This window comes from Vulpes vulpes, chromosome 12 (assembly GCF_048418805.1).
Source record: "Vulpes vulpes isolate BD-2025 chromosome 12, VulVul3, whole genome shotgun sequence".
NCBI classification, from domain to species: Eukaryota; Metazoa; Chordata; class Mammalia; order Carnivora; family Canidae; genus Vulpes; species Vulpes vulpes.
This window is the reverse complement of record NC_132791.1, coordinates 62,059,806-62,337,077: the sequence shown is the minus strand read 5'-3', so window position 1 is coordinate 62,337,077 and position 277,272 is coordinate 62,059,806. Positions and strand designations below refer to the sequence as shown.

The following is a 277,272-nucleotide window of genomic DNA, read 5'->3' as shown; positions in this document are numbered from 1 at the left end:
AGAATACAAAACAAATTAAGAGTTTGAAGCCCATGAAAACTTCATACTTAGAAATTTTCTAACTACTATGAGACTTTGTTCATTTCATAGATCTGTCTTGTTAAATTGTTTATTCTCTTAAGCGCTATGGAAAAGATTTGGAACGTTTTGCCTTAGAGCCCAAGGACGTCCTTATCAACATTCCCTGTATAATCAGATAGTTAGAATATAAAGCCAGATGAAATTAAATGCCAAACATTGCAATTCAATATAGATTTGGAAAAGCACTCACTATACGTAGTGCACCGTATTGTTCAGAAAACCAAAACTTCCCCCAATACTCTTCTTGTAAAGTGAGGATATCTGGAAAGAAGCAAGTCATTTTTATTCCGCCAGTCGCTTATTCCACTGACCAAAGCTAATCAAGGCATGTGATTAATAATATTCCCTTAAAATTGCATCGTGGGAAGTGTTTTCACTTAGGCTTAATGAAAAACACTTGGAAGCAATTGAGCGCCGTGGAGAAGTGGTTAGTGATTATCCTTGTTTATGAATTAGCATGACGTTGAAGGCTAAGGTTTTTCTCTCCTTTTCATAACAATGTTCCATTGAAACCTAAACAGAAAGACTGACAAATGTCACAGGGCATCTAGCCTGCGAAAGCAGCCAGAAAGAAGCCAGAGATTCGGAGTCAGAGCTGGAAGACCTCATAGACGAATGGAAACGTCGAGCCCAGCAGGGGGCAATAGAGCCTCTTCTCTCTCCCCCGAGTGGCAGGCACGTCCAGTTAACCAGCTTCCCAGCCATCCTTAAGACAAACCTAATTTCAATCATCCCTGGTCTCCTCGTTGTTCTGGAAACGAAGGTGGGCAGAGTTGACGTAGAAGGGGAGTAATCGAAGTTGGTACAGAAAATCCGAGCCCTTGAGAAGGACTTTGCTTTTCCAAATCACTGGAGACTCCTATTCATAAAGAACATGGATGTTTCAATAGCCTCCGGGCGTGTTATTGTGAGGACTTTTCTTTCTTTTTTTTTTTTTTTTCAGCTGGGAAGGGACAATAAAACTTTAATCAGCAATAGTTTTCAGTTTAATAGCAAGGCTCTTGGCAGACGAGTATGGCTTTATTAGTTCAAAGGGAGCTCTTTGAAATGCTTGAACTACTAATGATGGTTCGAAAAAGCAAGAATTAAAAAATCCCAAGTGTTCTCACGCAGAGCCCCTCACTGTGATGTTACTCACCAGAAGAAGAGGGAAACTTCTGGAGTGGGTTGGATTCATATTTCCAAGTCACACCAAAGTAAAAGAAGAAATTATCCTATAAGTTATTTCTCAAAGATCTGCCCTGAAAGGAGAAAAGGCCTTTCTTTTACAGTCTTTGTGTTTTTTTTTTTAATTTTTAAAAATATTTTATTTATTCCTGAGGCAGAGAGGCCGAGGGTTAGGAGCCTGATGTAGGACTCGATCTCAAGACCCTAGGATCATGCTGAAGGCAGATGCTCAACCACTGAGCCACCCAGGTGCCCCGTATTTTTAAAGTATAGTTGGTGGAAACAACATTGACTTTGGAATTTACGGGAGTGAACGCAAAGCTCACCTGCACCAATTATTACCTATTATTATTACCTATGGGATTCTGGGTAAATTACTCCTCCTTTTTGTGCCTCAGGGTTTTTTTAACCTGTAAAATAAAATTAATATTAGTATTTACCTCATAGGGTTGTGAGTCATCAATGTGAAGCACTGCAATATTGTGATTTATAATAAGAAATATATACTTGTCCTTTGTCTGTTTTTGGCACAGTGGTCATAAAACCTTTGGAATTTCCCAAGGGGTGAGAGGCCACAAAGGTGTCTCTTATTATGTTAACAAGGTGACTGGGTGGCACTTAAGGATGAAGGTGGTTGCCAGGAGAGCCAACCAGGTGATTTGAGGATTGGAATTATTGGTCCCACCACTTCCACCTTCTGAGAGGGAGAGAAGCTGGACCTTTATTTGGTTGCCAATAGCCAGTGATTTAATCAAGCCTGTTTATGTAACGAAGTTTCCATGAAAACCCCAAGGAACCAGTTCTGAGAGCTTCCTGGTTGGTGAACACAAGGCAAGTTGGGTAGAATGGCACAGCTGCCCGGGGCCTGCAAGCTCTGAGCCCTTTCCCCCACCTTCTCCAAAGCGTTTCTTCCATCTGGCCGTTCCTGAGTTCTATCCTTTTATAATAATCCAGTAATCTGGTAGGTGAAATATTTCTCTGAGTTCAGTGAGCTTCTCTAGCAAATGTATCTGACTCAAGGAGAGGTCTTTGGAACTTCTAGCTTACAGCCAATCACTCAGAGGCGCAGGCAAACTGGACTTGCAACTGGCATTTGAGTGGGGAGGGGCCAGTCTTCTAGGATGGAGCCTCTTACCTGTGGGATCTGACACTGTCTCCAGGTAGATAGTGTCAGAATTGACTTGAATTGTAAAACACCCAGCTGGTGCCTAATAATTGGTGGTGGTGTTGAAACGACCTCCCAGCGCCACCTCAATCCCCTGCCCTTGGGGAATTGGATGTAGCCCGTGTAAGCACTTAGAACTGCGGGGAAGTCCTTAACAGACATTGACTCTTGTGGCAGAGGCCATTATTGCTCGATACCTATTTATTTTGTTCCACTACATTTCCCGGTCTCCTCTGCATTTATTTTAAAGGCCATGTGCTTAATGCAGCCCATGAACTGGAGCAGCAGGACTGAAGTACTTAAGAGCCAATAAACTGTTAAGGGTGCTTTCCTGAGGAGGAAAACTAGGAGGCTACAGATGGTAGAGCTCCAAGATGGGGGACAGCTGCCCAACCCCATCGAGGTATGATGAGGTCCCTGAGATTTCAAGGTTAACTTATTGCCACAACGTAAGGAAGACCTAAGATCCGACTATTAGAGTTCTTTATAATTATTAGTGTTAATTCTAGGTGATGACTAATAAAATGTTAAGGTAGAAGAAGTAGCACACTGACTTTCGGTTAATAAGCTGAATGTAATCTTCTGGAGAGTCAGGCCTTTTTCATAATTACCATTGACACCCCAGTACCTGGAATAGTGCTTGGCCAAATATGTGCTAAATACAAAGTGTGTGTGTGTGTGTGTGTATGTGAAGACACTGCATTTTCCAAGTACACTGCACTCTTAATATGTTGTGTAGTACACAAGAAATTAAAACCAGGTCTTGGGTGGCTCAGCGGTTTAGCGCCACCTTCGGCCCAGGGCGTGACCCTGGAGACCCGGGATCGAGTCCCACGTCAGGCTCCCTGCACGGAGCCTGCTTCTCCCTCTGCCTGTGTCTCTGCCTCTCTGTCTCTCATGAATAAATAATAAAATCTAAATAAACAATAAAACCGATCTTCATCCTCAAAGAATATATAATCCAAATGGGAAGACAAATATATCTTCCCTTCCTGTTCCCACCCGCCAGGTACACAAACCAGTGACATTGCTGCTTCAATTGAGACACCATATTTAAATACTAACATATACTGTGGAGGCCGAGAAAATTAAGGCCATTCCACCTCAAGTTTAGCATTAGCACAAGTACAGCCATCTTAGGCCCCTGTGAATAAGAGCTGAACTTTACCTTACTTCAGTTAAGCCCCATATTAGAATGAGAACAAAGCTCAGAATGCCCTTGGCAGGAAATCCCATATCAGAAAGACAACAGAGCTCAGAGAATCCCATATCAGATCTTAAGAAACTCCCCCACCCTTTCCCCCCCCCATATTGGATTGGGAAAAAAAAATTCCTCCACCCCTTCTGAAAATCCCCTAGACCAGCCCATAAAAAACCCAGCTATAACCCACTTCGGGGTCCAAGCCCCTGTTCTTCTGTGTGGAGTATACTTGGACCCAAGCTCAAGCTTATATATAAACCCTCGTGTACTTGCATCGGTGTCGGCTCCTTGGTGGTTTCTCGGATTCGCAATCTTGGGCAGAACAATGCCACAGACTCGAAGACATGCAGATAACAGTGCTCAGCCAGGGCAGCAAAAAGAGATAATACCTCAAGAGATTAGAGAAAGGCACCTGGATTAGAAAAACAGGTTAGCGAAATAGTTGGAGGCAAGATGCAGGATTCTGAATGGGAGGCTACACCTGCTAATGAGGAAGGACCAGATTTGAAGAATAACAAGCGTTGGAGAGGGGCAAGAAGGAAAATGGATGCTGGATGCCACGGTAGACCACCCAGATCCCTACTCTAAGACTAATGTAACTGTTCCCCAGTCACTTGGACTGTTATCTGCTGAATCTCTCAGCTGAGATCCTTCCAGAAATTGCCTTCAGCTGAAGACAGCCCTCTGGACCAAGTCATTTCTCCAATGACTAACTGAATTTAAGATACAAGGGCTGGGCCTCTTGCCTCCATGAAGAGGCAGTTTTGTGGGGCCATCCCAGCCCCACACATCCCATGGGAGAGCAAGAGGCCTCTGCTGTGATCGTATCATGGCCTGATGTCTCTCACTGCTTCCTGCGTCCTGACCAGCTTCCCTCACTTCTCCCAAGATAGGAATTCCCAGAGTAGGCTCAGTACTTCCTGGATGCAAATCTCCACCTCAAATTTTGCTGTGCAACAGATGGTGTGGGTGACACAAAGGTACGGAGGGTCAAACAAGCCAGGAGGAGCTTAGACTTGTTGCAGTAGGAAAAGAGAGTCCCTGGGGAACTCTGAGGAGGAGGAGGAAAGCCTGGGAAGAATTTGGCCTGTTAATGGAGGATGGCTGGAAGTGAAGATCTTCTATTTGGAATGGCAAAAACCACTTTGAAGAATTCTGCTGAGTTATCCATGGAGCCCTTGAGTGCACTTCCACTGTCTAGACCCCAAGAATACTTGTTGGAATGTGTCTAGTATTTTGAAGTCCACTTAGGAATCTGAGCTGCAAGTCTAATAAAATAAAGAAATGAAATTCCTTCCTTGGCTCCATTTCCAATAGGATCATTTGACTGAAGATGAGTTTGAGGAATAGCCAGAGTTAAATGGAAAGTCTTGGTTTCTTGAAGAAAAATATCACCATTTTGTGACCTTTCACACTGTAGAATTAGGATTCTGAGAAGGAACAACTATAAGCAAGATGACATCCTTATATGGAGAGCTGGCCAGAGCTGTCTCATTCATCCTGGTCTGATCTTAGGGTTTGGTGGTGGCATTGGCCATAGAATAATAAACCAGCTGATAGCACTAGTCTGTCAGGAGACACAGAAAATCAGGGCAGATAGCCAAGAGTAGCTAGGTAGACTTAAGCTATGAAAAACATTTATCAATTAATATTGTAGATTGATTGTGGTAGCATTTTCAGACACACTTATATAACATTTAGGACATTGTCTCTACCCAAGACCTTTTTTCTCAGTTTTCTTCTTAACTCTTATCTCTTGGTTAAAGATGGCTGTGAGACGCTGGCCATACCGAAACATGGTGTCTTAAATCTGATCACTGTGAGAATGACGTTCATTTGACAGAAGCCACATGCAAATCTAATAAATGTTATCAATGGGGTTTTGGAAAATGACTATTTTGACTGGAGTCGTTTCTAGAAGTGTTGATTGAATATTTAAATAAGAACTTTGGGAAAAAGCTTTGCCTTCTAAAATGTTTTTATAACGGGGCCATTAGCTCAAGTGTGTTTGGCATGGTGTACTGGTGATCCCAGACTGATGGAGCAGATGTTATAAGGTGTAAATGAGGGAATTTATGTATTCAAAGGGAAAGAATAAAGGTGGGACATCCTTAGGACAGAATGTGTGCCATGAATGGTTTTGACGCTAATGAGCCCAGGAGGATGGGAATTATCTGCCTCCTAAACTCATTCAGCAAATACTTCTGGAGCCTCCATCTTGTGCCAAGCACTGCATGGGAGGGTATTGGGCAAATTTAGAAAGAATTAAAACTGATAAGGCTTTTGGAATTCAGAAAGACGAGAGAAAAGGCAAAAGAGATGAAGGGTTTGGGGAGAGGACAAAAACTAGTATTTGACAAATGAAGAAAGCAGGAAGTGGATGGAGTGGCCCCCCAGGGAGGAGAGGTTGCCCAAGTTTGATTCCCTTGTATGTCCCAGGTGTCTGCAGCTGCATTAGCAATCCTGTGATTTCCAGAACAGAGGCCTGTATGTCCTCATGGATTGGTTAGGAGTCTACCCTGGAAGAAGGCTGCCAGAGTTTACATCACAGATGGGCCACCACAGCCCTAGGACTTGGCTGGGTTCCTCCATCCTCCATCCCTCAGGTCTGCATCTGTATGATGGGGTCAATAGCAGCACCTGCTGGGATTGTTACTAGAACTTAACAAATGATTCATGTAGAGGGTTCTGCACCTTGCCTTGCATTCCCACAAAGTCCTAGAATAAAGGCCCACCTGTGCCGTGACAGCGCGCATACAGTGTATGGGGAGAGAGGACCCTGGGGGAAATGAAAGGCTACCTGTCCTTGAGATGCAGTCCTTCCAGAAGTCCTCCCTAAGTTCCCCAGGGGATGCGAACAGAGAGGTCACCCAGCCCAGCAGCAAAAGGAGCAAAGCTGGGATACATTCTCTTTGGACTCTTCCGTCTCCCCACAGTCGCCCACGCAGACGTGTAATTTCTCTTCCTATAAGTTTATAGCTTATAGGACGTCTTAGCTTCTGATAGACTGCAGGTACCTTCTGGAGAGACTGAAGCAATTTTCTCAATTTTTGCTTAATGAGAATAATTCAGCCTAAGTGCCGAGTCTGCATAAATACTTTCTGACAGATAAAACACTTTCTAAATCCTCAAGAGCTTTTTATTCTGCTTGAAAAATCCTTTCCACTATCTGTGTGCCCTGAGAGCCTATTGTATGGGAAGGCCTCACCCCTTAAAGAACAAAGGCAATGCCTTGTTTTTTGAAAAAATAAAATAAAAATAAAACCAAACAAAAAAGACCAGGTTTAATTGTCCTGGGGGCCTGAGGCTCCCTCTGACTCAAATCTCCCCAATCCTGTCCACTTGGAGCATAAACGCATTAGCAGGAGCAGGAGTGAGCCAGATACTCAGGATTTCCCTGTCAGCACTGCTGGGTCTGTGCTTGACAGGTGACAAATGGCTTTTCTTCTTTCTTTCACCCTCGCAACCTCTGACATGTCTGAACTCTTGCTCTTGCGTCTTCTCTGGCCTTTGAGGGTGACAAAGCAGCTGCATGTTAAGCAGAGGTAACGTAGCCTTTGAAAGGGTTATTTTGGCTTTCATACGTTCCAAATAAGTATAAAAAGAAGTGATTTAACTTGCCCCAAATGACAGTATATTCTGACGGGGGAGAAGAACAGCATATTTGGGGCTTTTCTCATCATCGTTTTTGGCATCGTTCCAGAGACACTAAAGCCCAGGGAGGGTAGGGGTGTTGGCCTCCTGCGTTCCCTTCTGAGCGGGGCACTTGGCCCTCTAAGTCTTCACTCCTCTTCTTCCAGCCTCCTGACATTAGTGCGTGTGCGGGTTATGGACAATACTCGGAGAGATCTTGGTGTATTTCTTTGTGCGTGTTTTTATGTGTCACTTACATTAATAAAGGCCCCGGGGGAAAAAGCCTTCCAGAGATAAGACATTGGGAGACCATTCTCCACGAATCTCTGAAGTTTCTGCCCATCTTGCAAAAACTACTAACTGTCCTATCTTCTGGGCTGCATCTCTAAGGATGTTTGTAGACTGAACAGCCTTGGACAATATGGTACCTGCCTCTAAAGCAAAGGGTGGACAGGCTCGCTGCCCATTATCAAAGATCCAGGTTACCTGAGCTCAGGTATAACCACTGTGGCATAACCCAGTGCGTGTCCAGGTGTGTTACGGCTTTTGTCACAGTGCCCCAAGGGACCTGGGGTTACAAGCACAGGAAGGATCCTGGGATTTCTGTGTTTAATACGCTGTTTATTGTCTCTGATCCAGGAGTCTTGTGTCTTCTGCCAACGTCCATGAAACTGTGGCAGGCTAACTTGTTTGTAAGGTACACCATCAGGCTCTTCCCAGTTCTTGATCCATAGTTCCAAGTTTAAAATGATACAAGGAGGGACGCTTGGGTGGTTCAGTGGTTGAGCATCTGCCTTCCGCTCAGGTCGTGATCTCAGGGTCCTAGGATCGAGTCCCACATTGGGCTCCCCGCAGGGAACCTGCTTCTCCCTCTGCCTGTGTCTCTGCCTCTCTCTGTGAGTCTCTCATGAATAAATATATGAAATCTTTTTTAAGAATAAAAGTAAAATGATACAAGGAGATTTACTAACATACAAAACCCCTGACCAGGATTTTTAATGTGTAGATGCTGTCTCAGGCTGCTCAGGATGTCCCGGTGTTTTCTCAGATTCTCAGGAACTTACCTTGTGTGTGTGCGTAACAGGAGATGCATTCATTCACTGTTCTCCTTGGATCATTATTTCAAGAAACTTCCTCAAATTAGTAAAAACAGCATTCAACTTTTAAACCACTCTATAAATGTTATCACATCTTTGATCCATGCACTGAGGATGAAGTCCTATAAATGGCTAGAACACTTTGTGTTCACTAAGAATACAAATTGTGTCTCTGTTCCCAGTTATTCTGGTCCAGTTATTCTGAGTCACTCACCTATTCAAATCAATGTATGCATTTACTTAAAAATATATTTCACAGAAGTAAGACAGGCACACTCCTGCCTTCGTGGAACTTGTAGGTATGTTAATGGGAAATATGATATTAAAAATAGTTACATAAAAAATTTTAAATAAGTTAAAAATAGTGCAAATGAAATAAAGACTAGGAAGTACTCTGAAACATGATAGAGGGTACAGTGGGTGATTTTTTCTTCATTATCTCAGATTTCAAAAGAAGCATCGGTTAGCAAAGAACTACACTGTGAAACTACAAAACTTTAAACAGTTGAAATCTTTTCCTTCCTTCCTTCCTTCCTTCCTTCCTTCCTTCCTTCCTTCCTTCCTTCCTTCCTTCCTTTTTCTTTTGTTTTTTGCCTTGGATCTTACAAACAAGAAATAAGAACTAAAATATCTATATTCTTCATAATTTTACCTAAATAAAGTAACATTTCCACTAGGTAAAGTGGATTTTTCTAAGATTTCATGAAAATCTCTTTAGAGAAAAAAGACATGACTTCATCAATCACCTTTGAGGAGAAGCTAAAGTTTGTTGGGCAGTTGTGTAGGGATTAGAAGCTGCAGTGAGTGTGGGAAAGGAAGAAGCACATTTCACTTCTCAGAACAGTAGGGTAGATTTAAGACTTGAAAGAATATTCTCATCTTTCTCAACAATGTTTTTTAACTATATTTAGGTGACTACAGCCTGTGATAAGCACCTGATCTGTTAATTAAGTTAATTGAAATACTAAGGAGAAGGGGAATGCATATAAAACAATAGCTAGTTACAAACATTACAAATTAAAATTCCAGAAAAGGAGAAACTTGTGAAATTTTCTAGTCACCTCTTGGCTTCATTAGATTCACAGTTCAATTTGAACAGAAAAATGGCAAAGGAGCTAAACGAACTGGTATTCTAGAGCCATAGGGAATAGTCTATGCATCCTATTTGTCTCTTTCTGTCCTTGTCTCTTTCTCTTTCTCTGCATGTATGTGAAGTATATTTATCTCCTCAGTTTCTTGAATAATTCAAACATTTGTGTTTTCATTGGAGAATTATTCCAAATTATGCAGATAATTTGCTAAAAATCCATTCTTTTGCCTAGTGTTGGTAAAGTTGAATCATAAAATCCAAGAAATAAAAGCTATTTTTAAGTGGGAATGAAGAAAGCATGGGGTAGGGAGGGATTTGATTGAGGGATAGTTTTTAAAAAAAGGTATTATTATGTTCATCTAGATTAAAGGAACCTAATCCACTTGAAATTATTCTTTTAAGGCGGTGCCAGAAAGGAATTTATTTTTCTTTGTAGTAATGCTAGGACTTGAAATAACTTAACCAGTAATTAGTTACTTCATGGGAAAGAAAAATCTTATTTGTGTTTGCGTTACTAAAAATGAAGGCAAAGAAGCCAAGCTGTGGTAGACCAGTTGTCTTCATCTGTGAGCACTGGTAGATGTTTATCTGTTTTTCCTTGAATGCCACATATATATCCAGATGAGTCTGAAGACTAAATGCCAAAGCATACAGACTGGCCCTCATTATACCCCCATCTATACCCTCACTCCCAGCTTTGCGTCTGGTTTGATGACCCTCACTGTACTATGCAACTCATTTTGGACAGGGATCATTCAATATAGAGTGTCGCTTGCTCCTAAAAATAAGCATCTCACAAACTGGTGTGAGATTTCTGGTTTGATGCCAGAGCATTGTTAGATAAGTATGTTTTCTCTAACAATTAGTAGCACAAACGCTCTCTCCTCCAGCATTTCAATTTTGTGAGACTTTCATCTCCATCAAAGTCAGAGAAAAGTTCAAAAGGCTGCAACCCTTTGTTTCATTTCTTCATCACTCTGAGTGAGGGAATCCTGAGGGGAAGTATTAATGGGGGTAAAAGTCTTTCTTGTGCAAGAGGCTCTAAGACTTCATTAAACTGCCTGTGCAAATATCCATACGGTGTTCACTTTCTCTCTTCACATCTGATGTTGGCACCTAACTATAAAATTCTGCTGTTTCCTATAGGACTCCTGGTAGCTGTTATTACTTTGTCTGAATTATAACTTATAAAATGACTTTGTCTGAATTATAACTTATAAAATGATATAAACAACCAATCCCTGTTGTGATTTAATAAAGAAAATCCTCCTGTTGGATCCAAGTCAGTCTCACAGTGCCTGAACAGAAAACAATTGTCCTGGGTATGTGTGTGTGTGTGTGTGTGTGTGTGTGTGTGAAAATGATTTAAACAACCAATCCCTGTTGTGATTTAATAAAGAAAATCCTCCTGCTGGATCCAAGTCAGTCTCACAGTGCCTGAACAGAAAACAATTGTCGTGTGTGTGTGTGTGTGTGTGTGTATTATAAAAAGATTTATTTATTTGAGTGAGAGCAAGCAAGAGAGAGTGAGAGAGCACAAGCAGGGGCAGGAACAGAAGGAGAGGGAGAAGCAGACTCCCCACTGAGCAGGGAGCCCGACACAGGGCTCAATCCTGGTACCCTGAGATCATGACCCGAGACAAAGGCAGATGCTTAACCAACTGAGCCATCCAGGTGCCCCAATTGTACTGGGTTTATAATGGCATTCTTGGTACAATCTATCCCTACAAGAGTGAATCAAAGAGACACTACCTTGAGAATTTTGTATAGAGTAAACCATTCCCATTTAATGACAATTAAAATTAAAGCAAATGTTTTCTTCTTTATAAAGCTAACCTACAAAAATTTCCGTTGACAATTTATGTGTTGCGAATCGGTGAGGCCTTATAGACGGTACGCCTTTGGATGCATTTTTAAGAGAGGTAGAGTACAGGCTCTTGGTGGGCTCTTGCTGTATTCCCTGTGTCTCCTCGGCTTATAAATATAGAGACATGTCCCTCAAGGATGGGTGTTTGGACCAGCTATATCAGAATCAGTGGGGGATTTTAAGAAATACTACAGATTGGAAGACACCATTTCCAGGGATTCTTACTATGAGGCACAGCTTTGGAATCAGCACTATTTGTATCTCTTATTCCATTTCAAGATATGCCACATTTGGGAAACAGTGTTTAAATCCCTAAGATACTTCAGTTACTTTTTCTTAGAATGCTTTTTCATGAAAACATGAAGAAATAAAAGAACTTTTAACCATGCCACAATAAATGTACCATTGCTCTTTTGTTTGGTCTGTATTTTTTCAAAGAAAATGTTGCGGTGGCAAAGCACTAGGTAGGAAGAGGCAGCTTAGACAAACTTAGGTAATTTGTCAAATATGTTTTAGGTCCTCTTGGGCCCTCTCTTTGCCCGTGGTTGCCTAGGTGTCTCTACCAGTCAGGATGAATTAGGTTATACTGTGGAAACAAACAGCCCCCAAATCTCAGTGGCTTAATACAGCAAAGTTTATTTACTGTGCATGCCACAGATCCATATGATCGACTGGGGCTATGCTCCACACCATTTTCTCTGGGGCTCAGACTGACAGAGCAGCCTCTGTCTAGAACATTGCTGGTTATTATGGCAAAGTGGCAAAGAGGACATGATGAGTCATGTGCAGGCTATTAGGGCTTCTGCCCTGGGAGGGTCACACAGCCATGGCTGCATTCCTTGGGGAAGGGCATGTAATCCCCCAACAGGAAGAGACAGCAAATATTTGAGAGTGCACCACAATATTCTTTCTAGAAAATAAGTAGTGCTGGTCTTAAACCGAAAGCCAGTATTTATTGAGTACCTACCATGTTCCAGACACCGGGAGTGCAATAGTAAATGGAAAATACAAAATCCTCGAACTCTTCGGATTTTCACTGAAGGCATTGAGAGGAAGTAAAATTAAGTATTGTTCTTTGAAGTAAAAGAAAGGAGTAAGAGCAGTAAGAGTTTTATAGGGAGTTGTATTTCAAGTCATCAAGGAAGAGTCTTCTGAGATACTTGAGCGTAGAATTTGAAGAAGAGAATGAAATCCATGCCAGAACCTGGAGCAGGAGACTTTGAGACAGCAGCAATTGCAAAGTCTGGAGGCAGGAACATGTGTGAACCAAGAGAAAGCCCAGAAAATCCAGAGTGGGTAGATCCTTCCAGTCCAAAAATGAGAAAGAGGAAAGGAAGAAAGGGGTAACAGTTCCCAAATAAGTCCAACCTTCAACAAAGTCCATGAGTTCTTAATGCTCAAGTATCATCCTTGGTGGCTTGATGTCTACCCTCCAGGTCCAGATGGGGCAGAGGCCCCACCTTCCAGGCACACTAGGGCTGAAACCCCACTTGTGGACCGACTAGGGGAGCAATCTTACCACTGATGCTTTGCCAGATAGGATTGGGACACCTCCCAAGGCTCTGAGACGTCCCACCCCACAGTTTGGGCTGATGGCCTCCCCTTTTGTACACAAGGAGATGGTGGCAATCATCTCTGAATCACTTTCAGGGTTATTCTTCCTTTGTCTTGAAGAGTAGTGCCCTGTCACTATTAAATGGCTCTTGGGTTTGGTCTCATAAATCCCTGAAGCCCTCATCCTTTGAATCTTCCAATTTCCTTCCCTTTCTGTTCAAATACCAGTTGTCTTGTTGAGGCAGCTGATTAAATCCTTGGTGTCCAGATAATCTAATCTTTTTACCAAAGAGATGGGCCACACCCTTGCTGTTCTCATATTTTGCAACTTGGATAGGCTGAGCATTTCTCAGATCTTATAGTTCTTCCTTCCTGCCTAACAATTCTGTCTTTATGTCACTCTAGTTGTCCCACATTACTGTAAGCAGTCAGGAGACAAGCCATACCTTCGCCATCTGGCTTGGAAATTGCTTCAGCTAAATAGGCTATGTCATTGCTCACAAGTTCTACCTTCCACAAAACACCAGAACAGAAACACCATTGAGTTAAATTCTTTGACACTTCATAATGTGGATTGCTTTTTCTCTGGTTTTCATAAACATGTTCCTCATTTCCTATTGAGACCTCATCAGAATGGCTATGATAGTCCATATTTCTATCCATATTCTGTTCAGGATCACTTAGGAATTATCTAAGAAGGTTAAAGATTTCCCTGTATCTCTCCTTCTCTCCTCAGTTCTTACCAGAGTCATCCTCAGTGGTCTGTTCAGAGAAATATAGGGTTTTTTTTTTCCTAGATGTACCTCAAAACTCCTCCAGCCGCTGTCCAATGTCCAGCTCTGGAGCTGCTTTGGCGTTTGCTAAAGTAGTATTTTACTCTCAGTACCAATACTTGTCTTAGTTCATTCTCACAATTCTGGAGGCTGGGCAGTCCAAGATCAAGCCATCAGCAGATGCTCTGTCTGGTGAGGACCCAGTTCCTGGTGGCTCCTGGACTACTGTCATCTTGCTGTGTCCTCAGTAGAAGGGGTGAGGGAACTCTCTGAGCTCTGATTTATAAGGGCACTAATCCCAAGAATGACCTGATCACCTCCTACAGGCCCCATCTCCCAAGACCATCCTCTTGGGGGCCAGAATTTCAACCTATAAATTCTGGAGGGACACAAACATTCAGTAGAGAGGAAGTACATTGGTTATTTTCGCAAGAGAGGCTTAAGTGAAGTGGTAAGGATTAAAAAGCTTGACTTGAGTGATAATGGAACCTGATAATTTGGAGAGCAAATACAAACTCTCTTAAAAGATTTCATTATAGGGGCTCCTGGGTGGCTCAATCAGTAAAGTGTGTGCCTTTGGCTCAAGTCATGATCCCAGTGTCCTGAAATAGAGCCCCGTATGGGACTCCCTGCTCAGCGGAGAGCCTGCTTGTCCCTCTCCCTCTGTTGCTCCCCCTGCTTGTGCATGTGCTCTCTCTCTCTCTGTCACATAAATAAATAAAATCTTTTAAAAAGAAAATAAATAAATTAATTAATAAAAGATTTCATTATAAATGGGAACATGTAGCTAAGGCCCGCTGCTTATTCTTTTCTATTGTAATTGTATCATTTTACATATTTCACAGTATTTTGAGAGTTCCACTTTTTCCACATATTTATCAACACTTGGCATGGGCAGTTTTTAATTTTAGCCATTCTGATGAGTATAGAGTTGTTGTTTTTAAAGATTTTATTTATTTACTTGACAGAGTGAGAGGGTGAGAGAGCAGAAGCAAGGGGAGCAGCAGAGGGAGAGGGAGTAGCAGGCTCCCTGCTGAGTAGGGAGCCCAATGTGGGGCTCTATCTCAGGACCCCAGGATCATGACCTGAGCCAAAGGCATACCTTAAAATGACAGAGCCACCTGGGTGCCCCTGGAGTTGTATCTTATTGTGGTTTTAATTTGCATTTCCCTGATGACTAATGATACTGATCATCATTTCATGGGCCTATTAGCCACTTGTATAGCTTCTTTTGTAAAGTATCTATTTAAATTTTCCACTTCCTTATTAGGTTTTTTTTTTTTTTTGTCTTTATAATTGAGTTACAGGAGTGCTTTATGTATTCTGGATACAAGTCCTGTGTCTGATACCTGATTTGCCAGTAGTCACCCATCATCCATGGCTTGCCTTTCTTTTGTTTTCTTAGTGATGTCTTACAGTAAGAAAATGTTAGCAGTTTTGAGGAGCTCCAACTTACTAATTTTTCTTTTATGCTTCATACTTTCGATATTCTGTCTAGGATAGGATCTATCTACCCCAAGGTTGCAAAGATTTTCTCTTATGCTTTCTTCTAGACATTTTCTGCATTTGGTGTATTCTATTTGTGTCTAGTATCTTTTTTGAATTAAATAGTGGGTATCATGTGATGTGAGGATTGATGCTTATATTTTCCCCCATGGATATCTATTTGATCCAACAATATTTGTTAAAATCATTTTTGTATTGAATTGCATTGACAACTTTGCCAAGACTCAATTGACCATATATACATACTGGCTTTACTAAACAGTTGGGCAGTGATCCTTCTTCCTCTTTATAAAAAATATATTTGAAGTAAGATGGGTGTTATTTCTTCCTCTACTGCTTGATAGAATCCACCAGTGAAATCATCCAGGCGTGGACTTTTTCTTCCTGGGAGGAGTTTGGTAACAAATTAAATTATTTTAATAGGTATAGAGTTACTCATTTGTGTTTTTCTTATGTTAATCTTGGTATGTTGTATTACTTTGGAAATATATTCATTCATCTCCATATTCCAATTTTTTAGCATAAAGTTATTTATACAATTGTCTAATTTTTCTATAATATCTGTAATATTGGTAACCTCTTTAATTAGTAATGTTGGTGATTTGTATTTTTTTTCTTGATTAATCTTGCTAGAATTTTGTCAATTTTGTTGATCATGTCAAAGAGCCAATTTTTGGTTTTGCTTTGTTTATTGACCATTTTCTATTTCATTGATTTGTGCTCTTACCTTTATTATTACTTTGCTCTTTTTCTAGTTTCTTCAAGTGAAACTCAAGTCAGTGCCTTTAGACCATTCTTCTTTCTAATATAATCATTTAAAGCGGCATTTTCCTCTAACCCTTGTGTAAGCAGCATCCTACAGATTTTGAAATGTTATATTTTCATTGTCATTCAAATCAAAAATATTTTTGGGTGGCTGGGTGGCTCGGTCAGTTAAGCATCTGTTTTTGACTCAGATCATAATCCCAGGCTCCTGGACTCCAACCGTATATTGGGCTCCCTACTCAGTGGGGAGTCTGCTTTTCCCTCTCCTATATTTCAAATCAATCAAAACAAATAAAAAATAATTATCCTCATGAGTTCATTTTTAACCTATGACTGTTATTTAATTTCCAGATATGTAGGATTTTCCTAAGATGTGTTATTTTTATTGACCTCTCATTTAATTCTTTATGGTCAAAGAACTCACTTTATATAGTTATGATCCTTTTACTTCTATAAAACCATGCTCCGTGGCCCTATATCTGATCTATCTTTGTCAGTGTTCTGTGAGCACTTGGGGGAAAAAGTATATCCTTTAGTTTTTGAATGTAGTTTTCCTTAAATTAAATCAAGGTGGTTGATAGTGGTGTTCAGGTCTTCCTTATCTCTAGAGGTTTTTTGTCTCACTGCTTTATTAGTTGCTGCAAGATGGGTATAACAATCCCCCATAGCTCACAGCTGCACTTGAGATGTGCATGGGTTCATACTAATAATTGGGGCATGCTCCTCTCCAGCTGTCTCCCTGGGGTGCTTGTCACTCTCCAGGCCCAAAAGACTTGTTTTCCTCATTCCCCATCCAGATATATGGCATATTTCTTGGCATTTTAGCCACTCATAGTTATCACTGCTGCAGTGCTCCAGAACCAGCTGCCATTGGGGCAAAACAAGAGAAAAGAGGAAAAAGGAAAGATTCATCTCTATACAGTCACTTCTTCCAGCTGCCTGCTTTTTTTTTTTTTTTTCCTTTTCAGGTGTCCTCAGGTAGTGTTTTGTTGGTTTTGTTTTTGTTATTGTTTGGATTTTGTAGTTTTTAGTTATAATCTGTGAGAGAAATGGGGCATGTGTGGATGGAGATTTTGTACCATGTCAATATTGAAATCCCCAAAAAGCTGTAGATGGTTTATGTAGAAAAAGTTGTCTTTTTCACCAGGGACTCTGAATTTTGTGGCTTTTTTTCCCTATAATATCTTCCTTTTCCCCCAAATATATAAAAATGTGTATATTCTATATTGTTTCTCTTAGCACCTTCAAAGTTCTTTTGTTTGTTTTTTGAGCATACTGCCTAATCCAACTAAAATTCATTTTGTGAATTTTTGTCATGGGCTGAAGTGGAGATCTACCTTTAATTTTTTTTCACTTTAAATGGATAGTTGTTCAAATACCATTTATTATTAGTATATCATTTTCTCGTGAATTTGTTTCTAGATTGTCTTGTTCTCTTGATCAATTGGATTACTAATTTCTGGATTGTCTGTGTTCTCTTTATCAATTTGATTATTAATTTCCCAATGTCTAGCATTATTATTTTAATCCCTTTTTGGTCATAATGTTTATTTTTATTGCTTTATACTTACCAGGTATTCTAATTTTCAAAAGTATTTTTGTCTATTACTTTTCCAACATTTAGTAACTATATTAAACACTTTGATTATGATATATATTATTCTTTTAATGAAGTTCTAGTATTTTCTGTAACTATGGCAACAAATGTTAATGAGCCTTATTCTGGTGATCATTTCATGATATATGCAAATATCAAATCATTATTTTGTATAACTGAAACTAATGCAATGTTATGTCATTTAACCTCAGTAAGAAAAAGTGCTAGTATTTTATTTAGGGTTTTTGCATCTAGCTTTACAAGAACGGGTCTGTTGTGTTCTCCTCTTTTAATCTTCTACTCTGACTTTGTAAAGTCTACCCATAAAATGTTGTGGTCCTGGTTTTTTATTGTATTTTCCATTTTGTCTGTGTTCCTGGTCTATTCTGTTTTTAACTTCTTGATGTAATCTTATTAATTTATACTTTTCTAGGACAGTCAATCATTTCGATTTCAAAAATTGCTTCAGATAAGAATGTTCTCTTATTTTTAGAAGTTTTGATCTCTTTTTTTAAATATTTATTTATTTATTCATAAGAGACATAGAGAGAGAGACAAGACATTGTACTCGATCCCAGGACCCCAGGATCACAACCTGAACCAAAGACAGATGCTCAACCACCGAACCACCCAAGTGCCCCTAAAAGTTTTAATCTCTTTATCATCCCATTGTTTTTTATTCTTGGTGAGGTTACCAAAGTTATATTTATTTTATTAAAATTTTCAAAGAGGCAACATTTGAGTTTACCTGTATATTGAATTTATATATATTCTGTTGTGCTGTTCTTTTCTAGTGAATTAAGTTCTATTTCTATCTTTTAAATCCTCTTCTAGTTTCTTGGGATGTATTTTCTTATTCTTTTTCTAGCTTATGTTAAGTATTTGATTCATTTATATTTACTTTTTTATTAAATATTTTAAATACTATTTTTGGTTATGACTATCATTTTTTGTGCTTTTAAATTTCCAAGTGAATAGATGTTCCTGTCTAGGTTTCTCTCTTTTTTTCCTATCCTTTAAGGGTTTTGTTTGTTTTGTTTTGTTTTATTGAATTTTTGTCTACTTCATATATATATTTTTTGTCTACTTGTATTTCTTAGAAAGGTTTGTTAGTCTTCCAAATCAGAATACTCTTTTTTTTTTTTTTTTTGCTGGACTAGGCCCAGAGCATACATCCCAAATTACCTATAGATTGTATTTTTTATGGCTTTCCATAACCTCTGGAACTAGCTCAGAGTTCCAGGGGGAGAGAGCTGAAAAGACAATACCCACAGGTCCTTAACGCAATGCCTCTTCCATCATGTCTTTATCTCCCTAGCTAGAGCCAGATCAGCAGTACTCCTGGCAACCAGACCTTCTCTCTGGAGGTAACTGTATGTAATTAATGAGCAAAGCAGCCTCTCCATATAGAACATTATTTATAAGATTTCCTTGATGAGATGAAGGAAATGGGAAATCCCCTGGGGAAGGTCTTTGTATCCACTCTGAGCACTTCCTCACTTCTCTAAGATACAAATGCCTAAACTGCTAAATACCAAATAACTTTGACAATAGGACCACCTCTTCAAAGGAAGACAGTTTGACTTATAAAAAAGGTTAAAAATGTCACGGCTTCAGAAAAGTTGTTCCAAAGTAAATTAAAATTCGAGTTTATTGTAGTTTATGGATTATTTTCATATGCACTGGATAATTTTGTACTAGCAACCATCCTGTGACAAAAGTAAGAAAGGCACAATTATCATCCCATTCTGATGAATACCATTGAGTACTAGGGACCAGCAGGGACTCGTTCAAAGTTACACATCTAGCCCAAGACCAAGTCAGTATTGGAGTGCCCATCTTATGCCAGCAAAGGTCAAGTTACTTTCATTTTACCTTAGCAGTGTCCTAAAACCTAGAGGTTCAATTTGCATGGGAAAGTTCTCCTTGGATTCCAATCTGTGCAGATGACAGAATTTTGGAAATGAATTACTCAAGTGTAGTTGTTGAATAGATATCAGTTGATTTTTTTTAAATTTACTAATCAATTTTTTAATTGAGTACAGTTGACACACATGTTACATTACTTTCAGGTGTATAACATAGAGATTCGTGAACTCTGTGTGTTATGCTTTGCTCACAAGTGTGGCGACCATCTGTCGCCATACAACACTATTTCAATACCATTGACTAGATACTGATTGGTTTTAATAGAAAGGTGCTAGATCTCTTCCAGCTGCCCCTTCACGCTTTCTGCCATGCTCTGCACACCAGGAGGCCAACTAACACTCAAAGTTATGAGCTCCCTTGCTCTTGGAGATTTAGTAGGATTGCCCAGTGGAGCACCAGCAGGATACCCAAGGGAAGAAGATAGTGAGGTTCAGGCTTTCATATCCATTTCCTCCCTGCAGTTTGATTTAAGCTGGCAAGGGAACTGAAGATTCCAGCCTTCTTCACCTAATTTTTTTTTCCCTCTTCAGGTAGCAATTTCCTCCCTTTGACTTCTCAGGCCTAGAGTAAAGTGCTTTTTTGTTTTTTTGTTTTGTTTTGTTTTGTTTTGTTTTGTTTAAGCAGCATTACTTACCCCCAAGTACTGCGCCATCTTCACACTTCACTCTTCAAATCTTTGCAAAGGTCTCTTTTTAAACAATCCTCCAATCATCTAATTTGAATGTGCCAGCTGTTTTGGGGGTTTGGCTTAGTTTTTTGTTTTTTGTTTTTTGTTTTTTTTTTTTGCAAAGACCAACTGATAAAGAAAACAAATTACTATTACAGTTTATAGCTTAAGTTTAAAAAGATGGGGTAAAGGAACAAGTTTCCTGCCCAAGCCAAAAGCTATTCATATACTAACATCTGATTACTACAGTTTGGGAAAGGAGTTGGCTCTTTTAATATATATTCTTCTTTGGGGATTACACATTTTTCTGGACCAGAATCATAATCAAATCCAAAAGATTTCTATTACTTTGTATATTGTTAATAAAATCTAACAATAACAGGGGAAAAAATAGAAACGGAGACAACCTTTCAGTTTCCAAAGCAGAGTGAAAAAATAGTACATTATTCCTCATTCTGTTGCCCTACAAACTTTTTTGCCATACCACCCTAAGAAATCCCTTGGAAGGGAACCTGGGTGGCTCAGCAGTTGAGTGTCTGCCTTCGGTGCAAGACATGATCCTGGAGACCCGGGATCAAGTCCCACATGGGGCTCCCTGCAGGGAGCCCGCTTCTCCCTCTGCCTGTGTCTCTGCCTCTCTCTCTGTGTCTCTCATGAATAAATGAATAAAATCTTAAAAAAAAAAAAAAAAGAAATCCCTTGGAAGATTTAGGTCCTCCTGATCCTGATTCTTTGGGGGAGCTAAAGTAGGTACAGGGCACTTAAATGACTCACTCTGCAAAATCAGTATAAGCAGGGAATGGGAATATTGATTATATGTGAACAAGGGGATTGAAATAATACATTTTTAGCAGGCATATATGTGGCACTTGAAGATCCACACATACACACATATGCATACACGTCACACACACACACATGCACACACACACAGCGCTAGAAAGGCAAACCAGCAGAGGAAATGTTATGATTCTGAGAATTCAGTCTGGAGCTTGGGGACTAGATGGGAATGGAGGCTATTACTTTCCTTCTGAGCCAGAGCAGGGTGATATGCTGACATGTTTGGTATTTTCTGCCAGTTGGCCACAATTTGGGTGGGTGGGAAAATAAACTTCATTCCTGTTCTCCTCCCTTATTCCCCTGCCATGGGTTAATTTTGAATATAATGCCACAAGGAAGATTATAATTCAAAAAATAAGAAAGTAATCAAGCTACATAATTGCTTAATCAATAGAGAATAGATTTCCACTGTCAAAATGGAGTAGAGCATTATCTTCTAGTGGATTTGTTTTCCTGTTATTTGTACTAGAGGAAGACTGACTACATTTCCCTCTGTCGCATTTTGATGATAAGCTAGCGGGAGTGAAATCTAAACTATAATAGCCATGCAGTCACTAAAGGGTGTGAAGTCAAACAAAGCAAGAATGATCATTTCTGCTAACCGTTTTCAGTTTTAGAACAGTCTCTTTGTTCTCATTGAAGGTAATGAGATATAGTGGTCTATCAGAAATTTAAGTTTTAAAATTTGTCCTCAAATAATTATAGTTGCAGTTGCTAATCCTGTGGTTCCATTTTTAGCAATGCAGCAGATAGTACTCTGGACCACCAACTTAGAGGCACAAGTGTGGCATAAATTAATAATAAAACAATTTGTGTACCAGCCCTTTCAGGTTTGGAACAGGAAAGACAATGAGCACTTAGAAACTAAAGTTGTGATTGCCCAAATGAGCATTCTTTTCCTAATTTCTCAAACTCAGGAGAAATAGCTATGCTTTAATGAAAATTGGTACTTTGACAGCCATAGGCTTAAACATATTATTTAACACTATAACTACAGTTGCTATTTGAACCTAAAATATTTTTTTTTCAAACATTAAAGGAGAAGATAGCAAAGAAAGGAGACACAAGGTGTAAAAAGCAGAAAAGAACATTCATATAGCAAGAAGTCTACTCTTTGGCTTGCCAATAAAGTAAACAGTATAATCTACTAAATAAAATGGCAGCTGGAAACTTCATACTAATACCAAGAAGAAGGCAGTTCAAACTGAAAAAAACATTTTATCACTTAATGATGCAGGTTAAAATCTACAGAGCAGTTATAATTCTGTGTTTCTTATGAGTAAAAATATGAATAAAATACACAATTACAGAAGATAAAGGATATACTTACAGAAACATAATGATAATGGAAAGTATCACCTCTCTCAATTCTTTATGATAAAAAAGACAAAACTTAAATGCAGAAGATTTAAATAGTAATGTGTATAGCAGCAATTACAAACATGCATTTGTCAAATGTGAAATTCTAGAAACAATAAAATGCATCTTTTTTTCAAGGACTAATAGATATTCATAGATATTTATCATATTTTTGAAACAGTTCCCAAAAGTAGAAATACTGTAGGCAACATTCTCTGACCAAAATGCATTCAATGCTAGAACCAATTAAGAAAATTAGAAATAAAACAAAAACTTACCTATTAAAATTATTCTCAGATTAGAGAATCAGAGGTGCCTGGGTAGCTCAGATGGCTGAGCATCTGCTTTCAGCTCAGGTCATGTTGGGCTCCTGGTTCAGCGGGGAGCCTGTCTCCCTCTGCCTCTGCTTCTCCCCCTGCTCATGCTGTCTGTATCTCTGTCTTGAATGAATAAATAAAATCTTTAAAAATTTTTAATAAAATCACAATTACAGAATGTCAGGAAAATGCTAGTGAGAGAAAAACATTTTGAACTGTATACATTTATATTACTGAGGAAAAAATGGAAATACATAAATAAGATGCCATTTGTTAAGTGAGAAAAATGAAAACCAAAATAAACTCTAGGAAAACAGAAGGAAGGAATTTTTAAAAATAAGTAAAACTCCATGAAGAGGAAAGTGATAGAAATTATAAATGAATTTAAGATTTGGTTCTTGGGGGAGAAAAAAATCAAATACAATTAAATAAATTTTTACCAGTACTAAATATGAGTGAGAACAAAAGGGAAAGGAAAACACAAATTCATGAAATAAGGAATGAAAAGGGAAAATGACTACAGATGATGGGAAAATTATCATATGAAAATACTTTAGTGGCGCCTGGGTGGCTCACTTGGTTGAGTGGCTGACTCTTGGTTTCAGCTCAGGTTATGATCTTAGGGTCATGGGATCAAGCCCCTTGTCCGGCTCCTAGTTCAGTAGGGAGTCTGCCTGGGATTCTCTTCCTCTCCCTCTGCCCCTCCCCCAAATCAAGCTCCCTCTCTCTCTTTCTCCCTGTCTCTCAAATATATAAATCTTACAAAAAAATACTTCACACAACTTTATACTAATAACTTTAAACTCTGGATCCTTTTTTTTTTTTCAAGAAGAAATAAATAGACCGCAAACTGTGGGAGAAATTGTGAATGTTGTCAAAATTTCCCAAAAAGCTTCTGACACAGAAGGAGTCTTTGGTAATTTTTTTCATTCTTCCAAGAAATAGATTGCTCCAATATGATTTAAATTTGTTCCAGAGCAACACAAAATAAGGAATTCTCCTCAAATTCTTTTATGACACCAGCATATGTGTGTGATAGTAACATCGAACAGATTCTCTCCCCCTCCCCCTTCCCTTCTCTTTCTTCCTCACAAAAATTCTTAAATCATATATTAGCAGAGAGAATTTAGCAGTACATTAGAAGAGTAATACAACAGAACCAAGTGGGCTTAATTCCAAGAAGGTATCCAATTCAATATTAGGAAATACATTGATTTTTTTTCAATAAGACAAATCACAGTAGATGCAAAAGGGTATTTGATTAAGGACCTAGTCCTGACTTAATGAAAATGTTTTTCATCTCCCAAAAATTGTAAATAAGAAGATCGCCTTATTACAGTAATAATCTAAATTTGGCAAGAAAGATAATATAAGAAAGGTTGTATTCAAAATAGTAATAAAAACACTACATGAAAATAAAATACACATGAAAATAAAATGATTAACCAATGTTCTGGAGGAATGTAAAAGAAAACTGAAAAATTCTATGAAGGGACATTAAACACAATTTCATAAGTAAAAATACGCGCCATGTTTCTGTTTAGAAAAAGAATTTTAAGGCTATTCATTGACTCACTTTTTTCAGAATGAATATTCCATAATACACTTGTATTTCTGTTCAGTACTGAAGCAATGTTTGTTTAGAAACTTGTCAATTTTTAAAATTAATCTTAAAAATAAAGCTAAGAAAATTTGGAAGGATCAAAAAATAACTATGAGAATGTCCTACTAAGATATTAATATTTATAAATTATGTTATCTAAAGCAGCACTATTATAAGAGACACAGAAGCAGTCTGAGATGAAACATAATAAAGTAGCCAGAAATATACCCAAAGATATTTGGTAGTCAAATATATAATAAGGATGGCACTCCAAATTGGTGAGAAGATGAATAGAATTTCCAACAAGTAACAGCAGAATTACTGGCTAGGCAATTGAGTGGGGACTTGGGGGCAGTTATTGAATCCCTTATGGGAAAATAAGTTCAAGATAAATCAGAAGTTTAAATGTATACATAAAATTTTAAAAGATAAAGGGAAGAAAGGGAAAAAGCATGAAATACCAGAAGAAAATATGGTATGATGGATAATTTTATAGTCTTAGAACAGGAAAATCTAAGCAAAATAAGTAATTTAAGATATTTTGATAAGTTTGATTACATAATAATGTAAAGTTTCTGTATCATGAAGTAAGCTTTCAAAGTTAATCCAAAAACAAAATAGAAACTGAGAAATTGATGAGAAAGAATGAATATACTTGGTATGTAAAGAGCTCTAGCATATCAATGAAACAACCCTTCCAACAGAAATATGGGTTAAAAAAAAAAAAACCAGCTCTTTCACAAAAGGAGAAATATAAGAACTGATAAACATGGAAAATAGTTACTCTCACTAATAGAGAAATGGAAAAGAAATTATACGTATTATTTTTTTATTCATGAAATTAGCAGATGTTTATGTGACTGTAGGGAACACTGAAATGTCCCAGTCTGATTGGTGGGAATGTAATTCTATAGATCTCTGGGAGGCAGAGCAGTTGTATAATATCTTAAATTAGTTAGATACCTTTGGCCTAAAAACTCTACTTCTAAAAACTTTTCTCAAGGAGACCATTGTTTAGGTTAAATTAATATATTTGTGTGAGGATTTTCTTTGATGTGTTTAAACAAATCTATAACTGTTCCTCAGGAAATTGGTTCAACACATATACAAAGTATAGAACATTATATATCCAATAAAATAACAATGTATTGTTGTATATACATGTATATACAATGTATATCTGAATATAATTATCCCAAAAGAGGCTCATGATATATTTTTTGGTTGAAAAAATCGGGTTAAAAATACAAGGTAAAGAATCAAGTGAGGGGACACCTGGTGGCTCAGCGATTGAGTGTCTGCCTTCTGGTCAGGGTGTGATCCTGCGGTTCAGGGATCCGGTCTGCATCAGGCTCCCCACAGGAAGCCTACTTCTCCCTCTGCGTGTGTCTCTGCCTCTCTGTGTGTCTCTCATGAATAAATAAAATCTTTTTAAAAAAAAGTAAGTATGAAATTATATATAATAAAATCAATCTATGTAGATGTACACATAGAAATATACAAACATTTACAATCATGTATCAGCTATATTTCCCTTAAATACAAGTGACAGAAACTCAGTGCAAAGTGACTTAAGCAGAAGGGGAACTTTTGGGCTCAGCTGAAAAGAGCAGAGTTTTGGTTTGGTTTCAGGGTTATCAGGAAGAGACAGTTTTTCTCTGTTTCCAAGTTTCTGCCCAGCTTCTTCTCTGATGGTTCTGTTTTCAGAGCCTTTCATGGTGACAAAAGGGCTGCCACAGGTTTTTCCAGTACTCTCAATTTATCACTAGCATGAAAGAGAGATGTCTTTTTCTGATTACTCAGTTGACAACTCTAAATGCATTGGGCCTGATCCACTAAGTTGGGATATGCGCCCACACCAATCAACTTTGTGTCATGTACTCCACCACGTATCCACATGTATATCCATATAGCCATATATTCATATGTCATAATACCTACAGCGTGCAGCTTGAGAGTTGGATGGGATGGGGGTGGGGGAGAAGGAGAGACTCTAAAAAATATTGATGGTTTGATTACCCGAAGAAGGGTAAGTAGGTGCTGAGTTACTAAAAGAACAAAAGAAGTTTACCTCCTTATGATGATGTTTCTGGACATATTTTTTTCTTCCTACTTTGGTGTATCCTTTGAAAATTCACCATTTTTTTGATTAGCACAACAATGAAAACTATTACTATGTATCGTTTTTATATTTAAATAAACAGTAAGTCTATCTTTGACAGAAATAAAATATGCAGATATTTCTCTGATACATGCTATCTTTGCTCTTTTATATATCTGCCTTGTCTTTCACTTATTTACTCTCTTCCTATGAATCACTTGATATTCTTTCTGTTACCTTTCCATTGCCATTACTCAAGCTTCCAAGGCACATGCAAAAAAAAAAAAATCTTCACAGAAAGTAAAGGTATTTACCCTAGGAAGTATTCCAGAGAAATATTGGAGAAGTAGAGAAATAGGTGGAGGCTCCAGAATGTTTAAAGGGAGTATGAGTGGACTCATTTTGAGTTTCTATACCCATAGCAAAGGTTATTTTCTACTTTGCTCGCAAATGGATGCGTATTTGGCTGCAGGAGGGAAGGGTAGCCTTCCAAAGCGTACTGCATACTGACTTCTGTGAATGGTTCATTTGCGTCAATGCCTCAAATACTTTGTGTGCACCTGAGTCACCTGGAAGCCTGCTCAAATGCAGATTCTGATCCAGTTTGTCTGGGCTGGGGTGCAAGATTGTGGACTTCTCACAAACTCCCAGGAGATGTCAATGCTATAAACCTATGTGCTGGACTTTGAAAAGGAAAGTTTGGATGACATTTTCCTATCTGTGAAGTAAAAACTCAAGCCAGCCATATTCTGCATGTTTTTTTATTTTTGCTTTTGTTTCATTGTTGTTGTTTTTTAAGCAGGCTCCACCCCCAGGATGGAGCCCAATAGGGCCTGGACTCAAGACCCTGAAATCAGGACCTGAGCTGAGGTCAAGAGTCAGACACTTACCTGACTGAGCCACCCAGGCCCCCTCTGCATGTTTTTTTTTTTTATTAAAATGAGAAATATATTAGAATATACTTTTACCTATTCCAGGTTTATTTGTCTATGCTAGTATTTTTCTGTTTAGGGTTAAATTGTTTGAAAAATCAACAAAATCCAATTCTATGTTACCTCATTTTAAAGTAAGGTAAATACTTCGATGCACTCCCCCAGTCTCTAATGCAAAATCCCAAATCTGTTTTTACATTAATTCCATAAGGGGAAAAAATGCTTTCTTGCCATCTTAAATGCTATTTTTCTTGTTCTGGAACCAAAGATTACTCACTTCAACTTTGAATTACTCTGGGGTTATGGAAAATCCTTTCTTGCTGGAGATTTCAACAATGTGCTCAGTCAAGGGCAAAGTGAAGAGCTTAGTTTATTGCTGCCAACCAGCATGACTTGTAAGGCAGAAGGAGCAAGGTGCAAAGAACATCCCTTGGAGAAAAGAGTATTTTAAGATGTAGATTCCCACTTGTGCAAAATTGTGACCCCCTCCTCCTCACTCTGAATCCATGTGACCTTGGGCAGCAGACACAGCCTGGACCTGGTTTTCAACACCAATAAGGACTGGAGGCCCAAGCCATTTAACCTGTCAGAGGCAAATTTCTGCGGCTGCATGTGAATTCACTTTGGGTTACAAACAGTTTTAATGATTTTTAATGATGTTTATGTTTTTAAACTTCACATACCCTCTCCAACTCCAGGCCTTTTGCCAGTCCCTCTTGGCTCTGCTGAGATTGATGGAATCTGGGAATCCAGATCAAAGGGCAGGAGTCTGCTTTGTTCAAAAGGAATGTGTGTGTGTGTATGTGTGTGTGTGTGTGTGTGTGTGTGTGTGTGTGTGTGTGTGTGTAAAACAGAAACACCACTCTCCTATGCCTCCATTCGTTCATGTGCCTTTCTTTCAGGTTGCCCCAGGAACCAAATTTGCTTTGGGAAACTCCAGTAAGCAATTCCAAAATGGTAGCTGTGTTATAGTTTTAACCTAGGTTTAAGCCTCTCATTTGCTCTTGAGTTCCTGTGTCTGTTTTTGAATATGGCTTTCCTGCTGGGAGGGACCTCCCTTGGGACCTTGGGGCTATACAGACTGCATAGCCAGGTAACTTGGATTTTGGAAGCTTAACTGGACTCCCAATCCGTACTCAGCACCTGCAACCACCTATGTCCTACTCTGGCCCCTCTAAGGCCACTGGCTGCATAATTTTCACAACCTTACTTCTTTAGCTGTGCCTCTGTGACAGTTACTGGCATTTGCTAATAAGATAGAAGGATGCAATAACAGAATTTGTAACAACAAAACCTTGTTGATGAAGAAAAACATCACCACCACATATATTTATATTTGCCAGAGACACAGAGCTTTTGGTAACCCAAAACATTTCCTTTTTCAAGGCTTCTACACAGTAAACAACTTCTTTTTTACTAGAAAATCATGACACTTGTTTGATAAGGTATGTTGAGTTGGCCATTGGTGCAGACAGCCAAAATCCTAACATGCAGGTTTATTTAGCCATTAGCCTTGCCATCATGATGTTAGGAACAGAGACACCCATGGTGCTTTCCTGCAGCTTGCAAGTGCCCCTCTCACTTCCTTCACCCTGCCTCAGGCAGCGTGGGGACCTCTACAACTGCAGTTGTAGAGTTAATGCCTCCCGCATTGTACATAGAAGGAAAAAAAAATCTTGCATAGGGATATGACTGGGTTTCAAGTGTATAAGAAGAAAATTATGTTTTAAGTTCATCGATCTTCGGGCACAAAAGTATTAAGGCTTGGGAGAAAACAAAAAAGATTCAAGTATGTTTCGAATAATCATTTATTCTAGAGCATCTGGCAAACATAAACTTGGAAGTATGGAGGATCCTCCATGTTAACAATGGCCACTTTCCAAAGAACAATAAGGGACATATATTTAAAAAGCAACAACAGCAAAGCGCAAACCACAGTCGTCTGCCACAGAAGTAATGAGTGCAGGAATTGTAAAGGACGGTGATAATAAGCGGAAGGTTGTGCCTTTAAGTCTTGCCAGTGAAACCCAATTTAATGAAATGAGGGTTTAATTATGAAAACAAAGATGACTTTCACTTCTATTTTTAATTTTATGGATGAGAAGTAAGCCTCAGAAATATGAAAGGACCAAATAAAGGCATCAAATGAGAATAACGTAAACTCCTTTTCTTGTCCTGGTTTGGGGGGTGGGTGCTGCTGGGAAGTTTTAGAGCAGAGGATCCTTTGGCAAGCAAGAGATAAATAGAAACAAACTACAAGTCCTTGACTTTGCCTTTCGTGGCAAAATGCATGACAAAAACACAATTGAACGAGTCTGAGTTGATAAACAAGGAGGCAATTATTGTTCTTATGTGTTGGCTTCTGCAGCACATCTTGCTTAATAGAAGGTGCTGGGCAGGGAAGCAGAAAGGCCATTAAAACCCCAAAGTAGGGATCCTGAGAGTTGAAGTCCCACAGAGTATTTTTGATGACTTTAGGAAAGAAAATAACGTACATAGAGAGCTCTGTGCATGACAGAGATTCACTAAATAAGGATCATGATTCCAAAATGAATGCTGTGCCCTGTGCTGGACTGGCAATAACATGGTGAATCTAAATAAAGATTTATGGCTGAAGCCTTACAGCAAATTAAAATATTTAATACCAAATTTATTATTTTTCTGATATTATTTTAAAAGTGTTTTGGCGGGTGTGGGATGGTGAGGAGTGGGAGGAAGGGGGAGGGAAGAATTATAAAAGAAAGATAAATGCTACAACAGTTCAGCAAAAACTGGTTAACGTAATTCAGAGCAACTTTGTGGGAGGTCTGTATCATATTTTTTACATTTTGTAATAAACCCCAAATTGTATTGGTCTTCTTTTTTTCTAAACTGGCAACTTTATGTGGCTATGTTCATCTCTACCCAGTCTGAATGGGCATCCACACAAAGCCAAAAGTTTTCAAAAAATTTTGTCTGTCTCCGGGATGTTTTAAAATGAATTTATTTTACTTTACATCATCATTAAGGAAGATTATTTAAACAGAGGCACAGTCAACTTTTTGAATGTTCTACCCTGCGACTAAAATTAGCAACTAAGCCCTTGAATTTAAACCATGCCAAGTTTTGGATCCAATCGTATTAACCTTTCTACCAGTTTTCCTGCTCAGTTTAATCTGATAGCCCCAAGAGATGGGTTCTGAAGGAGGGCCTGAGCTATTGGGGAAGGAAGTGGTTAAGAAGGAAGGAGGACATTTCTTGGCAGAGTGTCTGAAAATGCAGGGACTTTACTCAGGGCTGAAATAGATAATGCCTCCATATCACTGTCTCTAAGAATGTAATTTGGAGTTGTCAAAAGGCTTACCAGCTCTAAAATACCTGAAAGTCCTACCATAAGTTTAGTCCATAAAACACATTTGTTAACTAAACATTTTGGGGAAGGGATAGAGGGGACCTATTATATGCAGAGTTTTGTGTTTTATATTCATGTATGGTTAGAGTAGGTATAAATAAGTCTTTGATTTCAAGAAGAGACCCACCTCACATTTTCTAGACCATGTCAAGAATGCAAATGGAAGCCCACATACCATATGTGTAAATATTTTAAGCCATAAATTAAAAATCTAAACAACTTTGAGATATCTTCAACAAGAAAATTGTGTGTACTTAAGACATACAACTTAATGGTTTTTTGTATATCCATGAGAGACACAGAGAGAGAGGCAGAGACACAGGCAGAGGGAGAAGCAGGCTCCATGCAGGGAGCCTGACATGGGACTCGATCCCAGGACTCCAGGATCACACCCCAGGACAAAGGCAGGCCCTAAACGGCTGAGCCACCCAGGTGTTCTGTAACTTAATGTTTTGATATAAGTATACATTGTGGAAAGATCACCATAGTCAAGCTGCTCCCATCTTTACATTAACGTTACATCTTACATAAAACGTTAAAATTGCGTTTTTCTGTGTGTGTGTGTGTGTGTGTGTGTGTGTGTGTGTGTGTGTGTGAAGATTTAAATTAAGATCTAGTCTTGGGATCCCTGGGTGGCGCAGCGGTTTGGCGCCTGCCTTTGGCCCAGGGCGCGATCCTGGAGACCCGGGATCGAATCCCACGTCGGGCTCCCAGTGCATGGAGCCTGCTTCTCCCTCTGCCTGTGTCTCTGCCTCTCTCTCTCTCTGTGACTATCATAAAAAAATAAAAAATAAAAAAATAAGATCTAGTCTTTTAGCAAATTTCAGATATAGAGTATGAACAGGTATTGTTAATTATTATCATCACCATGATGTACATTATATCTCCAGAACCCATTCATCTTGCAAAACTGAAACTGTTCTCTTAGCCCCTGACAATCACCATACTACTTACTCTCTAGTTCTATGAGTTTGACTACTTTGGATTCCACATGGAAGTGAGATAAGTAGTATTGGTCATTCAGTGTCTGCTTTATTTCATTTAGCATAATGCCATGCAGGTGTTGTTGTTGTTGTTTTTTTAAAGCTGAATAAAATTCTTAATTTCCTTTTTGTGTAGCTCATTGTTAGCATATAGAAATGCCACCAACTTTTTTATGTTGGATTTGTATCCTGCAACTATACTGCATTTGTTTATTAGTTCTAACTGTCTTTGTTGAATCTTTGGGGTTTTCTACATATACAATCATGTCATCTACAAACATTATTTTACTTCTTCCTTTCCAATTTGGTTTCATTATATTTCTCGTCTAATTGCTCTAACTAGGACTTGCAGTACTATCTTGAATAAAAGTGGGTATTCTTCCCTTGAACCAAATCTTAGAGGGAAAGATTTCCATTTTCCCCTATTGTTCATGTTGTTAGTTGTGGGCTTTTCATATATGGCTTTTATTGTGATGAGGTAATGTCCTTCTCTACCAGTTTCATAGAGTTTGTATCATGAATGGATATTGAATTTTTCTCAAATATTTTTACTGTACCTATTAACTAATCATGTGGTTTTTATCTTTTATTTTGTTAATGGAGCATATCATATTTATTGGTTTGTGTATTTTGAACCATCCTTGCATCGCAAAGATAGATCCCACTTGGTCATGGTGTAGGATCCTTTTAATGTGCTATTGAATTCAATTTGCTACCATTTTATTGATGATTTTTGCATCTATGTTCATTAGGGATTCTGGTTTACAGTTTTCTTGAAGTGTCCTGTCTGTCTTTGGTGTCAGGGTAATTAGCAACCATAAAATGAGCATTCCCTCTTTTTCCATTTTTTGGAAGAATTGAAGGATTAATATAAATTAATTTAAAAATCAAAATTACTTTAAACATCAAAATTAAAGCTGAAAATGTTTAAATTTTGAAAACAGTGAAGTGTCGTGAAATAGTTTAATAAAAATAAAGGTATTTGCATTTTTAACACTGAGTATCTCTTTCATTCTCATTGTAAAGAATTAGTAACATGTTGCATGGTTGTTATGTCTAGACCTGTATATGTGAATTGCTTAATATTTCATCCACCATGGGCAACTCTTGTGAATATCGCACCTCCAGAGACATATACCAGAACACAAAGAGAAGCAAGAAGAGAGACTCTTGGCACCAAAAAGAAATGACCATAATACAAAAACCTACTGCATTCATCTTGTGTACAAGAGAGAATTTGACAGTTGATAACTTTGTCCTTTCTCTTTCCTAAGCAAATCTTGCCCTTACTTCAGAGAAACATTTGATTCTGACATGGGCAGGGGCACAGGCAACAGCCTTTCCCAGCATTCAAGAGCAGTCACCTTTGTTTTCAGGACACGAGCCAAGAAACATGGACAAGATGGACAAGTCCAGGTTCCCTGGACCTGAACAGTTTTACTATAAGAGCTGGTGATTAGGGTGACAGGCTACATTATGCCAGTCTTCAGGGTTAAAGCTCAAATGACTAAGCACCCACAGGTTTTTAACACAAATTTAGCATTTTGGTGTTTATGATATATGGGGCTCAGTAAAGCATAGATGCTGAGATGTGGGCTCTTGCCCAAGTCAAGGATGATCCACCACAAAGCCTATAATTTAGCAAGAGAAATAGACACACACGTCATGCATTTTATTCAGAGACCAAATGAAGGAATGCTGTCATAGAGGAATAGCAGTAATATCAACTATTACTGGCTCCCTGGGTGCCACTCTCACTAGTGCTTTATATATATTATTTCATATACACCTCACAAAACAGTAAATGAATATTGAAAAATACAGAATACAGGTGCAGAAGCACTAGGTGACTTACCCAAGTATGTATCAGTCAGAGGCTATATTTTTCTGTAGAAGTTTGCTAGATATAATGTTGTGCTAAATTTTATTTTAGATTGTTTAATACACATTCATAAAAGGCATCTTTTTTACCATTATGTTCTTGGCTGGTTTTGCATTCTCAATTTTAAAAATTCACTTATGTGTGTATTTATGTATGTATGTAAGTATTATGTATGTATGTATATATAAATAAAAATAGCTAAATCAAAATGTATCTGGGAATGTCAAAGACCAAAAATAGCCATGATAATTTTATGGATCAAAGTTGGAAGATTATAGTAGTGGACATTAAGACATATCATAAATCTGTAATTACCAAAACATTTAGAAAAGGGAAAACAAATCAAGGAAAAATTGTAGAGAATTCAGAAATAGGCCTAAACTCAAAAGGACATTTGATTTATGACAAAAATTGTCTTGCTCAGAGTGGGAAAAGGACAGTCTTTTCAATAAATTATGATAAGCCAATTGGATATCTATATATGAAAATAAATGAAATTTCATCCTTGGCTCATGTTGTACCCAAACATCAGCTCCAGGTAGACTGTAGTTCTAAAAGTAAAAGGTAAAGCCTCAGTGCTTTTAGAAGATAGTGTGGGACCTATTTTTCTGACCTTGAGGGATAAAAAGATATTCATAAAACAGAGCATAAAAGCACTAACCATAAAGAAAAAGAAAAACAAATTGGATAAGACAACATCAAATTTAAAATGCTCTTTTAGCAAAAAAACAGTATTAACAGAGTGAAAAGCCAAGCCAGTAAGTGTAGAAGACATTTTCAATATATATATCTTTCAAGGATCATAGTCAGTATGTATAAAGAACTCCTACAAGTCTCAATTACACTGTAACAAGAAATTGGCAAGAAATTGGAGGAGGGACTTCATAAAAGACAATATTCAGGGCACCTTGGTGGCTCAGACAGTTAAGCAACTGCCTTCAGCTCAGGTCTTGATCCCAGGGTCCTGGGATTGAGCCCCACGTCAGGGTTCCTGTTCAGCAGGGATTCTGCTTCTCCCTCTCCATCTCTCCCTCCCTCCTGCTTGTGTTCTCTCTCTCAAATAAATAAAGTCTTTTTAAAAAAAAAAGATAATATCCACATAACCAACAAACAAGAATGTATGCAAACCCTTATTAGTCATTAAGGAAATGCAAGTCAAAAACCCAATGAAATATAATAACACATTTGCCAAAGGAACTAAAATTGTTTATATGGTGATTAATACCAAGTGTTGGTATGGATGGGGACCTCTTGTATTTTAGTGGTTTGAATGTACATTGGTACAACCACTTTAGAATACTTATTTACAGTCTATATGAAACTGGACATGTTCTTATTCAAAGACCTAGTAATTGAATTTCTGCATATATCCAGGAGTAATGCATAAACTTGTACATCAAAACAATGAACCAAAGTGTTCATAGTACCATTATTTGTAATAGTCTCAAATTGTCCATTAGTAGTAATATGTATAAATATGTGGTGGTATAGTTATACAATGAAATGATGTGCAGCCATGAAAATGAATGAACCACAACCATATGTAATGACGAGGGTGAATCTAATGAGCATTATATTGCACAAAAGAAGGCAAAAAAAAGCACATTCTACTTCATAAACTTATTATTTTATTTTTTTGACACAGAGAGAGAGCATGCATGTGACGTAGAGGAGGGGCAGAGGAAGAGGGAGAGAAAATCCCAAGCAGACTCCCTAATGAATGCAGAGCCAGAGGCAAGGCTCCATCTCAGGACCCTGAGATCATGACCTGAGCTGAAGTCAAGAGTCAGACGCTTAACTGACTGAGCCACCCAGGTGCCCCATCTACTTCATAAATTTAAAAACACACACAAACTAATATAACTTCATTAGGGTTGTGACTTCCTTTCGGGTGGAAAAATATAAATGACCAAAAGAGGCCATGAAGTGGGCCCCAGGGATGCTGGCAATGTTCCACTTCTGGACCAAAGGAGATCATTGTATAGAAGTCTATCCAAAGGGAGAGTTACAATTTATGTACTTTTTGGTAAACACTAAATATTTGAAATCCAAGTGTTTAAGTGCTGTGAAGGAATAAATATTAATGGAATAGGCAATAGGGAGGGAGTCAGGGAAAGGGTTATGAGGAGGTGACACAGGAGGGAGTCCTGGAGGATAAGAAAGAGGCTCACAGCTGGGAAAACCAAATGCCCTCTGCAGAGCTGAATGCCTTACCTCACTTACACAGGACAGAGGGTAGTTGACTGCTTAATTCATTACTGCTCCTGTCATCCATCATGGAGCAAGTCCCTGTACCACAAAATAAATGCATTTTTGATGGACTTCAGGACCGGGAAAGATTGAGAAATAGGAGAAGCTGCCTAGGAGGGTATATGTGGGCAGGGAGGACATTGCTGAGCAGAAAGAGACTTGGAGCACCAGCATGAGGCCACTAAGTGAAAGGAGGGAAAGGTGGCAGAGATGCCAACAACAAAAAGGATAATGTTGAACCCAATCTTGACCTTCTTCACAACTTCGCCTGTCCTTATCTCAGACACCAAGGGGTGGAATTAGAGCCTAAAATATCAAGAAAAAAATGACCAGGTTAGAAGAAAGCATCTAAAGTTAGTCTCAAAATATTGAGTTGTGGGTGAACAACACACATGTGTAGAACTGTTCATGAATTCACACGAGCAAACCAACATGAAGGAATTGGACATACATCAGTAGGGGGTTTAGTGAGGAGAGACAAAGATGAAGTGCTCCATGAATAAAGATAATGTGAAAAGTAGATACTTTTGTTTGACATCATCTGGGAAAAAAAGAACCATTTTATTGACACTTCTCACCTTATAACAAAATTATTACATGCATAGAACTTAAGAACTGATGGGCCAAAAGAGGGGATGCAAAGAAAAAACCAAAAAGCCTGTGGAACGCCTTTCTGTATACTTGTCATTGATAATCTGAAGGCATGAACTAGGATCGTATTCAGAAATTGGACAATGCCCACATTCAGTGACATTTTTGCATTATTTCAAAAGCCCCAGATATGTTACTTCTCTGCATAAATAGGTTTTAGATACAAATCTTGACGGTAGGTTTGCTCGTGCTCTTAGGCTAAAAATTTGGTGGAGTGAAGACTGAGCATTCCAAGCTTCTGAGCCTGACAACAACACAAAGACTCCCGCATTCACACACTGCCAACTCCGGTGAAGCGTTTGCGAGAATGCCACAGGGCCATTTGTCTCCTTCCCTCTGCAACTTTGACTTCAGGGGTTTGCTGTCCACACAAAGACTCAACACAGTCAAATGAAGTTTTGGTAGTAGAAATAGCTGAAATAAGGAAATATAAAATCCAAACACGATTCACATCAGAGATCATAGTGCGAAACTATAAAATTTACTTTTCCAGGTGTGAACCAGATGCTTTAAGATTATTTTAAGGTACTTTCTCTTCTGCAAAGACCTGCCTTTCAACATACTCTTAAGGATTACATATCGATGATTCACACTTGTGCTGAACACATTCCAAATTGCTTAGATAGGAGTTACTTCTAACGAAAACCAAACAGGGGCTTTTGAAGATTTATTTAACTGGTGTCTTACTGGGTGTCACTTATTTTCTAGCATTTTAGGAGAAAAATCTGACAACAAATTCAAAATATAGTGTAATATTACAACTATTGAAAAGTACTCAGTGATGTTAACTTAGAGTTAGTAAAGCAGGAAGAAAGAAGCACAAGTCTTGAGATATCTTTTGATGTATAGAATCCTTATTATATGTGATAATAGCTCATTATAAAGACTTCATCTTGGGACAAACAGGTGTGAAATAGTTGGCAAAAGAAATCTGATATGGTAATATATGCAAATGACAAACCCCAGTATCTTCAGTAAAAGTATACAGAGCCCAAACGTAACGAAGAGATGTATAGATATGTAGTATACATATTCGGGTCAGGTTGAATAGAAATAAATTTAATTTAATTGCACTGTAAGTAAAACCGAGAAAATATCTGGTCCTTCCTCCAGAACTTTCCCACTAGGCCTATGTCATAAAAATAAATATTGGAAAAATATGGTATACGTCTATCATACAGAGAATATAAAGCTGCGAGCAGGACTGTGACAGACACCTTTGAGTCACAAAAGGAGACTGGTGTCAATCCAAAGCAGGAGAAAGCCCTCAGTGTGCATTGGCATGTCCCGCAGCCCCTGAACCTTCAGAAGAGCCGTGGAGGCATTTTTCTAGACTAATTGGGACGTGACATACCACTGCAGAATCCTCCTCCTGACTGTGCGCGCTAGTTTCCAACGCCTGCCGCACAGCGATTGCACCCTGTGGCTTTGCTTCCTCGGGGAAACAGCGGATCTCAGGAGAGCTGGCTCTCAGCTCACTGCAGCCATGCCAGGGATGCATTTGCCAGACATGTGCCGGCGAGAAGCTTCTACGGGCTGTCTACCATGCAATTATCATGACCTCATTAGACAAAATCGCCAGGTCCACACCCACGAAGACCCTCCCAAGATAAACACCCGCCCCACCCCCTGACCACTTCCCGGACTGGCCTCCTCTCCATCTGGGGCTCTGCCTCAGACCCCCATTTCCCACCTCTCACTCTGTCTGCCTTTTATTTTCCGCATCTTGCGTTCTCCTGCCCATCTTGTTTTCTTCCTCTTCTCCTCTATTTCCTTCTCCATGTTCTCATTTCCTCTCTTTGCGCTTTTTTGTTGTTGTTGTTGTTGTTGTTAATCCTCCCTTCCCTTCTGTCTAGCTCCCTTGTCTCTCTCTCTCTTCTACCTAGGTGATTCTTTGGGGATGGACGCCTCTCTGAGCAAATTCTCTGCAGTACGTTTTCACAGCTGACCCCAGTGTCCCATCCTTTGTCCCACTACATACCTCACCCTTGGCCCACACTGACTCTGTGTAACCCAAATGCAGTCATTCCCTTTGGGAAGGTAGAGTGTTTAGAGCAGTAAATACCCTTGGGAAATAAAAATCCTACTGATGTATTGCCATCAGCAACACCTTTAGGCCAGATTTTTTTTTTTTTTTTTTAAGATGTAGTTATTTGAGAGAGAGAGCAAGGGGAGACCCAGAGAGACAGGGAGAGAGTCTCAAGCTGACTCCCCACTGAGTGCAGAGCCTCACATGGAACTTGATCCCAGGACCCTGAGATCATGACCTGAACTGAAATCAGGAGTTGGATACTTAACCCATTGAGCCACCCAGGCACCCCTAGGCCAGATTTTCAAGGGCCCTCCCTTTTCAGAGTCTCTTATACTTAAGGCTTCTGTTTGATTTATGTTTAAAGCCATGTGATGTGCAGTAAATTGTTTTCTGCAAAATAAGAGGCAGCAAGCCAATTTTATCTCATTAGAATGGAGACTGTTCCTTTGAAAATATGGCCAGAAATGTTGGTGCGATTGCTCCATTGTCAAGGTTCAAAAGACCAGGAGGTGGGACATTGCTAGGAGATTAAACATGACAGTACTGTGCCTATTGCAACCTAATGGTTTGGATACAAGACGTGAGAGCCAACAACTGATATCACTGCAATGGGTTACCAGGGCTTGCATATCAGGAAGGAAATGGTTAAAGTAAATTAAATCTAAATTGTGTGAAGGCATCATCTGCCCACTGCTGTTACGTTGTTATACAGTCAGACTAGAGGAAAGACTACCTTGGAGCTCTCTGTAGTAGGTGCTCTGCTCATAGAGCAAATGCACACAGGGCCCCTACATCCATAAATAAATGATGCCCACCCCTGCCCCTCTGTAATATTAACAACTGTCTGATAATAAATACTAGTATTTATTATCTAATAGAACTAATCTGTTCATTCTATTAGATAATTAGATAAATACTAGTATTTATTATCTGATAGAACCAGGAAGTTAGAATTAGTTCTGTTAGGATAGAACAAATTATTATTGAAGAGAACCCATAGATTAAGTACCCATCATTTTCCCTTTCAAAATGCAAACTCTTTGATTTTTACTTTGTGAATTCTCTCGTGATAAAACAAGGAATTAAAAACAGTGCTTGGCTGTGTTAGTCCTGACCAAATTTCAAATGAAGCCAAATGCTCTCACTTTGCTTGAACCAGACAAGAAGTCAATGCCTTTGTGTTTTTTTCTTGAGTCCTATTAGCTGTTCTGCGATTCACAGCTAAGGATGTGATCATGGCATTCTTTTCTGTGATTAAACCAAATTAAAATTTACATTGCCTGCTTTTATTTTTCTTCAGATTTTGTTTTTTTTTTCTTCAGATTTTGTAATTAGATAAAAAGAACATGTTTAGCATTCAGGGAATTATGATAATGAAAATGACCCCAGCCAGCCATGATGGCACTAAAAATATGTAGTTTGCTAATTACAAGAGGAAAAAAAAATCTATCCTGTCAGATTAAAAGCCTCATTTCTTAATGAGCAGCAAGCTCAGAGTTTCTTTGTCTGAAGTATATCTTCAAATCAATTGTTTCCTTTATATCAGAGTCCAGAGAAACTGCTTTTGTTACTTGAAAAATTCAATAGAAATTTCTAGCAATATAAGAAATATTTTTAGGGGTGCCTGTGTGACTCAGACAGTTAAGCATCTGCCTTAGGCTCAGGTCATGATCTCAGGGTCCTGGGATCGAGTGCCACATTGGGCTCCTTGCTCAGTGGAGGAGTCTGCTTCTCCCTCTCCCTCTACTGCTCCCTCTGCTTGTGTGAATCCTCTCTGTCAAATAAATAAAATCTTTTTAAAAAATAAATATTTTTAAATGGTCAAGGGCACTGTCTGAAATTAAAAGAATGTTATAGATACAGGTAGATAGATACAAAATCTCATGACATTTAAATATTTCCAAATCAGTGTAGAATGTTCACAGTGAAGGGTGGTTCTCAAATTTAGCTCCACAATACCCGGAGGGCTTATTAAAACACAAATGGTGGGCTCACGCCCAGAGTTTCCAATTCAGCAGCTTGCATTTGTTGCAAGCACAGGTAATGCTGATAGTGTTGGTCCAGCAACCACACCATGAGAACCTCTAAGCTAGGCCAACTCTCTTGATCTATGGACTAGGAACCCCCCATTTGAAGATGGAGCCAAAGGCTACACAGCTTGCAAGTGGATGAGGTAAGGAAGGAACCTGGCTCTATTTGCTGCTAGTTCTATCCTTGGTCTTCTCCACCAGGGAGTTTCTAAATTCTCCTGTGCATCCACCATGACCTGGGGAACTGGTTAAATCACAGACCGTGATTCAGTAGGTCTGGGGTGAGCTCTAGGCTTCTGTGTTTCTAACAAGCTCCAAGGTGCCCATCCTGCTGGGCCACAGATTGACTTTGAGGAGCAAAGTCTTACGCTGTGTTTTGCAATAGTGTTAGCTTTTTTATGTGAATCACTTACCCTCCAAAAAAGGTAGGATACATTTTTTCTAATATAATATATTTTAGAGAAGTTTTAAGTTCAGAGCAAAATTGAACAGGAAGTTCAGAGATTCCCCACATATTCCCCACCACTACACACAACCTTGCCCACTATTAACATCCCCAGCTGGAGTGGTACACTTATTATTGTTGATGAACCTACACTGACCCATCATTATCACCCAAAGTCCATCATTTATATTAGGGTACACAGTTGTTGTTCTAAGTTCTATGGGTTTTGACAAATGTGTGATGGTGTGTATCTGCTGTCATTGTATTACACATAACTCTTTAGATGCCTTCAAAATCCCCTGTGCTCTGCTCATCCATCCTCCCCTAACTCCTGGCAACTACCTCATCTTTTTTACTGTCTCTATTGTATTTGCTTTTTCCAGAATGCCATATACTTGGAATTAGACAGTATGTAGACTTTTCAATATTGACTTTTTTCACTTTTTGGTTCTTCCATTTTTTTTATGACTTGATACCTCATTTCTTTATAGGCTGAATAATATTCAATTATCTGGATATACCACAGTTTATGCATTAAAGTACTGAAGGACATCTTGGTTGCTTCCATTTTGGCAATTATGAATAAAGCTGCTATAAACATCACGTGCGGGTTTCTGTGCACACGTTTCATCTCCTTTGGGAAAATACCATGAAGTGCAATTGCTGGAGCATATAGTAGGAATATGTTTAGTTTTATAAGAAACTGCCAAATTCTCTTCCAAAGTGGCTGTAGCATTATGTATTTCCACTAGCAATGTATGAGAGTTCCCATTGCTTCACGTCCTCACTAGTATTTCATGTTGTCACTGCTCCAGATTTTGATCATTCTAATATGCATCTAGTGGTATCTCATTATTATTTTAATTTGCAATTCCCTAATGATATATGATGTTGGACATCTTTTCCTATGCTTATCTGCTATCTGTATATTTTCTGTGGTGAGTTATCTGTTAAGTACATTGGCTCTTTTTAAAATTGGTGATGCTTTTTTAATTCTTGAGTTTTAAGAGTTCTTTCTATATTTTGGATAAGTCTTTTATAAGGTATGTCTTTTGCAAATGTTTTCTCCCAGGTTATGACTTGTCTTCTTGAATTGTTAAAAGTATCTTTTAAACTACCTTTTTATTACATCAGAAAAAGGAAGAATACTCTGAAAATGTTGAGTATTTTTTATGGATGCGTTTTATTAAATAGCCATTTGTCACTAGCTTGTATATGTATCCATTCACTCAAGAGCCTCTATTATCAAGTGCTCTCTCTGTGCTAGGAATTTGGAACACCAGAGTCTTAAGGCCTAGTCTCAGGCGTCAAGTCTAGTTAGGAAGACAAGTATAAGATGAGAAACAGAGTGTGCACTGTTGTAGGTGTGACCACAAGTCATGTATATAGGAATGGAATGAGTACTGGAGGGAAAGAGTATTTAGAAACAATTTTCGAGAGGAGGTGACTTCTGAACAGAATTTAAAGGTCCACATGGGAGTTGAACAGATATTGAGAGGGGTATGGAAGAGAGACAGACATTCCAGACCGACACGTCACAGAACTTAAGAGCAGAAGAGGAAAGGTCTGAAGACGAAACACTGACTAAGGTTTATTTACATCTAGGGAGACCAGGGAGAAAGATACAGCAAGACTGAGTTAGGGCATCTTCAGAGACTTGGGAGATGCTAAGAGCCAGAGCTAAATTTAAAAATAACATAGAGTTGGGGTGCCTGGGTGGCTCAGTGGTTGAGCATCTGCCTTTGGCTCAAGGCATGCTCCTGGGGTCCTGGGATTGAGTCCCATATCAGGGTCCCCACAGGGAGCCTGCTTCTCCCTCTGCCTGTGTCTCTGCCTCTCTCTGTGTCCCTCATGAATAAATAAATAAATAAAATATTTAATAAATATAAAAATAAAAATGACATAGGGTTACCTATTGATTGTTCTTGGACTACAATAGGCATAAACAGCAAGCATCTAGCTTCTTATCAGATTTGTAGTCTATAGAAAACTCAATGCACTATAGCTTAGTGGACTGATTGTTAAGGCAGACATGCTGGCTATAGACCTCAGGGACTCATATACATTTAAAAGTTGCAGTTTTAAAAACACTTTTCTTTTAAGCAATTAAAACTTTAACACATGAACAACCATTTTAAGTGAAATATACTTGAAAGCAATCCAATGAAACAGACTCAACTGGTCAGATTGCAAGCTTTAGGAGGGCAGGAACTGTGACTTAAATTCATAAGCTCCTGAAGATTAATTAACTGGGATTTTTACTTCTACTCTTGCCCTTTATTTACTTCTTTTAAAATGTTATATATATGTGTGTGTGTGTGCATATTCAGATGTGTATATATGTATTTATTACCTATATTTATATTTATCCAATTTTGTATGTATATAAAATATACATAGATATTTTTTGAGAAAGGTCTTGTTTTCTCTCTACATTTATTCTCCACTTAGCTCAGTTGCAAACCTCTGCTCTTTTTGGCAGCTCTCTTCTCTTTAGGGAGCGATCTTTCTCTGACTCAGACATTTCTGCCTTTCCCCCTCTCTCCTGTAAGACCTCTACCTAAATTTTCCAGCTATATTTCAGCTAAAATATCCCTTCTTTCCTGTGTGGGTTATTCATTTTTCTCCAGTTTATTTTCTGCTCTGCAGTTTCCCTACCCTTCCCTGGAAGAAAGAACTTTTATAGAACTTTTTTAGTTTTCAACATATCTATGCACAGTGATTTAGAGTTATGTTGCAAATTGTCCTCAAATATAACTTTTTAGTTGGAGATAGAATACTTGTAAATACCCCTCAGATGGAAACTGAAATTAGGTGTGAACTTACTCCATGCCAGTGAAATGATTTTCCTGTTTTCTGTCTAAACTTTGTGTGACAAGAAACACTTAAATGCTAAACAGTGTTACCAATTTAAAGAATATTCTAACACATTTAAAATAATATTTACAGACTGGCTATTGTGTCAATTCAGAAACTGTTAGCTTTTAATATGTAAAATATAAATATAGAAAAATATACTGTTGCAACTATCCAGCAGAGGAAAGAAATAATGAAGATTAGAGCATTAATCAGAGCAATTGAAAACAGGGAAACAGTAGAGAAAAATCAATGGAAAAAAAGCTAGTTCTTTGAAAAAAAAATCAATAAAACTGATAAATCTCTAGCAAGACTGACAAATATAAAAGGAGAGAAAAGACACAAATCACCAATATTAGGAACAAAATGGGGACTATTGATAAGATCCTGCAAACATCATGATAAAGGATTACTACAACCCACTTTATGCTCATAAATTTGACAACTTAGAAGCAATGGACCTGAAAATCACAAGGTACAAAACTCAGCCAAGATGAAATAGGCAACCCGAATAGTCCTACAAACATTAAATTGAGCTGGTAATTTAAAAGCTCTTGAAAAAGAAAGTTCTAAGCACAGATGGTTTCACTGGAGAATCCTATCAAAAACTTAAGTAATTAACACCAATTTTACACAATCCCTTCCAGGAAATAGAAGAAGAGGAAATATTTCCCTGATCATTTTGTGGGACTAATACTACCCTCATATTAAAGACAATACAGAAAAAGAAAATTATAGGCCAATATTGTTCATGAGCTTCAGTGCAAAAATCTTCAATAAAACATTAGCAAATCAAATTCTGCAATGTATAAAATTAATTATGTATGGTGACCAAGTGGGATTTATTCCAGGTATGCAAGGGTGGTTCAACATTTGAAAATCAATATAATTCACCGTATCAACAGGCTAGAGAGGAAAGATCATATGATTATATCAATTGATGCAGAAGACATACTCGACAAAATCCAATACCTGACTGTGACAAAAAGCCTGGGCAAACTAGGCATAGAAGGAAAACATCTTCAGCTTGATAAAATGCATTTTCAAAACACCTAGAGCTAATATCGTTACTCAAGGCAAAGATATCCATTCTCACTGTTCCTATTTGATGTAGGACTGGAAATTCCAGCCGGGAGAGAAATGAAGGGAAGAAGGAAGGAAAAAAAAATAAGAGAAAATCTTTGGTAATAGATTAATAACAGAAAATCTGATAACAGGTGTTACCAGGCAAGAGTTCTGAGACTTGATACCAATGTCACAATCCAAAAATGGAAAATTAATAAATTGGACCTCATCAAAATTTTAAAATTTTGCTCTATAAAAGACTGTTAAAGGGATGAAAAACAAGCTATAGACCAGGGGAAATATTTTCAGAGCATCTATCTGAAAAACGACTGGTATCTAGGATATGTTGCAGCACTCAAAACTCAATGTTAAATAATCCAATAAAAAATAGACGGGGCACCCGGGTGGCTCAGTAGGTTAAGTGTCTGCCTTCGGCTCAGGTCGTGATCCCAGGGTCCTGGGATCGAGTCCCACATCAGGCTCTGTGCTCAGTAGGGAGCTTGCTTCTCCCTCTCCCTCTGCCTGCTGCTTCCCCTGCTTGTGCTCTCTCTCTCTCTGTATGTCCGATGAATTAATAAAATCTTTTTTTAAAAAAGGATCAAAAGACATGGAGAAGTATTTCACCAAAAGGATATAGAGATGACAAATAAACATGTGAAAATATATCGGCCATTAGGGAAATGCAAATTATAGGCACACTAAGATCACTACCTACCCATTAGAATAACAAAAATAAAGAGCAAGGACACCAAATGCTGGCAAGATTACAGAGACTCTGAATTCACCCATATGTCACTGATGAGGATGGAAAATGCTATTATTACCCTGGAAAATAGTTCAGCAGCTTCTTACCCATCTAAATATGCAACTAACATATGACCCAGCAATTGCCCTTGGGCAATCCCAAAGACTTGAAAACTTATACTCACAGAGACACATTAATGGGTGTTTTAATAATGGCCAAGAACTGGAAATAACACACATGCCCTTCCACCGGTGAATGGTTAGACAAACTATGGTATGTCCATATCATAGAATACTACTCAACAATAAAAGGCATACCCTCTGAGAACACGGATGAATCTCTGGGGAGTTACGCTGAGTGAAATAAGCCAATCCTAAAAGATTACATGCTATATGATTCCATTTATACGACGTTCTTAATATGATGGAATTATAGAAATGGAAAGGATTAAGTGGATGCCAGTGTGAAGCAGTGGGGTAAGTGGATATGGCTACAAAAGAGCAACCAACAGGCTGTTTGCCTGTATTAACAACGGTATCCTGGTTGTGATTTTAGAAGACGTTACCACGGAGGGAAACCAGGTAGAGTACATGGGACCTCCCAGATTTATTTCTTACAACTTCATATGGACCTCCAGTTATTTCAAATTAAAACTTAAAAAAAATCAGTTCTAATCTTTTCCTATTTTCTAATCATTTAATGAATTTTTCAGCAATGCAGAAAAGACCTAGGAATCAAATTATAATTCTATGGGGAGGCAAATGGGACTTATTAATCTGTTTTATGGAATATTGACTAATGCTTATGATACTAATGACATACACTGTAAACATGAAGCTCTCCTTATGGGATCTTGCAAGACAAACAGAATATGGCATTGCTCCCCCAGATCCCATATGGAACAAGGTGGTGTGAGAGAAACCAAAAGTATATTGGGAGTGAATACAATCTCAAATTCTCCGTGTGAAATATTAACAAAGTGGCATTTCTATATTAATCTCCTCCAAACTATGGCTTTACATGATGTTTCTTCTGTCATTACTACTCAGGCTTATTCATGAGGATTTTTTTCTTTGATGATGGCACATTTACCAACAGTAAGATAGTTAATGTGGGATTGTTTGTTAATTGGAGTGATTCTATAATGCAAAATGAAAATCTCATCATTTCCACACAAGGAAAATCACACTCGGAGTATCCAGTCTAGGAACTGACGTCTAGGATTGGGTGCTGCCACCACAAGATCTTATTTATTCTTCACACCATCACGTATGGACCTTGACATCATAGATAACATGCCATTTGTTTATTCTGTTATCCCTTAATTTATTCAATTTTATGTTCACATATTCAACTAACATTTCTCAAGAACAGAGCATATGCATAAAATCATGCTGGACACTGAAGTAGAGCGGAAAGGTAAATAATGCTGTGCCCTCAAGCAGACTTCAAAGGAACACACATCCAGAAATATCAACAGTGCAAAATAGAAAGTCTTAAATGCCCTAAGATACAGGCTATATAAGCAAAGAGCAGTCGGCGTTCCGAGGAAATGAGTCTTTCCAACTCATGGAAACTAGCTTTACAGAAAGAATGATGTCGGGTGGAATTTTTAAGGAGGCTAGGTTAAACAGACCGAGAGTGAAGGTTTAGAACAGAGCAGGAGTCAAGGCCGTCTGGAATTGCCAAAGAGGAAGGTGAGGCCACCTGTGCTGGAAAGGGATGGACTTGATTCCATCTCTGACACTGGTTGCTCAAGCTTGCTTGGATTTGCAGGGACACGTCTGTGACTACCGTGCAGTGATGCTTCTTTAGCCATCCAGTGGCTTTCTTACAGGTACCTAGCTCCTTATCCATAAGATAAACTTTACAGAAATTAAAGAATGACAAAACCCGAGTACCTAAATAAATACATCATCTTAGCGTTTTCCCTGGCAAGAAGATAGAAAAAGAGAAAGTGGGTGCAAAGTGTAGCAGTCAGGAAATCAATGACAGGCATGGATTCTGTGTGTGATGGTGGGGATGGGTGTGGCTAGGCTTTAGGAAGGTACTGAAGTACCAAGGGAGGTTGTGCTGATGTCCACAGAACAAGAGAACTGGATACTCCTCAACACAGGGCATTACAAGGAGTAGATCTTTGCCAAAGTCAGTGTGAGAATACATCGGTTGTAAATTTCTTCCATGTTTGTGGCTGTTTGGACCCAGCGAAGTTCAGGTAGTAAATAATTTAAGTACATATGTCGTTTACTATTAATCCTCTAAAGAGTTTCAGGGGGGGCTGGGATTTTTTTTCATTTGTATATTAGTTCATTGAGGACTTCTTTTCTTCTTTTTTTAAGATTGTATTTATTCATGAGAGACACACAGAGAGAGGTTGAGACGTAGGCAGAGGGAGAAGCAGGCTCCTGGTAGGGAGCCCTGTGGGACTCAATCCAGGAGCCTAGGATCACAACCTGAACCGAAGGCAGACGCTCAACCACTGAGCCACCCAGGTGTCCATGGGGCTGTCTTTTCTGATGCTCATCTGTACACTTTCATATTAGATGCTTAGTAAAGTCTTAACATCAGTGTCTCAAAGTCTTAACAAAGTATCTGCTCACAAATTTAAACTTTCTCTTTGCCTGCCTCCCCAGAACCTGGCCATCCCCCAAATGTGTGTGTGTGTATTTGTGCATTTATGTATTTGTGTGTGTGTGTGTGTGTTGGAGTACAGAAGGAAAAAGACATAAAGGAAGGAAGGTGATCGTACCACATGTGAACTATTGGAAAAGTGATCTTAAATTTCATGGAAACTGTAAAGAACCACTTCCAATAACTGGAAAGTGATTCCTATCTTAGTAAAAAAATAGCAAAATACAATGTAATGAGCCTTACAGTTGTGAAGTTATGTGCGGTTTGAGTGTGTTGATCAAGTCCCAGACAAAACTGAGTGATTCCTTTCTTCAGATACTTTTAAAAACCTCAGGTTTTGATCTCGAAAAATTTTTAAATGTTAAAATAGTTGGCTTTTCTTCTGCTCCACCTCTAATTTGACTAATGGGAGACATAATAAGAACAACCTATAAGGAAGGTCTTGAAACGTAAACACAAAAGCCCTGCATGCCCCTTCCTGCTCCTCCCACTTTCTAATTCCATAGAGATATTGTGAACTCATATAGCAGACCTGTTTCAATCAGCACACTTCAAAAAAAAGGAAAATATTCAGATCAACAAAGAGTGTTTTTAATTTAGCCTGATGAGCTGTATTTCCAACAGCCATGTAGATAGGAGGCTTAAGAGGCATTTGCTTACACACACACAGACACACACACACACAGGCACCCACACAAACCTCCCCGTCTGAAGCAAACTCTTGTAATCACAGGATTGCAGGACTGAACTTCTTGGGAGACATGCCATCTAAGAACCCACAACTTCACAGAGAAGTTTAATTACTACATTGCCCCATGGAGCTTACCCTCAACTCTGATGAGTGGATTTCATGTTAACCTTATAAACAAAATGTCTAAACTCTTACTGCTCAGAATAAAACATGGCTGTACATTTTCTCTAGCAATCAATCCAACATGAAGAACCTCCAAAGAAAACAATTGCTTATGCGCTGATGTGGTAATGTCAAATACCACATCCCATGCAAAGAGATCCAATATGAGTTTTTTTCCTTATGTGAAGGTCTAGTTCACTCACCTGAACCAACTGGCCTCTGATATACATTACATCATGAGCATGAGATCAGAGTTTTCTTCCATAGATAATACTTTATGCAGAAACATATGAAGACTGTGGTTCTCTGAATAGCTGGAGTTACAATTATTTTAAAGGGTGCATAACTATTTGAGTACAAAGTTTTAAAGCATTGGTTCCAAATTATGAAGTGTTCCACATCAGACAAATCACTCCATATGATGATGCGTGACAATTATTTTTTAGGGACTATATTGGTGACTCTTATCCTGACACGCAGGTTCCTCTTAAAATCTGTAATTACCCTGGTGTCCAAGTAGGAACTGAAAGGTAATTAAGAACAATAGTTAGAGTTCACACAGGAGACTAAAAAATCCAAGGAAACTGATTGTTTGGTATCTTTATCTTTCACAAGTGTTAACATATTGGAATTGTGGGTTTGTAGTTCTTGGCAAACATGTTTATTTTGTACTGATGGAAATATTTGGCTCTGCAAAACGTGTTTTGGTCAGGTAGACTCATAACCCAGGCCATCCGTCACTGGGGTACCATCAGGACTAGGATTGTTTGGCAGGTGGAGGAGAACATGAATTCCCCAGGATTTGGAGCAAAGAGCACCCCCTGAATGAGCAGGCATCTGGGGTGGTACAATGTGGCCCAGGTGCTGACAGCAGCTGTGGGCTAGTTCCTACTTCCCTATCCAAAGGTGTATATCTGCACATCACAGAGTGACTCAGACCTTCCCCACTGTGTGCAGGACCACCACTACTTTGAAAAGTGGGAAGAGGGACGCCTGGGTGGGTCAGTGGTTGAGCATCTGCCTTCACCTCGGGGTGTGATCCTGGGTCCCAGATCGAGTCCCACATCGGGCTCCCTGCATGGAACCTACCTCTCCTTCTGCCTGTCTCTGCCTCTCTCTCTCTCTCTCTCTCTCTCTCTCTCTCCCTCTGTGTGTGTGTGCCTCTTATGAATAAATAAATAAAATCTTTTAAAAAGATGAAAAGTGAGAAGAGGCCCGCTGCAGGTCTGAGGGGTTCTTGAGCACTTAGGGACACCCTGAGAGGGTGGGCCATTCTAACTTGTGCCATGCTGGGCAGTCGGAGGTCTGAGCAGACTCAAGGGCATGCCCTGGACCTAGAGTAAGTATCTCCCCCAGTGGTCAGGCCACAGCATCCTCACTCCCCTGACAGGCATGGTCTCTGGGTGGCCCACCTCTTCTTGAATCTAGGACAGCCCAGTGCAGTAGATCTGGCCATGCAGTGGTTGTGATGGGGTTGGGGGTAGATGATAACATTGCTACTCCTGACATGGATGAACACAAATTTTCCTCTGTGGGTTGCACTCAATGTAAATGACAAATTTTCCAAGTTGTTCTCTGCCTACCACAACTCACAAACCCTAAGACTCTTGTTTACCTACATGTGCAAAAATCCTCCCTCAGAGGGGGAGACAGGCTCAGGAAGCCTGAGGAGTTGGCTGGATGTGAGGCTGCAATGATGCTATGACAGCAAACAGGGATACAACGTAACTGCTTGTTTGAACTACCTCTTGGACACCTGTCCCAGGGTCATCTGTCCCCACCCTGACTTCCATTCAAACTATACAAACTACACAGCCCGGAAGGTGAGCAACCAGCTGGTACATCTCTGTGGTAACAGCCTTTTGTGGTTAGATCAAACGTGACAATAGCTAAAATATCTTCCCATTTTCTTGGCCCTGAAGGCGTTCGTTATGCTTAAAGCCCTCTTTGCCTTTCACGTACATCCCGGTACTATTGGGGACCAGCTCCTGATAGAATTTCCCAGCTATTTTGGCTCATGTTAAAATCCTTTCACCAGGTGCTTTGCCTGTTCCAAGGATATTTGTTTTGGAACTGCCTCACTGCTGACCCATTAGGGCAGATTTGTATTTTCACAGTTCGTGGATTTATGCCTCTTCATGATGATCTGTGCACATCCAGGCACCTAGTCATCAAAGCACAAGAGAATAAGGATTCTACACTTTTCCTTGGAGACTTAGGCCCCTTTGGTGTGAGCTGGAGGGGCCATTCCTATTAATAGATGAAAGATGAATTTGACGGCAAGACTATTTAAAGATAAGCTCTTGCAGTGTACACATAAAGCTGGCACTTCAGTTCCCAGTTTTGGACTGTCTGGGATGAGGAGGAATGCTGCAGCCCCAGCTGCTTCTTATTTGGCTCACCATGAAAAAACGCCCCCCCTTGGAATGCCTTCTTTATAGGTGTCACATGGTTCCTGCAGCTGAACCACTTTTTCTCTAACTTGGCTGTTTCACATGCAAAATATTTTGAGTCAGATACACATGAGCTCAGAGTACCTTAATTTCAATTTTCTAAGATAATATTTTCAAAAAGAACTTAAAAAAAATAAATAGGGAGAGGCTGCCTGTAGGGCAAAGGGGGTCAAATGTTTCATGGCGACTTCATATCGAGATCATCACTGTGATGGTTCCACAGTTTTTCTGATAATGTTGTTTTCAAGGTCTAGGCAGTTTTATGTGTAGGAATCAAGAACCTAAACTGTTGTTGAAACATTATGCTAAGAAAGAAAGGAAAAGGCATGTGCCTTTGTAAAACCCAAATGCAATGATCCTAGACTGATTTTTCCTCCTAATTTCTCAGTCTTTTATTAAGAATGAGAGTATTTAATTAAAGTTCATTACATACATATTTTTTAAAATATCTTGGGACACCTGGGTGGCTCAGCGGTTGAGTGTCTGCCTTCGGCCCAGGGCATGATCCTGGAGTCCTGGGATCTACTCCCACATCGGGCTCCCTGTATGGAGCCTGCTTTTCCCTCTGCCTGTGTCTCTGCCTCTCTCTGTGTGTCTCTCATGAAAAAATAAATAAAATCTTTGAAAAAAAAATATTTATTTATTTGCAAGAGAGATGAAGACAGTGACAGAGATTGTGAGAGAGAGCACAAACAGGGAGGAGAGGGAGAAGCAGACTCCCTGCTGAGCAGGGAGCCTGAGGAGAGAAAATGAGTGGGAAATATTAGTGAGGGAGACAGAACACGAGAGACTCCTAACTCTGGGAAACGAACAAGGGGTGGTGGAAGGGGAGGTGGGCGGGGGGTTGGGGTGACTGGGTGACGGGCACTGAGGGGGGCACTTAATGGGATGAGCATTGAGTGTTATGCTATATTTTGGCAAATTGAACTCCAATTAAAAAAAAAAAAAAAAGAAGAAGAAGGACTCGATCCTGGAAGCCTTAGATCATGACCTGAGCCAAAGGCAGGTGAGCCAGGCACCCCTGTTGCATAGAGTCCAGGGCTCATACTTGGGTATTTTGAGTGGGAGAACCAACACTCTAGACTTTGAAATATGCTAAGATTAATGAAAAGGAAGAATTTGAGGAAAACACATTCCTTAGCGACTCCTCTCGCACCACCCCTGGGTTTTCCTTCCTCTATACACATAAGCCGAGTCTCTTTATTCTGCATCAGCTCTTCTAGGAATAAGCTCCTTGAGGATCCCAGATCTGTGATCCATTTTGACAGCAGACGCAGGGAGGTGTGTACTTGTGGAGACAAATTCAAAATGCCTGCCTTCAGGTTGTCCTCAAGCCTTCAGGAGCCACCCTTCTCTTTCATACCCAAATAACTTGGGTCAACATTTCCCATTATTTTCACAGATTTCACAAAAGGATTTGTTTTCCAGAGTATCCCTTTCTCTGAATTCTTGTGCCTCTGTGGCTGCCTACCCCCTTTTATATTTCCTCAAGCCATTCTAGACAGCCCGAGCGAGGGCTACCTTCTTGTACAGAGTCTGGGGTCACTGCTCACTTTGTAGTCTATGGTAATAACATCCTCTGGAGCACATCTAGGAGTAAATGGTATTCCTGACACTGGGCAACATAGCAGCTGCAAAGCTGCAAATAATAATAATAACAATAATAATTTTTTAACTTTCAAAAGTACTATTAATGCAAGATAGAAGTCAACGGAAAATGTTCTGGTTAGTAGTAATTATGTCACAGAGTGGAAGACCCTTTGAGGCTAGGTGGGCGGAAGAGGAAGGGCTCCACTCTCATAGCCAAATAGATTCAGGCCATTAGCGTGTTTTATTGAAAAAAAAATTCTTGATAAAATTCTGCCTCCCTCCTAAGCCTTTGCTTCAAAATGCTAAAATGACAAGTATTTTTATTGCCTTGCCAGATGGTTTGAAGAGAAAGGAGGGAAGCATGAGCTGAGACCATTGGGATGATTTAGGACTATGGCAAAGCCCCAGACTGAAATCCCTGGATTCATCTCCTGCTTGCCACTTCACATTATAAATTCAACCTTTCTCAGGCTGAGAGCAATGGGGAAATGCAGCTTTCAGAAACAAGTTTCTCTTATCTATCCAATGTCAGCCAGTTGTTTACTCTATTGATTTAAAAATCTCCCTCCTGCCCTAGGTCTTTCTTACATTGCCAATTAGCTTGTTCCTAATGTCCTGTCACCAACATTAAGATCCTCCGATTAGGGATTTATAACTGCAATATTATTTTGGTTAAATTTCTTGAGATGAGAGGTTTTCCCCTACTGTGTCATTCTTGTCTTGAATGTGAACATATTTAATTGAGGGAAAGGCAAATAAATTTTTATTTTATAACTGATATATGAGAGCTTAATGCAAGCTAAATCAAAGTCTTCAATTATTCTTTATCCTTCAAATAGCTACTTTGTTGAATATAAAATTGATGTTGGACCTATAAATTTCCTTTATGTTGTGCTGAAGCTATACAAATTGAACAAAGGCCTTCGCCTATGGAAAAATGAGAAAGTTCTGTGTATAGATATAACCATGTCCGAAATAGTTAAGTAGCCAGGAAAATCTCCCCTGGTAATAAGAACATCAGTCAGCTATTTCAAACTACCTTATAAAAGGACTTAATGGAACTATAAGGATTGACCAGAGATTAATCAATTGAATTTAAGTACATATTTAGAGGAAACATAGCAGTCTGTGAAGTGAATTTCTACTGATATTTAAGAAAAACAAATAGATCACCTTTTTCCTAACAATCTTGGATTAAATTCTCTTCCCTAGGATCCTAATCAAAAATCACTTATATGACATACTGCATTTTTAGTTGCTGCGTGGGAAATAAGATTGAAATCCTACAGAGTCCAGAGAGCTTCCTCAGCTTCTGATGGGGTCACATCCCAATACACCCATCATAAATTGAAAATACCGGAAGCCAAGAATGCATTTAATACCTAGGTTGTGGCTTAGCGTAGCCTACCATAAATGTGCCCAGAGCCTTTACAGTAGCCTACAGTTAGATAAAATCATCTCACACAAAGCCTATTTTTATCACCAAGTGCTGAATATTTCATGAGATTGATTGAATACTGTGCTGAAAGTGAAAAACAGAGTGGTTGTATGCTGATGGAATGGTTGTCAGTGTGTTGGCTGTTTACCTTTGTGACCGCATGGCTGACTGGAAGTGGTGGCTCCAGGGTATCACTGGATGACAGGGTATCACACTGCACCTCGCTGCCTGGGCAAAGATCAAAATTCAAAGTACCACTTCTACTGAATGCATATTGCATTTGCACCATGATAAGGTAGAAAAGTTGTGAAGTCAAACCATGGTATGTCCAGGGCCATCTGTATACTGTTTAAAGAAAAAAACAATCATAATATGAAACAGGGAATATAAAGGTATCAGAAAATATGGGACTGAATTGAGAAGACAAAAAAAAAAAAAAAAAAAAGCCATGGCTGGATGTTTTATTCAGTTGGAACAATGCTGTCTTCTTCATCCCAATTTGACTCATGTTGTGAGGTTTTTTGGTTTGTTTTTTGTTTTTAGCTCCCTTGCTGAACATAACACGGTAGGCATCTAAATGAGGTTCTATAGAAGCAGTCAGCACACCTAGAAACTCATGTGCCTTCGAAAAGACAGGGGCAGTGTAGCCCTGACAGAGTGAGAGGTAAGTGTGAGGAAAGTCATCAGTAGAATCCACGCATTGCAAACACCAAGATCTTTCACTACCCATCTCGTGGACCGTCAAGAGGCTGACTTATGTGGGAGAATGTTCCCTGGCAGAGGTCTCTTCGTCTGCCGTGGGGACGAGTGTAATGACTGCTAAGTTATAGTTGCAGCTCTGTTAGGATATTCCATGAAGTTTCCTGTCAAAACGGCAAAGGCAAAAGGCCAGCCTAGGTTGGTGTGGTAGGGAGCTGACTCTTAATGTACTTTAAGGAATTTCTGAAAGCAACTCTGTCCCCGACTGCCTCTCACAAGAAAGTGCCTAAGAGCCTCACCACAATATTCATTTCTTTTACACAAAGGAGATTCTAACCAGATTTATGAGGAGCCTGTTAACTACACACATGATCCAAGAAATGTACCCACAGCATCCTGCACTTATGTGAGTTTATCAGCTTTACTCCAGATTCCATTAGGATCCAGATGGAATGGGACACAAGACAAGTATGTTTTGGTGGCATGTGTTGGTTGGAGACAGAAAAGTCTGGAAGGTAGTATACAGTCCCGATCTATGAATGAAGTGTGGTCCCAGACAGACCAGCCCAGGATGAGGATAGTGGATTTCTAGAGGTAAGAAAGTCAGGACCTATTTTGACAGACAGAGGGTAGTTGAAAAGTGAAGTGAGGTGGTCCATTTACTTGACATAAGCTTTGCCTACCCCACAGTTTTGCAGCCAAGCACTGGCCTTGAGTAAGGAAGGGACCCTGCTTTGACAGCAGCCATTTACGACTCATTGATGATTGCCAATGAAAAACAAAATAATAACCCAGAAGTCTGGTGACCTGTGCTTCAAGTGCCATTCTACAGTTTACTGGGGGACAGGACTCTGCCATCAGGAATTGTCTTCCTCATCAGCAAAGAGGCAGGCCTTCCTGTTTTTACTGGCTAGTGTTCATTGGCCAAATCATCTGCTAATATTGGAGATTTCACTAGAAAATCGTCTCATGTTATTTTCTTACTTTGGGTAAGAATTGAAGAAAATGGAATAGAAGTGTAAGTGGGCCCTGCTGCTTCTCTGGGGCCTCAGGGGAGGTACCAGCACATCCTGGGCAACTCACGTTATCTGAGAACAAGAGGTACACATCAGTCAGTGCATTTTACCTCCCAGCTTCAGACACGAAAATGCCAGCATAAAGAAAATTAAGCCAGATGATAACCCACCCCAAGAAGGGATCGCTTTTTCAACTTCCCCTACCTGGAGAAGCTAGAGGAAAATATCACAGGTAATTGACTCAGGCTTCAATCGTGTGAAGTGTCATAACCCTCCCTGCCCCCCTCAAAAGAAGGGCTGATGCTGTCTGCAGGTTTAATAATGATACAAAAGTGGGGATCCCTGGATGGCTCAGGGGTTTAGTGCCTGCCTTCAGCCCAGGGTGTGGTCCTGGAGTTTCCGGATCAAGTCCCACGTCAGGCTCCCTACATGGAGCCTGCTTTTCTCTCTCTCTCTCTCTTTCTCTCTCTCTCTCTCTCTCTCTGTCTCTCATGAATAAATAAATAAAATCTTTTAAAAAATAAAATTTTAATAATGATACAAAAGCAAAAAGGGTCTAAACTATTTTTAAACCTCTAGAAGTTTCCTTGGAGAAGAATCCAAAGCGGAAGATAAAATAAATGAATCTTGTCCACTGGCTGATTGAACAGTATCAACTGAATTGTCAATCCTGCCCTGGCAAATGGCCCTACAGAATTCTGAATTGGACGTACTTATAAGCCTCTTGATCTAGACAAATGGATAACAGGCATCTGCCCAAAGGTGAAGAGCTGTTTTCCTAACTGTCTTATGTGGTCATTGATGGAAGCTGACAACAAAAAATGGCAGAGATGTAGGTTAGGAGGTCAGTCATCTGCCAACATCTGTAACCCTAGGGAAGGCAGCTGCACACGTGTGGTTGTGAGTGTAGACCTCATCCATCCTGGGCCAGATAATTTATATCCATGTCTCTCTTCATGTCACACTTCAAATCATGCCTCACTGCTGTGTATTTCATGAGACCCAGTGTGTGTGCACACAAGCATGTATGCAAGATGAAGATTTTTTCCTGATCACTAGTTCATAGTTTGTAAGAAACTACTGTAACAATAATAAAAGTAATCATAATTTAAAAGAGGGAACAGTATAATAGATTGAAGGTTGTTTTATCTCTAGTTCTAATAGCAAAAGCAAGCAAAAACCTAGAGACAGACTAAATGTCCATCAATACATTGAAATATTTGTGAGCCACTAAATATAAAACGAGGTAGACCTATACATTTTACATGAAAAGATGTCTGTAAGATGTTTTCTTTTTTTTTTTTTTTTTTTTTTTTAAATTTTTATTTATTTATGATAGTCACAGAGAGAGAGAGAGAGGCAGAGACACAGGCAGAGGGAGAAGCAGGCTCCATGCACCGGGAGCCCGATGTGGGATTCGATCCCGGGTCTCCAGGATCGCGCCCCGGGCCAAAGGCAGGCGCCAAACCGCTGCGCCACCCAGGGATCCCAGATGTTTTCAATTAAAAAAAAAAGTTAAGTGGGGAACAAGATCCAATTCTGATTCAATTTTGTATTAAAAGGAAAACAGATACTTTTTGATACACTCAAGGAGAAGGATTGAAAGGGTACATTCAAACACACACTTGAAGAAGAGGTTTGAAAAGTAAGGTTTGGATTTTTCTTTTCTAATGAATTGACTTCTTTACTAATATTTCTTTAAAAATGAGCACATATCAGTTGATTGATTCCTTAATAGTCATTTTTTATTTAAAAAAGAGGGAAGTGGCAAAATAGAAAAGCAATATGGAAAGAACTGAGAGAGACGGTTCAAAAACGTGCACTTTTGCCTGCAGAGCACCTTGTATGCCAAAAATTGTCCATTTCATTGTGATGATTTAGTCAGTGTTCAATTCCAGTGGGTACGATAAGATTGATAGTCTCTTTAGAATTTCTGACTGTGCGTGTGTAATTTATGCTAACTCATTGAGAGAAGGAAGGAGAAATTATGTCATCATTTCCACTTTTCCTCTTTCTTTTCTCTACTTTGGGAGGCCCGTGTTATCCTTTTTTGTTTTCTTTCCCTCTTTTCTTTTTCTTTTTCTTTTTTTTTTTTTTTTTTTTTACAGTTTTTATTTGCTCTTGAACTTAGGGTACTAGCTGTGAGTCTTTTGACTTTTGATTACTCGTGACAGAAGTCCAGCTAAATTAACTTACGCTGAAAAGGAAAGCAGAGTGGGAATTTGGGGATCACGTGAGTAAGAAATCCAGGGGCTTACATTTTTTCATCAATGTTTTTTTTCTTGGGATGCCTGGGTGACTCAGTGGTTAAGAGTCTGCCTTGGGCTCAGGGAATGATCCCGGGGTTACAGGATCAAGTCCCACATTGGGCTCCCCACAGGGAGCCTGCTTCTCCCTCTGCCTATGTCTCTCTCTCTCTCATGAATAAATAAAATCTTTAAAAAATGTTTTTCTTTCTTTTTTACCCCTCCCAGTAGTACCTTTCTCTTTGTTGGCTCCATTCTCCATTAGGCTCTTGGGGGAGCAGAGATGGCCAACTTGGCTGCCCTAGATTCATGTCACTCTGACAGCTAATAACCCTATAGAACAAGAGAGAATGCCTCTCTCTCAGTCGCTCAACAAATCTCCCATCCCTCTGCAAGCTCTAGGGCCACTAGAGAGTGAGAGACTCTGATTGGCTAGTCTTGGCCATGTGCCCATCCCTATGGTGAGGGAGGTAGGTCAAGTGATAAACAGATCTGTCCATTGAGGAAGGATGAGTTCTCCCTTTTCTTCCCCAGAAGAAAAATAGCTCTTACTAGAAGGGAGAAATTCTGCTAAGTAGGCAAAAACTACAGATACACACTAAACATGGGGTTTTAAAATGTGTCACATTCCAGAAGAAGAAGTAATAGAGCCTCTCTCATCTTCTTGGTCTTCATAAATTCTTGGATCTCTTCCCTCCCTAGGCTTCCAAAAGTTCTTTAAAACTCTCTCACTGGATGAGAAGACATGATTGCCAGTGATTTTCTTCCCTTGTGTATCTTATTTCGAGCAAAAGGCTCTTTCCCTGTCTTGCCCAACTATCCTGTCACTTACCTTCCAGTGATTTATCTCAAAAGGAAACTCTGGTAAAATGAAAAATTCAGATTTTTAAGATTTCCTATTTGATTACAGGGGAAGAAAATACAGTCTTTCAGATAGGCGTTTTAAAAGTCTTGAGCTGGTGAGTTTTGCATAAAAATAACTTATGTTCTTTTCCCTGTGCCAGCAGTCCTTTAAAAAAAAAGCAGGTGTTCCGGATACTAGAGATGACAAACGGCTTTATAACTAACACAAGGAAGAGCAGAGGACAGTGAACTCCTCTGCCAAGTGTTAGAGCCAAGGGCAAAATATTCCAAAATGGATTTTTCTAGAACTATTTCAAAACAGGGGAAGCCAGAGGATTAGTAAAACAGTGAATATACAGTCTGGTCACTTTGAAGTCTGACGTATTAGCTAGTTTGCTAATAGCGTACATTTACACAGATCTTTTCAAGGGAAAAGACTTTTCCTTCAGCCAAATATGAAGGTAGGAAAGTTTTTTCCTCTGTCCTCAGCTCATGCTAAGCATCATCAACATCTGTTACATAGTCCACATGGAGTAGAGCTGTTGCCATGAAATTTTCAGGGTATATATGGGGTGTCTTATAGCTCACTGATTGCAAAGGCTTATTTTGTGCTTGTTCAGTTGTTGTTTTGGAGGGAGGGATGGGGAGGTGGGGTATAGGTTTGGAGAATTATGCATGCTCTTTTGTTTAAAAATACTCAAGCAGAGATGCCTGGGTGGCTCAGTGGTTGAGCATCTGCCTTTGGCTCAGGTCATGATTCCAGGGTCCTGGGGTCTAGTCCCGCATCAGGCTCCCCACAGGGAGTCTGCTTCTCCCTCTGCCTATGTTTCTGCCTATGTGTGTTTCTCATGAATAGGTGAGTTAAATCTTAAAAAAAGAAAAACAAAGTGCAAGCAGTCAGAAGGACCCTCAGTCACTGGGCACAAGGATAAAGTACTCTCTTGCTTTATTTTGCTTTTTTTTTTTTTTTTCTGTTCCTGGTTTCCTTCTTTGGAAGCATCTTTAGAGCACCTCAGTAATTTCCTTCCAACCCTTATTGATGAGTTTTCTACCAAGCATCAATTTTTCCGGTACTGTATAACTGTCACATCCTTCTGTTACCTTCCACCTAAACCTAAACCTGGTTAGCCACCTGTTTTATTCCTCTGACAACACTGCCACTCATTTATGATAAATGCCATTCATTTTGATAAAATGGTTTAGGATGGATGTTTAGAGAACAGGCATGGTGAGGTCTGCTCCTAGAACAGAGCTGTCCAATAGCAATAGAATGTGAGTGGAATGTGCAAAGTTAAGGGTTGAAGTATTGGGATTTAAAAAGTGTATAATGAAATTAATTTTCAGTATTTTATTTTAATCCAATATATCCAAACATTACACGGTGATTAGTGGGATGTTTTACACTCTCCTCTGTACTGAGACTGTGAGATCTGACATATATATCACACTTACAGCATGTCTCAATTTGGACTAGCCACAGTTCAAGTGCTCAATAACTACCTCTGGCTAGTGGCTGCCGTACTGAAACACGCAGCCCTACAGGGACCCTGTAGCCTATACTTAAAGTATTTGCTGTGGGCTTGTTATGCTTTTTATATAATACTACATAGTTCTGGGTAGTTCAGGATGCTGTGAACAATAGATTGGGTTTTTTCAAAAATGCTCATTTCCTCAAATCTGTACCAAGATTCCAAGTTCTTTTCCCCTCGTCAGTCTCGCTTAGTAAAGCCATTGCCAAGGTCATGACAGATGTTAGAAAATGTGGAATGTTAGAGCTGAGGAAACATGCTCCAAATTTCTAAGTCACAATTCTTAAATTCCACATTAGAGACCAAACATTTTTAGATGAGGTCCTTCATTATTTATGATTCTCATAGACCTTTTCAACCCCTGCACGATTTCCTGCTACCTCACTTGCTCTGGAAAGTATTTTGTGTTCCAGTCTCAACTGTTTATGGTTTTGGAGCAATTAATCTCCTTCCCACCTCAGCTGCACACGTTCAATAGATTGATCTTCATGACAAAGAGGATGCCAGAGGAGCTTCCACTTTCTCTGAAGACTTGCTGTCTAGGGATGAGCAATATGCAGTGATACTGTCCTCACAGAGCTTTGCAAGCACTTTTAATGGGTCGGCATTTCTACTTGTGTTTCCTGAATGTATGGTTAAGGGTGTTGTTGTTTTTATATGCAAGGGGTGCCAGTCCAAGAGATAGATTACTGTGTCCCTCCTTAAATCACTTAATTATTTGAGAACTACTTTGAACACTCTTTTTGGTTGCTTAGTAGTTGCTTGGATGGGTGCTCTTCAGTTCCAGCTGGTTTCTCTGTCTGGGACTCTCCTCTCACGGTTCATAGGGTTGGCTTCCTTTCATTCTTCAAATCTCAGAGGCCTTCCCTGACCACCCAGTGTTATATTAGATCCTTTGCTTTTTAAAAAAGGTTTTATTTATTTGAGAGAGAGAGACAGAGAGACAGAGAGAGAGAGAGACTGAGCACAAGGAGGGGAGGTGTAGAGGGCGAAGCAGACTCCCTGCTGAACATGGAGCCTGATACAGGGCTGGATCCCAAGCCAAAGGCAGATGCTTGACTGATTGAGCCACCCAGGTGCCCCAGATCCTTTATTTTTCTGCCACAATAATCTGTTTTCTGCCTTCATAACTCTTAGCAATACTGAAATATATGTGTTATGAGTATCTATAAGGGCAGTCTGGTGTGTCTGTTCTCTTCACCCCCAATAAATCCTAAACAAATAGTACATTTCCCAGTGCACAGCAGGTTCTCAAAAATATTACTATGCTGGATAAATGCATAACAAGATACTTCGCATTTTTCCAAGAACTATATTTTTCCATTTCTACCACATTAAGGGTAAACACATCAAAATCATATTGTCAGCCCTAGAGTTAAAGATACTGACAATGCTTCTCTCACTAAAGATGTTTCATTTTTCAAATTACTTCTTCATCCATTCCTGATTTGTGCATCAAATCGCCAATGGAGGTCTGGGAGAAATATTAAATGTCATTTAGAATCCAAAGTTAGATATCAAATTACAAGATCCGCATTAAAAAAAAAATCTTAAATTGACAGAGTACCAGTGACAAGACTTAAACCCAAACTGAAAGGTTTCCCAAATAACATTTCATGTAATCTCAGTGATCATAATAAAAGTAGAGTCGTGGATAACTATACACATACTGCATAGGAATCCAAGAAGTACTTCTATTCTGGTTTAAGGAGCAAAGAATCCTAGTGCTATTTAATGCCATGACACAAGCAGAGAAGTAGTGAACTTCACAGCCAGCTAGAATAGCAGTGGGCTTTAGAACCCACATTTCCAGGGAATTCGCAGAGGTGCTATTGGCTTTCCAGAGTTCATTTGACAAATACCTATTAATATTCTTAGTGTGTTCAACTCTAAGTTCTCTTAGAATGTTGACTTAATCAATTATCGTAACAATCTGGCGACAGAGACACTCCTAGTGTTCCATTTTGTAGTAGTGGAAACTAGGACCCACCCACATTAACCAGCTTTGAGGATGGTACGAGATGAAGCTAAGATTTAAACTCAGAGAATTTAACACCCAGATCAGTGTGCTCAACCTCTACACTCCAGGGTTGCCCTAGACTTTACATTTAACAATACTTAGTCTATCAACAATGACATCTTTTTCTATTCTTCCCACAAACCACCTTTAAAACATTTCCCATGATTTACAAGGAAGATTTTTCATCAGCCATCAGCTATCCTCATCCAGTTCAATATGAATTTAACTTTTCTCCCCTTGTTTTCTCCTAAGGAAGACCATATGTCCCCAGGCTGAGGACTTGGGAACCAAAAGCTATAAATTTAGAGAAAAGAGTAAAACTCACAACAGAGTCATATCTAAGAAGGCTGAAAGCCTTGCTTCATTTTCAGAGTTCTTCTTTCCCAAAGCTGTTTGGACATAGAATTTATTCCAATTTAGAACAGAAAGGATTATAATTACTGATGCATTCCTTTCACTGATGGCTTTCTTCTGCAACTTAGAGGTAACCAGTTCTAATGTCTTTGCATAGCTTATCCAAGGGGAAAAGTTTTCGTTATATTAACCCACCAGAAGCTGTTTAGAGACAAAGCCAAAAAACCAGCCCATTACAGCTTTAATCCCCATGGCATCTAAATCCCTTTGTTGCCATTGGTTGGGATGAGCATCATCTGTAAGCCTATCCAAACATCACCAAACACCTGGGTTTGGTCTCAAGGTACAATAGGTAAGAAAAAAGGTGAATTACTTACAAAGACAACAGGAACTCTGAATCCAAGTGGATATATATCACAGTAATATTCAAAGCAAGATTAGGTGCTATAGTAAAATGATTATCAAAATGAAGAAGACGACTGTGTAGATGCCCAGAGGACCAAGCGTAATTAAATACACAGTGCAGTAACAATTGATAAGTAATCAGTGGAACGCGTTTTCCTCAGTCTCACATTCTACAACTGGGGCAGGTTCATGGGAAAGTGGCACGGTGTTCGGAAGTTGACCTGCATTCCTCTTCAAATCATTTAACCACACTCGCTGACCTGCATTCCTTTTTGTAACCATCTAATCAAATTCATTTCAAATACCAAAACCTCCAGTTTGAGATTTAATCGGTGTTTATGCACACGTGCAAAATCTCTAGTGTCTACATGTGCCCTTGAGGACGAAGAGCACACGTTTACAGAATTTCGCAAGACCTCTCAGCCATAGTGTTTCATTCTTTTTTTTTTTTTTTTTTAGTGTTTCATTCTTAAATGAATTCCTTCTCTCTTCTCCTTTCCCTCCTCCCTCCTGCTCTCTCTCCCCTCCCATTCTTAAGAGGTCTTTAATCTGTAGTAATTCTAATTGTTGAAAGCTCCCATCCTGCGCCTAGTTTAGGAATTTCTCTCTCCGATTGTTGGAAAGTAGTGTAACCTGGTAGGCAAGTGACTAATGTGGAAGTTGTGGAAAATATATTAATCCCATGGCAGAGCATAAAGAATCTGGCTGAGTATTTAATAACTAAGATATTGTTATGTACAGGTGTCATATTAGGAAAGCAATTATGCTGACCTATGCTGACTGTTTGGCAACTTACACCATTTTCATTTATCCCTAACTAAGTTGGATGCTCTGGTATAGGAGGGCTATTCATGTCACCAACAGAAAACACAGACCTATGGAAAAGTTGAATAATGAGACCGCACAATTTGAAGGATTTAAAATACTCCTCGGTTATTGTTGTAGAGCATTAGGAATTTCCCTTGCAGACAAAAATGTTGGATGTAAAAGTTTCCTTCAAAATAATCATCTTATGGTTAAATAACAAGTCTTTGGCATCCATTCATGTCAGTGACTAGGGTAGCTATTCATGAAGATAAAAAAGGCAGTAGAATCCAAAAAGGACGAGGATGGTATCAAAGCCAAACACAGGCAAATAAGATTGATTTTATTCAGGTGCTTGCAATAGGCTCAGCACCCTAAATCTGAATATCGGAGTGTTTCTGCAGGGGAATTTTGTGTTAGACTTTTGTAGGGAGGGAGAGACCAGTGACAGATGGGATGACTTACAGTTGGGATTGTTTTGAGATCAAGGAAAGTCTAGATCAATTAGCTGAACAGGAAATGTTTTTTTCTATGTCTAGCAAATTTCAGAGGGACAAACAATTTAATCTCAGCTATTCATTCATGAGACAAAGAAAGGGAAGTTGGAGGGTCTGTGTCTAGTCTTGTCAGCACGTTCAGGCAAAAGGGGAAAAGTCTGTGTTTAGCCTTGTCCTAGGTAAACAAGGGAGCCACCTGCAAATCTTAGGGAGTCATGAGAGAGAGGGGACCATGCGTTTTATCAATTGTATGGGGGAAGTGGCTCTTTGGGGTAGCCATTTCTGGGAACACAGAAAGGTGGGGGCATTTCTCATCCCCTGCTGATTTCTGGGAGCACTAGTCTCAGGCACATTTCACCATTGTCAGTAGCAGCCTGATTCAGACTGGAGGCGCCAGCGGACAGATAAGGAGATGGGATACAACCCAGGGGGAGTCTGCTCAAAGAGATCTGAAGGCAACAAGCCACCATGAGAGGGAAAAGGCTTTCAATAAAAAGTACCAGGGAAAAGGTGACCTATTAATAAAGATGATGTGAATGGAATCCCTGGGAAAAGAGACCAGTCCTTTGGTTTGCTGAGGAAATAACACTTTTAAGTTAGAACTGAAGGATTACGGATGAAGCCTAAGAATGGGCAGTCTCTCCAGGTCGTAGGTGAAGCATGAACCCAAATGAACCTAGGTAGAAGCAAGCTCTAACCTCCAAAAATCTGGCTATTGAGTTAAAAATAATTATAGTTAAATCCAGTTATGAAACTTTCATACTGCCTGCCTGAATAGAGTCTGGATGCAGAGTTCCTCTAGGCATTTCAACAGCTTTACAGATTCAGGTTCTCTCTGCTGGTAACTCACTCTGGAAAAGGAGCACAGAGGAAAGATCGTGGCCCCAAATCAGCTGATTTACCAAAAAACCCTTAGCCGCTGGTAGAGTCTCTGTATTTTTGCCCCAGGCCGCCTCCGAACCACATGTCAAGACACACCTTCACCTGATCGTATTTTTGCACGATTTAATGGTTTCCATTTAATAACACCAACAACGAAACTTCCAAGGATCTGTAAGAATAGATAAAAGCGTAGCAATGGGATTAATCGAAATCCCAGGATAATCTCAGAGAATCAGGTTAACAATCCATAAACTTCCTTCTACACCAAATCTTTTATTAAAGCTGCTATATTATAAGCAGCTAAGCTGCCAGACTTGAATTTCATCTCCCTTCCAATTCTAACTGTATTAGAAGTCTAAGATCTAGCAAAAGGCTAACAGAGAAAAGGAATATTGAAGGGGGAAAGAAAATCACTGGAAAGTGAAGAAACGACCATAGAAAAGAGGTCAGGTGAGGAATGCCAAGTTCCTAGTCACACTCAGCGTAGGCATGCAGACACACAGGAGGATGCGGCAGAGATGAGCACTGTCTAAAGAACATGATGACGATGATGAGGGGAGTGGGGTTTGTACAGGAAAAAGGAAGCGGGGAGAACCAAAATAAGTATGTCCTATAACCATTCCTTTCTCTCTGAAACTTCAAAAACTGGGTTCCGGGACCCTTGGGTGGCTCAGTGGTTGAGCATCTGCCTTCGGCTCAGGGTGTGATCCTGGAGTCCTGGGATCGAGTCCCACATCAGGCTCTCCTTCTCCCTCTGCCTATGTCTCTGTCTCTCATGAATAAATAAATAAATAAATCTTGAAAAAAAAATCAGAGAACAACTGGGTTCCTCATCATTCTTTGTTGTTCACATTTCTTTACTGTGGTTTTGGCAGTTACTTTCTGAAGAAAGTAAAACTGTTATAGCATTTACCTTTCTGTTCCACATCTATTCCCCTAGGTAAATGCTATGGCGTTTAGGTAAAATATACAGAGAATTTTTTCCTGTTTCATCTACAGTGAAATGTAACATGTTCACACTTCCTCATCCTATTATGTACCAAATATTCTGGATATGTTGTAGGATGTATGTCCTTGTTCTCTTGTGGTTGGTGGAGCCATATGACTAGTTCGGTCCAACGAGTTTGTAAGCAGCAATGACCTGTCTGACTTCTAAGCTACAGCATATAATTCCTGGTTAAAGACACTCTGGAGTTCTCTTTCCTCATCACGTAAGTGATATCGCTGTTTGCAACTTGCTCCATTTGGTTGAAGTCTTAAAATAAAAAAAGATGTGAAGCAGAGATGCAGCTAACTTGGACTTGTCCTGTAGGGAGAGCAAGAAATACCTTTTTATAAATCTATGAAAGTTTTGAGTTGTTGCATGATTGTTACCACGGCATAACCTAACTCATCCTGACTGATAACAATCGCATTTACAGGAGAAGTATGGTCCTGATTCTCCATATAAATACTTCATAATTTACTTACATAAATTTGTACAAGCACATGAAACAAACTTGACTCCAAAATAAAATGATAGTCTGCCCCAACCTATAGTTCTCAACCAGAAATCAGAAAGGACTTCAAGACTTCCCTCGATGACCCAGACTGTGCAATGAAAATTAAAAATCTGAGCCTTTAACAGGGAGTTAGAAGTTTTAGTAAAGTAAAATCTACATTTAAAGAAGAGGGAAAAAAAGAGAATGGTTTTCTGCTTGATCACTGACAGTGTTATAGCAGGTTTATCCAATTTTTGTCACACAATAAAGATATATTATGAAAACTGGGTAAAAGAAAAGAGGCAGATGTTTAATTGTAATAATTGAATGAACAATTAGATGTCAGCTCTTTGGCAGATGATATACAGTGAAATGCACTTTGTACTAATTATTTTCAGTAGCTAACTCTTGAGTATAAAAATGTGCTCAGTGTTGATGATCCACATATGAGTAATATGAACTCCCTGGCATCTTGATGGGTACTGACAGTTGAATAGTAGGGGATGAGAAATGGACATGAGGGGCGCCTGGGTGGCTCGTCGATTAAGAGTCAGACTCTTGATTTTGGATCAGGTCCTGATCTTAGGGTCCTGAGATGGAGCCCTGCGGGGGGCTGGAGGGGCTTTCCACTCAGCAGGAAATCTACTTGCCTCCCTCTACCCCTCCCCCACCTCCACCCACCTCTGTGCAGGCTCTCAAATAAATCTTTTTTAAATTTTTTATGTTTTATGTTTTTAAAGATTTTATTTATTTATTCATGAAAGAGAGAGAGGCAGAGACATAAGCAGAGGGAGAAGCAGGCTCCTTACAAGGAGCCTGATGTGAGACTCAACCCCAGGACCCTGGGATCAGGACTGGAGCCAAAGGCAGACAGACGCTCAACCACTGAGCCACCGAGGTACCCACCCCCTCTTTTTTTTAAAGAAGTGGACATGAAGCAGAAATATGCTAACTGCTCTTAAAGGTGCACATCCTTTAAGGTGCAGTGGTAGGCATGGGTGGAGAGTACTCTTTAAAGGGGTAAATGGTCCAGTGGCTGTGGTTGCTAAGCCATCCCATTGGTACTAACTAGCCTACCCATGCAGCTGCTTGGTTAGAAAACTGCGTATCAGAGACTGGTTGATAATAAGAAGATAAAGGACTAGGCCGAGTAGTTTATGAACTTGATAAAAAGTCAACATGATGTTGAGAAAGCTGGCTTTCTTGGCATCCAATCTAAAATCTAACAAGTCTGTTCCAACCCAACAATTTCACTACTCCACATTTTGGTCTATCAATTTGTGGTTTAGGATTTAGCAACAGATTGCACGGAAGAAGCAACTAAACAAACAATCCAAGCAAAAGCAAACTTGTAGACTATGTAGGAAAGTATATATATAAGCATAGGTTTAAATCACAGTGTAAAAATAATCACGCGGAAACAATGGTAAACATGTAATCAAACACATGTTAGAAAGAGAATAAACCGTTAAGAAAAGCACTATTAAAAACAGGGGGAGATATCTGAAACAACATCTCAGAGACTGCTCTTTTAAGCTTTGGCATGTTACTCCTTTTGCTACACAGAAACATAATTTTTTTTTTTTTTCCTGGGACAACCCATTTTCTGTACAAGCGACACCATCGGTCCCCTTCTTGTTGAACCATTTAAAGTGTGTTCACACTTGGCTCATTGTTAGAGCTAGTTGATGTTCAGGGAAGTGGGGAAAAGATGTGTATTTACTATTCTTCAACAAATTACTCCTTCAATAATTAAAATCTGCTTTATCAAAATGGGTGGTAAATACCAAAATATTTAATAGGATGGCAGTAGAACTATGCTCTCTGTAGATCTCGTCAAGGATGACACCAATTTCCATCCATATCTACTGGATGGAAGCAAAATGTGCTTTTCTCAGAGTTTATACTAGGCAAAAAAAAAAAAAGGAAAACACAAAAAACAGTATTTTTATTTTAACCAGATGTGAATGAATTAAGCCCAATATTTTCAAGTATTTTTAGTGCCATATGATGTCATCTGACTTTATATTTTTTTACGGAGGGATAATGTGTGTTTTTAAAATTGTGAAGCCACTTTCCATGCATGTATTTAAAGTCTTATATATGATGAATTACAATACACAGATTACAGCACTGCAGGACACACTTCTGGCAGTTTATGTCAAAGAGCAGAGAAAGAGAAATTTAATTTCTTAATAGGAAATCAAATTACAAGCATGTGAAATGTCTTCTGCTGGCCTTTAAGGTAGTCCTCATTTCTGTAATCGTTGTACTTGTGCAAACAGGTCCAGAGCTGGGCTGCGGCCCTGCTCTCCCAACCCTCCAGTCTGCCTCTCCCCTGCCAGCAGAGCGGCCCCCGGACTCCGCAGGCACCGTGTACGGTACTACCCCGGTCACGGGGAGAACTCGGTTTTGCACAACCAGGTCGTGTCTGGTTGCTATGTATTAAATATATATCAACATTAACATATGTAATAATACGCTCTTCTAGGCTATTACTATCTACTACGTTATTCTACGCGGCAAATACATTATCGATGATGTATTTCCAATGACAGGCTCACACATGCTACGCATCCCCAGTGCCGTTAGCCCAGATAAGCGCAGAGTTTCCCGGGACCGTGGCGCCACTCCCGCTGCCTGGGACCTGGCCAGGGAACAAAGAGGCTGGAGGGGCGAGAACTCGCTTCCTCACACTTTTCTCTGGGGCAACGTCAGGCAAGCGGCCACACCCGGAGCCGCGCCGGAGCCCAAGCCCGGAGCCCAAGCCCGGAGCCGAGCCGAGCCGGCGGCCCTCCGGAGCTCTGCGGAGCGAACTTCTCCGAGTCATCTCTCCTGGGAGGGAGAGTCCGTAAAACCATTTAAAGCTTTCCAAAGGGCAAAAGAGAGACGGTCCTGAGCCAAGGTCACCATAAATGCTTCCACTCTCCCTGATTTCATTTCGGAAATAAGGAGGGAAAGAGGCGGTCACCGCCGCGGGCTGGCCACACGCCCCACCAGCCCCCCCGCCTCCGCCCCCCATCAGGAGAAAGACGCCGAAAGTCAAGTTCCTAGGACCGTAGGGCCCGTGGCAGATGGAACGTCGTCGAATTAAAGAGCCATTCTTTCCGACTGAAGTCTCCATCCGGCACCCACGCTCGGGCAAGGGACGTCCCGGGCCAAGCCCCCTTGCCGTCCCGCCATCCACCGGCCGGCGAGGTCCGGGAGGGGCGAGCCTGGGGCGGGGGCCTGGGGCGGGGGGACCTGGGGCGCGGGGGGGGCGGGGGGCCTGGGGCGGGGGGGGGGGCCTGGGGCGGGGGGGCCTGGGGCGCAGGAGGGCGGGGGCGGGGAGCCTGGGGCGGGGGGCGGGGGGCCTGGGGCGCGGGGGGGCGGGGGCGGGGGCGGGGGCGGGGACTCCGTGCCAGCGCCGCAGCCTCTGCCAGGGCTGCTCGGGCTCCGCGGTGTCCCAGGACCGTGCCCACCTTCCGCTTCCCCTCCCCGGTCCCTCTTCCCGGTTCAGGCTGCACCGCCGGACCGTTTGCGGGACCAACGAGGTGGCAGCGGCTGACGCGTGGATCCCGGTGAGGGGCGACTGCATTTCCAGGGGGAGAGGCCGCCGAGCGGGAGGGGGAGCGGGGGGGCGGGGGAGACAGAGGGAGGGGGAGCGGGGGCAAAAAGTAGGAGGGGAGGAGCGCAGCCCCGCTGGGAGGCTGCAAGGGCGGCCGAGGTGAGCGGCCGGAAAGGTGCACGGGGAAGCGCAGGTTCGCGGGCCGGAGCGGGCGGGAGCGGGCGGGCGGGGGCCGGGCCGGAGGGAGGGTCGCTGTCAGGGGGCGCGGGACCCGCGGCCCGGGGGGGGGGGGGGGCGGGGACCCGGGGCGCGCGGCGGCTCCCGCAGCCCGGGCGGTGTGGCCGCGCCCCGCCCCGCCCCGCCGCCCCCGCCCCCCCGCGGTGCGCCCCCCGCGCCGGCCGCGAGCCCGCTCGCCCCGGGGCTGCCCCCGCCCGCGCGCGCCCGTTGGGGGCCGGGGGAGCGGCGCCGGCGGCCCGGCCGCATTGTGACGTAGCGGGGCCGCGGCAGCGCCTCCGCCGCCCGCTCCCGCGCCCGCGCCCGCTCCCGCTCCCGCGCCCGCTGCGGCGCTTCCCGCCGCCGCCGCCGCCGCCGTCCCCCCGCGCGTCCGTCAGTCGGTCCGCGCTCCCGAGTCGCCGGCGCGCCGGGCGCCCCCGGTGAGTCCCGGCCCCGGCGAGTCCCGGCCCCGGCGGTCCCGGCGGGCGCGGCGGGCGCGGCGGGGAGGCGGGGGGTTTCCAAGTTTGCAGCGGGCGCCCCGGCGGGGGTCGCCCCGCAGCCCCGCAGCCCCGCAGCCACGCAGCCCCGCAGCCCCCGGCCCCCTTTGTGCCGCGAGCCCCGGCGGCCCGGGCAGCGGCGGCGGCCCCGCAGAGCGGGTTTGGGGGCAGGTCTCTATAGTAACGGCGGCGGCGGCGGCGGCGGCGGCTCCACTCCGGGGAAGGGGGGCAGCCCCCGCCCGGCGGCCGCAGGATTGTTCCTTCCTCTGCCGGTGCCGCGTGCTCGTGATCCTTGCCGCCGCCGCACGTCGCCTGGGAGGCAGCGATGGGCAGTGCCCCGGCTCCCGGAAAGCCCAGTAACGAGGGGCGAAGTAACTGCCAGCGCCAGTAGCAAATAGCGACCCCGAGAAACGCGCCCGAGGGCCCCGCGGTTGCTGCGGCCCAGGGGAGCCCCCGCGCGTTCCCGGGGCTCGCGGGCCGCGGTGCAGCCGGGCTCGGAGCTGCCCCGGGCGCTGTCCCGCGTCCCAGGCTCGTCCGCGCCCATCTCGGCCGGGAATGTGCCTCTCTCGGCCTTCCCCGCTGCGGATGACTTTCATCTGCAGGTGGTAAGTGAGGTGAGCTGGCATTTTGGCTATTGTCAAATGCCACGTTTTGTTTATTTCATTTTTACGAAAAGAAAAGAGGGGGAAAATTATGAGCCATTCCTGGCAGCCGTACAGTTTCCACAGGAAATACTAGCATTCTTTGAGGAGCACGCTACTGCTTGCAGCGAAGAAAGTCTTGACGAAACAAAAAGGCAACAGCATTGTTGCTCATTTTCAATGGGCCGCTAGGAGGGCGGGGGGGGGGGGGCGGTGGAGGGAACGTGTTGTTTTTTCCTGCGGGGACGTTGCTTTCCTTGGGAAAGTTCATTGAGGAAGCATTACTGTCGGTGTCCGTTTTCCCCCGGCCGGCGGCTGGGCCTCCCCACTCCTCTGGACTATTACTGACAAGTGCCCATCAAAGAGCCTGGAGGCAGGCGAGAGCCCAGAGGAAGGGAGAGCCGGCCGCTCGGTGCAGGACAGGCTACCCACACACCACGTGCTGTGGAGCCCGGCCAGGGTGCAGTTTGCAAAAATGAAATAAGGGCTGCCTGGGGAGGTTTATGAGGATTACATGTGTGCAGAGTATGTCAGTTCTCCAAGGTGTCACTCTAAACACGTAATTCTCAAGCACCACTTTCCTTGCTGAATCTGCAGGAAGGCAAAAAACCTATTTCTCTTATTACGGAGCAGACATCCCAATTGGGAATGGGTTGAAATCTGTATTTCATTTGTACATATTGAAATTTTAAAAGGCAAAGAGAACAAGGTCTAGGAAAGCAGTATGCTAATGTGTTCACTTTGTTGGGGGCGGGGGGTGGGGAGGAAACATCTACTCGCTACTCCTGTAGCAGCTGAATGTTAATTTAAGTTCAGTGTGGTCAGAGTGTAGGGAGACAGCTTTAAGGGCTTCTTAAAACTATTGGAAGGAGGTGTGACATTTTGCTGTCCATCACAGAAGGCTCTTCAGGACGCAGTTTTAACTGAAGATCACGCATAACCAAATACGTAGGAGTTCCCAGGTCTAGGTTCGGAAAGAAGATGATGGTGCCTCTCTTAAGGATCGTTTAGACATCTCAGAAACGATATATAAAAAATAAGGGATATTACCTTGAATGAATACATTCAAGCTTACAAGCTTCATTTTTTCCATAGGAAGCATTTCGTGAGGAAAGGCTACAACAGAGTAGATTCCAAGTGATGCTACATTTATTGATTTGACATTTACCATGTGTTGATGTCCGAAAGGAAGTGACCAGAGCAAATGAATCTCTCTCTACACCATGTCGCAGCTTTGCTAATTCCAGGCAGCTGTTCTGCTGCAGGTGTGGGTGGAAATGTAGAACAGAGGCCAAGAAACTTTGTGTGTGCTGTTGTTTTGGAAGGGATTGTAGTAGTACTTTACTGCTCTTAAGAGGAGGGAAACCCACACAAACGTCTAATACAAACAAATGATCTTTGATATTATCAGAGAAAGCCTGGAGCTGTTTTTCTTGCCAGATTTAAGGCATTGCTTGTCAAGAGAGGAAATCTCCCAAGGAGCAGGTGCACTATTATAAGAAACACAAGGGAAATTCTCTTTTAAATGCAAAATCTAATTGAACAGCAACAAGAGAATCTGTGACACTCTTAGAAGAGAAGCCTTGTTTTTGGCAGTCTGTCAGGTTACAGTTGCAAACCACATAGGAGAAATATGTGTCTTGGGAGAACAATAATATCCTGGTGAAAATGAAACAATTGCTTCTGTGAAACTTTTACCCTTATATATTTGTTTACTTGTGCCCCCTTTAATTGATATGCAGATTTAGCTACAAGGAGTAATTTACTGAAAATGAATCAATAAATAGGTTACTTTTGTGATATATGCTTTGCATGATTTTGCACTTCACGTGGATGAGATAACTAGATTTCCTGTTTTATGGTTTGCGTCTTCCCTCTTTCAAGCTTTAAATGTTAATGATCAAAATATGTGTTGAAATGATGACTAGGAGTTGATAAGACTGATGGCTGGGCCCTGGAAAAGCACTGTTTGATTCCTGATTAGTTACAATGTATTCCCTTTGTGCATTTGTGGCATATAAAAATACAAAATGCACAGTCTCTTCACAAGGCACTTGGAAGAAATAGGAAACATGAAAGATACTTTATGATCCAGCCCCCAAGATGCTAACTAGTAATTGGAAAGGAATTCTGAGGATAAAATGACCTAATCAGCTCAGATGTTTTATAAGTTGTGTGTTGCTGCATAACCAATCACCCCAAAATGCAGTTGCTTAAAGCGACTACTAAAGCTCATGATTCTGTGCTCAGCGGTTTGGGTTGAGCTCAGCTGGGTGGTTCTTCTGCCGATTTGACAGGGTTGCCTCAGACATCTTCAGTCCACTAGTGGGTGGGCTGATGGCAGGATGATCTAGGATGGCTTCACAGTTATATCTGGCAGTTATGCTGTTAGCCACGTTAACCGGTGACCAGGACACATACCTCCCAGTTTTTAGCAGATTAAGTTGGACTTCTTTACAGAACAAACACTGTACCAAGAGCAGCAAGAGAGCAAGTTTGAAGCCTATGTTACTGTCCCATTGGTCAGATGGGATCACAAGGTCACCATGCCTTCGAGGGGTCTAGAAAGACTCCAATTAAAATGAGAGGCAGCCACAAAAAACTGTAGCCCCCCCCCCCCAATTTACTACATGTTTGAACCCTTGTTTTGCCAAATTTTTTTTTCTTTTTTTTTTTTTTTTTTTTACTAAGGAAGAACATACTTAGAAGACGGGAGAGAGGGATCCCTGGGTGGCGCAGAGGTTTAGCGCCTGCCTTTGGCCCAGGGCGTGATCCTGGAGACCCCGGATCGAATCCCACATCGGGCTCCCGGTGCATGGAGCCTGCTTCTCCCTCTGCCTATGTCTCTGCCTCTCTCTCTCTCTCTCTGTGTGACTATCATAAATAAATAAAAATTAAAAAAAAAAAAAAAGAAGACGGGAGAGATTAGTGGAGCCTACTTGTGGGCAGCCCAGAATTTAGGTTAGGAAATGACCTGTACATCATTGTCCCATATTCTCTGTTCTGTAAACCTTAGGTAGTTGAGGAATAATGCAAGGATGGTAAAATTTTAGTCACAGCCTTCTACCAGTGGCATCAGGATTGTTTGGAGACGGTAGACTGGTGGCAGAATCAGCAGACCGTTGTTTGAAGGTGAGGAAGGCTCTGGCAAAAGTGGAGGCAGAAACAATGGAAAGGAAGGCATCACTCTGGGAGATCCCATATTTTAGGATTAGGTGACTGATGACAGGGCATTATTGAGAGCCTCCAGTCAAAATCATTCTGAGATTTTCAAAAGCTTAAGTGGCTGAAGGAACAAGTGTGCCGTCGTGAGAAATAGAGAAATGAATAAGTGATTTATTTGGGGGGAGGAGAAAAATTCAGTTCCAGAAAGGCTGATCAAAAGAGATAAATTGAATGTGAAAGTACTTTATCAGCTGCAGAGTATGCTATGAACGTTAGCTAGTGCTTAGTGCTTAAATTGCAGCGAATTGTATAGACTTGAGTTTCTCTCAAGAAAAGCAGCAGAAAACAGAAGACAACCTGGAGGACACCCCCACGGGTCAGAGGGAAGTCAGAAGAACCACTTTCAGGATGGAATCGGAACTGCTGTGGGGTCGCGGGAGTAGAAACCCATGTTTGTTTTTCTGCAACCCACAGCTAAAGGTCTGCCCTTGCACTTGGCAGACCAGCAAGGAGAAAACCTTTAGGGGTGCCTGGGTGGCTCAGTTGTTTGGGCGTCTGACTCTTGGTTTCAGCTCAGGTCATGATCTCAGAGACCTGAGATCGGAGAGAGAGAAAAAAACCTTTGGCCCAGTTTTAAAGGCACTCATACTGCTTGGCTGGGCACGTTGTTTGGCAGAAGGGGGCACACGATGGGCAGTCGGTAGATGCTTCCTCAGAGAACAATGGAGTACTGATCTCAGAAGTGGGAATGGATGCAGGGTAGCAAAACCAACAAATGCCCACCAGAAATAAACCCTGGACCATTTATTCCTAGCCCCTGAGACTAGGGGACAGGATTCAGGCATACTTATGTAGAGCTGTGGGTACGTTAATAATAGCTAAACCCATGCTGGTGTCGGGGTCTTTTCATGGCAGGAGAGTAGAGAAAGAAGGTCCGGTGTCATGCCTCATCCAGGCTCCTCCATAAATGTTGTGGTTGTTTTATTAGAGGGGAGAGGAATTCAAAAGACGTTCACCGCTTTTTCACCTAAGGGCTCAGTTGAGGTGCCGCTTCGCCAGCTTTGTTTTATTGATGGCCAGTCTGAAATTCAGGTGGCGTCCTTACCATCGAGTGCAGCTGTGGGCCAGACAGAAACACCTGGCCTCTCTAACATCGCACAATTAGTCTGAACAGCACGCACAGCTGCTCGTTACAGCAGGACCTTGGATGGACCAGCTCAAATCCAAGCACACACTTTTATAGTTCTTTTGTACAAGTCTGAGAACCCTGAAGATATTCAGTAAATGTTAAGTTAATGAGTGAGTGTGCCGTTATCTGGTGCAGTAACATTTTCTAAAGCAGTCTGGTTTGGCCTTTCATTAGTCACAGTAGAATTTGCTATAAAGTCCAGAAATGTCTTTCTTAGATTCAGATGTTTCAAGGTACAGTTGTCTCAGTAATGTGGGTTTTTATAAGCCATCATTCACAGAAGTAGACTCTTCTTTTTTGAGACACAGTTTTCTTCTTATCTTTATCAGGGCTCTTGGCTGCAGGTCACAGAAACCCAGTTTATACTTGCTCCAGCCGGAAGGGGCATGTATTGGCTCCTGTCTGGGAAAAGTTCAGAAAGAATCCAATTCTGATTTGGGTGGTGGCAAAATGGTGGTAAAATGGCCATCAGCAGCTTCAAGCTTAACCCCTTCAGGAAAAGAGAATAATTTGGGATTAACGCTAATTAGTGGGCACATGCCCATCCCTGAACCAGCTTCTATGGCCAGGGATTTGAAACATATGACTTGGCTTGTCCTTGATGATGTGCCCAGGCCTGGAGTCCTTGGGAATGGGAGGAGCCATCTGTGTGTGGAGGCCAGGGGGGCAGATGGGGTGATATAGGAGCTGCATGGGAAGGTGGTCAGCAAAACCTGCACTAAACCAGCTGCCCTCAGAGCAGGAAAGGGGTGGTTCTTAAACAGAAAGTATCGAATAGAGTGGGTGCCATGCAAGCAAAAGAGTAGATGGCTCTGCCATCTGTTTTTCCTGGCGGACACATCATCCTCTTACTCTCCCCCCAAGCCGTGAACCTGGGAAAGGTCCTGATCTCACCTCCACCCAGTCACCAGGACTTCCTGCTCTGTCTCTGTCTTACTCTTTCCCCTGTCAGTTTAGAGTTAGAGCCTCATTGTTTCACCCTGCACAAGTCCCCTCTGATAATTCCACATCCAGTCTCTCTACTTCAATGCCTTCCTCCCCACCATGGCCGGAGTGCTCTTTCTAAAGAACAAATGGATAAAATCGAATCAAGGAAGTGCCTCAGAGCGATTCATAACTCCATAACCCTGGGGGGAGGGGGGAAGACCTGGCTCCTGAAACTGAATTCCATGGTTCCTGTGGTTCCCCATGAAATGGGGACCCTGCCTCCTGTGGCCAACAGTGGGTGAGAAGGAGGGAGGTGTTCAGCAAGGTTTCTTCCAGCTGCCCACATTATCCCGGAGCTGAATTGTGCCACCTGAAGGTCCCTCCGTGCTCCATTTTTCTCTCATTATCATGTTTTTGCCTGTGCTTTTGTCACTACGGAATGAATCTTTTCTCCTTTCTTGACTTCCTTGACTTTGAACATCCACTCCTCCTTCCACACTCAATCCAAGCGTTGTTCCTGCAAGAAGCCTTTGCTGAACCCCCCCGGGGGCCTGCCCAGCCCTGCATCTACTTTGCTGTGTGGTTCTCCGCTATGTGTTACGACTCCCTCTCCCGGGGTGCTGACTGAGACAGCTGCACGGTGCTCCGTCTTTCTGTATCCCTGAGCCTAGTGTGGGGCTCTGCACCACAAACGTGCTCAAGAAGCTTTAGAGCAATGAATGAAAACTCTGTGCTGAGTCATTCATCTTGGTGATTTTCAAGGTTTCTTCTGTTTCCTTTAGCCCAATTCCTAAATTTGCATCCCAGAATGTTGGCTACAAAAGCAGGTTCTCTTTGAAATTGCTGCTCAGACAGTTTTTAACGGTTTCCCCGGAACTTGGTATGCTCATTGCCTGCTTGGTCTCTAACAGTTACCTCAAAGAAGACACTGAAAGATAACAGCGGCCCAAAGTCAGTCTGGAAGCTAGAATGTGTGGCTCAGAGATCAGATGAGGAATACTTTTTTTTTTTTCCAGCCATAAAAGAGGTTATTTAATAGTTAATATTTATGAGGCACTTACTCTGCATTGGGTGCTTAACAAATGACTTACAATTATTTTCTTATTAATTCTCACAGCAGCCCTAGGAAGGAGGTATTACCATGATCCATCCTTTTTTTGCATACAAGGAAATTAAGATTTACAGAGTCGAACAGGCTTGCTTACCACTATAAGCCCTCGTCCTGGAGATTGCCCATCTGTCAGACACTTCTCTAGGTTGTTGAGGAGTACAAACTTTGATTGGGCTCTTCCAGTTCATTATGATTTTTGTTATTATTGCTCTAACATGAAATGACCACTTCCTAAGAATAAAACATGCCACCTGCCTCCCTTGGCCTTTGAATATGTCAAAAAGGCTTTGGAGAAATATGTATTTAAAGCAGTAAAGGGGCACCTGAGTGGCTCAGTGGTTGAGCATCTGCCTTTGGCTCAGGTCATGATCCCAGAGTCCTGGAATCGAGTTCTGAATCAGGCCCCGCCACAGGGAGTTTGCTTCTCCCTCTGCCTATGTCTCTGCCTATCTCTCTGTGTCTCTCATGAATAAATAAATAACATCTTATAAATAAATTTAAGAAGCAGTAAATATTCCAGTCCTGTAGGTGAAATTAAAATGAATGTCTACTTTAGAAGACATTCTATGATTCTGCAGTTGCCAGATAATAAAAGCCTCCTATGAAGGTTTCTGCTATGTATAATAATGCAAGCCTCCTGAATAGCCAGATTGAAGTCTTAGTTCTGAGGTTCCCTCAGAAATGAAGTCCATAGGGGATCTCTGGGTGGCTCAGTGGTTAAGTGTTTGCCTTCAGCCCAGGGTGTGATCCTGGGGTCCTGGTATCAAGTCCTGCATTGGGCTCTCCACAGGGAGCCTGCTTTTCCCTGTGTCTCTCATGAATAAATAAATAAAATCATTAAAAAAATGAAAGAAATGAAGTCCATAGATAGGTAAAAGTAGCCATAGCTTTCATCAGAAAGTTTCATCAAAACTTTCATTAAAGTTTTGGAAGCCACATAAACTCAATGTTTTATTTTTTAATTTTAATTTTTTTTTTTTACCTGTTTTTAGTCTGGAAGCCTGTTGAGGTTTAGATGAAAGCTATGGGTACTCTCCTTGAAGAAAATAGATGTGCACCCACACATCTGAATTCAGGGGTTTCCAGGATCTGTGGAAGCCCATTTGTGGATTTGCTGTGGACAGACACCAGGTTAGAAACCTTATTTCAAAGCTGTGATCCAGAAGAAAGATACTAGCCGTTGTAGTACATTTACCTTGTGCTGCAGGCCACTACTTAGGGAGTTTACCCTGTGCCAGTCCTTTCTGAAAGTACAGAGCAGCTAACCACCTGTCTAAGATGTGGATGATGAGCCCTGTTGGAAGGGAGGTGGGGAATGAAGTTAGGGGAGGAACTCAGTTCCCCCAGCTACCAAGTGGCGAGAGCGCCATCAAAGGCAATAACTTGCACCCGCATCACCTGCTACAGCACGTAGCCTCCAACCTTGCTCTTCTTATCTCCCTGCACAGAGAAGCTGGGTCCCAGGTAATTCCGAGCCTTTGTTTGCCCTGACTCCCTGTTGGAAGTGGGTAGTAGGGCCACTTCTGCTGCAGGAGCCTCCGGGACTCACCCAAGCCAGAGCCCACAGGGTGGGCAAGGTCTTTGCACCTCTCCGCCTTCCCCTGTGATGACAGCTCACACACTGAGCGGACACCATCCTCTGAGATGCAGCACTGCTGCCAGCCCTGGCCTAGGTGAGCTCCTTGCCCATTGCTGAGGGCTCCTTGCGCACTCGGAAACATTAACTGCATGGGAACTCCACCGCAAACCCGGCTGCAAAGTCTTCATTGGAAAACCCACCCCCACCCCCCATAGACAGTTATTTTGAACCTGCTGTATGCTGGGCACCTCTCAGAGCTACGGTCACAGCAGCAAGCACACAGATGGGGTTCCCTAGCTCATGGCATTCCCGTCTAGTCTATATCTAGCCGGGAACAGGGGTCCTCATTTCCAGCAGCTTCCTTTCATTCATCGAGTACAATTGTTTTAGGAACAAGGAAATGTAAAGGATTGATTCTACTCCACTTTCCATTCTTTGTAGCTTTACATCTCTAGGTACATAGGTGTGTCTCCTTCTGTAGCACTCTCCTCCTTCCTCTAGGATGTAGAGAGTGCTTCAGATTTCCAGAGACTTCGTAGACAGAGTAACAGGGAACCCGGCACACCCGTGCATCTTAGCCCCCCTCCTTCTTTGCAGATGAGAGGCAGAGTGACCAAGTGACTGGCCAGATGGGGTGCAGCCCAAGCTGGCTAGTTGGTCTGGTCCCCAGGAGAGCATGGCTCCCTCTAAAGCACAGTTTGCTTCTATTTTTATTTGTGATGTGATTACTGTCATTTTTGGCCTTTATGTTGCAGTCTTGCTGCTGCAAATGAATCTGGCAAGTATGTACTGCTCAGGAAGCAAACACACTGCCAGCCCCAGCTCCGTCTCTGCAGCCCCTGAGAGGCACCCCTGGGTGCTCTTTCCGGCACTGTTCTTTCTCCCTACTCACCCACCTGCACCCCTACTTGCCCCCCTACCCGAGCCAGCCTCCCAGGTTTTTTCCTCAAGAGTTGTGGCTGCTTAGAACAGAACCGGCAGTATAGAAATAATAGATCCGTGACTGTGAGCCACTTAGGTAATTTCAGACTTTCTAGCAAGCACATTAAGAAAAGTAAGAGGAAGCAGGTTGAAATTCATTTTAGTAATATATTTTATTGAACCCAGTATATCACCAATATTAGCATTTCTACACATAATATAAAAAAAATTCTTAACCAGATACCTTTCAGTCTTTCCATACTTTTTGAAATTTGGTGTGTATTTTATTTTTAACTCAGACACTGGACACACTTGTGATGCTCCGTAGCCACATGTGGCTTGTGGCTCCCATAGCAGACTCCAAGCTTGGGCTCTGAGGAGGCGTGGGGAGTCCTAAGGGCAGACTCAGCGACTGCGGCCTCTGGCTCCCTCAGCAATTAGCTGGAATGGCCTCTGTGGCCCCTGTTGGCCATAGCTGACTGTGCCCCTGATTGTGGGCTCCTAAGGGTAGGGAGTTCATCTGTCATCTTCCTGCCCCCAGTGAGGAAGGCAATGTTTAGGTGGTCCAAGGTTGGCATTCCATGCATTGGGAATTAATTCATTAGCAAATGAGGAAAGTCTGTTACCCTAGGAACTGCAGGCATTGGTGTGTGAGGGCTTGCCTAGTGTGACCTCACTTTGCCTGTCACCACCTGGCTCTGTCCAATGCCCCAAAACTGTGTTTGAGTCAGACTGGATGGATTGGAAGCCTCTACAGAGAAAAGGGATGTCCCAGCCTAGAATTCTTCTGAGCTTCTGCCTGTTTGGTTTAGCTTCAGACTTCACCTCTTTTAATGTTGAGCCCTAGGGCAACTTGCACACAGCCCAGTATGTTAATACTTAAAGGTTTTATTTAACAGGATAACACAACAACAACCACCCAAACCAATAGGATAGACCAAATACAAAAAAAAAAAAAAAAAAAAAAAAAAAGGCCAACTGATATCCAGAACATTCAATATCCAGGGAAAAATTGCTGTGTCAAGGAACTGTAAGAGTCATCATCATGAGAGCTTTCTGTTTCCAGTGGTTTCAGAGTCATCATGCCTCCTTGGGGAGAACGGGAGAGTGATATCCTGAGTAAATTAGCATCTGCACACACAGTTTTTAAATTTTGCAAGTGCTTCAAACCCACTAATGTGCATGTGCGTGTTTTGTCCACTTTACCCCTAACGGTAAATGTCACTTAAAATAATTCATATAACCATGTCTCAAAGATTGGCACTCCCATAAAGCCATACTAACCACATATTCAAATAAATGCATGGTTTGAAAATGGAAGAAAATATTACTGCTTGATCTGTTAAGTCATAAAGTATCTTACGGGATCCTTGTTTCAGAGGAGAGCATGGCCCAATTAAGGAGCGCCTTGAAGTAGAAAATGGAATCAGGCATAAACTGTTTTACCGCTGATGACCGGTTTCAACCTAAAAAGCTCATTGACCTGCTTGGGGGTTTTGTTTCTCAGAGCTCACCCAGGAAAAAGTAAATCCTGCTGTGACACACTATGAGGAGGCGGGGCGGGGATGAAAGAACCTTAGAAAATGTTTGAACAATTCCTCAGCTAAACTATTTGGAACAGTTTGAAGACAAAGGTAGTTTGCCAGTATTTTGTAAAGTAGATTCTAGAAAAGTTAAAAAAAATCATAGCCTACTTCATATACGTCATATGATAGATAGCTAGACACTAGCCACGTTTAAGTAATTTGAAGATCCCTTCCTTCATAAGTCAAGGATGGTTTGAGACAGACAAGGCTTTACATCTGCTGGCTCCAGTTTTGAGAATGCTGCTTTCATTTGAGTCTCTTAAAAAGGAACTTGTGCCTCTCAGTGACTGTAATGTACTTTGTCCAACGCGACGGCTCTGGTGTGCTGTGTTGGTGTAATTGAAAACCTATAAAAAGGCTGAGAGCTACTTTTGAATTGGCTCGGTGTACTTGGACTGGATCTGTCAAAGTGGTGAAAGGTTTAAAGGAATTTTCATAAATGAGGTCTCCAAGCTGTGTTTTAACCATCGAATTCCAATGAACTCCAAGTCCTGTGAACTCAGAGAATAGCGCCTCAGAGAAGAGCAGTCATATCAAGATGGAAATAAATGATTCATTTTCATTCCCCGGGTTCTGCAGACATAAGCACACTTAACTGCTGATCATCATAATTTAGCAGTACTGTTGTGCACTAAAAATACAATTTAAAAGTCTAATCTTTAATTAAATTGAGTACTCACAGATTAACATGGTTACAAATCTTGGGAGCTGGATATAGCACCATGTTTACTCATGTTGCTAGGAAATAGCAGAGCTCTTTGTAAGCTGCTGATTGATTTGGTAAGGAGAGGGATGTGGGCTTCTCCCAGCATGGACTTGATGGCTTCTTCTCAGTTTCTGTTTCATGATGTATGTAAATGAATGTCATATAGCAGAAACCCTGCACGCTCAGAGCCTTTTTTGGTGACAGAAAACACAGGTGTGTGCACCTGAGTAAACATTTGGGAGATGTTGAGAAGGGTGATTTTACCATGAGCTCTTAGATGAAATAAACATCATCAAGTGTTTGGGTTTTTAATGAACTGAATTTTTTCATTTGTTAGAATTATCAAGAAAAGGAATGGCTCTTTAAAATATAATTACCACGAGGCTAATTGACAGTTTTGCATTCTTGCCATTTGTGGGAAACTGTGAAATTAGTACAGAAATTTGATACAGGTTGATGGTTTTCCAGAGTCATTAAAACTTGCATGTAGGAAACCAACTCCGCTATTCTTTTTTTTTTTTCTCCTTTCTCTCCCCTTGGCAAACCTCACTGCATGACACATTGTACAATAGTTTTTAAAAATGCAAAGCTAATGCTTGCACAGCATGAAAGGGAGTTGCTGTGCCAGCTCACTTGCCTTGTCCCTGAAAAGACGAAAGACTTCTATGTGCTATTTCAGTCCAGATCAGGCAGCAAAGAGTGGTCTCCTCAAGCTCAAAAGTAGAATTGAGAAAAAACCCACAGGGAAAAATTACTAATTGATCTGTTTGAAGCAGGTGCTTATATATGGAGCCAGAATTTCAAAGCAGGAGCCCTTTTTAAGAGATGGAAAAATAGTAGAACACTTGATTGTCTCCAGGAACAACATCAGGGTTAGGATACGTATTATAGAGTTTCAGCCTGTATCTAGGTTCTCCTGGGGAAAAGGAAAGGAGTGTGCTGCCAAGGGACAGGATCATGACTGTACTCCCAGATGTGTGCCCAAGACCTCTCAGTAATTAACACATTTTTCGCTTCCCTCTGTATAACTGTTGACTCATTACTATACAAAGTAGTTGTTGATTTTGGTAAGAATTGTTTTCCAGTATCTAGCATAGTCTCAAGTATGCACTGTGTGACCAGCATATAGTATGTTGGCTGAATAAATGAACCCTTCAACGTGTCTTGAAAGTAAATGTATTAATATTATGAGATACACGCCTTAGTCTGTTGCTGTAAATAGAGGCCAAGGACTTTTCTCAAAGATAAGCATGAGTCACTTGTGTTACATATACTCAGAACATCCTTCCAAGGCAAGACACTATCAAACGAGTGGGCAAAATGCCATGGGATGGAAGGTGTCACTGCTCAACCACTAGTTGGAATAGGTGATGGATTTGTAAGAGGTGAGAGACCTGCTATTGCACAACTTTTCTTGCAAGAAAGGAATTTGGGGATTTGACAGTAATGAGATAGAAAGGTGAAATGAAACTAGCATACATATTACAAGTTTCTTGGGGGTGGCAATTATTTACAACCATCCTGTTTCCCCTGACACCCAACAGCATGCTTATAAATGGTGTGGGATAAAGATGGTGGATAGGAGGCAGCATCCCATAGTGCTTATGAACTTGAAGCTTTTCCCTCAGAGCAAGGCTTGGCTCAGTCTCTTACAGTGTGTGATTACAGTCTCTTACAGTGTGTGATTTCACAGGCTTACTGAACTTCCTGACATTTTGATCTTATTTCTTCTTTTACTCACAGATACTTATTGATTGCCTCATTTATCCGAGGTAAGTTTTGGGTGCTTGGGATAAATGGGAAGAGAGGATATCAGGTTGATTCTCTTCCTTTCTCCACCTGCTCTCTGTGCTGAGATGTTTGAACTAAATCAGCAGCTCCTTTATCTCTGGCTTCTGGTTGGGTCTGGCCAGTGGGAAGCATCATCAGGACTGGAGCAAGCCAGTGGGAAGAGAGTTTGAACTATTGACTTCCTGGATTCTTTACCAGGTTACCTCTTGGTCCTGGCAGGGAGCCAACTCCCTCAGGTACTTTCTGAATTCTGGTAACTGCCCTCCTGCAGATGCTTCACGCTGGTAATCACTGTCCTTGACCCTTACTAGCTCACTGTGCCATCTCTTAGAGTGACTCCAAGCCCTGCCCACACCTTTGTGCATGGCTTCTTTATTACACCACCCTCACATTGCATTTGTGTGTGCCACCTGTGTGCTGTTGGGGACCTGTCTCAGAGGTCATGTGAGAATGACCTGATTTAGGTAGAATTTAAAACAGTGATGGGCTCATTGTAAGTACTCAACAAGATTAGGTATCATTATCATCATTATGTTTTTTCTTTTTCTCTCTCTTTTTTTTAATGGAGTATTGGGTTTGCCATAATAATTACTACTGCATTGTTTTAACATCTTAAAAAGGTGAGAAGAAAGCAAGTATCATGTTGCAAAGTTTAAGAATAGGAAAAGCAAAAGAGAGGAAGATCAAGGCTTAGTGTCAGCAAGCACTTCAGTGGCAGAGCTAAAAAGTAAATTAAAGATTTTTGACTTGGTTTCACTGTAAAGGGTACATAGTTACAACATATCTGGAAAAGAAAGTGACAACTTTGAAGTATTTAGTCACTTAAAACATAACCTACTTGGGATAATTGGGTATGTTTAATGTAGCAAACCCTATTTGTGGCCACTAAAGAATAATTGGGCTGAATCATGGATGTCTCAGCCTTTTCAGCTTCATTACTCTAAGGGCTGGGACTGAGCGTTTTCATACTCCTGCCCTCCTGGTAGTTTCAAGATATATGGTCCTCAGGACTGAATTTCTTTAGGCCCTTGGGTATAGATGTGCATCTCTATAATCAAAGCTGAATGGGAGGCCAGCATTGTGATACTCATATAGTAGCTATTATGCACATACACATTTTTCTGACTTCTGTCTTCGAGTTCTTCTTAAGTCACATAAAATAGGTCACCATGATATTTAGAGTCACCTTGTCTATAACTTAGAGTGCACTGCTGAAACTGTTGGTCAAGAATGAATACTAACAAAATTCCTGAAGAGTGAGGGGCCCAGTTTGAGAACAAAACTTCCTGTGACTCCTTTCCATTTGATGATAAATCTGTCGTAGTTGTTGAAATTTCAGACTGTATGGATGTATCTCTCAGTGGCTTGGAAAAATTGTGTGAGTGTTCTCAAACTAGAGAGAATGAATTTCAGAAATGTCTCGTTTTTACAATTAAGTAGAGTCAGGGGAGGAATAGCAATTTGAAAGGCCTTTTGATGTCAGTCCAAATAAGGATTTATATATTGTCCCTTTTGTTCAGGGGGCTGAGTAGGGAAAAAACACATCTCCTGTTGCCAGAATTGCTGATGCTTCTAGAAGGAATGATTGCCACTTGAACATTTGAATCACTTTTTATGCTTTCACGTTTGCTTTCAAATCAACCCCCAGGTAGGCTTCCTGCCTTCTTTCATTATGAAGAATATACTTTTCACCTATTGAGCACTTAGCAAATACAAAGTTTCCTAACTGTTTATCTATCATCTGTCTATTTATTGTCTTTAAAGTGTTTTTTCAAGGTGAGATCTTACATCAAAGTGCCATCACGATCTCCTGGTTGATCCTAATGAAGCTTCCTACTGCTTCATTTCAGCCTTCTACTTGTGCTTAGATTCCATCTCTGGCTACTTTTTTTTGCCTTGAGTAAAATACAGTGGCATTTTGACTGAGAAGAACCAATGTATTCATAGTAATCATTATTCTAAATGATTATACTGTTGTCACCACATCAGTTGTGTTGACATGAGTACTCGTAACGTGGGAATAAAATTAAATTCTTAGTCGATCATACCAAAAATATCATGTTACTGTACCCAAAAACCTTCTGTGGCTGCTCGCCAAACAGAAGTAGTCATGGGTTCTTTAAAGCAGGGTAACTGATGGTGTTTGCAGATGGAAGACACATTACACAGTCATTCTGTAAACATGCTTTGGTATCTTTCCCTGTGTAGATGCAGTCTTTTCCTTCTGTGAACTTTCTGCCTACTGGAGGAGAAGCACTTGAATGTCTGGAGTAGAGTTGTGAGCAAATTCTACATTAGGAAGGAGGAGGGAGCCATGAACTCCACCTAAGTTGGGCAGGAAGGTGATCAGATTATCAAGGACTTCCCAGGCAAAGTGACATTTGACTGAGAGTTCAGGGCCAAATGAGGGTTCACCAGGCAGAAAATTTAGGGGAGGGCAATGGGTCTGACAGACTGTAAAGTTCAAAGTATTTTGATGTGACTTCACAGTAAGATAGATGGTGTGGAGTAGCAGGACATAATGTCAAAAGGATGACTGGAGCCAAATCTCAGTCTCTTTCCCACTACATACAAAGGGAGTTTACGTTTCTTTGTCAATGAGTGATACTAAACAAATAATCCTACACAGATTCTTGTGTCATCCATTCTGAAGGTTGTCACCTCACTATCACCTGTCTTGGTGACTTCCAAATTTTTCTCTCTAGCCCAGGGCTAGAGATCCTCTTTGTCTTCTGGTCACAGACAATGTGATGTTTCATCAGCTCTCAGAGTTTATACCCCCAAAGTAAATTCAACCTTTCCCTCAAAATCTTGGCTCTTCTCCCATTTTTTAGTTTATTGAATGGGCCCAGCTTTCAAGGAAATTATCTGTAATACTCTGTTCTTTTAAGCTCCCCCCCCCCCCCAGTATCTCCCAGCATTCCAATACTAAATAAATCTTGCCTTATCTGTTCAGTTACTCTCAACATCATTGACTGTTTTCTATCCACATTTCTAGTATCTTTATTCAAGGTGTCATCATTGTTCCTTTTGGTTACCATAGCAACCTCTCAACACTTCCCTACCCCTTTCTGATCAGCTCCCACACTATTACCAAGTTGATCTTTCTAAAATTGATTATATCTGACTGTGCCAGTAAATTTGTAGTAGGTTTTCATTGCCTATGGATAAAATAAAAAATCCTTGGCATGATGTCCAAGCCCTCACAATTGGCCCTGCACACCTGTCCAGCCTCATGGGTCCTATGGCTGATTCCCCAGCCCCCTCTAGACCGACTCAGTAACTTGAAGCTGCTTGTAATTTCCAGTCTAGTAGTCTCCTAGGGGTTGTCTTGTTCTTGTTCCCAGACTTCTTACCCTGTGAACTCATTTCCCCTGACCTCTGCCTCCACCCAGATTGGGGTGAGGTGTTTCCACAACTGCGTAGTGATAGATTATTGACTTCTCCACTAGACTCACAGCTCCTTAATGCTGAGCTCCATCCATATCTCATGCATGTCTGCCCTGTTCTCAGTGCTTACCTTCATGTCTGGTACAGAGTTGTAGCAAAACTAATAGTGTTTATGAAGCACTTATTATAGAACAGGCAAAGTGTTAATTTATTTACATACATTATCTCCTTTAAAGGGGAAGAACAAGAGCAAGCTATGTTTTAGTAAGGGAATGTGGCAGAAAAGTGCAGATTGGGTAAGAGATTTCTTACAGGGAGTCAATTCAGGGTGATATTTTAGCAATTGAGAATTTAAAAGAAAACTATATTAGTGTAGAAGCAATAAACATTAAGTGGAGAGCACTTATAGTGATTCTTATAGATGATGGATGGATGGATGGATAGATGGGTGGATGGATGGAGAGCTCAGCACATGTTTCTTAGAACTTAACTTTAGGGCAGCCCGGGTAGCTCAGTGGTTTAGAGCTGCCTTCAGCCCAGTGTGTGATCCTGGAGACCTGGGATCGAGTCTCACATTGGGCTCCCTGCATGGAGCCTGCTTCTCTCTCTGCCTGTGTTTGTGCCCCTCTCTCTCTGTATCTCTCATGAATAAATAAATAAAATCTTTTAAAAAAAAACCCTTAACTCTAACTTATGAGTCTTACTAATTTTGGTGTGATAAGTATTGGACTAGAGCAGCAATTCTCTGATGAAGGTACAGAAGCAGCCTGTATGGCAACATCCTGGGAGGAAACCAAGTCCAAAGCAGACATGTTGTAAGAGATGTAATATGGGATGGCTTTTGAAAATAGATATATAAAACTCTATGTATTAGGTTCAAAATAAACTGTTCAAAAAAAACTGTTCAGGTGGATGTGAGAGTCTGTTATATAATTTAGAATATTTTTAAATAAAAAATGAAGCTTCAAGAAAAGGAATTGTAAACTTAGAGATTGTAGGCAGAGGATCATGGTCAAAAGCAGGGACCCCGGAGTCAGAGTGCCTGGTTTGAATTTTTGCTCAGACATTACCAGCTATAGATCTTGGGTCCAGTTCTTATTCTCTGAAGTGACAGTACCTTCTCTGTTGGGGTGTTGTGGGATGTGGCGGGTGCTCACTGGTGTCTGGATTTACCTCCTGGTACAAACTCATTTCTTAGCACTAGTGGGAAAGGAGCATTTACTGCATTTGTGCTTCACTTTATGTTTTCAACTGGCTTCAGTTGTGTTTTGTAGATGAGTTAGAAGAAATTTTGCACGTTTTCTATTAAGAATGGCAATTTTATATTCTAAAATACCCTGAAAAAGGACCTTGTTAGCATGTAGCCTGAGTGCATTTGGCTCTTCCACACAATTCCTGAAAAAAGTTGTAGTGTGGACAAATGTTAGTGGTGAACATTTACTGCATACAGTGTATTGGTCCCTAGTGTATCTAGTTTATTCCTATTTGACGGGATTCTCAAGATCATTGGTTTTAAATGCTCACTGAGCCCTGGTTTTTGCCATTTGTTGTTTTGGCTATTTGTCAAACATCTTAACAGGAAGAACCCTTAAAATATGCCATATTCCAAATGTCCAGAAGACTAATTAGTGCCTATATATTTCAAGGGGAAAATATTAGGTCCTTAAGGAGATTTGCCAGGGAAATCAGAATGCCTAATAATGAATGAATGAATGATAAACCCCTGAAGTACGAACCTAGTGAGGTCCTTCTACTCTCTGCCTTTTTGCTTTCCCTGGTTTCCATACATTTGGCATCTTTCCTCAATTCTATTGTTCTCTATACCTTTACCTTGTATTATTTTTTTCTCCTTTAATACTTACCCCAACTTATCCCATGTTTATTTGCTTTTCTTACTGTCTGTTGTCTTTTCTTGCTGTCTTGCTATTGTCTCTTCTTACTTATTGTCTTTTCTTACTGTCTACACCCCCACCTGAATGTAAGCCAACATGTGCAAGACTTGCCTTTGTACACTGCTGTGTTCTCCAAAGCTAGTAGAGTGGCTGGCCCATAGCAGAAATTCAGCAAATATTTATTGAATGAGTACATGTAGAGTGAGAAGCCTGTGTTTGGTAGAGAGTCTTCAGTAGGTTATGTGGGCACATCAGTGTGTTCTTATAAATATGGTTTGCTGAAATTATTGGGATGCTTGCTCATGAAAACATAAAACAGAACTTGGAAAACCAGAAGTACCAATGGAAAAATTTCTAATAACTCTCCAACTATGAGGCAATGATTTCAGATTTTGGTGTGTTACCTTTCATGTATTTCATAGCATAATTATATGTTTTCTTGGATATCTTATTTTGTACCCTCCATGTTTCAGTTAGTACTGTGTCATCAGTATCATTTTATGTTTTTGTGAAAGTGTTTGTAAATGTTCCTGTTTAAAAATGATGAAGTAAAAGTACATTTTTTTGCCACCTTCCAAACAACAACAGGAATAGTGAAACACAGAGAAAAAAAAATCATCTTTAATGAAATAAGTCATTAGCAACAAACCCAGAGCACTTGAAGTACACCTGCAAAGTGTGTCATGTTCGGGTACAGGTTAAGGAAGAAGACATAAGAACCCATACTTATCATCTTAGACCTTGAGCAAGATGCAGATTTCCTTCAGATTCCATGTACTGCTGTAAAGGACTTCTCTAGAGTCCCTGAAGTACGTGACAAGACCTAGATCTGTGGAGAGACTATGGGAGAAGTTGGGAATGGCTCTGTCAACACCCAAGTGCCACCACTGAAAGGCAGGAGGAACTGGAGGAGAAACCATTCTGATGTGCTATTTTAATTTTCCTACCCCTGGCTTACTGGCTCAGGGAGCCTGGTCAAAAGACATGCAGAAAGGAGAGAGAACAGATAGCCAATGCCCGTAAGGTCTTTGCTACAAGCCACCTTGGAGCATGCCTTGGATGGAGCTCAGGACATTCTGGAAGAGCCAGCCCTGGCTTTTAGGGAAGTTCATTACTTATTTTAGACTCTGAGAACATACTAAGACACTAAATAGTATTTTGTATTTAGACAATTTAGACACTAAATAGTTTTTCCCTGACCTATTTGGTAGAGAGACACTGCCACTAGGGAGAAAAGAACCCATTAAGATTAGAAGTAAGAATGAAATAGCTGAGCCTGTACAAACTCTGTGTAGTTTACAGAAAGAGGTTAGTACAAAGATAGGAACCATAAATCAAAGATTAAGCAACATGGCACAAAAGGGCATGTGTTTCTGTAATTGTAAAATGAGCTTTGCAGCAGAAGGTGAAGGCAAGCTTTTCAAATTTCTGGAATGTCACTGTTTATTTATGAGCCAAGATAAAACTCATTTTTAGATAAATGACTAAATTGAAATACTATAATGCATACCATTCAAGCACTGTTATGGTTTAAAAATGTGACTATAAAAATGTCACATTATCGCGGAACCTATTTGTTGGTTAGGTATTTTTCGAGTCCCATCTACTCTGTTTATTGACTCCCACTAGGTTTCACTACTGCCTGCTTTGGATAGCCAATACACAGTAGCTGTTGTAAAAGCCAGCTACAGGCTTTTCTACTACACAGTCCGGAAGATCTCAGGACCTCGTGAAACCATAGCTAAAATTGTTGACTATGATGTTCAATGAAGAAGATATAAGAACTCTTCATTGACAGAGACCATTTACCGTAAAGCCATGGGCTCCTCAAAATTCTAGGTCAAGTTTGATTTGAAGCTTTATTTATTTATTTTTTATTTATTGGATTTACATCTTGCATTCCAGTTTTTCTACCACTGCCCTTGAGCGCTCAAGCTATGATGACATCTCCCTACCATATTTAACCAAGGCAGAGCTTATTCTAGAAGAGCACACGTCCTGCGTGTTGTGTACTTTGCAGGATATGAGTTGAGATCCACCATCAGTATTAGTAAATTGCATTTTACATGTTCTCTGAGGCTGCAAATGAAATGTTTACAGGCAGATGACAATAAAAAGTCAGAAATACTTGGAGATGGAATCTATGATATGGTGGGCAGGAGGAGATGGCGGCCCCAAGAAGGAACTGATCAGCGTGGAAGATTTGAGCTTTGTGAAGAGGAGAGGAGTGAATCACAAGGATGAGTCGGGAAACACCATGAGAGGATGCTGTAGCATGCTCACATTCTCCAGGGTAGTTAGAAGAAGAGGAACTCCAGGAAAATGAAATTAGAATGGCAAACTAATACTGGCAAAAATATACATACGCCACATGCATGTATAGGTCAGCAGATTTCATCTTCAGGGTAATTAACCCAGTGATGGTAGGAATGATTAAACACCTCCACTATATAGATTGAAAAAAAATAGCTTAGAAAAAGTTAAAATAACTTGCTCAGGTCACACAGCTAACAAGAGGCCCCGCTTGGGATTTGAGCCTGGGGACCTTAGATCAAATCTGTGCTCTTGACCATTATCCTGTCTGGTCTCTTTCAGACATGGGTGACTCAGATGATTTATCAAGAGTTTAACTCTTTAACTGTTTATTGTATGAATGGGTTGGCAGGCAGATCTTTGTTCAAGGTCAACACCTGAGTAATTCATACTCATGAAAGGTCCAGCAGAGAGGTGATGAGTTAGAGAGGGCACATGAGTTCCTGTCAGTAGGATTAGGTAGTAAAATTGAGGGAGGGAAAACATAGGGCAGATTACAGAAAATATTTTAGTGGCAAAGCCTTATCTGGAAAATGTGGATTCATATTAGAAAAACTGTTTCTTGTAAAAGTTCTATTTTGTGATTGAAAAATATCTGATTAAAAACCATACTAATGTTATGCACCTCTGTAGTCTGGATTAAGTAGCATATGGAATATTGCATTGTCACTGCTATTCAAATGTATAAAACACTGATTTGGGGTAAGTGTTCAGTAATTTGTTGATTATTCCCTCAAATTAGGCCCCTTTGGGCAAAAGGGATACTAACCCTAAAGGTGTGGATTTAGTTATTGCAGTTTCCAGGAAATGTTATTAAATTGCAAGAGATATTATTAAATCAGTGAACATTTGGCTGGAGGGTACTTTTAAATGCATTTGACAAAATGCCTTCACTTTAAACAACTAACTCAGTTGAAAGGGAAGAAGACTTCAAGGCAACTCAAATACCTATTTTCAGGCATTTTTTGTTTCCATTTTCTTAACAACCAAGATACTCTTGAATTTTATTTCCAGTTAAAATTTTAGGCTTCATCTTTTAGTGGAATATCGTTATTGGGGTGGAGAGGGAAGGAAACAGTTCTGTAGAGAAGTTTAAGTTGACCGATTGCCAAGGACCCAAAAGATCGGCTTCCTCATTGGTCATGTCTAAGCATTTGTCTTTACAATATCAAAATAATCGTTCATTTCTACCAACCACTCAATTTTGTGGACACACAAGCAAAACTAATCATTGGGCTTCTTTTCTCTCATCTTTTTCAACCTAAAGCACCCATTTGAGGTTGTAGAGACCACAGATACCCCAGCTCTTAGGAAACATAAAAGATGACTATGTGATGATGGTATAAGATATCTGATCGCAGAAAACTTTAAAGCATGCTGAGAGTTGGCAGATGGTTCCTTTGGACTATACTGTTGCATGTCAGGTGTCTTGGAAACAAAGTCTGAGTAGGAAGTTGATCAGAGAGTTCTCTTGAGATCAACCCCTGTGGGAAGTAGGGAGGGAAGCAGAGGTGAGCAGAAGTAGGCGTGCTCAGATCCAGCCAAAGGCCTCAGTCCATGGGTAAAGCACTCTGAAACCAGGAGGGTCCTTCAACAGGGCATCCAGTTGGGGCAGGAAGGCCTGGCCTGTGTAACTCCATGCCAGCCAGTCATTGAAGGCAGACTGCCTCTGGAGAGTGGCTCTCTCCAGCCAGGGACAAGTCCCAGAGAAAGCAGACAGTTGAGGGCAACATCCTTTCTAGCAGCTGGGGAAGTTAAGTGCTCTGGGCTATAATAAATTATATAATAATTAATAATTATTAGCACAGTCGTGCTATCGATTACTAAACTATGACTATTATTACTAAACTATGGCCACTTACCAAAATATTTTGAAATTTTGGGAAAACACTGGAAATAATTAAAAATAATATGTACATTTTATTCTTGACATTTAGGTTATATATAGTGTTAACACAGAAACCTCATTTTACAAAGAAAATCTCAGAGGAATTTTGTTACTTGAATAAGTCCGGTTTTGCTTGGAAAAGGGGAGGAGGCCCTATCTTTAGTTACATACTGGTTATCACAAGCATTAGTGTGCATGTGTGCATGAGCATGTGTAATAGATAGAGCCACTTTTAATCTTGGGCACCTTATGGGGAGCTCAGTGTATTTCATCTGTGTGACTCTCCTGTGAGGAAGGTACTAGTGTCCTGATTCTACTGATAAATAAACAGACTCACAGAGGTCAAGTGACTGGTCCAAGATCACACAGCTAATTAGTGGTGTAATCATGACTCTAAATCAAATTCACCTAAATCAAAGCCCTTTTTATTGGTCCTTTGCTCCCTAGTTAGTTCTAATCCTTGAACTTTGGCCAGAGATTTTCTGCTTCAGTAGATAACTTTCTACCCTTGTTTTAATGATGTCTCATCTAGGTTTTTGTTCTTCCTAACTGCAGAAATTTGATATTTAAACTGGGAGTGTTTATCACATTTGACCCTTGCCACAACCTCTGTAGATAAAAGGCAAGTATGTTTATCCCCACCTATCAAGACTGTAGAGTGGATGCAGTAGCCCAACATCCTGTGAGCATGGTCACTTCTGGGATGGCTCTTGTCCTGTGCTTGTGCCCCATTTAATAGATGAGTTAGCAGGTAAGGGAAATTCATGATGCTAAAATGTGGGAGTCAGAGGTAAAGCTGAGTATACTGATTCCAGAGCCCATGCTTGATTTCTCCTTCAGTGAGATTAGCCTGGGAAAGACTCTGTGTGCATGTCAGTGTGTGTAGTATGTGCAGAAACAAACCAACCTTTAAATGACCCTACATTATAATAACTTCATTTATGATGATGTTTTGGAACTAGTAAAAAGAAATTATTGGAGTGGCCACTAGGAAAAATAGAAGCATATCAACTTGAAGTATGTGACTTTGGGAATGAATTGAAACCTTATTTAAATTAGAGTAACTTCCTGTGGGCTTCTCATTCATTTAGGATGCCTGAACTGTGTTGTCTTACACTGTGTTCTATATTCTGAGAAAAAAAGTTCCCTGCTCCCTACAGTTGCATCAGGTTACAAATGATGCAACATTTCTTTTGCTCTGTGACAGTCGGCTTCCTCCAGTTGGTTTGACAGCACAATTGAAGTAGACAAGGTTCTCTTCTTCCTTTGCTTATTTTAATAGGGTACGGCTCGTGTCAGATAATCCAGGAGGACTTTAAGACATTCATCAGATTTTCATATAATTTTTCATCTTCTATAGTAAAAAAAAAACCAGGAATGAGAGTCACTGTAGTATTTTTCGTCACATATATTCTTTGATGTAATGAAGTAAATGACATAATCTTAATGTGAGGTATTTTATGTCTTTGCTCAGGCAACTGTTACTTTATTCATATGTCTTTGGTTTCAGCTCAGACCTTAATTTAATGGAGGATTTCAGGAACAGCTGGATGGAACAGACATTTTTTCCCATGATGGATGCAGTGTTCCATATATATTGTGTAATTCTGCATTAGAAATTATTAGGGATTTTAGTATTAAAAACAGGTGACAATATGTTTGCTTTTTGAAATGCAGAAAGGAGGATATTTTTACATAAACATACAGAGATTTGAATATATCATGGCCCTATAAACACACATGTGTGTGCATTAACAACTGCGAGTCAGCCTGCTGAAAAATACACATTCACAATTTATCTATATTAATCTAAACGCCTGCAAACTGGATTATCACTACTAGCAGTCAAGGCCAGCTAAGGATTTATTACTCATTTTTTACTATTCTGGGTATTAAAATGGTCACAGAACTGCAATAATACTGTTTCATATTTATACATGCATATTATCAAGTTATGCTGACACTGACAATTTATAAACGTTTATGAATGGGAACCACATGAAAGATATTTGAGTTCTCTTTTTTGTTTCCTACAGTGAAGTCAGAAATCAAGGACTAATAAAATACCTTGAATTCATATATAATGTACAACAATTTAATAAAGACTTTTGGGTCACAATGTTACTTTAGATTCCTATAGTATTTGAATGAGGTTTTGTGTGTCATTTGAGTCTGTTGGCCCAAGTCTTCAAGGGAATGCTCATTTCCTAAAACCTCTTTATCGGCTAAACATAAGAGTTGATAGCAGGACTCCCATGCACCTCTGCTTCTAGGGCAGGCGTACTGAAGTCTTCTGAGTACAGAGTCAGAAAGAGGGAAAGGGAGAGGGGCTCAGATATCATACACTGGGGAGTGGTGTTAACTGGCAATTGAGTGGTGTAGGTATGGTCTGAAGGAGGCAGCTGGGTTTGTGATCACTTGGGAAGGTAGTGCCAATTTTTCCACATCTGATTTTTAAGAGAAGACAAAAATATGGTTGTTTTTGTAAAATGCCTTATTTTTAGAAGACTGGAGTAGGCCAAATCAACCCAGTATGTGAGCTACATGTGGCCCAAAGGCCTCCAACATTCATATCCTCCCATTAGTCATAAAAACTGGAATCCTGAGTTGTCTTCCATTTTATATACGTGGGGTGCCACTATAGTTTTTGTAGGAAAATAATCTCATAGAATCTTCAAAATAGAATCAAAACCAATTTTGGATAGGCTGAAATTTTCTTCTTCAAGTATTAAAAAGAAATCTCCCCAGTTTTCTTGTTTAAGCCATGGATATGTACTTTTCAGCCAAATAGAGAAGGAAGGGGTGGGAACCTGTTTTATTTGGGATTTTGTCTTTTACTATTGATTGGTCCAAAATAGGATACCAAATTTCCTTTTTGCCATTTATATCTCAGCAGGAGATTTCCTGTCTTGAGTCAAGCCTTTGTGGCCTGTTTTTTTTTTTATCTGATCATTTGTCCATCTGATAGCCTTGATATGTTTTTATAACATTTTTTTTTTTTACAGAAAATGTAAGTGCTATTTATGGAAAGCAAGCCGGTCGGCTGTGAAGGGTCTCTGGTGATTTCTCAAGTTGTTTTCACGTTCGACTGATACTGGCTTCTAGAACAGAAGTCTGGGAACTAGCCCTGAATGTGAGATCCCCGAACATGGGTTTCTTTCCTTTCCAAGTCTGTCTTCAGGGGCAGAGAGAAAAGATGAATGAGGATGGAAAATAGATGCGTGTCGCTGAGCGGGAGGTTAATTATATTAATTTCAGCCTCAACCCAGCATGAAGACCATATAATAATCTATAAAAAATGGAATGCCAACAAGGAGCCAAACTACGATTACCTTTTTTTTTTTTTTTCCCTGAGAGCACAATATGTTAGAGTCATCAGGAGCTCATAAATTGCCCTTACAAGCAGTTTAGAAAAGGATGCTGTATGGAGCCTACTTCAAATTGGAAACTGTGGGGAGATTCTTTTCCCTGTTGCACTTGAGGTATTTTTTCCATGTGTTGAGTTTCATTTTGGTGGTTCGTTGGAGAGCATGGGAATTCTGCTGGGCTTCTCCAGCCTGTGATAGATGAGGAGGGGTCAAGATGCAATTGAGTTATTTTAAATACTGAAGAGCCAAATGTAAATAGTACTCTGCAGTGCTGTTCCCTCCTTGTAGATGTGAATACAGGGATCCATCATGGTTCCCCCTCATTTGCGCTAAGTTACCTGGTGAGAATTACATGGTGGATGAGAATGGGAATCAGTAGAAGGAGTGATGAAACATTCCAATTTCTTCCAGACACCAGCCTCTCCCTTCCCTCATTAGGGAAGCTCTGGTTCTCTCCTTCATCAGTAAGAATTACTGGGCTACAGACCAGTGAAGACTGTCGACATCTTGAAGCAGAGGAATAGTTTTCAGAATATTTACAGCACTCGTGAAAGTAACTCAGAATGTTGGGTGATCTGCCCTCAAAGTATTTGACTTTGTCCATTGCGCGTATTATCTTCCCTACTTACTATTACTTTGTCTTACAAATGTAATTTCAATGACCCCCTTTGTTGAAACACGGGAACACTTCTATTTCATTCTTCCAAAGAAGCGCATGATCCTACAATGCCGCGGAAATCTTGAAGCAAATTTTACTACCTCGTCACCTGTGTCTAGACAAACTTATTAGGCACTTGCTGATGGTGAGTAATACCTGTTTATTAAGCTGATTTTCAGGCTGCTTACATGAGAGCTTCCATAAATTAGCTTTAGTACCTTAGAACTTAAGCTTAAACAGAGATTAGGCATTCATAAATTGAACCAAGTGATCATGGTCTAAGACGGAAGAAAAATGTCTTTTAATGCATTTTTGGCCCTCCATTCCTCCCTCTCTTTCAACCCCAGGAGCCTGCTTTACCGTAAGGAAGGACATATTTAAAGTTAAAATCTCTAGTGCCAGAAGTTTCTACGTTATGTCTTGGCTAACCAGTGAGGATAATCAGCACCTTGTCTCTCTTAAAACTGACAGGATACATTTTTAAAGTGTTGAAAGAGAAGTACACAGAGCTTGCAGGTTGAGCAGTCTCTTCCCTGGCCTCCCGGAGATTGTGAAACCTTAGTTGTTTTTAGTTGTCAGGGTAATGAACTATGGTCAGTTAAATAAATGGGGCTACTTTACTGATTGGCATTTTCTAGCTAATACGGAAGAATCTGAAGTGCACACTCTGAACTAGAAAAATTGACATTATTCCTCGCGGTGTTCATCTTGTTTGGTTTTATGGTACCTTTTCTGAAAGGAATAATCCTTTTCCCAGTTGGGTAGACTTGTCAGCTGTTTACTATGTTAAAAAGGCAAACCATATAAGGACTCAGATTTTACCTTTTGGAAATTAACCCAGTCTTATATTTTAGATGAATGCTACTTAACCTCTGTACTCCAACAAATGCAATGACCCTCCCAATTTACTTGGCACTTACATTCAGAAAACAGTAGCATTGTGTATGCCTCTTGTCGCTTTAAAATTGTGCTGCCTTCAGGACCTCTTCAGAAGAGCAGGAAAAACCTTTGTCTCTTGGAGATCTCTGGAAACCATTGTCTTTGGACAGGGTCCACCACTTGAAACCCACCCCTACTATCTTGGAAATGCTGGATAAGAAGAGATACATGGTGGTGCAGTGGGAATAGCCAGCACTTACGTAAACAGTACCCCATCCTGAATTTCCAAAGTCCTTTGTCTCTCATAAATTCACTTCTCAATTATGTCATAGAATCAAAAGTTCAAGGAGTATAACATAAACTTTAAGACCACTTCTCTAGCAATTTTAAATACAACATGCTTTCGATCTGCAAGCCACCTTTCTTTCTCTCTCGGATAGAGGGACTAACTTCTGTGGATGGAGATGCTTGGTGTGTTTTGGATTTTAGCTGTGTATGCCCACCAGCTGCATGTTCTCTGCACCACTACTCTGGTTGTCGATATTAATACACTCCCAAGTAAGCAGTTTTTGGGTTTTCCTTTCCTCTTCTTCTACTCTTCTCTTGAATGGTTGATCCACTCTTGTCTGGTTGCCCAAGTATTTACATCAAAGGGTGGAGAAGACTGAGCTGGGTGGTTTTGGGGAGGAACCAGCACTGCCCTGTTGCCTCCTGGTGGGCCTCACTGCTCCCAGTACATAGGTCCTTATGTAGTGTCCACAGGGATGACAATTGCCGGCTCCCAGTGCCTCCAGCAAGGTAAGATCTGGCATCTCTTGGCCATGATTCAGATTGTTGGAAATGGATTTAGATGCTTAAAAGGCACAATCCTCTCAATCCACGTGCACCTGCTCATCGTAATTGAAACCTATGGAGTGCCCAGTAAAGCTCAAGTGTTCTCAGATGATGTCTCATTTATCCTCATAATAGTCCTACAGGAAACTTTGATGACCACTATCCCCAATTTACGGATGAGTTATGAGGCTTATAAAAAGTCATGGAACTTGCCTCTAGTTATTCCTCAGGTAAGTGGACTCAGCCCTGACTTTGGAGCCCAGGCGCTTACCACTGCCCTGTGTCCTCCCAACTGTCTCTCTCACCGACACGTAGATACCTTCCACAGTGTTAGCTCCTCATCCTGTCACTTGTTTTCATGGCAACAGGATGATAGCAGGCCTTGCTCTTTTTCCAGTGGCAGAATGTTTAAGATGCGTTGTTCTTAGAGATGGCTTGTAAGTGATTTTTTGCAATGGATATGTGAAACTCTATCTCCATATTTGCCTTAAGTAAGAAACAAAATAGAATCTCTCTCTTTCTTCCTCTTGTACTTGTGATTACACTTGAATGGTAAGAGATGCCAGGGCAGATGGCATCTTAAAATAGTGTTAGCAAATATGTTCGCTAGTTAAAATTATAGAAGTTTTTCATACCAACCAAATTTGCCAGTAACACAATGAAAACTGAATTTTTAACGCTAAAACCTACTTGGGCACTTAGCTCTCAAACTCAGCCAACAAAGTGTTATTTTCTGCTTGCTTCTTAGGTGTAGAGCGCAAGTACTTAGAGAACTAAATTCTTGCCAGACAAGTCATTTTCTTGTGTTCCTCTTGATCTTCCCTCTTCACAATTAGTGCTGTCAGGTCTTTCATTCAATTAGAAACATATCATTAGAGTAGGAATACGTTTTTAAAAATTCAATAATTCGGACTGGGGGCTGTTGAAATTGCACCATGTTCAGTTATGGGGTATTTGAAAGAACAAGAGTTTGGCTTTTATGTGGAAGCAGTTATTTTATCTGAAATAGTGAGATGTTAGTAATTTTATCTTGCTTTAATTGACCACTGAGACTGTTAATGTAAATAAGCTCTGCGTGGATATTCTTAATGGATCCTCTGCCCTTGTTTTCTCCTAGGTAGGTATGGTGAGGCTTTCAGAGAGGCCAAGCGTGCCTTGTCTTCAGTGGCAAGATTTCTTTCTCCTGACATTTCAGTTCTCCTGACACTTGGGGCGATCATTTGCTGTTGTGTGGCTATCCTGCTGTGTTGTAGGATACTTGGCAGCAGCCCTGGCCTCTACCCAACACCACCTTCCTCCCAGTTGTGACAGTCAGAAATGTTTAGAGATCACCAAGAATTCCATAGGACCACATATTACTCCACATTGAGAACCATAGTTCTTTGGTTCTCCAAATGAGAAACCACAGTTAGGGATCGAAATATCCACTCTTTAGATGACCAAGCTGAGGTGGAGAACATGCATAACATCTAAAGCCAAATGGATTTGTTTTGTCTTTTCAGACATCTCTGCCCAGCTGTCATCTTACCAAGCCTTCCATAACCACTCTGTTGTGAAGTAGTACAACTCTGATGACCATCACCATCACCCTCGCCCTGCTCTACTCATCTTTCTAGCTTCCTCCCCAATCCAAAGTTCCATATTTAATGCTCTGTTACGTTTTCCCCCCATCAAAATGCAAGCTACAAGAGAGCAGGAAATTTGTGTTACATTCAGCACTGTAACTGCACCTAATTTGCAACCCATGAATAATTACTGGATAAATGAGTTGATTATTTAGAGACGCTTGCTGCAAAAGGTAGAGTCAGAATATTAAAGAGCACAGATAGAGCTTGAAATAAATTGAGAGAATTTTTAATGAGGAAGCATGGCTTCAAGTATGACAGTTCTACCTAATGGTTTTATAATTAATTATTCTACAATTGAGACTTAGGTTTTTTGTTTTTTTTTTTTTACTTCATTTGATGTCATTAGTTACACTAGAGTCTATTTTTCACATCAAGAAAACAATGGCTTCAGATAAAAGAAAGAGCTGTAAGGGAATGAAGGAAAGCCCAGATGATGCATGAAGTGGGAAGACACTAGGAAAATCCCGACATTTCTTACACAGTCTATGAAAATATATCAGTAAGGAAAAGGCAGTTAGGTAGTTTCCTGGAAGGAGTAAAAAGACCAGTACAATATTCCTTTGAACGCCTGTTTTGTCGTCACTGAACTCAACAACCCATGTTTGGAATAGAAAGCAAATAATAATTTCTCCACTGAGAGTTTAAAATTTTCATTCTTTTTTTTTTCAAAACTCTTCTCATTTCATACTTTACTTTTTCAGCTCCCTAAGTGTAAGCAACTGCAGCTATTTTTAAGTACTGTTACACTCAGCCTTTCTTTTGAATTAAAATAGTTGCTTTTAATAGGAAATCTGCATTTCATCATAAAGATGGAACACAAAATCCTGGGCTTAGCTATAAGGTCCCAAGATGAATGGGCTAAAATGCTCTAAGGTTAGCAAAGAGTAAAGATACACACTTGACCAAATGTGTTTTAGTAGTGAAAATTATGGACATGTATCCTGGCAAGGTGAAGAAAGCAGCCCATTCAGGCTGTGCCCTGAACACCATTGAAATTTTATATAACAAGAATGACCACCCCGGCTCTGGGCAGACGCCAGAATTCACCAGATCGTCCACAAAGGGGCTGTGATCATTTATCTTTCCAAAAGTGTTTTTATCAAAGCTGTTGTTGATCAGAATGCCCTGGGGTGTTTGTAATTATGCCTCTTTAGTTCTTTCAAAGAAGGTCATATTTCTCGCTTTTAAACAAAGGATGATAGAATTATTAAGAATTCTGGATTTGTTTTGTTTTCCTTTCTCCGTATCTGCTTCCTGAGATAGATGTGAAGTCCTGAAGAGTCCAAGAGGACGGCCCGAGGGCTGTGGCTTGGGCACCTGTTTGTTGGCCATTTCCTTTATTTGCTGAGACTTGGAGGGAGGTTGACCCACCGTGTCTCACACAGCGTGTTACTGGCGGATCCGTCACACCTGACGCCTCACGATCTCTGCCCAGTATTATTCCCATCACCCTCTACTTAATGGTATAATGTGATCCTGTCTTATCCCTTGTGGATTATAACTTCGCTCAACCCCTGGAGTCAGGATTTTTGGTAGAGTTTGATAATGATAATAAGACGAGTGGAGGTGGTGGGGAACAAAGAAAAGACAGAGCTGCTGTTCCCTTAAATTCTGACTGATAGCAGAACAGTTTAGGAGTCTGTGCACTCACCAGATGTGCTAAGTTTCCTTTCGGTGCAAAACATCATAATAGGTGATATGGGAGATACAGAGATGGATATGATCTGGCCCTGCCCTCCAGGAAAGCATGCCTTCTAATTATTTTCTTCCTGGAGTCCGTCCAGGGCAAGGACCTTTCTGGAAGTGGTAGAGATTCAAGAAAATCATGCTCCTGTGACTTTCGAATACCCAATAAAATTATACTGTATGGTTTCACTAGTAGCATTTTTGTAGGTCTTTAGAATCCAACCTCTCAGAGACTTTTTTTAAACTCAAAAATGCATTTCATTTATCCCACGATTGGGTCTGTGTGGCTTTTTTTTTTCTAAGTACATTAACATCACTAAATGAGGTTAAAAGTGGGATTCCAGTGTTAGAGATGAGGAAGAGACCTTGTCTCAAATAGCTGATGATTTTTCCAAAACTGGAATGAAACTTCCTCCTTTCTCTCTGTTGTAGTAGAAGGCATTTTGACCAATAATTTGCAACTATATCCTGTCTCCTGTACAGCATAGATTCTTTGACTAAAACAGTGTAAGAGCTGTAAAATTGTTAAAGATGCCCTAGACAGCTAAAGCAGTGGCCACTTAAATAGATGTCTTCCTTCTTGCCATTGAATAATAGGACTCTTGCATTCTTTCTTAAAAACTTGTTGGAATTTGGGCAAGTGAAAGTAGGGTTGATATGGTCTATTTTCAGGCCTTCCAACATGTCTGGTTCATACTAGTATAAAGTTAAGAAGTAAATTTTAAAACCTTTTAGTAGCCACATAGAAAGTAATCATTTTATTGACTACCAAGATATTTGAACTGTGGGGTTGTAAGCAAAACTAATGATACGGATATAATTATGGTTCTAATGAAAGCACTTGTCAATGGATTGTGTAGGGTTTTTTCAATCACATTAACTATATTACCAAATAATTAGAACAGAGTTTGAGGCAAGCTTTCCAGGAATGATTCCCAGATGTGAGCAAGCTAATTTTTATCATTAGATTGGAGATAACATTTTAATTCAGCTAGAGAGGGGAAAAAAAGTACTTCAAGAACCTTCAAGAAGCCGATGTTATTTAACTTTCTTCATTTTCCCCACAAATTATTTGAAAAGATAGACTATGAATTCTTTGTCATCCATAATAAATTACAGCTTTCTGGAAGGCCTGTGTGAGCAATGCTTTTTAAAGCTTGCTAGGATAAAGTGGCAGTCATAGCATCTTTACCGCAAAGAACATCTGTTTACCAGCCCTGCTTTCTTTGCCTGGTTGTAGGAGTGCTTGAGGGAATGATTTCTTTTTTGTGTCTTGACAGGCTCCTGTGCTCAAGGCCAGACTGCAAAGATAACAGTAGTGTGTGTGTGTCTGTGCGTGTGCATATGTGTAGAGCATGCTGAAATCAGAAACATGCCACATAAGAGTATGTTTCATTTCAGTAGGTAATTGGAAAATCCTTGATACTATCACAGATGTGTAGATACCCTCAATTTGGGGAAAGAATTTAATATTAATTTTCCTTTGTCTCTCTTCTAAATAAGCTCTCAGTTTCTAGACATGCATTACCTTTCTAACTAAACTAATGCATTCACAGTGACACCTTGGAATCATGAGCACCATATTCAGACAGTTCTGTTTGTGTCTTAGTTGTAGAATATTGTGAAAAGAAAAAGTATCTTCTGCTTTTTTCTGCCTGAAATAGAACTATGAAGTTCTTTAAGGGAGAGAAGAGTTGAATTTGGGAAACCTCCGTCCTAATTTTTCCCCAATACCATTTTTATACAAAAAATAAAAGTATTTCTCTTCCTAATTCTCCCTTTTCCCCCAGCCTTTGAATATTCAATATTACCAAGCATGTAATGAGCAAACCAAATTATCTTTTGTTTTTGCTTCTTAAGTTAAAAGTGAATTTCAATAAGCATTATTCTTTGATTTTATGTACATTTTGTTAAGTTTCTGGGATTCCCTCCCTTCTATCAAATTCCAAGGGACATAACACCTGTCATTCAAAATATTTCAATAGTTGGGAGACAATTGAAAATTTTTAGATTTCCATGTATTTGATATGTTGCTTAAAGAAGTGTGAAACATGGAAACCACTGTTTACAACGTTTATTCATTAATATTAAGATATCTTTGTTCGTTAAAAGAAAGATGTATAAACCTGGCTTTCACTTTTTGGGACATTACTGTCTAGGGGATTCTGGTGGTTTGTTACACTGATGTTCTCAAATAAGTGGTATGATAAGCCCTCAGTGTCTGAGTCCTCAAGTTCAGTTACAAGGTGAGCTGTCATAAGAGGGACATATTCACTGAAGCAACCACTAATTATAAAAATAGCCTTCAAGAACTCTGTCAAGTTAATGTCTCTTTTAATCAGTTTTTGGCTCGTTATAAGATGCTTATAACAATTTACTGCAAAACTGCAATGCTAAAAATACGGTGCACATAGAATCCCTATAACCAAAGCACAGTGATCCACAAATATTACTTATTTTTTTGGTAAAGGCTTTATTTTGTTAAGTAGTGTCTACAGCCATCGTGAGGCTCAAACTTAAAATCCTGAGATGAGAAATCACACACTCTACCGACCGAGTCAGCCAGGCACCCCTGCACATAGTCTTTAATTCAGAAAAATTGATGTTGGAAAACAGCATGAGGATATCAGTCGACATAAATCCATTGATAAATGAGTACCCGTCAGAGTTATACCAATGAACGGTTTAAAATGAGAGAACCAAAATGGATGAGTACCGAAGTTAGATGTTTCATATGAGAGTTATTTCGGAATCAAGGGGATAAACTCTTGGGAAAATTAATGACTTTTTGACAATTCTTTGCACACGATTCCAGTTTAGGCAGAATTGTTGCGTAATTTTGTCAGAAAAGAAAAGTTTTAGAGGCATCTGGCTGGCTCAGTCAGTTGGGGATCCAACTTTTGATCTCAGCTCAGGTCTTGATCTCAGGGTTGTGAGTTCAAGCCCCACATTGTGCCCTGTGCTGGGCATGGATCCTACTTTAAAAAAAAATTTTATCCTGAAAATCAGCTTATAAAAAATTTTATTTATTTATTCATGAGAGACACAGAGAGAGAGAGACAGAGGCAGAGGGGGAAGCAGGCTCCCCAGAGGGAACTTCATGTGGGACTTGATCCCAGGACCGCAGGATCATGACCTGAGCCAAAGGCAGACGCTCAACCACTGAGCCACCCAGGTGTCCCTGAAAAACCAACTCTTGATTCAATCTTTACTCCAGTTCATAGCCACAGTAACAGATTAAACTTAATTCCTTATGATATAATTTTTTGGTGAATTTCTTTAAGATAATAACCCCGCATGATTTTTTTTCACTCTTTCTCTGAAAAAGTGGATTGGCCGTTTCCTGTTACCAATTTTCTTTTAATAATGAAAACCTCCTGCATAAAGCCACCACGCTGAGTTCTCTATCACCAGTAATTATGAGTAGAATGTGCCTTATTTGAACCTTGCCTTTAAAACCCTAATTATTTCTTTGTCTCTTCTCAGAATATTAATTTAGCACAGTGGTTCTCAACTCTGGCCACACTTTAAAAATACTTGAGGAGTCTTTTAAAAATACTGATGGCCTGGCTGTGCTCCCAGAACATTTAAATAAGAACCTCTGCGGGGTGGTGCTTGAGGTGAACTCTTTCGAAAATTTCCCCTGTGATTCCAGAGAGTACCACTGATAGATAGTACACCGCAAAGGTATTACAGCTTCCAGCAGTTAGCTTTACAACCAAAGAAAAGGTAGGATATGATTTTTCTCACCTTCCTACCTTGTTTTTATTACGTTGAAAACTTCTAAGGTTTTCCCTCCTATTTGGATGACTGGTCAAATTTGAAAAAGTAATGACAGCATACTACATCTTTTTCTTGACAAGAAGGAAGAATATTCTTAATGGAGGGGAACTCATTTCTGTATTTTGAAAGCTGTTTCTTTAGTTTGTCTTCTCCCTTGTGTTTGCTCTCTCTAGAGAAAGTATTCTGTCCTACTGGTGTTTTCTGAGACATTGAGGACCCCTGCAGACTCCTCACACCTCACCCTTCTCATCCCCTCTCCTCTGCCATCCCATCATTGCAACCCAGACACACAAGTGTACTCTCTGTTTCCTAAATCAGTGGTGCTTCATCTAGCCATATGCTTTTGATGGAACTCTTCCCTGCCCTTGACTGTCTTGCACATCTGCCTATCACAGCCCTCCTGGCCCGCCTGGAGCACACCTCCCAACTTCCAGAGCCCTTTCCACCCCCATCAGCTGAATGTTCTCTAGAAAGATCAGCTGCCTTGTATTCTTCCCTACGTGGATTTTACAATTTGCTCACACTAGAGAGACAGTAAGTTCTTCATTAGGGAAAGACAGAAAAGAATGTAATGGCAGGGAGAATCTCAAAGTTGCATTCAACTGTAATAGAAGAGGACTCTAAGTGTCATCTAAGTGTCAAGTTGTGTTTTCTTATGTTGTATTTCTGCATTCAGAGCAAATTAAGAATGGCACTGTCTGAATTCAGGGGTCTATCTCAGCTGAAAGACTTGTAAATACATAAATACGTTTGCTGATTTATATGTTTTAGAGGAAAGAGATGTAACAGGTAATTGTGTAAGTTCCCATCAAACACAGAAGATAATTTCTTTTTTAATTCAGTTTCAACTGATGGATTTTTAAAAAATTGGGCTGACAAAAATTTTTAATACCATTACTTTCCTTCAGTGTACTCTGGCTCTGATAGTTTAGATTGGTGCATTCCTTTCGTGCCCAAAGAATAATGCCTTACAAAGGGTTTATAAAGCTTGGAGTTTAGCTTGAATCATTGTTGATTACTAGGAAGGTCTTATAAATCATCTTTCTGTATTTCAGCTGAGATTCTGACTCACAGGTTATCATTGACTAATCTTAATTGTATGCGTTTTGGGCAACAATCACGTTATTTTAGTTTTTTTGTGCTTATGTGCACCGCAAAGCCTGGAGGGCACAAAGTATGTATGACGGGGTCCCAGCCTCTCTGTGGCAAAAAAGTGGACCCCAGATGAGAATGTGGAATGAAGGGAAGGTATGAGATGAGCTCTCTTGCAGTGAAGTAGGGAGATAGATTGGGTGGTACCAAAGGATTTCGTGAGGCTTAACAGAAGCCAGAACACCAAAGACCATGTAATAGCTAAGACATTCAGTATTTATTCTTGCTTATATTGTTGAGTGCTGTTTACTTTCTTTAATCCTGAAGAGCCTTGTTAGACACATTAACTATGGGTCTAGTGCATCAATTACAGTAACCCAGATCTTATTTTACTCTATCTGTGCTATCGTGCCAACATTTTTCTACCAATTCAGCATATTTACTTTGGTGTTTTCTGGGATGCAAAGTGTTACCCTTCTTCATGTTTTGTTAGCCTGTCTAAATTCTGTTTTGTGATATCTTCTCCACTCATTTTATGTCTTCTTTTCCTGCACTAAGAGATGGGCTTTTTTATTCCAGAGGGTTAGTTTAGAATGTGAACCAATTAAAGACATCTTATTTCTTCTGTAGTGGTTTTGCTCTTAGCATAACCAGGGAGCAGCTTTTTATGTTTTGCACTTAATGTCATTAGGACCCAGACAGACCTGAACAAAGGGCAGTGTGCAACATCTTCTGTCTGTTTGGACCCAGCTGTAACTGGGATGTTTGTACTGACCTCATCGAGAAAAGCTGGCTGCTTAGCAAACTTGGCCAACTGTAGTTTGAACCAAAAGAGTTTGTATACAGTATGTTGGCTGCGTACCAGAAGACCAGATGATTGCCTTGCTCAGAAAGAAGGGTCTGTCAGTGATGATGACCTCTTGTTTCCCAAAAAGCAAGACACTGTGATCTCACCTACTGATACCTTCTCAGAGGCAGGCCACATCTGATTCATCTAATGGCTGTGTTGGAAGCAACGAGATCTACAAATGATTGGCAAAGTGCAATTTTCAAAATCTTGGATGCTCATTGTTTGTTACTGATGTTTTCAGAAATATATTAAATTAGTACATTTTGTTTTCTGTGAAAGCCACTTACTATCTTGTCTCTGTTCCTCTTATCAGATTTCACCCAAACCCTTCCAGAAAAGTGAATTCCTTGTATATCCCTTCTACCTTTTTATCGAAGATTACACCACTGCCTGTACAAAAATCTCAAAGATCTTCACAAGGTTTCCAGGGTTTTTTTTTAACTATATGTTTATATTAAGCCTTCTTTTTAAAAAAAGGCCGAGATTTAATGGTTTCTTTTAAAATATTAGGGTTTTTATTTTTAATAGGGTTATAATCTACTTTTTTTGGCTAACTTGTCTTCTCTGATTACTGGGTTTTCTACTTCTCTTCCTGAAGGACAAATTACAAATAAGGGATTCCAGCAATTTTTTGATTTGCAAGATTCTGTTGTATAATAAACAGTAGAAACCTTCCTTCATAGTTCTCTATGGAGGTAGAAAAATAATTACCACAAAAAAGGTTCTTGGAGTACTTTTAAAAAATGCTTTTAACCTCTTTAAAATTTCAGATAGCTTTTACAAAATACATTTAGTTATTGACATTAATATATATGAATTATATATATGAATATAAACAGTATATGTTATTGGTTTAAGATCTGACCTTATGGAATCCTACTCTAATGAAAGCCAAAACTTGGAAAGTAAATATTGTTTACCTTGGTTTATTTATTTTTTATTTTCTTCTTCTTCTTCCTCCTTGTCCTCCTCGTCGTCGTCGTCATCTTCATCCTGGTTTATAAGTCTAAAAACAAAGCTTCAGAGATTTGTTAAAACTTTAGATAAGTTTGCTCAATTTTGATGTCTTGGTTTCTTTGGTTTGCTAATTAATGTTCTTGTTTACAAAATCAAAGATCATTCTTCACTTTCTTTGTGATTGTGCCATATATCAAAATATTTTTGTCTAAGAAGTACTTTATTTTGATCATATTATATCTGATCATTTAAGGAAGGTAAAGGACATTACGTTTCTCACTTTTGAAAGAGCTAAGTTTCTTATTTATCAATGTTTGATTATTTTTGAATGTTTCTTGTTACTTAGCTTAAGGAACCAAATATTTGAAAGTCACCCCTGATCCTATCTTAATGAAATGTATACATTTCCTTTGAGAACTTTTTGAATTTTGCTCCCCAGTTCAGATTTTAAATACAGAAAAATAAATTGGCAGGATATCTTTTACACCTAAAACAACTTTTGAGATTTCATAGTCATGGGAAATATGGCAAAGATACATACTTTCATCTTATGAAAGAGAAGTACTAGAAATAATTAGTTTGGGCAGCCCTGGGTGGCTCAGCGGTTTAGATCAGGCTTCAGCCCAGGGCCTGATCCTGGAGACCGCGGATCCAGTCCCACTTCAGGCTCCCTGCATGGAGCCTGCTTCTCCCTCTGCCTGTGTCTCTGCCTCTCTCTCTCTCTCTGTGTGTGTGTCTCTCATGAATGAATAAATAAATAAAATCTTAAAAAAAAAAAAAGAACTAATTAGTTTTGTTTGAAATGTTACTATTGTAAAAGTTCATGGGAAGAGCTGTGTAGGGATGCCTGGGTGGCTCAGGGGTTGAGTGTCTGCCTTCCGCTCAGGGTGTGATCCCGGGTCCGGGGATCTAGACCCACATGGGGGAGGCCTGCAAGGAGCCTGCTTTTTCCTCTGCCTATGTCTCTGCCTCTCTCTGTGTGTCTCTCATGGACAAATAAATAAAGTCTTAAAAAGAAAAAGAGCTGTGTAATAAGCATAGCATCTTAGCCTTCTCTATGTTATAACTACAAATAAGTTGTTTTTAATATAAATATTTCTGATTTTTATGCTCTCATGGGAAGTTCCTGGATATTTGTCAATTCCCCCACTTCCCATATTTTAATAGACATTTTTTTAAAGATTTTATTTATTTATTCATGAGAGATGTGGAGAGAGGCAGAGACATAGGCAAAGAAGTGGGCTCCTTGCAGGGACGCAATCCAAGTGGGACGCAATCCTGGGACCCTGGGGTCATGCCCTGAGCCAAACACAGACAGTGAACCACTGAGTCACCCAGGTGCCCCCAATAGACATTTTTTTTAAATTTTATTTATTTATTCATGAGAGAGAGAGAGAAAGGCAGAGACACAGGCAGAGGGAGAGGCTCCATGCAGGGAGCCCGACGTGGGACTTGATTCTGGGTCTCCAGGATCAGGCCCTGGGCTGAAGGTGGCGCTAAACCGCTGAGCCACCCAGACTGCCCTAGACATTATTTTTTAAAACAGTTTTAGATTCATAGCAAAATTGAGAGGAGGGCACAAAGATTTCCCAAATACTTGTTTTGCCCCCAAAATGCATGGGGTCTCCCATGATCAGCATCCCCCACCAGAATGCTGCATTTGGCACAATTGGTCACCCCATGTGTGCATATCATTGTTATTTAAAGTCCATAGTTTACATTAGGCTTCACTCCTGGTGTTGTACAATTTATGGGTTTGGACAAGTATATAATGACATGTCTCCACTCTCATAGTATCACACAGGATACTTCCCCTGCCTCATAAATTCTCTGTGTTTTGCCTGTTCCTTCCTCTTTCCACACAGCTTTCTCTTGTCCACTCTGAACCTTGTGGGAAAAAAATCAAGCTTTTTAATCACAGGTGAAGGACAAGAAGAAAAATCACTGTGGGCAGATGACAGAACCTAAGACAGTTTTGGGATCCTTGAAAAGAAGCTATTAGTCCATCCTTCCAACAAATATTTCCTTTCCTTATCTTTGTTCAAATGAGTTACAGGCTACTCAAAATCGCCCCACTTTACAAATAAATATTTGGTTAACTATAGCTGATACGCTGTGGCTCTAGCTGAGCAATCTATTAGAATTGTAGGCTGTTGGGAACTTTATCGTGGATGGTTCTGGCATCATCAGCCGATTCCAGTTACTCATTTTTAGTGGATACAGAAGCCCACGTCCATGGGAACTCCTTTAATACACGTGAACAAGGAGGTATAGTGTGGGCTCTGCTTTTAGCTCTTTTTTTTGTGATCAGTTGTATTGCCCTAGATGTTTTCAGAAGTTATTGTTCTTGTCTCTTGGGTTAGTAATTAGCATCAGTGGAATTTTAAAGCTGGAAGGAGTGAACAGTTACATACGACAGTGTGGATGAGTTTTCCAAACATTATGTTGAGCGAAAAAAGCCAGAATACTGTGTGGTTCCACTATGTCACGTTAACAAGGCTACTCACCTGATGATGTTGGAATTCTGGAGAGTGGTTGCCTAGGGTCAGGGAGGGGACAATCACTGTACTGGGACAAGAAGAGAGCTTCAGTTTGTGAAGATTCATTAACTTATAATTAGGATTTGTGTACTTTACAACCAAAAGCTCAAAATAATGGTAACAACCGTGAGATATAATCCAGAGGCTTGGGAAGAGAAATGTATAAAGCATAGACAGTATGGGGTGGGGAGTGGTTTAAATGGGTGTCTGGTGCAACCTACCTACCCCATTTGAGTTCCCCTAGAGACCCTACTACATTGACCAGATTACTCAGCTACTTGCTGACAACATTTATTAATTCATGCTACACATACAGAACATGTACCATGTCCCAGATAGGGGCCGAGATGCAGAGATATAGTTGGGAAGCAGACTGATGCAGCCAGACTCTGTCCTCGCAGAGTTCAGAATTCAGGTTTTCCAGTTTGACTCCGTTGCATGGCTTGGCCCACCCAAGTAGACATTTGAGTTTGTACTTCCTTGATTCACGTTAATTTTCCTATTTCAGAAAACTAGATATTTCATTTCTTAAGGCTCAGACTAGAATTTCATTCCCACTTCTACTTGTTGCATGTTTCACTGTGTTCAAGGAATAATGTTTTGAGAATCAAGGGCCCTCCGCTCTTAACAAGAGACACTGGTCATGCACTGAGGCTGTGTTGAGAGGAGAGGGAACTCTTGCCCAGGCCTCTGGGCTTGGGGCTGGAGTCATCCCCATCATTTCTGGATGGGTAAACTCACTCCCATCACTTGGCTTCCAGGCTTGTCATTTGAGCAGGCTCTCATCTGCATGTCAATGAGGCTGAAAGCCCTTGGAAAGAATTAACTGGTCTGGGATGTTGATGCAACTTTTCAGCAAAGGCAATTGAAGGGAAAGTTGCCCTGACTGAGCTGATTGTCTTGGAGCAGATATATAGTGAAGTAATCATGTTAATATTATGTGACTCGGGTTATATGATATTTTCAATGATCAGCCTAGTAGGAGTTTAAACATGAGCAAAAACACAAACTAATCAAAAACAGTAAATGAAACATCCCTTTTAAAGCAGATCAACTGGCCTTTTAGTTATTTTTATACTTTTTTATTCAGATTAAAGCCTAGGACAAATTCATATTTCCTTCAGTTTATGAGCCGTGTTTTCTATTGCAGTTTTAAACCAACAATATTAATTTCCAGTTGTATTTCTTTTCCTTTAGGACTAATTAAAGAAAACATGTTTGTTTTTCTAGGCATTACTCCCAAATCTTCAAGTGCCAGGATATAAATTCTGGTTTTATGTTCCAAAAGAATGTTTAGGTTTTGAGATCATATAATCTTTGGTAGAATGAAAGTTTGTGTGTGAGGGGGTGCATGTGTTCTTAGTTCACAAGCTTAGCCTCATACCATCGACATTTCTAGAAAGGTAAGCAAATTCCACGCAAAGACTATCCTGTTAATTCTCCACAGGTTATTAAAATAAACACCCAACAAGTTCAATTTAGATTTAAAACTATGAAAAAAAAAGATTTAAAACTATGTTTTAGAGGCCATACATTTAATAGGTAAGATATCTATATTCTCTTATTTGTGTTATTGTTCTTCATGTAGAAGGTAACTTCCTCCAGAAATTCTCTACAGAGCTTGATTTCCAAGTTGTTTCAAATTGCGAGGCAGTAATAGGAGATTCTTCATGATCTTCCTTCTGAGGAAAGTTGAAGCAACTCTGTGCCAATAATAGTATACAGTGAACTACCCCCCCCCCCGCCTTTCTATAGACTGATTGGGTTATATACCCAGTGCATGAGGCCAAAATTATGTCTAGTCAAAATGACCCTTGAATGCCTGTTAAATTGCCCATGAAATCCACCTTCCCATAATCCCAGAGCTTTGTTTGAGTGTCAGACAAGGTATGACCACACTCTAGGAAAAGTAACCCTAGAGAGGCACCTGGCTTGGTAAGATCCCCACACCATGAAATACATGAGAACCCAGTCAATGGGTGGGACAGCTGATTTCCTGTCTTGAATCCCTTGTTCATTATCAGGCCTAGACTCATGGAAGTGAACAGAGAGTGGAATTTCCTACACTAGGTCAGTTGCTTTGCTTTCTTCTCTCTTTTCTCTGTGGAGTTACGTGTAAGCTAAATGTGTGCATGTGGTAACATCACCGTATCTATGAAGCCCCTCCAGGGCTTTTCTGTGCATAATACACCAATGGCCATGTCAGTTGTAAACACTTGAAAAGAACACATGTAATAAGAGATTTCAGTGGTCTCTACCTCAGCTCTGCTACTAGATAGCATTTGATTATGGTTTCGGATAACTGCTTTTGAAGGTAGGTAGCATTTATGCATGTTTGAATATATAGAGATTGTATTTAGTACTATGCCAAAGTGTATTTTGGCAACAGTAGAATGTTGTACAAGTTGGCTTCCTTTTTAAAAGGTCATTACATAGTTTATATGCCTAACGTTCAAGAAGTTCTTTTGGATCAGCCTGAAGTCATTGGACATACTTTACTTAAAATGTTATTCACGTATACAGACACACACACAGACTTCCTCACATTCCTGATATAGGCTTTTCTGGCTTGACTAGGTCTTGGAATTGGAAGCTCTAAGATTTTTCTCCTGCTGCTCAGGGTTCAAAGGTCATTCCCTCCTCAGAGTTTGGTGATGTTGGGATAAGCTTTACAGCTGACTTGGGAATCCTCCTCCATCTCCCCTTTCTTCCTCACATAAGCCCGTACTATCACCACATGCCTCTGTCACCAAGCCAAGGCCTGTTGGCTCCACCCTCCTCGTGTGTACTGAGTCTGGCCCTGGTATGGCAACAGACAAGCCACTGGAAGGGGCCTGGCTCATGGTACTCTCCCACTTGAAACTGCTCCCAGGCTTCCCTCCACATCAGAGTAGATTCGGACTCTTTACACCTCTGCCTGCCTCTCCAACTCAGTCCCCCGTCCCCTCAGACTTGCTCCCATGTCCTCCATACTGGCCTTCGTGGGGTTATTCTCACTTCAGGCCCTTTGTACCCTGAGTTCCCTCTCCTTGTAATCCTCTTCCCCCACATTGTGTGTGGCTCGATGCCTTCTAGTATGCAGAAAGAGCCTTTTCTTGACATACCACAATTAAAAGAGCCCAGCCTAAGGGACACCTGGGTGACTCAGTGGTTGAGCCTCTGCTTCAGTTCATGTCATGACCCCGAGGTCGGGGATCAAGTCCATCCCGTATTGGACTTTGTGCAAGGAGCCTCTACCTGTGTCTCTGCCTCTTCTGTGTCTCTCATGAATAAATAAATAAAATCTTAAAAAAAAAAAAAAAAAGCCCAGCTTCCCACAGTCACCTTCAGCCTGCATTAAAAAAAATTTTTTTTTAATTGCACTCATCTAAACCTGAAAAGATTTTATGTCTACTTAGTTACTTATGTGGTGTCTGATTAATCCTTTGGAATGGTGCTGTCCCACATGATAGCCACTGGCCACTTGTGGTCATTTAAGTTTAAATGTAAGAAATTGAAATGCAAGAAAGAAAGAAAGAAAGAAGAAAGAAAGAGAAAGAAAGAAAGAAATTGAAATGCAATTTGAAATTGAGTTTCTCAATTGCACTAGCCACCTGCCAAGGGCTCAGTAGCCACCTGTGGTGAGTGGCCACTGTATCAGAAAATGCAAATAGAGAACTTCCCCATCTTTACAGGAAATTCTGTTGGATGGCACTGCTTTCAAATATGAGTTCCCTGAGGGCACCAGGCCTACTTTGCTTGTTCTCTGCCAAATGCCCAATGGCTGTGTCCCATACACGATGCTTAGTGGATGAGGGTGAAAGAAGGAAGAAGTGGGGGGAAGGGAAGAGCCTTATATTTTTCAGGAAGAGGTATCTTCATGTCTCCAATCCTTCTGCACTCCAAAATTAAGTTGCATGATTAAAATAATTAAAATATGTTTCTTAAGGGGAAATATTTAACCATCATAATGGACCCCTTTTAGTATTCCTCTGTTTATCATGTTTCACCTGATCTTAGGGCCTCACTTTGGGGACTCCCAACTACAAATAAAGGCATGACTGCTGGGAGAAAACATATTTTTCCTCGTCTTTTTTCAGCACAGTAAACCATTTTCCTGCCTTTATCTCCAGGATGTATGCACAGTTTTTTTCCCCCTCATTAGGGCTCCAGTTCCAAAAGTTAGAAATATGGAATGTGTCTCCCTGCAGGTTATTTGTGTGATTTATCTGAATTTACCTTTCTGAAAGTGTCTGGACAGGGTATGGACCTGCCACCCTCTGTATCATGCCAGACTGGGGAGACTGGGTGCAGTGTGAGGTGAGGCCTGTGGCTGAGTGCTGATTAAAAGCAGCACCTTCCCTCTGGCTTGCTTCAGAGCTAAGACCCTTATAAATTGTTCCTGTGAACTTTTGAACTCAGAGAAACTTCTGAATATATGTAAGAAGAAGTAAGATAATCCAGGACTAAGAATTTGTGTCTTCCTCCTAACAAATCACATCTATAGAAAAGTAAGGTTGATTCTTGGCTTTTTAAGATTTTCATGTAATTTAATGTTTTAAAACTTATCCAAAACCTTTAAACATACTTCAGAGAAAGTTTTTAAAATATATTTTAATACACAATTGTCTAGATAGGAAATTGTTCCATGTTGTAGACATGAAAATGATTTTCAAATAAGGATGGGTTCAAAAACAATAATTTTTCTTTTTGCTTTAAAACAGCTCATTTAAGCCCACAATAATGTACTAAATCATGTTCTGAAGCCTAGATAACCAGAAATTTATTAGATTTGAACTGTCACAATAATGTCAGAACTTTTAAATTTTTGAGCAAGTTTCATGTTGAGTGTTCCTTTGCTCTGAGTAACAACATGAGGTGTTGAGTAAAACAAAAACGCTTTGCAGATCTACTGTGCCTTTCTTCCTCCCGAAACTTCCTTCCTAACGAGTTAGTGAATACTTTCATTTAATTAGACATACAAGAGAAATATAACAGCTATTAGTTGAAAGTTGTATTTATTTTTATTGGAAAAGGTAAAGCATAATATGCCTTTAAAAGCTGAGTGCTAAGCAGTCTGAATCTAGGTTTGAAGATAAAGATTTGGTCTCTAAGCTGTGTTACTGGCCACAAATAATACTCCTTTTAGCCTCTCAAAGGAGGGGGATCTCATGCTGCAAAGATCCTATGTATGGAACATGCTACAGCTTGGGAGAACCAATTGGATTTTAAGAACCTCTTTATGCACACAGGGCTGATTATTTGCCCTTGTGGTGGGGCTCTGTCATGCAGAAGTGGGGAAACGTCGTTTCAAGAAGCACCTGTGACCACTTTCTCAAAGTTCTTGGGTTTTAACAATTTGATGTCGGAATTGCTTTTGGCTCATTGAGTCCTGAAGATTTAGTAACATAGGCAGCCTCTCTACTCAGAAGAATTTCCCACAACAGGCAAATTCATAAGAATGCTTGGAAGGGCTTCAGATGTCTCTAGCAGTCCCTGTTGAACAGAATGTCTGGAACCACCTTGGAGCTGTGCATCTTCTGTCTTCCTGACAGGCTACACAGCTAGTCCCAGAAACTTTTTCAATTTCTTTCTTGTGGAGGCTGGTAACGAATAGGGCTGTATTAGCAACTGAATGGAAAACTGAAGCTGGTTCCCAGCAGCTCCAATATCCTGCACCAAGTATATTGTCTTCTTAGCATAAAGTGGAAATAATCTTAGGCTCTTGTGGATTGTAATTCTTTCTCCATCATTTACTTGCTCTGTGAACTGATGACTGTCACTGAACCCATGTCTGTTTTCCTGCCTCTAAAAAGGGGTAATTGCACCAGCTTTGCAAAATTGTTATAAGTTTTAGAAGTCAGGCATGTAAAGTGCCTGGCATGTGATTAATTGCTCAGAAAACAGTGCTGTCTCTTTAGTTTCATGAAATTCATTAGCTGGAACTCTTCTTGGAGAAGAGAACTCTGTTTTTGGATTGCATTCACTTAGCACTTAACTTTTATTTTGTGATGTCTCCAAGTATACTCCATGAAAAAAAAAAAAAAGTATGATTATTTGTACCAGAGCTCCTCATTATCTGAGAATAGTCGGGTAGTGGAATGAAAGACTGTTTAAAGTGAAGTCACTAAAAACTGAAACATGTCTTCCTGGTAAACAGTAAAGCAAAATTAATGAGATTTAGGTTAGAATGAACTGGCAGTTGATTCTTTCAACAAAATTACACATTCATATAATATGACATCCATCATTTTGTGTTTGGTTTTGCAGTATATAACAATGGTCATTTTTGCTGAGAGAGAGAGAGTGTGTGTGTGTGTGCGCATGTGTGTGTGCGCGCATGCATGTCCTTGGGATTCACTGATTTATCCAAAGCTTCTCTTTATCATTTGATAGTCAACTCATTCTCTTGTGAAACATCTATTAGACCACCATCCTTATTGATGTGTTTCTGAAATTAAGACCTGTTTCAGCTTCTCTAGTGACCTGATGTAGATTTCAAAGCATTACTCCTCAGAATCGTTGTTTCTGATTTCAAGAAGTCTTTGGTAAGCTTTGCCATTTAACTTCCAATCCACTTACATTGTGTCTGTGTTGAACTGAAGGAGGGTTTAAAACCTCCCATAGCCAGTGTAGGGTCAACTTCCAAAGATGTTGATTTAATGGATACAGAGCCTTGCTACTTCTAAGCAGGGGAGGGATACTTGGGAGGAGGAGTTTTAAAAACAGTCAATTCATGAATATTTTCATGTTACGATGACTTTTGTATCACTGCACAACCCTAAAACTGTGGGAGGCTGGATAACCAAGCATCCCTGTGTAGGATGATTGTCATCCCCTAATGAAGAAGAGCTGTATCACTGACCTAAAGGTCCCCAGCATGATCTTTTTCAGCATGTTTGCTCATGCTGTCTCCTGGGTTTTCCAGAACAGCTTTTCCATCAGTACCATTTAATCTTCTGCTTCCACATGATCAGTTCCTAAGGACAGTCCAGACAGAGAAAAGGGAAAGATCTTGCTTCCTTAGCCCTGTATCAGCACAGTCAACTTTTAACCATCTATAAAACTAGCCAGTAATGTTTTTTTTAATGGCCTTTGTCACCTACTACTGGAGAATAGATGCAGTTTGGGGACAACTAAGAATGTGTGAATGTTCTGAATTCTAGCCGCAGAGTCCTGATTTCCAAATCATGACTGACCTTGATGTGCTGAGTAATTTTGCTTATCATTGGAGATACATAGTTGATCTATAACTGAGAAATAAAAAATAAAAGCAGTTACAACTAACATCTATTAAGCACTATTATAAGGACTTTGCCTACATGGTCTCATTTAATCTTCACAATATCCTCAAAGGTCAAATGTGCCTATTTTATAGATGAAGACACTTGGGTCCCTGTCACTTAAAAGCCTGTGAACATTGGGTGAAGGTAGAAATCTAGCAAGAGTACGGGGTGAATATGGATGTTTTTGCCCAGCAAGGTATGAAGGTATACCAGTATGGATCACCACTGTGGGGTGATGTGTTGGAAATTCAAGAATCTGGTGTTTTCTAACCCCAAAAATGGAACTTATGGTGGAGAGCCAGGTTTTTCCATTGTTAAGCTCAGCAACATGCAGGTGAGCCAAGAACTCAGTTGGAGTTTGACAAATGAAACAGAGATCCAACTGAGGCTGAATGGAACATGAACTATACACAGTGGCCTTGGCAATTCCTCCCCACCCCCTAATAATGTTATAGCAAATACATGCAAATAAATTAAATCACACAGCTGCATGTGCTACAGCTAGTTTCGCCTTGCGAGGATAGACTTTGAAAAGCTTGACAACGGTTTGTGACTCAGACAAAAGACATGTTTAAGAGGGAAGGAATCTATGTTTAAAACATTGTGTTTCCAGGTATCATGGCTTCTGTTGTTTGTTTCACTGACTTGGTTGCACAGAATGTCAGCAATCCAATTAGTCCCCTGTCCATGTTGTCTCGTCTTGCCTTTTCTACCAGTTGCCATTGCTTCCCAGAAGGGTCTTGGTCAGAAGTGACAGAGCTCTTCCTAGACCATGTGTAAGGTGGCTGAGATTGATCAGGACCCTAATGGTTGAAACTAGCTCCCTTTGCCATACCTCACCTGGAAGAGTTAGGCCCAGGAAAAGGGAAAATGGGTATAGAACTAAAAGTAAACACAAGCATTGAAATTGAGAATCCCAACATAACTTAGATTCAGAAGGAAAAGGAAGAAATTTTACAAAATCCCAATTTTCCATAACACCTAGAACAGTCCTGGAAATGATGAGTTAAAAAACATTTCTTGATTATTTTAAAATGGTCTGAAGCTGAAAATTTTTGTAAAGAAACACTATATAAAATGTATCTTAAAAAAATAGGTGGCCTCTATATTTCAACTTCTTATGCAGGTATTGATGTGAAACTTTTGATGCACAGTCTAAAAAATTGTATTCAAAACATGTATTATTTGTACAAACATCTCCTCTGCCTCCTTGTCATGAGAATGGATCTCCCTGTATGGGTGCATGTCTTGCTAATAAAGTCATCTCAACAAGGTGCTTTGGTATGAATGTATGGTCAACAGCCAACTTTAGGTCAGGTTGCTCTAATGTCAAAAAATAAAATTTTCCCCACTAATTTCATTTCATTAATTTGTATTACTATAATTTATTTAATTTTCAATAAATTCAAAATATGCAGCAGGCAGACAATTCAGAAGATGTTTTCTCTTTCAGCACACCATTAAAAAGTTGTACGGCCTTAAGCAAATCACTGGTTCCTTTTAGATGTAACTTCCCTAATTCATAAGCTGATAAGACCATGCTAGATAATCACAATTTTTTTAAGTACTTTAATTTTTTTTAGTTTAGTTTTATTTTTTTAAGATTTTTATTTATTCATGAGAGACACTGAGAGAGATGAAGAGACATAGAGGGAGAAGCAGGCTCCATGCAGGGAGCCTGATGGGGGACTGTATCACGCCCTGAGCCAAAGGCAGACCCTCAACCACTGAGCCACCAGGTGTCCCTAGAATAGTTTTAGATTCACAGCAAAATTGATAGGACTGTGCAGAGACTTCCTGCCCCCACACATGCCTAGCTTCCCCCATTACCAGCATCACCCACCAGAGTGGTGCTTTTGTTACAACTGATGAACCTACATCGACATTTCTTAAGCATCCAAAGTCCACAGTTTTTACCTTATACTCTTGGTGTTGTGTAGTTTATGGATTTGGACAAATATATAGACATATATCCCCAATTACAGAATCATACAGACCTTTTTCACTGCTTTATAAATCTGTGGTCTGCACATTCATCCCTCTGCCCGTACCTCATAACCCTGGCAACCACTGAACTTTGTATAGTTTTGCCTTTTTCATTGTGTCATATAAACAGGATCATACAGTATGTAGACTTTCCAATTTCTTCTTCCATTTAGTAGTATGCATTTAAAGTTCCTCCATGTCCTTTGATGGTTTGATAGCTCATTTGCTTTTAGTGCTGAATTATTTCCCATTATCTGGATATACCCAAGCTTATTTATCCATTCACCTACCGAAGGACATCTTCATTCCTTCCAAGTTTTGGAACTGTGAGTAAAGCTGCTGGAAACCTCCCTGTGCGTATTTTCGCTTGGGCATTGTTCTCAACTCCTTTGGGTAAATATCAAGAAGCATGATGGCTGGATCTCATGGTAAGAATATGTTTAGTTTTGTAACATACCGCCAAACTCTCTTCCAGTAAGGCTGTACCATTTTGCATTCTCACCAGTAATGAATGAAAGTCCCTGTTTCTCTACACCCTCACTAGCATTTGGTGTCATCAGTGTTCTGGATTCAGCTCATTCTAGTAGATGTATAGTAGTATCTCATCATTGTTTTAATGCCATTTTCCTGACACCATATGATATGAAGCATTTTTTCATATGCTTACTTGCCATCTGTATATCTTCTTTGGTGAGATGTCTTTTAAGATCTTTGGTCCATTTTTTAATTGGTTGTTTACTTTTTGTATTACTGAGTTTCAAGGGTGCTTTGGCTCTTTTGGATAGCAGTTTTTTATCGGATGTGTCTTTCACATGTATTCTCTTCCAGTCTGGCTTTCCTAATCATTCTCTGGAAACAATCTTTCACAGAGCAGGAGTATTTGATTTTAATGAAGTCCAGTTTATCAAGTATCTCTTTTATGGATTGTGCCTTTGGTGTTTTAGCTAAAAAGTCATGACCATACCCAAGATTATCTAGGTTTTCCCCTATGTTATCTTCTAGGAGTTTCATAGTTTTGCATTTTACATTTACTATGATCCATTTTGAATTAATTTTTATGAAGAGCATACGGTTTGTATGTTAATTTGGGGGGGGGGCATGTGGATGTCCAGTTGTCCCAGCACTGTTTGTTGAAAAGACTTTCATTGATAGATTGTATAGCCTTTCTTCTTCGTCAAAAATTAATCGACTATATTTGTGTGGACCTATTTCTGGGCTCCTTACTCTGTTCTATTGATCTGTATATTCCTTTTTGCCAATACCCCACTGTCATGATTACTATAGCTTAATAGTAAGTCTTGAAGTCTGGTAATGTCAGTCCTCCAACTTTGTTGTTCTCTTTCAATATTATATTGGCTATTGTTCTCCTTCAATATTATATTGGCTATTCTGGGTCTTTCATCTCTCTATATAGATTTTAGAATTAGTTAATTAGTACTGACAAAATAACTTGTTGAAATTTTGTTTGTGGTTGCATAGAATCTACAGATCAAGTTGGGAAGAACTGACACCTTGACAATATTGAGTTTTCCATGAATATGGACTCTCTCCATTTATTTATTCTTCTTTAATTTTGTTCATTAGTATTTTATAGTTTTCCTTAAATAGATATTTACATACCTTATTAGATTGATACCTAAGTATTTCATTTTGAGGGTGTTTGTCTTTTTAATTTCAAATTCCACTTGTTCATTGCTGATATGTGGGAAAGCTATTGACTTTTGTATATTAACCTTATATCTTACAACCTTGCTATAACTGCTTATTCTAGGAGTTTTCTGTCAATTATTTAGATTTTTCTAATCAACAGTCATGTCATTGGTAAGCAAAAACAGCTTTATTTCTTTCCAATCTGTTTAACTTTTCCTTCCTTTTGTCTAATTGCATTAGGTAGGCTTTCAGTGTTGAAAAGTAGTGGTGAGAGAGGACATCTTGGCCTATTTCTGATATGAATAGGGAAGCTTTAAGCTTCTTATCATTAAGCATAAATGTTAACTGAGAGTTTTGTAAATATTATTTAAGTTTATGAAGTTTGCTTCTATTCAGTAATTCCTAAAATAATAGTTTTCATCGATATTCTCCAATGAAAGGAAACACAGAAGAGAATAGTAGTAAAAGAGGTACATGTAAAACATTTGGATGAGACATGTGAACTTAAAATCATTCTCAGAAGAACATTCTTTTAGGTGGTTTTCCCCCCTTTGATTTCTGCCTGCTTTGTTGCCCTCTCCCGACCCTTGGTCAGCCTTGTTTGGTGTGTTCACTATTGTTAAATCTCCATCTTTTACTAACTGTCTCCAATTCTCTTTTTAAACTATTTCAAAACCATGAGCCCTAAATTTTTTTAGAATAATAACTTCGATTTTATGATACATGCCCTGCCCCAAAATGCAGTTAGTTATTTCTGATATTTATTTTAACTGTATTAAGCTATGATTTGTTTTGTGGTAAAACTTCCTGCAGTACTGGTACAGAAAACTTTGAATGCCTTCTGTGGCTAAACTAAAGTTAGCTTCTTACAAAAATATCCCTGTTTTGTTTCACTGGACTTTCATTCACTGGACTTTTTATTCATTCAATAAATTCTTGAGTGTCTTCCATATGCCACAATATGTGCTGTGCACGTGGCTTCTGGTGGACAAGATAAAGATCTCATCATGAAGGAGGCAGATATATGAGTGTATAATAATATTAAGTTACTGTAAGTACACTGAATATAATTTGCTCAGGAATTTTGCACAGAGGGAAAGGTAGGTAGGTACTCTGAACTTAAGGTCAGGTGTAGATTGGGACACTTCATTAAGAGTTACTTCCTAAGTCACCCCCAAGGTAAGTCTTTAAAAGTATGTTTAAAGGGTAAATACAGTGAATTAGTTGGCATAAAACACAATAACCAGAAACCACTCTAGATATTTCAAACAGCAGGAAATGAAAATAGGGTATTAGTTACTTCATTGCTGGAAGAGCTAGAACACTAAACTAAGCAAGATGAAGATCTCCAGTCCTGAGATCAGCAAAGGCAGAGAAGCCCCACCACTCCTAGGGTTGAAGGGGGCAAAAGAAGGAGGTCTGTTACATTTTCAATTTAGGGTAGTTATGCCTTCTATCACAATTCAGAATGATGCTAATAATGCCTGGCTTGTAGGAGCTGATGACATGTAGGAGACTCTGACTATTGGAGGGTGTGTGTGTGTGTGTGTGTGTGTGTGAGAGAGAGAGAGAGAGAGAGAGAGAGAGAGTAAGAGAGAAAGACAGACACCAAATTCCTTCTCTGTACCCTCTAATCTTTTGCCTAGGCTTGCCCTTGGCCAGACCTACCAGGAAGCCAGTCAGCTGGCAAAAGAGCTTAGGAAACACAACAATCTGAGAGAATGGATCTGAGAATAAATAGGCATATGATTGCCCTATTCATTGGCAGATGAAAAGGCAGAGGTGGGATTTGGACGTTTTGAGGTGGTCCTAAGAGGAGGAGGATATACACAGAGTTTTCAACATAAGCTCAGGATGTGGAATAGCATGGGATATGCACAGAATTTCAATGTCCTTAAGATTTCCAACGTGAGTCAGAGATTCATAGGAGGCCCCCAACATGATTGGCTCCTTGTGACTGGTAGAAGAACTGGCTGGCTGTCTCCTAGGCAGTGGGAAGACACTCAACTGTTTTCAGTAGGCCATCTTTATGTTTTAAGTCACTTGGACAGTTGTGTAGACACAGAGAATGATTTTGAAGAATGGAAGTGTACTAATATTTTTGCCTTTAACTTTGTCATTCTCTATTCATTCAACAAACAGTGAGAGAAAGCTATAGTAAGAAATAGAGGAATGGAAAGGATCAAAATGTAATTGACAGGATGATTGAATGTCAAGAGAGGGAATGGGAAGGACCAGGGATGATATCCAAGTCTCTAACCTTAGCTGAGCAGAGGGTGATGGTGTCCCAAGTAAGGCTGTTTGAGTTAGAGGCCTGTGGGACATCCAGAGAGGGATACCAAGGAGCAGGTGGCTGGCTGTACACTAGGGGTCAGCAGTTGAGCAGGAAGTGGACCAAGACTTTGGACCCACAGGGAGAAAAATATTGGACCTGTAAAGGAAAAAGAGAAAGAATGTAAGGCAGGTCCAAAGGTTATTGAATTTAGTATTTAGGAGTTGATCGTGTTCTAAGTCATCTTTAGAGAAAAAAGCAGTACAAACTCAATTGTGAGTTAAGTCAAAGGACACAGGAAAGTGATAAGTGTGAAAATAGATGTCTCTTGCTAGAAGTTTGGATGAAAGGGGAGAAAAGATGGAGTGGAATCGAAAGCCAGTATGAGTTTTATTTGTAGTGTTGGTGAGACTTGTGGATGTGTGGTCAGGTGCATACTGCCAGAGATGGGCTTTTTCTTCAAAGGACTGAGTAGAGATAGAGACACGGGGTCTCAGGGCTGGAGTCAGGCCTGAAGAAGGTTGGGGGATTTTTCCACAGCTGCTTGCCAAGGAACTGAGCCCTGTGCTGCAAAAACCGTGCATTTAGAAGCCCGGCCTTTGGCAAAAAGCCCATGTAGCACCTTCTACTTACAAGAAGAAAGCACCTCTGTGACTGCATGATTTTAGGACATAAATATTCACTGAACTAGTGGTTGTAAAACACTTTGCCACCTTCACCTTCAGACTGGGTTCACAATTTCACTGAACCTATGATCTCATACCCATGTATGTAAACAAAAATGTACGCATGCATACAGAGATGTATACATTTGTATGCACTTGTATACGTACGCGCGTGTGCATACACACACACACACACACAGCTGGATATATTTCAGTGTCCCTTGAAAACTCCATATTAGGAGCCTGAGACTCAGCAGATTTGCCTCGAAAAAGCTTTTGCGATCCATACATGATTGAACTCAGGGCTTCAGGCCTCAGATTCCTAGGGACAGCCTTTGTCATTCATAGATTGGCCTGGATATTGACAGAGTCACTGCCGCCTCCACTCTACTTTCTGGTTGACTGGGCCTTTCGGCCTCAGACATCTGGGGACTTCTTCTCCGGCCCCTCTGGTGAGGTGCTGAGAGCTTTCTCCATGCACCATTAAGCTGCTTCTCTAATGTTGGCAGCTCCTCTACTGCCAGCCTTCTGTACTCTGATGTCATGCCTTCCCCAGATTCTGCTCACAGAACTTTTCTTCCCTTCGTTCTTCCTTCTCATACACAGCAAGGAAAGGTACCACCGGGCAGGTGGACTTTTTCATCAAGGCCTAGTTCTCAAATTCTCTCATCTTTCACTGCGACCAGATTTCTTCAATCATCTGAATCCAGTATTTCTCCCCATTCTGACTCGAGGCCCTGCCAACCCATTGCTCTTTGGAGCCACACCACCCTTGGGGGGATTCCTGATTCAGTTACGTATCAGCTGGAACCAACTGGGCCAGTTACTTAGGATTATTGGAGCTAGTAATACCTTGTAGGTTATTGTGAGGATTTCAGGAGAAAAATGTGTATGAAGGATCCAGCTCAGTGCCAGGCTTAATCAATCTTCACTTGCTTTCCCCACCCCAGTGGCCTGGAGCTCTTACCCACATTTCCCAGCACTTAGCACACTAATATAATTAGCAACATTAATGTATCTAAAAGGCAATTACCATTTAATTGCTCTGACCCCAACCAGCCTGAAGTTCCATTCCATTCACTCTAATTTGGAGCTAGGGGTTTTTAGTCCTACTGGGGCTGGTCACAAAAATCACTGCCTTATAGAGAATTGAAAATAACTTCAGGCAGCCATTGATGACAAGGCACAAGATTTGGTAACTCTCTCCATTATGCTCTATATAAAAATGTAAATATCAGTTTGCTCCTGGCCAGTGAACAAATCAGACAACTTCAAGCAGCAGCTCTCTGTGACTTGGTGAATTATGCTGCCTGGTTAGATCAGCCCTGCTTTCCAGAAGGCATGCTCTGCCCCATATGTGCTATATGGATCTTCATTGAGAGAAATCAGTGCCCTTGTGGAGATTCAGACTTAGAATCAAGTTTCAGGCATCTCTTCTTAGAAGACATTTATTTATATTACATACTCAATTTAAAGGAATAAAGGCCCTTCCCTCAGCCTGCAAAGTTTGTTTATCTTAGCGCTACTGTGAGAACCTAACGTCCAATTGAAGGCGGCATGCTTTTTTCTCCTTCTCTGACCCAGCATTGCCTAAAGTAACAGCAGTCTCTAATCAAGGGGAACCCAAAGTACTTTGAGACTTTTGAATCCCATCTTTAATATTAGAGCTGCACATGTGCATTTGAGGAAACCTAGATTGCCCTAAGCCACACGGAAAGCATTTACATCTGAACCACTTTACATGTGATTGCGAACCCCAGGAAAATCTAAATAACTTTAGCAGTTGGCGATTTGGAAAACAGCCTGGGCCGTATAAATTTCCCCTTAGTTCTTTTCTGTTAAATCTTATGCCAAAGTAAATGGGAGCCGTGGAGAACCTTTGAACTCCTCAGGTCTCAAATGACCTCAGTGAAGCTGGATTGGCAGAAGCAGCGGTGCATTTCCAAGGCAGATCTTTCTCTTTCCCTCCAAGGAGTGAACACGAGACAGTTACCTTCGTAGGTGGAGGGTGTGGGATCGTGGGGCATGGGCCTTCTCGCCTCTTCGCCCCATCAGACCAGCTGGTGCCTCTGAGAAGTGGGCTTTATGCCGGGCAGGAGCGCCTCGCTGCAGCTCTTGGGGATCCCTGGAGCTGGCACACAGGCTTCTTTAGCACCTCCGCTTAACAATTTGGGCAGCTTTTTCCCCTTCCTGTCCCTTGCAGAAAGAGCTGTTGGAAGCAAGATAGATCCGAGTGCAGGACCACCAGGAGGCTTCCCATTTTCCCATTTCCTCTTTTGTGAATTGGAGATTAAAAATAGCCCTGCCCCTGTGAGCCCCATTTCTCTGAATGTTTCATCCTTGTCCCCCTGACCAGTTTATTATCTTGTATATTGCCTTATTTATTAATGATTAATAACGATTAATAATTATTTATTTAAATGTCTTATAATTAATGTCCTAACAAATAGTATGTGTAATAGGACAGCATATATATGTAACATGTATTATACATGAGTGTGTCCTTAGGACTAGACCATATTTTGCCTCTCGAAGGCAGAGGCAGTGGCAGTGGACCTTCCTCCCTAGAGTCCAGTGCCATGCTGGGCACAGGATACATTGTCAGTAATGTGAGTCCAGTCCTATGAAGGTAGCTCTTCAGCCCTACTGTGCCCTACGTAGAGAAAAATACTGCTAGTCAAGACAATATTCACAAAAATTAGTTTTACTTCCCTTGTATTTTTTTCTTTATTTATTCATTAAAGACATACAGAAAGAAGCAAAGACACAAGCAGAGGGAGAAGCAGGCTCCCCATGGGGAGCCCGATGTGGGACTCAATCCCAGGACCCTGGGATCACCCCTGAGCTGAAGGCAGATGCTCAACTGCTGAGCCACCCAGGTGCCCATTCTCTTTGTGTTTTAATGGATGCTTTTTCTCTAGTGTAGGAATAACCCTGAAGGAAAAAAATAACACGTATTTTACACTTTTGCCCTAATGATGTTTGCTAATCCTTTGAAAGACAAAAAATATTTATGTCAGCATTTACTTTTTGGGGTGAGGGGATGAAAGGCCTGGGGGGTTTCTAAAACATATTTTTATCCTTAGCCCTCAGCTCTGAAAAGTCAGTGTTATTTGCCATAAATTGTTACTATTTGGGCATATTTGAGAAATCGCGTCACATAGTTTCTTCATGTGTTATCCCCAAATCAAATCTCGAATTATGATTATAGGCTCATGATTTTATTTTGTCTGCTAGTTTAGGGTGGTTCTTCCTCGCTCTCCAAATTCATTCCAGGCATTCATTGTGCATCTTTAAACATGGTCAGGAATGGGTGGGACGCTCACTCCTTCTAGAGACAGCCTTTCTCTGCTCCCAGTCCGGCAAGAAGATGGAATATGTGGTGTGTTTAAAGATCTTTATGGATGTGGAAGTCTAAGTGCCCAAAGTGTGTGTCTTTGGAGGAGGGAGGACATTTACATCCAAAAATTTGCATGACTTGTGTCTTAGAAACCCAAGGAAACTCTTCTCAAACGGAGTTTGTTAGAGGCTCTGCCTGTTGGGTATTAGGGGAGGATGGAGAAGAGTCAACAGAAAATCCAGAACCTGACAGCACACATGTGGAGGCAGTGACTTAGAACCAGTGGTTTGGGAATCTGTGATATGTGGGTTTGATTCCCATCTCCTTTACTCGGTAGCTTTGAGCAACTTACTTGCCAGATTGGTCTTCAGTTGACTCAGTGAAATGAGAATAGTATTAGATATTAAATAAGATTAAATTTATAAAGGAACACACCAATGAAACGCAGTGTCTGGCCTGAATTGGTTTAAAATAAATGGTAGCTGATGTGAGCATTATTATTGTGTTATTACTGTTATTTTTATCACTGTTATTATCACTTGTATTATAAGAAACTCAAGAGTGTCTATTTGACAGACCGCAAATAACTACTGAAGTAATGGATGTTTCAGGGAAGAAGGTGGTAGATTCTGAAGTGGCTACTGTCTTAGTAGGCAATTAGGGACAAGGAGTTTATATTTTTTAAAAGATTTTATTTATTCATGAGAGACACAAAGAGAGAGAGAGAGACACAGTCAGAGGCAGAAGCAGGCTCCCTGTGGGGAACCTGATGTGGGACTTGATCCCAGGACCCTGGGATTATGCCCTGAGCCAAAGGCAGACACTCAACCACTAAACCATCCAGGTGTCCCAGGATAAGGGGTTTAATAGGGACCTCTCCACACTCCACTTCCTCCCCCACTCGCACCCCCTGAAAGCTTTCTCACTTGCTAACACTGCTGTAAGCCTCTTACACACACCCTTACTAAAGGGGTTGGTGTGTACCAAATACTGATCTTATCCTTATGTAGATACGACGTCTGCCAATTTCTTCTCTCTCTGAGCTGTATTTTACTCGGGCTAGTGTTGTCCTTGTATAGTATGGATACAGGGCATATACAATTCTTTCCCCTCACCGAAAGGCCTGATTCACAGCGTTTGATAATATGTGTGGTGTCGATTCTCCCAGCATACCCAGTTTCAGGGTCCCAACATGAAGCCACTGAACACAGAGTTGGGAAGAGCTGTGCATGGTTGCTCAAGTCAGGGCAGGCTGTGTCCAGTACAGCACCAAGGCAGCCTGAAGCATAAGCCGTGACAGCATAGAGTGGGATGCTCAGTAGCCAAACCTAGACATAAATGCAGTAGAGGGAAAGTAGTTTGTCCCCGGATGCATCATTATGATGTACTTGGCCAACAGAATTCATCCAGAAAGTGAATTAATGCCAGATTACCTGAATGACATGTTTCAGGGCCAATTTTCTGTACTTGCTCTGTTATTCTCCAAACATTCTCAGGACAGAAATCTTTTCCTAGTTCTTCTGCATTCTGGGGGATGAGGAGGTAGGAGGTCATCACCTCCCTCCTTTTCCCACTCCCTCCCTCCCTTCTTTATTACCTCCCCTACTGCCTTTGAGAGTGTTTCCTTTCATCTCTTTTGTAATGTCAACAATGCCACCGAGCTTCAGAAAAGATAATAGTATTCCTGCTTTGTGGAAATGGTAGAGGTAGTAGAAAGCTGCCATACATCATCAATCTGCCTCTCATTACGTTACTGTCACTTGTAATTTGTCATCTTGTCATTTGGAAATCCTCTCTATATTCAGACACCCCACTTATTTGTTTATTTGTTTGTTTTTCCCCATTAGTGGAGGCAATGATTTCAACCACTGGCCACCTTACCTTTGCTGTCACAAGTTTCATTTTATTCTCTCCCCCAAGGGTGTTGGAAACTGTACCACCTTGTATCTAGGAAATTGCATGATGGTGGCTGTAAATAGATTTCCGAGAATTTTTAATTAAGTGATGATACCTAGAGCTTTTTCATCATACTTTGGTCCCTGGAGATGATAAAACAGACTCCTCTAGGGAAGCTGTTCTGTTTTCTGCCACACATTGTTGGAGCAAGCAGGACTCAGTTATAGGCCACCTCAGAACTGTTAGAATGATACCAGTTGATGTTTTACCAGCGACCAGTTTTGTCAACGTGGTGGATTAAAAGACCCAGGTCTCCTCGCTAAGAAGTTTTCTAAACGTCTAATGACTTCAACCGAAGAGGAGACGTTTGGGATAACCACTTTGTCACTTACCATGAGGCTGTCTGCAGACATGCTTGAGATCATTGCTTGTACCATCCTAATCCTTGTGAGCGTTGTTGGAAACGTGTGTTTATTTTATTCTACGAGAAAATGTATCACTGGGCGTTTCCAGACCTCCTTTCTTCTGATTTTCTGCCTTGTATTCGTCCACCTCCTTAAAAACTTGGTGGTGAATGTCATGAAAATTGTTTATTCTTCTGGTTTCATGCTGGATTCGGCTGGCTGCAAAGTTGTGCACTTTACAGCTGCCCTGACAACCTCGCTGGCCATCTGGTTCATGTTATACTTTGCCTTGGTCTACCACCGGAAGCTCTACCACACTGTCCACCCCTTGAGTAAGGCTCCCAACCTGGATCATCAGGGGCATTCTGCGAAGGTGGTGTGTGCGCTTGTGGTGGCTGGGGTGGCAGTGTACATCCCGGTTTTGCTTTGCACTACGAAGTCGGAACACCGGAGGGTGGGAAATCAGACAGACCCTTGGTCTCCTAACAGGCTTTACGTGAGTTGCTTCCTTTACTTTGGAAATAAGCAGATGGAGTTTTACTATGGGAAAATATTTTTGGTTCTGATCGATATTCTGCCTCTAGCCACCTTAGTCTTTGTCTGTTTCTGGATGTCTGTTCTCCTTTTGGAAAGAAAGAAAATGACATATGGCAACATCTGGATTGGAGATGATGATTCAGAAATTGAAATCCTTAGAGGGGCCAAGTTCAGTATTTTATTAATGTGGCTGGTCACTCCACTTTGGATTTCTCACTTTATCTTAGTCTATTTCTTAAAAGACTTGGCAGCCTGTGTCTTTTTTCCAGCTGTTCTCACAGCCCTTTCTTCGGGCTTCTCGGCTCTGAGTCCTTTCCTGCTCATGTCGGTAAACTACAAAATGAAGTTGGTGTCCTTCTGTGGTGCCAGAGAGGAAAAACCCACACCTCAGCCTGCAGAGGTCATTCTTTCTCCATATGCTTAATGGCAAAGAACTCAGGTTTTTTTTTTTTTTAAATTCAGTTTTTATTTTAATTCCAGCACAGGTAAAGTACAGTGTTCTGTTAGTTTCAAGTGTACAATAAGTGATCCAACAGTTCCATACACCCCCCTGTGCTCTTCACAAGTGCGCTCCTTAATCCCCATCATCTATTTCACCCATCACCCACCCCCCACCCCATCCCCTCTGGTAACCATTGGTTTAAAGAACTTGCTTTGAATCCCTGGGAAAAAGGCCTTGATCCGGGAAGGTGCAGCTGAGGCTTCCCTAACCCTCCTTGCTAGGTGGTTTTTGCAAGGGGGCAAGAAGATCCCCTGCTCTCTGAAAATAGAGCTCTGGGAGAAATAGCAAGAAGATAACTCGAACATGAAATTATTAAAAGCTAAAGAAAAACAGTCATTGGGACTCTTGTCATTTGGGACGATCCCAAGGTTTTTAATGTAGAAATTCCAAAGTGACTGAGCAAGGGTCACAGTCTGGAAATAAACTCAATGTAACAAACGTATTAAGTATTTACTCTGTACGAGGTATTGTATTCCAAAACAGCATATTGTTGAAACTGAGGATAATACTTCCTAGCTGAGTTGCTTGCTGATGGTACTTGACACTAATCTTGTGTTTTCATCTTCTGTTTTCCTTAACATGCTTTGCCACACATTGAAAATCATTACTTAAGTATGCAGTGTTCAGTTTTTGCACTATTAGTCATCTACGTGGGAAGCAGACTGTGTTAACTTTCCTTCCTCTAAGTGTCTTTAGTAAATTAGGGATAGATGAAAGCATTGGATCAAAGAATTAGTGCTTGCTTCATCATACTCTGCGTTTATGCCTAGATGTGCAAATATTTGGTTACCGAGCTATTCTTGTTTACCTACATCTCAAGCTATGTTCTTCTTCAGAAAAAAAGTCATTTATTTTATAGTTTATTTCCTCTTTTGGTTATTAAGTTGGTAAGTTTTAATTGGAGGAATTCTCTGACTTCTGGATTTGGATTCAATAAAAATAAACATATGATAATCATTATTAAAAATACATGGCCAGTGGGGCACCTGGATGGCTCAGTCAGTTAAGGTCGGCCTTCAGCTCAGGTCATTATTCCAGGGTCCTGGGATCAATCGAGCCCCACATCGGGCTTCCTGCTCATTGGAGTGTCTGCTTCTCCCTTTGCCTCCCCCCTGCTTGGGTTCATACTCTCTCTCTCATAAATAAATAAAATATTTCTTTTAAAAAGCCTACATGGCCAGGATTTTATTTTTCACAGTTAGCCAGTATAGCCAGTTGGACTGCTTAAGTTTCAGTGAGTAATTATTTTAAATATTTTATAATGCATACATGTGTAAGCATTGGATTTTAAGCTAATTCTCATTAGATTCTAATTTTTTTCAGTTTCCTTCTTTATTAGTAGGCATGGAATTTATTGTGCTGTACTTTGAGTGACTGGATATCCCTGTATTGAGATTCTTGCTCTAAAAAGGCTGCATCTAAAATTATAAACCTGGATTTCATTAACAGGAGAAACTTAGAACATCTCTATTGCCATGAAGTGCCATGGAGAAAAGAAATTTTAAAGTAACCAAGGCCTAAATTTTCTAGGGTTTTGTAGGCGGGCGTCTGTCCCTTGTGTAGCACTGGGAATTAAAACACACACACACACACACACACACACACACACACACACACACAGAGGCTTAAGGCCTTCTAGTTTTCTGGGTGGTCTTCATGGGAAATGCTTAGTGGAGTCCACGGAGGCAGTTTAATCAGGAGGGCACTAGGCATGGATCCTGTATAATGAAGTTAACATCTGTGGACATGGAGGATGTGGGGAAGAGGTCACCATCTTTTAATTAAGTGCAGATGTAGCCAGGGCTGGGATGAGCTATTGATCTTAGTTCGCAGTTCTCAAATGTGGTTCTGGGACCAGCAGAATCAGCATCACCTGGGAAGTTATGAGAAATGTACATTCCCAGGCCTCTACCCAGCCTATTGAATTGGAACTTCTTAGGATTGGACCCAGCAATTTGCTTTAATAATCCTTCTGAGTGATTTTCATGTGGGTTGAACTTTGAGAACACCAGTCTAAGGTTGCTCGAAAGTTTAATCTCTACAAACACACAGAGGTAGGAGAATGAAGCCAAGATGGTAGACTCCTGATGGAGCCTTTAATGCTCTCTCTGCATATTTCTGTTATGTCTACCTCTGTCGAAAAGGAGATCAAGATTGTCATCTGTATTCCATACATTCTCAATAATAATTTCCAAGCAAATCCACTGTAGAAATCAAACAATCTTTGCAAAATCAGGAGTAAAGCATGACCACTTCAGGTGCGCCAAAAATTTGAAACTTGGATTTGGATAGTTTCCTGTATGTATCTGAGTAAGAGACGCAGTTCAAAATTACTCCATAGTTCCTTTCCAGAAGCGGGTGCAAGATGCAACTGGCTAAGGTCCAGGCTCAACTTCCCAGTGGTAGAAATGTTTCCCGTTCCTTCCCAGGTATTTACTTTTTGTTTGAGCCTCATTAGGTCATAGTTTTGTCCTTGTAGAATTGATAATTTTTCATCTACAATGGAGAGTAAATCATATTTTCACTGAATGAACAACATCCCAGTTCTCTTTATAAATTATTTTCTTTTTTACTCTCTCTAAATTTCCACTTTCCTTCACTTGTGGGATCAGGGTGGCAGATGAGACAGGACTGGGGAGGTCCAATGGAGATTGTCACAGCAGAACCCTGGAGAGGGGTCCGAGTAGGGTTAGGACTGTCTTGAGGTCCCGGCCCAGTTTCAGGGATGTTCCCACTGCCATCTCACACCACAGAGAATGTTTGTGTTAAGAGGCCAAGTCTTCCTCCTTGCAAATGCAGGGGTCCCATCTTTTACACTCAAAAGATCCCTCCAAACCTCTAGATGAACAATTTATTGCTGGCGTGGTTGTGATCTCATGAAGCAACCTGTTTGATTTAAGCCCGTTCCAGTTGCCATTAGTAGGAAGTCTGCAGGGATTGGTATCTCTAAAAATTGCTCTTAGATCTACTCTTGGAGTCGAGTCTTGCTTTTACATGGTGGCTCTTTGTGGTCATGGAGGGAAAGGAGATTCAGTTCTCTACATTAGATGGTTCCTTAGCTCTGCCACATGAGACGGAGCTTTCCAACCACCAGCTGTCCTGACTTCCTTACTTTGTCTTGGAACAGAACTGTTTGCCTTTGACCTTCTTAAGAAGCGACATCCAGAACTGGACCCAGTATAATATCTTTGTGTTTGGGAGTATGTCTATTTTTTCCTGTTATACAACCTTTTGTCTTGCGCAGCTGCTATAAGCATGGATTCTTTTCAAAAAGAATTTCAAACATTAAATTTATTTTAAATCTCTCTATCTTTCTCTCACATATACACATACAAATTTAAAAGTACCTCTACCTCTCGGCTGAACTACTAAGGTCTTTTCAAGCTCTAAAGTCCTAGTGTAAGTTGGTTTGTTGTCAGCATGTAGATTATAGAAATAATGAAATGACTCCCAAATCATTTGCAAGAATTTTAAACTACAAGCAAGAGCTCAAAACTACCAAAAGACCAACCTTTGTAGGGATTTGTCAGAGCAGTCCTGACCTCCAGAATGGGGTTTTCTAGTACAGTGCTATCTTACTTGCATTTTTAATAAGACATAAAGGAAAGATGGCCATAATCATTTGTGTTCTTTGACGTGAAATCAAAGTATTAAACCAACTGGCTGTGGAACATAATATTTTATGGACCAGTTCAGGGATCTCTCTGGGTAAGGGGTGTTAGGTGCACAAAGATCGTACATTTTTCTCTCATGATGATGATCATGCCTACCATTTTTTCTGTTTAGACTCTGCTGGAGAGGGGAAAGAACAATTTGTTTGGCATTACAGTTTGTAACCACCCAAAGCGATTCAATTAAAGACTAATAAGGATGTCTATGGAGTTCTGACCCAAATGGTTCAAAGACATGCCCATGTTTCAGAGCAATCTGGAGGGCAAAGCAGAGGAGTCTCAGAATTAGTGGCAAGTCGCTTGTCTGAGCTGCTTTTCTCCTTTTTCTCCTCCTTAGAAGTATTTAATTTGGGCCAAACATTCCTGCATTTTCCCATCTGTAAAGTAGAAAGGAGATGACTGCAAATCATGGTATACACACTCTGCCTCCTCACGGACTTACAATAAATAAAGTCACATAAAAACAATATGACTTGAAAAAAATCAAATGTCTGATACAGGCAAAGCATTACTTTTACCTCTGCAGTTTTGACAAGCTGGAATAAGGGAAAGAAGCAAACTTAACATCAAAAGCTCTGGCTGTGTGTCTGTGAGGCAATTCCAGATCCTCTCTGAGCCTAAATTTCCTTATCTCCACAAAAGAATCATGAAGAGATTTGTCTTTCAGGACCTTTGTGAAATATAAATGGGAGAGTGTATGTAGAAAGAAGCACATAGGGCCTGGATATAAAGTTTGTTCCAGATAGGGCAGAGCTTCCCAGACCCCAGGCCCAGACCCCAGGACAGAGCTTCCTTTGCTTCACTACTGTACTGTGGGCAAACAGGAAGTGCAGTACCCCTTCCCCGAGAGCTGGGGTAGGGTCAGTGTTGTCTCTTGTTGGATAGCAAACATTCACTTGTGTTTTCTCCAAACATGCCAGAAAATGTGATATTCCAAGAAAATGTGCTGTATTTACACTCTGACTTTGGAAATAATCCCCTGACCACCCCCAATTTACCACTCTGGACTTCACCCTTCCCAATTCCCTTTTTGCACAAAAGCAGCAATAGGTGCAAAATCAGTGTTATCTATCTTACTGGCATAATTCTTGGCTTTGGCCCATGCTGTCACCACTGCCTGGGAGACCCCCACACACACACCCTGGGCCTCCAGCTCCCCTCACCATTCATACCCTTGTCCCTCAGCGTTCATCTGAGACCTTATCCTTCGCAGGCAGGCCGCCTCATCTCCAAGGTCTAGATTGTGTGTCTCAGGCTCCTGTGTTTTCATTCCTCTGAACGAGGACCATATTTTATTGTGATGGCTTGTTTTGTTTTTCTTTTTTTTTTAAGATTTTATTTATTTATGAGAGACACAGAGAGAGAGAGGCAGAGACACTGGCAGAGGGAGAAGCAGGCTCCCTGAGGGGAGCCCGATGTGGGACTCGATCCCAGGGCCCCAGGATCACACACTGAGCCAAAGGGAGATGCTCAACTGCTAAGCCACCCAGACCTCCCCCTGCTTCCTTTTTAAAGAGATGGCTTGTTTTCTTAACCTGTGTCCCCTTATACTGTGTGCCCCACACTGGTGTGGAGAGTGTGTACATGGAGGTAGTCCCTAAATGAGGAAGCAAGAAGTGGGTGAAATCTCCAGAGCATGTGCTCCCTCCCCTCCCTACCTTGTATCCTTCTTGTCTCTTCTCCACTTGCTTCTTTCCAGTAGAAATGTCTTGCCTCTGTCATTTTTCTGCTTCAGGACTAGGCATTTAGCAACTGCCATGGTTCTGGCCACTGTTGAATCAAAGAGTAAAAGAAACTGAATCCAACATTTGGAATGAGTTGCTTCCTTGCCAGCCAAGCTACCGAGCCAACTGGGGACGGCATTTCATATATTTCACTTTTTTCCACTCGTGCCTTGCAGTCCTTAGTTGGTGATTTTTTTTTTTTGGAGCTCTTGTTATATTAAAGGAAGTAAATCCAGTATCTGTGTGCAAGCTTGCAAACTGAAAATGTATCCCAGTACAGATTTGGCTCTTGGTGTGTGTGCGTGTGTGCGTGCACAGGGGGGTAGGCTGCTCTGTTTTCCCAAGTACTAGTGAATTGAAGAGCAAAGAAAGAAACTGTGATGCAAATCTATTGAGGTTACCTCATCGCCGAAAGTACTCTGCTCATTTATTTTGACAAGCCCAGCTCCAGTTTAATTACCAGGCCTTCGTAGTCAACTGGTAAACAGAGCACTAGTGACTTTGGCAGGAGAGGAGAGATCTGTGTAACACGAGCCTTCGGAGTGAGTCCATGCCGACTCCTTGTAAAATGGAGCGAGGCCCTACGTTTCAGGAGAATTTCAGGAGAGCAGGTTAAGTAATGTGTGACTGTACTCACAAATCCGTGAGCCTTTTATGAGCCAAGCACCCCGGAATGTGTACATTAAGTGAGTGTAGCTTCTTACAGAAGGTTTGTTGGCCATTCCAAGCTTTTTCCACTTAATGATGCCATTAGCCACAGATTTTGGGAAGTCTTCATGTGGAATTACGTTTAGAGTCAATTTTAAAGTCAAAACAGAAAAATTATAAATGTCACCTGAAGATGATCAGTATAATACAAGAATGGGATAAGGCTATTTCTTGCAATTGCTTGCTTCCTTTTTATTATCCATTTGGACCCATAGTTCCTTTGAGCTCTTTCCCCAGACTGAATCTTCCCTGGAAGGAAGTGGTTGGGCCATCACTGAGGTCCCTTATGAGAGGGTGACGTGGTGTTGATAGACCCATTAGGGCCATGAGCCCCTTCTGTACACTTTAATAGGCACTGGGGGGACTTCTGTTTTTGGCAGTTTATCAAAACTCCATGAGTGTAGAAAAAAGTCCTGCCTCATCTCCAAGGTCTAGATTAACCTGTGTCCCCTTGAGACATTGTGTACAATTGGTGCTCATTGTCCTTTATCTCCTCTAGCTGAGCATCTGCTCAGAGTTTGGGTGCTGTTTCTCCCGATACCTCAGGCACATCAAAAAAGAAGGGAAGGTGTCACCAACAGCTTCTGCACAGCATACAGGCCCCAGTCACCTAGCCCTGTGTCCCCACAGTCTAATATGTTCTTTCTTTTCCTTCCTATAAATTTTCCTACTGAGATTGGTAGCACTCAACCATTAGAAAATATTTTTATTTCTCTATCCTCCCACTCACTATCTAGCTTAGATCTTCATTTCTCCCCACCCTTAAAAAAAGTTAAACACAGAATGTACCTGCCTAAGCAATTAACAACTTGAAACTTGCTAACATCCATGAGGACAAAGGAAAAGCCCTGCTGAGCCTGAAATGGAATTTTAGTGAGTCACCAGTACCAAAGGTAGACAGATCTTGGAAGAAGGTCTGTTGGGGTGAAGGGGGCAGTAATACAAAAGAAAGCCCTTATGACCTCAGAACCTGGTGCAAGTGACTACAGCTTGCAGGGGCAGGGCTGATGGGGATGGGAGCACAGCACAAATTTATAAATGACGGGGTTTTGAGATCCCAAGGCCAACTATAAGGCATAGCAATAAAAATCTCATGTAAAGGATTTGCAGCAAGACCACCCTTTTTGGGGAGGCTGAGAAGTACTTTTCACCTCAGTGTAAACCCACTCTCTGGGCTGTGCGTGAAGTTAGCCATCATGCGTCCAAGCTGCTAGTCTGGCCAGAGGGAGGATGGCCTTAGTTGTCTACTGGCCTTGCACTTGACAGCACTTGTGCCCTTCCCTCTGGTCACAAGAGCAAAGGGAAAATCTACAGCAGCAGTCACAATGAAGCAAGAACCCTTCCTTCCTCCACTTGTAAAATAAAGGAAACGTAATCCCCACCTTGCAACATTTTATGACTTTTGTGAAGGTTTTCTTTTCCGAATCCTAGGAGAGAACATGGAGGCTGTGTGAAAGTATAAATTATAATGAGCTGGTAATTTATTTGGAAGAAATTTTATTGTTCCTGTTGTGGCATGAGAATTTAAAACAATCTTAGAATACAAATTTGATCTCGGAATACAGACGAAGTAAACATTATTTGGCAGGAGGCATGAGTAACAAAAAGAGGTGGCTATGATACTTATTGTTTAATGCTGAATTTCTTTGAAGGCTCAAACACTCACATTCCCCCCAGAGTGGGGCAGGGCTCCTCAGTGAGGAGAGCCAAAGAAGGGGAGCTGGTGAACTGGGAGCCCAGGCCCATCTATGAAGCAGCTTAGCTCCAGCCAGTTGTCACAGGGAATGTGGATCTGTGTTGGCCAGAGCTTCAGATATTTTTTAAAGCAAAGCAAGTAATCCAGAATTTTATGTGAAATCACCCAAGGTCTACAAATTGGCAACTAACTCAGTTTTTTTGAAAAACACTGCTAGGGCCAGACACATCACATCTGTGGGCCAGATTCCACTCATGGGCCTCCAGTGTGTGCCCTCTCTGGCCGTGTGTATTCCCTTCAAGCATGTGGTCAAGAAAGGGGGCACCCTGGCTTCCAGTGTGAGGTGGGATGTGGGGCAGGATGGTGCCACTGGGGCAGGATGAGAAAAGCACCTGCAACCCAGCTCAGTTTCCTTATCCTGTTGGATGATTTTCAGCGGATGTGGAAGCCATGTAATGACCACTGGGACAGCTGGGGTCTCACTCTCTACTAAAAAGGAGCAATGAATATTGGGACTGTGGCCAGATTGGTGAACCATGGGGATTGCTGCACTCTGTAACTGGGGAGCTTAACTCTTCCAGGGTGGTACCTTGAGAGAGAGAAGCCCTGAAACCAGACAAGAGGAATTGAGTGGTAGAGAGAATAAGGCATTTCCAGGAGATGGCTGCATGGGAAAGCCCGTTAGGAGAGGAAAGTTGTGGATGCTATGGACCCCTTTGTCTGAGGCTGCACCCCCCAACCCACTGCAATAAACATGGGCAGTGGCCCAGCTCTTCATGAGCTGGAACCACTGTAACTCTTGTCTTCTGGTCTATGGAATAAAGACTCTCACTACTATCTCTAAGTCTAAACATGAAGATCATCTGCTTTAATGTCATGCTTTATATTATCCACTGGCTATGTCCCATTAGAATGACTGCTAGAGTGGATATTGTTGTTTATGTTATCAGAACACCTCAAAAAGGGGCTTGATGATTACTTGTTAATTTGTCTCGTTAAGATGTGTTCATGTGCATTTTATATTTCATCTGTATGTCTATATATTTAAAGATCCGCTCGATCTTCAGTTTCAATACTTTTTCTTGCTTCGTGAATCCTTGTTTCCGGTGATGTTATTTTTGTCTGCACCCCATCCAGACACCCACATCATCTTGTGCTCACCAAGACCACAGGAATAGAGTCTGTAGGTTAACAATTCATCGTGGAGTATGGATGTAGTGAAAAGAAACTAGATTAGAAGAAAGTTGGCCAGTTGATGAGCTAGAATCCATGTAGTCTAGATTGTCTCAGAATCAACCAGAATGGAAGAGAAAGTCATTTTGTGTAATTTGCAAGTATGAGTGTGCATTTTTTTCTCTGAAAATCTTTGTGAGGATTAGAGGAAAAGTTATATATTTTTGTACCAAGCAATTTGCTTAAGAATCTACTTTTAAATTTCCATAAATAATAAAAGTCCTGGATGTATATGTATATCTAAAAAGTATATAACAAATACAATAATATGTAAATATATAAAACATTAATATTATTCAACATTATTTATTATTAAAATGATTATAATTGCATTAATTATAATTATATATTAATCATATGTAATTAGTATGATTAGTATGATTATGTAATTAATATTATGTTAATTTTAATACATAATGTAATCTTGATATATAATATTATATATAACAAATACAAATTGATTTCATTTCATTTTAAACCTTAATGTGATTTCAAAAATTACTTTTTTTTTTAGGGGGAGGGAGGGGCAGAGAGAATCGTAAGCAGTCTCCAAGCCCAGTGCAGAGTTCAACTCAGGGCTCTATCTCACAATGCTGAGATTATGACTCAAGCCAAAATCAAAAGTCAGACGCTCAACTGACTGAGCCACTCAGGCGCCCCTGAGAGAGCTTTTAATATTTATTCTAAGTGGATAATCTCATTTGAACATGGTGGTAGCATCCTAATCTTTTCTTGGATCATTTCTATATCCACTATAATTAAAAATATATAAAAATGGTACATGCTGTGGGAAGAGGAAGAGAAGAAACACTGGAAATTAAGTGACAGTTTTGAGTTATGAAGGGCAAGTGATTTTTCTCTCATTTATTGTAATTAAGTGATTTGTGCAGCTTAAAAAAAAGAAAAGATCTCAAAATGGCAAAGCAGTGCCTCCAGAGTAAGAGTTTCCTTTTCAAAAATAGTCATTTTTAAACTCTTGATCTTATATTAATTACACCCAGTTTCATCATTAATTAAACTCATTTTCCTCAGCCTGGACTTCTTTTCACTTTCCAGTAATATATTCCTTAGTCTTCTTATTTCTCTGTCTAATCAAGATAACCCTTGATTAGAGAACTGAAAGGAGAAAGAATAAATTATTTCAGATGCTCAATTCTGAGCACCTCAGACAGTTTCTATAATAAGAAAGACCAGTTAGGGTAAGGGGACCCTTGTTGGCTCTGTGAGTCAGCTCTGCAGGAGATGCTGTGCACTCAGGCACTGCCCGGAGATCTATATCTCTGTTCTTGACATCTGTAGGTGCCACTGCCACCACCAATGGTGATGATGATAAGTGATGGGAAAGCAAGCCGGGAGGTGATGTATCTTCCTTGACAGATTTAAAGGGTTGCTACAGGCAGCCCTGAGGCAAGTGCTGATGGAGGACATTCTGGCGCCGGCCTCAGGTCACTGTGGCACAGTCAGGCAGAGCTGTGAGAAGCCCGGAGCCATGTGGAAACTCTGTGGTTTACATCTATGCCTGGATCCTTCTTTTTGAAGATGGGAGAAGCTGGGGGAAGGGGTAAACTGGACGTTGGCCTACAAAATCTGAAGTAGCCATTACGGTTGGTTAGTTGGTCTCTGTCTTGTACTTGGGTTATTTTTGTGGGGATCCAGTGCTTACTGCTCCATGCTCGGCTTCCAAGGATATGCCCATAGTAAACATCGGGATATAATGAATATCCTAGATTTTGAGGCGTGCTCCCCGCATGGTAAGTGCTAGGTGTGGGCTGGGTGCATCCTAATACTGGTCACTGGGGAAGCAGCTGATCTCAGTCACTGCCTTGGCACAAACAAGTGAACACAGATGAAGTGAAGCAAAGGACCTGGGGTGCTCCCCAGGGAGCCCGAGGAACTGAGCTCCCTGCTTCCAGAAAGCCAGGCAGGGACATCAGACGAGCAAACGTATGCTTGAAGGCAGCACTAGCCCTCAGTTATCCCACTCATTTTTGTTTATTTAACTATAGATGGGAGTTTGGGTTATAAAACAGCTAACTCATTTGCTTTTCTTTTTTGCTTTTGTCTTTTCCAGGACTTTTATAAGTATTTGAATTTACTCAAAATGTGCAAAGAGGAATAATGGAAGCACCTGAATACCTTGATTTGGATGAAATTGACTTCAGTGATGATATATCTGTAAGTAGCACTTCTTGCAAGCGATGCTTCAGGAGATACTGCTTTCACCTACATGGGCTGCTTTTTTTATAATCTGTATATCCTAAACTCTCCCAGTCGTGTTTAGCAGTTGACTGCCGAAATCCCATGTGGCAGACAGTGTGGTTTTGGGGTCTACTGGACTAAGAAGTGAATCTCACTTGATTGTGTGTGTGTGTGTGTGTGTGTGTGTTTGTGGTGGGGGAGGGGTGGAGTGGGAAAGACAGTTGGCCTTACTGAGCCTCCCCTTCCTAATAGGTTTCCTTGTTGTCAAAATTATTCATTGAGTAAACATATAAAGTGCCTGTGGATAGCCCGTGATTAACCCTATCAGTGATAATTCCCTTTATGTGATTGGCTTTGCCACAGCCAGTGTTCTCTGGAGTTCACAAGGACACGGAAGGCCAAATTATTAACTGATGAACAATAAGAGGAATCCTTCCAGTCATTTTAGGTATCAGTGCACAGGTTGGATGCTTTTGGGAAATGCTGAGAAAGAGTCATGTGTTGATAAGGACTGGACCACCTGCTCCCTGAGGCCCTGCTTAATCCTGTAAAACTATGGGCTGGTGAGCTGCTTCATTCCCACAATAGCCACCAACTTCCTGCTGCCTCCAGCTTACCCCACGGTGGCTCTGAGGGGTCCTCTCTGTACAAAGCCTGGCTAGAGCTAATTGTGATTTACCCCGGGCCACACAGTTAATTCTGCCACAGGGGCCAACTGGCAGCCAGGTTGGTTTCTCAGCCCCCAGCTGGATTGGAATGATGGGAAGGTTGATGTTTCTGAACGAGCCGTATAACTTTTCTTCTCAGCACCTCCATGGTCTGGAAGCTACTTTCCATCACTCTCTCAGGGCATGGAGCTTTGGGTCACCGCTAGAAATGGTCTCAAAAAGTTAAGCTTCTTTTCACACACCTCTGGCAATGGAGTAATTTCTCTACTTTGGTATTCATTTTGAAGTAAAATTTGCATTATCTGTAAGCACTGGATTACTAGGGTGAGTCTGATGAATGACCTGCTTTATCTGACCCTGGATGAGTCTTTGGGTACCAAGGGAATGTAAATCCAGCCTCTCCCTGTTTTAGCTTCCAGACAGTCCTTATTGATCCTCATTATAAGTAGAGGAAACATGCATTATGATTAGGAGTTCAGAGTAGCTCTCTTAGCTTTGATAATGAAAAATTTTTAAGAGCATAGGCTTTGGGAGGCAGCAGTTAGCTCCCTCCTTTGCTCTGGCCTTTGCTGACTGTGCATGATAACTCCGCCTCTCCCAAGATACCCACCTAACTTTTAAGGCTGTTTTGAGGATTGAGTGACCCAATAATATACATGGAGCACTTTGCTTGGCATACAGTAAGTTGCTCGTAAAGTAGCTTGTGTTATTATTTCAGTGAATAATAACAATAATATTTACATGACCAATGGTAAAGAAAGAACTCAAGGGAGAGAACCAGGCATCACGTCAGGACTTTTTTTCCTTTTAAAATACAATAGAGCATTTGTATTTACAGAAGAATCATCTGGCGGCAGCCTATAATTTTGATGAATTAGGGATCTCCGCTTGAAAGATAATAAAGCGTGTTAAGCAATAGCTGGCACCGTTTAGCAAGTCAGGGATACAGAATTATGTAAGAGTCCAGCTTCTACAACTTGACCACTTCGGAAACATAAATAAAGCTAGTCCATTTGTAATTGTGTAGCTGCCCTCAAGCCTTTCCCCCATCCACTTTCAATAGGTTTCTATTGTTTGGATCTTTAACCTGCCTTCACAATTAAATCAGAAGGAAAGAAATGGCAGCCATGGAATGGTTGAAACAGTAATGGCGCGCACTTACTGATCGCTCCCTCGAGGAGGGGCAGGATCTTGTTGAATCCATGCAACAGTCCTGGGAGGTAGAAATGTATCATGATCTTCATTTTACAGATGAGCATACCAAAGCATGGAAGTGTTGCCCATCTTATCCAGGGCCACCCAGCTCACTGGAAGTGCTCTGTCTCTGGAACACCTGCTCTGGGTGCAGTACTTGACTGCCTCCCTGGATGAATATAGTCTACTGCAGTGGTCTTCAGGGTTGAAGATTTTACCCACTCCCCAGGGGATCATTTGGCAATGCCCAGGGACATTTTTGGTTGTCATGGTTGGGGAGGGGTCCCACTGGCATCTAGTGGGTAGACACCAGGGATGCTTCTGAACAATCTAAAATGCACAGGAAAATCCCCTGTAACAAATACCTGACCTACAATGCCGGTAGTACTGAGGGTAAGCAATCCTGTTGTGTTTGTTTTTTTTTTTTTAACCACATGAAATTTTAAAAAGCTCTAATATGGCAACCTCTATAACATAGATTATTTTATAATAGCTCTGTTGGATCCAGGCTCAGTCTTTTAAATGTGCCAGGACCGTATTCTTAGATACTAACTTTTTGGGGAAAGCAGTGATGACCTCTTTAATATTGAAATGATTGTTCTCTGCCTGTTTAGGTAAACTAGCAGCAATAAATGTTACAACTGCTTTAAGAGCCAAATGGAGGGAAGTCTGGGTGGCTCAGCGGTTGAGCATCTGCCTTCGGCTCAGGGTGTGATCCCGGTCCAGGATCGAGTCCCACATCGGGCCTCCCTGCGAGGAGCCTGCTTCTCCCTCTGCCTGTGTCTCTGCCTCTCTCTCTGTGTCTCTCATGAATAAATAAATAAAATCTTTTTTAAAAAAGCCAAATGGAGGCTATTTAGAAGCTGACGTTTGTAAAAGTAGGTGTGTTCAACTTGCTCATTCACTGGCATAAAAAGAATGTAGTCAGTCCCCCATAAACATGCCATTACTTTCAGGATTCCATAATCTCCATCTCTGACAGCCCTGACGTCTCTTCCCTGGTTGAGTGGCAGGAGTGGGGAGGAAAATGCACAATACATTTGAAAAAAGATGTTTACCAAAAAGATGCCCAAGCTCACAACTGCTCTTCTTCCTCTCTAGCTGTGGCCCTCTGACATCATCTGTTCTCTCTGTCTCATCATTTTCCCGTCTGGTCATGAGCCTGGTTCTTGTTTTAATTAAAGCACAAGCTGTATGTTGGTTCAAAATAGCAACTAAAACTTTTTTGCCTTTACCTAATGAGACAAAACCCAGAAGGCAATCAAATTATTTTGAAGCTTCCCAGACTCCAAAATAACGTTCATCCTTCACAAACGGTGGGGTTTAAACTACACGTTCTTGTAACCCTGCCATCTCAACAGAGAGAACATTGCACAATCCCGGCAGGTCCGGGAGGGAGATGACGACACATAGAAATGCCCCAGTGCAAAGCAGGGCTTTCCTGTCTCTGCAAATGGGTTTGCAGATTTCTTTCTTAACTCCTATGGAAGCTAGACCACTCTCTTAGAGAAAGAAAAATGCGCCTGAATATTATTTTACCACAGGGTTCTTTGTAGTCATGGTGTATATGTTTTATTAAGAAAGGCCAGGGACACCCGGTGACTCAGTGGTTGAGCGTCTGCCTTTGGCTCAGAGCATGATCCCGGGGTCCTGGGATCGAGTCCCACATCGAGCTCCCCCCTGGATGCCTGCTTCTCCCTCTTCCTGTGTCTCTGCCTTTCTCTCTGTCTCTCATAAATAAATAAATAAATCCTAAAAACAAAAAACAGAAAACTGTATGACCACTTTTCCTTCCCCTTTCTGAGCGACTTGGAGTAGGGACTCTGGACCAGTCCACAAGATGCCATCAGTTTTCCACATTTGGTACCGTGTGATTGCAAATTGCTGTTCAAAAATAATGGCATTGGTATATGTTATAAATAAAATATAAAACAAGATAAAGAAAAAAACAGGCAGTTCTCTTAATTTTATTGCACTTGGGCTTTCCCATCTGTAAATGGTAATAATGAGCTACCTGTTGCCTGAATCTTATGGAGAAAATATGAAATTTTGTATATGTATGTATATAAATACATACACACATCTTTATAAAATACACACATATGTATACACACATAGCTCTACACATACTTATATGTGCATACGCACATACACATGTAAATACACACACAAGTGAGGATATACTCTCTTCCTCTATTCAGGAAGAATTTTTTTTTTGCCACTTTTCCTCACCACCAGGACTCCAACTTTGGTGAAAGATGACATTTTGTGACAGCCTTTTTGTTTTTTTTTTTTTTGTGCAAGTCACATGAGATCAAGACAAACAAGTGTCCTTGCTCTTCAACATCCCCTTTAAGCCAACCGGAGTAATAGCACAGAATTATGTGGATTCATCTCCCTAAAGAGACTGAACCATTGATAGGAAAATAACTTCTTTTTTTTTTTTTAAGATTTTATTTATTTATTCATGAGAGACACAGAGAGAGGCAGAGACAGGCAGAGGGAAAAGCAGGCTCCCTGTGTGGAGCCTGAAGTGGGACTCGATCCCAGGACCCTAGGATCATGCCTTGAGCTGAAGACAGATGCTCAACCATTGAGCCACCCAGGTGTCTGGGAAAGTAACTCCTATGGCAAACAACTCTCCTTTCAGTGGGTTTTCACATTTTTCCATCCTTGCACTAAAATACCTGCCACCCTCTGGTTTGTGTGCACCACTTTTTACTCAATGTAAAATACTGATGCTTCCCAATATTTCATTCCATTTCCACAAAGTAATTTCGTAGCAGCAGGAGGCCCCAAGAAACGGCATGGGGAGCTTATCAAGTAGACTCAGGCAGAGAGTTGAGTGGGTCAAGAATACAGCTTTTGCCCCGATTTTCAGAGCGAGAAAGAATGTGAAGTTAATCAAGGTAGAAAGAACCTGGCTTGTCTCTCTTCTCTAGCAAGAAGTCTACCTGAGTTAGATCCTATCATGATTGCTTCTGTGCTTCCTAGAAGGTGACCAAGATGCTCTCATGTGGCCTTGGCCCCCTTTTTACCATCCTGTCCCTCAGCCCTGCCCTTCTTGGCACTCATTTGCTCTTATCCACACTAAAACTTTTCTTAGGGCTTCTTGGTACAATCTAATTTTATTGGGGGTCCACATGTTCTTTTTGCAAATGTCCTGTGTTCAAGTCTAGATTACCTTTCACTCCTCCCTTTTGCGGCCTCTATTATCAAAAGCCTCCTGCCTTGTTCTGCTATCACATGTCATCTGTGTTCTCTTGTATCCTAACACCTGCCAGCAAAGGAATTAAGAATAATCTAATCCAGACAAGATGAATTACATGTTCATGTCCCATAGGTAGTATAAGAGCCCAAAACCGGAACCTGGGCCCCGAGACTCCACATCTTGGACCTGATACCTCTTCCTGAGAAGGTGGAAATCAGCCTTATAGAGTGATTTCCAAGAATGAGCAATTGCCAGATTTTTTTTTTTTTTTTTTGCTCTTCCCTTACTCTGCAGATAGCCCTCAAAGATCTTATCTTCCCTGCTAGTGAGAGCATGTATTAGATTCACGGTACAGTTAATTTACACAGACTATTTACCTCTTATGTATGGCTAGATTTTATGCTGATCCACTCAACAACGTGCATTAAACGTTTACAGTGTGCCAGGAGCAGTTCTAGGTGTGGATGAATGACACAGGCTTGATCTATGTTCTCAGAGTTTACAGGACCCTATCATAACAATTGAGCCTATTATGAAATGTCAGGTTAACTTCATAGAAGGTCAGATTTAATTACAATTTCAAGCTCCATTCTTGACAGTCTTTATATTCCTCTGGTGATTGATTATTGGCTCACAATTAAAACTAGACCATCACTGAATCATAATGAGGATTATAGCCAGCCCTGTGTCCTGCTTCCAGTTAGATTTCTTTTAATCTTTCTTTTGTAATTTTTAACGTTTGCCTCAGTAGTTGCCATTGCTTTACCTTAGCTTCTAAATGCTCATTTTTTATACTTTTTAATGTAAATAATAGTAATAGCTAGCATTTATTGAACACTTACTATACATCAGACACAACTACTTGTGTTTTACATGATAGCTCATAATCTTCACAGCCATGCTCTGATAGAAGTAGCATTATTATCCTGTTTTACAGATGAAGAAACTGATAGAGGCTAAGTAATTACTATTAATTAGTGGGAAAATGGTGAAGCTAGGATATAATGTGGGCGGTTTGGCTCTATAAACCATGTGGGTAACTTCTGTTGAAATGACTTCTGCTGGGCCCTTTGGTCACCTCTGGTTGGCTCTGTTCATCCAGCTCTCTTCTCATCCATGATCACTTCTCCTAGCAGAAGGGGATCATTCAGTATTATGCTATCTCACCACCTTTGCCAGTGTGGACCTTCATCTTTTGCCTGACTGCATGTTAGAACTATAATGCTATATGTGGTATATTCTGAAAATGGTCAAAACAGCTACTGAGTCTTCCCAAATACCAACTGTAAAAAAAAATCTCAGCATAAAAGAATTTGATTATTAATTTTAAAAAAAAAAACTCTCTTGATGGAATAAAAACAAGGAACCAGAACAAAAATGCATTTGAAAATAGGATTATTTCTATTCTTCTCTGACAAAGCCTAAATGTAGAAAGAAATGTATTTAAAGCAGTCTAAAAATAAATAAATAAATAAACAAACAAACAAACCAAGCAGTCTGGGATGAATTATATGAAAATGTAGCTCACCAGTACCTGCATTGTGTAGAAATGGAGGCTAAAACTGTGGGCATCAGTATGGTCACTGTGAAATATGGAAATGTGGAAAGAATATTCCAAGGACACAGAACTGTGCAGAAGTTTGTTCCACATGGTATGGAGAAAAAGAGGCTTCTACAAAAGAGACTGGAAAACAGTTTTCAGAAATAGAGGAGGAATATTAAGGGAGCTTTGAAGGGAGAGAGGGATCTAAAGAATTTAAGGAAACAAGTGGCCAATTGTGGGAAATAGGCCATTATAAAGAGAGGGATAGATTTTCCAGTGAAGACCCATTGGTGGCCATAATAAGAGTGGGGCCTTTGGGTGGTAGAGTGGAAGCCATGTCATGGTGGCTAGAGGGGTAAATGTAAGAGACAAGGAAGGGGAGAAAATAACCACAGCAATTCTTTCAGAAAAGATGGCAGTGAACACAAGAGCAAGAAAGCCTGTGGTCAACTGGGGAGGCAGTGTGTCTTGAGGCGGCAGGGGTACTTTTTTGTTTTTATAGGATTAGGGGAAAGAGCCAAAGACGGTGGCTGAGGAGAAGGAGAGAAGAGGGATGATGGCAAAGCCTGAGCTCTGAAGGCATGGGAGAGGAAGAGGCCTGAGCACAAGTGGAGGGTTAGTGGGGAAGGGGTGGACTGTTAGTGCCACATGGTTGCCATCATCTGTGGGGAGAGCGTCAAGTCAGGACATGCCTTCCTGAACTGGAAAGGCAGGCCACCAGAAAGAAGGCCTAAAGTGCAGAAAAATACTACGCCTCTGAAAATCGCACTTCAGGGTGTGTCTGCTTTCACCGCCAGCTTTGTGTCTACACATGGTTGCTGTTTCGTTGTGTGCCTATTGAGATGCCTGCCTAAATTTTGGAAAGCTTTGTGAGGAATCGTGAATTTCAGGATGGTTGTTTGGATGACTGGCTTAATTGTTTCTTTTGGAAACGTAATGAGACCTTAGTTGTTTAAAGTCTCTAACTTCAAAAGGTGCTGGGGATTTTCATTCTTTTATTCTCTGTGGCTCATTACCATTTGAGTCATGTCTGCTTGTTCACCCAACTGGCTCCAGCTTTCTGGAGTAAGGGCCAAAGCCTTTTAGTCCTGAACAATATCTAGGGTGGTCAGAGATCCTCATGGCTCAGTGTAGAAATAATGCATGGTTATTATGAATCCCATGCATGTTCAAGCTATTTTGCATGGCAGAGTGACAAAAGTGACTGGCGCAGGCTGGGATGTGTAGGATTGTCTTGCGTCATCTTGACTCTAGTTTGCGAAGCTAAGCTTCAGTGTCAGCCCTTGGCTGGGACTCTTTTGGAAGAGGAAAGACCAAAGAGAAGCCAAATAACTTACTGGGACAAGCTGGGCTCTCCTCCTTTCCAATCCCAGCTCATCTCCCTCTTCGGGTCTCTTTAGTTGCCATATCTTGATCTGCTGAGCTTAAAATCAGGTGGGGAATGAAGATGGTGAGGGAAGAAGGGCCATATACACACATGGAAAACAGGTTGGAGAAAAAGATAAAAACATTCAGCATCATTTTAGTGCTTGCAAACTGACTTGACTTGGCTTTGGCGTTATCTCACATGATTACCTGTGTTCTACATGTTAAGAAAGTGAACCCCAGAGATATGAAATGATTTATTTGTCCAGAGCCCCAGTTAATAAATATCAGAACTGGAGCCTAAAACTAGGTCTTCTGGTTCCAAATCCATTGCCCTTCATGCAGAAGGCTGAGACATCAGCGACTACCCATCCTATTAATCTGTTAGAATTATTTTTCTTGTAACTATACCATGATTGCATCCCTAGGCTGGTAATAATGGGTCTTTCTAGGAAGGTGAGTGCCATATAAATATTAACTGCTACTATTGTTCTTTTTATTATTGCCACTAAAATTATGGTTACATAGGGGAATTCATTTTATTCAGTTCAGTAAGTGCCCAGTATCTTTGGTAAATAAAATATTGTCCATATCCTCTAGAAGCAGAGAAAGCAATGATGGGAACATATAGGTGAAATATCATGTGATAGAATCTGTAATGGACCGGTACCTAAAATATACATATAAAGCCATTGTTCTTGAATGTTAGCATGCATCAGAATCATCTGGTTGACTTGTGAAAATAAAGATTGCTGAGCTCTGCCGTCAGAGTTCCTAGGATGGGGCTCAAGAATGTGAATTTCTAACAAGTTCCTAGATAGGGTTGATGCCACTGGTCCAGACACCACACTTTGAAAGCTGGAATTACTTCCATCTGGGAGGGTGGGAGAAAATTTTGTAAAAGTGACTCCCAGACAAAGCTTGAAGAATTAAAAAGGGTTTGCCTAGTGAAATTGGTGGAATGGCATTCCAAGTAGATAGAATATCATGCATAAAGGTATAGACAGGTAGAACAATAGATCGGAGATCCATAAGAAATTTCACTTTGCCGTAATCATAAGAAGTGGACGGTGCTAAGAGAGAAGCCTGAGCTCATGGAGGGTTTCACATGCCATGCTAAGGCTTTGCCCTGTAGCCCATGCAGAGCCCCTGAAGAATATGAAACAGAGAAGCAGCTTAGTCAAATTTGCATTTTAGAAAGCTAATTAATTCTAGTGCAAGTATGGAAGCATGGAGGAAATACCTAAATATGAAAAAGCTACTTTGAACATCTATAATATGCCCAGGGATTAATCAGACATGTGCTTGTCTTGATATTTCAGTCAAGTAGTTAATAAGACCCTGTGTGCCATGCTTACATGCAAGTCCAAGTCACCATCCTTTGTCTCCGACACTTTTGGGAGCCAACATAACACCTAGGAAACAACAGCCCACAAAGCAAGGTAGTATTTTACCAAGGGCAAGGAAGAGTCTTTTAGGGCTGAAGCAGTTAGCCAGGGTTTCATGCAGAAAGCAGAGTGCAAGCTGGCCTTGCAGAATGCTGGCTTTTCCCTGGCCAGAAGAAGGCTTTGCAGGCAAAGAGGACCCTAGAGTAGAGAGGTACAGAAGGTGGCAGTAAACTTCGAATGCACCCAGACATTGAAGAAGCAGAGACAGCTGGTCAACCCGTGGCTTTTCTTAGGACATGATAGAGGAGTGGAAATGAAGTTAAGTTCACAAAGCCTAGTTCTATGGGAATAACCTCTGCAAGGTTTTCTTTAAAAAAAAAAAAAGAATAAATTAAGCAACATAGAGCTAGGAAATGTAGTGCTTTTCAACCATCTGCAAGCCCCCTCTCTCTTATCATCAAGGATAATAGGTATCAGGGGAACAGAATACAAAGGCAGGGAGTAGGGGCAAGAGACAGGGAAATACATTGGGCTTTGGTTCTGATAGGGCCAGAATGACAGTGGTTGTTGCCCAGGGAGTTGGCCATTGTCCGGGGAATGAGGTGGGTTGGCAATCAGACAGCTCCTTATAAAAGGCCATCTGTCCTTTGCACTCAGATGAGGGCCTGGGAAGCCCTCCCTTTCAGCTCCCTGATGGTAGTACAATGAGCTCATGCAAGGGAGACTTCCTGGGTCATTTGCTTATTCAAGGATGTGCACCTATGAGAATGCTTTTGCATATTAGTGTTGCAAGTTGTGTGTTTCCTCTGCTCCTCTTCCCATCATGACCTAACTGTACAACATTCTCTTAAGCTCTATCTTCTATCCAAAGAGCAGTATTGGTGCTTACTGAAACAAATACACAAACTAATGTTTTCCTTGTGTCTTTATAAAGGATGGTGGATTTGTTCACAGTGTAGGTTGGAGTCTTTGCTGAATTGGCCATTCCATATACCCTTACAGTTATCCAAAACTCTGATTTTCTGGCCAACACATCATCCTTTTCTGAGATTGCTGTACTTGCGATTTTCATTACCAGGAGCAGCATATGACTTTTTCTTCAAGGTCATTATTCCCAAAGGCTTAAGATGTATGCCTTCACAGATGTGACTTTCTCTGTGCCAGAGGTGGACACGCAAAGCTGCTGCGTGGGATGTTGGCTGAGGCAGTGGGTGGGCCTCAGCGAGGCTAGTCCTCTGCCTGTAGCTCAGTACCCACCCCAACCAGGCAAATTTAAACCCTATTACATTAAGAGTTACTGCACTCTTCAGACCTTTGAGATCACATGGGAAGAGCTGAAGATATAGCTAATAATTCAGCGATCCTGACATGCCTGACTTTGGGGTGAGAGGTAGCAATTAGAATGCATGTGGCTGAAAATACAGAAAGCAGCATACCCAGTTCAATCAAATGTATATCATTAAGCCAAGTGAGCAACCTTATTGAATTTATCATTAACTATATTTAAACACAATCCATCTTAAATTCCCCGTTTCTAAAATTTTGTCTTGGAGGAAAAACAGAATAAAACAGGAGAGGGGGTGAGACTCTGCCAAAGGGTGCTTTCCTTGGGCACATGGCAGCTGAAACAAAAGCCCCAATTTTAATTGAATTATAAACTGTGTAATTATTTAACCTGTACCAGCTGGTCTCAAGAAGCTACCAGATTCCTTAGAGACCTTGTACTTGGCGAAGAACATAAGGTACCTTATTAGTAACAAGAAAAATGCCTTCTGTACCTGTGTTACCCCCATCCCCCAAAGAACGTACTGTTAAAGGGGAAGAATGTTTAAAGTTCATTTTTGGTTTAAGAGCCAGTCCTCCCTCCTTCTGAGTATGTGAGATTGACTAAAGCACCTGTGGCCTCCAAGGAATGGCCACCATAAACAGGATGTTATTGCATCAGACAGGTAAGAGTAATTTCTCTAATTAGTCATTTGAGATTTCATTTTTCACTTGGAAGAACTGGAAATTTAATTTGTTTGTGACATGCAATTGGCAAACTGACAGTAGCTACAATTGCCCCTCCCTCTGTCTTGCTGTCCTGACATCATGTGAAAAGCACTGGGGAGTGGAGGGGGGGGGTCTCGATGTAGACACTTCGCTTCATCTATCAACATCAAGCTAACTAAAGTACCTTCTTATTGACAAATGTTCGCCAATTACACATTCCTCACTTGTAATGCTAGAATAATCCTAATGAGTTTCCCATGATCATTTTTCTTTCAGATTAAAGGTTTCTTCTCAATCCTCCCAAATTTTGCAGCAGTGAGGTCATTCATAGTATATTTTCATTTCCATAAGAACCTTGTTCCTAATGGTACAGAGCAAAATAATTTTAGGGAGCTATATTTTATGAATTAATGTATGATCAAAGATGGTCTGTTTGATTAAAGAAATAGTTCATCCCATCTATTTTTGTTCTAAAACATCCTTTTCTAAAAGGAAGATTGAGTGGCATCAAACATAGTCCCCATACATCATACCTATTGATTTCACATTTGTTTTCGCTCTTCTGGTTTTATGCCCCCCTCGTGTTGTAATTTGTTATCCTGGGAGCTGGCCCCTGAGTCGCTACTGGGCTGGTGCTGGGAGGTGATTTCAGTTCAGACTACTCTGTACATGAAACAGATGAGCTTTCAGACACAGAACCATGCTCCTCTTGCTTTTTATAACGTTCCCCGCTCCACCCCCGGTATTTCCCATGGAGCTCACAGATGCCACAGAGTAAAATCTCTGACAAGTGGCAACGTGAGAGATGTTGGGACGGTCCAGCCAGCATGGCCACAGGTAAGGCTCCTGGCAGCCCTGGGTGCTGCAGGAAGCTAAGGCCTTTCCCCTTGGCTCTTAACACCTGGACTCAAAATGCAAAGATTATACACACCTTCTGGAAATCCCCAAGGCCACAAAATTCTTCCATCTTCTACAAACAAGTAGCAAAAGTAACAGGAGATAGAATGCCTGCTCGGCTCCCACCTTCCATGTGAAAAGCAGGACCATATAGCCCCTCTTAATGCATATCTGCTTAGATGCTTCTAGGCAGAGCTTAGGATGCCCCTGAGTCACCAAGCAGCCCATCTGGGATAAAATCAGACGGACTTTCTGGATACACGCATGTTGTACTCAAGTATCACTTCCCATGTTGTGCTTTTTCTGGCCAATTTGAATGTTTTAAACTCTTGCTTTCTTCCCTTTCTGCTCTGGCTGCCCATCCAGTACTCAGTCACATCACTGAAGACCATCCCCGAACTGTGCCGAAGATGTGATTCACAAAGTGAAGACAGATCAGGTGAGTCTCTCACCTCGTCCCTCTCCTGCTCCTGACTCTCAGAGCCTGGAGGGCCCCAGGAAGCTGTTTCCCCTCACCCTGCCTGCTCCTGCCTTGTGAGGCTTCTCCCTTCGTGCCCCTACACACACACACACACACACACACACACACACCCTCTGCAAACAGATGTTAGGTCATCCTCCAAAGGCTAACGGGACAGGGAGGCTCTAGTAAGGACTCGGCTGTATACAAATAAATGTAGCCCGTCATTTCAACAGCTCCAAACCACAGTAGACGCAGCAATTTACTAAAAACCCGAGAAACCATTGGTGACAAAACATAATGATGCAGGCGCCAATGAAAAAATGTTGGATGCATTCACTACCCATATGGCAAGGACCAGCTTGGGATGGTGCTTCGCCAGAGTCTGAAACCCTATCAGGGATGCGACATGATAGGATCTGCAAGAAGGCATACTGTAACAGTTAAGATTAAAGCGAAGCTTTGGAGTTTAATAGTGTAAACTAAACAGAGAATTATGGCATATAGATGAAAACCAGCTGGTTGACCTTTCTCCTTGCACACGCCCCCACCCCTAGGAAAAAAAAAAAAAGGACATTCAGGGTTGTTTTTCCCTCTGTAAATCAAATTAAGCCTCTCTCCTTTTCTCTCTGTGCTCTGTGATGGGCAAAAATGAAAATTAAAAAGGATGTCGATGGGGACGATACCGTGGCATTGAACTATGAAAGGATGTTTATTGTTTTTCGAAGTAATTGCTGTAAGGCATCACCATTAATTGTGCCAAAGCTGGAGCTCCTCTGATAGTAGCTTGAATCCTGAGAGCCATAGGCTATGGAAGGCCCAAGATAATCCTGAGATTGTATGTATCATGTTTCAGAATAAATAGATAGATGGCCCTTACCTGGACAGCTACTAGAGTATTCTAGTAGCTTTCTCACAGAAAGGACTTGCACAAGACTAATTTACTTGTCTCCTGGAAATCTCATTTACTTTGACATTTTGCTCAGATGAGATGGAGCAAACAGTCTTTCAAGGTTTATTTATCTCTATGGTTTTTTTTTGTTTGAGTAAAAGTAATGTTTCAATGTTTGGGTCAGAAACACAGAGGATAGTTCTAAGTTCCCATAAAAGTTCTCATTTACCTTTAGTTTTCGGAGGGTTTTTTTTTTTTTTGGTTTTGTTTTTTAAATTTCAAACACACTCAGGTTTCTGTCAGATTTAATAGAGGCTTTGGCCACAAGGCTTTAGGGATATGCCTCCTTACAAGGCATCCTCAGGTTCCAGGCTGGATTGCTGACTGGTGCACCAGGGCCATGACTTGGGTTCATGTTAGGGTTCAATTATTTATCAGCTATAAGCCTAGAGCCTGAGTCTGATCAGCTACAAAATAAAGAAGAAAGAAAAATCTTTAAAAAAAAGGCGGGGAAGGGGGGCACCTGGATGGCTGAGTGGTTGAACATCTGTCTTTGGCTCAGGTCGTGATCCCAGGGTCCTGGGATTGAGTCCCGCATCTGGCTCCCTGCATGGAGCCTGCTTCTCCCTCTACTTAGGTCTCTGCCTCTCCCTCTGTGTCTCTCATGAATAAATAAATAAATAAATAAATAAATAAATAAATAAATAATCTTTTAAAAAAGCAAGAAGTTTTTGCTTCTTGCCAACTATTAGGATCAAATTAGGTAACATGTCTGAAGTTACTTTGTAGATATACAGGATTTTCTTCTTTAATTAGAGCTGGGGAGTAAAGAGAAGAAATCCTAGCAATCACGTGTACAGTGCTCAGTGTGTGAGGTCCTATTATAATCCCTTTACTCACATTAACTTAGTTAATCCTAAAATCCCCATGAGCTGGGTACTTATGACGTTTATATTATAGGTAGGGAAACTGAGGCAGAGAGTGGAGAAGTTAAATATCTTGACTAGAGTCACACAGCAATTAAGTTGCAGAGCTGGGATTCCCCCCACAGCAAGTCTGCCTCTGGAGTGGGTTCTCTTGTCTACTACATATACATATACTTCTCTTCAGACAGCTTGATTGAACAGCATTCATTTAATTTTAGGATATTATCCTTTTAAAACTTAAAAAAAATCAGCATTTTCCCTCATTGATGAAGTAGTGAATTTCTCTTCTTGGTTCAGTAGCAGTTCTTGCTAACCAAGGTAAGTGAATTAATGAAAGCTGTTAAAAATAATTTTTCCTGAGGCTGGTTCATCCCGTTTTCTCTAGGTCGTGACTCCTCACCACTTGCACAATAGGTGATGTTGGACATCTCTTCTCTGGTTGAGGAGGAGGCCAATTTCAAGTTTAGAAGCCTTTAAACTTCACCCAGAGCTAAGACCCAGTGCTCAAGGTCATTGGCAATAATTAGACCTGACAGGAAATAGGTGCATGTGGGCAAGACTAGGGCCTCTTAATGGAATCACGTGTATACCTCCAGTGGAATCACATGTACACCTTGTTTGAAGACTGTCAAACAAGCAAGAGTAATCCTAAAAAAAAGAACACGTAGAAAAATCCATCTCTCCATAGCATCACTGGAGATGATCTGTAAGCTCCTTTGAAAGAAATCTCAACATAGTGAAGATTTTTCACAGCTAGTTTCTGAAAGAATTGAGCCATTACCAACTAATTCCAAGGGCACCCAGCTGTAGAAATACCCTTTGCCCCTTTTTTGTCTTCCTGTGTCAGCCACCTAGGAGGAGCTTGCACCAGGAGGGCTTGCAGATTTTCATTTTTATGGTAATCTTTTTGAACAGATGGCAGCAGAAAGCACACTGGCCTCTGAGAAGAGTCCACACCTTCTTTTGGATGGGGCACCCTCTGGAAAAACTTTCCACCCAACCTCCTGTCAGTTAGAATATAATCTACCAGATAAAGGCTCTTTATCTTTTTCAAGTTTGTTAAGCAATTTCCATTTTGTGTAGGTTGTCAAATGCAACCATCCATCCTTGCATTAACAAGCCCTTGATCAGATGTTCTCAGACCCATTTGTTCTTTTATTTATTCCTCCCGCAGATAACTGAATATTCCCCATCATAAGCACTCAGGACGAGGTAACAAATAAGACGTAGATAAGGCACGTGTTCTCAAGATGTTTATGCTCTAGGCAGTGACCAAAAAAGGCAAACAAATAAATAAATAAACCAGGTCATTTCACACAGTGATAAGAGGTGACTCAAAGCAATATGATAGAGTAACTTTGAGGATTTGGAGGAGGGCACTTGTAGGTGTCTGGAAATGTTAGAAGGACCCAGCCAGTGACAACCAGGAAAGATCTTTGAAGGCAGAGAAAGTAGCAAGTACAAAGGCCCTGAGCCAGGAATGAGCTTAGCATGGATGAGGAAGAAAAAGAACAACCAATCTGCAATCGGGTGATCAAAATGAACGTAATGTCTGGGAGAAGGTCAGGGTCAGAGTCTGTATGGCCCTGTCAGTCATGTATGCGGGCATGGGTTTTATGCTAAATGCTGTGAAAAGCACTGCCGACAAGATTTCAGTTTGTCTAAAATCTTACTACTTGGAGCCTCGGGGTGCAAAATCATTAACTCACAACAGAAGAAGGGACCCAAAAAGCATCTAGTCAGAGAGCGTGAGAGAGCATGTGAGAGTACAAATAATACAACAAATGGGTAAAGTGTTGATGAATAAAGGATAAGATATATACAGGCACTCTTTGTGCTGGTTTTATTTTTTTAACACTTATAAGTTTACTTACAAATGGAAATAATTATTATAAATAAGTTTTTTAAAAGGAAAAAAAACACTTACTTAAAGTCCATCAGATCTTCAGAGGAGATCCTTATTATCCTGCCTGCACTTCACAGCTCCAGTGACAGAGTTCGCAGTGTCAGGAGGCTACCCACCATAATGACTCATTTTTTCATTCAGCTGAAATCAGGGTTCTTCAAATTATCATCCCTCATCCCTGGTTCTTCCTTTGGATCCATAGTGATGGGCAACCTGTCCTGGACAAGGTGCCACTAAGTATTTAAAGATGGCAGTCACCTTTGTCTCATCTTCTCCAGGTTGACATTTCCCTCCATGGTTTTAAGTCTATCCTGCTCATCCTTGCTCTCTCGTGGATGACTACAAATGAGCAGCATCCTTCTTAACATGGAGCTCTCAGAACTGAACCCAAGGTTGCTCCCCATGTGGTCTGAGGAGATCCTGCCAGACCCTCATGTCAGCATCCAGGACTCCCCACCTACCTGTCCTGCCTTCCCAAGGTTGCTCCAGAGACAACACTCATGCCTGTCCTCTCTGCCTGTTTCTCAAGTGTTCTGAGAGGAGCAGGAATGTCAGAGGAGCCTGTTGGTGGCTTTGGAAGCCCCTCTGTGAGACATATGGCTCGGAGTTCACCCCTCTTTCTCCCTAGACCCGGGGTCACCCCCATGGTGGGGTCTGAGAAAGGCAAATGGTAGTGTCCTCAGATTCCTGGGGCAGCCTCCCACTACCTTCCACTAGCTGTGCAATGCACACAAGCATGCCCTAGAGGTGCTTTCCTTTAGCTGAAGGCTTTGACTCCTATCGAAATCTGCACTTTCAGATTTCTGAAAGGAATAATATTTGACAGGAATAATATTTTCAGCTATCCTCTATGAATCACACTGCACAATGACCGAGCTTCAAATTTCTGTAAAAAAAAGTTTCGAAAAAAACGTGTGAAAATATTACAGATACCACAAGAAGGCAAGAGGGAGGTGAAGAGCTAGAAATAGGACCTTTGAGAACAGACTTGGCCTCTCTTTGGAGCTGCTCTTGAGATTCCTAGGTGTTCAGTATCCCAAGTCCTCCATAAACAGCTTATATGTCCTCCGAATAATTCTCTGAGGGAGGACCATTATTATGCCCAATTTCTTGATGAGGAAACCAAGACTCCTAGAGGATAGTTTGCCCAAAGTTCTGGAGCTGGCAAGTCTAAAACCAGCTGTGCTGACTCCAGAGCCCTATGAAGTTGAGTCAACTGAGTAATTATCGTCTGAGGAGTCACATGTGGCTACTAGGGTGAAGCAAGGATTAGCAGCAAGGAAGTCATGTGTGAAAAACTTGCCCTTCTAAAAGGAAGTTATTTGCGAAACATTTGCACATTTTCTCTGCTTAATCCCCACTGTTCTCGAGTAGGAGAAGGGGATGGCACAAGGCAGTGGGCGTTAACTCTGCCCTACAGTTTTCTCCAACAAGGACTAAAATATGTCGACATATGGTATTCAAATCAGACATACTCAGTTTCATTGACTTTGAGTTTTCTTTTATTAATTCAAATACATGTTTGTTTCGATTCATGGCGCTTTAAGGGTCTTGTGATTCTCTTGAAACATGTATCTGCTAAGCTCATTGGATCATTTTCTCATGGAAGAAGGCAGATAAATATTAATGCAGTTCTGGGTCCAAGAACAAGACACAATGAGGATTGAAAACTCAGTTATATGACAGTAATAAATGGCCCCGGGATGCGTTGAGAGGAGATTCTGAAAGAATTTTCATACCTACATAACCTGGACTATAATTTGCCTGATAGTGAGTAAAGGAGAGCCATTCTTTTTAAACTTCATATCTGATACCTATCTGGCAAAAAAAAAAAAAAAAGGCATTTTGGTTGTAGACTTAAAAGCCTTGCAGATTTGCTATATTTTCAGCCCCTCTGAGTGCAGATTTTGTGACAAACTCTGAACCTCTGAAAATATGTGGTTTTCTAAGATTTTTAAGGCGTTCAGCCAACACCAAAAATAGTAAATAGACATGAAATTTATCCCCTTGACCCTTCTGTAACATAGCAGATGATGCTAAATATGTAAACCCCCTATTCTCCATTTTATTAAGGTTTAATGCTAAAAGCTTGCAAGCGAAGGTCGATGGGGTGGTTTAAATTGTAAAGCCTGCTCATGACTCCATCTCACATGACCTATTGCAAAATGGACTCCAAAGAACAGGGCAACGCATTTCAAAGATCTCACTTTAAAAACACAAACACTTCAACCCAGCACAGCAAAGAATCCAACACCTCTGACAAACCCTCAGTTTATCTCACCACAGTAAAAATGTACATACAAGCAAAGCATCTAGATGAGAATGCTATCAAGTGAAACACTTATTTTTATTTCTCTTTAACAAAATTATGCTTCCCAAGGTGATAACCATCCATTATAAAAAATGAAAAGTAAAAACTACAGCTAATCCTGTTGTCAAAACAAAATGTGACTATATTTCTTTTAGCATTTCTTTCCTCGAGGCCTAGTTTTTGTTAGAGTTATAATCATCATGCAGGGAAAGTTTGCTGCTCTTTTCTGCGGCTCTAGCATGTGTGTAGCTATTGTGTCAAATAAAGCCCAGGACTTAACCTGTGAAGGTAGACCTGTCCCCTCTGTCCAGAGGGAGAGACCATCTCTGGCCTTTAATCCATTAACATGTAGCTTCTGTTTCTGAGAGGGCATAAGTCAGTGTGAGGCAAGATAGGAGCAGAGGAGGTGATAGTATAGTTAAAAGGAATACTTTGGTCGTGTTGCGAGTAACAAAGGTGCTAGAAGGAGAACTTAAATACATCACACCCTTGGCTCTTCATCTCGTCATTTGAACATGTCTTGGCTTAGCCAGAGCTACAAGCACCACAGCTCCCTGGTTTTCTAAAACTTTATAAGTATTGTGGAAATAGGAAAGAAATGAGACAATATCAAAGGGAGAGGAACCTTAGGGGGAGGAGACCCAGTCTCCTCTCCCCTGATATAGTTCGTTTTTAATGGCCTCTGAGAAACATGTCTTGCACCCTCAAAATTGATACAGAGATCTTGGTAGAAGTAACTTCAGGAGTTTCTGCAGGAAGAAAGGATGAAACTTTGGAAGCAGGGATAAGCATCATTGGGGGGGGTGGGGGAAGACATGAAACCAAGGGATGAGGAAAAAAGTGATACAGAAGCCAAATGCCGGGATCCCTGGGTGGCGCAGCGGTTTGGTGCCTGCCTTTGGCCCAGGGCACGATCCTGGAGACCCGGAATCGAATCCTGCATCAGGCTCCCGGTGCATGGAGCCTGTTTCTCCCTCTGCCTGTGTCTCTGCCTCTCTCTCTGTGTGTGTGACTATCATAAATGAAAAAAAAAAAAAGAAGAATCCAAATGCCTTGTACCTTGCGTGGCCTCCAAAGTTCATTCCTGTCATAAGAGAGAATGGTTTCCCTGTCCCGGCTACCTCCTTTGCCCTAATTCCTCCCTTAAACAAATAAAAGTCACAAAAGAAATTCAAGTCATAGAAACAACTCTAGAATCTCGTTGAAGGATCCTTGGAGAGAGTAAAGAGGCATCTACAAAAGTCCAGTCCTTCTAGGGTGCAATCACCATCCACATCAGCTGGGAACTTGTTGGAGAGGCAGGCTCTCAGACCCCCTGATCAGAATCTGCATTTTTAAGCAAGCTTTCCAAGTGAGGTGTGCATATTCAAGTTTGAGGAGCAATGAGTTAGGATGCCTTGGTAATGGATGCTAATCCAGGGTCCATGATGAGTGTCACTCCATGCTCTAAACTGAGCAGTAGATCCTTGAGGTGGTTTTCCAGACACAATGGGAAACTCCCTGCTGTGGCCTTCAGGTCCTGAGTCATCATATCCTGATCCAGCAAGCTTCCTCCCATGCCCTTCTCCCCCCACTCTGTCTGCACATCACAGAACCTTCTTCAGTTCTTCCAGCGTGTGTGTTTTTCATGTTACATTTCCTGCTTCCGCCTCCTGGGTCACCTCTCGAGGGCCCTGTTACCCGACTCCTAGACCACCATGTTCCAACAGAAATATAATGCAGGCCACTTAAATAATTTAAATTTGTTCCAATAACCACATTTTAAAACTATAAACAGATGAGATTAATTTAATATCTTTAATTTAACCCAATAAATCAAAATGTTATTTCAGCATGGACCACTGGCCACATTTTAACTGCTTAGTAGCCACAGGTGTCTAGTGGCTCCCTTTTGGGACAATTTGAGCCTAGATTATATTAGCACTCCTCTCCCAACTTACTCTATGATCTCCTAGTTCCCTGTAGTTTCCTCCTTTTTAAATATCTGTGTCTCAAAAAATTATTAACAATATGATGCTAGTTTAATGTCAGTTTTCTCTAGAAGACTAAATGCAGTTTCTCTTGTTTATTAGGGAATCCCCAGTGCCTGGCACTGAAGCCATGTGTATATCTGAGATATGGGTGGGCAAGTGAATGCGTGAAAATGCAAAAAAAAAAACCCTCCCTTCTTTGGGTTCTGTACCATAACTGAGGTATGGGCCAGCTCATCATTTGCTTCTCTTCATTTGGTGTGACACCTTAATCCTTCAGCCTCCTCTTTTATCTGAAGTATCAGTATCTTTCTCTCTATAGGGTCATTTCCCTCATCATACAAACACTTTTCTGATCACCTCCTGTCTTAAAAAGCAAACAAACAGGGGGTGCCTGGATGACTTAGTCAGTTAAGGATCAGACTCTTGATTTCAGCTCAGGTCATGATCTCAGGATTGTAAGATCGAACCCCACGTAGGGCTCCACACTGGGCAAGGATCTTGTTTATCATTCTTTTTCTCCTACCCCTGCAGGCATCCTCTCCCTCTCTCTCTCTCTCTCTTAAAAAAAAAAGACAAATAAACAGTACCCCCCTTTCGTGGCTCCCACTCTGGTTCTCTGTTCCTTTCTCTCCCCACTTTCTCTCACCCCCTTCCAAATACAACCAACTTGCTTTAAAGAGTTAGGGAAACCCCCATCTCCAGCCCTCTCTTGGTCCTTCAATTGAAGTATCTCCAATATGACCTCTACCTCCCTAGGGAAGGCTTCCACATTGTCACATCTGTTGACATGGATACACGCCTCTTTGTTGGCCCCTACAAATTATTTGAGACTATTGGCTTCTTTCTGGAAACATTCTCCTCTCTTTGTGATACCACTTCTCTCCTCCTTTTTCTCCCAACACTCTGAAATCTCCTTATCTCTTTGCGAGTCCTCCTTCTCTACTTGAACTTTAAATATACAAGTGGGTTCTGTATTCAGTAGGACCCTCTGTCCTCTCAGTCTCCAAGTCTCTCTGGGTTGGGGGCTCATCCACTATAATGGCTTCAAAAGTCACTTAACATGCTTGCCTGGGCTTCTAGCCATGCCCTTACTTGCCAACGGTATGTCTTATGTTGGATGTCTCATGGAATCTAAAGAGGAACCTTTGAATGCCATTCCCCAACTTCCTCCTCAGATGCTCCCTCAGTACTGGGGATTCAGTTTACAGATACACCCGCTCAGTAACTGCGGCCAGAATCCTTCCTCTTCCTCACATTCCATACCAGCCTATCACCAGATCCTGATTCATCTGTGCTCAAAATATATGCCCATCTATCCCCTTCTTTCCATCTCCTCAGCCACCACCTAGGCCAAGCCACTTTTATGTGTCATTTGGGTTAACAGTATGAACTCGTCTCACCCATTTCTCCACCACCAACCCTTGCCCATCCTGTTTCCCACAGAGTGGACTGAACCGTATATTTTAAAATGTGAAGTGGATCATTTCACTTCTCTGTGAAATCCCCCCAGGACACCCTATTTCTGTTAAAATTATTTGTTGTGACCAGGAAACCCCCAAATCGGTTTGGCCCCTGGCAGCCTTCCCCAATATCACCTTTGATAGCTTTCACCCTGGTTCACTCTCCTCTAGATGTAAGAGCTATAGAAACTACCAGATTCTTTCCTGCTTTAGGCATTTGAAAATATGCTTCCTTCTACACAGATCTCCACAAAATTATCTCATCTCTTGTATTTTCCCTCAGATTTTCACATAGTTGGCAACTTCTCCTTCCCCTGGTTGTAGCCTAAATGTCACCTCCACCATGAGGCTTCTCAGCTGCTCTCTACTCTAATATGCCATGTGTTCCCTTCAAAGAACCTTTCATTTTGTAATTTCTTATTCATCTGTATACTTGCTTTACTGTCTGGTTCCCTCATTAGGACAGGGATTATGCCTATTTCATTCACCTCTGCACCCCTAGAACCACATACACAGAACCATGTGCAAATGTGTTTTGAATGAACGGACCCTATATGAGTATTTTAGCATTCTGTCAATTTGACATTTCTGAACAAGCTTTATTATATTCCTGTATCTCTTGCTTACATGCTGGATTGCTACATTCAACCAGTTGAAGGAACTGTCAGGTGAAAGAACAAGCACTTCTTGGAACAAGAGCTTCCAAGCACTTCTGATCAGCCCCCTCTGCTGCTTAGTCCAGGGCCACACCACCCTGAATGCACCTGACCTCATCTTGATCTCCAAAAGCTAAGCAGGGTCCGGCCTGCTTAGTACTTGGATGGGAGACCCTTATTGCTTAAAAATCTGTATGGTCCCCCTTATTCAGAGAAAATCAAAATATCCTGGCACTCTAGGCATTTCTATTTCACATGATAACTGGTATTCAAAAATGATAGTTAAGTGCCAACCTTCGTGCTCAGGCCTTGATATGCATTATCTTGAATGTGTGGTCTGTGCTATATCTGCATTTGACAGGGTCGGAGAGGCCTGAAATCTCCCAGCAAGCCATGCTAGAACCCCTATTTTAACAAGACTACACAACCCCTACCCCATACCAGACCCCTCCTACCAGCACCCCTTCCCCCCCAGGCCCAGTGAACAGGGTCAAGCGGCCTCCCCCCATCCATTTCACTTGGATATGCCCCCTCCAGCTGATAGGCCACTGTGGCCTCTTCTAAGACTTCTGACCCCCTTTCCCACCCCGGAATCTCAAGAAGTTCACCTGTTCCTTTCCTCTGGCACTGTGCCCTTCCACCCTGTACCGACAACTCCTCGTTTCCCCCTCAAACCAACTTCATGGAAAGAGGTAAAAAAAAAAAAAAAATCTTATCAGTGATAAGATGACTCTAAATTTAGGCTAATGCCACTAATGATAAACAAAGTAAGGAAATTCTTCCACTCAGCTGTTTCTAAGAAAAGTTGTTAAGAAAAACTATTTTCTTAACTTTGCTCCCACCCAGAAGCTTCTTAGTAAGTGGTTACCAAAACCTAGGCAGGGAGCAGAGATTGGGATTTAGATCCACATGAATCTGAAATGAGTACAACCAGATTTTGCCACTGGTTGCTGGAATTCCACTTACCTATATGTGACCCAAATAGAGAAAATACGGGGGCGCCTGGGTGGCTCAGTCAGTTAAGCCTTTGGCACAGGTCATGATCCAAGGATCTTGGGATTGAGCCCCACCTCAGGCTCCCTGCTCCTGCTTCTCCCTCTCCCCCTCCCCCCTTCATGCTTGGGTGCACACATGCACATACGCACTCTCTCGTGCTCTCTGAAATAAATAAAATCTTTAGAAGAAAATATGAGCTGCATGTTTAAGGAATAATTGTAGTTTTAATAAGGCAGTTATGCCCTTTATGAAAGGAAAGCTGGAGTTAGGAAACCTCAGTTTTGGTGGAAGAGTCAGCACGCTATGTGATTTGCAACATAACTCTTAAAGCTTACAGAGTTCTCATTTATTTCAAGTGAGAATATGTAAGAACTGCTCATCCATCCTGTAAGAGTCTGCATAAACCTCTAATGAAATCACATACAGAAACGATTTGTTGTACTCAATCATAGAAAGCTTTATGCAAATATATGGTATTAGCAATTTTAAAATGTTAAACAGAGTATATTTCAGGAACATTCCAATTAAAAAACATCATTTTGAGAAATTCTTAAAATACACAGAAGGCTTTTCCCCCATTGTTTATAGCAGTGCTTGTAAAGTGCATACAGAGCTGTACGAGAAGACAGAACAAAGTAGCTCTGCCATTCATTCATCCTGGGGAAAGCTTCTGTCTGCACTAGCTTTTGTTCCACTGTACCTGCTCTTTCTCTCCGAGGCCTTGTAACTAAAAACTGGGGTCCAGGTGGGAGCTCTTGTGAACAGACCCCAGGAGGGCTGTCAAGAGGAAGAGGGGGCCTCAGGCCAACTCTAGGCCTTGCTCCCATTTCTCCTCCCCTTCAGACTTTAAACTCTGTTCCTCTCAAAATGAGACCGTGTTACACTGACTTAACCACTTGGCTTCTTATGGAAAATAGAATCAATTTAACTTTTCACCAGGGAACAGTAGGGAATACTCTTTCTTACACTCTGAAGACACACCCCCTTCTTTTTCCTTCCTTGGGCCTGAAGCTCTATTTTTAATGTAAATACCTCGCTCCATCTTTAGAAATAAAAGAATCAGGCATTGGAGGAGTCACCAGTTGGAGATGGAGAATAGTGAGACAGGGAGTAGAGGGTAAAGAGTATGGACTTTCCAATCCTCGCCCACCTCCATCTGCCTCCTCTTCTCCCTCACAGAAGAGCAGTAACTTGGTGTTCTTTGTCCTGGACAGTAGATCAATCCAGTAAAACATCGCCACCTGCAGTTAAAACTGGTGTGTGTCTGCACTTTGCAGCAAGCACGCTGAGCTTCCAGATACCACAGAGAGCAAGCTCTCCCCCGTTTCAGTGCTGCTCTGCTTGCTGAGTGTGGACATGGTCCCTGGACCTGTGTCTCTCCCTACAGTTCAGTGCAACAAGGGAGAGAAGGAAAGAAAGGAGCCTGGAACGTGGGCCTGGAGTGAATATAAGACTTTATGCACTTGAAAGGTTTTGCTCATGGCAGAATGAAGGTCAGCATACTTTCTAGATGACAGAATGACTCTGAAACCATGCACTTTCTTCAGACCCACCAATTGCTATTCTACATAAACTGTACTTTTGAAGCTCAAAGGTTTAGGGTTGTCAAAATTTTGAGCCTGATTTCATGATGGAATGTGCCTCTTTGGTGAAGTATATTTTCTATCTAGTGTAGTAAGGGCCTGAATATTTCTGTGAGTTTTCACAGAACAAACAAACAAATAAAAAATGGGTACAGATAGGGCACAAAATTATATGAGCAAGTCTGGACAATTCTGAGCAGAGCTGGAAATAATGAAACACAAATCTGACACTTTCAACAGCTGCTTGACACCAACAGCCACTTAAAGTCAGAACTTTAGAACCAAAGCTGTGAATCTTTTCCAGTAGTATTTAATGTCTTAATGTGAATAAATCAGGTGATATTTTTATAATGAGAAAGTGCTCTGTTTTCCCCCTTCTTATTCATAAAACCCTCAGTAAAGGGTTTCTGGCATCAATGAAAGAGATGAACAAGCAATTCCATGGAACATTCCAGAAACGTGCATTCCTCACACATGTTCTTCCCAATATAATGGCCTTGAACAATTCTCCAAATCCAGAGTTAACCAGCTCTTGTTTTGGATCAAGTTACAGTGTAGTCTCTAAGGATGGTGTAGAAGAGCACCCAGCAGGTCATCCACCCTCAGACTCCAGACCCTTCTTCCAACTGTCATGAGATGGTATAAGTTACCTGTCAGCATTCTTTATAGACCTGAGATGTTTGCAATAAGTGGGCCCACTATTTATTGCAAAATGTAAGTTTATTGTGAGTTAAGGAAACTCATGAGTAATGCTGACTCCCGATATTTCCTAATGTCCCTCCCTTAAATGCAAAAAATAGAGGAAATGGAATGTTGGAGAACTTAACAGGTATGTCCTTGAAGGTGGCTAGACTCCTGGTAGCTGTAGACATGGAACATATTGTTATGTACATATTAAGGCGATTAAAAGTAAAACTGACCATTTTATTTCTCATGAAAAATATAATTCATTTACCTTTTACAGTAAATAGTAGGGAAACACTATTTTATCCTAAAGACATACCCCTTTTCTTTCTCTTTTTGATATCTACAGCTGATTTTCTAATACAGACACATAACTCCATATATAGAAGTAAAATAAATAGGCATCTGGGGAGCCAGAATTGATATTCAGTCTTAAAAATTGGATCCACCATTGCAACAGCAAACTGTACATTATCTTCCTAAGAAAATACTAATTTATCAGTCCCAAGAGCCAACGAGTTGTTCTGTGTCAGCAATCAGCTTAGCCTCATAATTATAAATTTGTAAGATCTGTTGAAAGACATGGATCCAGAAGAATTATAGTGTTTCATAGTGAGTCACTTAGAATAGAGAGCCCTGTTATTTGTAGACATTCCATATAGTCATAGAAATTTAGAGATGGACCAGGTCTTAGCAATCATATAGCCTAACCCTTTTATTTTACACATGAAGAAATCAAGGCTTGGGACTTATTGTAGGAAATATATGAAAATATTTCGATATGCAGCACATCTAAATGTCTGACTATCTTCAATACATTACTAACCTGCCTTTGAAATATTCAACGCGATGTGCCCAAAATGGGATGAGTGACTCATTGTTACAAGACTCATATTTATGTATTGTACTTTGCAAATTGAGTCTAACATATTCCTTTCTTCCTTTCCTCCCACCCTCCCCCCTTCATTCATTCGTTAATTAAAAGATAAGCCACTGGGCCCCAATATCTGTGAGATGCTATCCTAGACAGATGGCTGGTTATAAACACAAGGAGTTTCATGAGCAATCTTTGCCTTAGAGGAACTTTCAAGACAGACAATGAGACAGATGCATGTGTGAAGAGTTGCAAAAGAGCTTCACAAATATACAACTCTAGGGACGGGCAAGGATATCTCAATTGTTTGCCGGGAGAGTTGGAGGAAGTGCACCATGGAGGCAACCCCCAAGAGGATGCTCATCAGATGAATCTTGTCTCAGGCAGAGAAGGCAGTAAGGGCATTGCCAGAGAGGGAGGGGAATCTTGCCCAATGGCAAGATGTGGCAATGATGAGTGCTTAAAATGAGAAGATCAATTTGAAAATAAATACAGGCATAGCTCCTTTTATTGTGTTTCATTTTTCTTGTGCTTTTTAAATATTGCATTTTTTTTCTTACAAATTGAAGGTTTGTGGTCATGCCGTGTCAAGCACATCTGTCTGCGCCATTTTTCCAACAGCATTTGCTCACTTCGTGTCTGTGTCACGTTTTAGTCATTCTCACAGTTTTTCAACTTCTTTCATTCTTACTGCATTTGTTAGGTTGATCTATAATCAGTGGTCTTTGCTGTCACTCTGACGATTGTTTCTTGAAGCCCTAGGAGCCACACCCTAGCAGATGGCAAACCTCATTAACAAAGGTTGTGTGTGTTCTGACTGCCTCACCAAGTGGCCATTTCCCATCTCTCTCCTTGGGCCTCTCTGTTCCATGAGACATACCAATGTTGAAATTAGGCCAGTTAAGGAGTCTAATTGATTGGGTGGCTCAGTAATTGAGCGTCTGTCTTTGGCTCAGGGTGTGATCCCAGGGTCCTGGGATGGAGTCCCACACTGGGTTCCCCACAGGGGGCCTGCCTCACCCTCTGCCTCTGTCTCTGCCTCTGTGTGTCTCTCATGAATAAATAAAATCTTTAAAAATATTTAAAAAGAAAAAAGAAATTAGGCCAGTTAATAATCCTCCAAGGGCCTCTAAGATTCCAATGAAGAGAAGAGTTGCATGCCTCTACTTCAAACCAAAAGCTACAAGTGATTAAGCTTAGTGAGAAAGGCATGATCAAGAGCCAGGACAGGCTGAAAGCTAGGCCTCTTGCACCAGTCTGGTTGTGAAGGCAAAGGAAAAATTCTTTAAGGAAATGAAAAGTGCTGCTCCAGTGAGCACACGAATGATCAGAGCACAAAACAGCCTTATTGCTGATACACAGAGAGTTTTAGTAGTCCCATTAAACCAGCCACAAAATTTCCTTAAGCCAAAGCTTCATCTAGAGCAAGCTCTAACTCTCTTCAATTGAATGAAGGCCAAGAGGTGAGGATGTTGCAGAAGAAAAGTTTGAAACTAGCAGAGGTTGGTTCATGAAGTTTAGGAAAAGAAGGTGTTTCTGTAACAGCAAAGTGCAAGGGGAAGCAGCTCATACTGCTGTAGAAGCTGTGGCAAGTTACCTAGAAGATCCAGCTAAGATCATTCATGAAGATGGCTACGCTGAACAGCATATTTTCAATGTCAAAGGAACAGACCTCTTGTTGGAAGAAGATGCCATCTAGGACTTTTATAGCAAGAGAGGAGAAGGCAGGTCCTGGGTTCAAGGGACACATGACTCTCGTTAGGGGCACTGTAGCTGGAAACATGAAGTTGAAGCCAGTGCTTATTTGCCAGTCTGAAGATCCTGGGTCCCTTAAGAATTATGCTAGATTTACTCTGCTGATGCTCTGCAAATGGAACAAAACCTGGATGATGGCACATCTGTTTACAACATGGTTTGCTGAATATTTTAAGCCTATTGTTGAGACCTATCACTCAGAAAAAAAAAAAAAAAAGATTCCGTTCAAAATGTGACTGCTCGTTGATAATGCACTTGGTCACCCAAGAGCTCTGATGGAGATGTGCAATCAAATGAATGTTGTTTTTGTGCTGGCTAATAGAACATTCATTCTGCAGCGCATGAATCAGGGAGTCATTTTGACTCTCAAGTCTTGTCGTTGGAGAAATATATTTTTGTAAGGCTAAAGCTGCCATAAATTTTGATTGCTCTGATGGCTCTGGGCAAAGTAAATTGAAAACCTTCTGAAAAGGATTCACCATTCTAGATAACTTGAAGCACACCTGTGATCCATGAAAAAAGGTCATAATACCATCATTCACAGGAATTTGAAAGAAGTTGATCCTGCCTCTCATGACTTTGAGGGGTTCAAGATTTCAGCAGAGGAAGTCACTGCAGATGTGGAAACAGCAAGAGAACTAGAATTGGAAGTAGAACCTGAAGATGTGATTTAATTGCTGCCATCTCATGATAAAACTTGAGTGGATGATAAGTTGCTTGTTACGGATGAGCAAAGAAATCCGTTTCTTGAGGTGGAATCTACTCTTGGGGAAGATGCCATGAAGAATGTTGAAATGACAACAAAGGATTTAGAATATGACATTCACTTAATCAAGCAGTGGCAAGGTTTGGGAGGATTGTGTGCAATTTTGAAAGAAATCCGACTGTTGGGTAAATCCTATCAAACAACATCATATGCTACAGAGAAATCATTAGTGAGTCTATCAATGTGATAAACATCATTGTTGTTTTACTTTAAGAAATTGCCACAGCCTACCCAGCACCCATTACCATGATGGGTCAGCAGCCATCTACATAAAGGCAAGACCCTCCATCAGCAAAAAGATAATGACTTGCTGATGGTTAGATGGTTAGCATTTTTCAGCAATGATGTATTTTTAGTTAAGGTATGTACATTGTTTTTTGGACCTAATCATGTTACACACCTAATAGCATGGCTATGACTTTTATACACACTGAGGAGCCAGAAGATGCATTTGACTTGCTTTATTGCAATATTCCCTTTATCATAGTGGTCTGGAATGGAACCCACAATATCTCTGAGGTACACCAATAAAACAAAACAAAACAAAACAAAACAAAACAAAACAACAAAAATACCCTGCTACATCCTATGCTAAGGAATTTAGTTACTATTCTGAAAGCCAGTTTCCCAAAACTTAGTAATTCAAGTACTGTTTCCACAATATGTTATGTCCAAAGCCGCCTTATGTTATTTTTGCTCTTCCTGTAAACTACTTGTACTATTATTTGTTTAACATTTTCCTCAAATGTCTTATTTAAATCATACCTGTTTTCAAAAGAAATTGCACATCGGTATTGTAAGTAGAAAACCAGTGTCACTTGCAGTTAATTCAAGGTCATTATTAAAATGAATGTGATGAAAATAAAACATTCCTGTTAACTCTTTTTTTCTGAAGGTCTCCTAGCCTGGGGTCTGCAGTCTCATTATCTTAAAGGGAGATGGTAAGTTTTGGAAAGGAGTTAAATTCACTGTAGCACTAACTTGAGACTCCTTGAGTTAGTTAGTGGAAGAAAGAGAGTAGAATGGCATATAGCTTCCTTACTCTGTAAGTCAGAAGTATTCAGCATGGCCATTTTAGATACTGCAGAGATATGCATGCTATGTAGGGGTAAATCTCATAGACATACAGGGCCACCTGAGGATTTTGAGCTAAGTGACAAAATCCAACCTATATAAAGAGGGATAACTTGACTATAAAAGGAGACCAGAGAAGTAGCTAGAACTTTGTAAAGGACATGCAAAGTTTCCGAAGTGGTCCAGTCAGTATAACAGGATGGAAAAGAGGAACCAGATTTGAGAAAAATCTGTGATTCTCTGATCAGGCCACAGCAGGAGTTGGTGCCTGGAGGGATGAGAGATGCAAGTAAAGGAAAGAGAAGAGCCAGCGATGCTCCACAGAGGGATTGCTTGGCAGAATGCGTGAGTGGTCATGTGACCCAGGCCAAGTTCACAAAGAAGACATAGTAGAGTGTGTGTGCTGGATGAGTAGGAGAAAGGGAGGGAGCAATAAGGAAGGAGGTATGCCTCCATTACATGCTCCAAAGACCTCTGCTTTGGAACATGCTGCCTGTGACAAATAGAGCACACCCATCCTAGGCTCACATTAAATGCTTGTTGAAGATACAGGGAAAATGTGGATGGTCAGCAGGCAATTGGAAACCAGCTTGTTGGAGCTCAGAGACATTCTCAATGCCAGTTAGATTGGAAGAGATCCCCATGGCCTATAAATCAGCCTGAGAAACATTTGCATTTACCTACCGACCATTTCAGAAAATTTGTGACATAATCAGGTAGACAGGTTTAAGGTATACTAGACGTGTTTACTTGCGTAAGATGTTAAAATGAATCCATTCAACCAAAAAGTCATTAAAGAACTTTGAAAAGACCCTATTTATGTAAAGTAATCTGAGTGTTTTGAGTGATAGATAAATTGGACACAGACCCTGTTCTCATAGAGCTTGTAAAGATCTAATAAGATAATAGATAAAATTTTCAGGGATTTAAAACTTAACCTATGAGGCCTTTATTCGTGACTTCCAGAAAAGAAGTTTAGCCCCAAAATCTCTCTAGTAACTATAGCATAGTATGAGCCTTGTTTCCATGTGTTAAAAGAAATTGATGACAGTGTTGGGGTGGAACAACAGTATAAATGAAATTTGGGTAGACTTACAGATTTGAAAGTTATAATCTTGTCAATCACTAGTAGCCCCTTTTCTAACGTTCTGCTTAAAATGCTAATTTTTCCAACTTAGAAATAATCTAAAGTTTTGTCATATGTCTTATAAAAATTGCCCTTCCTTCTCAGATGAGTACTATGTAGTAATAAATTGGAGCATTCTCATGAGACTCTCTAGAATAATCAATTTCACAAAACTGGTACTTTTTTTTCCGGTCAAGAAGACACAGACTAGAAAGCATAGACTTCACTCAGAGCCTAAAAAAAGTGTCCGAGGTTTGAAAAAGAGGAAGGACAACAAGCCTAATGTTGATGCCCCTTCCTCAGTTTCTAGGCCCTTCTGTGGAAAGAAGTGTTTTCACAAGACTCAGACAGAATTCATTTCCATAGAGCGTTCTTAATGGCTCCTGTCAGTACAAAACAGCTGGGAAACATATGGTATCCATTCCCTGTATCACTTGGAAAAAATTTCACATGTAAATAAAGCCAACATAAAAGAGAAGCCCTTTGAACTCACGACCTTATCCAATACCTAAATATATTGGTACAATGCACTCGTTGTATTGGTCTACTAAGTTATGTGACTTTAAATTTTTTTTTTACAACCTGAGATACACATTTTCAAGAAGTTCCAAAGGAATCAAGGTAATTGGCAAAATATTAGCAAACACGATACTTAATAATGAGTATCTCTGAAATGCCAAGGAATATATACATACACACATACACACACACACACACACACACACACACACACACGTTGGCCACTGTATTTTAAGCTTTTCAGAAAAGTTGATGGATAAAATTAAAGGCATATTTACACATTATAAACTTTATGTCTGCTATCTCTCTGCTGTTTTAAATAAGTAACCATGTGTTCTTGCAAGGAAGAGAGAAAAGCTTGGCAGAAATTTCTGGCAGACAATTTTTCATAGCTTCACATTTTTAGGGGAAAATGGATCTATAAAGGATAAGAAACCTTTTAAATTTATAATGGACCAACTGGAATTAGTCTTTGCCTTTGCATATTTACGTTTCATAAATAACTTTAGAAAATCCAGCTCTTATTGGTGATTATCACTCCTCTGAGTTTATTAACAGGACTTTTGTCCCCTGTGATATGAAGCCGTAAATCCCTGAGAAGGATGCGCTTTGGGCATTTACAAGGAGATTTAATGCGTTGTGCAAAGTGAGATTCAAATTCAAATACTAGCATTTGTTAATTGTCTGCTCTGTGCCAAGTACTGTGTACAACTTAGAGCCAGAGCCAGTGAAAGGGAAGAGAAGCAGCAGCTTAACAGTATCTAGATACCTTCCTTCCCTTCTGGAACATTCCTTCTGAATACCTGTTCCCTACTGGACAGAATCCAGGTCTCCCTCCACAGCTCATAATATTTTCTTTGTAGATTTTAAAAGTCTCGGAACTAGACCAATTAGTGCAGATTTTCTGAAACCCTGTGCCAAATTGGGGTCTGTTTGGGGGGAAAGACCCCACCCATCAACAGTTACAGAGCATTCAGGCTCAGAACAGTTACTCTCACCTCCTTAGCTTGCTTCCTTTTAGAACACATCGCAGTAGGAACAGTAATGACCAGTGATCTAAATTTGAGGTATCTTTAATAACTTGTACACTCTTTTCACCCCCAGAAGTAGTGGTAGGGACTGTCCTAGAAGTTACAGACCTGAATACACCCCATCTCTTGTATTTTTTGCTTGTGTCCTAATAGCCAAGTATGCACACAAACATATGCTTTTGGATTAAATACTTCCTACCTAATGTTGTTCCAGAAGAGAGAGAGATGGGAAGCCCCTAGTTGGAGGGCATATCCTGAAACCTCTTCGTTTTGAAGGGAGATGGTGTGAATGTAAGTGAAAGGGGAAGAGTCTATAAATCAGTGCCTACAAGTTTCCAAGGGTGCTGGGCATCTGTCTAGTCAGGAGAGTGTCCCAGAGAGGAAGCATGATCATCATGATGGAGGAGGAGACCCATGTTCTGTCATCCTGCTCCAGGAGAAGGCACACGGTAGCCTTCCATGAGGCTAATCGAGAGATATGGTGGTCTTATCTGTAACCTCCAGATGCATTGTTGTTTCACAGTACCATCCTCCGTCTCTACCAGACACTTACTCAAATGCAAACCAATCTTAAAGCTTTGCAGAAAAATTAGAAGAGAAAGAGAGAAAGAAAAAGAAAGAAAGAAAGAAAGAAAGAAAGAAAGAAAGAAAGAAAGAAAGAAAAGAAAAAGAAAAAAGAAAGAAAAGAAAAGAAGAAAAGAAAAGAAAAAAGAAAGGAAAGGAAAAGAAAAGAAGCAAGCCTAACCTACGCATCTCACTCTCCTTTTGCAACCTTCCCCTCCTGGTGGTTCCCAGCATTGCCAACACTGGAAGGGCAGCCTGGAATCTTACAGCAGGGTTCCTTTGTGAAGTGTTAATACATTGTGTCACTCTGTCACATGCCAGAGAGCACTGGGAAATGCCCCTGAGCGATGGTTCAGTGGGAGACACATCTGTGGTAGACAATCACTCAATGGGTCACAATTTCAGTTTGCCTAGTATTAAATAATTTACCCCATCTTTATGTGGGACTTCTTAATCTTTAGGGGTACACAGATACATATGTATGCATGTGCTCGTGTGTGCGTACATCCCTCCCCTCCCCAAACTAGTTTGGAAGTTCATTTAACACAGAGAATCCAACCTCCCATTTCTGTTTTTCAGGGTGGTGACAAGTATCATAATCCTTCCAAAGAAGAATAGTTATCCAGAGAATGAACCTAAAAATCTGTTTTTTTGCTTTTTTCCATGATTACTCCTTTAATAAATTTTCAGCCATTAGGCCATAATTTTTATCACTCACTATTTTCCAGTGGTAAGGATAAACTGGTTTATGTATGCGTTTCCTCTTAAGTCGTACCCTTAGTGGCTTTCTATGAACATAATGTGAGTGGATTACACCTGCCTGCATGACCAAGATATCTTCAGTGTTTCCATTTAATATTCTCTTATTTATTTCTAAACAGTTTCTAGCTCGAGCTGGAATTGCAACGTGTCAGCACTGATTACAAACACACAAAAGCCCACAGGAATCGCGGATGTGTACAGTAAGTTCCGTCCTGTGAAGCGAGTTTCCCCACTGAAACATCAACCAGAGACTCTGGAGAACAATGAAAGTGATGACCAGAAGAACCAGAAGGTGGAGTACCAGAAAGGGGGTGATCCCGACCCAGGCCCCCAACCTGAGGACCTCAGCCCTGGAGATGGAGAAAATGGTCCCCAGAGTAAGAGCAGCGAGCCCAGCACCTTGCTGGGGGAACTGGAGCATTATGACCTTGACATGGATGAGATTCTGGATGTGCCTTACATTAAATCCAGTCAACAGCTTGCCTCTTTCACCAAGGTGACTTCAGATAAGAGAATTTTGGGTTTGTGCACAACCATCAATGGCCTTTCTGGCAAAGCCTGCTCTCCTGGAAGTGCTGAGAGCTCACCATCCAACATGACACCATTCTGTGTTCTTTCTCCTGTGAAAAGCCCACACTTGAGAAAAGCATCCTCTGTCATCAGAGACCAGCCAAAGCTCTCCACAGAAGAGTCTGAGAGCTCACCACCTCTGGTGAAGTGTGGCTCTGCATATGAGCCTGAAAACCAGACTAAGGACTTCCTAAACAAGACCTTTAGTGATCCTCATGGTCGAAAACGTGAGAAGGCAACGCCAGACTGCCAGCTCAGGGCCTTCCATTTGCAGTCCTCAGCCACAGAACCCAAACTAGAAGAGCAGATTGGGGGTGGGAACTGGACCAGCTCCCAAGGCCCGGAAGAAAGGAGTGAATATCTGAAAAAAGTGAAAAGCATCTTGAACATTGTTAAGGAAGGACAGATATCTCTCCTGGTAAGTACGATCTAATTCAGATCTAGAGACTCCAGTTTTACCGGCTCCATTCATGTGTAACAAAATGATGATGCTTTGTTTCCATTCTTGCTTCATCTTTACTCATAGCTTCAGCTAAATGATGTGTCTTTTGGATTCTAAAAATGCGAAGTTAGGAGATTAACACAGGGGGAAACAAATGGCTATAGAGGGAGTGTTACTCTGCTTTAACTATGCACAAATTTGACTGGAATAGGACTCATAATCTAAAACAAAAACAAAACTGAGCCCAGCCCTTGCTTTAACGTGAATCGTCTTGTCTTTCTGTTCCCTATTCAAATGGTTCCCAGTGCGCTCACTCAGGTACTTGTGGGTATGTCAGTTCCTTGTTGATGGTGGACCTGCCAGATACATGAACAGAGGGTCTTCTGTTCTATCCCGATCATTATTCAGAAGAGTTGGACTAGGAAGTTGAAAGCATTTGCAGATAGAAGCTTACCCTAGAGCTTGGCTGCCCTCTGACCTACATTGAGTTTTTACTAGATTCCAGCTCTGTGTGTCTAGGGAGCATGAAGAAGCTTTTCCAAAGACTCTGGTCACAAAGTTAACGTGATGTAAGAAAAGTCTGTTCTGCTTAGGCTCAGAGAGAGCTCAACTGAAATCACACTCCATCTGCCTGCATTGTTCTTTTCTGGCTTCCAGACTTGGATCAAACAGTAGCAAGCCTGGGCTGATACTGATGTTAATTAAGGTCTCACTCAAGAAAATCATTACATCTTGGCAGTGCGATTCCACTTAGGGTAAAGCCATGCAGAGATAAGTACAATGTGCCTGGTCTATTATCACAAATCTTAACTATTGTTGTAGGATGAGAAGATTAAACAATTTTACTTTTAAAAAGTAATAAAACATTTTTTTTTCTCCTGAAAATAGCTTTTCCATTTCTCTTAGTTCTTCTTCTCTTTTCTCTCTCTGGTTCATTCTTTTCTTCTGTCCATCCCATGTTTTCACGTTTCCCAAATGGTAACACTTCACAACTCACCCAGCAGTCTCTATCCACATGTCATATGCAGGGAACTAAGCTTCACTAGAGGTGAGAACTCTGATGGTTGGGTTTGGCCTCAGGGTACCCCAGGGTCTGTTTGGGGTGAAAGTATTCTGGAAATACCCCATGGTAGCTCTGATTGTGACAACCATCAGATAGCTTGCAATCAAAGCCAATTCTCAGTTGTTCAAGGCAAACCAGATGGTTGAGAGAAGTAGTTCCTTCATTCAACAAACCTACAACAGAGGATAAAACACAGTCTGGCTGTCAGCACTTAGCAGTCGAGTGGAGTAGACAGAGAGGGAACTTGCCAATTACCATAAATGTCATTGTAGTTGTTTAGAAAGCCAGCTTGGAGCCTCTGCAAGCTTACTGACCTAGCCCTTACCAGGTCTCCCAGGAAGATAAGCCCCTTGAGAATTCATGTTCTAAAGGACAATATAGCAAAAATTGTAATGGAGAGTCATTAAAATTAATAGTAGGGAATTCTGACTTATTAAACACTCAGGATTGCCACCAGAACTTCTGGAAGCTCATCTCTTCCTCCCAGTGCCCACAGCAAAACCCCCACAGCATATTCTGATTATTGACTTAAGTGTTCTAACCTTACTGTTTGTACAGCCACACCTCGCTGCCGACAACCTAGACAAAATTCACGACGAAAGTGGCAACAATCTCCTACATGTGGCCGCATCACAGGGACATGCAGAATGTCTCCAGCACCTCACGTCTTTGATGGGAGAAGATTGCCTCAGTGAGCGAAATGCAGAGAAGCTGACTCCAGCGGGCCTGGCCATCAAGGTGATTGGTTGGGGGCTGGGACCAGCCACAGCTAAAAGTTGGATTTCTGTTTTTGAAGATTCCTAGTGAGCTAAGTTGCAGAAATGCGTATAGGGAGAGAGTAGCATGATATACCAAGCAAATGGCAAATGAGCATACTACATTTAAAGAGAGTAATCATTTCGGTTACAACTGCTTTGAGCTTTGGAGACTACATTCCAATTTATCGTGCAATGAGGGTAAGCTTCAAATCAGCTAATAAAGGGAAAGGAAAATGATCTATTGTGGTTCTCAGAACTTTTGTTATTCATAGTGACTGCAATTTAGATTTTTAACCACACCTGGATTTATCTGAGGCTGTTTCATTTTTTCCTAATGTGAGTATAATGAGAGAGACAAATGAGGAAAAGGTGTATTTTAAGGAATGATAGCTCTCAGGAGTATTTCAGATCCTAAAGCAGGCTTCTAATGGATCACATCTGAAGTTTAAATGTCTTTCAGTACCAAGAGTTGTTCAGAATGTCAGAGCTGAGTTTTGAGCTTAATGTCGACTGGGATAGAGTTAAAACTTAGAAACTGTGAGTCAGGGAAACATGGACTTTTATAGCACTGCAGTGAGGGCCTCTGTAAAACATAACACATCACTAGAAGTTTAGCTATTAAACTACAATTACTTTTAAGATCTTTGGCAAATAAATGTAAAATTCAGTCATATTTATGAAGAAGCCAGAAGTTCAGGGAAATATAATACATCTTGTGCTTCTGCATATGTGCTCTGCTTTACATAATAGTTATGTCTTCTACAGGCTGAATAATCATAATTTTTAGAAATGGAATTATTTTGAAATTTACTAGAGGAACTTGCTAGTTAAAGAAATGTACTTATGAATTCACTGAAGAACATGCTACATTTGAAAAAATGATTGCTCTCCTACCCCTAACATATCTTTTATGCAAATCTGAATTTTTGCATCTTTAATTTATTTACCATTCAGAGAATTTTTTAAAGATTTTATTTATTCATTTGAGAGAGAGAGAGCATGCACACACACCCAAGCAGGGGGAGAGGGCAAGGGGAGAGGGAAAAGCAGAGTCCCTGCTGAGCAGACAGCCCGATGTGGGCCTTGATTTCAGGACCCTGAGATCATGATATGAAGGCAGTTGCTTAACCCACTGAGCCACCAAGGTGCTTCATCATTCAGTAAAGTTTAGTGTATTAAAAGTTGCTTTCTGTTTTATTTAATTTTACTCAACTATAATGTATTATTTCCAAGATAGTATAGAAAATAATACTTTTTTGATAAAATAAGAAATTTATGACCCTGGTAGATATCACTTTCCTTTAGTGATTGTTCCTATGGCACATTAAGAGCTGAACTGCCCGCAGCAATCATGAAGAAAGAGATATTAGATGCAAAGTCAAAGTGCCGTGTAGTTGAGTTCAACAATGTGTACCAAGTCCACCAGGAACTGTGTTGGGTGATGGCAATACACATTTGAATGAGACATAATCCCTTTTCTTCAGGAGCTGATAGCCAAGTAGGTAGGGCAGGTAAATTACCAGTAATTCAAGAGCAGGATGGCAAATTCAGGATCTCGTCTTATATCAGAGTCCTATGGGAAGATAGGGGTTAGATCTGGTCATCAGTAGGTGTGGGTCAGTGATAAAATATTCTTACAATGCCAATAAATGTTGACATTTGTCTTGCTATTTTAGTGTTTATAAAATATAATTCTCATTAGCTTTCCTAACTGCTGTTAGATTATGGAGTATATCGTGGCTGTGTAGTTGGATGAGGAAATTTTTTCTTCATTTATATGCCCTAGTACTTGTTTTCATAGATTAAGAATCTTCAGGGTAGGACAGTACATAAGAAACTTGGTGGTCATTAGGCCAGCCCTGGGTATAAACTCCTTCTACGGTATCCATATTGGTAATTCATTCTTAAATTCCTCTAGTCAGCATACTGCTATCACATAATCAGCATGTAAACTTGAACTTCAGTGTTTTTGGTTTGTTTTAATGAAGAATGCATATCAAGCCCATAAGACTCAAAAGTTCTTATGGATTTGGGGTCTCAGATTTTTCATATTTTTAATTCTGAACACAATGATATAAGAAATGGAAATTTTCTGTTTCTTCATTTAATCTAGAATTTACAAAAGAAGTTAACACAAATATTTTATAGTAAGTGCCACCCCCCTTTGGAAATCTGTCCTGACCCCAATCCTGCCTCAGTCCATTCAATGTAATTTGATAGACATTGGTGAAGTCGAGGGAGTTCTAGAAGTCATCATTCTTTGGTTTTAGGACCTTGTTTTGAACACCAGTGACCAACTGATGGCGTTTCACCTCATTAAGCATAGTTCTGAGAGCCCAGCTGTCAGTAAAGACAACAAACTTGGTTCAAACAGGCAGAAGTTGCTGAAGATAATGTGACTTGGCTGACAGGAAGCAGAGTCAGAGATAGGGTATCAAATAAAAAGATTACCTGAGAAAAGGGGCTTTGAAGGCTTAAGAACACCTCTCCCCTACCCTTAAACTTCTTAAATGGAACATTATAAATTCTTATCAGTTACACTGCAGAATTTATTGAGGGTTTTCTGGGGAACCCAACCTGAGGTACTGTGGCAGTCCAGGACATTTTACTAAGTGCCCTTTGGGAACAGTTAAGGAAAGTAACTGGAAAGAAATCTAAGGTGAGAGCAGTGTGTTTCTAAAATGAGGCAAACACATTCCATTGTTTTAGGAGCTAAACAGACTTGGAGTGAAATAATCTTAGTTTTTCATTTCTCATTCAGTGCTTCTGATTAAGCTCAAAGATAACATGTTGGTCTTATGAGAAAATGACTTCAAAGCCATAACCTACTGATGTGACTTTTTTTTAACATTTAGGGAGTGATCCCAGATTCAGGCAAAAATCTCCTGCTAGAATTTAATAACATTTGTTTTGTTTTGTATTTCTATTTATGGAAAGAGATGTGTTCAAAATCATGGTAGTGATATATTTCCTTCTGCCTTTACAGCAGCATTTTATTATTTAATATACTTATTCAGACATTCCCTTCTTGAATAACTAGACCTAACCAACATCTAACAGAACATTCTATATCCAACAACAGCAGAATACACATTCTCCCCAAATACAGATGGAACATTCTCCAGAAGAGGCCATATGTTGGGCCACAGAACAGGTTCGATGAAGATGAAAGGAATGGAATCATACAAAGTATGTCCTTTAACTATAATGAAATGCAATTAGAAATCAGTAACAGAAGGAAATTAGAGATACAAGTATCTGGAACTAACACACTCCAAAATAATCATTTATCAAAGAAGAAATTACAAGGGAAACTGAAAAATATTTGGAGATAAATGATGAATCATTTATCAAAGAAGAAATTACAAGGGAAACTGAAAAAATTGCAGTATATTATCACTTAAGATGCAACTAAAGCAATGCTAAGAGGGAAATTTATAGCTATAAATGCCAGTATTAAAAAAAAGAAATAAGAAAGATCTAAAGTTAATAGCTTAACCTTCTACCTTAAATTTGAAAAAGAAAAGCAAACTACATTCAAAACAAGCAGAGGGAAATAAATTTAAAAATTCAAGGAGAAATAAATGCAGTGGAAAGCAGAAAAAAGAAATAGAGAAAGTCAGCAAAACCAAATCTGGTTCTATGAATAGATTTTTAAAGATCAGTAAACTTTTAGTTAGATTGACCGAGAAAAAAAAAAGAGGACTCAAGTCATTAAAATCAGGAATATCACCTTATATTTCTGTGTTCTGTGTAAATGCCAGTCGATAAGAACTGTCTTCCCTAGTAGTTGCTCAGTCCAGTTCCCATTCCTTTCTTTATTCAGAGAGAATGAAACACATTGTATCACAGTTTTATTTTAATCCTGGTAGGAAACAGTTGGCATGCTCAAATTATGCAATTTGAAGAACATCTTTAATGAAGGATTCAAATACCAAAGGATGATGGGTGAGGTGTAAGGAGCTCAAGAAGAAAAGTGCAGTATCCTGGAGATCAGAGCAGAGCACTATTACCACCTGAGAGCCTGAGGGGCCAGGGAGGGTCACGAGCAATAGAGAGGGCTGAATGGAAGCACTGGCTGATTTTTTACCTTTGACTGGTAGAGGGACACAGAAGCCAACGGCACCCCTGTGGGAGTTGGGAAAGCCAGAAAAAGAGGGGACCTTAAACTCATTCTCCTTTCTTGGTGTCCTGCCCAACATTCTCCATCAGTCAAACCCAGGGGGCAAGGGAGGCAGCCCATACAGACCAACCTCCCCTGACAACAAATAGGGCAGAGGAAGGAAGAGACAAATCCAGTGTGGTACCTGGAAGCTATTGAGCACCCACCTGATCCTGGTGGATTCCCCCAATGGAAGAATAGTTTCAGCTTGTGAACAGTTGAGAGCTGACTACTTGAAATCCCACTATCCAAATAAGCGTAGATTTAAAAAATGAGCAGATTACCTCTTACATCTCATGTCTAGAATAGACTTCCCAGACTCCATGGCATGGTAGCTCTTTTCTCATGGGCTAAGGCCCCACACTTTGTAAACCACGAAGGCAGCTGAATGTCTCATTTGTGTAACAAAGGATGTAAGAGAGTGCACTACCAGTAAAAGGTAACAAGTGTTGTATGCTGATTAAGTTCACATGCTTTGTCTTATCTGCTGCTCTCAGTAACTTTATGAGGTAGTTACTACTATCCCTGCCATTTTACAGATGAGAAGACTATCAGAGAGGAAGCAACTTAGTCAAGGTCTTGTAACTAAGTAGTGTATTAAGGAAGCAACTTAGTCAAGGTCTTGTAACTAAGTAGTGTATTAAGGATTTAAATCCATTCAAGTCTGGGTCCTAATGACTAAGTTATTTATACATGTCACAGGTGCTTTCCTGGTTTGTACAGTATGGGATCTCAGCATAGGAGGAAAGAGCCAGTGTGGGGACAGAGTCACTGAAGGCTTCGGTGAAAGTAGCAGTTGAGCCAGTGTAATGTTATTTGCTCTTTCTTTATTTTGGAATCCTACCATTTCAGATTCTCAGGGTTTATAAAAGACTATTCTAAGAGCTAATGAATAAAGAAATACTGATATATTCATACAATAGAATACTTGTCAGCAACAAGAAAGAACAAACCTTTCATACAAGCAGAAGCTTAGATGAATCTCAAAAGAATGAATACTGAGTGACATAAGTAAGACCCAGAAGATTACATACTCTGTTGTGATAGAAATCCCATCACTGGGGCAAAAGTGAAGACCTAAGACCAGAGGAGTCCTAGAAATTTGGGGGAAGGGGAGAATGAAATGTTCTGTATCTTGATTGGAGCAGTAGTCACAAGAGAGTATATATTTGTCAAAAGTCCTCAAACTCTGTACTTAAAGAGGGTAGAGTATATTTTATAGTATACAATTTGTGCCTCAATTTGCCTGATTACAATTATGAAAATGCATTTTAATAAAATTCCCCCAACTGATTTTGAACCATAAGCACAGACCAGAGATAAAACAGATGATATGCTGCAAATAAATGGAGCCAAATACAAGAACCAAAATTCATGCGATTTCTTCCCTTAGCAAAATTACCATCTATGAGGTGTTTTTCAAACATGCATTACCTTGAATTTCTTTCTTTCTTCCTCTTTCCAACCTAGAATGGTCAGTTGGAGTGTGTCCGCTGGATGGTGAGTGAAACCGAAGCCATCGCTGAGCTGAGCTGTTCTAAGGATTTCCCAAGCCTTATTCATTACGCAGGTTGCTTTGGCCAGGTAGGAAGAATTTTTAATGATCAGATTTATAAGCCATTATTTCCTTGTAATATATTTTAATGAAAAACATGTTTAAATAACCTAAATATTCCATAATTAAGGTATTGGATAAATAATGAAGCCACATACCTATGATGAAATTTTATGAGAAAACATGGTCATTATATAATATTAAAATGTGTGATACAAAACCATTCATAAAATTTGGTTACCAGCTTTGAATTCTGGAGAGAGAAGAAGAGAAGTAGGTGATAAGACTACAGAAAAAACTGTCACAACATGTTTATAGTAGATATCACTTAGGGTAGAATTAGAAGTGGCTTTTATCTTCTTTTTTGTATTTTTCAGCATTTTCCAAGTTTTCCACAATAAGTGAATTTAATTTTTGTCAAAAGGGAAAATGATAAATTTTCTTGTACCCAACATTAAAGGGGAAATCTTCAGTAAGTCAATAATTAAGGAAGTCTCCCTCTATTAAAAATAAACAAACACAGTAACTATAAATGCGTCTCAGTTACAACCAGTTTCTACAATAGGAAATCCTGGTATGAGTAATTGATGTACACAGATCACAGTCCAGGGTACGGAGTAAAAAAAATAACCAGTAACTCCCTTTGAGAAGGGTAAGTATAAATTATATATGTATTTTAAATTGGAACCACAAAATGCCAATCTCAGTCTTAAAAAAATAAATAAAGTCAGCACTGTATTAAAATAGATTTAATCATATTTGTTTGTGGCAAAGAAAATTGCTTCTCGTGCATATAACCATATCCCCTTTGGCTTCATAAACTTTCCCAATGGCAGTAAATTGTGGTATTGTCAACAAGAGATTATGCTTTTTCGAGCATGACAATCTCAAGTTCAAAAAATACCCTTGGAGAATATCACTGCAGTCTTTCTCTAGTGGGAGTCCATGTTTAGGTGCTAGCTATTTGGTGCCATGGTGACTTCAGTTATATACATACATATTAATATATAATGTTTCCAGTATGTGCCAGGCACCAGGCCATCGGGTTTTGCATACATTATCTGACTTGTTCCTTAAAACAGTGCTGTTGGATTCTATTGTTCTTAGCCATTCTGTAGATGAGAGTGAAGAAAGAAATTTAAGTAACTTGCACATGCCTAGGAAGCAGAGATTGCATCTCAGCTGAGACCCTGTGACTAGAAAACCAGATCCTGTTTTGTCTCGCTGACGTAGATAATTTGTTTAGCCTGTTTACAGCAGCATTGATTAGCTGAGGAAGACTTTTTCACAATGTTAGCTAACAACACACTGTGATACACAGCTCATCAAAGAAGGGAGTACCTGGCACTAAATTTATGAGATGAAGAAAGAAGCAGGAGGAACATTTAAAATCTGTCAAAGTTAGGCTGATCTGGGAAAAAAAAAATTTTTTTTTAAAAGCCACTATCTTTGAAATAATCACTCCATTCTCTCTGTGTAGTGTCCTTGCAAGCCCCAGCCACGGAATTCTACCAACAACCATGATAGTTAATGAGCATTTGCTAAGGATGCCCTTTTTTGTTGTTTATACTGGCAAAGGGGAGAATAGAATTTTCAAGTGACCAGAAGAATGTCATCACTGAGGATCTTCATAAATCATTTTTGGTCTAAAATGGAATGTTATTTATTCCCAGACTGCCTGCATAAATGTTTCATATCTCTGATTTCATTTTGCTCTTCTAAAGCCTCACAAGGAATTTCAGATACCAGTGGAAAGACTACCTGCACTTTTGATAGGGCTTGCCAAAGAAAAGGAGGAAAGGATTGCATCACTGTGCTGAGACTCTAAGTAAATAATTGGGCTCCCGGCATTCTTTGTCTTGGGAAATGCTGCTTAATGCATGCCACTTTCTCCGTTCAGCTCTCGCAGTGGGTTTCTCACAATTGTGAACCTACTGGGACAGAACCAAGAGCAGGTGCCCTTTTACTTGACCAGACTCGAGGAAAATACAGAAATGGGTGACCTAATTGAAGAGCCATGTCAGACATTTGCCTCATGCTTGTGTCAGCATCCAGGTGGTTATTTCAAGCTGATAAGCATTGTTAATGACCTTGAGTCCAGTGTGGAGCAAGGCCAGCCCACCAGTGCCCTTAGGAGAGCATTCCTATCCATGTGGAAAGCCTAGAAGCCCTTTAGAGCTGTGAATTCTCTTCTGTCCAGCCATTCTGTGTCCTCCCACAGGCACTTATGTAACAGATAACCTGCGGAGATGCTGAACTTGGAACCAGGACAAGGCTAATATTTTCACAAGGAAGACTATTACCAAAAAGTTTTCTAATGGATTCAGCACATGCAAGTTTTTCGATATCAGGCAGGCACTTGAGCGTGTTCTGGTCTTGTTTCTTGAGTAAATACCTCTGGAAAGGATAGTGCAGAGCAAAATTCCTCTCCTGATTTATTTTCATTGCCCTCTGCCCCTCATATAGATTCTGAAAGACCGGGCTCTCTCTAACTCCCAATTTGTGTCCTTTTTCTTGTAAAAATGACCTTAAAAACTCCAGTACCACAGGGCAGCCAGCAGTTTTTAGTGGTCTCCTGGAGTGATAGATCTTTGGGTGATTTAATCGATTTTCCTCATCCTGACACATGAAATCTCAGAGGATGCAATTATTTCATGGCCTGATTGTCCGGAGCAGAGGCAGCCATGGGGAGCGCCAAGGCAAAAGCTGTGGAGGAAACTCAAGGATAAAGCAGGAATGGCCTCCAGTCAGCCTGCTTTGCTGTCCCAGGAGAGAGATGTTGCTGGCGAAACAAGTGAGCCAGAATGGTCTCAAGACAGAGCCACCAGCTGTGCAACTGGGGCTGGGTTCTTTCACCACGGAGGTTCCAGCATGCTCATGCCTGCCCCCAGCAAAGCTGTTGCCCTTCACTGCATGGGGATTCCAGCCCATTCTGCCCTGGACATTATTGGCTCAGTGGACTCTGTGTTACCTTCAAGCATCAAACCTTGTGATTGTTTCAGTCCTGAGTCTTTCCTATGACTTTTGGTAAGGAGATCCTGCTACAGAAACAAGGTCCATCATAGCATTCGGCATATACCAAGGGCACCTTTGCCTGCGCTGCGTGTGTTCCCCATTTTAAATGTTGGCCCTAACATGGGTGGGTGGGCAGGTACTTTTTGGAAAAAGAAAAGGCTCAGTTCCTATGAATGGTCACAAACAGTGTTAGGCATGCTGGCAAGAGGGATTCTTCAACAGGCTACATGTTACTGTTTCTCTGCAATCAAAAAGGCAAGCTATTCTCTTGACTTCTTTCTTTCACCATCCTGGGGTGGAAATCAGGAAACCATGTGGACAGTGCTGTAATTGCAGATGAAAGCAAAATAGAAAAGTCTTTGATTAGCATGAGCATCTATCTGCTCTCCAAGGCCAGATCTCTGAAACAGCCTCGGTGACACAGAGCTCCGTGAACCCACAGGATGATGGGCTGTTAACTGTGCTTTCTGTGACCCAAGGGGGTGCCAAATAAGCATGTCCATTACAGAATCAGGGGTCATGGGTCAGTGAGTGGTTGTGAATGTTCATACTCAGTAGAGAGAAAGCAGAGAACTGAAGAACACTGACTCTGTATCTGGGTTTAAATCGTAGCTCTACCACTTAGTAGTTTGGTGGCCTTGAAGACATTTATTTTTTTTTAAAAAAAGGAACTATCTCTCTGGGTGTCAGTTTCTTCATCTCTAACATGGAGATAAAAGAACCTACTTCACCAGGCAGCTCTGAAGACTAAGTAGAAAAAAGCCACATGAAGCGCTGCCCATTGCTGGCACAGAGCAGACATAAATGTTGGTTCTTAGGATTATTGGATGTCTTCCAATTTCCTATTTTTATTGATATCAATATTGTTCAGTTTATGTATTTTACCATAAGTAAAGCATAAGGGAAACTTGGCAAAAAGAATTATTTAGACCTTAACCTATTTAAGAAATCCTTGGATATATTCTTTTTTTCTCACATTTTATTATCTCTGGATTCTCCATTTATCTTATCATAAATGACATCATGAAATTATGGCTTGTCACTTTTTTATACTTCAACATCTCAAAAACCAGACTGAATCCTAGAATTGATAGCGTATTAGATTTGATGATATACGATTGCAGAAAAAGCTGCCTCCTTTAGGACTTAGTTATAACGAAAACTGTAGAGACTATATTGATGCTAGTAATAAACCTGTGTCACCCTTTTCAATTACAGTTTTTATTGGACTTTGTCCAGAAAATCTTGTAAATTACATGTTTTAATTGCCTCATTAAACTAATTGCATTGCTGTTAAGAACACAGAAAATACACCAATAAACAGGTCACTGAAAGAGCAGAAAATCCCCAGAAGAGGAAACCAGGACATGAAGGAAGTTTTTAGTCAAGAGATGAAAACTGAATGTATCAATGAGTGTGTGAGTAAATGGGTAGAATGTTAAGTTGGAGAGGCATTCTGTAAAACAGAAATAACACAGAACAGCCTCTCCATCCGTATGACTGCATTGGATGATCTCTGAAAGCAGTACTTATGAGAAAAATTAAAACCAGAAATTACATTCTTGGAGCACCTGAGTGACTCAGTCAGTCAAGAGTCTGCCTTTTGCTCAGGTCATGATCCCAGGGTCCTGGGATGGACCCCTACATCAGGTTCTCTGCTCAGCAGGGAGTCTTCTCCATCTCCCTCTGCAGCCGCCCCCACCCCCAGCTCTCTCTCTCTCACTATCTAAAATAAATCAATAAAATACTAAAAAAAAAAAAAATTACATTCTTCTTTGAACATCTCCCTGACACACACATGCACACATGCACGCACACACATGCGCATGCACGCACAGGAAGAGAGCACTGAATGTCTAAGAAAGAAGGTAGACTCACTGAATATATATTTAATACGCATATACATTCATAAAGACCCTTCTTAGTTGGAGAAGATAGTTGTATTTATTCTCTTTATTGGCTATTTCTCCAATAAGCCACTGTTTGAATTATAAGACCATCGATTTCTGCTGGCATGTTCTCCAGAATCAGAGCAGAAAGCAACATTTCTCTGAGAGCGGATGCTAAATGTGCTTTTACCAGAACCCGAGAATTCAAGAGTTTTTGTTTCCATGAAATTTATCAGTGAACAGATGGATTATGTCGCTTATTACTAAAGTACATTGCCGGGGCAGCCTGGGTGGCTCAGCGGTTTAGCGCCGCCTTCGGCCCAGGGCCTGATCCTGGAGACCCAGGATCGAGTCCCAGGTCAGGCTCCTTGTATGGAGCCTGCTTCTCCCTCTGCCTGTGTCTCTCCTCTTCTCTCTCTCTGTGTCTCTCATGAATAAATAAATAAAGTCTTTAAAAAAATAAAAAATAAAGTACATTGCCAACTTCAGAACACAAAACTGAATTTGGGGTGCTGGGCAAAGACCTTCCTTGTTCTGAACAATAGAATAATGGTTCTTCCTTTATATAAATCTTGCATATTGAATTGGGTAAGATCTCTAATTTTAAGGAAGAATTTTTCATGCCATCAGAAGAAAAGAAGGCAGGTTCTTGAACAATACGAATTGACTTGGAAGACCATTGGGAGCCAACGCAGCTCTTGCCTCATACAAACCTTGGCCTGTTTGACCAGATTTTCAAGTCACTGCAGAGTCCAGGTCTCTAGATTCTTCTCCATGTTTATACAAGGGAAAAATTCCTACTCTTTTGAAATGCAGTATTCTGCTTCTGACAACCCTATTATTAAAAGTCAAAACACTGTGAATGATGGCAAAGGGCATCTTCTGTAGAGGTGGAACAGACTTATCCACTCTAATATTAATTGAATCTGAAAAATGTGAAAATATGCCTGACAAGAAGGTATATATAGAATATTTCAAATGATCTTGCAATCCTCTGAACTTGACTTGCTGAAGAAAGGGGCTGCTAGAACATCAGAGAATATATACTTGTCTTCTTTGGCTTTTGGATTTGTCAAACAAGGGTGTTTGAATTGGATAATTCCCTGAAGTCTCTCCCACTCTGCAATTTTAAGATTCCATGACTTAATATCATAGAGCAAGCCAAGTGACCACACGCTTCAGAACAACCCACTGAGGTGGCAGTACTGTCCTTTTTACCGTCGAGTCATGGCAACCTGCCCTCTTGATGTTTCCAGATCTTCACCATTGGCTTCAAACCAGTTGGTTGTGTTTTCTCATCCCGCAGTATGTCCAGACACCCAGATCTTTTAAGGAGTTAAGATCACACAATAGAATCATCTGACTCCAAATCAAAGTCATACTGTTTTTTCTCTTCCTAATTAGAAAAAGTAAAGTTGTTCCGCCCTGTACAGATGAAACATCACCCATGCTGGTCCAAGTATCAGCCCAACTTTCTTCAGTTTGCCTCTGAAGAAAAGGACAAGCATATCTGCATACCCTTGTCCAGATTGTAGCTTCCAGCCCTGGTCTCCAGGCTCTGCTCCACCTCATTCTCCACGGATGTTGAGGGTTTCATGTTGTACAATGTCTGTCTGCTTTTGCAGCTGACACTCCATCTGCTTTTCCTGAGTGCCTTCTTGGTAGGTTATAGGTATTGATTACATGTTTCCCTTCTTGTTTTTTAGGGGTCTTACTCCTTGCTCACTCACTTGAAAAGAGGAGTAAGGTGCAGATGTTTGTCCTGTCCCTGATGTTGCCAGTGCCTTCAGTGTAAACAGTGCCCTGCACCTCCCCAACGAGGGCTGAAGCATTAGAGTTGGCTATTTTTATCCAACATTCCTTTAGCAGATTAGTTGGCATGTTCAGAAGGTGAAGGCAAATTTAATACAGAAAAGTATAAAAGTTCATGACCAGTCTGAGCAAGGAACTGGAAAAAGAGGGGAAAAAAAAGAAAAATAGAAAAAAAAACTTTCAAAGGCTAAGGAGAGGTTCAAGGCTATTTCAAACACATGATCATTTTTTTAAATGTCAAATTCCACTCACTAAACTTCATGCTGTTGTTTTTACCACTCTTATATTTTTTTAACATTATATTTAATTCTTCTATTTTAAAACGGTGAAATCCCATCCCCCTGCTTTCTCCTGAGGCCAAACATAACATGAAAATACCACAAAATACTCAGTGGGTAAAATGCAAACGGATTTTGACAACACGCTGAGCGCACTGTGTCCTTGCTCTTGAAAGGTTATATTCAGAGCATTGAGTGCTCTCCACTTAACAGGGAATAAGGGAAACCTTTCCTTTTGAAATTTCACTAACATTTGGTCAGAAAAATCAAGAGCGTCCTGGTTTTCTTTCAGTGAGGTTATCTTATGCTTAACAACTTAAGCTTTTGTTTCTCCTTGTCAGTCTGTTGATTGCAGGAGGTCTGGGATCATGAAGGCGGGGTTGAAACATTATCAGCTTCAGAGGAGAAGCTGGTTCTCCTAATGTAATATTCTGGAACCCGAAAGACAGCATAACAGAGTAGCAAAAACATTGCCTTAGCAGGGAAAGACTCAGATCCTGGCCCCCACTTTTGATCTGTCTAGCTGTGTGACTTGGAGGAAGTACTCAAAACTTTCTGTAAATCAATTTTGCATCTCTTGAGTAAGTAAGACAAGAGCATTTTTGACATAATTTTCCACTCTTCAACTTCTCTGAGCATTCCTCTTTCATGGACTTGAGCCAGAGAGATGCTTGGATTTTCAGTTCAGAATGAAGGGTATGTTCTGCTGATATGATAAACCTAGGTGTATGAAAGCTTCTCGTGTTAGAGTTTTGTTTTCCTTTGTCTTTTTTTCAGACTTGCTACATGATATTCATGATATTCCATTAATAGCAACTGTCTTTGTGTTTATAGGAAAAAATTCTTCTTTGGCTTCTTCAGTTTATGCAAGAACAGGGCATCTCATTGGATGAAGTGGACCAAGATGGCAACAGCGCAGTCCATGTAGCCTCCCAGCATGGCTACCTCGGGTGCATACAGGTACACAGACTCTGCTGCTTTGAGGAGACAAATGAGTTCATCAAGTAATGAAACAAAAAATGGAAATTTTGTTTGCTGGAAGAAATGTGTAGATTAAGTCAGCTTTTTCTGCTGTAGTAGATAATAAGGAATTAAGTTGATATATTCGTATATCCAGAAATCCACAGAAATGTTGGCATAAAGAGTCCTACAGGTTTCTCCTTGAGTGTTGCAGGATGTCAAAAGGGACTGGAGAAGGAGGGCTGTGGTTCCCCCTTTCTCTGGGGCAGGGTGGAGCTTCTCAAATGCCTTCAGAAAGCCCCAGAACTGATTACAGGGAGGCCTCAGATATACCATTATGGTTCCCCTCAGCCCTCAGGCAGGCTAGGTAGTTTGGCAGCCTCTCCACCCAACAGCCTCAGGTGGCCTCATCCTTGTAGTCCTACCTGCCTCACATATGTTACCATGGTCTGTGTTTGTAAGAGTGTAAGATTGAGGAGCAGAGCCACAGAAGAGGTGGGGAGTTTCCTCCCTGTGCCCCCAGCCACCTGAGAGAGTATACAGGAGGATTGCTTAGAGCATGTGGAGTTGCCACAAGAAGACAAGTCAGAACCGCACCTCTCTGCCGAATGTTTTGGTGTACGAGGCTGAGCCAAACCTAGTGCCGCCATCATAGTAACACGTGGCTGAAAGCCCAGTGAGGGTCCTCAACCTTCTGAGGACCCTCACTGGGCTTCTGTGAGGGTCCTCAAAGGGCTTCTTTTACATTCTGTGTGAATGTAAAAACCAGATAGATCCCTTGACTTAAAAAAAATGTTAAGGCCCTCAGTGACAAAGCAGAGAGAAGGGGACCAATGAGAAGGAGGAGGAGCAAGGAATGACCTTGTGAAGGAGGGAAAGGCTTTACATCGGAAACGAAATTTATTTAGATTCAGCCTGGATTTTAATTTATGAATCATATAATGCATAATTACCAGCCTCAGACCAATCTCATCATTCTTATCATGGAAAATGACCCAGCATCTTTGGATGTGTCCCACACCTGCCCAAGATGTAGGAAAGCCGTTTCCTGACTGACACATACTGCTGAGGGCCATGATGAAAGAAGACACTTGACCTCACTGAGCTCACATGGTCCTAGATAAGCTGTGTGTATGTAGCACCTCTAAGAAGGCAGCATCCTTCTTTGCCTTATTATATGTGGCTTCTTTTATTGCAACTCAGTGTGCTGACTCAACAGGAACTTCTTGGCTTCCTGCCGTATGTGGGTAGACTGTATCCAAAAGAGAAACCCAGGCAGAGAATGAGTTGCTTGGGAAAGGTAGAGGGGACCCTGGAAATGACAGGGGAAGATCTGGAAATGCTGTCACTGGGAAAGGCAAGGGAGTAATAAAAGCAAAAGGCAAGAGGTATCTAGAGCATCTGCCCTTTGGAGAAGAAAGATGATGGGAAATATTCCAGGGCTCTGGAAGTTTCTCCATTAATGTCGGCAATATGTGCCTCTTCTCCTTGAAGGCATCACTCTGTAGAAGCAGGGATGAGAAAGGAGAGCAGAGAAAGAAAGAAATGTTTTTAAATGATTACCAGTATCTACAGAAGATGATAGGGGTGGCGTGACTTTTTGTGGTGGAAAAATAATTGAATATAACTGAAAACTTCAATTTTGTCTGTTTCACAGAACACCCTACTATGTCATAGTCTTGAACTTTTTTTTATCTGCTAATAAGTGGCTGAAAGCCAAAGAAAACCAGCTGATAGCACTAATTCTGTTTAAGATTTTGCTTATTTTTCTTTTCTATGTGAAGAGAGGCTGTCTGTGCTTGTGGACCATTCATCTTTCCACTTCACACAAATGATATTTTTGGCACTAGATGCCGTGGCTGTGGAAACTTGGATAATCTTGGAAGCGGGTCTATCCACTGGGTGTGAGATTAAAAAAAAAAAAAAGACACAGACCAAGGGTAGAACAGAGGGTGAGCCCCTTTGAGGGGAGGCAGAAACTGAGTATAGGAAGCTCAGGGAGGGAACTGGCAGAGGCCAGAGTCAAGGGAGTGGGAGCATTGAGTGCTGACAGGGATGCTCTGGGTGGGCTGTGCCACCGCTGTCAGGTCCATGGCAGTGGCTTCGTGGTAGATCGGCCTTTCATGGTGCTGGTCATAAACCAGAAGATGATGCTCCTCGTGATCTCCGAGTTTAAGCAATCTAGGAATTTAAAAATCCTAACTGTCTCTTCTAAAAACAATACCACCCTTTCCTAATAGAAACCCAGAGGTCCAGTCTCATCTTGATGGTGTCAAAGGAGGTGTCAGATGGTGGCAGCTGATTAATATTGATGTAACAGCTTTTTGTGGCATCTCATGTCACCAGTAGAACTAGAAAAGAATTTTGATTTTTTTTTAAATTAATGATGTCAACCATGGTCCATCAAGTCTCTCTTCTTTCCTAACTGATGCCTTGGCCAGATTCCATAAATCTTGGTGTTACTTCTGATTCAAAGTATTCTGCTCTCCAACCTGAATAAGACTCAGGCTTCAAGGGAGACAGTACGAGGATGGAGGCATGCTTCACTTTGTACACATCACATTAGCTCCTGTTCCCCTCTCTCTGCTGGGCTCAGTGTTGGAGACCAGGAGGTAGGAGAGAAAAGTTAACTGTCTCTTTGCTTAACTGGCAGAGGTCATGGCATGCTCCCCGAAAGTCATCGTTGCTTCTTTGGCGCACTGTGGTGGGCCATTCATGTCCTCCCTGGCAGCCTTCAGATGCTGACCCTCTGCTGGGCATGTTGGATGAGGTCTTCAGAGGGCTCTCTGGAGCCTCCCCACAGATACCTGACTCCAGCTTCACATCCTCCTCATCCCATACACTTCCCTCTGCCTGTGTCAACTCACTGCTCTTGCTGCTGGAGACCTCTCCTGTAGTGGGGTGATAACAAGCTTACCCCAAGCCCCCGTGCACAATGTCTGCTCAATCCATGGGTCATACCCTTGCCAGCTGCATGGAGGAAGTGTGAGCTGCTTCACAGCCTCTGCTGGTCATCTCTCCAGTTCTTTTTATTTTTGATGGGGTAGGCTCAGCAACAGATCACATATGCTCCCTAAGCAAATGGGAACAGGTAAACAAAATTCCACTCTCTCCTTACAGGCATCCCCAACTTTATGGACCCTCCCACTGAAAGGGACAAAGCAGCTCACCCCAGCCACTGCCTCCTCAGGGGACAGACCCCTCAAGACAGCAGCAGGCTCTGCCCCTCACAGATCCCAAGGCTGGGTGGGATTGGTAGTGGTAGGACTGGTTCTGTTGCCAGTTTGTAGGCTCCAAGGGAGGTGTCTGATATCAACCCCTGCAAGCTCACCAGAGGCTTCTTGTACAGAATGATACCCTTCACCCCCTTCCCCACCCTGCTATGGGCTCTGGTAACTGGTGTTGGGTTAATAGAAAAAACTCCATTCACCTTTCTCTTACAGTCAGTAAAAAATGTTGCATGGGGGGAAATAATGTTGCAGGGGAGGTTTTGTCATGATCACATGTCTCTGCATTTTCTAATAGACACTGGTTGAATATGGAGCAAATGTCACCATGCAAAACCATGCTGGGGAAAAGCCCTCCCAGAGCGCCGAGCGTCATGGGCACACGCTGTGCTCCCGGTACCTGGTGGTGGTGGAGACCTGCATGTCGCTGGCCTCTCAGGTGGTGAAGCTAACCAAGCAGCTGAAAGAGTAAGTGGCCCGTGCTTTCCGTGCAAACCAAGTCTGGCTTGTCCTCACTTGGCTTCATTTTGAGCCAGGAGCCTTGGGAATCTCCCCTTGTGCCCAGTGTCCAGGAAATTCCTAGTCTTCTTTCCATCTTCTTTTCTTCTTCCATCCCAAGTCCTGCCAGCCAGCATTCCTGCTCTGGGTACCATCTCTGCAGAGGCAAAATGATACTTAAGCAAACAAACAATGCAGAGGAGACTTCCCAAGCAGGGAATTTGAGGCACATCAGATGAGCGATGGCATCTCTCTGTGTGCACATGCACGGCCTGATTACTTAGCAAGCATAGAAAGTACATATGCACATCATCCCCAAACTCTGTCCTTCACATTCTAGGAAATCACAAAAAGCTGAGAGAAAAGAAATAAACAAACTAGACATGGGCCAGTTTCTCAGTCTTTCAAAAGAAAAATGTATATTTAGGGAATTACAGACAGGTAATCTGGCAACTGTCACCAGTATATTTATTACAAAAATGAAGTGGACAATTTGTGAATCCTCAACGTAAAATAGCATCTGGTCAGCGTGGTGTTATGCAAAACCCTCTTGGTCTAGATGGAGCCAGTTCTGTTCTTGACGAGATTATCAAACTGGTTCCTGTTGCCTACGTGGATGGCAGAAAGCATTTCTAGGAGATTATCATGATATGTCTGAAGAAATGGGAATAGAAGAGAAGCCATCAGGTAGGTCTCTAGTGATACAAAGAATCAAGGAGCTGACACCACCTGAGTAGGCTAAGGTCAGCCCTTGGAAAACACACCAGCCAAAGCACAGTTGCCTGGGGCACCTGGGTGATTCAGTGGTTGAATGACTGCCTTTGGCTTAGGTCATGATCCTGGGGTCCTGGGATAGAGTCCCACATCGGGCTCCCTACATGGAGCCTGCCTCTCCCTCTGCCAGTATATCTGCCTGTCTCTCATGGATAAGTACATAAAATCTTTTAAAAAACAACAACAACAAAAAACTACAGTTGCCTTACTGGGAAGGGATTTTCTGAAAGCCAGAATCAGTATTCAAAGTCATGTTGACAGATTAGGAGGATAAACCCAAAAAATTAGATTTTAGAAGCAGAATATGAAGTGTTTTAAATTATTTTTGAAACTACTCTTTTTCCTTTTCTACCTTCTGAAAAGAGAGCTTTGGTAGACGGGAGGCCTTCGAGTGTATTGCAGGTGTAATCATGCAGCAGTATGACATGCAGCAGTCCTCAGACCTGCTGGCTCTTCTCTGAGCTGAGAGAAACCATCTGTCTACTTTTACCCTCTTGCCTCAGGAACCAGGTCTATGTACCCTTCAGGCCATCCCCTACTAGAATACTCTCTTTAATGAGCTGGTAAGGATTTTACTAGACATGAATAAGATTTCAAAATTAAATATTAAAGGGGTTGTCTCCAAGTGTCCTCTGTCTGGTTACACAAAACTCCCCTAGGGTAGGTGAGCTATGAGCTTCAAGGACTTAATGCAGTTGAAGGGAAAATACATGCCACCTCACAACTCAGTAGGTTACCTTTCCACAGTGAACATACTCGTGCATATGTCTTTCTGTGCATGTGTAAGCATCTCTAAAGCTAAGTTCCTAGAAAGGCAATTGCTAAAATGCAGGACATACACATTTAAAATGTGGATAGATGTTGCCTAATACCCTTCCAGAAACGTTGTAGCAGTATCCATCCCCTCCCCCCCCCCCCCCCCCCCCGTGTAGTGTATGGACGTTCAGAGAAGCTTTAAAAAATCCAATAGAATGGGGTTTTTTTCCTAAATATTCATACTCAGAGGAAAAATCACAAAACACTGTCCCCAGTCTCTGTACCATGGAGCCTGCAAGCTCCTCACGAGCTGCTTTATTGGTGAATTATTCAAGGTCAGGGTCTTGGCTGCCCTCTGTTGATGAGCCCAGAATAAAGTACACATGTACACTAATAGATAACAGTTCTTCCGTTGTCTCCAGAGCTAAATGCTGTAGACAGTTACAGGTTGCGCTGGAGACCCTGGTCTTTGACTTACTGTGTGCCTCTAAGGATATTGGCAGAATTAGAAGTGAATGGAGAAGTCCACTTAGGATAACCACCTGACCCTGTGTCCTTCAGACTGCAGGGCACAGACAACACAGAAAGGTCCAGGAGCAGGGATGAAAAACATGAGTTCTTCCAGTCCAAAATTCTGAGAGGCAGTCCAGAGTGCCTTTTCCTATTAGAGTACCTTTACTGAATCTTTATAGTTAATAAACATAATTACTGGGGTGCCTGGATGGCTCAGTCAGTTAAGCATCTTCCTTCAGCTCAGATCATGATCCTGGGGTCCTGGGATTGAGCCCCACATCAGGCTCCCTGCTTAGGGGGTTGTCTGCTTCTCCCTCTGCCCCTACCCCCTTCTCATGCTCTGTCTGTGTCTCTCTAATAAATACATAAATCTTAAAAAAAAAAAACTTGTTAATAAATGTAATTACTGTTTAAAAAATGGCAACCTTTAGCTCCATTAGCAGTCCTAATGTATAAGCCGAGATATTACAGATTGAATTATTGCCCCCCCCACTCCAGCAAGAGTAGTTTGGAGTACATCAGAATATCCGCTTATTTGGAGATAAAGTCTTTATAGAAGGAGTCAAGTTAAAGTGAGGTCGTTCGGCGTGCCCAAATCCAGTATCACTGGCATTGTTGTAAGGGGGAAATTTAAATGTGGATACACACACACACACACACACACACACAGGGAGAACACCATGTGAACATGAAGTCAGGGATCAGAGTGATGCATCTACAAGCCAAAGAATGCTAAAGATTGCCAGCAAACCATGGGCAACAAGGAGAGAAGCACGGAACAGCCTCTTTCACAGCCCTCAGAGAGAACCAGCATTGTCCACACCTTGGTCTCAGACTTCTAGCCTCCAGAGCTATGAGAAAATAAATCTTGGTTGTCTAAGCCCCCAGCTGTGGTGATACTTGGCTACGGTGGCCCTAGCAGACTAGACATATGCCCACATATGTTCACACGGTCCGTATACTTTTAAAAATTCGTATTCCACATGATCACACATTTAAAATTGGGCAGTCCTTGCTGAGGGCCTCTGTAGAATCTAGAGAGAGTAGAGTCCTTTTTTTATACCCCATTCATACCTGGAATTCTGATCTGCAGTTAACCCAATTGGCACCAAGTAGTTTTCTTAACTGTATCATAATTCACTTTGACACCTAATAAATCCTTTTACTGTAGACCATAATCTTGCTTGATCTGCTCTAGCCCCTCACTATTTTTTTTAAAAAACTTGACTTGTAATACCAGCTTGCAAAGTGAGAAAAGTAGAATGTTCTTATTCTTTAGGGTTAGCAGACTATAGACTATGGGCCAAATCTGGCCCACTGTCTGATTATTTTAAATAGTTTTATTGGAACCCAGCAACACACACATTCATTTACCTATCACGTACGGTTGATTTCACTCTACAAGAGCAGAGATGAGTAGTTATGACACAGATTGTATGACTTGTCCTGGCTCAGGAGAGGGCCTACTGTTTTAGGCATATGACTCATATGATCATAAGCCTAAAATATTTACTATTTGACCCTTTAGGGAAAAGTTTGCTGTCTCCTTCTGTAGATAAGTTTTCAGCAGGTGAGTCACAGAATGAGTGAGATAAATTGTAATCACAGACTTTACTTGTCTTAGGGATTAAATGTTAGGAGTAAGACTGACCACGTTGAAAAACAGAGTATTTGGGGGAGATGGAAGGGTGTCATCCCAGTGTGACCTCACAGAATTAGATTTAGGCAGCCAATGGTTGTTGAATATGTGTGGTGACACTTGGTGAGAAGAACACTGGGCTTCTTCAGGCCTGGATTTAAGGTCTGGCAGTCATTTGAAGAACCCTTGCGACTCAGGGCACTTGGGTGGTTCAGTTGGTTAAGTGTCCAATTCTTGATTTCAGCTCAGGTCATGATCTCAGGGTTGTGAGATCAAGCCCGTGTTGGGCTCATGCTCAGTGGGGAGCCTTTTTGAAATTCCCTCTCTCCCTCTGCTCTTCCCCCACCCCTGCAACCCACTGAGGCACCACATGTTTGTTGACACACACTGTCTCTGTAAAACAAACAAACAGAACACTTGCAAGTCATTCATTTAGTTCTATGTCCTGGCTCAGGAGAGGGCCTACTGTTTTGCTGCTAATTGTATTAGTTTTCTATTCCTGTAACAAATTACCACACACCTAGCAGCTTAAAATAACACAAATGCATCTTACAGCTCTATGGGTACAAAGGCCAGAATGGGTCTCCAGATTAAAATTGAGATGTCCACATGGAACACTCCTTCTGGAGGCTCTAGGGTAGGGTGGTTGCAGAATCAGTTCCTTATGATCATAAGATCAAGGTCCCCTTCTTTTGCGGCTGTCAGCAAAGGATCACTGCCAACCCCTAGAGGCCAGTGTATTTCTTGGCCCATGGCCCCTTCCTTCATCTTCAGAGCCAGCAACCACAGATCAAGTCTTCACACTTTGAGTTGTCTCTGACCTCATCTTCTACCTCCCCCTCAATGTTAAAGATTTGTGATTAGATTGCATAACCCATAATAGTAATAACCCAGGATAATCTCCCTGTTTTTTTATCAGCTGATAAACCTTAATTCTACCTGCAACACTAATTCACTTTTGCCACAAAGGGTAGCATAGTCCTACCTTCCAGGGATTAGAACATGATAGATATCTTTGAGGGGGGATCACCACCCTGATACGAGAGGTCAGTAAATACTGCTTATTCTTCTATGAGTCAGAATCTGTTGGCTTTGATTTTCTCAAATCCTGTAATATGCTTTCTAAACAGATTTCAGTTTCTCTAACCTGTGGCTTTTAATTTATTTTCTTAAATTTAAAGCACATTGTATTCACATGCTTTAATCTCCAGAACAAATTGAGTGTTGCTATACTGTGCTTCCCTTCATGTAAGAAAATACCAAGTTATTTAATTGTTTTTACCTAGTACAGAAGTAGTTGTGTTGTTTTATTTTGCTCTTTTCTGATCACTAAATTAATTCAATTACTTTAAAGACTTCAACAATTTAGAATGAGTATATAATATATATAAATATAATAGAAGTATATGTTACAAATAATATATATGTGTTATGTAGAGAGATTTCTTTAAAATATTATATTACACACAGTATTTTGTAACTCCCTTTTTTACTTAATATATGTATGTGTATGTATATATAAAGTGTACTTTATATATGCACATATATTAGGGAAGCATTTTCTATCTCGTAGATACTGAAATGTATTATCATTTTTAATAGCTGCCTTTGTGGAAATAACTAAATTATTCACTTAGTCTTGTTGATGAGCATTTAGGTTGCTTACAGTTTTTTGCTAATATAAATAATAAGCATCCTTTTGGGTACTCTGTTGTTTCCCTAGGAAAATTTTTGCACTCTAAGGATGAAAAATATGCACATATGTGTAAGACTTTGGGATTTGTTGCTATTCATTGCAAGTAATCATGTAAAGGTTTATACCTACTAATTTATAGTATTGGCTGGGTATCAGAGAGCTTATATGTTTCCGTTTGTTTTTCCTAGACAGACAGTGGAACGTGTCACACTGCAGAACCAGCTCCAGCAACTTCTAGAAGCCCAGAAATCAGAATCACTCCTTTCCTCACCCAGGTAATATCAGGAGTAGGAATGGTGAGAGTTCTTAGTGATCTTTAATCTCTGAGCCTTCTTTTGGAGTTGTAGAAAAAATATCTTTACGAAGACAACAGTATTGTATTTTTATAAAGAGGAAAGGAATTGAGACCATACAGGGGGAAAAGGCTTTGGACCTAAAGTCAGAAGACCTCAGTTCATCTCTGGCTCTGCCATTTCTTCATTCCCTGATTGTAGGCAAGTCACGTGCATCCTGGAATGAAGGGATCTTTCAGATCCCTTCATTTCTTCATCTGTGAGATATGAATAAGGATGTATGTAGGTTCATAAGATCGTTGAAAATGAGAAAAATGATAAAATTTGCACAAAATTGCTGCATAAACAATCAAATGGTAGACAAATTTAGCGTCATGGCATTAGGTGCGAAGCAGTATACGTTGGTCATGGTTGGCACTACAGAGTATTTGCAGATTGATTTGCACAGACATTCAGGGATTATTCGTAGTCCTGCCCTGTTGATTTGTTGTAAGTCGTTTGTGGCAGTGAAGGAAATCAGTGATAGGAAATAAACCTCATATGTTCTTCATCATCTTTTAGTTCACCATCCTCCCCAGCTTCCAGAAGGTCCCAGTGGAAACCTCCAGATGTGGATGATGAGTCTGTAGCCAAAGGCAAACCAGGAGTCCAAGAAGGGATTCAGGTTCTCGGAAGCCTGTCAGCATCCAGTCGAGCTAGAGCCAAGGTGAAAGACGAGGATTCTGACAAAATTCTCCGCCAGTTACTGGGAAAAGATATCTCAGAGAGTGTCTGCACCCAGGAAAAGCTGTCCTTAGAATTCCAGGATGCACAAGCTTCCTCCAGAAACTCAAAGAAGATCCCAGCAGAGAAGAGGGAACTGAAATTAGCTCGGCTCAGGCAGCTGATGCAGCGCTCCCTGAGTGAGTCTGACACTGATTCCAACACCTCTGAGGACCCCAAGAGCACGCCTGTGAGGAAGGCTGACAGGCCCCGACCGCAGCCCATCGTGGGAAGCGTGGAGAGTGTGGATAGCGCAGAAAGCTTACACCTTATGATAAAGAAACACACCTCAGCATCGGGACGTAGGTTTCCTTTTGGCATCAAGGCCTCCAAGTCTCTGGATGGTCATAGCCCATCTCCCACCTCAGAGAGCAGCGAACCTGATGTGGAAGCCCAGTGTCCCGGCTCAGGGACCACTCCCCCAAGCCAACCCCCGGGAGACCCTACTCAGCCCAGCCCTGACAGCACTGCCGCCCAGAAAGTGGCCATGAGCCCCAAGAGTGCCCTCAAGTCTCCATCTTCCAAGCGCCGGACATCCCAGAACTTGAAACTCAGAGTTACCTTTGAGGAGCCTGTGGTGCAGATGGGACAACCTAGCCTTGAGCTAAATGGGGAGAAAGACAAAGACAAAGGCAGGACCCTCCAGAGGACCTCCACAAGTAGTGAATCGGGGGACCAACTGAAAAGGCCTTTTGGAACCTTCCGATCTATCATGGAGACACTCAGTGGCAACCAGAACAATAATAATAACTACCAGGCGGCCAACCAGCTGAAAACATCCACGCTGCCTTTAACCTCACTTGGAAGGAAGACCACAGATGCCAAGGGAAATCCTGTGAGCTCTGCTAGCAAAGGAAAGAATAAGGCGGTGAGTGCTATTTGGAGAATATCTCTTTTTTTTTGCTTTTGAATTCACTGTGCTATTCCTAACGCTACAGATTGTTGACCTTTGCCACCTTGAGGGAATCCCCAGAAAAATCCCAAAGGGATGCGTGGAAAACCAACTGCATGTGTTTTCTAATGAGATGTGTCACATTACGGTATATATGCTTTGCTCTTCCTTTGGAAAACACTCTGAGAAAGAAAGATTACATCATAGGACATCATATTCTGGTCCCCTGGTTGCCCTAAATAGTTTGATCCTTGAGGGTTAGGACTCCTAAACTGAGAGACATGTCTACAAGGTCAGACCACCAGTCGATGTGAAATCTTCCTTGGCACTGATTCTTCTCTGGCAAGAGTTTATTCCCAAACCCAGTTAAAGAGCACATAAAGAGATACTCTGTTTCTAAAGATTTAAGTACTCAACTTTGGAATGACCTTTGAAATGAATACACCACAGGGACCTCCGCATTGGCATTTTACAACACAAACCCCTAAGCGTTGATCAGGATAATGCTATAGTGGTCTGAAGCGCTCAGTACATGAGGGATGGAAGAGTGGGCCATGAAACTACATTTTATAATTGCATTTTCTGGAAAACCATGCACTATAATCTGTGGTTTAGAACCAGTGAATAAGAGATACGAACATCTTTTTAGGCGATGTTTCCTGTGTGCTCTCTGTATCCCATGTGATCCTCCCCCCGCCCCCCCAAAAAATAGTGTAGCAACCAAAATGTACAACACTGAGGAATGGAAGGACTGGAAGGACCCAGAATATCCATCCTTGCAATCTAGGCAGTCACAACCTGCATAAGCAGTTATTTGTCATAAAGTAAAATTCCATTACAGGGAGGCTTAAGACCTGTCCAGATTCCTTTTCAATATCAAACTGGAGCATTAGTTAATAATCTCTCTGATTAATGCCAGTTTTAACTCCACGGTGATTTCCAGCATGAATTGTCTTCGTTGTAAAGGACTTCAGCGGGTATGCATTCCAGCCAGAAAAGTCACACCCGTGCCCCCAAACGCCAGCCCCTTTGGGTGTCACATGTCCAGCCTTACCTGCTCAAATAAGACTTTCCCAGGTAACTTAATGGGTGCTGTCACTTAGGAGGGCAAGAATGATCTCAGCGGCTCCCTGTGCCTCTTAAACTATGTGTGAAGCTTCTGTCTGCTAATCTGCTTCCTTGCGTGCCTCCTGTTGACTGAGTCGTGTGCATGCGCCGAGCTTTTGTTGCATGTTTTCAGATGATGTTTAATTGCACTCTCTAGGAGATGTACGGCAGCTGCGTCACCCTCTCTTCTAACCTGCTGACCGAAGAGCCTCTGCGTAACCATGCACGGTACGTGGTGCTAGCGGGTGCCTCGGCAGCGGCATGCCTGTGCTTCCAGTAGCCTCACCTTTTTAAATCACAGAACCAGAGCAGCCTTGGCAGGAGCTGATACCAAGAAAGAAGAAAATGCCCCTTTCCCCACCACCACCACCACCCCCCAGTAGAAGCAGCCAGTCTTATAATGGGGCCTTAGAAAGGGACCGAGCGCCCAATTGGCGGGGCTTTATTCCAGCAGCAGAGGAGTCTACTCAGCTTACAAACAGGCTGCGTCTCCAGGTTGACTTTGGCTTTCAGGCTTTGTTTTAATGGAGTCAAGTACCAAGTAAGTATAGACATTAAATTTCCTGTCCCGGGCAGACGGAGTCGATCTCTGATCAGAATCGGAGCTGTGAAGCAGAGCTGAGGTTTTCTTTCGTTGCTGATCCCAGACTGAAAGCTCCTTTCATCACTGAGCGCAGGAGAAGCAGGGCCCTGCCATCCTGAAGTTGCTCTAGCCGAACGCTGGCACCCCCGTACCCCGCGGCGCACCCGGCCCGGGGCCGCCCCAACAGAATGGTTACGCTTCAAAATGCACGGGCTGTGCACAGGAAAGGATCATCTTCAAAGGTCCCCAGTGGCCCAGGCGCCTCCCTGGGCAAAGTCCTTCTGCTTTCTTTCCTCCCCTGCCCCCCAAGGAAATGTGAACTGCTCGCCCCAACACCCCCAGAAGCAGGAAAAGGAAGGAGTGGATGGCGAGTTCCCACTCTCAATGCTCCAAGACTGGCATCTTGCTGAAGAAACCCCCCCAGAATACATTTTAAGGGAGACTGTCTCTTTTAAGTCATTCGAGCTTGCTTTATTTTTTTTTAAAGATTTTATTTATTTATTCATGAGAGACAGAGAGACAGAGAGAGAGAGAGAGAGGCAGAGACACAGGCAGAAGGAAAAGCAGGCTCCATTCAGGGAGCCCGATGTGAGCCTCGATCCTGGGACTTCAGGGCCCAAGGCAGATGCACTGAGCCACCCAGGTGTCCCTCGGGCTTGCTTTAATATAAGTATTTAAATTAAAAGAAAAAAAATAATAAAATAAAATTAATTAATTAAAAGAAAAATATAGCACACCTTGCGGCACCCTCCCCCAAATCCTCTGCAGTGTTTTTGCAAATGTGTATATGTTTGTCTGTAATGATAAACACACCCCAACGGGGGAGGGGGGTGGTGTTGTGAGCATCAACTTTAGTCCAGAATACTAAGGAGCAAGAAACGTCACTCTTCCTCCCTCCCCCGATCCCTGTAAGTCAAATCTAACCTGCTCCAGCTCTCTGGTCAGCCCAGAGGAAAGCATATCTCAGTCACTTCAGGGAGTACCCCGGAGGTCTCATTAATTCAGTACATCCAAGGAAGCACCTTGGAACTTAGGTATTTACTGGTCACCAGCATTCAGCTTAGGTCAGGCCTGCATGGTGCTGGAGTCTGGGCTACTTCTGGCCACCCCAGGGCAGGGAATCTTGGCCAGTTCTGAGTCCAAGGCCTGAGGTAGGAAGGAAATAGAAAAAAAAAAATGTACTTTCCCGTCCCAGATATGGGTGCCGGTCCTCCCTTTCTCTCAACCTCCCCAGCCCCCTACCCTTCTCAGTCTCAGGTGAGCTTGGGTGTGTCCTCTGGTACCTGGAAAATTCTGGGTTTTTGTCCTTAAACAGAAGTCACCAACAGTACCTTCAGGAAAGACAGACCAAAGACTTGGCAGACTCTTGGGAGGGAGAAGAATGCCTCTCATCTCTCGAAGGTTCTCGCAGTACCTGGAAGTAAGACAGCAAGCATTACAGTAGATTGTCCTGCCAGAAATACTTCATCCTGTCTTTTCACAAGCAAAAGAACAAAGCTGAACAGTCCTCTATAAAATAATTATAAAAGTCAGAGACCAAATGAGGCTTTAGGGCTACTGAGCTATCCAACCCTCGGTTAATACTTTCTACTCAGTTTAGGGAGCAGTCCTTCGGAAGGCTGAGCTTTGAACCTCAGAGTCACTGGCTTTATGGATTAACAGAGTTTGATTTCAGCGGTAAACAGAAACCCGAAATTAAAAATACTCAGTGTATTTAAATAAGCAATCCTGAACCCTTCCCCTCCCTACCTTATAATTAACCCCTGCTTGATCATGGTTTCGGCTTAACATGTGTTCCAGAGAAAGTGAAGAGTCATCGTTTGCTCACGCTAGAGAGGGGAGGTTTCTCAGATTCACTCACAATTACATAGAGGCAGAGAGAACTGGCCCACGTTCACTCCTTAGATAAGATAAGGAGGGATGGCTGTCATGGAAATGAAGCTCCCTCGGAAAAATCAACACTAGCTTGAGATCATGGGTGTGAAAAACATCTAATTGACTCTAGTGCTTGCTTCCTTTTGCCTAGGGGACCCAGAGAAGGAACATCCCACAGAGAGATACAATATAAAAAGGAATCTAGGGGCTCATCCGTCAATGATGCCTTCATATCTTGGCCCAAGCATTTACACAAATGCTAAAGGCTTGGACAGCAGAGTTTCCCCAGGATTATGTACCTTTGGAAAGCAACAGCAGTCATTGGGTTGGAGTTAGCATAATGGCTGAACATTATGCCACCAAAAGGCCTGATCACTATGGCCCCGGGAGAAAGAGTGGAGCCCTGGAACCAAGTGCAGGCATACCCTGGAGTCACATTTTAGTTCCTAAGAAGTGTTTATTTTTCCTGGTAAGGGAAAAATATGGGCAAAAAATACATTTTAAAGAATATCACCTCTGTGTGGGGGTTCTGTTTGCTATTTATTTTCCTAAATTGGTCACAGCTTGATAGCAAAGAATCTAAATTTCTTTTCAATGCCCTTTAAAATTAGATCCAACTCCATTACTTTGGACAGCTTTCCCAGCGTGTTCTGAGTGCAGAGGACGACTTTGTTTATAACAAGCAGATTTATCTTTACTTTTTCTTATCAAGGACAAGTTGGTTTTGAGTTATTACAACTCTAAGGGAATGTTTGCAATTCCTTGTCTTAAAATGCCAATAAGACATTAATTTCCCAGAGTTTAAGTCTAAGCAAGACCTGTAACATGAAGTGGGCTTTGAATCCAGCTACCAAGAGGCAGAGGGCATTATCCCCTGGGTACCACTAGTCACACCCTCCCTGATCACTATGACCCTGTGGCCTGAAACCTGAGTCCTAGCACCCACACGAGAGCAGACTTCTTAAAAAGACATCAAGTAATAAACACCATAAGTGTGGGTTTTATTGCCAAGGAATTAGCCACATGGGAAATTATACATCCAGAGCCAAGAGTTAGTATTAGATATTTTGCATAGATGTCAAGGTTGTTCAATAACCACTTTAACAGGAGTAGTATATTTGGCCCGAGGTGATATGAGGTGACCCCAGTAGGGCGTCGAGTTCAGGGTACCCAGTGCCCACCCCCACCAGCACGCATGTACATGCACACACACACACACAAACACATTTATGTGCTTACTGTCAGGATATCACACTAACCCTAATCTTGTCTCTAATTTTTTTACCTTCGAGTATTGATTTTTAACCCGTATGCTTTTTAAGAATTCTTGAAGGAATGTGTAATTACTTGGTCTTCATTATGTTATCACGGCTCTCTGATACATGTTGATGACTTCGTTCTAGAGGGACCTCCCCAGGACCAACAGTCCTACCAATGTAACAGTTCAGAAGAGTTCAGAAAAGTTGGTTTAAGTGCTAATACGAAAAGGGGATTTAGTGATTACAGACATTAGCATTATTGCCAATTAAAACTATAGTTTCGACTTCTAAGCCCTGATCTCAAGTGTATGTTCCTCTCTAATATACTGGGGTCTAGAGCCAGTCCATCAGTAGGAGTTGATACCAGTCCCCCGAGGTGCCTTCCTCTACTCCAGAAACCCCTAGAACCCACCTGGTCTCCTGTCCCTCCACTTCTCCCTTGTGTCTCCAGGTCCTATGTTCCCAGCACAACTCTCGTCCCTCCCACTCTCACTTCTGCCTCCTTAAGGTTCATATTAGTTTCAGAGGGAAACCCCATATTTCATACCGGAGCTTTTTGTCCCTAGGACTTGGAGGGGAGAGGAGACCCCAATCGTGAACATTTCTCCAAGGGCAGGCTCTCCTCCGCAGAGGCCACAGTTTTGCATTGTTCACTCTTGCATAGTAGAATTTTGTGTAAAGAGGAAAATACTCATGTTATGGGAGGTAGTTAAGAGGATCAGACTCTCCCAGTGTCTCAGCCCAACTTAGCAAACTCTTTATAAAATCTGCCACGGTTCCCAAGGTTGACCAGAGCATGATTCGCAAATGGAGTTTCTTTTCATATCCTCCATATACCCACTGGAAAAGGAGAAAGCATATTCTGCTGCAGGAAGACAGTGAAACATAGCTTAGTCTCAAAGTAGGATGAGTTGAGACACAGAAAAAGCCATGACAACTAAGATCTCACATTCAATCTTAAAGCACGGCCCTTGGAAGGCTGGAAATGAACATGTGGAACAGCCATGACCTCTAAGGAGGAGGGTATGGAGGAAAGACCTTCCTTCGAAACCAGACGCATCCCACCATTCTTTCAACATGTGAATCCTGTTTTCAGTGTAATCACAAAATTGAAGAACAAACAACTCGTTTGCCCCACCCCCGTCCTCTGAACCTCCCTCCCCCACAGCCCAGGTTTGAACTGTATAATGTCACAGGGGATACTGTCCTGTTACTGTCATATGTGCACCACCTCTGCCTCCACAGGGGTGTCTCTGAACATTAAAAGAGCAGTGCCTGTCTATAAACTCTTAGTAAGGCTGCAGTTGCCAAGAAGCAGCTATTCATTTGAGGTTTAAAAGTCCCGGATAGAGACTTTACCCAGACAACTTGCAGTACCTTCACCAAGCATCCCCACTCCAACCACAGTCATTTGGGATTTTCCTCCCCACACTGAGAACAGTGCAGATACATTACGCTTCCCGAACACCACATCCCTGGTTTGCCAGTGCACGCACTGCACCAACGTCTTTCACTCTAAGCCAGGCATTTTGCTGTGCCAGCACGGGGCATGCTGACTTCATAAAGGAGATCAGAATCCAGAGAGAATTAAAAAAGGATACAGTTAAGACACAGTACGCTCCATGAAACGTAGAGGAACTTCATGAGAATGGGAACCCTTGACAGCCTCCCCACACGCCCCATCTGTACCCACAGTGTCTAGCCTGGTACCTGGCACACGCTAAGAGACTTCATAAATATTTAGCGAGATGGAGAGTGGAGAGAGGAAAAGGAGAAACAAAACAAAAACGACTGATCCTGTCATCCCAAGAAAGAACAGTGCCCTCCGTATAAATCTAGGCCCTTTGATTACAAGCCCACCTACACCTGCAGTGAGTTTTAGTGGGAGTACTTTGAGGGCCAATGTTCATTCTCTGAACCAGAATCCCATTTTGTAGTAGATGGGACTTATAGATTTGCTCTCAGGAAAGTCCTGAAGGAGGTCACAAAAGTAACAAAGTCTCCCCGTTTTGGTTATCAGTGAAAATGCAATCCTTGCCCGTGGACCATTTTAAACTAATCCTCTAAGTAAATAGCTGTCTGATCACGATGGGCTATGGAAATGTGGAATCTATGCCTAGATGAATCAGCAAGTCAGATTACTTGCAAAACTGTTATTTAAATTTAAGCCTTTTTTTCTTCCCAATTTTGGTCACTGAGAATGTGATTTCATATCCAAAAATGAAATCAAGGAACAGCTAATTATCTGAATAATTCATGCCAGAATTACCCAAACACTTTTGTTCTTTTGAATACTGGTAATTCAGGACTAGGTAATTGAAGGATTCAGGGAGGCTTGAATTTTCCTGATATTATTCAAATAAATGCCTGAAATATACACTCAGCTCTAATCATGCTGGGTTTTATCCTGCAGAAAGTGTTCTTTTTAGTGGTCTTGACCACAGCACCCCTTATATTTAAGTAGAAATACTCTGTTAATGTCTAGATGATATTATCCTTAGACTACAGCCTAAGCTTTCTTTTTAACTTTTATTTATTTTTCATTTAATTTTTTTGTCAAAGTGCTATAGGTATATATGATAGTCATGCTAAAATTCTAACAAAAATTGGCTCTCCTCTGCCCAACCTACCCTGTTCTGTATTCCCACTCCCCTGAATCAACAACTTGGCTTACCTTCAGATGTATTCTCTAGTATTTGGTATTGCTCATACAGATATTCTCTCTGTTATCTATCAGCACTCTACAAAGTAAAATGATAGCTAACACAAAGCATTTACAGTGTACCAAAGAATATTCCAGGTGCCATATGCATATTAACTGTTTTAACCTTCACAGTGACACAATATGGTAGATTCTATTATTATTAAATTTTGCAGATTTGAAACCAAGGCACAGGGAGATTATGCATCTTGCCCAAGTTTACACAGTAATGATAATAAATTATGGAGCCAATATTCCAAAAATCTATATTCTCTACGATGAACCAAACTTGTCTAGCTCTATTTTAGCACCCAGCACTGCCCTCTCCCCCAACACACACACACACACACACACACACACACATACACACACACACACACCTATTTCCTCTTCCCACTATTATTAATACAATTGTATCACTCTTTGGGATTAACTCAGTATTTGGTGTTTATTATTACTATGGCTGTCTAAATATTAATCACACTAGGTCCATGCAGTATGTGGTACCGCATTTCCTTTCTAATTATAACCTTAAATTTTTTTAGGAGAAAATAATTTTGACTTCACAGTTCACAATATATTTCCAAACACTGTGCTAGAGGCAGAAACCTTCCTTCAGTGTATTCAGGCAAATTAGGTGCCTCTCAGTTTGTTCATGGAGACAACTTCTCTCCTCTTGCACAGTCTGGATGGCTGCTCTGTGGAAATCCCATACAGCTGTCTTCCTGGAGTTTCCCACATATATTATTCTGGGAATTCCTTCTGCTTCTCCTATGTAGAACCTTATTTCCTGAATTGGTCTTTTCCCACTTTGGGTTTATGCTCTTGTTTTGGTAAACACATCTTCCCACCCTAGGGAGATGAATGGGTGCAAGAGACCCATTCTTGAGACCTTGCCTGTATGAAATCATCTCCACCTTGCCCTCAGACTGGATTAGGTGTGTTTGGCTGGATATAGAATCCTAGGTAGAAAATTATTTTCTCTCAGAATCTCAAACACGTTTCATTTTCTTCTTGCTTCTAATGTATCTGTTGAGAAGCTCTATTCCTTGCTCATTGCTAATCCCTTGGAAGCTATTATAATTTTCTCTTTATTCCCAGTATTTTGATTTCTTGATACTTTGTCATAATGCTATTTTCATTCCTAACATGTGGGCACTCAGCAGGCTTTTTCAATCTGGCAACCTATATGCTTCAGTTCTGGGAAATGTTTTTGTAAAATTTCTTTGAGAGTTTTCTCCATTGCAATTTCTCTGTTCACTCTTTCTGGAAACTGTATCATTGTAATGTTGGATGCACTGGATCGACCCTCAGATTTTCTAACTATTTTTTTATCTTTATCCATATTTTTGCTTTTTCTACTTCTTTTAGGAAAGAACTGACCTGGACCTTCCAACTTTTCTAATTTTTTATTTTTGCTTTAATAGTGTTAATTCCTAAAAGTATCTTGTTGGTTTTCTTTTTGTTTCCTTTTTGTAGCATTGCACATGCAGTACTTACTTAAATTTTACAATCAAATTCAAATGTATATATTTTTTTCTTTTCTTCCGTTTTGTAGTAAAGGTGGTGTGCAATACACACAGTCTTGCTCCTTTCTTACCTTCACCTAACACACAAGACCTAACACCTTCACCTTTATGTATTAGTATATAAAGAGTTTCTTTATTCTTTTACATAGCTACATATTATTTCACTGTATGAATGTACTATTTTTAATCCTTCATTTTATTGAGATTCTGGTCTTCTTTGAGTTATAGCAGCTCTTTATATTTTACACATTAGGAAGACTAACCCTTTGTAATATGGGTTGCAGACATTTTCCCAGTTTTTCTTTTCTTGTTAAAAATGTCTATAAAGTTTTCATTGTCTCCCTATGTTATCTCTATTCACTTTGACTTCCATTTCTCTGTTTATTTTGGTCCCTATCTTTCATAATAGCACTTTGCTCAGATATCTGATGATCCCTGACTTTATATTCACTAAATCTGAATAAAAGATCCAACTTTATGGGTGAGGCTTGTTGACTGGTAGATGTTGCTTCACATGCACTGATGAGGGTGACTCTTGTTGGGAAAGTCCCTGTCAGTATTTGCAGGTCTTTTCTCTTGGCCAGTTGATTTCTCAAGTTAAGGAAACTCCCATCTCCTGCTGGGGCCCGTAATCTGAGTGCCAAGAATCCATGAATCAGACTAGTAGGAGATGGGTTGAGAATTCTATTATCACTTTCTCACTTAAGGAGAGTTTCATTTAATCTTGTAGTTTCCACCTCCTTGAGCTGAATTCAGTCTCTCTGGCTGATGGCTTGCAAATAGTAACCTCCAGTCTTCTTTCACATTGAGAGATAGTCACCTGCTACATTAGTTCAAAGAGGTAAGCTGATATATATACTGCTACTTCTAAAAATTTTTCAGATAATCCCCATTTTCAACACCCACTCAGCACCTACTGTCACCTTCAGAAATACATGGTGCTTCTAGTTTCTGCATCTTGAAGCACAAATCAGTTTGTTGGGTTCCCTGCCCATAGGCTTAGATTTGCATCTTTTACTCTGCTAAATCAATTCCACATGCCCATCCACCTTCCTGTTTCTTAAATAGTGTTGGTATTTTGTCTATTATCATCCCCTCACACTTCCCTTATTCATTTAGGTTTATGCCTTTTTTATTTCTTTTTTAAAAATTCAATTAGCCAACATACAGTACATCACTATGCCTTTTGTGTTTCTCTATTTTCATTTTAGTGTTGTTTTGTAAGAAAAGGGTGATGAATGTGTGTATTTAATCCACCATGTTTAACTGGAAGTCCCTGGAACATCTTTTAACCAACCAGGTTTTTATTTCCTTCTTCCCTTTCTTGCTCATGAAAACTCTTTAAAATTCTGTTCAGGGGCACCAGGTTGGCTCAGTTGGTAGAACATATGATTCTTGATCTCTAGGTTGTAAGCTTGAGCCCCACATTGGGTGTAGAGATTACTAAAAAATAAAATCTTAACAAAAATAAAGTTCTATTCAGAGGAATAAGTAAAGTAAGAATTAGAACTTCCAGATGGTGATGAGGATCAAATATTTACCAGAATACTGAGAATAGACTACATGGTCTTTGTAAGTAAGCATGATTTTGAGCCACTAAAATCCCACTTGAGGCTCTCCATCCAAATATATCTTCATGTTAGCAAGTAGCATTACCGGAAATGCTTTGTTTTTGTCTGATATAGCAACAAGAAGGCTATAATAACATATAATATATAATATATAAGGTATTAATGTGTAGGCTCATCCACCTTCAGGAGATGACTTCTCCCTGGATGATTTTTATACCCAGAATGTGAGTAATATCCCTTAAAAACAAATGCATCTACCCAGAGGGGAATTCACTTCAAAAGCACAACCATTCTAAGGCTTAAGCTTGTGCTTCTTTCCATAGGCTTACCGAGGTATCAAGTATTGAGGGGAGTGGGGAGGAACCAGTATTATTATTCTCTAGTTTTTTCTTTTTCCCATAGACTTACCTATTTATGATCTTCCAACAGTAATCACACACCCAATAAAGCATATTCTTTAGACGATTAAGACTCAAGCTTATTGGACGTTAAAGATGTCAACAGTGAATCCATGTAAATGAAATATAAACATCTCTTGTTTCCACTTGACCAGCACTCCTATCCTTACTATTATATTTGACAAACTTTGACCTGAATTGGATAAAATTCACTTGACTAGAATTTTGCCTGAATTCTAACCAGCATGTTGGAGAAACTACTCCAGAGCCGAATTAAAAAGTTTTCACAAAGTGTGTGTTATTACATGACTATCACTTTTATTGTTTATAGTGTTCTTCAGTGTGGTTTGTATGAGGATAATTTCCATTTTGGGTAAGCTGTTTAGTGGTGGTGTCTTGTAACTTGACCATAGTTTTATCTAATTCTAGCCTTTATGGTTTTTCTTCTGCTTAGGCATAATGACATCAGTAGAAAAATGAAGAAATCCTACAGCATACAGCACAATGCTGAGCCAGAGCCAAAAGAACTCTTCTTGTAAATCACTTTTTTCTTATCTCTCATTGCCACCCTTTGGACACCATTGGAAATTTCTGGACTATCCACTGTGGAAATAGAATCATGAGAACAATGTCTCACCAGCAGAAGAACAATATCAGGATGCCTTAAATTTATAGTAGCAGACTATATAATACACATTTTTGGGTGATATTTGTATATATATCTTGTTTCTAAAGAAATGCTGTTTAAAAGCATGATTGGGCCAATGTATGTTTTTTAAGATTGGATTGGTTCAGCTTACCCACACGACGTCCGCCAAGCCACTGGCGCCATCTTGTCTTTCATCAGTTGCATGGGTGTTTGCTAATGTTGACTGAACTTTTGCTTTCCCAATACAGTGGGCAGTTTGGGCTCCACTCCTCAATGAGACCAGGTCAGTGGTATTGTTTTCTGTCAAGAGTGTTTTTTTCTGTCATTTCTACTTTTTGTATAAAGGAAATAAAACAATGTTAACAGCACCTAGAAGCTTGGGGTACCTACATTCCAATAAGCTTGTGATGTTCTGCTTTCCAAGGGACCTTGAGCGTATTTTGATTGCTGATATTTTATTTCAGGAACAACCTGCCCGATTTAGCTGTTTTCCCATAGGGGTGAAATAAAACATTCTAGTTTTCATTAAGTACTAAAGGATCAGACAAGTATATAAAGTAAGTCAATTCCTTCTGTCTTCTCAAATCCCGGCGTTGACATGAGAAAATACTAATGACAGCTAAGGATTCAGCCCCTGCTTGGGTCACTTTTTCTGTCTAGAACACATTATGAGACCTGTCTAATCCCTTTAGGAGACAGTGTGGAGCCTGCCTGGGTTTATAACAACCCTATTGTTGATACAGCCCTTTCAATCCATGTAAGCAGTAAGTTCCAGATGGTTTTGTCCTATCATATAAAAATATATTTCTGTTGAAACTTCAAGAGTTTTATTTTCAAAGTGTTGGCATTGCCCCTAAGAGGCCTGTCAGATTTTAGTTTGGAAGTCAAGTGTGTTCTTACCAGTAGGAGGGAGCCCTGTATGCTATTCACAGCTACTGACAGTGTTAACTGCCATCAAATGCAAACCATTCTGTATCCTGGTGGACAGAAGAGGCCAAGGTACTGAGTTAGCAGGTAATCTTGCATATGTGGGTCATCTGCACATGTGGGCTTGACAAGATGCAATGAGATGCAGAAGGAGGACCTAATATTCCAGTGCCTTTTATGTACCAGCCGTGCTTATGTGGAGATATTACTACTACCATTTCATAGCTTAGCAAATTAAATTTCAGAAAGCTTAAGTCCTACATCCAAAGTAATACTACATGTAAATAGCAGAATTGGCTCTCATGCATCATTCTCACTGGACTATCCTCTCTGTCCTGCACTGTGCCTTCTCTCTAGTGTATTACCCACTAGACTAGTACACGGGAATCATGAGTTGTGATGTTGGCTCTACTTCTCGATAACTCTTTGGTCTTGGGCAAGAAACACTGCCTCCTTAATAAGTCTAGAAAAGGGGGAGATTGGCCTATATACATATCTAGGAGGTAAGTTTCTTCTGACCTACAAAGCAACATGTCTAGGAATTCAACCAATTTGTTCTGTTCTTGTTTGAGTCTTCCGGGTTCCTGTTCTTACAGCCTGGTGCCCTGTGTGGTTCTGTGTTGCTCATATTGTCTGCTCCTCAAATGAGATGCCCTATTCTGTTTTTGGTCCCTTGGCCTCAAGGACCTTCTCTGCTTTTTCATATTTCATTGCTGGGTCCTAGTGTTGCAATTCTAATAGAGAATATATGGCCAGCATGTGTAAAGCCTAGATTCCTGTGCTTTCTGCTCGGTGCAGAAGAGGTGACCATGGTGTCACACATGAGCCAAGCTTTAGGACTTAGTCCTAGAATGAGGCTTGCAAAGGAAAGGGACCCAGAGAGTGCCCTCTCCATTCCCCAGAAGCCCTAGCTTTGCTCTGAGACTAGATTTTTAAACTCAAAAGTTGAAATGGGGGGGTGGGCATTCTGCAGATTTTAAGAGTCAGAAAAGAGTTAAATGTAGCAGAAAAAAACAAGAGTTTGAAAGAAAGAGATGCCACCTTGACCTAGAAAACTGGCAATTCTGTTGTTTATTGACGCAAGCATTTCAGATACCACACTACTAAGCCCAGAAGCACAGAGAATTTTTTAAAGGCAAAATAGGAAAGTCAAGTAGATTCAGATGAGCCAAACTGCCAAGACAATGCATTCTGTGTTTATCGATGTTGTTAGGACACTAGAAATGCTGATCCTTAAATCACGCATGTATACTATCTTTACCATCCAAGTTCCTTATGAAATGGATAAATTATGCTTGCTTGAAATAAATAGAAATGATGTGTTCCTTACCACAAACTCAGTTGTGTGCACAATTTGTAAAATGAAAACACAGACTCTTATTACTTTACAGAAATGGAGACACACTTACATGTTAAAGAGAGAGTGTGTTTCCTTTAAGCAAGCGGAACTTTGGGGCCTCCACCCCCCTCCCTCCCCCTGGGCTAGTAAAATGAGTGAAGCTCTATCTGCCTGCCTAATTACATGCAGCAGAGCTGGAAACTCAGCCCCACTGTAAAAAAACTCTCTCAGCATCTGTCAGCGTCTTTTAAAGACTGGCTGCTTTTATGTCACTAAAGGGACTCATTTTGCCAAAAGTTCAACACATCAAATTAAGAATGTTTCTTAGAAAAGATAACAAGATACCAAACCTTCACCACTTTGAATGGATTGAATGCCTATTCCTTATTCTCATAAAACATTAGTATCAAGACCTCAACTCTGAAGAACCTTCTAGATGTGCATCATGGGGTTAGGAGTGGGGATGAGGACTCTCCAAGGGTATCTATCATCAAGGAAATTTTGAAAGTTAATTTTTTTTCTCAAAGTGAATATTCACAGGCAGCATACTGGATGGCACAATCTAGAGAAAATAACTATAAAATATTTAAATAATTCCCTGAAAGGCTCCCTGATACTAAATGGGTTAAATGTTATCTATTCAGAAGCCATCTATGAGAATAATCTGAGTTAAGCTGATATGGCCAAATAAGAGTAAGTGATCCATGGCAAAAGGGCTGATACCATTTCCCCACATGAAAATGGAGTTCATGCTGTCTGCTGCCTTGAAACTCTCATTTGTTGATGGATCTCTCTATAAGTCCTGTGTTATTTCTAGTATTATTTCCCTTTATTTCTCATTACATAGTTTAATGTAATAAAGGAACACTTGATTCCTGTCTCCTAATGAGATCCTATGTTCATTGATCTCCACAAGAATCTTTGTCACCTCTCCTAGATGGTGGTTAATAAATATCTACTGGCAATTTTTGTCACTATTTTTCAACTACTGCCACCAGTATATCCATCTTTGTTTCTTCTCATTTCTTCCCCATTCTTCTTCCAGCCTTTCCTCCTCTTCCTCTTCTCTTTTTCTCTCTCTCCCTCCTGCCCTCACTCTCTTTCCTCTGCCAACATCTCCATGCCCCATGTTTTCCCTGTGTTTGCCCTAGGTCCCCAAGATTTGGAAACCCCTTTTATGGGCTCTTCCTTGGAAGAAGCCTGGCGAAATAACTGCAGTAAGTAGAAATGTGCTGGACCCAGATTTACAACGACAAGTAAATCATCTCTCCCTTCTTGCCGCAGTGTGTGACTAGAATGGCATCTTTGTATATGCTGATTTGATCAGAAAACTCTGATTGAGCCCATGCCAAGAGTAGGGCTCCGTGCTAGGCACTCTTTTAGAATAAAAAATAACGAGAAGTTGATATTAACCATGGTGGGGGCACACAAGGATATGTAAGTTAACAAATGGTGTAATTGGAGGGACACGTGGAAAAAAAAGTATTGTGTTTGATTCATAGCTTATAGTTCTCAAACTTTCCTGCATATTGGAACCACCTGGGGGAGCTTTTAAAAACTTGTAGTCCAGGGGCACCTGGGTGACTCAGTCGGTTAAGTATCCAACTCTTAATTTCGGCTCAGGTCATGATCTCTGGGTCGTGGGATCAAGCCCTGAATTGGGCTCTGCACTCAGGGCAAAGTCTGCTTGGGATTCTACTTCTCCCTCTGCCCTTATCCCCCACCCCAACCCCCACTAAAAAAATAAAAAATAAAATGTGGTGTCTAAGCCAACACTATAGTAAATAAATCTAACCCTCTGGGTGGCACCCAGACATCAGTATTTGTAAAAACTCCCCCCACAATTCGAATCACACAACCAAGATTTTTTTTTACTTATATATTGATGAGAGACACAGAGAGAGAGACAGAGACACAGGCAGAGGGAGAAGCAGGCTCCCTGTGGGGAGCCTGATGCAAGACTCGATTCCTGGACCCCAAGATCACCACCTGAGCCGAAGGCAGACACTCAGTCACTGAGCCACCAACACCTCACCACTCAAAGTACAGCCAGGGAACATTAACACTGGCATCAACTGGGAGCATATCAGAAATGCAGGATCATCTGATACTCACCAGGGCCTCTGCTTCTAATTTTGTGATGCTATGAACTGCCAATTGAGACAATATTTGAGAAGACAGAAAAAGACCCTTCCTCCAGGAAAGAGGAAGAATGATGAGCTCTAAACCTAGAGTCAGATATGAAGAGAGTACTAGGTGTTTTTTTTTAAGATTTTATTTATTCATGAGCAACAGAGAGAGAGGCGGGGGGTCGGGGGGGAGCAGAGACAGAGACACAGGCAGAGGAAGAAGCAGGCTCCATGCAGGAAGCCCGACGTGGGACTCGATCCCAGGTCTCCAGGATCACACCCTGGGCTGAAGGTGGCGCTAAACCGCTGAGCCACTGGGGCTGCCCGAGTATTAGGTGTTTTAGGGAAATATCACCAGAGTCATCATACTCTTCTGTTTAGTGTGTCCATATGTCTGATGTGTATATATGGAAACCCTATTCCATATGATAATCTCATATGCAGAAAGTTACAAATCATATAATTATAGATGAGGCTTCTTTTCCTGGTTGGGCCAGGTAGAAGAGAGGACAATCATTTTTCAACAAAAGATGAGGTCATTGCACATTTTAAATCCTACTGGGGGAAGCTTTTCTATTGTTATTTCTCAAAATTTTCCAAAATCTGTATGTGATCAAATCATCAGAGATCTACCCACCTGGCCATGGCAAAACAAAGACAAAATCCCAGTAAAGCAGGATAAAACCACTCCAGGTACTACCACTTAGCCACGACTGCAGGGGCTTCCCATGTATGCCAGAAAGACGCAGGGTATATTTTATGACTTCGTGACACAGTACAGTGCCACATTGTATGCCAGAGACATACATCCCTTTGTTTACACAACACACAGACACACACACGGACACACGCACAGTGTATGTCTAACATGTGCACAGCTCTGTCCCAAGTGGTAGAAAGGCAACCATAAATCTAGAGCAATAAATGCTTATTCCTTTTTGATGAAATATGGAGAGTCTGCTTTCAACCGGATCAGTTGGGAAAGCAGAGCAATCTGCTGTGATGTTGTGCTCATATGCACATTAGTATTTTATAACTCTTTTCTTTCTGTGGAATTTCTGTGGAATTCTATGAAACTTGTTCCTTCTGCCCACTAGGAACAAGGAAGAATTTAAATTCTATTATTTGTGGTCAGTGGTGCTAGTTGTCTTCTCAACATCCTTTCTCTCTCTCTTCCCAATTAAGAGAGGCCAGTGAAATGTTCTCAGGTGAAATTACTTTACCAGACGCCCTGGATATTAGCAGTGGTCATGTGACTCGGTTCTGGCTCAGGAACAGGCAGTAGAAATCACAGAGTGCTTCAGAAAATGTCGGGGAGGAAGAAGTTTGCCTGCTGTTTATCTTTTGTGGCTTATGCCTTCTCCTCTGGGGCAGAGCAGTGCCTCTTGCAGCCACAAGAACAAAAACTACATGCCAGAAAGGGGCTAAAAGAAGAGAGAAGGAACCTGGTTCTGTGAGCAGCTGTGCTGGACTGTCCCCCAAACTATTTGAGTAAAATAAAGCTCTTTTCCCTTCTCTCTGGCTTCTGGTAGGAGCAGCCAAATATAACACCCAACTGAGGTACTCATCCTACAGAATAAGGAGTTTATACATCCAGGTTCTTGGAATAAAGCAGCATTTCACAAATTATATTCTGTTGACCACTAGCTCTGGGAGATAGTTTAGCTGTGCTTCAGGATTAAAGTATGTTGTGCAAGTTGGGTAAATGATGAGTAGAAAATCCCGGTAGACTGTGCTGGACCACCTTTGGAAGTCTGGGACTTCCACACCCACTCATGGGCGGCTGCTGGCCCAGAGCCCTCATGGGTTAGCCTTCTCAGGGAATTGCCCTCGGCCAAAGAAAGCACTGGGCCCAAGAGCCCACCCCTTCTGAGGACAACTTGTATCCAGTGAGTGGTTGCCGTGGAGGTTACAGCCCCAGCCCCTCACCCAACGGGAGACAACACCAAAAAGCTGTCCCAGGTCCAGCGCTCCCCATGGCTTTCACCCAATTTCCTCTTCTGCTTTGTCCTGTGCTTCTCCTCCTCATCCCCACCTCTCCTCTGGTCCGCCTTAGGTGTTGAACCCAGGAGCCATCTGTAAAAACTTCCTACACACTCATCTCCAGGTCAGAGTCTGTCTACCAGGGAGCTCAATCTGTGACAGCCTGTTAGCCTGTGCAAGTCTTGAAGAATCTCAGAGTACAAAAGCAACTCATTTAATTGTGTTTGGTGCTTCAGTGGATCTGTAAACCAGAGGATTTTTCTCGTTGCAACACTTGTCACATTCTCCGTGATTTCTCTTAATAGGAGTTCAGGTCCTAGTGGGATAAATTTTAGATCTTCGTATATCTAGGAAATTTATTATGATAAAGGCTGAGGGCAGATCAAAATGCATGTGTCAGGGCACAACTATTTAGCCAAATTAAAAAAATATATAGCCAACATTATGATCTATTCTAACATAACTTCATTTGTTTGCTAAGAATCTCACATTGATACTTAGCCCGTAGGCCTTACAACTGGATCACAATGTTCCCAGGGTCCTTCCAGAGGCCTCAGGCCTAGACATCATCCATCACCCTCATTTCACTGCTGGGGGTTGGGCTCCATCCTAAGTCCCCAAAGAAATGTTGTCTCTGAGCTATGACATTTATCAAAAATCAATATAAGAAATGGCCATACAGAAAAAAAGAGGTTTCTATGTATTTTTTATAAAACTGTTATTGAAACCATCATATATTTTCAAAGTCAATGGCTTTATAAGAGACCATAAAAGAAATTCTTCTTAAAGTTAGTGCTGGGGGGAAAATCTGCTTGTATAAAAAAGCTGGCATGCTTCTTTTTATAAGCTAATAAGAACCTTATATAACTTGTGTTTTCCTTTTTGTCTTCCCTGCCAGGAAAAGGTCAAAAGCAAAGTTTGTATTCAATCTCAGTAGCAGTCCTTAGCTTGTTTTTTCTAGCTGTACCTGTGCCAACTTTACCCCCTTCCTTTGTCCTTATTTCTTTATGCTTTTTTTTTGAAATATATCTGACCTATAGTATGGTATAAATTGAAAGCATTGTATACATGTACCTTTTTCATGGTTGTAACACATTTGATTCTTCTAAGTCATTGCTAGTCCTGAAAGTAAGTAGACTGAACTAAATTTGTTGCTTTGGGTTTTTTTTTCTCCCCACCTTACCCTCCCCCCGCTGGCTGATCATTCCCTTTATTTACCCAATGATAAAACCCAAAACAACTATGCGTACAAGACCATGCTGACTCAAAATGTAAGACAACTGTTAGCTTCAAGTTGTGCATCACTTTGCAAGGATGGGAAAAGTCATATACACACATATGTAAAGTGCAAGCCAGAAACAATATGTGTGGTGAGGGCTAGGGAACAATGTTGCTAAGAGGTGAGAGGAATCCAGGAATCACTTAGAGTTTGGCTGAGGCCAGGCAGGTGCCCTGTAAGGTTTGCATTCAATAAAGGCAGGAAAATACACTCAGATATAGTGATGGGCTACTCTGGTCCCCATGCAATGCTATTATCGAAATGAGACTCATAGATCTGAACTCAGCATTACGTATCCACAGCCAAGTGGCCTGATTGGTAGCCTGTCCAGTTGAGAATCTTGGCTGCTGTTCATTCTGCCCTGAACTTGATTAAGCAATACTTTCTAACCTTCAGGCAGGTGGGCAGAGATTCAGAAGTGAGTTCTCTGTATAATTCATCTAGTCTTCTTGCTCTAACCCAGATGCAGGGCCATGGTTCTAGACCCTTAGAGCCTTTACCCTTCCTCTGTCGGCACCATATGTCCCTCCTTGTGAGGGCCATGAAGTTAGCCCTGCTGAGCTGCTTCTAGAGAAGCTGCTGTGGGATGTGCCTCCTGCTCCATTGTGTCACTCACCCAAGGGCTATAATTTTCCCCAGGTTCTCTGGGACAGTGACTGAGCACAGCAGGAGTATTGGAACTCGGGCACATCTTCCTGCCTGGGGACTCTTCTAAGGGATGGTGGTGGCCTGGGGCTCCCCATAACCTTGCCACCATTTTCTCCACAATATGCTGTGGTCTGAGGTCCCTCCTACATGATACCCCACCCCCTTCCTTCTCTCCTTCCACATGTGTCATCCCACATCCCAGTCTGAAGGCTCTCCCTGGCTTCTCCTGCCCCCTCTTCTTTATTGTTCACAGGCGGGTCCCTCAAGGAACCTCTTCCACATCTCCATTTTGGTGGCTGTTTCTTTGATGACCTTAACTGACACATTCCTTGACCTTCCTCCTATGTCTTCCTCCCTTTACTCCCCCTTACCCTCCATTCAAATCTCACTCTCCTCTTGGCTTTAGCGCTCAGCCCAGGCTCTCCTTCTCTCCTTCCCCTGCTAGGCAGGGTGAAGAGTGGGGTGGGGATGGTGCCTAGGATTTTACAGGTGGAGGTAGGTAGGGTGATGGGTCTTCCCATAGCAACGATGAACTTGGTGCTCCTATGAATGTTGCCTGTAACTGACACTGAGTCTTCCATAATTTGAGTTTATCACAAAAAGCCACATTCTGTTTCCTTAGGCTCCATAGGTTCTGGATGCAAGGACCAGGTCTTGGCTTGGTGGGAGAAAGAGAGGGGCTGGTGGAGCAGGGAAAAATAGTATGTGATGGAGGAAAACTCACCTGACAAGTAAAGCATGTTATCTGAGTTCAAAGAAAAGAAGAGTCCATGAAAGGTGAAGAGAACTTTTTTTAAAAGATTTTATTTATTTTATTTATTTATTCATGAGAGACACAGAGAAAGACAGAGACATAGGTAGGCAGAGGGAGAAGCAGACTCCCTGTGGGGAGCTATATGCAGGACTTGATCCCAGGACCCCAGGATCATGACCTGAGCCACAGGTAGATGCTCAACCACTGAACCACCCAGGTACCCCAAGAGAACTTCTATCTTACATTAAGCTCCCCTCCTCAGTGCTTTTTGGTTTTGTTCCTTTTGCATTTATTGACCATTGCTCAAAAAAATCTTGCTTTTCAGGGGTGCCTGGGTAGTTCAGTTGGTTAAGCATCTGACTCATGATATTGGCTCAGGTCATGATCTCAGGGTCATGAGATCAAGCCCTAGGTCAGGCTCCATGCTCAGCATAGAGTCTGCTTAAGATTCTCTCTCTCTCTCTCTCTCTCTCTCATAAATAAATAAATAAATAAAATCTTTTTTAAAAATCTTGCTTTTCATGGGTGACTAACTCATACTCCCTTCTCTCGCCTTACATCATTGGTCCCCCTATGTACATTAGTTCAGCACAAAGAACACATAAGCAAATTGCTAAAGTTACTCATCACTAGGATTTATTTCCCTTGCATTCATCTCTATCAAAAGAGGTGTATTTTTAAACGTAAATATATTTAAAATTTTCATAAACTTGCTCCAGGCAGTGAATTACAGGTACAGGGAGTAAATACACAGTTCAATTGAGAAGTTACTGGTCATTCTGTTACTGAGAGGGTTGGGTGCCTTCTTCAACCCACGTGCAAGATGTATAGTCACAGCCAATTTGTAAAACGTAGAGACTTCGAGGAGAAAAGCACCATTCTATTCGTGCCTTATCTAGATAGACTCCTGGCATCCTGGCTGCAGACCTCTAGGTTTATCTGGATCTGCACACACATCTGCGAGAAAAACCCTGTGATGTCACATTACCAGCAGTTGCTGGATTGTAATAAGTCTCCAGCAGGAAGCACTTTATCCTAAAGTTTCAGAATGGTCACGAGAGAATGGAAAGCCCTTCTTTCTGCGTGTATCTACAAGAGCAGCTTTCCAAGGGAATTCCTAGCTATTGTTCCTTCCCAGACTCACATTGTGACAACTAGGAAAAAAATCACACCTCTAATTTCAGCACCACTTTGCTAAAATTTATCTTGGCCCAGCGGACCCTTAAAAATAGTTACTTTACTTGAATATCCTTCAGCCTCCTTGTAGACAAGCTTAAAAGGCGGAGCTTCCTCTCCTGTGCCCCTTTTGTTTTCCAGACACACGACAGACTCTAAGGAGCACACAGCCTGCCCTACACAAAATGTTCAGCAACAGAGTCGGCTACCTCATTAAGTAAATCTCCTTGCCTGGAGGAAACGAAGTTAAAATAACATTGAGGCCCATCCCCAAGCCTGCAAAAGAGAAAAAATGTTAAAAACCAGGGCTGAAAACATCCTCTCTTGTGCAATGAGTATTGCAGAACAGCCGTCAAATGGAGTTTCTAGCACATATTCGCATTTTCCTAAACACAGTCTCGATCCCGCAGTCTCCTTATATGTTGTAGGTCCGGCTGACATTCACCCCTGGAGGGTTATGCTGGTGGAAACCATCACTCAGGAAGTGGCTTTGCCAAACCCGCTTGTGATGATATCTTCTTACTGAAAGGCAAGAGCACCATTTCTTCTGCTTTTCAGTAATAAACACCTGGAAAGGAAAAACATGGTACTCTGAGCAGAGACCTGAGAGGTCGGCTGCCTCCCAGCACTTGCTGGAACCCGTGCACACCCGCCACCCCAGGTGAGGGAAACGTGGGCTGTGCTTATTAACCCTCCAGAGAATGAGATCCCACCGTACCCCTCAGTAACTTCTCTGAGTTAAATTCGTGCCGGCTGTTTCTTCCAGGCCTACTCGTTGCAGTGGGCCTAGCTTCCGAGAAAAGCTCCCATTCAGACTGACCGCAGTGACCGTGTCGAGTACCCAGGAAAGTGCAAAAAAAGAGAAAGAGGGAGAAAGAATCAGCTCTAGAAGGAGAGAACTGGAAGAGAGAAATTAGATAACACTTTGGGTGTTGAGTATAAGCATTGGCACTTCATGTTGCAGCCATGAAAGTACTAAAAAATACCCCCTCAGAAAGCCATGTCTTACTAGTACATGAGGGGTTCAATAAGATGAGAGCCACTCTAAAGGTAATAAATTTTTCATATTCCTCTTGACCCAGGGAATAATAATGAAGGACAGAGTTCTTGGGGTTATACATCATTTTGTTGGTGTGTTTGTCATAATTCAATGTCTAAGGCATCACACCTACTTAGCCAATTCTTACTGACAAATTTGTACTCACCAGGTGTCATTTTCAGACTACTGGTGTCGGATCCTCTTGAATGAATTTAGTATAGTACCCCTAAAATCCTAGTTTAGGTACTCTTCTCTCCCTCCTAGTTGCCACAAATATCTATTACATTGGAATTACCTGGTTTGTTTCCATATTAGTGTGCAACATCGAATATGGCTTGTTAGCATGGTTTACCATATTTTCTGGGCATAACTGTTTACGGGAAAAACTTGAGATGTGTACAAGGTTTTGGACATGTGACTCATATAAACTGGAATAAGAGCGTTGTTGCTAAAACCTAGGGTTTGCTTTGAAGCCTCATCACAATGTTCCTGGGAAACCATTAAGCAAAATGCCCTGAAGGATAGGAAAAATCGCATTGAGCAATAAAATGTCAACAAACTGCAGAATTTGAACATCAAGCACTTTCATCTAAACATGCCCTTCTCTCCTTTCACTTGGCAGGGGTTTGGTTTTTAAAAAGTAATAAACTCTAGCACTCCAGTTGACCTGGGGATGTGTTTAAGAAATCCAACCCTAGAGCCAGAAGCATTATGACCTTTAATGTGGACTCCCCACCTCAGAAAAACCATAGAATGAGAAATATAAACAGAAAAGGAGAGCAGAAATCTATGTCTCAATTGTCTAGGTCTCAGATTTTTTTTAGAAGAGGGTACACAACTAAACTCCTGGCCAGAAGGAACAACCTTAAATCTGTTTAAACAGGTGTCTAGTACTTAGTGTCTCACGAACAGCAAATTAATATAACCATAGCACAGTGTAAGAAGGATACAAACAAGGAAAACCTACCCACAAGGCTGTGTAACCTCATAAACCTGGGGCAAACACAGTTTGGTCTCAGAACAGGACTGCACTCAAGAAAACAGCTTCCCACAACCAAACGTAATTTCAATAACTCAAACCCTTTCCTTAGGATTCCTGAGAATCATAAAGGGGATCCGGATTCAAAGACCATAATATTTATGAAAAACCCTCTTTCTTTTTCTTCCTTCTCCCCCTCATGCCGAATGCCAATCCTGGGCCCTTCCATTCACAATTCCCCATAATTCCTCTCAACACATCACTCTCCTCTTTCTACCTATCCTCACTATTTTCTGTAACACTTTATCATATATACGGTCCTTACCCCTCTTGTAGCAGAAAAAAAAAACTCCTACTTGTAGGAATAAAAACAATCATAATCCATCATTTGGCTGGATGGGGAGGGGAATAGATGGCGATCATCCATCATTCATAATTTCATCCCAACATAACTGTGTCATGAGTAAAGACTACTGGTGGGGCAGGTCTGTATCTTCAGTATACCTTAAAATTGAGACCCAAAAATATCTGAGAGGCATAATGTGGGTACATTATGTTTGCAGAATTCTGTAGAATATGTTCACCTAGAAAAACTCAGGTGTATTCAAGCACAGAGAAGAAGATCTCTGTTCTCTAACTCAGAAAAAAAGGAATTTCATTTTGGAAAGACAAATATGACAGGTTACCAAATGGAGGTCTAGAAGTTCTCAGAGAAAGAAGCCCAAGAGGGCATCAGGTGCCCTGGGAAATGTCACACAGTTTGGAGTAGTATATCGGCATTTGCTTGTACATGACTGGCATAAGTTTTCTCATAGGTACTATGCTACCAAATCAAGGGTAGTGAACCCAAATCCTAGAAGACTCAAGCTGTGACCTAATCAAGTGAAACTGACAAGTAAGAACTATGACAGCATGGAAGGAGCCTTCCCTATCTTAAGTAATTACTCTTTTCCCACTAATTCTCATCACATAGGAATGTTGGCTTAGTGTTGCCAGATTCCCACTTGCCCAAGAGAACCTGAAAATCCAGATGCTATATGTAAGACCCTCCCCCTGCAATCTTGGATGTTGGCAGTCGACTATTTTTCATCTCTGTGATTGCCAAATCACCATGCCTAAAGGCTGATGCAGCGCACAGACCACATCAACTCTGGGGGAAGAAATTAACTGTGTAAACAATGTAGGCTCAGGTCTAAGAAGTCAGTATCAAAATGGAAATTACCTTGAAAGAGGATCCCCTTTACATAACAATCCCACTTTTTTAAAAAGCCATACAATGAAAAAAATTCTTAGTTACACAAAAACTAACATGTGAGGATACTTATCACAACAATTTGTAACTGAAAAAAAGGGAAACAACTAAGTTATCCAACAGTAGGGGCTTAGCTTAAATAAATTTTATGTGATATATCCATAATGTGCTAAACTCTGCATGAAAAAATGATGCTGTAGAAATTATCAGAAAGATGTTCCTGATATTACTGTTAAGTCAAAAAGCAGAGTATAGAGTATAATTCCATTTCCTTATGTGCTTATATGTTTGTGTGTATATATCCTGCTCAAAGAAGAATTTACAAAGGAAATTAGAAAAAGGCTTTACGTGAAAAATAGTGAAAACACAATATATCAACATTTGTGGGATGCAGTGACAGCAATGCTAGGTGGCAAACTTTTAGATTTTTATGCTTATATTAGAAAAGAAGTTTAAAATCATTTATATAAGTTTCTACATTAAGAAGAGAAGCATTTAAACCCCAGGTAAATAGAATGAAGAAAATAATGAAAATAAGAGCAGAAATCATATAAATAAATTTTGAAAATATTTTTAAAATAAAAAGAGAAAAGTTTATTAAATTTTTTAAAAGAGCAGAAATCAGTGAAAAACAAAATAAACCATAGAGAAAAATCTGTGGGGGAAAAAAACCTAGTTATTTGAAAAGATTTGTAGAATTGGTAAACCTCAGGCTGATCAAGGAAAAAGAAATATCAGCAATGAGTCATTTTCACTATAGACCCCATAGCCTTTTATAATGATAATAAGAAAATATTGCAAATAATTATATGACAATAAATTTGGCACCTTTTAGAAAAAATGAACAAATTTCTTGGAAGACATAAATTGCCAAAAATTGACACAAAAAGAAATGGAAAAATCTGAGTAACTATTTATATCATAGAATCCTGTATCTAATATATAAAGTGAATTAATGTTTTTTTTTTAACTTTAAGAAAACTTCAAAACTTCAAGATAGCTTCACTGGTTGACTCTATCGCACATTTAACAAATGATGCCAATTTCATAGAAACTCAGAAGCCAAGGAGGGGAAAATATTTCCTAATTTATTTTTTTCCCCTGATTTCAAAACCAGAAAAATAGATGAAAAGAAACCTATAGATAAATATTCCTTATGAAAATAGAAACCAAAAATCTTCAATAAAATTTTAGCAAACTGAAGCTAACAATACAGAGAAGAATAATACTTCCTTACCCAGTGGGGTTTATTTCAGGAATGCAAGGTTGTTGTTGTTTTTTTTAAAGATTTCATTAATTTATTTGACAGAGTGACAGAGAGAATATACAAGCAGGAGGAGTGGCAGGCAGAGGGAGAGAGAGAAACAGTCTCCCCCGCAGAGCAGAAAGTCCAATGGGGGACTCAATCCCTAGACCCTGGGATCATGACCTGAGCCAAAGGCAGTTGCTTAACCAACTGAGCCACCCAGGTGCCCCACAAGGTTGACTTTTATAATTTTTAAATCATTCAATACGATGTACCACAATACAACAATGAAAAAGTATATGATTAATAGATACAGTAAAAGTATTTGACAAAACTTAATATCCATTCATGAGTAAAAACTTTTAGCCATTGAGGACAAAAGAAACATTTTTAACACAATAAGCATGTTAGAAAAGCCTACATTCTACATATTGGTGAAAATTTTTCTACTTTCCTTGAGATTAGGATTAGAAATAAAGCAATTTAATTGCTGCAATTCAAATTATAATGGAAATCCTGAACAGCAAATGTTGGAGAGGATGTGGAGAAAGGGGAACCCTCTTGCACTGTTGGTGGGAATGTGAACTGGTGCAGCTACTCTGGAAAAGTGTGTGGAGGTTCCTCAAAGAGTTAAAAATAGATCTGCCCTAGGACCCAGCAATTGTACTGCTGGGGATTTACCCCAAAGATACAGATGCAGTGAAACGCCAGGACACCTGTATCCCGATGTTTATAGCAGCAATGTCCACAATAGCCAAACTGTGGAAGGAGCCTCCGTGTCCATCGACAGATGAATGGATAAAGAAGATGTGGTTTATGTATACAATGGAATATTATGCAGCCATTAGAAAGGACGAATACCCACCATTTGCTTCAACGTGGATGGAACTAGAGGGTGTTATGCTGAGTGAAGTAAGTCAATTGGAGAAGGACAAACATTATAAGGTCTCATTCATTTGGGGAATATAAAAAATAATGAAAGGGAATAAAGGGGAAAGGAGAGAAAATGAGTGGGAAATATCAGTGAGGGTGACAGGACATGAGAGACTCCTAACTCTGGGAAATGAACAAGGGGTAGTGGAAGGGGAGGTGGGCAGGGGGTTGGGGTGATTGGGTGACGGGCACTGAGGAGGGCACTTGATGGGATGAGCACTGGGTGTTATGCTATATGTTGGCAAATTGAACTCCAATAAAAAAATTTTTTTAAATATATATATATATATATATATATATATATATATATATATATAATGGGAATCCTGGCTGGTGTATTAATGTAAGGAAAAGCAATAAAATGCTTGCAACTTGGAAAAGAATAAAATTGTCTTTATTCACATATCACTTGATTGTGTACATAGAAAATCCAAAGGAATCTACAAGGTAAGCTACAAGAATTAGTCAGTGTTGCACAGTCTCAGGATACAAGGTCAATACACATAAATAAGTTGCATTTCTATGTATTAGCAGTGAATAATTGCAAAGTGAATTTTAAAAATATTTTACAATAGCATCAAAAAATAAGAGACTAGAAGAAAATTGAACAAACTACATGTAAGACTTGTACACTTACAAGTAGAAGAAAACTAACAAACTACATGTAAGACTTGTACACTGAAAGATAAATTGAAGACCTAAAAGCACAGGAATAAACTTCGTTTATGGATTTAAAAATTAAATATTGTTAAGATGTCAGTTGTCCCAAATTGGCCTGTTGTTTCTATACAATCTCAATCAAATTTATGAAAGGATTTTATTTTTTCAGAAATTAGCATATTGATTTCAAAATATATAAAGAAAAAAAGAAAGAAAAAAAAACAAAAAAAAAAAACAAAAAAGAAAAAAAAACAAAAAACAAAACATATAAAGAAATGCAAAGGACCTAAAAAAGCCACAATAACTTTGAAGAAGATGAGGATTTATACTCCTTGAGTTCAAGATTTGCTTCAGAACTACAAAAATATGACCACTGTGTTGGCATATGGATGACTATATAGATCAGTGAAGCAGATTAGAGTCACAAAATAGACCCACATAAAAATGCTCAATTTATTTTTGACAAAAGTCTCAAGGTAATTCAGTGGGAAAAGGATAGAATTTTCAAGGGGCCCCAGGACAATTGGATATCTGTGTGGATGTGAGGGTTAATTTTATGTGTCAGTTTTGGCTGGGTCACAGTGCCCTAGTATGTAGTCAAACATTATTCTGGATGTTAGGGTTTTTGTTTTCATTTTTTGGATGAGATTAATATTTAAATTGGTGACTGTGTGAAGCAGACTGCCCTCCCTAATGTGGGTGGGCCTTATCCAATTGGTTGAAAGCTTTACTAGAACAAAAATGTGCCCTGAGCAAAAAGGAATTATACCAGCAGATGGTCTTTGGACTGGAGCTCTAACTCTTCCCTCAGCCTCCAGCCTCTGCTTCAGATATTGAACTTTCCAAGCCTCCACAACCACATGAATCCATTCCTTAAAATCTCTCTCTCTTTCTATCCTCTGTCTCTCTTCTTTTCTCCTCCTCCTTCTAGACATCCCTGACCAATACAGTGGATAAAAGAAACTTGAATGCTAGAGCATAATAAAAATGAACTCAAAAAGAATCATAGACCTATATACAAAAGTCTAATGTTTGAGGGGTGCCTAGGTGGCTCAGTTGGTTGTGTCCGACTCTCGATTTTGCTTTAGGTCATGATCTCAGGGTTGTGGGATTGAGCCTCACGTCAGGCTTTACACTTGGCAAGGAGTCTGCTTGAGATTCTTTCCCTCTGTCCCACCCCATGCTTGCATGCTCTTGCTCTTTCTCTCTAAAATAAATTAATCTTTAAAAAATGTTTTTTAAAAAAGTCAAATATTTAAAGAATTAAGCATGGGAAAAATACTTGTGACCTTGGATTATAAGCAAAGCTTTTTCTAGATAGAAAAAAAAAATGTCACTCAGAATTAAGCAAAGTAAAAATTTTCACTCAGCAAAATACACCACTAAGATAATAAAAGGTAAGCTATAGATAGCATAAAATATCCCACAGTACATATTTCTGAAAAGGGATTTAAACCCAGAGTATATAAAGTACTGTTACTTGATTTTAAGAAGATCAGCAAAGTATCTGAACCAGTACTGCACAAAAAAGGCAAACAGGCGACAAACACACACTTGAAAAAGTGCTCACCATCATCAGTCATTAGGGAAATGCAAAATAAAGCAAAATTAGACACCACTGATAGAAACATCATCTAGTCACAAGAATGGCTAAAATGAAAAACACCAACAATAATGCCAAGTGTTGCCAAGGACGTCAAGCCCTGAAACTATCTTACACTGATGGCAGGAACACAAAATGGTATAATGTGAAACATAGACCAACTACATTTACTCAAGAGAAGTAAAAACATACCTACAAAAAGCTTATGCCAAAATGTTTACTGAGCACCTGGGTGGTTCAGTGGTTTGAGCGTCTGCCTTCAGTTTAGTCATGATCCTGGGGTCGGGGATCGAGTCCTGCACCAGGCTCCTCGCAGGGAGCCTGCTTCTCCCTCTGCCTATGTCTCTGCCTCTCTCTGTGTGTGTCTCATGAATAAATAAAATCTAAAAAAAAAATAATAAGTTTACAGAAACTTTATTCATAATAGCACACAACTGAAAAAAAGCCCAAATGTCCATCAACAGTTGAACGGTTAAACAAATCTTCATACATTCATACGATGGAATACTACTTAACAATAGAAAGGAGCAAATCTGTGCAACATACAGTCATCTCAAAAGCATTTTGCTGAGCAAGAGGAGCCTAACACAAAAGGACATATACTGTGTGATTGCTTTACAGAAATTTCAAGAACAGCCAACTAATCTATATTGATGCAAAAAGAGTACTGTTGTCTGGTGGATGGATCTGGGCGGTACAGGGGGTGACTGCAAAGTAGCATGCAGGAAATTTTACATGTGCTGGAAATGTTCTGCATCGTGGCTAGGGTGGTAGTTTCACAAATGTGTATTTCTTTTAAAATTCATCAAACTGTAGAGTAAAGACGGATACATTTTATTGCATGTAAATTATACTTTAATAAATCGATAAAGTAGATTTTTAAAAAACATTTGCTTAGGGGGTGCCTGGGTGACTAGCTATTTAAACATCTGCCTTCAGCTCAGGTCACGGTCTCAGGGTTCTGGGATTAAGCCCTGTGTCGGGCTCCCTGCTCAGCTCAGAGTCTGCTTGAGACTCTCTCTCTCCCTCTCCTTCTGCTGCTCTGTTCTGCTTGTGTTCTCTCTCTCAAGTAAATAAATAAAATCTTCTTTAAAAAAAATTCGCTTAAGACTGTCCCACTCCTGAGATGCCTGGGTGGCTCAGTGGTTGAGCGTCTGCCTTTACCTCAGGTCCTGGGATCAAGTCCCGCATCAGGCTCCCCGCAGGGAGCCTGCTTTCCCTCTGCCTATGTGTCTGCCTCTCCCTCTGTGTCTCTCATGAATAAATAAATTTAAAATCTTTAAAAAGAGATAAGTGTCCCACTCCTGCCACACAGCTGTTCAAGACCACTTGCACACTGCAATCTCCACCTGCAAACTCGTGGAGAGCTCTTCTCTATTTTCTAGAGATCTATTTGCTATGATTCTAGGGATAAGCACACACATCCTTCAGCCTTTGTCTACTCCATTAGAAGAGGCATCTATACAGGAAGTATCTCAGGTCTGGGTGGCTAGCCTCACAGTCACCTGGAGTATCCCTTAAAAATACAGGCTCCTGGGCCCTATCCCTGTGGAGTTTGATCATAGGCCTACTTTAAATCCAAGGCAAATGCCACAGTGCTGTCCTGTGTTCATTGCTTGCATTTCCAGCCGCACTAGATTTGAGTCTAGTCTACAGGCTCTGTTGAAATCCAATTCCCCCTCATGTCCAGACTCACCCTACTGGACACTGGCCCCACTTTTTAATAACACCCCTCTCAAGCTTCAACATTGTAGGGGACAAAATGATGTCACTCTGATCATTTATACAGCAAATTATGAGGGCTCCAAGACAAGTTAAGAGCTCAGTCTTTTTGTAGGGTCCTTGGGTTCTTTCAGCCCCAAGACTCTCCAGGGGAGGAGGTTCCATGGACACAGGAATCAGCCCTACTTGTCACTAACTGCTTGTCAGAGCGCTGGGAACCCACACTTCCCCCTGGGATCTGGATTAAGGATAAAATCCTTTAATGGCACAGTGAAAATGAAGGTCTCAGCTCTGGCTCCACGTCAAGGTGACTCTAAGGGATTCTTACTACTCAACTGTTGTGTAAAATCAGAGGAGGTTTTTCTACAGCCTGTGCCACAAGACCCCTGGTTAGAAAATCTCTTTGCCTGAAAACCATTATTTGCTAGTATGGCCTGATTAGAAAAATCTCAAAGATTGTACCTGCAAACCCACGAATATCAGGATAGGCATCAGGCTCTTCACTTAGGATTTTTACCGAAGCAAGGTTTTGTTTTCTGCCTCCCAGCTTCCAGGATAACTTTACAGGGAAATAGGGTGTGTGTGTGTGTGTGTGTGTGTGTGTGTGTGTGTGTGTGTGAGAGAGAGAGAGAGAGAGAGAGAGCTCACATGCACATATGATATGCATGCCCACAGAAGAACATATCTGAGACTACAGTTTTAATTTCATGCATTTCAGGTCCTAGAAAACCAGGTAAGACACTGGACCATTTTTTTCAAACTACAGATGTTCTGTATGCCTCATGGACTCTTTAAAATAAGTGTATTTAATCATTTGGGCTCCCATGAGAACCCAGGGGATGGGAACTCTAGCTGGCTGAGAATGAAACCAGATAAATCTCTGTGCAGAGCTATAGAGCGCTTAGGGAGGGGAAAGATTTAGAAGGCAAATGGCAGCATGAGGAAATTCAATAGCTAGAGTCCAGTGACTGGGGTGAAAAGTGAACTCAGAAAGAAAGAGGTGGGTTGGAATACAGAATGCAAGCTTGACCTTCTCTGCAGCTTTGCCTGGGGCCCTGGTGACAGCTGTTCACTCTCAAACTTCTCTACATGTTTGCCAACAAGGGCGCTTTGGAAAGCACGGAGCACACCTTCCATGATTTAACCTAGTTTCCACTGTTGAAACACTCTGAATTTCTAGTATGTCTTTCTGATTCTCTCCAGTGGAAAAGAAAAAAAGAGACAAGCCAACTACTTTGCCAGACATTCCTTCTTGTCAGAATGATCTAGACAGAATTCCCCCTGGTTTAGGATCTCTTAGGAAGCCCCAAGGCATCGTATTTTACTAAATTGATGACACTTGTAGGATTTTGTAAACTCATACAATTTTAGAATTAGAGAGGCCATTGGAAATTGTGTAGTCCCAATTCTTAATTAGAGGCATTTACTCATTTATGAAAAAATACATATTGTTATGCCCCCTACTCTAGAGGCAGGAATCAAGAATCAGAAAGAGTCTGAGGGGCAGCCCGGGTGTGTGGCTCAGCAGTTTAGTGCTGCCTTCAGCTCAGAGCGTGATCCTGGAGACCCGAGATCGAGTCCCACGTTGGGCTCCCTGCATGGAGCCTGCTTCTCCCTCTGCCTGTGTCTCTGCTTCTCTCTCTCTCTCTCTCTCTCTTTCTCTCTCTCCTCTCTCTCATGAATAAATTTAAAAAAATCTTAAAAAAAAAAAAAAGAGTCTGAGACCTGCCCTCAAACACCACCATGCCCCTCATTTACCCCCTCTAATTGGTGGCTTTGAATTTCCCTCAATTTGGGGTTGTCAATTCTTTAGGTAACTACCTGCAATGTTCCTTATCTCAATTCTTTGCATTGTTCATCTCCTTTGGACTCTAGAGATAGGTCTTAGTGATATAGTCATGCATAAAACCGGTAAAAATCCTGCCCCCAGGTGGGTTCATATTCTAGTAGAGGAAATAGTCAACAAAACTAAATACATACGTGCTATCACATCAGATACTGATGATAAAAGAAGAAAAATAAGATTATGACTGAGAGGCTGGTGGCACGCTTAGATGAAGTGGGTAGTTAGGAAAGGCCTCTACACTTGGTGACACTTGAATACACATGTGAGTGAACCCAGTAGAAATCTGGGAATGGTATTCCAGGCCCCAGAAAAACCTCTGCAGTTCAAATGAGTTTGGCATATTTAAGAAACAGAAAAATACCCCCTAGAGCTAACATAGAGTGAATGAGGCAGATAGGAGGTGAAGTCAGAGATAAAAAGAGGATGGATCATGTACAGGTGCAGAGCCTGGAAGGCAGCAGAGAAACAACCTCAGTGATTTTTCCAAGGGCAGAGATGCAATTGATCCTGCCCCTACCAGACCAAAGGTGACTTTAAGTCACTATAAATTTCTGAAGTCAAAATCTGTCTTTATGGTATCATACAGTCCCAGGCGCCAGACATGATACAGCAGACCACCAAAGGAAAAGCAGGTTGAGAGCAGGATGAGTCATCCCCAAAAGGAGTATGATGACTGATATACTTTGAACAGAAAGGTACACGTTGAGAAATACAGCTGGGATTTTTCAAACCATGAAAGATGTGAGAGGGTCCTAATGGAATTATCTTTAGCACCTTTTAAATAGGTTTGTCTACTAAAGGTATACTCGAATTTTTTTTCTTTTATAGATGTGTAAAAAGAAGCCTCTGGAAGGCCAGTCAGTCATGAGCAATTCTCAAATGGTGAGCCCTCCAGGAATGGTCAGAGGAGAGCCCAGGGTAGCTGGCAGAGATAACCCACAGAGGCGGCACCTAGTCTATCATCCAGAGGGGGTCCAGTGGCAGGCCAACTGGGCGGAATAAACCAGAAACCTGACACCTCTTAACTTGGGTTGCTATCCAGATTACAGTTCACACTGGTAAAAAATACATAGGTCCTGTTTTCCACAAAGTAGACAACTTCTCAAGCGAACTTTACAAACCACTCCTCCCAAAGGGCTGTCTGCCCGGTACTACTGCACAAGAGTGCTGCTCGCTGAGAAGTGATTATTATTATTTTTTTTTTAGTCTGAAGCTAAAATAATTTAATATGCTTCCCAAGAAATTAGTCCAGAATAGGGAAATTCCAAGACAATTACAAATAAGTAAAAAGGGGGTGAAAAGTAATTTTACATATTTTACATGTAATCAAGTCTTAATTGAGCACTAAGAAAGAGGTATATAACTTTTATGAACGAAAAATCAGTATCTCCTCACCCCTACTACATAAAGATTAAACAAATATATCCCTTTGCAGGGATACCAAATGATATACCTTACATGGGGCCTCATATTTCCAGGTCCAGCTTCGCTGTCATCTCATTTTCACAAATGTGATGAGGTCTAGGAATGCCTTCCCCTCTCTGGCCCTAAATGGAAATGCATATTTGATCCCAGTTGATCCTAAAAACATATTTGGATAAGAACCAACACTGCTGGCCAATAGGTAAATGGAAGACAGTTGGAGATGTTTTTCTTCATATGGGACCTGGAATATTTAGGGATTCAGAGATGAATATGAGAGTCCAAGGGAGGTAAGGTTAGGAGCAATCTAAGAAATTTCTACTTATATAGCAGGAAGTTAAAGGACTTATAACCCTGCATGGAGAGAAATGCACGACCACCAGTTTAGAGGGGGTAAACAACGCATGGAGGTCTCTTGGTCTTCCTGGTTCCATTAGGAGGGGAGCTGAGCCCATCTCTAGGCATGATGCCTTGGTCTCTCTATCAGACACAGAGTACCCACTACATAGGCAAATCTTTGGCTTATGTTCTAAGAATACATGGTTTAAGACACTAAGAGGTGGTGGTTTTTAGGGTCTTCTATTATCTTGGTAATTCAAGAAGCTCAGAAGAAAATTCTAGCAATTCAGAAGAATTCACATATCATAGATGGTTGCCTGAGAAGTGTTCAGCTCTTAGAAACATTTGTTGTTGGCTAAATGGAGACCTCTGTTTCTACTCAACTACTTGATATGTCATACGCCTCTCCACATGATTCAAGGAGTTTTCTCAGACTAGCCCATGGCCTGGAATCTTCTCTAAATTCCTAAAGAGTTATCTGTGTCCCTCATTTGTCATTTAATACATACTCTTCTGTAGGATCCTCCCTCTTCCCTCCCTTGATCTCTGTCTCATTTCCTCCTTCCCTTGCTCACTCTCTCCCTTCCTCTCTCCCTGCTCCCTCTACCTCTCTTCCTCCTCATTCCTTCCCTCTCTCCCTTCCTTCCACTCTGCCTTCTCCTAAATGTATTGACTACCTACTCTGTGAGCATTGTTCTCATCTCCTTTTAGTCAATTTTCTTTCTTTTTTAAAAGATTTTATTTATTTATTTGAGAGAGAGAGAGAGCACAATTGAGGAGAGTGGCAAAGGGAGAAGCAGGCTCCCTGCTGAATAGGGAGCCCCCCCTCAGGACTTAACTGGGGCTTGATCCCAGGCCCCCAAGATCATGACCTGAGCCAAAGGCAGACGCTTAACCAACTGAGCCACCCAGGTACCCCCTTAGTCAATTTTCTAATATCCTCTCAGCAACAACTCTATTACCTAATTTCTCCCAATTAGATTCTCTAATTCTTGGGTATAGATATTGTCTTATTCCTCTTTGGATCCAAAGTTCCTAACACTCATTCATCCAAAGTAATAGGAATAATTGACTTAAATCTGTATATTGGAGTCCACTTAAGTTTGACATGTCTCTCATTCCAGTATAACTAAAAAATGAATTTTTCCATTCTTCATCAGTTCTGTTATTATGTCTCAGGTCTATAAGTATCATCAGTGCATGGTTGGTCTTAAATTAAAAATAAAGATTTTTATAGAAACAAGGAGAGGGGAGAGAGAGAGAAGGAGAGAGAGAGAGAGAGAGAGAGAGAGAGAGAGAGAATGAGAAGAAGAGAGCTTGGAGAAGGCCTGACAGGATACCTCATACTTTGGTAAACTGCACAATAGGTCTCTCTTTATCTGCTCTTCCCCTTCTGCATTCTTCTAAACCAGCCAAGAGAAGATGGTCAATTTCTTGAAGAATGCTTTCTTATGCAATTATACAAAGATGTTCCTATGTCCAAGAATGTAAGTGTTGGGGTGGTGGAACTGAAGGAGAACATTTCATAAACCCTGAATGGCAACCCTAAAAAGGCCATTTCCTCAAAATTATAAATTTCCAAGAACCAGTTCCCTCTTTATAAACTATTTAAAAACCCTACTACTAAATTAGTTTGGATCAGTTCTAAGCCTTGAATCCCAAAGGCTGGGGATTCAAACCTTGGCTTCAGAAACCATCAGTGACCTACATTCCCATAATGAGACATGAACAAGTCTGTTCAAACCCCAGAAATGGTCAGTAAGAAGGCCTAATTCCCTAAGCTACTAAGGGCTGCTGATCCCATTCTACAGGAATGTTAAAAACACCAGCTTTCCCGGAGAGAGACCCCAAACTATACTTTTAGGTGATGCAATCCAAGCCAAGCTTCCTTACGTGGCCAGAGACAGAGCCAAGGACATTTCTGTCAGTTTTACTTCTTGAACTCTCTGGTCACCACAAATCTGAAATTACTACAACAACAAAAATTATCTAGGGAAATTCACAGAGTACTGACATAGTAATAATGGTTGCCCTTTGAATACCTATCATACGCCAGGAATTAACCAACTGTACATTTTTCTAATTCTTATAATGACCATGGGAGATATTTTATGGACAGGGATATTGGGACTCTCAGAGGCTGAGTAACTGAATAAACATCAGAACCACCATTAGAGCCCAGGCCTATCTTGGAATCTCCCAGCAAGGGGCAGTTCTGCCCCCCTGGGGAACTTTTGATAATGTCTAGGGGTGTTTTTGGTTGACATAGGTAGGGGGGTGCTCATGGCATCTCCTGGGCAGAGGGATGGTGCTAAACATCCTGCAGGGCACAGGACAGCCCCTGCCACATGGGATTGTCCAGCCCAAAATGTCAGTCGAGAGACTGAGAACTCCCTAGATCCCTGATTCTAAGGCTGACTTTGTGCTTGGCATCTAAATGTACGGGAAAGCACAGATGGGGCTGTGAGTGTGTGGCTGAGAACAAAAGAGGATAAAGGGAAGGCATTGACTCAAGGTGGAGATTTCCATTCATTGGTTATGGAGACGGGGGGGGGTGAGCAGGGGAAAGAACTCAAGCCAAGAAATTTCCCATCATTTAAATGAACTGTCCCCTTTGTCAGCCGATGAGCACGGGGCAGCATGGTAGATGATACAGAAGATCAGCCGATGAATCTGGACAAAACCAAGCATTCCAGTTCAGGGAGCCATGACTGTGGCTGCCTCCTGGCCATGGTGTGCCTGCCTGCCTGGAGATGGACAGAGTAACCAAGGCAACCCGTTGGTCCTTGGCTGTTGGGGAGTGAGCCCCCCATGTCTACTTTACCACCGCCCGGGTTCTGACTGTCTGCTCCTGGAGCTGGAGGAGCAGGGGCCGGTAGCGTAGCTGGTACTGGCCGCCCAGACCCATTCTCTGTCCTCCCTCTAATAAATGGCCTTCCCGATCCGCCACTGCACAGACCACAGAATCCCTACTAGCAAGACAGCCATCTTTCTATGCCTACTTGGAACATGAAAAGCAGAGGTTTCTCAGATTGTAGTTTAGCGTAGAGGTTCTATCTTGCATTTTCTTCACCAATAACCAGTCATAAATCAGTCTTCTGAGCAACTTCTGTACCTCTCTATGTAGATTTTCTCAACCATTCCTAGATTGGGGCTGTGTTGGAGGAATTGCATAGGGACATCCCCAGGTGGAAGAGCCTCACCTCCTGCCTGGCATGCCTCCCCACCACTCCCAGGACAAGACGTGGCTTTGTCCAAGCCCCAAGGCTCTCGTCCATCTCCAGCAGCACCCCTCTCTGTGTGTCTAGGGGCTCCTAGCCGGCCTGTGAACTTGGTCCCAGCTCTGTCACCTGCTATCACACTGTCAGCCGAGCAGTGGGCCTAGTAGTGACAGCTGGATCAGATTGCATTAGTGAAATGAATAAGTGGGGGTCATATCTGGGCATAGCTCCTTTGTAGTAGTCATCTTATTGTGCTATCACTTTCATGTGTCTGGCTGGTCTACCAAATGGAAGATTCCCTGAGAGCCAGGACTATGTCTTTGCTCCTTTGTACTCCCACTGCCTGGTACATAACAGAAGCTAAAATAGTTCAGTGAGTGAAAAAAGTAAAATGAAGCCACTAATGATTCTAGGTTTGAGAGTGTCCTCTATTTGATTTCCAGTGCCAAAACAGGGCACCAGAGATAGCACGACAGTCTATGTTTGATAAACCCACAAAACTGTACACAAAATGGGGCGAAGTGTTACTGTGTATAAATTAATTTTTTTAATGAGAAAAAATATAAGACATGGACCAGGGAAAATAAATCCCTTTGCTATGTCTTGGTGACCATTATGAAATTTAAAAGCAATTCTCTCTCTTGAAAATGTTAAGACGTTTAAACCAAACATTCAAAACAAAAAAAAAGATACACGTTACCCCCAGAAGCAGCACTTCACTGGCATATAAAAAGGAATATTTCACAACTGTCTCTGCAATGTCAGTGTAATCTTATTTCATATACAAGCTCTTGGTGAAAATGAGGCATTTCCAGTTCCTGAAGGCAACATTCAGCTACAAATATGTCTTTAGAGAGTAAATGTTCTTTTAGTAGAATGTAACTCAACTAGATTCTTTATATGCTGTGTGTGAAAACTCCTGAGTTGTAAAAATTGTGTATAGCCAGAAGGATTGATTTATTTCTATCCCAACATATTACATCATAAAGTAGATGCATAAACTGCCGGGAACAGCTTTCTAGGGACACAGAGACTTAATACAGCTCTATATTAACTATTTTTGGAATTAAAAATATTCCATAATTTAAGAAAAAAAATGTGTTAGAATGGAAAAATAAATCAAAGAGGGCACCAGAGAACATATCTTTGGTACAAAGCAACAGAATCGTCAAGGTCCTTCTCACGGTCTTCTGCGGCTCTCCAGCTTCTGCCTGAATCACCCACTTCTCAGTTCTGTGGGCTCTTTCTGTTGATATTTGTTGAGACTGAGATCATCAGCCTAAGGCAGATTCCATCGAGGCCACATGGAGAACGAATACAGTAAGAGTTTTGTGTGTGCACGTTATTTTGTTTGACTTGCAGTTTTATAAAGTTTCGAGTGTGTTAGCGTTTCCAAAAATTGGTCGCTTTCTTGTATGAATCCAGTGTTCTACATTCTCTTGAGGGATCAGAAAGATCTGGTAATGCTCCACCCCCATTCCCATGTGGCCGGAGACAAGTGGCGGCTCTCTGTAGAAAGAGGTAGGTGCTTTGTGCTTTGCCAGGGTCTCTACAGTCCTTTGTGGGACCTCTCTGGCCTCTCTGGATTTTGACTACGAACCCAGCCCCAGAGCATGGCCAAGTGTATGCCACATTGGTGCAGACCTCTTGGACGTAGGTAAGCAGGCCAAGGCAATTGCTGAGAACCTCCTAAACAGTGCTGGATCAGAGAGCCGGGCTGCAAGTGTGGCCAAAGCCATGACGCTGCAGGGAAGGCTCCCAGGCTGAGAGAATCAAGCTATGTCTATAGGGGTTGCAGGTGGCTGGAGGATGGTCTGGCTGACCGTGGACAGGGATCCTCCCAGGAGGAGAAACTGTTCTGTGTCAGCAACATGCTGGTATCATCTGGGACCCACAGGCCCCGACCTTTGACAGGCCCCACCTTGGCAATTTCCTTCTACAAAGTTTCCTTCTGCAGAACCACAGGAATCCCAGAGGAGTTCTTCATGCTTCATGGGGTAAGGGCTCTCATCAGTGTCACTGCTGTCTTCTGAGGCTGACATTCTGGCCTCAGAAACCCTCACAGGGGCCTCATTTTGACAAGCACTCTTATCCTATCTGCTCTTGGCTTTCAGCGTATGTTTTACTTCTTCAATAAGATAGTCACTTGTGAGTGGGTGAAATGCCTTACGTTTTACCTGTTACCACCTATGACAAAGTACTGTGTGTTAGCCAAATGGCTCATGCTCCTTACTTGTTCTGACTTGAACCAACTCACTGTCTTCAGTGCATGAGCAAGATCATGAGGACAAAATGGTTGAGCAGTAGTGGCGGAAACAGCCGTGGCCATGTAACAGCTTGGCCTTCCTTGGCTCTCCATGGGAACTGGGACCTCTCTGGCCCTGCTAAACTAGAGATTCCACAAAGAGAAGAGACTCTTTAAGATGCATGTCTGGAAGCATTCCAAAATAACTATCAGATAGGAATGGAAGAAGGGGATCCCTGGGTGGCGCAGCGGTTTGGCGCCTGCCTTTGGCCCAGGGCGCGATCCTGGAGACCCGGGATAGAATCCCACATCGGGCTCCCGGTGCATGGAGCCTGCTTCTCCCTCTGCCTGTGTCTCTGCCTCTCTCTCTCTCTCTCTGTGACTATCATAAATAAATAAAAAAAATTAAAAAAAAAAAAATTAAAAAAAAAAAAAAGGAATGGAAGAAGGCTTACGTCTCACCTGATTATACCTGAGAACAAGTAATGCACAGCTGCAATATTCTCCATTGGATTTTGAGGGTAGGTCTTCCTCTGAAAATTGTAGTTTCAAACAACTCTCACCTAACTATCAAAAGGGATTTGTACCTATACTTACATAGGATCCTAATAGAAATGAGCTCAAAGAACCACAAGAAGGAAGATTCTTCTGTTGGTGTAAACACTGGTTTATCAGCCTTGCTTCTCATTAGCATACACCCTGCCTTGTAATTATGCCCTAATTTGTACTGTGCAAACATCTAACAGTCCCTCCACCAACAGCTTTTCTAATTAGTCAGAAAATCAGTGGCAGATGTGAAACTCATGGGATGCTGAATGTAAAATGTTAATTAATTTTAAAAACTTTGAAGCCTGTTGAAAAACCTTTTCTGAGAAAACTTTATATGAGGGCCTCATTAACAGAGACCCTCACATGGTTTTTCTCATTTATCCTGCTACATTTTGAATCTGATTTGTACCATTTCTAGACTCTTTTCTGGACTAAAGCTATTTAGGGAATGTGTTAAACCTTCAATCATTGCTTAAGTAGATGCGGAACTGGTTACTCTAACACCTTTAACCAAATATTTAACTGGCCTTTCTGACTCTGGCGATCAGCAGGAAGGGACCTGCCCACTCACTCCAGAGCAGTAGGAGACAAGTCATAGAGTCTGTAGGTTTGTCACAGCAACGGATGAGGGCCTGAGTGTATCCTCATGGGTTTCATCCCATCTCACGTTCAGATAGGTCCCAGGATCCCTGGGGTTGCTTTTGAATTTTTGTGCAGTACAATTGCCCCGAAGATAGTACCATGTGAGGGCTCTCTCTGCCTCCATATTTTTTTTTTAAGATTTTATTTATTTATTCACGAGAGACACACAGAGAGAGGCAGAGACACAGGCAGAGAAAGAAGCAGTTTCCCCGTGGGGAGCCCGATATGGGACTTGATCCCAGGACCCCAGGATCACCACGTGAACCAAAGGCAGATGCTCAACCACTGACCCACCCAGGCATCCCTCTGCCTCCAGATTTAATAGACCCCATGCTTCAGGAAACAGCTGGCGACCATCTGGTCAGTAACTAATATCCACCTTGGTGAAAATGGGGCTAGAAGACCTAACAATGGACAGTCATTTGTAGTCACCCCTACAACAAAGCTGAGCAACTAATTCCTAGCCCTGCTCCCCAGAGTAGCTGGGGCATTCTCCTTCAGCACATAAAGTTCAGCTTGAGGCCAAAAGTTTGTGGCTCTGCCTGTGTTTTTCCCACAGTGTCCCTGGCTGTCACTTCACAGGACACCAGCTGGCTCTGGCCTGACTGGTGTTCTCGTCTGAGCTTGGTTTTAGCCATGGCATCCTCCTGACACATCCACCAACCGGTGCTGTAGAAGGGTTTTGGTTGTAGGGGTATAAAAATTCTCCCCAAAGCAAAAAAATGAGGATGATTTTTTTGTATGCCCCTTCCATGGCAGCCATCTGTTTTAGTCAGATTTTCCTTTTGGATGACTTAAAAAATATTTCTTCAGAGCTAGATTGGAAATCATAAAAATACTAATGCTTGCTATGTTCCTTGGCATGTCCTAAACACCTTCCAAATCACTTCATGTTGATGACTTAGCCCTCTCGTCACCTCTGTGAAGTGAGTGCTATTATTGCTGCCATTTTACAGACGGGAAAACTGAGGCCTTGCAAGGGTAAGCAGCACACTGGGGTCACAGAGTAAGTGGCAAAACTGGGATTCAAACTCAGGTTAGCTGCCTCCAGGGTCCATGCTCCTTAAGAGAAGGGACACCTCACAGTTGTACTCGAAAGCTTCCCTCCATTTAACTGCTCACTGCTGTCCCCAGATTCATTAGATATGTGTCCCTTTGTCCCCCCTCAGGGTGGATGTCTCCCCGCGTGGCTGTGCTGGCTCAGCTGGAAAGCTGTACTCCTCCTGCCACCCCCAAACTCACCTGAGAGGCTCACCGGAGACCAACCCTTAGCATTGGGGTCGCCAGTCAGGCCAGAGCCAGCTGGTGTCCTGTGAAGTGACAGCCACCTGAGGGCTGGCTGATGGCCACTGCCTGACCCTACATTATTCTCAGATGGGCTCCAGGCCTCAAACACGTAGAACTCCAGGGCTTCCCACTCAGTCCTGGGCTGCAGATATAAAGGCACATTCTTCCCACTGACCCCCCCACCCCACCCCCACAGACCCTTCCCTTAAAGCTTCCCCTGCTGTTGGCTGTTGACTCAGGTTCACGTGTGCGTAGAGCTGACCCCAGGGTTAAGCTCTCCAGGGCACAGCAGTGGACTTCCATCCTGTGTGTAAGTGAGGGGGATTTCAAGAGAATGGGGATATGTTTATGGTCCTAAAGAGCCTCACGATTTACAAAAAGACTTGGTGGGACTTAACCTGTCTGTTCCCATTGTTTGACCTAATCCTTGAAAGTCAGTCAAGCTGCTCTAACTTCAAAAATACTCTGTTCTTGGGATGCCTGGGTGGTTCAGTGGTTGAGCTTCTGCCTGTGGCTCAGATCATGATCCTGGGGTCCTGGGATCGAGTCCCACATCAGGCTCCCCACAGGGAGCCTGCTTCTCTGTCTGCCTATGTCTCTGCCTCTCTCTCTGTGTGTCTCTCATGAATAAATAAATCTTTTAAAAAAATACTCTGTTCTTAAAAACTGCTTTTTAGGGGCATCTGGGTGGATCAGTCAGTTGAGTATCCAACTCTTGATTTTGGCTCAGGTCATGATCTCAGGGTCATGAGATCGAGCCCTGCATTGGAGTCTACATGCAGCCTGGAGTCTGCTTGTCCCTCACTCTCCCCCCACCTGTACTCTCTCTCTCTCTCTCTGATAAATAATTTAAAATATTCAAAATAAAATCGTTAAGTCAATCGGAGAAGGACAAACAGTGTATGTTCTCATTCATTTGGGGAATATAAATAATAGTGAAAGGGAATATAAAGGAAGGGAGAAGAAATATGTGGGAAATATCAGGAAGGGAGACAGAACATAAAGACTCCTAACTCTGGGAAACGAACTAGGGGTGGTGGAAGGGGAGGAGGGAGGGAGGTGGGGGGGAATGGGTGACGGGCACTGAGGGGGACACTTGACACGATGAGCACTGGGTGTTATTCTGTATGTTGGTAAATTGAACACCTATAAAAATTAATTTATTAAAAAAAATAAAAATAAAAAACAAAATAAAATCGTCTTTTAGCATGTACACCTTAGCAGATTTTGCATGAAGTTGCAAAAAAAAAAAAGGTTTTTTTTAATAAAAAATGTTTAAAAACAACCTCACATCATGCAAGTATATAGAAAGATGCTCCTAAGGCAGTGAACTCCCAACCTTGACTGCATATTTTCATCATCTGGGGAGCTTTTATAAATCTCAATGTCAGGCCACACCCCAGACCAGTTTCATCAGGACCTCAGAGGGCGGAGCCCATGTTCTGACATTTTTTTAAAGCTCCCCAGGCAATTCCAATATGCAGCTAATTCGGAATACCACTTTTTCTTTTCTTTTTAAAGAAATGCAAGCTTCCTTCCTGCTAACCCCGTTGCTTCCAAAAGTACTGTATGTTTAGCAAGCTTTCTCCCTTGATGCTGGGCTCAAACCTCCTTGGAGAGTAAAAAGCTCAACTTGCATTGGAGTTAATAAGTAACATATGCTGGGGGCTTCCTCTGCAGCGGGGCTTCCTCTGCTGCAGCGCATCCTAGAGGCTTCCTGTGGATGATCTCATTCAACCCTCCCAAGAACGCTGGGGGGAGGGGAACAAGCTTAGTCCCATTTTAGAGAGGAGGACGCCAAGGCTCAGAGAAGCCCACAACCAAACAAGCTGGAAAGTGGAGGGATCAGGATCTGACCCCAAGAGCCAGACTCTGGAATCCCTCTGAGATGGAAATGTCTAAATTCTTCCGGTGACCGGGATCTGAGGAGTTTTTTAGACGTATTCCCTATGCTTTGTAGCACCTAGGGCCCGATAAGGAAAATACTGTGAATTCCCACAAGGAGTTGGACTCCTACTACACAGGATCCACCACCACCACCACCCCCTTCCCTAGCTGCTGCCTCCTCTGCAAATGCTTCTGGCTTGTTGGCTTCTGGCTGGTCCCCAAAGACAAGAGTGTCTTCATCCATCCCAGTTGGGGGGGTTCCCAGGGCCAGAGCCACGTGAGCTGTGCACGCGCGACAGGAAGGAGTGTCTTGCTCGGGCCTCCGGGCCTCCGGGCCTCCGGGCCTCCCGCAGCCTCTGCCTGGCGCGGCTCACGCCCTGATTCTGCGGGAAACAGGTGCAGGGAGCTCCGGGACCGCGCCCGGTGCTGGCAGGGGGGGGGGGGGGTGCTGGCCCCGCTGGGCCCCCCTGAAGTCCCCCTGAAGCCCCGATTGGAGTCTGCGGAGGGAAGGAGACTGAGCATGGTCATCCGTGCGGGCTACTAGAACACCCGGGGCGGCGGCCCCGGCGGTGCAGGAGGCGGGAGAGAGTGAAAGCGGTCACCAGAGGGAGACAGAGCTTGAGACATCAGCGGGCCGGGGACGCGGCAGGGCTGGCGCCCCCTGTCTGCGCCCGTGCCCTCCTCTGCTGCTGCCGAAGCCTCCAGCGGCCCTGCGTCGCGGTCCCCCTGCTTCTCCTCGCGTGGGGGGAGCCGCGGCCTCGGGGCGGGGAGGGGCGGGGCGGGGGGGCCTGGGGCGGGGCCTGGGGCGGGGCGGGGCCTGGGCGGGGCGGGGCGGGGGCGGGCGGGCCGGGCGGGCCGGGCGGGGGCGGGGCCTCCGCACCTGCCCCCGCGGCTTCTGTCCGGGGCGCGGGGGGCGCGGCTTCCAGAGCGCCTGCAGACCCCGGCTCCCCCGCAGGGACACAAGGGCCGCGCTGGATACGATTTTTTTTTTTTTTTTTTTAGGCGAGAAACTGAACCCGCGGCCAAGGCAAAGGAGAGTTTGGTTGCGTTCGTCTGCAGGGTTGTCCGGCCGAAAACTCTAAGTGAGGCCCTGACACGCCAGGATATTCCGTGTGAGTGACGGTGGCGAGGCTCTGCCCCAACCCTCTGGCGTCCTCTTCCAAAGAAGTCACTTCGGGGTCTGGGGCTCCGCCTTGGGCGTGATCCCGGGCCGCATCGGAATCCCCACGGGGAGCCTGCTCCTCCCTCTGCCTGTGTCTCTCTGTCTCTGTGTCTCTCATGAATAAACCAATAAAATCTTTAGAAAAAAAAGAGAAAAAACTAACTTCTAAATTCTGGGTTTTAAATGTTCTTAAGGGGTCTCCTTAGAACATGAGCCACACAACACAAGGGAAAAATATTTTTAAAAATTGATAGGATTCAAAGGCACTTTTCTCCCGATCTGATGGAAGCAAACACGACACCAACGTCCTAGAGGAGACTTCATGTTATTAATCTAGATTTCTCCGGTGCCTCCCAAGTGTATTGGCATGAGAAGGATGCCCTCTAGATATTAATGGAATTGACTACTGAACGACAGATCTGTGATAACCTGGCTTCCTCCGCACAGGACCCATGCCTAAAAGGAAAGGCGGATCCTGCCACACCACCAGGTAGCCTGTCTGAGAGGACAGGTCTGTGAGAGAGCAGGCAAACCCAATAGTTGGTTCCCTGGTTCCTCCCTTCACTGGGTTCTGCCTTGACCCTTTTGACCTAGGATTATTTGGTGGAAAAAGAAGAAACCCACTCAACATAGAACAAAGGGGAGGAAGGACACTCAACTGGAAAGACTCAAGACTCTTCCACTGAATGTAAGGGCAGGAAGCATCTCCGCCTTTTGGAAGACCTAGAAATAAGAACACTTAGGGACCAAAGCAACCTCAGTCTCTCCTTGCTTTTCACTGTCTTGCCAAAGGACCTGTCTTCTCCCTGCACATCTGCTTCTCTCTTCTCCATGGATCGGTTTTGTCTGTTCTGTAATGGCTGCCCCAGACTACCCAGCGCCCTCTGAACTCAGTGTCCCGACTCTCACTGTGTTCTAATTTCATTTTCCCCAAACACAGAGTCTGGCCCAGGTTGAGTAAAGCATTAAATTTTGATCTAGAAAGCCCTGGCCAGAGAAGTGAGCTCACTTCCTCTACTACTCATTCAGCAGCCACCACCCCGCCTTCTTGAAGACAGCCTACCTTGCAAATGAGCCTTTTATTGGTACATGCTACTGGTGATAGACTTAAGAGGTACCATTGTTCACTCCAGTCTGGTCAACCTCAATGGAATAGTGTTATAACATTGAAGGAAAAGTTTGAGTAATTGTGTCTTCAGTTAAGACCCCTGTATTTAAATTTATTAAATATGGCACCAAAAAGTGTTTCCTGTAAACAGATAATTTGGTTGAGCTCATTTTGCTGTGAGAAACTCCAACAGCATACGAACATGTCTGGTAACATCTTGAGGGATGTTATGATTCGCCTGTGACTGTATATCTGTGACTGTATATCTATATCTGTATATCTGCATACTTCATTTCTGCAGCATACAGAATGTGTGATCACATATTTACAATTTCGGAATGTGTGCGTTTCTTCTAGGAGATGAGAAAAGTCTTGAATGAGAAAGCAACAGTTGTAAAATATGAGAAGTTGAAGGCAAAAGGGTGGCTGAAGCCAAACAGAGTGGACCTTTGGCAGTGGTTCATCAAGATGGCTTCAGGCCCAAGGTGATGAGTTATGCTTGGTTAACACTGAAGGGTTTCTACACTCCAGACCTCTTCTACATGGTGTGCCACAAAAGCCACAATGATTCTCATAGAGCGAGAACACATATGAGCCCTAAAGCATTGCCACCTTATCTGATCAACGTAAAAACACACAAGTTCAATGACAAGGACCTAGATCACTAAAAATTTAGCTCAAGTGAACATTTGGGAATAGAATAAGGACCAAATTTCTGCAGTCTGTCTTATAATGCAGGCCTTATGCCGGTGGTATGTTAGTTACATTTCTGTGTGGATGGCATTTGAAGATGGGCTTTTGCAAGCCATTCATCACCAAATCCAAAAGTAAGGTACTATCCCAAAATTAAAATGACTGCCGCCATCTGGCTCAAAATCATCAAAAATGATGAGCTATAATTTGCATAAAATCTTGTTTCATTGTTTTGTTTATCATACAGTAAGCCATAATTTTATGAGAAAGGACTTTGGAAGCACTCTGTGAAGTAAAATAAAAATTAGATTTAATGAGTGCTTCCAAAGATTTTCTTTAATAAATACTTATATTTCTAAGCACTTTAAAAACCTCTACTTGGGGCGCCTGGATGGCTCAGGGGGTTAAGCATCTGACTTTTGATTTGGCTCAGGCCATGATCTCAGGGTCTTGAGATGGAGCCCACAACAGGCTCCGTGCTCAGCAGAGTCTGCTTGTCCCTCTCCCTCTGCTCCTTTTCCTACTACCTCTGTCTGTTTCTCTAATATATAAAATTTAAAAAAAAAAAAAAAAAAAACATGAAGGGGCACCTGGGTGGCTCAGTGATTGAGCATCTGCCTTTGGCTCAGGTCGTGATCCCAGGGTCCTGGGATCAAGTGCCGCATCAGGCTCCCTGGGGGGAGCCTGCTTCTCCCTCTATCTATGTCTCTACCTCTCTCTGTGTGTCTCTCATGAATACATTTTAAAAAAAATCTTTAAAAAGGAAGAATACTTTAAAAAAATAAATAAAAATAAAAAGCATTCACTTAATCCTTACAATAGCCTTATTGGATGGGTAGCACTTTTCCCATTTTGCAGGTGAGGAAAATGAGTCCCAGATAGTTTAAATAGCATCCCCAGGTCATAAGCTAATGAGTGGTTTAATAAATAATGGAATCAGAGTTTATTTTATCAGTATCTTTTGAAGTTTCCTTCCCCTCTTTAATCGTATATTACAAATTTTCAGGTCCTTTCCTGTCATTCTTTTCGATCTTCAATATCTCATGAGGTTAGCCTGACCTCCTGTTTACGGATAAACAGATGAGATCCCAAATACCAAGTGACTCCCCAAAGCTCAGAGAGCTAGTAAGGGATGTAGGTAGGACTTGACTAGGGCCGCTAATTCCTCCTGTTCAGTGCTCTTGCACTCACCCACACACCTAATATGGCCTTCTGGTTGTCGGCTTGCTAAACAGACAAAGGCCTCCTTAGCCTGAAGTAAAATTTAGTGGAAATAAATGCAGGTCTTGCTACATAAAATATTTATTTGGTGTCTTGAGCTAATTCCTGTTGGGGAGAATGAGCCCTGTCATTCTGCAACTGAGTTATTTTTCTGACAGAGACAGTGCTCCCCATTAAAACAGTAACTCATTGTCCTTGTTGGTCAGAGATGCCAGCAGAGCTCTGGCTCCCTTTTCCCTTCCTCACCACGGTCTTCCAAGGAGACCACGAAGTGGGCTCATTCCACTGATGAGATCTGTGACCAACTTAAGCTCCGAGGAACCACAGCAAGTGCTCAGGAGGGTGACAAGATTAAAGCAGAAGGGGCTCTTTTATTAGTTTTGGTTTAGCTGCTTTTGCTTGCTTGCTTGTGTGTTTTGCAGTCTTCAGTTTGGTAGCAGGGACTTTGTCCCACCTCACAGAATGAGGTGAGAAGCTCTGTATTTCTCTTTTGCTCTGAAATGGTTTTTCATACCTACATACTTGGTATGATTGCTCCTGTGAACCTGCTAGGGCTCTGACTACATTTTCAACTATTTCCAAAATTATTTCTTGATTCAGATGTTACTTCTTGATCTTACTCCTTCATATTAGGAGAATATATTCAGTAAGAATCTAAAGCTTATTATGAAAGACTTCATGACAGGGGCACCCAGATGGCTCATTGTGTTATGCTTCCAACTCTTGATTGCAGCTCAGGTCATAATCTCAGGGTCCTAGGATTGAGGCCAGTGTTGTGGAGTCTGGATGAGATTCTCTCCCTCTTCCTCTGTCCCTCATGCTCCCTACTTGCTCTCTCTCTCTCAAATAAATAAATTTCAATTCTTTTAAAAGGAATAAAAAGAAGAAGAAAGAAAAAGAAAGAAAGAGAGAAAGAAAGAAAGAAAGAAAAAGAAAGAAAGAAAGAAAAAAAGAAAGAAAGAAAGAAAGAAAGAAGAAAGAAAGAAAGAAAGAAGAAAGAAAGAAAGACCTCCATGATGAAAACACTTTTGCCCATCCATAGTTGAGAACATAGAGAGGAACACCTGTCAAGAGTGGAGTGAGGAGCATATAAGACTATGAACTTCAGGCTCTAGACAGTAAGGACTGTAGAGATAAGGAGTGGTTGTCTAACCATAACTTGGCAAATAAGTTAGAGAAGGGCACCGTATGATCAAGAAGAATATTGAGATTTTAGCTCGTTTGTCTCTCCCAGATGTTCTCCGTTAAGAACATGGAACACAATGTTGAGATGAAAAGAAAAGCCACCCAATACTTTTGAAGAATTTCAGGTTACATGTTCCATATTCGAGCTGTACTCTGCTTTCCACCTGCTCCATGATCTTGGTCAGTTAACAGGCTCACAGTATCATCTACAAATTTGCAGGTGCCACCTATAGATATCTATAGAACAATCTAAGATAACCTATAGAACAATCTCTATAGAACAGCCTCTCCTATAGATACCTCTAGAACAAGCTCTCCATGCCACAACTAGCATTTGCCCTGTGTCCTCAGGGATGGCAAGTACATATCTTCCCACATGCTGCCAAATGGTGTAGCTTTACTCAGCTGTATTGAAAGGGAGCCTGGGTTGTGCCCAAACCCAACAGAAGTGAACTCCATGACTGATTAACAACTGTGGGCCATGAATGAGTCATTTATTTGCCATCTGTGTCCTGGATTAAGAAAACAGCTATGGTGGTTCAGTTTTCCAGTTGGGTGGTGGCTTCCTCCTTCAGAGTTCACCTAAGAAACAGAGGGTATGCCTTCAAACTCTTGGAGGAAGGGTGGTAAAATTGCTGTAGGTGTAGCCATGGGATTGGGCTTTAAGCCAGAGTTGAGAAAGTGCCCTTGTGTCAACAACTCCATTGATATTTATAGGCCATCCTTTGTAAATGATCCCATAGTAAATCATTTTTCTTTTTAGTCAAGATATCCTGCTCAAGACAGTATTACAAAAGTTCTTTGCTAATTAAAATCTTCTGAACACACCAATTAAATAGGATAAGCTAAAGCAATATTTATTTCTTGTTGGGTTTATTGGGCTCTGATTGATTTTTCTCAAGTCATGCAAAAAGATAAAAGTGATTCTGGGTAGCATTGACCACCTCCCCCCCGCCCATGGTGGGTGGATGGGAAGCCTCTGTCTCTGCCACTGGTGTCATGGCAATGCTATGTTGGAAACCACACCCCAGTACAGAAGAAGCACAAGAAGTGGGTAAAGGAGACAGAGTAGAATGAACAATACAAGATTCAGGGTGAGGGTAGCATCTCTAGAATAGAGCTCTGGTCCAGCAGAGCCCCCTTCAGTTCACATTGTGGATACTGGCCCTTTGTAGGGGATGTAAAGCTCTGATGGGTCTTCTCATGAGAGATTATGATATGGAGGCTTCCAGCAAGTTCTCCTTCAACTTCTTCAGTTTGTCATTTAATCAACTGGCAGATTTTGATCATCTACTGTGCTCTAGCGATGGAGTTACTTGGGGATTAAAGAAATGAATTTGACCCCTTGCAGGATTCTGATGGTTTAGAGAGGGAGAAGGACACATATAGAGCAGTAAATGCTCTGGGAAAGTGGTTGTGGTCTCTTGGGAGCAAATCCTCAACGCCGAGACTATTCACTGTATGTGCACATCTATCACAGACGAGGAGCTGAAACTAGAGACAAACAAATACTGATTATGAGCTTTGGTTTTCCATAGTTATTAGGTCATTGGATTTCCAAACACTTTTTATGACTTGGAAAGCAAATTCTAAAGGCGTTCTGGCCAGCGCATCTGGTTTAATTCTAGTCTCATTTGCTTCCTGACTCTTTAAATAAGCCTTAGCAATATTGCATTCACATTTAGTGAAGTAAATATAATTTGCAGAAATCCAGCTCTCTTTATGTGATAAGTGCTCATGATTATGTCAGTGCTTCTTATATTTGGTTTATTTATATGTTTATCTGAGGCCCTTTCTCCTCCATAAACAGAGCTATTTGCTTTGCTGCCATTTCAATGTTTCTGGGGGTATATTTTTTTGTCTTACCTCCAGCTGTTTATCAGTAGACCATTCTCCTTAGCCCCATGTAATGACTTAGCTCTGGAATCTTAAACAACATTTAGAACTACTTTGCACCTGGTAGAATTTTCCAGGTAAATGAAAAAGATGCTATGTCAGCCCTGATTTCACCTCAGATCCATATTCTAGATCCAAGTCATGGTTTATCATTCTCTTGTCTGACTTTTATAAGAGCAAATACCAATACGAGAACTGATTAAATTTTAATTCAAATGGTAGAAACCTTCTTAGAGGGTATCAGAAACTTTCTTGGGGCCTGTTACATGGTGGTGGTAACACTGTGGAGATTATCTGGTGTGGCAATTATGAACTTGGCTGCAAGCTAATGGAAGCAGGGTGATGTCTCATCTTGCACCTTCTGCACCTGCCCCCCAATTGCTGTGTGATATGTCAATCAGTGCTGAACCGAATGTACTCCTCAGTTATGTCTTAGTGTATCTCAGAGCAGTGAATAAAAATGAAAAGAATTTTAAAGCATTTGTTTTACTAGTTTGGGTTTAAAATGGTTTGATTGTTTACTTTCTTTTAGGTCGCTGTAGTAAAAACTCCTACACCCTTAGTCTTTGGACTTAGATTTCTGGAGTCGTAATGCAAACCTAGTGCTCTTTAGTAAATCATCATATTCGTGTAAAGTATTTCTTTGAACCAGGATGTCAAGAAAAAGCTAGAAGAAAAAAAAATGTCTTTATGAGCTACCTGTTAGTTCTCTACTACCATATAACAAATTATCCCAAGCTTAGTGACTCAAAACAATAAATATTATCTCACAGATTCTGTGGGTCATGAATCTAGGCACAGCTCACCTGGGTGCCTCTGGTTCTTGGTCTGTTGGTAGACTGAGGTCAGGTTGTCAGCTGAGGCCTTGGGCATTTTGAGGCTTGACTGGGGAAGCCTCACACAGCTGCCACTCAGGCCTCAGATCCTCACTGGCTCTTGGATGAAGACACTGGCCCCTTACCAAGTGGGCTTCTTCACAAGGCAGCTCACAAACATGGCAGCTGGCTTCCTTCAGAGGAAACAAGTTAGAGAGTAGAAGACACCCAAGACAGAAGCCATAGTCCTTTGGCAAACTAATCTCAGAAGTGATGTCTCCTTGTTTTTCTATTTGTTGACGTCACGTCACAAGGGCCAGCCCACACTGGAGAGGGGGTAATTTACACAAAGACAAGAATTTCAGGGCAGGGAGGATGATGGGGAGCCCATCTTGGAGGCTGCCTACCGCAGGCTGAATATGTATATGTGAGTATATGTGAGTTTGGAAGCTGATCTTTTCCCCAGTCAAGCCTCAAGATGGCTAAAGCCTCAGCCAAGAGCTTGATTTCTGCTTAGCAACAGACCATGAGCCAGGGCCACCCGGATGTGCTGTGCCTAGAGGCCTGGGCCACAGAATATACAAGATATATTTCTTCTTTTAATTTCCTAAGCTTTGGGATAATTTGTTATGCACATGTATGGGTGTGTGTGCACATTTATATGCCTATATACACACACCAATACACCACACACACATAAGGGTTAAACTTAAATATCCTTCAAAACAAGATTTGTTTCTGATAAGAGAAAATGACTCTTGTAGCTTTGAGAGTCTGTTTTGTGTCACTAAACACATTCTTGATAGACAGGTTTACATTTTCAGGATGACTCTCTGCCTTGCCATGTTTCTCAAGTTGGAAAATAAAATATTTACTTCTGTGTCCTGGAGGGAAGAAGCAATCGATAGCTTTAGTTTTTGTTCCTGGGAAAGCTAAATGCGACCTTCCTGTCTGTTGGATGAGCAAGCCACCTGGGTTAATTCGCTCAACGCGCATCGGTGGATTTTTCAAATATATAATTATAAAACCTTCCTAAGCAGTCAATAAAATAAGCCACGGTTAGGAAGCAATTAATATTAATGATGATCTTAATGCCAGTACTGAATCAAGAAGGCAGAGTGAATCCCAGGATGGAATTTATTCAGAGCCGTTCCCTAACCTAGACAATGGGAGCTCCAGTTCTTATTTTTTTTAATAATAAATTTATTTTTTATTGCTGTTCAATTTGCCAACATACAGAATAACACGCAGTGCTCATCCCGTCAAGTGCCCCCCTCAGTGCCCGTCACCCATTCACCCCCACCCTCCACCCCCCTCCCCTTCCACCACCCCCAGTTCGTTTCCCAGAGTTAGGAGTCTTTATGTTCTGTCTCCCTTTCTGATATTTCCTACCTTTTTCTTCTCCCTTCCCTTCTGTTCCCTTTCACTATTATTTATATTCCCCAAATGAATGAGAGAGACCATATAATGTTTGTCCTTCTCTGACTGACTTATGTCACTCAGCATAATACCCTCCAGTTCCATCCACATTGAAGCAAATGGTGGGCATTTGTCATTTCTAATGGCTGAGTAATATTCCATTGTATACATAGACCACAGCTTCTTTATCCATTCATCTTTCGATGGACACCGAGGGGGAGCTCCAATTCTTATGAGTCTTTAAGTTCTCCAGAATCAAAATGGCCAAATGTGAAGAAGCCAAGGAAAAAGGAAACTGTAGTTGTCTTATCTGGATCTTTGGCCAGAAAACCATCGCCATTCATTGACTGGTCCTTCCCATGACCTTGCAGGTCCCACCTGCCACACATGAGCTGACTGCCCACCACCACTCTGATGCCTCCGCCATGCTCCCCCACCCCCACCCCAGTGCCAGCCACACTCACCTGCTGCTGCTCCAAGTCCAAGCTCAAGTCCACACATGCATCTGCTTCATAGCCTGGTGTTTCCTGATCTTCTTGGAGCCCTCCTCCTGTGTTTTTCATCCCTGAGGCCTGTCTCCCATACTTCACTTGACGTCTCTTCCCCAATGCAAGTTTCCCAGAGAAGTTTTTCCTGTCAAAAACAAACAAAAAAAATCACAAAAATCTTTCCCTCTGTCAAAAAAGCACCCTAGTCACTGTCCAGCTCTTTGTTTCATTTTCTTCACAGCACATCACTCCAGATCTACCTTATAGCTTTACATACATCTCCCCCAGCTAGATGGTTGGCTCTCTGTGAGCAGGGAGCTGGCCACCTCATTCCCCAGGAAGTAACTGGAACTCGGATCAGCCCCTGGTACATGGTAGGTACTCAATCGATTCTTATCGAACAAATAAGTACTGAACGCTTCCTTTTTGCCATACACAGTGACCAGCAGTTCCATACATTTTCTTCCTATGACACTTGTAAGAGCTGCCGGGAGAGAGCCTGTTCCCAGTATCACTATTTGAGAGTTGAAGAGCTCAAAGAAGTTAAATTGTCCAAGACTGCCCAGAGAGCGGGTGACGGATGTGGCTGTGCTACAGGATTGTCTTAGTTCCTACTTCGTGACCATCATTTGACCTCTCCTTGGTCAATGAAATGATTGTACAAATACAGTCAGCCCTGAGGTAGTAACAGAAACTCCTGTGTCTACATCTGTAGGACTTTGGCCGGTCCTGCTGGTGAAAATGTCCCCCCAGTAGGATAGGGAATGATGTCCAGGCCAGTTCTGGCAGGTTCGGTCAGTGCTATAATTGAGTTCCTCTCCTCCCTGGAGCCCCACCTTCTCTCCCTTTCTGGATGAGAGCTATCAAGGAAAAGTTTGGGTGAATTATCTTTAATTTGAAAATAGAGGACAGAAAAGTGAACTCTCTTGGTAATTGCAGAGGATTGAAGGGGACCATGTTTAAAACAACAGGTTTGTGGGGCACCTTGGTGGTTTGGTTGGTTGAGCCTCTGACTCTTGATCTCGGCTCAGGTCTTGATCTAGGGTGGTGGGTTCAAAGCCCCGCATTCATCTGCACATTGGCCGTGGAGCATACTTGAGTGAATGAATGAATTGATGAATGAATGAATGAAATAACAGTTGTTTCCAACGCTAGGAGATGGCTGACGAGGGCAGGAGATTGGCGCCTGGAATGGAATACCTAGCAATCAGATTCTCATTCTAAGAGCCTGCCAGTGCTCAATCTGTAGAAGGAATTTAGGAGATTAGAGTTTGTGCTGGTCTTGGGAACATAATGGCCTTATTTTGTTTCATTTTGTTTGTTCCAGCAATTGTTTATTAATTGCTTTCTGAGTGGCAGGCACTGTGCAATGCAAGTAACTACCATGTCCCCTTAAACTCTCAGTGAAAGCAGGGATTTGACTGTTAATGTGTTCATCATTTAGAAACACCAGCATTTGCTCCAGATATTAGTAATTGAACATATAGAGCCACTGAATACCACTTACTTGAACTCTGGTATTAGATTGCAAAGGATTCTGGGTTGTTTTTATTACAGAGTATATTCTTAAACATTCATTTAGCTTGGTGGACATAGAAGAGCAAACCCGAAGTAGGAGTCAGATGTACTGTTGAATGGTCAGATTCGGTTCTCCTACGTGATTTTTTAAGTATTGAGACCAGAGAGACCTTCCACCATAAGCCTATCTCTGCAGGGCTCATGCTCCTGATACTCACTCATTCACCAGCACACCTGAAACTAAAGGCATTGGTTAGACTACTCGACAAAGGAGTGATTGTCAGTAAGGGGGAGCCAGGAGTGGTTGGAGAGAACGTGCTAGAAGCTCAGAGGAAGATCCCAGAACTCCCTAAGACTGGGTCCATCTCCTTCTGGGCAGCGTCCCAGGGTTTACAAAGACCAAGGATGAATTTCTAGTAAGATAAAAGACTTAAGGACACAAAGGTTCCCATGAAAATAAAAAGTCTAAATTTAAATTTAAAAAAGAAAGGAGGACAAGCCAGTCCAAGGCTGCTGAGATAGTAAGGTTATGGCACAGACCTTTCATTAGGCAGTCACCGGCCTGCGGGCGCCGTGCAGTTCCCTGGGCGGCCAGCAGAGGGCGCCCGTGGCATGCACATGCCACCTTCATCTCCAGCCCATCCAAGTTTTCCCATTACTGTCTTCCTAGAAGGGGATTTGATAGAGGGCAGGATGGCTTAGGTTAACCTAAAAAACACTGGACTTTTAATCAGAAGGTATACGATATAAGATACAACCGTAGCCCTGCGCCCTTGGTAAGTTTCTGTGAATCAGTTTGGGGTCTGTCAAATGAGGGGGTGAGTGGGCCTAGTAAAAAACACCATTTTCCATTTCCTGACTTCCCACATGCCAGACTCCATGCCGGGGCCCTTCCATCAGCAGGGGTTCAAATCTTGCCTGGGCAGCATTTCTTAGCATCTGTGTGATTTGGGGCAAGTTACTTAATCTCTTTCAACTTCAGTTTCCTTATCTCCAGGCTAGAGATAAGAAATCCTCATGGGATTACCCTGGGGATTAAATAAAGTAAATGTATATAAAGCACTTAGGTACAACCCCTGGCACATACATGCCAATAAACAGCAGCTCTCATCAATTACTGGTTTTGTTTCATCCTCACCAGCCACCCTGCAAGGTAGTGAGTCCATTTTTTTTTTAAAGATTTATTTATTTATGATAGACATAGAGAGAGAGAAAGAGAGAGAGAGAGGCAGAGACACAGGCAGAGGAAGAAGCAGGCTCCATGCAGGGAGCCCGATGTGGGACTTGATCCTGGAACTCCAGGATCGCGCCCTGGGCCAAAGACAGGCACTAAACCGCTGAGCCACCCAGGGATCCCCGGTAGTGAGTCCATTTTTGCTATTATATCAGGACAGCTGAGGCTCAGAGAGGTTCAGAGTGTGCTCTGGATGCAGTGAGATGCATTACGTTGGATTTAGAAAGTGCAAGTTATGCTTCTCCCTGGGCAGGGGGAACAGAAATATGGGCTGTGGAGAAGACCTGCCTCCTCACCCCCCTACCTGTCATCAGCTCAGGGCTAAGGTGGCTCTGTGAGGTTGCCAGTGGTCCCTGTCCTCTGGCTGGTGGCAGCCGCTCCCTGACTCTGTGCCACACCTGTGGCACTGAACCCAGAAGCTAGTAGCAGATGCCTAGCCTCTCCAATGCTTTGGGAAACACCTAAATCTCTGTTTGAAACACTTATAGTTATTTCTAGTTTCCTGTCTCAGCCCTGACCAGTATTCTTAGCTCTTTCTGTGTGCTTCTTTTCTTCTAAATACTCCTTAACTGTAAGTGCGCCCTTAGACTCCAGATCTTCTCTTCCTGTCTTCTTCCTCACTACACTTGTGGGGATATCCCTACATCTGTGTTTCCAGTTAACAGTCTTTATGCCACTGATGGCCAGTTTGGCATTTCCAGCCTTGACCTAAAGTGTGGGCTCCAGGGCACACAGTCAGATCAGCACTGGACACATTCTGTATGAATATCTTCTGAGCATCCTCTTCCACATACTATTGCTATGTAGCAAACCACCCCAAAATGGAACGGTATGAAACCACCATTTTGCTGTGCTTGGACTTCAAAGGGGATGCAAGAAGGATGGCTGATCTGTGAGGTACCTACCATGTCAGAGACCTCAACTGGGATGAGTCAAGGTTCAGACAACTTGCTAGTATGGGCCCCAAATCACCTGGATATACCTTCACTCACATGTTTGATAGATGATGTGCCTAATGCTTGGAACCTCAGTGGGGTTATTTGCTGGAAACCTGCACATGGCCTCTCCATGCACTTCCTCACAATATGGCAGCTGCATTCTGAGAGTAAGCATCCCAAGAGGACCGAGTAGAAATGTGTGCAATTTTTAAGATATAGCCTTATAAGTCACACAGCATCAATTCCATCATATTCTATATTTGTCTCATCCAGATTCGGGGGTGGGGAGTGGGAAGAAACGTAGCCTCCATCTCTCGGCAGTGGACACATCAAAGTCATGTTGTAAAAAGATAAGGTTGGGATCATCTCTGGAAAATACAATCTACCACAAGTTAAAAACTCAGCATGTCCAAAACCCAAATCATCATCTTTCCTGCCCTCCAAATCTCCCCTCCCTTTATTCTTTACCATAGTAAGTAAGGCCATCATCCCTCAGTCACTTGAGCCAGAACCTCGAGAGTCAGTCCAGCATTCAACCCCACCCCATCCCACAGAACCCTAGTCCCAGATCTCTTCATTGTTATCCAGTTCTTCCAGTTTCACCTTCTAAATATATCTGGGACCCATCTCCTCTTTTTATGTCCCTGGCCCTAGTTCAGGCCATCAAATTTGGCTCCTGTCTCTCTCCTTGTTCTGACTTCCCCTCTCCACATACCACCAACCTCAAACCCATTCCCCCAACCACTCTCAGGGTCATTTTCTAAAATCCAAATTGGATTAAGGCAACCTTTTGCTGAAAACCCTTCACTGGCTCCCCATATACCCTGAATTCACTGTGTCAGGCCATCAACATCAGCTCCCTCTCTGCGACCACGCTCAAGGTGATCATTCTGGCAAACCCATCTTTACCCTCCAGCTATATCAACCCATTTCCGGTTCCCCAAACTCACGGAGGAAGCCTACCCTGCTGCAGGGCCTTTCTACACACTTGCCCCTCCTGCTGTCTTACCTCCTCTTTGCCTTCCTCCTTGCCCTCCAAGACTCAGACAAGTAATTCCCTCTCGCAGGAAACCTTCCCAGTGTCTCCTCCAATTGTCATCCTCAGTAAATGTAGAGAATCCAGAGTCAGCAGGTTGAGAACTTTCTCTTTGGACCCCTAGGAAGACACTTAGTCCCTCTCCTCCAGGAAAAAAGGAGATTAGGGATTTTTTTTTTTTTTTTTACTTTTAAAACATCTTTAGTTTTTCTTCTACTGATCTCTCTAGTGAAAACATCCATCGTGAATGAATCAGGCATTTTCTTCCTTCTTTCTTTCCAATGTGTCTTATTTTATGAGAAATAAAATAAGCAAAAAAAATCACAAGATTCACAGTATCAAAGAAGTAACTTCAAACATCCAAAGTAAATAAGAACTTATTTTCTCTCTTTTTTCTCAAGAGTATTTAATTCCTTCCCATAATGTTGCTGAAGGCAGTAGTTGATATGGTCCAAGAAAACCAGCATAGCTTTAAGGCACATGCAAAAGTGTTCCTATTTTGTGAACCAGCCACCCACATCCCTGATAAATAAAATTGTCATAACCTCTTCAACTCAACATCTAGCTCTTTAATCGGAAAGCTTTCTTGATGAAGACAAGGTATTTTACTAGGGAAGTGATGGTTTTGCTCCCCAGAGTGAAGAAGAGATTAAATGTAGAAGAAAAAGAAAAGACAGAAGAATAGGAAGTAATTCTATAGTAGTAATAGGAAGCTGCTGTTTCTTGCCCTATTCTGTAGGGGGGAAGAAGAAAGCAAAGATCATCCCTCTTGTGACCACCAGCATTTATCAGGTGTGCCTGCTGTCACTACGATGATGTATAGGGTTCTAGAAAGGAGAATCCCAGGAAACTGCTTAGATCACTTTCTCCAGTAGAATGAAGTAAGGGGTGACATGCACAGTTTCCTGCAGCAACTTCCAATGATACTTTAAATGTAATGTGTTTGAAAAAAAATTAATTCTTGCAGGAAGGGAAGGAAAGGGCAGGAAGTGTTATAGTGGCTTTGAAAAAAATTATAATGTCTTGGCCTCCATAAGGTAAAAATAAAACTAATTCATTGCATAAATTTTAGAAAATATTTTTTAATTTTATTTATTTATTCATGAGAGACACAGAGACATAGGCAGAGAGAGAAGCAGGCTCCCTCCCCATGGAGAACTTGATGCAGGATTTGATCCCTGGACCCAGGATCACTACCTGAGCTGAAGGTAGATGCTCAACCACTGAGCCACCCAGGCATCCCCAAATTTTAGAAAATATTACCACCTATAAGCAGAATAATCATCTCCCATAGTCCCACCACTCAGAGATAATCATCATCAGTATACTAGTGCATATCCTATCTGCTTCTTTATCTCTTTCTCTTTCTTTCTCTCTCCATCTCCCTGCAGTGGACACGTGTATGTGTATATATATATATGTATATATATATATACATACTCAAACACACGCATTAACAAAATGAGATCATACTTTATGTCTTGTTATATAAAACTGAGTTTTAACCCCTTTTTTGTAAACATTTTTCTATGATTATATTTAATGAAACCAGAGAATACCCCTGTGCAAAGGTAGAAGATTTAACCAGTACTCTGTTTGTGGGTGGCAGTGGCACATTAATTATAGAATTGGGGGCAGCAGTGACTGGCTAAGAGGGAAGCTACTTTGGGTGGGAGATGAGAGAATAAGAAACTCATTGGTGCAAAAAGCCTTGCTATTTCTTCCCCTGGGGGACTCCTCTAATGGGCACTTCTTGCAGAGCTCCTGGTGAGCTGGCATAGACTTTGCCAGGTCAGCGTCACTCTCTGATGGCTTCCTGTCCAGCCCTGCTTCTTGATTGTCCCTTCACAGACCTCATTGTGTCTGAAACTTTGTCCTCCCAGCTCTGCCTCAGCATCTGCCTCCTGGGGAGCCTATGGACACACAGGTTTGAGTGCCAAGAGAGTTCATTTGCACATTTGGCTTATGAGCAAGATTGCCAAGTGAAATTTGAATTTCAGATGAACAGCAAGTAATTTTTAAGTATAAGTATGTCCCAGGCAATATTTAGGATATACTTATCAAAAGAAAATCATTTCTTGTTTATTGGAAATTCACATTTAACTGAAAATCTTGTATTTTTGCCTGCTAAATCTAACAACCTACTTCTGTGGTCATCTTTGTGCCTATGTAACTTATCTCCTTGCCTAGATCATAAGGTCCTTGACAATACAAGCTCCAGGTTTTAGAATTGTTTTGTTTCCCCAGAGGCTTTTCAGGGAGCAGTGCTTTCTGACTGAGGGGCCCTTGACCAGTTCCTGCAGGGCTACATACCTCCCAAAAAATGAAAGCCATGTTTTGTGTTCTGTAGAAGACAAGTAACATGTACAATCATGCATAACTAACTCACTATTCCTTGGTCTTCCCCAAACTCTGAAACTCTGAAGTAAGCTTCCAAAAAATAAATAAATAAATAAATAAATAAATAAATAAATAAATAATTGCTCCTCCCATTTTACAGATTAAAAGGAGAAAGAAGATACACACAAGATCATACAAAAGGTGAACAAGATATTCACATCATGTTCTCAGGCATTGAAATCCTGCATTCCTTCCTTTCCACAGGAAGCATGTAGTATAATTTTGTCAATTAAAAGATAACTTTGGAGCACCTGGGTGGCTCAATCGATTGAGTGTCTGACTCTTGATTTTGGCTCAGGTCATGATCTAAGGGTCGTGAATCAAGCCCCATGCGGGGCTCTGTGCTGAGCATGGAGTCTGCTTAGGATCCTTTTCTCCTTCTCCCTCTGCTCCTTCTGCCTACCCACTCTTCCTCTCAAATTTTTTTTTAAATTAATTAATTAAAGGGAAGGGAAGGGAAGGGAAGGGAGGGGAAGGGAAGGAAGGAAGGAAGGAAGGAAGGAAGGAAGGAAGGAAAGAGAGAAGAGAAAAGAAGAGAAGAGAGAGAAGAGAAAGAAGAGAAGAGAAGAGAAGAGAAGAGAAGAGAAGAGAAGAGAAGAGAAGAGAAGAGAAGAGAAGAGAAGAGAAGAGAAGAGAAGAGAAGAGAAGAGAAGAGAAGAGAAGAGAAGAGAGAAGAGAAAAAAGAAACTTTGCAGGAGGGAAGGATGGAAGAAAGAAACTTTCAAATTAGCTTTTGTATAGAAATGAATCTGTTGTTCAAAGCAAATGACAGATAATGACATGCCTTTACATGAGAAGCCCCCATGGGCCCTTCTCAACTAAATCAAGGGAAATGTTGAGTGTTATGGTCTGAATGTTTGTGTTCTCCCCAAATCCATGTGTGGAAGCCCTAACCCCCAGTGTGATGGTACTACAAGGTGGGGCCCTTGGGAAGTAATTAGGTTTAGATGAGGTCATGAGGATGGGCCCCATGTTGGGCTTTGTGTTCTCTTATAAGAAGGAAGAGACACCAGAGCTCTTTCTCTCCACCTTGTGAGGGTATAGGAAGAAGGTGGCTGTCTACAAGCCAGGAAAAGGGCCCTCATCAAGAATTGAATTTGCTAGCATCTTGATCTTGAACTTCCCAGGTTTAGAAATGTGACAAAAAGAATGATTTAAGCCAACCAGTCTGTGGGTTTTATTTACAGCAGCTTGAGCTAAGACAGTGAGTTTCAGACTGTCTCTGAGTCTTAACCATCATACCTTTGTGGGTAATAAAATAAAGATTAAATACATCAGGGCAAGCTTTCTTTAATTCTAGCCACGTGGGGCTCTTTGTCAGAAATCCACGTGCTCACCAGGTCTGTCCCACCATCACTTTCTACCAGTTACACTGCCTTTTCCAGATGGTGAAAAGAAGTCAGAAGAAGTAGTCCTGCTGTCCCCACCCCTGCCCGTTTTGGCCCTGCACCCTTGAAGTTGGTCAATCTGGTCTGAGCAGATTGTCTAACTCTATTGTTGGCATTACTATACAAAAAGATAATTTCCTCCTTTCTTGTAAATACAAATCACCCTGCTAAAAAATTAATACACAAAGTATGAACTCAGAAAACATAAAGTAGGAGATGGCTATTTGCCTTATAAAAGCATCCTTTGTTCAGAACACTCCTTTCTGAAAAATCTTCCAAAAGGTCCTTGCTCTTCACATGGTAGTCCTTAACATCCCACTGGGGTCTTCACAATCAGGTTTCCCCCAGGCACTCTCTCCAAGTGTCCAGTACCCTATATTCAAACTACAGCCAATTACTACCTACTTTTTTTTTAAGAAATGCCACAAATATTTGTACATGTGTTCATGCTATTTTTTTGTGTCTTCAATGCTTTTCTCTCCCTTTCTTTTGCTCCAGTGGAAATAATCCCATCATGCTTTAAATAAAGCTTGGTGTGCCTGTTATAAGGAATTTAGCCTTGCTCAAAGAAAAAGTTCGTCCTTTGCCCTCAAGTTCTTAGAGGAAGTCTCTGGGATCTTGTAACTGCCATGTCTATCAGGGGAGTCTTGGTTTGCGTGGAGGTTTTAGGTCAAACCAGATAGGCTAACATTGTGACTTAGGATGGGGGCTGTCCACAGTAGATAGTATTTGGAGTGGGGACTGGCCAGAAAGATCAGTAATGAAAGGTAAAGTGGAGGTTTTGAATAAAGTGGTATGAGTTGATTTGGAAACTGAGATCAGCCATGTGAGCAATCAGTTAATCAGTCAAGACTAATGATGGAGTGCCCATGAAAACTCTTCCACCGCCTGGGTGAGCTCCCTGCCTGGTGATGCTCCATGCCCCACATCAATTTTGTCACACATCAATGTCAACAAAGTGAGGCTGTCCCTGAGTCAACAGGGAGAAAACTATGGAACATCTGTATTGGGTACTTCCCCACATTTCACCCTCCCTTGGCTGATTTTAATCTGTATCCTTCCTCTATAATAAACTGCAATGATGGGTATAGTAGCTCTCAATAAGTTCTGTCAGTCCTTCTGTAGGATTATTAAGACCAAGACTGGTTTTTGGAACTCTCTGAACTTAAAATTGGTGTCAGAACTGAGAGCGATCTTTTGAGGATGGTGCTCTCACCAACCTGACCAGCTCTTGCAGAAGGACCTTCTCTGGGGCACCAGGGTGGCTCAGTGGTTGAGCGTCTGCCTTTGGCTCAGGGTGTGGCCCCTGGGGTCCCGGGATCAAGTCCCACATCGGGCTCCCCACATGGAGTCTGTTTCTCCCTCTGCCTGTGTCTCTGTCTCTCTCTGTGTTTCTCATGAATGAATAGATAAAATCTTTTAAAAAAGAAAAAAGACCTTCTTTGAAGAGCCTCTCTGACTCCTCCGGGGCTCTCCTCTGGGGCCATACATGTTTTCATACCATGTAGTAACATAATGTATTGGGATTCTTGTATGTATCAGTATCCTATTGCTGCTATAACAAATTATCACAGATGGAGTTGCTGAGAGACAGACTTTTTATCTTAGTCTTCCAGCAGTCACCATTCTAAAATGAGTTTCCCTGGGCTAAAAATCAAGGACTTGGCAGGACCATATTTCTTCCAGAGGCTATAGAGGAGAATCTGTTCCTTTGGCTTTTCCAGCTTCTAGAGGTCACCTGCATCCCTTACTTCATGGCCCCTTCCCTCATCTTCAAAACTAGCAGCTTCGCATCCTCCATTCTTTCCCATTATTTTTTTTTTAATTTTTATTTATGATAGTCACAGAGAGAGACAGAGGCAGAGACACAGGCAGAGGGAGAAGCAGGCTCCATGCACCGGGAGCCCGATGTGGGATTCGATCCCGGGTCCCCAGGATCACACCCTGGGCCAAAGGCAGGCGCCAAACTGCTGCGCCACCCAGGGATCCCCCATTCTTTCCCATTCTGATGGCACCTCCCCCCAAGCTCTTGTACGAACTCTTGTGATTGGGAGAGAAGGTACCCACATAATCCAGGATAACCTTCCTATCTCAAGAGTCTTAATTTAATCATACCTGCAGTTATCTTTTTTGCCACATAAGGGAACTTCCAGTGGTTTTGGGAATTAGGATATGGATGTCTTAGGAGGGGGTGCATTCTTTTGCCTGACACAATGCCTGATTTGTTTTATTCAAGATTCACCTCAGAGCTTATGTATCGCAAAACCCCTGTTTGTGTTAAAGTAACTAACAAGAACCATAATGATTTGCTTCAGAATGATTGCTGGGGTTCCTTAATCTATTGATAATGGCAGATATATTTATTGATGATGGTAATAATAACTATAGGGTCACCGTAAAAATCAGCTGAGACAGTTCCCATAAATCACTGAGAATGGTGCCTGGTGCATAAAAGCTACACAAATAACATTAGTTTATTGTTACAAATAACATTAGTTTATTGTTAGTATCATTTCCCCTATTATTGTTATTGTTACTATTATTTATCTGATGCATAATGATGGGGCAAAGTATGTGGAAGGTCATATGTCTGCTGGAAAGAGAAAAATTATCAAATGTTGATTCTAGATCTTAAGAGGATACAAGAAGCAGTAAGAGGTGGTGAGAAGGAAGGATAACAGGAAGTTGGAAGCATTTCATTCATCTTGTCTTTGAATATCCATATCCAACACATATGGTTTATTCAGAGTGGTTTGAAACCAGCTGAGGGAAAGCAGAAGGTGGAGGGAGAAAGGACAACTCTCTCTGGTCCTCTAGTGGGTCTTGGGCTGATGGAAGGAGGAACATGACACCCGTTTGAGCTGGTAAAAGATGTAGTTCCTACAGCCTTTCCAGAAGCTTACCCAGGACCGCCAGTTACTATCTGCCTCAGTGCCTGTTCAAGGCTAGGGCCAAAGTGAATAAGGATAATGATGTGAAAGTAAATACAACATGCTGGTAATTACTTCTAGGTTCTGCCCTTTCATAAAATCTAATAAAATTGGACTTTAAATGTCTATCTTCATAATGCAGCTGTGATATGTTTATTCTGGTATTACTTTTTTTTGTCTGTCTTGAATTTAAAAAAGGTGCATTTCATTGGAAAATAGTACATTTTTTATTTTAAGTGGAATAGAAAAAAATTGATTTTTTTTTCTTGGCTCTAATTGCAAACATGTCAAATAACATGTCACATTTAAAGGCTGTCATGGGAGCCAAACGGTGTAATTGTATATGGACAGTGCTATCTAATTTAGCTGGGTTTGCATGATTTACTAGGATGTGTTGCTATCGGTTGCATTATTTAGATCTTTGATAATCTCCTTCTTGTTCCTGGTAATCTAAATCTGGAAATTTTTTGCTTCCCTTGCATCAGGAGGTCATTTTTGTCAATCGCATTATCTGGGTGCAACAGGAGCTGAGCCCAGAACAGAGGTGAAGAAAGGAAGCATCCCAGCAGGTTAACAGTGAGAACTGAGGTTACAGGCACGCAGGATAAATGGGCTCCTCGGGGCTTTCAGGGATCTGCTCACATATATTTTGTGGAGCTCTGTAATTTTTGGAAAAAGTCACAGCCAAAACTTTTTTCTCAAGAAGCAAGCTCTTTTATGTCCTGATATCTCTTAATACCATGTAAACTCAGGTCAAAGCACTAATTTGTCAAACTTAGATTTGGTCGCAACATTTTCAACACAATTTGTTTTCCATAAGAATTGAGAGTAAGCTGTTTGTAAGTCACTTCTACATAGTACACTAGATTAAGTTTTAAAAGCTTTGAACCTGATTAGTGTAAATGGGTCACTGTGTTTACGGGCCTACTACCCCATTAGGGGACCTCTAGGCTTATAAGATAAAAATAACCCTTGCCATAGTTGAGGTGCATATAAAACACAATAATACTGATGGCTTTGGCTTGGGACTCTTTACAAGAGGCCATCTACATCCCCTTTTCTCAGTCCCAGCTTCAAGCCCCATGCGAGATAGCTGTGAACCTTCATATCATCTGTCCAAGGGATAAACAGCAGCTGGTGATTCATGCAAAGTTCTGGAAAAAACTACTTAAAAATAACCGCATTAGGATAGGTCCGTAGTTGCTAAGCCCCTTCTTTCCCTTTAATTCACATTGGATCTTCTATCTAGAAATTGCTTATCAACAAACATCTTCTCATGAGTGATTTATAAACTGGAAACTGGCTCTTAAGGTAGCTAGATTTGCCATTACCTGCAACAACCTGAAAGGTACATTTTTTCTGAGAGAGGAAAAATGGTTTCTGAAAGGAAATCCCTTACAAAAAGTGAGTAATGTGGCTCTGGACGTCGTGTAACTATCATACTCTTTGCTTAAAACACATTCTTTGAAATACACAAGGAGAGTCCAGTTCTTTACCACTAGGAAATCCATCTATAGGTATCATTTGATGATAAACAACTCTTGAAAAGGAAGAAAAGTAGCATGGTTAGAACTAGAATTAATTGAAAAGGTCAGTGAAAGCAACTGACTGAGTCAGAAACACTTAGATATATAGGCATACCTTATTTTTTTGTTTTGATTTGTTTTTTGTTTTTTTGGGGGGGGTTGGCATATTTTGTTTTATTGCATTTCAGTTTATTATGCTTCACAGACACTACGTTTTTACAAAGTGAAGGTTTGTGACAACTCTGTGTTGTGCAGGTCTATCAGAGCTATTTTTCCAACAGCATTTGGTCACTTTGTGTCTTGTGTCTCATTTTGGTAATTGTCATGTTTCAAATATTTTCATTATTATTGTATTTGTTGTGGTGATCTGTGATCAGTGCTGATGACTCACTAAAAGCTCAGATGAGAGCACTTTTTAGCATTATGTATCTTAAATTAAGGCATATACATTGCTTTTTAGGCATAATACTATTACACACGTAATAAACTATAGTTTAAACACAACTTTTATATGCACTGGGAAATCAAAAAAATTATTTGATTTGCTTTATTGCAATATGCACTTTATTGCAATGATCTGGAACTAAACCCACAGTATCTCCAAAATATGCCTGTACGTTACCATTCTTAAATATATGTATATGTGTGTATTGCATGCTTTGTATTCATAAGCATGCAATAGAGAGATAAAAAAGTGCAATCTTGCAAATGTCAAGTGAAGGAATCCAAAACTATTACACAAATATTTACAACACAGTGCCACAATGCCTTCATGGATGAATTGACACGCTTGCATAGAAGTACATTCATATTGTTCTAGCCCTCACATCAACTGTAGAAGTTCTGCACATTTTCAGGACCCACTGTAGAATCCAACTTTTTCTTTTTTTAAAATTTAAATACAATTTGCCAATATAAAGTATAACACTCACCATCTTAAATATATTTTTTAACTTTAGACATAAATGTGCATCTATTTGCCAACCTTTTCACTTTATGCCATCCATTACTGAGTGCATCTGTACCAATTGCAATTCTTCGTTGACTTTGTTTCACAAACCAGAATACATGATGTGTGATGTCTATTTCCAGTTTCTTTAAAATGCAATGAGAGGGAAAAAAATGCAATGAGAGCTTTTAAAATTTGTGATGTAATATTAGTGTAAGAGCCAGGTAGATTTGTATGTGGTATTTACCAGTTTTTCGAAACTATATTTCTCCCTCACACTATATCTGAGGGCAATTTTTTAAAACAACTTTGCCAAGACCAAAAGACTTGACTATTCTTTCATTCAGATCCTTACTCAGGGTTGTTGTTGCAGCCACTTTGGGAGAAGAGGTAACATCTCTTCCCAGACAGAGATGAGGCTTGCTTACTGCTTGCTATAAGACAGGCAAATTCCCCAACTCCGATGCTTCTAGGCATTAATGCAAACCGACTACATGTGTAGTCTTTCACATTGCCCTGGTGGGACTTGGAAACAAATGTGCTGATATTCCTATTGCTTACTACACCATGAGTAATAAAGTACTTTGCCACTGGCCCAAGAGTCTTTGGTCTTCTTCCAGCATTCACAAAATTACAGGCTGATTGATTAGCTTGTCAGTAGAGTAAAAATCAAATCTCAGATCCAATAACTCTCAGTAAGCATACAGCTCAACTGATAGTTCTGGAAATATGCAAAGGTATTAGAACATAACCTCTTAACTATATGCGTTCTATAGGAAATGAACTTCAGTAAGAATGTTGTTTTTTTCAGTGGAAAGAGGACATGGATATTCTGGTTAAGCTGGTTAAATACAAGTCAATTAAAATAGCACCTGGGTGTTGTTAAATTAAAATAGCAACTCAATGAGTTAAACATCTGCCTTCTGCTCAGATCATGATCTCACAGTCCTGGGATTGAGCCCCATATCAGGCTCATGCTCATTCTCTCTCTCATATAAATAAAAATCTTTTTCAAAAAAATCTTTAAAGATAGCACATACTATGTGATTAAAGGACAGCATGCACCTAGCTTTAATAAAAATAATGAGATAAGGCTGATCATGTAATATAGATAATGACAAACATGAAAAGGGGTAATAATAACATAATTTATACCTAAAATAAAAGTTAGTGAATATAAAAGAAAATTCAACATGCTCTTCTATCCTTTATTAGTTACCTAATGAAAAATGATTCTTTACATTTTCCACAGCAGTTAGGTTCCCATTCAATATGATTTTTAGGAGTACCAAGAGCCCCTTCATCCCAGGGTCTTTTGCTTGGTCAAATCTTGATTTGATTCCCCTTAGATATCACACACATACACACAGACTTTTAACAATATGTATGGAGGATTCAACCAATAATATTTTTTCACTTAAAATCACAAATATTCCATTGAATAAAATCAAATTAAACTGTGAGAACAGGGATGCCTGGGTGGCTCAGCGGTTTGGTGCCTGCCTTTGGCCCAAGGCATGATCCTGGAGACCCAGGATTGAATCCCATGTTGGGCTCCCTGCATAGAACGTGCTTCTCTCTCTCTCTCTGCCTATGTCTCTGCCTCTCTCTCTGTGTCTCTCATGAATAAATAAATAACATTTTTTAAAAAAACTGTGAGAACAATAAAAATAATTTATTTTCTTCTTCCCAACTACTTACTACATAATATGAGTGTAAAAATATTTTCTCCTTCTATTAAAACTATCACTCTGGATGGCGTC

General features: G+C 41.3%; 1 protein-coding gene across 23 annotated transcripts; it reads left to right on the top strand.

The window, feature by feature from the left end:
• Nucleotides 1-69,848: 69,848 nt before the first annotated feature.
• On the top strand, nucleotides 69,849-218,864 carry SNCAIP (synuclein alpha interacting protein). 23 transcript variants are annotated; one of them, XM_072728729.1, is made up of 13 exons: nucleotides 70,693-70,875; nucleotides 85,141-85,169; nucleotides 144,567-144,670; nucleotides 157,319-157,391; nucleotides 179,390-180,258; nucleotides 181,904-182,083; nucleotides 187,736-187,849; nucleotides 195,649-195,774; nucleotides 199,300-199,469; nucleotides 205,066-205,152; nucleotides 205,732-206,800; nucleotides 208,089-208,159; nucleotides 218,302-218,864. In XM_072728729.1, exons 3-13 carry the CDS (start codon nucleotides 144,614-144,616, stop codon nucleotides 218,384-218,386), a joined length of 2,901 nt encoding a protein of 966 aa, XP_072584830.1. In that variant the 5' UTR covers nucleotides 70,693-70,875; nucleotides 85,141-85,169; nucleotides 144,567-144,613; the 3' UTR covers nucleotides 218,387-218,864. The 23 variants fall into 23 exon arrangements, with proteins under 23 accessions (XP_025842221.1, XP_025842224.1, XP_072584844.1 ...); XM_072728728.1 differs by lacking the exon at nucleotides 70,693-70,875 and adding an exon at nucleotides 71,371-71,515; XM_025986436.2 differs by lacking the exons at nucleotides 70,693-70,875; nucleotides 85,141-85,169 and adding an exon at nucleotides 69,849-70,513.
• Nucleotides 218,865-277,272: the final 58,408 nt, after the last annotated feature.

Bases quoted from the DNA above. Each gene is read 5' to 3' on its own strand.
- SNCAIP (XM_025986436.2), top strand. From the start codon at position 144,614: ATGGAAGCACCTGAATACCTTGATTTGGATGAAATTGACTTCAGTGAT. The intron at 187,850-195,648 runs GTAGGAAGAATT...TTGTGTTTATAG, and splicing joins ACGCAGGTTGCTTTGGCCAG to GAAAAAATTCTTCTTTGGCT. The intron at 195,775-199,299 runs GTACACAGACTC...ATTTTCTAATAG, and splicing joins GCTACCTCGGGTGCATACAG to ACACTGGTTGAATATGGAGC.